Below are 224,681 nucleotides of genomic sequence, written 5' to 3' on the forward strand. Positions count from 1 at the left end.
TCACCCCACAATTGGGAACCCTGCGCAATCTGGGTTCTAGATGGCACCTAGATGACACAGCCCCAGGCTCCCTGTGAAAGCACCCGGGGGCCCCCCTGGGTGGAAAGGGTGGGGCTGGATGATCAGAGCATGCCTAAGGGTTTGGAGCAAGCGAGGAGAATGCCCCCCTTCCCCTCATGTAATCATAGATCGTAGAGCTGGAAGAGATCTCCAAGGGTCATCTAGTCCAGCCCTCTTTTCAATCACAGCTTAAGAATCACTGACAGATGGCCATCCAACCTCTCTTTTTTAAAAAAAAAACAAAAAACAATGAAGGAGAATCTACCAACTTCTGAGGGAACCCTGACTGCAGGAGAGGATAGAGTGCCTGAAAAGGTCGATTGTTGTAGTCATATGAACCACTCCTTGCCTATGCAAATATACAAATTAGTGTGACTGGCATTTACATTTCCCCTTGGCTGACCTGAGCAGGAGCCAAGCCGGAACAAGCTCCGTTGCCCTGAAACCAGAAGGTTTTCCTCATTGTGTTATCAGATAAGGACTCAATAGTTACAATTAAACACACTGAAGCGCTAAAGAGCTTTTCGGGGCAGTGTTAAACAAAGTCAGGTTGCTTCCAGACCAAGTATATGCTGAGCATTTCCCTTTATTTGTCTGCAGGGAGCTTGGATGACATGTCAAAACGAGGCTTTCCCCAGACTTCCCAAGGCATTTGCAAAATTTGCAAAAGTTCTAGTCTTTTGGGGAAGCAGGGTGGTAGACAGGGCAAGGAAAGCAAACCAACTATAACAGTGTGACATGAATTTGCCAGTACCATAATCAGTGTGGTGTAGTGGTTAGAGTGTCAGACCAGGACCTGGGAGACCACAGTTCAAATCCCTACTCAGCCATGAAGGTCACTGGGTGACCTTGGGCCAGTCACTGCCTCCCAGCCTAAACTACCGTTTTTTTGCTATATAAGACGCACCAGACCATAAGACGCACCTAATTTTTGGAGGAGGAAAACAAGGGAAAAAATATTCTGAATCCCAGAAGCCAGAACAGCAAGAGGGATTGCTGCACAGCGATCCCTCTTGCTGTTCTGGCTTCTGGGATAGCTGTGCAGCCTACATTCGCTCCATAAGATGCACACACATTTCCCCTTACTTTTTAGGAGGGAAAAGGTGCGTGTTATAGAGCGAAAAATACAGTACCTCACAGGGTAGTTGTGGAGATTAAATGAGGAAGAGGAGAATCATGTACTCCACCTTGAGCTCATTGGAGAAAAGGTGGGATATAAATGCAAAGAATGCAATGCAATAATTCTGTTATACAAGTCCATGGTGCAACTGCAGTTTGAATGCTGTGTACAAGCTCTGGTCGCCTCAGCTCTGAAAGGATATTGGAAAAGGTTGAGAAAGGGCTGGGAAAATGATCAAGGGGATGGAGTGGCTCACATATGAAGAGAGGTTGCAGCATTTATGACTTTTTAGCCTAGGGAAAAGGTGAGTACATGATGGAAGTTTCCAAGATGACGCATGCAGGCATGGCATGGAGGACATGGACAGAGAAAAGTTTTCTTCTTCCCCCTCTCTCCTAACACTGGAACTTGTGGACACCCAGTGAAGCTGAAGGTTGGAAACTTCTTCACACAGCACAGAGTTAAACTATGGAACTCACTGAGACAGGAGGCACCAACATGGGTGGCTTTAAAAGAGGATTAGACAAATTCATGGAGGAAAGAGCTATCAATGGCTACTGGCAACACGGGCTAGTACCGGGTGCATGCCTCTGAATACCAGTTGGTGGTAATCTCCAGTGAGTAGGGTGCTGTTGTCCTCCTGTCCTGCTTGCAGGCTTCCCATAGGCACTGTGAGATCAGAATCCTGCACTAGATGGACCATTGGCCGGAGCCAGCAGGCTTGTCTTAGGTTCAGTAAGGGATTGAACCCCATCCGAAAATCACGACAACTCAAAGGCATCCTCTGGTCCTGCTTGCAGAGTTCCCTGAGGCATTTAGTTGGCCACTGTGAGAACCTAATGCTGGATTAGATCAGCCTTTGGCCTGATCCAGGAGCCAGGCTTTTCTCCTGTTCTTATTGTCCCTGTAATTCAGTGAAACAAATCCCCCAAAGAACTGGATTTGCTCTAGTGGCTATTAGTCAGTTACTAGATGGAACTTCCCTGCAGGAAGCAGTCTACCTCTGAGTAGCAGGTGCTGGTAACAAAGAACAGAGGAAGCCTGTCAGTTTTTTCCTTAGTAGCAGCTCCTCATTACTGACCAGCAGAGTTGGTAACAAGATCATAGAATTAGAGCTGGAAGGGACTACAAGGCTCATCTAGTCCAGTGCGGGAATCACTGCTGAACTAGATGTTCTTCAGTGCAAATAGCCCAAAATAAATCACACAGCAGTGGTGTTGTGGATGCCCATTCTCTGTGCGTATACGTTTCTGTTCACAGCAGTTCTCATTCCACAGAGAAGGCCTAGGAATTGGCTTCTATTTTTTTTTTTTAATAATATTTTTTATTGCTTTTTTTCCAAGGTCAGAATACATCGTCAATGACACAACAAAAGCGGTTTTACAAAAAGAAAAGAAGAAATTAAATAAAAGAAAATTCACTTTTCCGAATCTTTTTTCATAATCAATTGGACTTCCCCACATCTTCCATCCCCTGCTTTTTTTACAATAAAGAATAAACAGCAAATTGATACCTTGTTTCATGTGTTTTTGTACTTTCATCTAATTATATACTCTAAAATTTAAACTTTTCACAGTCATAACTTAATTTCCATCATTTTCAAATCTCAATACTGAAGCATGTTTTTCCCAAAACTTAGCAAATTCTCAACATTCATATAACTTATAATGTTTTTGTAGATAGTCCTTAAATTTTTTCCAATCCTCTTCCACTGCCTCTTCTCCCAGGTCTCGGATTCTGCCAGTCATTTCGGCTAGTTCCATGTAGTCCATCAGTTGCGTATGCCACTCTTCCAGCGTGGGTAACTCCTGTGCCTTCCAATATTTGGCTATAAGGATTCTTGCTGCTGTAGTTGCATATAAAAAGAAAGTTCTATCCTTCTTTAACACTCTCTGGCCTACAATGCCCAGGAGGAAGGCCTCTGGTTTCTTATGGAAGGTATACTTAAATACCTTTTTCAACTCGTTATAAATCATTTCCCAAAAGGCCTTCACCCTCGGGCATGTCCACCAGAGGTGGAAGAATGTTCCTTCAGCCTCCTTGCATTTCCAACATTTATTATCAGACAAATGATATATCTTTGCGAGTTTGACTGGGGTCATGTACCACCTGTACATCATTTTCATAATGTTTTCTTTTAAGGCACTACATGCCGTAAATTTCATACCGGTGGTCCATAACCTTTCCCAGTCTTCAAACATAATATTGTACCCAATGTCTTGTGCCCATTTTATCATGGCTGATTTAACTGTCTCATCTTGAGTGTTCCATTTAAGCAGCAAGTTATACATTCTTGAAAGCACTTTCGTCTTAGGTTCAAGAAGTTCTGACTCTAATTTTGATTTTTCCACCTGGAAACCAATTTTTTTATCCTTTTTAAAGATCTCTAGAATTTGGGCATAGTGAAACCAGTCTCGCACCTTTCCTTTCAATTTTTCAAAACTCTGCAACCTCCAAGTATCACCCACTCTTTCTATTATCTCACAGTATTTTGCCCAGCCACTCTCCATGTTAAGTAGTTTTCTGGCCTTAGCCTCCGTCGGTGATAGCCACCTCGGGGTCTTATTTTCAAGTAAGTCCTTATATTTAGTCCAGACAATAAATAAAGCTTTCCTGACAATATGGTTTTTGAACAATTTGTGAATCTTTACCTTGTCGTACCACAAATATGCATGCCACCCAAAAGCATTGTTAAACCCTTCAAGATCTAGGACATCAGTGTTTTCTAACAAAAACCAATCTTTCATCCAGCAGAAGGATGCAGCTTCATAGTACAACCTTAAGTCCGGCAGGGCAAATCCCCCTCTTTCCTTTGCATCTGTTAGTATTTTAAATTTTATTCGGGGCTTTTTGCCCTGCCAGACAAACTTCATAATATCCCTCTGCCACTTTCCAAAACACTCCACTCTGTCCACGATCTGAAGGGTTTGAAACAGAAACAACATTCTTGGCAATACATTCATCTTAACTGCTGCAATTCTTCCCAACAAGGAAAGTTTCAATCTTGACCAAATTTCTAAGTCCTTTTTAATTTCAGACCAACATTTTTCATAATTATCTTTGAACAAATTCAAATTTTTCCCAGTCAAATTAACCCCCAGGTATTTCACTTTTGTAACCACATTTAATTCTGTTTCCTTCTGGAACCCATCTATTTCTGAAGGTGTCAAGTTTTTTGCCAAGACCTTAGTTTTTTGTTTGTTCAACTTGAATCCCGCCACCCGACCAAACTCCGAAATTAGTTCTAAAGCTCTTTTAGTACTAGGTTCTGGCTCCTGTAGTGTCAAAACCAAATCATCTGCGAAGGCCTTCAGTTTATATTGTTTTCCTCCGACCTGTATTCCTTCCACCTGCTGGTCCTTCCTAATCAAGTTCAGCAACACCTCCAGGACAGAGATAAATAACAAGGGTGATAAGGGGCACCCCTGTCGTGTCCCTTTTTCAATTTTGAACTCCTCTGTCACCACATTGTTTACAATCAATTTAGCTTTTTGTTCTGAATAGATTGCTTCAATACCATTTTGGAACGCCCTTCCCACTCCCATCCCTTCCAAATTTTTCTTCATAAATTTCCAAGATATATTGTCAAAGGCCTTCTCAGCGTCTATAAAAATCAAAACTGCTTTCGTACTCAAATTTGTCTGTAGTAACTCCAAAACATCAATAATGTTCCTGGTGTTGTCAGACAAATGCCTACCAGGGAGAAAGCCTGCTTGGTCCTTATGAATTACTTCATTTAAAACTTTTTTCAATCTATTTGCCAAAATATCAGCAAAAATTTTGTAATCCACGTTTAGGAGTGAGATGGGACGGTAGTTCTTAAGTTGAGTCTTTTCAGATTCCAATTTTGGTATCAAAGTGATGAATGCCTCTTTCCACGATTCTGGTGCCCCCTTCCCTTCCATAATTTGATTACATACCTCCATTAGTGGCTGGGTCAAATATTCCTTCAATGTCTTATAATAGGAATTGGCTTCTAGATCTGCAACTGCTTCCAGAGTTTAAGAGAGGAGGAAGGAGAACACTTTTGCTTTGCCTCTTCTGCCAGCAGAAGGTGGAAACCCAATTAAAAACATCTGTCTAATTCCAAAGTTTATATGCTACTCACTAACAAAAGGCAGTCTTGAGTAAGTTGCTGACTGCCCCTTCCAACTGCTCATCCTTTGATAAGCATATCAAAAGGCTTCACAAACCTTATCTCTGTCATTTTACAACATCTAGGCAATAAGGAAGGCCAATACTATTATCTCTGTCTTACTAAAGGGAGTAGATAGTTCTGAGTCCACAGCTCACTGCTGCAGCACCTGCCTTGCAGGCTGAAGTTTTCAGGCTCAATCTCTGGTGTCTCGGGTTAAAAGGGTCTCACCTAGCAGACCTGGGAAGGAACCTATCTCTGCCTGGGACTGGACTAATGATCTGACTAAGCGTAAGGCAGTAATAGAGATGCTCGTTATCTGGGGCTGCCCTTGAAGACTTTCTGGAAGCTACAGCCGGCTGCCAGGCTGTTGAAGGGGGCAGCAAGGTGATGCCATGTGTCCCTGCTCCCAAAAGCACTGCAGGGCCTGGGACCTTTAAGGTGCTGGCACTAGTGCATAAAACCCTAAAGAATTTGGAGCCCAAGTACTTAAAAGATGGTCTCTCCCATTACTGACCAGCCCTTAAGAAGCATAGAGTCATGGTGTTTTCAAGTTGGAAGGTACCCCAAGAGTCATCTAGTCCAATCCCCTTCAGTGCAGGAATCACAGCTAAAGAATCCCTGAGATGAGGCCATCCAAATTCTTTTAAAAAACCTCCAGCGAAGGAGTGTTCACCACCTTTCTCCTTGCTGTGGTTGTGCCAAGGGGGTGTATCTGGGGGTGGGGCTGTAGTAGAGACCTGCAGCAGGGCTTCTCCTCAGCAGCACTCCAATTTTGGGACCCCCCCCCCCCATGAAGTGCATCACTATGTCACTAGCACTTAGATGTAGCATGAAAGCTTCCCTGTTGACCCCTGTGTCCAGTCCTCGCAGGGTGGGGTATTTTTAGCAGTTTGGAAACTGATGTGTGTGTATATATATGAGTTTTTGTTTGTTTTGCATTTTTAATTACGTTGTATGTCTGCTCTGGGCTCTTTCAGGATCAGAATCAACCTTGAATAAGGCACATTTTAATAGCTGAGCCAGCTGACTGGGCTCTGAAATAGACATAACTAGAATTTTGGCAACAATGAAGGCTCTGAATGTGTTGTTGTTGCTTTTTAACTGTGCCCCTATATTCACTTATGTAATTCTATAGATGGTTCTTCTTTTGCAGATGTGTCAGACCAGCCTTGCCCAGCCTGGGACTCTCCAGACGTTTTGAACTACAACTCCCATCTCACCACTACAGTGTCCTGGCTAAGGACCTTTGTTGGCTGCATGCTCTTCCCATCCGTACCTAACATGCATGCACACACATGCACAGCTGTGTCGCATACGCACCCTTGGCCAAGCCTGCTATTCCGATTCTCTTGCCATCTCATGGGCATGTGGCATGTGGCAGGGGGGAGTGGGAAGGGTGTGTGTGCCTGACCCACGTGTGTGGGCATGTGGCTGGTTCCCTAACTGGGTGCCCTCTAAAGCAGATCATCAGCTCTGGATCTCACATGACAGCTTATGCAGAGTCTCTCTCGCTCTCTCTTTCTCCTGGCTTAACCATCAGCAGAAGCGGGGGGGGGGGGAGGAATGCCAACAGAAGAAAGAGAGAGCAAGCAGCAGCAGTGATGCTGCCTGGGTTTCTTGGCAACACCCCAGCTGAGTCCATTTGCCTTTCATTCACTCTGCTAAGTACGTGATCCCAGGCACACACACGCACAAGCCTGGCGGCTTCCTCCTTGTGTTGCAGCGGAATGGGCAGCGAAAAGAAAAGAGGTTTAAAGCAGCGGTGATGATGCACTGTTAATTCAGCCAGACGGAGGCTCTATAGACTGCCACCACTGCAAGCAGCAGGAACAGCAACACAGTCGTTTTGTCCCAAAACGACCTCCCATAGAGGGCACAAGCGTCAGACCAGCTGGGTAGCCTCTGGGTCTCAGCAGCTGAAGTGAGCCGCTGAACCTCTGTGGCTAAAGGGGCCTGCAAGGACCAGAGAGGCCCCTGGAGAAGGATATGGCGGTTATATGAAACAGTGTTCAGGACTTTTTAGTTTAGACAAAAAAGGCTAAGAGGCAACATAATAGAGGCGTATAAAATTCTGCATGGCCAGGAGAAAGTGGATAGGGAAAAGTGTTGCTCCCTGTATCATAACACTAGAACTGGTGGTAATCCAATGATGCAGAATCCTGCAAGACTCAGGATGGATAAAAGGAAGGACTTCTTCCTGCAGCGCAGAATTAACCTATGGAACTCACTTCTACAGGAGGCAGTGACAGCCACTTTTAAAGATGGCTTTGAAAGAGGGTTGGGCAAATTCACAGAGGAGAGAGGGCTCTTGGTGGCTCCTACCCCCAGTGGCTCTGTTCCGCCTCCACAATACTTCTAAGCATCAGTTGCTGGAAACGGCAGGAGAGGAGAGTGCTCTTGTGCACAAATCCTGCTTGTGTGTTTCCTACATGCACGTAGCTGGCCGTGGTGAGAACAAGATGCTGGACTAGATGGGCCATTGGCTAATCCAGCAGGATCTTCTAGGTTCTTATGGACTAGAGTAGGGCAGGGAAGTCAAGTCAAGTCAAGTAACCTCTATTGGCATCACATAAGAACATTCAGAATACATTCAGAATAGATAGGCCAGTGCGATCTCATTGCCACCCCAACGGCACAGTCACCCGCCAAAGGGCAGAAGAGGCAAGCAGGGAAGTTAAACTATGCACTCAGTGGCATAGCGAGGGCCCTAGGGAGGGGGGGCTTATAGGCCTGGGTGCAGAACCTTGGGGAGCCACAAACCAGGCACCCCCCGCATGCGCCTGACATGCAACCGTCCAAAGAGCGCAGAGGGTGCTCTTCACCCTTCATGCTCCCCCCACTCCTGCCTGCCTGAAGAGCACCCTCCACGCCCTGCCCCCACCCAGTGGCAGCAGCATGGCCTGGGGTAACATGCTCCGCCTCCGCCTGGGGGAGCGCATGCATGCGCCTGCCCCAGGCACCTGCAGACAGCGCTACTTCCCTGTATGAAGAAGTACAGTCGTTCCTTGGAAGTCAAATGCAATCTGTTCCAGAAGTCTCTTCGACTTCCAAAATGTCTGAAAACCAAAGCATGGCTTCTTATTGTGTTCCATGACACAATCGGAAGCCGTGGAAGCCCCATCGGACGTTTGGCTTCCAAAAATAGTTCACAAACCGGAACAGTCACTTTCAGGGTTGCGACATTCGGGAGCCAAAATGTTTGGGAACTCAGCTGTTTGACTTCCAAGGTATGACTGTACTTTATTTTATGTGTCCTGAATCTTCCAACATCTGGCTTCATTAGATGTCCATGAGTTCTAGTGTTAAGAGAGAGGGAGAAAAGTTTTTATCTACTTTTTATCTACTTTTTCCATGCCATGGAAATGTCCTTCCCAGATGGCATCCTTGGCCAGTTTTAAGCTTGGGTGCCTGAGAAGCGCATGTCCCAAAATGACCACCTGCAGGCTGCTGGACCACAACTCTAAAACAACATGATAGTTTATGGGCATTTTAAACAGAACATTTGGACCTGGCAACCTCTTTACTAAACTTTTTATTGCAATTTAATCACTTTGTGGTAGTATATCAGCCAGTTTATCATAATCACTTTACGGGTGAGTGGAAGTCCTAATCTAATCAGCAAATGGGAAAAATTATGGCAACCTGTAATAAATGCAATAAATATTACTAATAAAATAATAACCTGAGGCTAGGATAAGCTTTGATTTTCCCTTTCAGAAGAAAAATGTTTAGAAGTCAAGGAAAGGAAGCTTGTGCAAGTCCAAGAGAAGCAGAGAAGCAACAGGGGCTCCCTTAAGCATGGGTGGGCCAGGTGGTGTCTCCCTGGAGGGGCAGCTTAGAGCAGTTCCAGGACACAAGGGCCTCTGTGCATCATCTGCCCAAACTGGACATGCCTAAAATGCTCCCCATTTTCCAGGCTGCACATGGAGGAATTGAGGCAACATTGGCTCCTCATGGCAAGCTCAGGCATTCTTAGCTGAGGTGAGATGAGATGGGGGGGGGGACTAGGGTGGTTTTGGGTACCCTTGGAAAGAAGCAGAATCGCATGAACTGCCCCAACTTGGGGATTAGTGGCATGCAGACTGGGAACCAAAGCTTCTGCTCTTTCTCCTCTGTTGTACTTAAACTAAGGTTACCAGACGTCCCCGTTTCCCAGGGACAGTCCCCGGATTTGCAGACCAGTCCCCATACAAAATCCATTGAAGTTGAAAAGTGTCCCCAGATTCACTGAAAAAAATCTGGTAACCTTAACTTAAACCAGCTCTCCAAGAAAAAGAAAAGATGGCCACCAAGATCAAGCAGCCTTGAACAACACTTGCAATTCCAGGGAAGGGTGGCCTCTGGCAAGGCAAGTTTCGTCAAGCAGATGAGAGAGGGAAAGAGCAGCGGGAAGCCAGCTAAGCCCCGTGCCTGCCTGGCCACTGCCTGCTCCACAGTCTGCCTCCCGGCATGGCTTCATTTAGATCATGTCAGGGAAATGTGAGTTACACAAGGCACATGATGCTGTCTCAGAGCAACTGGAAAAGACGTCACAATGGAGGACCACCTACTTGAAGAACATAAGCAGCTCCTGCTGGATCAAGCTCTTCTATATCCCCTTTAGAAGACATCTGAAGGAAGCCCTGTCTAGGGAAGCTTTTTAATGTTTAATGTTTTATTATGGTTTTTATATATGTTAGAGTCCCAGAGTCCCGTGGACTGCAAGAAGATCAAACCTATCCATTCTTAAGGAAATCAGCCCTGAGTGCTCACTGGAAGGACAGATCCTGAAGCTGAGGCTCCAATACTCACCTCATGAGAAGAGAAGACTCCCTGGAAAAGACCCTGATGTTGGGAAAGATGGAGAGCACAAGGAGAAGGGGAAGACAGAGGACGAGATGGTGGGACAGTGTTCTCAAAGCTACTAATATGAGGGAGGCAGTGGAAGACAGGAGTGCCTGGCGTGCTGTGGTCCATGGGGTCACAAAGAGTCAGACACGACTAAACGACTAAGCAACAACAACATATATGTTGGAAGCCACCCAGAGTGGCTGGGGCAACCCAGTCAAGTGGGTGGGGTACAATATTATTACTATTATTATTTGGCCTGTCCAATGGCCCATTCAGTCCAGCCTCCTGATCTCACAGTGGCCATCCCTATGCCTGTGGGAAGCCTCCCCTCCTTCAGCAGTTTCCAGCAACTGGTACTCAGAAGAATTCAGAAGCACTGCTCCTTCCAGCTGTGGAGGCAGAGCAGAGCCATCCTGTCCAGGAGCCATTGACAGCCCTCTCCCCCATGAATTTGTCTAATCTTCTTTTGGGAAATGATATACCATGAATTGAAAAGGATGTTTAAAATAACCGTTGTAAAACATACCAGAAGCTTTTCTTTGGGGGATTATAGGGACAGAACTACCTAAATTGTACAGAAATTTTTTTTAGGTATGTGATTACAGCAGCAAGAATGCTACTCGTCCCAAAATGGAAAGAAGCAGAAGTCCTAGCAAAGGAAGAATGGATACAAAAACTTACGGAATGTGCAGAAACTTACTGGAAGAATAAGAAATCAAGATGACAAACTCTTTATAAAAGAATGGAAATGGTTTATTGAATATTTACAGATAAATTACAGATAAAAACATTCACAGGATTATGGTAATAACCTGCAGTTTCATAAGAGTGTATATTTAAAGTAGATAATTAAATGAGCAAATTTAATGAATTTGGATATGAAGAAGATATTAATAAGGAACCGCAGAAAGAAGGAGAAGGAAGTCAAACTTTGTAATGTTAAAATGATTGTAAAACTAATGAAATGTATGAATTTGAAAAGTATAAGTAAAACCTTTTTTAAAAATCTTCTTTTATAGCCATCCAGGTAGGTGCCCCCCCGCCTCCTGTGGGAGGGAGTTCCATAGTTTAGCAATGAGCTGCATGAAGAAATTATTTCTTTTATCTGTCCCAAATCTTCCACCATTCAGCTTTTTTGGATATCCAAAGAGTTCTAACGTTATGATGGAGAAAACCTTTCCTCTATCCACTATCTCTCTGCCATCCATTATTTTACCAACTTCTATCATGTCACCTCTTGCTTGCCTTGCTCCACCCTCCAGATTATTTTGGCTGCCCTTTCCTGAACCTTTTCCGACTCTGCAATATCCTTTTTGGGGTGAGGTGACTGTAATTGTGCACAGCATTCCAGATGCAGTTGAGCCCTAGAGTTGTATAAAGGCATCATGAGATCAGCAGGTTTATTTTTGATTCATTTATGGTCCTGATCCAGATGGAAGTGGGTGGGTGGGTGGGGAGCAGCCAAAGAAGAAGGCCTGCTTCTGCAATGTTTGGGAAGAACAGGAAAAAGAGGTGCAGGTGCCAAGCACACACACACCTTCCTCTGGGAAATTTTTGGTTTTTGTCACCTGTGTCACAAGAGTCCCTTGCTTTTTTTTAAAATAAAATTTATTATTGGTTTTTCACAATTTATATGAACACAAACAATACACAAAACAAACAAACAAACAAACAAACACATAAACAAACATGTATAATTTCAAATCCTTTTTTTTCTTAAACCTTACTTCACCGACTTCCCCATACCACCCCTTTCTGCATCCCATTTTCCAAATTTGTTTCAGCAAATCCTCCCCCTTAAGTTTATCTAATTTTCCCTTGTTCTTTTCTTTTACTTAATCTTTTGCAGCTGTAATGCCCATTTTTCTATAACCTCAACATTTTAGCGCTCATTAATTTTACAATATTTCTCAAGATAAATTTTAAATTTCGTCCAGTCTTCTTCCGCCGTCTCTTTCCCCTGGTCTCAGATTCTGCCAGTCATTTCAGCCAGTCCCATGTAGTCTATCACCTTCGTCTGCCATTCTTCCAGAGTGGGTAGATCCTGTGTCTTCCAATACTTTGCGATGAGTATTCTTGCTGCTGTAGTCGCATACATAAAGAAAATCCTATCCTTCTTTGGCACCAAGAGGAAGGCCTCTGGTTTCTTAGGAAAAGTACATTTAAGTGCCTTTTTCATTTCATTACATATCATTTCCCAGAAAGCCTTAATCTTCGGGCACGTCCACCAAAGGTGAAAAAAAGTACCTTCAGTTTCTTTACATTTCCAACATTTATTATCGGGCAAATGGTAGATCTTTGCAAGCTTCACTGGGGTCATGTACCACCTGTAAATCATTTTCATAATATTCTCTCTTAAGGCATTACATGCCGTAAATTTTATCCCGGTGGTCCACAACCACAAGAGTCCCTTGCTTGCTTCTGTTTGCTGTTTATGCCCCACAAACAGGATGCACCTGGCAGTGCTGGCCCTACCGTTAGGCAGACTGTGGCAGCCGCCTCAGGCGGCAGATGCTGCAGAGTGGCCGGCAATGGGGAGGCATTTGAGCATATGTCACACAGACAGCCCTGATCTAGCCAGCATCTCTTGGGTGTAGCAGAGGATGCTGCCCCCTGTATGGTGTTGATGTGAGGTGCAACCTGGTTGGCTTTTGCACACTGAATGGGGAGATTGGGAATCTCTTGTCCTTTGCCACAGGCAGCAAAATGTATTGGGCTGGTCCTGGCACTCGGGGCCCACAGGCAACCTTCAGCTCAGTCCTAGGTTGTATCAGAGCTCCCTTTGCCCCCTGCCAGGCTGGGAGGGTTAGGTGGCCCATCGCTGCAGAGTGCCTCTCCCCTGAGTGAAGGCCAAGCTCAACGAAGGCAATCAAAGTTGCCTGGAAGGGACCTCTGCCATTGGGAAGGTTACCGCAAAGATCTCTGACATTCCTGCTGGTTCTTCTCCCAGTCCCAGGAGGAAGCGCACTCCCTGCTCTGCTAAGTTATTCACAAGAGGTCAGAGACAGGCAGCGTTTGTGTCACCAGGCCAGCTGCCATCAGGCTGAAGAGGTTGCCTATGGTGCAAATTTGCATATGTTGATCTACCTCTGGGCAAATTATGGTTGTGGGTGGATGAGGCTTCAACAGCACTGTGCTTTGCACCTGGTGAGTAAGAGTTCTTTTTAGGAAGAAAAGGAAAAGGGCACAGCACAAAAGACTTGGGGGCCACCCCCTAACAGCCCCTGTATAAATGTGATCAGACAAAAAGGAGGAGTTAGCTCCAGTGCCCCTAATACCTCTGCTGAAGTGAGAATTTTTGCAAGGGATTGGTCTAGATGACACTTGAAGTCCCTTCTAACGTGACAATTCTGTGATTCTGTGATTCTCTCTGTGTGTGTAATAGGGACAGTTGAAGTCTAAACTATTGGTCCAGGCAATGTGGGCTTGGGTTTCCCCTGCGTTATGTCGTAATCACTCGCCATCTCATTTCCTGCGTCTTTGCAATTGCTGCCTCAAGCAGCAACACCATTTACTCTAAACAACAACAACTCCAAGCACGCCTGGAGGAAACGGACCATTTGGATCCCTTCCAATCGGGATTCAGGCCTCACCATGGGACTGAAACTGCCTTGGTCGCGCTGGTTGATGATCTCCGGCGGGCTAGGGACAAAGGTGAGAGCTGTTTCCTAGTTCTGCTGGATCTCTCAGCGGCCTTTGATACCATCGACCATAACATCCTTCTGGACTGTCTAGAGGGGCTGGGAGCTGGGGGCACTGTTATACAGTGGTTCCGCTCCTTCCTCCTGGGCCGTGTCCAGAAAGTGGTGTGGGGGATGAGTGTTCAGACCCCTGGGCTCTCACTTGTGGGGTGCCTCAGGGTTCTGTCCTCTCCCCCATGCTTTTTAATATCTATATGAAGCCGCTGGGAGAGATCATCAGGGGGTTTGGACTGGGTGTTCATCAGTATGCAGATGACACCCAGCTCTACCTCTCCTTTAAATCAGAACCAGTGAAGGCAGTGAAGGTCCTGTGTGAGTGCCTGGAGGCGGTTGGAGGATGGATGGCGGCTAACAGATTGAGGTTGAATCCTGACAAGACAGAAGTACTGTTTTTGGGGGACAGGGAGCGGGTTGGTGTGGGGGATTCCCTGGTCTTGAATGGGATAACTGTGCCCCTGAAGGACCAGGTGCGCAGCCTGGGAGTCATTTTGGACTCACAGCTGTCCATGGAGGCGCAGGTTAACTCTGTCTCCAGGGCAGCTGTCTACCAGCTCCACCTGGTACGCAGGCTAAGACCCTACCTGCCCGCGAACTGTCTCGCCAGAGTGGTGCATGCTCTAGTTATCTCACGCTTGGACTACTGCAATGCGCTCTACGTGGGGCTACCTTTGAAGGTGACCCGGAAACTGCAATTAATCCAGAATGCGGCAGCTAGACTGGTGACTGGGAGTGGCCGCCGGGACCACATAACACCGGTTCTGAGAGATCTGCATTGGCTCCCAGTACGTTTCCGAGCATGATTCAAAGTGTTGGTGCTGACCTTTAAAGCCCTAAACGGCCTCGGTCCAGTATACCTGAAGGAGCGTCTCCACCCCCATCGTTCAGCCCGGACACTGAGATCCAGCGCCGAGGGCCTTCTGGCAGTTCCCTCATTGCGAGAAGTGAGGCTACAGGGAACCAGACAGAGGGCCTTCTCGGTAGTGGCGCCTGCCCTGTGGAACACCCTCCCATCAGATGTCAAAGAGATAAATAATTACCTGACATTCAGAAGACATCTTAAGGCAGCCCTATTCAGGGAAGTTTTTAATATGTAACACTGTACTGTTTTTCACACTGATTGGGAGCCGCCCAGAGTTGCTGAGGAAACTCAGCCAGATGGGTGGGGTATAAATAATAAATTATTATTATTATTATTATTATTATTATTACTACTACTAAATAAATACCTATTTAATTTGCATTTATCTTAACATTTATTGGCTGTCGCGGATTACGCCAAATAAGTAAGATGGTATTGGCATTATTGCCTAAACTGCAAGAAGGAACCCCTGTGGCACACAGAAAAATCCAAATTAAAGATCCTCCAAATTGTGCTTCATGGGTAGACAAAGTGTAATCTGAGAGGTCATGGGGGTTGGGCTAAATGACCCTTTAAAAAGGTGTGACCAACTCTGGGGTTGCAGCGCTCATCTCGCTCTATGGGCCGAGGGAGCCGGCGTTTGCCTGCAGACAGCTTCCGGGTCATGTGGCCAGCATGACTAAGCCACTTCTGGTGAACCAGCGCAGCGCATGAAAACGCCGTTTACCTTCCCGCCGGAGTGGTACCTATTTATCTACTTGCACTTTGAGGTGCTTTTGAACTGCTAGGTTGGCAGGAGCAGGGACCGAGCAACAGGAGCTCACCCCGTTGCGGGGATTCGAACCGCCGACCTTCTGGTCGGCAAGTCCTAGGCTTTGTGGATTAACCCATAGCACCACCCTCGTCCCAAATGACCCTTTGGGTCCCCTCTAACACTATAGTTCTATGATTCTATATATACTTGCAAAATAAGGACACAGGCGAACCTGCTAATGCCCTCTAAGGTTCGATATCCCTTCCTAGGGATCCTGAAGTGCAACATGTTCCAAAAGGCTGATGCTATTTTATCTGTTTGTTGAAGAGATTTGTAACAAATGCCAGTGCCAAAGTCAGCTTGGCGATTCCAACTCCAAACCCCAAGATGCAAAGCCCTAGCCTTGGATTCCAGGAGAAAGCAGGTCATTTCAGGGCAAGGTTGACCCCAGGGAAGAAGGGGAAGGGAGGAAGCAGAGGAGCCAGTGATTCTCAGCCCAGTCCAGCACCAAGAGCAAGAATGTCCGCTAAGGAAGCCTGAAGGCTTGCAAACATCACAGGCACTTTCTGTCACAAAGCAGCCTGTCTCGAAAATGTTAAGACCGCCTCTTCCAAGAAACTTTCTAAAACAGAAGTTTTCTATTCTGGTTTTTATCTACACTGACTTAGAAAAATAAGTGCTTATTTTTATTTTGTTTTATACTTGATATTGTTATTGTTAAATTACTTTGCCAGGTTTTATGGGAAATGATTCATAAACAAATTAAACGAATAATAAAATAACTAATGGGGAGGCTCCATCACCATCATCCAGAAAGTGACAAATGACCCTCTCACCTGGCTGTTTGGCTGGATTTTGCTTCCCAGCTAAAAACCTCCCCACAAAATGAGCCTCAAATTGCAGCAAACACCCAAGTACTTCCATTGCCTCTTTCCCAGGTGGCAACCCAGGGTTGGGTGGCATGCAAAAGAAGCCTTGTGCTCCACTAACTTGTGGCCAGATGTGATGCTTTAAAAAAAATCTTTTTAAACTCCCCCCTAAGTGCATTTTCCAAATGCAATCAGACCAAAATTTGCATAATTGACAGCGTGCATAGTATGCAAATTAGGCTCTCGGGATTTGGGCAACCACCATTAGGAAACCCTCTATATAAAAGATGTCAAGGCAATTATTTCCATTCTCTTTTTTTCAACCTGCTCGATGCAAATCGTAAACGCTCTAGAAAGGTGGCACATACTTCTTGGAAATGATTTCATAACAGGAAGGGGTGTGCTAATCATGTAATGCAAGAGCAAACTTGCCCTCAGCTTGCTAGCAATGCTGCAGCAGCACCTGTTTTCTGAACTGTTGCCCAGCCTTGCCAAAGGGTGTCAATCCCTGGATGATGACGGAAGGCCAAGAGGAGCTTCTTGCTGAATCTAATCACATCCTATTCCTGCTTCTCACCTCAAGCTTCAACTGGGCAATTTGGGAATTCTGGGGTGCGGTAACAATGGACTTCCCTGTGCTCTTTCTCCACCTCCAGTCAAGACACTTGAGCAACTGAATGTCTTGTACAAATCAGTCAAACTCACAAGGAAATCTGCGCATTGTGACACTGACCTGCTTTCTGAAATAGGACAATGTTATCTGTGATGTATCACAAAGTTCTGTCAAATAGCTTTGTGGCGCCTTTAAGAAACAACTTCGTGCGGTAGGGCTGTCCTTGAAGACAGTCGAGAGATATGAATGGTGCAAAATGTGTCAATGAGAGCCAGTGTGGTGTAGCGGTTAGAGTGTCGGAAGAGGGCCTGGGAGACTTCAAATCCCCACTCAGGATAAAGCTCACTCGGCCACCTAGGGCCAGTTGCTGCTTCTCGGCCCAGCCTACCTCACAGGGTTGTTGTGAGAATTAAATGTGCCTCCTTGAGCTCCTTGGAGAAAAATGGTGGGATATAATTGCAATGAATATAGGGACGCGGGTGGCGCTGTGGGTAAAACCTCAGTGCCTAGGACTTGCCGATCGTATGGTCAGCGGTTCGAATCCCCGCGGCGGGGTGAGCTCCTGCCTTTCGGTCCCTGCTCCTGCCCACCTAGCAGTTCGAAAGCACCCCTAAGTGCAAGTAGATAAATAGGTACCGCTTTATAGCGGGAAGGTAAACGGCGTTTCCGTGTGCTGCGCTGGTGCTGGCTCGCCAGAGCAGCTTCGTCATTAAGTGAGATGGGCGCACAACCCTAGAGTCGGACGCGACTGGCCCGTACGGGCAGGGGTACCTTTACCTTTACCTTAATTGCAATGAATAAAATAAATAAATAAATAAAACTATTGACAGGCCAAACAGCGCTAGAACAGCAGTCCTTAAACACTTGCAATGGTTGCCAGTTTGTCACTGGGCTCAATTCAAAGCTTTCACCTTGAACCCATGTATCCTGCCTTGTCCTGCCTGCACTCTGAGGTCAACCAGGAAGGTCCCATTAGTGGAACTACCTTGGAGTGAGCTTTAGAGCTCTGGGACTTGCAAGAGACCTTTCTTTGCAGTAGGCTTGGAACATCCCCACACCTCGCCTGGAGCTTTGGCTGGCACCTTCTTCTCCTTCTCTCAGGCCTATGGCTAATAACAGCATTTAAGGCTGCTTGGCATGCTTTCCCCCCTCACAGAGTTACAGTTTCCAGCTGTGGTATGCAGTGAATTTTTTTGTAGGGGAATATTAGGGCCAGAGGTGCCAGCTTAGGAGATTGTGGATAAGGAAGTGAAAATATTGCATTGCGTGTGGTCTCTTTAAATTAAAAAAAAAATCAGTTTTGATACACTTTTGACAGCTGACTTTTTCAAAGTGTAGAAGTTCCTTTGCGTCAGGGTATAATTCCTCCAGGCCCACAGAAAAGACTCTACGTGCTTTCCAGAAGTAAGTTCTCATGAGCAGAAGCCACTGAAATGAATGGGAGCTGTGCAAGATTCAGATCTCATGACTCCGGCTCCAAATCTTCCTGGCTTCCAAGATTTCACAACACTGCAAATTTTCTTTCATAGTAATAATAGGAAGGAACTTCTGTGGTTTAGAAAACCCAACCAGGACATTAGGGGTGCTGGATTCCATGCTCGATACTGTCACACAATAGGTGACATGTTGCAATCTCCAGAATGGTTGGATATTCCCAGAGAGCCTTTTTCCCAGGGTTGGTCCTTACCAGAGAGAACTGGAGGCTTATGACACCTTTATATCATTATATTATGTGTCCATTCATAATAACAGGGATGGGCAACCTTTTTCTGTCAAGGGTTACATTCCTTTGTGTTCATTCCCTGTTTGGGATCATGTTCCAGTTGTGGGTTAGGCCAGAGTCAAAACATAGGTGAGACACCCTTTTTCTTGCTCCCTTTCCGCTATTCTCTCCCTCCCTCTCCTTTGGTCTCACTCTGCCACTCTTCCTCTGACCCAGTCCTCCCCCCTGCCCATGCCTCTCTGTCACTTAGGCTGAGAAACAATTGCAGCCCTTTTTCCTTCCCCATATCCCCCACTAAGGTTGCAACTCAGCTTTAACTACAACCTCTCCCTGCTCCTTCAGACAACTTGTAGGTAGCTCTTCCTGAAAATTCAAAGGGTGTGACCTTCTAGCTGCTGGAAAGAGCTGTTACAAATGGATTCTCTCTTATCAGATCCCAGTTGATGCAAAAGCCATAGACCAACATGTGGAGCCTTTGTGGCTAATGAGCCAGATCCTTATCACTCCCTGCTCTACCTTGGACAGGTGGGCGGGGCCACCCAACTGTCATTAATATGATGTCATACGTCTGCAGGTGATTGATTGGCAGATGCCTGTCCAACCCCTACTTAAAAACCTCCAAGGAAGGAGAGTCCGCTACCTCCCGAGGGAGACTGTTCCACTGTCAAACAGCTCTTACTGTCAGAAAAGTTCCTCCCGATGTTTAGTCGGAATCATAGAACTAGAGAGTTGGAAGGGCCCAAAATGTCATCTAGTCCAAACCCCTGCAATGCAGGAGTTTTCAATTTCACAGCACTTTCTCCAGTGGAGACAGGTCACACAAGGTCTAAATGGGAAGAAGTCACCAATTTGCAAACCATTTGCAGCCGGCCCCTGACTCACATCTAACTCTATCACATCCCTATTGGGCAATCTGTTCTGACTAGCTGGTCAAAGTAACATTCCCCCTCCCCTTTCTCACTGAGCAAGATAAAAATGAATTGAATAATCTAGCAAATTACACTCTACAATCTTACATAATGATGATCCAGGAAGTCAATCCGATTGCAAGCACTCTGGGGGTGGGGAGGGAGAGAGAGCGAGTGCCTGGCTTGATCTGCTCAACTCATGAAGCAGCAATTTCACTGCGAGTGATGTGAGTTTTGTGTATTAACTACTTCGCTGTCCTAGATACCCAAAGATGGAATCAAATTCTAGCTCATTCGTGGACCGACTGACTCAGTCAAGATAATGCTGTGCAGTTTCCACTCCCCACCTTTAGAATAGCAGCAAAAGACACCTGACACAGACCTGGTTCACATTTTAAGGAGAATGCCCATTTTGACAATCAGATCTTACAGAAACTCTGTAGTTAATAAAAACCAAAGGCAGCCTTGTGTGAATGAGCCTAATGCAAGCAGTCAAGTTTCTTGCAAGCCTGGCTCTGCCAGCTGGGTGCATCAGCTCACTGCCTGACAGGGGACGCCAGGACACGTGCCCCAGCTGATGACCTCAGGGTGCTCCAGGCAGCACGAGGAGCTGCATGCTGAAAGCAAAGGCCAGAGAGGCTCCCTTTCCCGCTGGCACATCATGGCTGCAGTTTGACTTTGCCCCAATTAGAACCTTCCGCTTAGACACGCGTCTCAAGGGCAAGAAAAACATGCATCCAGCAAAGAAAGGGAAAGGAAATTAATTGGTCACTCGGCAAGAAGAGGGAAAGGAAGGAGATGATCCAGGAGCCAGGGCTGGTGGTGTGAAGATTTCACCATCATCATCTGATGCAGAAGATCCCCAAGTGCTGTTTGTGCTGCGATACATTGTCAGAAGCTGGAGTCAGGAGTAGGTCAGCGGTGTCAGTGAAATTGACTCTTTCAAAACAGTGCAGGCTTAGTGATCACAGCCACTCTTCCCAGTAGATATTGCCCCAATAAGGAAGCAGTGAGGACTGAAGTTCTCCACCTTCCCACAGTTCTCTTAAGTTTCATCCTCCCACCCCCCCACCCCCGAGTCCTTCCCAAGCAATCTGAGGCTCCATCGGCTTGTCTGTTTTTGCTCCTCCCTCTTCATACCTCGTCTGGTTCTGGGAGAACAGGGAAGAGAAGAGCTGCTCACAACAGGAGGGGGAGACAGCCTGCATTATCTTTGCCTCCTGCCTCTGATTCTGGACTGCTCTCTGCCACAGCCTCTTCCTGCTCACTACACCCAGTTGCCTCTTCAAATTTTGACAGCGCTTCTCCCTCTGACCACTCATCGTCATCCCACCACCAGTCTCCTGGCTCTGAGCCTTCTTCCCCAGGGGGTTGCCTTGGGGGTTCCTTGGCTGGTGCCTCCCACCAGTCCTCTGCATCCAGCTAGTCCATGACATGCATCAGCTAAAAGCCAGAGAAGGGGAGATGATGGGCTGGTGGAGAGGACCATCCAGCCTGGAGTTGCCAGCTGGAATCCCTGCCCAGGTCGTCTCCTTGCCCTAGTTGCACTGATAATGCACAGGCAGCCTAAGAACATCAGAAGAGCTCTTCTGGATCAGGCCAATGGCCCATCTAGTCCAGCATCCTGTTCTCATTCTTCGTGGCCGCTGCACACTAGGTTGACATCTTCATTGAGCTTTCCACATGACCTCAAGGTCTCATTCCAGATCTGTCATGGCCAATTCAGACTTCATGAGCATATCTCATAGAATTGTAGAGTTGGGAGGGACCCTGAGGATTATATTTGTTGTCAGCCTGTTGTTCACACCATGGGGAAGGGCTGCAGTTTAGTGGCAGAGCATCTGCTTTGCCTGCAGAAGCTCCCAGGTTCATTCCCTGACATGGGCTGGGAGAGAACCCTGCTTGAAACCCTGGAGAAGCTGCAGCCAATCACTGCAGACAATGCTGAGCTAGATGGATCAATGGCTGGACTTAGTGCAAGTCCTATGTTCCGTGTGCAAGAGCCAGTTGTTGTTTTTAATACTCTGCTTTTCCAAGGACGCCTTGTGGGGCACAAGAGGAGGGCAGCATCAAGGGAGACTTGCGTGTGTGAAGGAGCCACGGTAGCTCACAGAAGGTACCTTCATGTCACCTCACAACCCACTGAACACAATCCTTTCCAAGGACACCTACTCACATGTTCCAGTTATACCAGCCCAGATCGCACATGTATGAGCTCCTCACTTGAACATCAGCAGCTGAGTACGTGGACCACAGAAAACATTGGAGATGAAATTTTAGTGTCACACAGGAAGACACGGCTGAAATTTGAGAAACCAAAGCATCTCTGACCAGCCCCATGGATGTCTTATGACCGGCTGCACCTTTTTGCATGTACTGCTAAGCCCATCCTGGGCTTTGGGTTTACCGTATTTTGTTTTATCACCTGATTGTCCTGATTGTCTCATGTTGAATCACATTTTGTTAGTTTTGGTGCAGTTTCTGTTCTACCCTCCTAGTTTTGTAACATCTGCAGATTCGATGAGAATTCTACCCCTTGGTCAGTGGATCATTTCACAATCCTGCAGCTCCACACAGAAGCCAGGTTCGAGACTGCAGTACCATAAGAACCTCACCACACAAAACATTTTACTCTTTAGGAAGTTTGAGGAAGCTGCCTTATACTGAGTCAGATCATTGGGTCCATCTACAAGAAAGAAGATTCCACCTAAACATTAGGAAGAACTTCCTGACAGTAAGAGCTGTTTGACAGTGGAATTTGCTGCCAAGGAGTGTGGTGGAGTCTCCTACTTTGGAGGTCTTTAAGCAGAGGCTTGACAACCATATGTCAGGAGTGCTCTGATGGTGTTTCCTGCTTGGCAGGGGGTTGGACTCGATGGCCCTTGTGGTCTCTTCCAACTCTTCTATGATTCTATGATCTAGCTCAGTACTGTCTACACTGACTGGCAGCAGCTGTCCAGGATTTCGGGCAGAAGTCTCTCTCAATCCTGCCTGGATTGCAGTGGGGATTGCAGTAGGACCTTCTGCTTGCAAGGTTTAGGAGGCAGGATGGGATGGCTAAGTGAGACAATTATTTGTGTTTGCTTGAAGCATTTCTAGCCTGTCCTGGTTCTGCCATTCCAAGGCAGCTTCAGAAATCATGTATACATTGTTTTAAACAGGCCATTTCCCTTCTCTTTCTCTGCCTCAAGTGCAGCTGCTAATTTTTAGTTCTCAATTTTGCAAAACAACAACAACAACCTGGAAAAATCCCTTGACATTCTAGAGTGTTTACTATCTCTTGACATTCCAGAGTGATTAATTCAGTCCCCTCTGGTCTTCCAGTTCTCCCTGCCTTCTTCAAGAGCTCCCAGCAACATTCCTCTAGGTGCCTCCAATAGGATATTGTTTCCTTTGCCTATTTACATTTCTTCAGCAGTGAGCCAAGAGAGCTGCTTGCTCTGCTCCTGCTTTGTTCAAGCAAACAGCCCTTCCACTTTCCTCCAGGGATCAAAGGAAAATATAGCCACCACCCTCCCCCCTGCAAAATGTGTTGCAAACCATGGGGGGTGGGGGAGAGTAGCAACTGGGGATTTTTTAGCTGTGGTTCCTGCATTGCAGGGGGCTGGACTACATGACCCTTTGGGTACCTTCCAGCTCTACGATTCTGAGATTCAAGATGCAGCTGCAAAATGCTTTTATAGGCAACCATCCAGTCAACCTGCTGGGGAAATGATGCGGGGTGCTGGTGGTGGTGACTTATGGACAGCGGGGGTGAGTGGGGGTCAGCGGGGCTTGAAAAGGAGTGGACAAATGCCTACGGAAGATTACTAGCTCCAGAGTATCTGCCATGACAGCAAAGTGCAGCCTTTCCCAACCAGCTGCCCTCTGGATGTTTTGAACTGCAACTCCCATCAGCCGCAGCATCTCACAGCCCCGCTGACTGGGGCTGGTGGGAGATGTCAAATACCCAGAGGGCAACAGGCTGAGGAAGTCTGGCTAAGTGAAACCACCACAGCCAGGAGCAGTCTACCTCTGAGTACCAGTTGCTGGAGGGCAAACAGCAGGAGGGGCAGCAGTTGTTCCCATGCCCTTTGCCTGGGCTTTCCAGCAGTGCCTGGCTGATCCTTGGAAGCAAAAGGCTGGATCTGGTAGACACACCTTGATGTGATTTTCTTGCAATTGCAACCAGAAACCATTCTGTCCTGCAGTTTCAACATGACAGCAAGTGTTATGTATTTGCCATATTGGCAAATCTGTAGGAGACGGGCTTATCCATGGCTGTGGGCAAGAATAGCAAAATGGAGGCGCCATCTCTCTCCCAAAGGAAACATTCAGCGTAATACATAATACTTTCCCACCGTATGTTGAACTTATTTTCTCCCTCCCTTAATTAACGGTAACCAAGAACTACTTCCAGAAAGAGGCCCCTGGAGTAGAATAGAAGAACTAGTAATTAAGCCTGGAAAACATGAGATGGATATGATGAGAAGTTGGTGATTATTTAGTTATTTATGTGTAGCCATTTCCATATGACTTAAAGCAATTTACAGACATAACATACAAACAGCTGAAATAGCTTTAAAGAGAACAAGAAACAACTGAGGGGTTTGAAAACAATACAAAATGTGCACCAAAGGCTGAGAAGAGACATTTTTATTTAACTGGATAAAAACATCTTCCTTGGTTTCTGTAAAGTCCTGATAGTGTGTGCCTGGCATATCTCAACGGGGGATGCTGTTCCACAAAAGAGGGGCCATCACACTGAAAGCCCTGCTCTGCATTCCTGTGGAGAAGGCATAGATAGTTTGGGGACTTTAAGCAGAAATTCTTCTGCAGAAAACAGTGGCCTCTTAGGTATAATTTTTATTATTTATTATTTATTGAATTTATATACCACCCTATACCTGGAGGTCTCGGGTTTAGAAAGAATAACACAGTGAACATACTGATACATACATTTATATGTAGCCCATAAATGAAGAGATATAAAAAAAGAGAGTTCAAAAGGATATCGGTAGAATCTACTTTTTCAGCCTGTATTAAGAAAGTGTCAAGAAGTTTGTTTGGCAAACTCAGCCTTGAGCCAAACTGAGCGAAAGCAGGCACTGAATTCTTCCAATTTAGGTATGCTTTTCCTCTGAGAATGTGACTTAATTTCTGAGCATGGGTAAAGCTAAAGCAAGGGAATGCTTCTATATAATCCTGTGCAATTGATAGTCCTGTGGATGCCTCAACAGCTGCTGTTATTCTGACCAAATAAAAAGCTGTCTTAAACATTGCAAATGGAGTGGGTAATTGAAGAAAATCCACAACAGCATTTTCTCAAGAGATGCCAGCAGAAGGACCTTAGCTCATTAGCTTTGCATGAAGCAGTAGTGTAGGGGGGCAGTGGCCCCAGGTGCAAAATTACGAGAGGGGCGCAACCAGGCTCCCTGCTGAGCTCCTGCTGTCTTCCGAAGCTGTGGGGAGGCAAGCCACACCTGGGCTGGGCCTTTGCACTTCGGGGCTGGGGTGGTGCCTCCTTCTCCTCAGATACCCACATGTACAAGGGCTCCCCCGGTCTGTGAGGTGGCAAGGGTGGAAGTGGAGGGGTCTGGGGAGTGCTGGGCGCAGTGGCTGAGGCTCAGGCCAGGGGGGAGATTGCGCCTGTGGAGGGGGAGGGCAGCAGCACCACCCCCTTGGAGGAGGAAGAGGAAGGCGGGAAAGCGCCCAAGGGAGGAAGCCCCCTCCCAGTGCACGTCTCCCCCCAGCTGCCCTGTCCACCAGGGGGCACAACACTTGTCCCACCCCGGGTGCTGCAACCCACGCTATGCCACTGGCATGCAGAAAGCCCCAGGTTCAATCGTAGGACTCAGAATGCCCTCTGCTCAAGACTCTGAGAAACGGCTGCCAGTCAGTGTATGCAATACTGAACTAGTTGGTCCAATTGTCTGACAGACTATATAAATCAGCTTCCAGTAAGGAAGAGTCCAGCTAGGAGTGTCCAGTGTCACAAGAGCAGGACACTCCTCTGCTAACCTGCTTCCTTCCTCTCCAGACTCCAGTCCCACCCACCCACCCCCCGGACAAGTGGCCTCCTCCGTGCCCCAACTCCATCTCCATCGTGCCCCAACTCCATCTCCATCTCCCCCACCCCTGCTAGGACCCTCCCCAGGGTCACCCAGGTCCAACTCCCTGAGCTCCTCAGGATCTGACCACCCTCTTCATGACATCTCCTTGGGACCTGCGGCACCTGCCCATTTCTTTCTTTTCTTTAAAAAGATATGAAGGGCGGACTATGGTGACCTTTTGGGCAAAAAAAAAGGAAAGCTGATATTCAAAGAATGCCTGACCACCACCGCTGTGTCAAAGCTCTTGGATAATGTTTTCACTTAAATGGCCCAGAGGAGGCTGAGTAGACCCTAATCTTTGCCCTTTACTTAATTCTTATCTAGAAGATAAGGCTCACCATTTTATGGCTGTAACCAGCACTTGACACAAACATAATTTCTTTGAAGGAGGAAACCCAAGGACAATGTGACCACCCACGTTCTATCTGTCTGGAAGAGCACCTGCCATTCAAAACTGGCCACTATCCCACTGGAGTGGGCCAAGAGAGGGGAGGTCCTTTCCTGTTAAATATTAGGCAAGGAAGCACCAATGGAAGACCTCCTTCTGTCTTCAAAGCCTTTTAAACACAGTGGTACCTCAGGTTACGAACTTAAACTGTTCCGGAGGTCTGTTCTTAACCCGAAACCGTTCTTAACCTGAGGTACCACTTTAGCTAATGGGGCCTCCCGCTGCTGCTGCGCAATTTCAGTTCTCATCCTGGGGCAAAGTTCTCAACCCAAGGTACTATTTCTGGGTTAGTGGAGTTTGTAACCCGAAGTGTTTGTAACCCGAGGTACCACTGCCTATCCCAGGTTGCATCTGTATCAGACTTGAGATTGTTTTTATAGGTTCTATTAATCATAGAATTGCAGAGTTGGAGAGTTCCCCAAAGGGTCATCGAGTCTAGCCCTCTGCAGTGCAAGAAACCAGGGAGGAAGCCAGGAATTGGGGCGGGGGAGGGGCAGGAAACCCTCCTTTCACCATCCTCTGCCTGGCTCTCTCTAGCAGATTCGAAATGAAATGTCTCAACAACAGTTGTTTTAAATTACTTTCTTTTGACCCCAACTGCTCAGAAAAATCTGTCAAAATCTTTCATAATTGGAAGACCAGGAAGTTAAATAAAAAAATAACACCAGGCAGTACCTTTCATGCAGTTAATGAGTATATTTTGCAAAATTATGAAGAATATGCCATTTCCCATCTTATTTTTTAAAAAATCTAAACTAAAGGGTTTTGCTGAAAACCTTTCCAGCATTTCCTTCTCAAATTCCTCTTTTCCAGTGCAGTTTTTCTGCACACACTCAGTAAGCAGAGCTCATTGAGATGCTCCACTGTCATCATCAGCCTTAGCCAGGTCTTTACTCTCCACAAGGCACTGACTGACTGATCTTAGGTACAAGTGTCGATGGCTGAGCCAGAGAGATGAGCAGAGCCTTTTTCGTGGCAGGGGAAAAGATTTTCACCTCTTTTACTAGGTCTGCTATGTTCCTTATGATCATTCCTAAGTGACATCTGTCCCTATTGGAATTCATGTTGCCATTCATCACTTTGGGATGTTTCGTGGAAAGCAATTCATAACTTTTTAAAATGTATTTATTCCATTTATATCGCACGTCTCCCCTGGGAGCTCAAGGTCATTTCATTTTGTCCTCCTCACAACGACTCTGTGAGGTAGGTTCAGCTGAGAGACGGTGCCTGGCCCCATCCCGTGAGCTTCAAGGCTCTGCGGAGATAAGAGAAGTAAATAAAAAAGTGCTCCCTCCAACGTGGGGATAAAGCTGGGCTGTCCAGGCTGCCCCAGCGGGGTTTGGGCGAAGCAGCAGGCGCCCCACTTTCCCACTCCACATGATTGTAACTGTGTGAACTGCACACCTGAGCTGAGCTAATATTTCTCTCTCTGCTGGGAAAATGTTCGCCTGCTGTTTTCTGGAGCTGGACCCTCTCTTAAAGGCGCAGGACAGGCTTCCTCCGAGTCAGCTGGCAGGCCTGGCCAGGCACTATTGCCCTGTCCACAGTCCAACTGTCTCAGAGCAGGTTTCTCGTCCTTATAGGCTTAGAAGCGACGAGGCTTGTGTGCGGGGCACAAATCCCCCTGCAGGACCATGCGCAGCGCAGAAAGGACCCCGTCAGCATCCGCTGCGCCCCCCACCCCCCCGGGGGTGAAGAGGCGCGTGCAGGTCGGCATGGCTGAGAGATGCGATGAGATGAGAGAATCGGAGAGGCGCGTTTGCCCAGAGATGTCCTACTCCGCCTGAAACAAAGGCAGTTATATAAGCCCTTGCAACAGTTAAGCACACTCCTAGCATTGGGCAATGCGCTGCTGCCCCCTAAGGTGTGATCTGCTCAAAATGCAGCTGCAGCAGCAGCAGCAGGCAGAAACCTGGCTAGGGCCACGATGTGGGGAGGCGCCTCTTCTGCCGCTCTTTCTCAGGGAGGATCTCTAGGGGGCTTGCTTTCCCGGCCACTGAAACAGCATGCTGGGGCGCTCTCCCACTGTCCCTGGCAAAGGGCTTAGTGGGGGTGCAGCAGGCTGCCATTCAGCCAGCCAACCCTCCCAGCTGCCATCGCCTCCTCAGAGGGACAGGTCAGACTTTGCCCACCTAGTGCCCCCCAGATGTTGGGCTACAACATCTGGGGCTGACAGAAGTTGCAGCTGATGTTGAGGCAGTTCAGTGCATTCTAGCTCAGCTCACATCTGTGGGTCGCAGCAAAGGCTATATTGCGCCCCAGCAACAGAAGCAACAAGAGGGGGCAAAGCTGGTGGGGGCAAAGCTAGAAGTCTCCTGGTCCTTTAACAGAGAAAGCCTCAGGTGTGGTTATTCCCAACACAGGTTTTCAGTGATTTGGAAGCCTTCATTAGGGCAAGCAGGCAATCACCTGAGATATACTGGACTGGGCTGAGGAAAAGAGGGAGCCAAGGGGCCTGCTGGTCTCTTCAAGTCTGTAAGTACAGGGTCCACTTCAGGGTTTCCTAATGCCTAGCAGTGGTGGTAAAGTACTTGTCGACTTCTCTTGAAGTATGTAATAATAATAATAATAATATTTTATTATTTGTACCCTGCCCATCTGGCTGGGTTTCCCCAGCCACTCTGCAGGCTGAGACTCAGGGGCAGCCCCTTTTTCAGCAGCAGAGAAAGGAGGTGTTATATTGTTTAGCCCTGGTAGTTAGGATTTAGAGAGAGACTGGCCCCATCTATGTGTTTATGTATTCTGCACCCTTTGTTAAGCTCTTGCAAGAATGTGCAATTGTAATGAAAATTATTTAAAATGGAGCAACACCACAGGCCAGCCAAAGATTAAGATTGATAGAGAAGACCTTCCTGCAACTCTTGGAGGGGTGTGTATGTGTGGTTTTTAAGAGTGCCTTCCCAGTAGGACTCCCTTTCCAGAGGGGTGGGGGGTACTTTTTCTTTACAGCTTCCATTGGCTGCTCAAACTGCACCTTTTGAAAACTGAAGAATTGTAGTTTGGTGTTCTCCCTGTAATGTGTAGTATGGAATTACTGTTTTGGGGGCTAGAGTGTGGAATTTTGTTTAACTGTTTTAACTGTATTGTATACCTGGGACTTTTCTGGGGTAGGGAAGGTATCTGTACAAGAAGAAACCAGCAGAGAGAAGCAGGCTGGATGTAAAAATCTGGGAAACCGAGAAAGTCTTCGGCACTGACGGGACACCCAAGTAGTAGTTTTCCTTCCTTCCTTCCTTCCTAATGGTGGAACTCATGGACATCTAGTGATGCTGATGGTTGGAAGATGCAGGACAGATAAAAGGAAGTCTTCCTTCACTCAGTGCACGGTCAAACTATGGAACAGGCACCCACAAGAGACAGTGATGGCCACCAATCTAGATGGCTTTAAAAGAAGATTAGTCAAATTCATGGAGGGCTATTGATGGCTGACAGCCATGATGTCTATGCTGTGCCTCCACAGTTCCTGCTGCTGACAGAAATGCTTCTGAACACCAGTGGAAACCACAGGAGGGGAGGGTGGTCTTGCATTCAGATCCTGCCTGCTGGTTTCCCACAAGCATCTGGTGGGAAAGTCTTTATCAGGTGAAGCTGGGGGGCCACCACTGAGAAGCCTCATTCTGTGGTAGAAGTCATGCAGGTAACACCAGTGTGCCAATTCTGTGTGGCCCAAGCAGCACTATTGACACTTGTCATGGCTAGGGCATGTTGAATTTTTCGACTTTCAAATCCTCAGAATGAGGGGTGCTAAAAAGTTGGAACATAACTTGAGAGCTCAAAAGATATTTTGATTAAATTAATATAATTTAGTTTTGCTTAGTAAATGAGTAAAATTACATAGAAATGATTAAAAATGATTGCAAATTACCTGCAGCTATATTCTATATTAATTTTATTATTTATTATTATTATTTAGTATTACCTGACATTTTCAGAATGTAAAATTATAATTATAATTCTTTGGTTTTCTGAAAGCAGTTGATGTGCTTCTTCATCAAACATAGACTTACCAAGCTAAATGTTGCCCAATCACAAAAATTATAGCAGATTTGGATTCCTCACACCCCAAAACATAGTTTTAAGACCACACCTCATGAAGTTTGGACACCCTGCACAATGAGGTCTGTTGAAGATCTTCTTATGTGGGAAAGTGGTCCAGAGCTTTAAAGGTCAAAATGTACACTTTGCATAGAGCCCAGAAATGAACTGGGATCTGATGCAGTTGGCATAGTGTTAGTGCCGTAGACTCATAATGCCCGGCCCCAACTTGACACCCTTGCAGGTGTCCTTTGGCCTAAAGTTCAGTTTCTGAACCATCTTAAAGAGCAGCCCCATGTACCCCACATTACAGCAGTCTAGCCAGAGTATGAGTGACTGGTGCCAGGCTACCTCTGTCCAGGAGTCACAGCTGGCAGTAAAAGGAATTGGTTGCACATGGGCAATCTGTGCTGCCAATAACATAGGTCAGTGGTTCCCAAAGTGGATGGTGCCGCCCCCTGGGGAGGATTACCGGGGGGGGGTGATGCTAATAGGCAAGGGGGCGGCATGGGGGTGCTGGAGGTGTAAATGACTACCAGATTTTGGAAAGCTGGTATCGTTGGGTCAAGTTCATCACTTTTCTTGAATTAATTAAACTAAACAGTTTTAATTGGATTTTGAATAAATGTGCAATTAATTGTTACTCCTTTGAATGTTACTATGCTAATATCTTCCTTAGTGGGTCAGGAAAACCACTGTTCTTAATAATGCTTTTTATAGAGTATGGTGCACTGGGGGTGCAGGGGCCCCCAGAGGTTTGAGAACTCCTGACATAAATGGTCCCAGGATGGACACACACACCAGATTCCAAACATGGGAGTGCAGCCCTGCCGACGAAACCTCAACGGCCAGTTTCCTCCCTATATGTTTGGAAGGGATTAGATAGTGCCCTGTGTGAGCTCAATATATCAGTAAGTTTTCAACCAGTGTGCTGTGGCACTGTGGCGTGCCTTGAATGATGGCCAGGGGTGCTGCAGGCAACACTGGCCTCTGTCCCTCTTTCCTTCCCTCCCTCCTCTGACGCTCTCCCGCATCTCTGCCTCCCAAAGGCTTGCAAAACTGTTTGTTGCAGCAGCCCTGGCTACAAGCTCCCCAGGCGAATGGTGCCTCTGGGGCTGGCCAGGGGGTGCTTCCCAGGCCCCTGTGGGGCAGTGTGAGGAGACACCTCTCTTTTGGGTGGGGGTAGGGGTGGGGCGTGGGGAGTTGCTAAGAGGCCAAGGGGCGGCAGCAGTGACTGCCGAGAGGACTCTTGAGGAGAGGAGGCTGAGGGAACACTCCATAAGGGAAGGTGTTCGAAAAAGGGTGAGATGCTGCCAGCTCGGCAGGCATGGGATGACATAACTGGGCTCCTGAGCCCCACAGGGGAGCTGCAGAAAGAAGGTAGTTGGTTAAGGGAGCCGTGGACCCAAAAACTTGATAAGAAAATTCCTTCCAGTAGCACCTTAAAGACCAACTAAGTTAGTTCTTGGTATGAGCTTTCGTGTGCATGCACACTTCTTGCATGCACAGGAAAGCTCATACCAAGAACTAACTTAGTTGGTCTTTAAGGTGCTACTGGAAGGAATTTTCTTATTTTGACTATGGCAGACCAACACGGCTACCTATCTGTAACCAAAAACTTGAAAACCTCTGCACTGTATAAATACTGGAGGGTTGAGCAGCAGTCTGCTAGTGACACCTTCTGGAGCTTGCCATTCACTGCAGAAACAGGACCACTGAAAGGACCCTGTAGCCAAATCAGAGCTCGTCCAGACTTCCTTTGGTGCCACCTTTCTAGGCGCAGGTCCAGCCTTTAAAACTCCACGTTTGAGCATTCGGGGGGGGGGGTTGTCCCTGCACTTTGCCCACTTAAACCTGTGTTTTGTTGCTGAATCAGAGCAAACAGCAATCAGGTTTTCCGTGGGTTGCCATTAACTCAAAGTAGGCGGTGAAATTCAGATTTTCCTGTGGAAAGCGCTGCCGCAACAACAGCAAAACTGCTTGGACATGAGGCTTTAAAGCCTGAACAGCACAGCGCAAAAGGAAGTCTGGATGAGCCCCCAGACTCTTATCCTGGAAGACACCAGGAGATCCATCTGGTCAGACCAGCCTCTGGGGCTGGTCAGACTCAGGGGTCAGCAATGAGATGCATTTTAAATAAAAGGACACATTCTACTCATGTAAAAACACGCTGATTCCCGGACCGTCCGCAGGCAGGATTTAGAAGGCGATTGGGCCAGATCCGGCCCCCGGGCCTTAGTTTGCCTACCCATGGACTAGCTGAATACCTCTCCTAACACTCATCATCCCTGAAGCCTAATTGCAATGGGCCAAGATCTGCTTTCCTGTGCCTGCTGCAACCCTCACCAACCACAGCCAGCACAATGGGGGGGGGGGAGAAGAACCCCCCCACCGCCGCCCAGCCTTTCCCCCTCCATTCTGAATGTTCATAGGCTTTCTTCTTCCTCTTCTGTCTGTCTTCTTCAGAGCAGAAAAAGAATACACAGCAGAGGTGTGGGTGTGGGACACCTACACATGTAAACATGGATGATTTATCTTTATTACTCTGCACTTGTTGGTTTGAACTGGTTTGGATTTAAACACTTGTTGAACTCATTAGCAAAAACAGAACTAAGGTGGTTTTTTTTTAATAGCTTTAGTTGAGCTAAGTTCATTTTAATTAACTGAGAGAAGAGATAAGGCCAATCATTTCGTGCAGCTAACAAATACATTGGTTAGATGCCTCAATGATGAAATTTAAAATGTTGGAGTGAATAAAGCAGCCTTATCTGACAAGTTGACAATAAGGGAAAGCTGCATTTAAGAATTTATAACGTGTGCTCTATTGCTTAGAGTGTAGGACTAGGGCTTGGGAGACCAAGATTCAAATCCTCGGTAAGCCATGATGCAGCTCACTGGGTGACTTTGGGCCAGTCAGTGGCGTAGCGTGGGGGGTGCAGGGGGGGCCGGCCGCACCAGGCGCAACATCTGGGGGTTAGGGTTAGGGGGCGCAAATCCACCGGTTAGGGGGCGCAAATTACTTGCCTTGCCCCGGGTGCTGACAACCCACGCTACGCCACTGGGGCCAGTCACTGCCTCTAGGCCCAACCTACCTCACAGGGTTGTTGTGATGATTAAAGGAGGAGGGGGTGAAACATGTATATGCCACCTTGAGCTCCTTGGAGAAAAACATGGAATATAAATGCAATAAATGAATATATATAAACAATATAGTTGGTCGCTAGGGATGGAAGGGTCAAGTTTGGTTCTGTCAGAGTCTCTCTTTTCCAATCTTAAATTTGGTTCTCCACATTTCTGCAATTTCAGAGTTATCCCCCCCACCTAAAAATAGCCCCCTGAAACTTCATCAGCATTTCAGTGCAAATTTGTCCTAATCAGCACATGTTTGTATGCAGCTTTGCATACAAACTAATGCACATATTTTTAAAAAACAATTCCTCCTAATATATTCACATTTGGTTTGTTCTGACAAATATATTTGTATGCAGACTTTCCCCTAATTTGTGTGTTTCATAAATGTTTTTTGGCTGGAGAACTGCATTGCAAAATGTGTGAAAGTGCAAATTCCAAAAGTTAGCTGTGTTTTGGTCCTCTTTTTTAAAGTGTGGATTTAAACATTAAGTGCTGCAACTTTCTCCTCCATCTCTAGCTGGTCCCCCCTCCCTGAAATGTGGCAAGGTGGGTTTTACCTGCAGCTGGTGACTCTCTTGCCATGACCAGGCTGCTCCTGATGCTCATCAGCTCTGCTTTGTCATATCCAGGGAGTGAGGATGGCGATGCAAGAAACCCAGCAGCTGCCTCAGCTTGCCCCGGCACCTTCCGCTGTGATCCTGGGTGAGATGATGAATGAACACTTTGGCCCCATGCCTGTCAAGGCCCCCATCACCCGAATGAAGAAGAAGTCCTCTGGTGTCTACCTTCCCACGGTGAACCAGGATCAGGTCCTGGGAAGGAGGCAAGCAGCGAACGCTAAAGAGAGAGAGAGGGTAAGCAGACGCAGAGACTGAGGTTTGAGAGTGAGCCCTGTTGAACACACAGTAGAACTTAATTCCAAGGAGATGTCCACTGTATGAAGCCACAAGAGTTTCTGACCTCCTAGTTACAGAATAATAGGATAGTAGAGTTGTGCCATCTAGTCCAGGCTCCTGCAATGCAAGAATCCTGCCCAAAGCTGTCCCCAGGTGGGCTCAAACCACCAACCTTCTGGTTAACCCATTGCACCACCTGCAGGAATCTCAACTAAAGCATCCATGACAGGTGGCCATCCAACCTCTGCTTAAAAACCACCAATGAAGGAGAGTCCACCGACCTTCCAAGGAGGTCCATTCCACTGTCAAAGAGCCTCTTCCCCTCAGAAAGTTTTTCCCAACGTTTTTCCGGAATCTCCTTCCTTGCCATTTGAATCCATTGGTTCAGTCCTACTCTCTGGAGGAGGAAACAAGCTTGCCCCTCAGATATTTGAAGATGGCTCTCATAAATGAAAACATCTGCCAGTTTTACAGGGGCTAGATGAACTGGTGGAAGGAGAAGCCTGGGGAAGTGGGGTTGACTCTGAAGGGAAACACCTGCCAGCTGACAGCCTTCCCCATTCTGGCCTTCCAGACGTCTTGGACTACAGCTTCTATCAGCACCAGCCAGCCTGGTCATACGAAGCTGCGGCTGATGGAAACATGTCAGTTCTGGCTGGGGCTCATGGGAGTTGTATTCCCAGACACCAGGAAAGCAGCCAGTTGGGAAAAGGCTGTTCCAGAACATTATGCTAAGTAAATCCGGGTCATGACGAGCATAAGGAAATCTGCTAATGATTGCAAAATACTTCCTGCTCTCTGGTCTTTTCTTTAGTTTGGTTCAAGCAATTGGTGGGGTAACAATGAGAAACACACTTTATCCTCCAAGGTGGTCAAAGGCTGAGTCAGAGTTGGATGTGAATGTGCTGGTACAAGCAAATGCCAATTTCAGGAATTACTGGATCCTGGGGGCAGATTTTCAATATTTACTCCGAGTACATGGTAAAAGCCATTCTTCAGTGTTAAATTGTAGAAATGAGGATGACATTGGGCTCAAAATGCCAGAAAATTGGGGAAGTGCCCAAATTTTCTGACTTTTCCCACTAGCCTCCCCAAAGATTAAGAACTACCGGTAAATGCCAACATTTGCCATACCCCAGATAGATGGTCATGGAAGCCTTGCAAGCTGTATGGAGTGGTCATTGCATTTTACAAGTTGATTCCTTGGGGCTTGGTAGAAAAAGAGATGTTCTTTTTTTGTACCCAGATGGCCATTCCTCAGTTGCCACCAGCCAACGCTTCCCGGAATATTTTGACTTCTGGGGGAAGGACTGTTTCCTTCTGCCAATTCCTCCAGGAAAGCTGTCAGGACACAGCAATAAACAAGCTTTTATGCTGTTAGAGAGCATTCTTATCAGGAAATCAGCCATTGCTAACTGTTTACTCTAGATAGCTTGGGTAAACTTTGAGGAGGTTAGTTCGGCAACCTGGTTGCATCAGACTTTGGCAGAAGGCAAATGGCAATAGTTAGCTGAAGGGAGGCTGGAAGAGGCTCATAATGTCATACTCACTCCACTTCTGTCTCTGGCAGGTATTTGTGTTGTGTCAAAAATTAAAGACAAAAACAAAGGCAAAATCTATTTAATTAAAGACAAAAACGGGGGGTGCGCGCGTGCAAAGAGTTGTTTTAAACTGTGTTTTAATTGTTGTAAGTGTTCTGGGGCCTTAGAGTGAATAGCAGGTAATTAGAATAATAGAATTGTAGAGTTGGAGGGGATTCCAAGGGTCATCTATTCCAACCCCCTGCAATGCAGGAATCACAGCTAAATAATCCTAGACAGGTGGCCATCCGATCTCTATTTAAAAACATCAAATGGAGGCACCACCTTCCACTCTCAAACAGCTCTTACCATCAGAAAGTTATTCCTAATAATAACCATAATAATGTGAAGTGAAACCTCTCCCAAACCACTTTCCTCTCCCTTAAAAACTCTGCTGTCTTAAGTGTTGTTTGACATCCCCAAAGCTGCAGCAATTACAGCAACAGCAACAGGATTATTAGGCATATGGCAAAACTGGAGTTTGAATCTCTGTCCCTCTGCCCTCAGGCCAAATCTTGAAAGTAAACAGGGGTGTCTATTCTGGGTCTCCAGATGCTTTTGAGGCTCCATCTCTCATCACCCCTGACGGTTGGCCAAGTTGGGCTGGTGCTGATGGAAGTCAGCCCAGCATCTGGAGAGCCACAGGCTAGCCACCCCAATATCATCTCCAATTAGCAGGCAGCCAAAGTGAAGAAAATGAGTCATAATTTGGTTTCATGAACAGGTTAGTGAAAATGCACATCTGGAAGGACAGGTGATGGGAGGGAGGAGCTCTTCCCAACTGCTCATCACAGGATGAGTGCAAAGGAAGGAAAAGTTTCTCCGGCTTGAAGGGCTCAGGAGACACTAATCTCTCGGCTTTAATTGCTTGCTTTTAAAAAACAACAACCCACACACAGATAAAGAACTTGAACAGTTGCTTTTCCAAGCTCAAAGCTATCGTGCCACTGATTCCGAAGGACCGGAAGCCCAGCAAAGTTGACATGCTTAAAGCCACTGCTGAATACATTCGCCTGTTGCGCTCAGTTTTGGAAGAAACTGGAGGGTGTGAGGTAGGAGCAAAACTAACTTTGCAACCCCCCCACCCCTGCTGAACTTCCTGTGATCCTCATTTGAGGCCCTTCTTTGAGGGTCTGGAGGGCGGCAACACGAGAACAAGCCTTTTCTGCGGTGACTCCCCATTTGTGGAACGCTCTCCCCAGGGAGACTCACCTGGCACCATCATTTTATATCTTTAGGTGCCAAGCGAAAACTTTTCTCTGTAACCCAGGCCTTTGGCCTTTAACTATCTGTGGCCTTTTAGAAATGGGTGAGGTGTTTTAAAAACATTTCTTTCCCCCCTTGGTTTTAATGTATCTGTGTGGGGTGGGTAGGTTTCCTTGGGCCAGGTAAAGCAACAAAGAACCCTGCCACACGGTGCGGTCTGCTGAAGAACCTCCTGAGCTTGTTGCAAAACCCTGTGCTGTGCGGGTTCCAGGGCATCCCCTGGAATGCACCTGTGGAGCTGGGACACCTGTGGCACTTGAACTGCAGCTGCTTCCAAGCAGGTTACTGCAACACTGTCCTTCCCTGGAAAGCTACAAGCAGAATTGCAACTGACTTTCCCCAATGTGGGGCGATTGATTTGGGCTGGTGGAGGGTATACATCACACTACCTTTTGCCTAAATAAGTGGGTAGGGAAGGTATCTCCCCCCCCCATCATTAATTTTTCCTTGAAATAAATAATTGAATTTGCACTAAAGCACTTATGAGGCAATAGCTAACTTTAGCCATACCTGGAATTGTACAGCAAATACATTATATTCACTGTGTTTATTATTCATCTATTTCATACTTTAATATCCCACCTGAGTTCAAAGTGACAGAGATGGTTCTCCCCCTCCTCATTTAATCCCTACAAAAAAGCCAGTTAATGCTCTGCCCATGAAATCATGCCGGCTCTTTCCCAAGCACCCCTTTCTTTGCAATTTTTCGTATGTATGTGGTCATCCAAGCTGTCTCACTACTGATCTGTTTTCCTTTCTGCTTCCACAAGCTGAAAGATCCAGCAGCTCATGGTCCTTCTGGGCCCTCTTCAGTGCCAGCACCACTAGAAAAGTGCTCGCCAGCCAGTCCCAGGCCCCAGAGACCCAACAACTGCATCAAGATGGAAAATGGGATGGAAGTGGTGTGGGCAAACCCAGTGGTGCAGAGCCCCATGTGGGCCTGGGAGGAAACACTTATTCCTACCTATGTGGGGATTTTGGAACTTCACACAACCGGATAGCAGGTTAGGTTTTCTCCAGGGCTTGGTTTTACCTTTTACCTTTTCAGTGGTTCCCAAAGTTCGGATGCCACCCTCTGTGGGGCTGCGGGATTCGGGGGGGGGGGCACTAAGAGGCAAGGGGGCAGCAGGGGGCGCTGGAGATGTAAATAACTTTGAAAGGCTAGTATTGCTGGATCAAATGCACAAATTTTGTGGAACTGGCTAAGCTAAACGGTTTTAATTGGATTTTGAATAAATGTGCAATTAATTGTTACTGTTTCGACTTTCATTGTGTTCAGCACCTGCTAAAAACATTCTTGTTTAGGCAAAATGCTACCCAGATGCTTATAAATGCCAATGTGAATTTTAATCTGTTTTCGTTTCTTAAGTTTTTGTATGCTTTAAAGTATTGTAAATTTTTCTTGGTTTTATCATTTTTTCCTTTTTGTAAACTGCTTTTAGGTTTGTTTGTTTGTTTGTTTGTTTGTTTGTTTGTTTGTTTTTACAAGCAAGTGGTGTATAAGTTTCATGAAATAAAACAAACAACTAAATAAGATAAATAGTAGCTCATGCACTTACCCGGGTAATACTATGCCCCCCCCCGAGGCAGTAGTGCCCAATTTGGAAACAACTGGTTTAAGATTATACATTTTATGTTGCTATTTTATTGCTATCCTTTACCTCCTGTTTTTATTTCATTCCAGTTTAATCCTTATCCTATTCTGCATGCTGCCTTCAGGATGCAGGATGGAAAATCAAGAGCGCAGGACTGGAATCAGTCAGCAAAGACGCAGATGCACTTCCACACCTGCGGACAATTTGTCTTTCAGAGCCTCCTTTGGTGCAGAGGGAGGAACAGCTCTTCAAGACGCAGCACTTACAGAAAGGAACCCAAACCAGGGGTTCTTGTTTGATGAGTTTTCATTTGTTCTGTTTAAAATTAAATTAAATCTGCCACAATTATGACTCATGCTTTGCATCTTTGCAGTCTAGTCTTTGGACCAAAAATCGTTGTGGGGAGCAAAGAGCTTCACAGGGTAACTGAAAGCTTCCCCTAAATATGGGAGGGGGTTCTCGGGAAGGTTCAGCGCAAGAGAGAAGCCAAAGCAGGGAGTTTTGTTGGTTTTTTGCTCCATGGACCTGATCCTTATTAGGACAAGCCTGGTGAGCTATTTGACAGCGGAACACACTACCTCAGAAGGCAGTGGAGGTTTCTGAATCTCATTGGAAGTTTTTAAACAGATGTTGGAAGACTGTTGTCTTCAGCTGAGATTCCTGCGTTGCAGGAGGTTCAACTACATGACCCTTTGGGTCCCTTCCAATTGGGTCTACAATTCTATGCTTCTAAGGTATGTACGTATGGCAATTTAAAGTGGATCCAATGAACCCCAGCCGGGGGTGTGTGTGCTTGCATCATCCTCATCTAAATGGCAGCCCATACTTTCTTCCCCATTTAGTTTACCTTTTCCCGTTCTGCAGATAATGTGATAAGGGAAAATCATGTTCCATGGGCAAGTGGGTTGGGTGGCCAGGTTTTTTTGGGGAGGGGGCTTTATATGTGTTGGGAAGTTTTCCTGTGCACCATCTAGCTCCATGCCCTCTTCCATTTTCGCATCACCTGAGCACAACCAAACCATTTTGTTTCCATCAGCCCCCAAAGAAAGGATGCACCATGCTTATTCCTGGCATTTGCAGAGAAAGGCACATTTGCTGTAATTTATTTTTACTCTTAAAGCAGCTGCTTTGTACAGAACTGCTCTTCTGCAAAACTGCAGTGGTCAAAAAGAAAAATGGCCTTTGCAGGAAAAGTGGGGAAAGAAAAACAGTCTCCATGTTTTGTGTCCCTGGGCTGCGTACGCTTAGAATCATGGAATTGTAGAGTTGGAAGAGACCCAAAGGGCCATTCGTCCAACCCCTTATGAGTGTGTGTGAAACGTACTGCTTATGCCCATCTCCGCAGCAGCTGTTTGCACCAACATGGCAGCGGTGCTGCTTCTGCAGGAGCTCTCAATGTCAGCGGCTGCCGAGGCACTTGGCGCATGGGGCAGGGAGAGAAGCAGCAGCCGTTGCTTCCACCAGCGGCTTCAGACCCAGTCACTGAACACTTCCACATGGCAGCTGGCACAGGACCAAGCTCAAGACACGCAACTCATCACAGTCGATGAAAAATTTGACTTTTCACCTTTAACAGGTGTTATGTACTGAGTTGAATAGGATCCAAACTGCAGCAGTCTTATTGGTCCTAGAACAATAGGATCCAAAAGGCAGCAGTCTGATTGGTCCTAGAACAATAGGATTCAGAATGCAGCAGTCTGATTGGTCCTAAAACAATGCAGCACTATGATTGGTTGGCAGGAACCATCCAATCATGCTCCAGATAGAAGTGAATCCACAACCTGATTGGTTTACAGTAGAATTCCGGAATTAGCCAATCATGTGCAGCCCATTGTGTAAATAATGTATATAAAGCAGATACAGTGGTGCCTCGCAAGACGAAAAGAATCCGTTCTGTGATTCTCTTCGTCTAGCGGTTTTATTCGTCTTGCAAAGCAAGCCCATTGAAGGATTAGCGGATTAGCGGCTTTTAGCTGCTTTTAGCGGCTTATCTGCTGATCGGATCAGCTGATAAGCTGCTTAGCGGCTTAGAAAAAGGGGGGAAAGGGGGGGGAAAACAGCAGGAACTCGCAAGACATTGTCGTCTTGCGAAGCAAGCCCATAGGAGATTCGTTTTGCGAAGCACCTCTAAAACGGAAAACTCTTTCGTCTAGCGAGTTTTCTGTCTTGCGAGGCATTCGTCTTGCGGGGCACCACTGTACTTTGAGGGGACATTCATTCATTCCTCCTCACCACTATGAGCTGAATAAAGAGCATGAAATCACTTTGCGACTCTGAGTATATTTCACTGGCGACGAAGGTGGGATCCCGCTGAGCTGACTACCACACACAGCACCGCAGCACCGCCACCTGCCGCACCGCTGCCTCGCACCGTGTATCCAGGCTTCAGCTCCGGGACACAAGGAACTCAGAATGGCAACCAACAGCAGCTTCTTGCCATTCAACCCAGCATCCGGAGACTGGGAAGCGTACGCCTCCCGTTTCACCTTCCTCCTAGAAGCCAAAGGGGTCACCGACGAAGAAGACGCCAAGAAGAGGGCGAATTGCTGTTATCAAGATGAATGTTTTGCCTAGAAGGTTGTTTTTATTTCAAACATTGCAAATTGTGGATAAGATGGATTGTTTCAAGAGGTGGCAGAAAGATATTTCGAAGTTTGTCTGGCAGGGCAAAAAACCCAGAATTAAATTTAAGATTTTAACTGATGCAAAGGAAAGAGGGGGATTTGCCCTGCCGGACTTAAAACTGTACTATGAATCAGCAGCCTTCTGCTGGATGAAAGACTGGCTACTTCTTGAGAATACAGACATTTTAGATTTGGAAGGTTTTAACAATATTTTCGGATGGCATGCATATATATGGTATGACAAGGTGAAAGCTCATAAAGCTTTTAAAAATCATATTGTCAGGAAAGCATTATATAATGTTTGGATTAGATATAAAGATTTGTTGGAAAACAAAACCCCAAGGTGGCTGTCGCCAATGGAGGCAAAAGCCGTGAAAAAGCTCAACATGGAGGCCAAATGGCCAAAATATTGGGAAATTTTGGAACAAGAGGGAGATAAACTGAAATTACAGAGTTATGAGAAATTGAAGGTTAAAGTACGAGATTGGCTCCATTATTATCAAATAATGGAGGTTTACAAACAGGACGGGAAAATTGGCTTCCAGGTGGAGAAATCAAAATTAGAAACAGAACTACTAGAACCCAATACTAAGAATCTGTCAAGAATCATAGAATCATAGAATAGAATCATAGAGTTGGAAGAGACCACAAGGGCCATCGAGTCCAACCCCCTGCCAAGCAGGAAACACCATCAGAGCACTCCTGACATATGGTTGTCATAGAATCAAGAATGTATAACTTGTTGTTGAAATGGAATACACAAGATGAAACAGTGAAATCAGCTATGATAAAATGGGCACAAGATATTGGTCATAACATTATGTTTGCTGACTGGGAACAGTTGTGGACCACCGGGATAAAATTTACGGCATGTAATGCCTTAAGAGAGAATATAATGAAAATGATATATAGGTGGTACATGACCCCAGTCAAGCTAGCAAAGATCTACCATTTGTCTGATAATAAGTGTTGGAAATGTAAAGAAACTGAGGGTACATTCTTTCATCTTTGGTGGACGTGCCCAAAGATTAAGGTCTTCTGGGAAATGATATATAATGAAATGAAAAAGGTACTTAAATGTACTTTCCCTAAGAAACCAGAAGCCTTTCTCTTGGGCATTGTCGGCCAATTGGTGTCAAAGAAAGATAGAACATTTTTTATGTATGCTACAACAGCAGCAAGAATACTTATCGCAAAGTATTGGAAGACACAAGACCTACCCACTCTGGAAGAATGGCAGATGAAGGTGATAGACTACATGGGACTGGCTGAAATGACTGGCAGAATCCGAGACCAGGGGAAAGAGACGGCGGAAGAAGATTGGAAGAAATTTAAAATTTATCTTAAGAAATATTGTAAAATTAATGAGTGCTAAAATGTTGTGGTTATAAAAAATAGGGGATTATGGCTGTAAAAGATTAAGTAAAAGAAAACAATAAGGAAAAATTAGATAAAATTAAGGGAGAGGATTTGCTGAAACAAATTTGGGAATTGGGATGCAGAAAGGGGAGGTACGGGGAAGTCGGTGAAATAAGGTTTAAGGGGAAAAAAAGGATTTGAAATTATACATGTTTGTTTTGTGTGTTTATGTTTGTAATGTTTTGTAATGTGTATTGTGTGTGTTTTATAATTTGTGAAAATTTAATAAACATTTATTTAAAAAAAAGAAGAAGAGGGCGATATTCTTCAGCGTCTGCGGAGAGGAGACGTTTGAAATCGCCCGGGCTCTCCTTGCGCCTGAAGACGTCGCTACTGTTCCATACAAAACAATAATGGAACAGCTAAAGGGGCACTTTTCGCCGCAGCCCTCAGTGGTGGCTCGTCGAAATGCCTTCTACGCAAAGCGACAAGCCCCTGGGGAAACCATAACTGGGTTTGTGACCTCTCTCCGCCAAGCCGCCCGGTTCTGCAACTTCTCAGAGCTGGAGAACATGCTTCGTGACCGCCTCGTCGGTGGCCTGAAGGATGAGAAGCTGCAACGATGCCTCTACGCTAAGAAGGACCTAACGTTCCATGTCGCTCTGGAGGAGGCCCTGGCAACAGAAGCTGCCGAGAGGTCGACGCAAGAGGCACGGCCGAGCCTGCCATCCCAACCGAGGGTCCACCACGAAGACCTCACTGACGACTCAGGATCTGACAGGGAGGAGGTGCACCAAGTACAGCAGCGCACTCAAGCAGCCCACATACCACACCTGCCTCGACGAGAAGGAGGGAACTGCGCAAGCTGCGGGGAAAGTCACGAGAGGAGGACCTGCCGTTTCCGCAACGCAGAGTGCAGGCAGTGCAGAAAATCGGGACACATCGCCCGGGTGTGTCGGGCTCGGCCCACCCGACGCCAGGCATCAGATGACCAATCCAAGAGCCCCAGGTCCCGGGGCCCAACGCACCAAGGCAACTCGACGGAGCTCATGGGCTTCCAGGTATACCAATTGCCCCACCCCAACGTAGAGAAAATTTATATAGAGGTACAGATAGAGAGGGCCCCATGCCGCATGGAGCTTGACACGGGTTCAACTCTATCCAAAATCTCGGCAATGACCTTAAAGAAACTGTGTCCTACTGGGGGTCCCAAACTCAGGCCGGCCCAATTCACCCTCCGGGACTTCCAGAAATGTAAGGTCCCCACAATGGGGGTGGGGACCTTCAGGGTGCAATACCGAGGGCGGACGTGGCAACTGGACTTGCTTGTGGTCAAGGGCCCCTACATTAGCTTACTGGGATTGGCATGGTTTGGACCACTGGGGCTAGCTGTCACCGGGGTGAACCACACTAGCTTACAAGTGGACGTGGATGCCATATGCAAGGAATTTCCAGGGGTTTTCGACGGGAAATTGGGACAGTATACGGGCCCCCCCATTGCGCTACAGCTTGACCCCGCAGTACGACCGGTCAGGCTCAAGGCCCGCCGGGTCCCGTTCGCCCTGAAACCCCGTATAGACGAGGAATTGGACCGGCTCGTGGAGCAAGGAGTGCTGGAGCCGGTGCCTAATGCCCCCTGGGAAACCCCAATCGTCACACCCGTCAAGCCTAATGGTTCGGTCCGCATCTGCGCAGACTACAAATGTACCATAAACAAGGCCCTCACGGCCCATGCATACCCAGTGCCAGTGGTCAGCCATGTCCTTGCCACCCTGGCTGGGTCGAAAATTTTTGGCAAGCTGGACTTGGCCCAAGCATATCAACAGCTGCCAGTAGATGAGGCCACAGCAGAGGCACAGACGATTGTGACGCACAGAGGAGCGTTCAGGGTAAAGCAGCTGCAATTCGGTGTCAGTGTGGCACCAGGCATATTCCAGAATCTAATGGACTCACTCCTTAAAGGGATTCCTGGCGTCACCCCCTTCTTTGATGATGTGTTGATTGCTGGGCCCACACCAGAGGAGTTTGAGGACCGCCTCCGCACCGTTCTGCACCGTTTCCAGACGGCAGGTCTCAAGGTGAAGCGGGAAAAATGTCTACTAGGAGTGCCTCAGGTGGACTTTCTGGGATTTATGGTGGACGCAGAAGGGGTCCACCCGACTGGGGACAAGGTACGGGCCATTTGTGATTACCCAGCACCCAAGAGCAAGACTGAACTCCGGGCCTTCTTGGGACTATTGAACTTTTACCATTCCTTCCTTCCCCACAAGGCGGCGGTAGCGGAGCCCCTACACAGACTCCTGGACAAGCAGGCCCCTTGGGTGTGGGGCCAGCGCCAGGAGGCCGCATTCCAGGCAGTCAAGGACTTGCTTGTCTCAAACTCTGTCTTGGCACACTTCGACGAGAGGCTGACGGTGGTGCTAGCATGCAACGCCTCACCCTATGGCATCGGCGCTGTCCTGGGACACCAACTCCCGGATGGAAGAGAGGTACCGGTGGCATACTTTTCCCAGACACTCAACGCAACCGAGCGGAACTACTCGCAAATCAACAAGGAGGGTCTGGCAATCGTGAAGGGAGTAAAAAAATTCCATGATTTCTTGTACGGGTGGCCCTTCACCGTGGTGACTGACCACAAGCCGTTGCTTGGCTTGTTTGCCCCCGAAAAGCAGACCCCCCAAGTGCTGTCTCCTCGCGTCCTCAGGTGGTCAATTTTCCTTGCCAGCTACCAGTATGCACTGATTCACCGACCTGGGAAGGTGATGGGCCATGCGGACGCCCTCAGCAGGCTACCACTACCGGAAACAGGCCCTGACCCAGCACCTGCACAAGAGGTTATGAGCCTGGAGCTGCTTCCCGACCGCCCCATTCAGGTACAAGAAGTTGCACACCATTCCAAGAAAGATAGGGTCATCTCCCGGGTCCTGGACTGGGTGTGGAGGGGATGGCCCAGCAGCAGCCCCGGGCCAGAATTTACCGGCTACACAACCCGCAAACATGAACTGTCGGCCCACAAGGGGTGCCTGTTATGGGGAAGCAGGGTCATTGTTCCCCAGCCCCTCCACAAAAGTGTCCTCACAGCCCTACACGAGACACACCCAGGGGTAGTAAGATGAAGGCCCTTGCCAGGAGTTATGTGTGGTGGCCAGGGATCGACGGAGAGATAGAGGCCTGGGTCAAACACTGCCAGGCCTGCCAAGAATCCCGCCCAGATCCCCCAAGGGCCCCAGTCCAGTCCTGGGAGTCCGCCCGAGCACCATGGTCACGCCTGCATGTGGACTTCGCTGGCCCCTTTCAGGGGAAAACATTCTTCATAGTGGTGGACTCCTACACCAAATGGCTGGAAGTCACACTGGTACCGTCCACTTCTACGTCCGCAGCCATCTGGGTACTACGCAGGCTGTTTGCAACCCACGGGCTCCCTGACACTCTTGTCTCAGACAACGGGACTGCATTTACGTCAGGAGAATTCCAAACCTTCACAGCGCAGAACGCCATCCGCCACATCCGTTTGGCGCCATTCCACCCTGCCACCAATGGCCAAGCAGAACGCATGGTGCGGACCACCAAGGACACCCTTCGCCACATGACGCAAGGGGACTGGGAGTACCACCTTGCCACATTCCTTCTAGCATAGCACAGCACCCCCAGCTCAACGACTGGCCGGAGCCCCGCTGAACTACTAATGGGTCGGCGCCTTGCAATCAGATTGGACCGTCTTCACCCCGATAGAGCTCAGGATGAGGTAGTGGTGGGGGAAGGCAGGAACCCCCGGACCTTCGAGGCCCAGGACCCAGTGTACGCAAAGAATTTTGGGGCAGGCCCTGCATGGGTACCCGCCACAGTCACCAGGGTCACTGGCCCCGTGTCGTACGAGGTGCTAACAGATGGGGGGCAATGCTGGTGCCGCCACTGCGACCAGATACGGCGACGATTCCCGGGAGAAAACCAGGAGGAGGAGGACAGGTCAGAGGAGTCCCAAGGGAACAGTGGGGCAGTGAGGCCCATAGAGCAGCAGGGGCCAGCAGGAGAGGCAGAATCAGTAAATACAGAGAGGACCCATGAGGCCGAAAGGACACCGGAACCAGAACCACGACTGAGCGAGCCGGTTGCGCCAGACCAAACAGCCCCATCACAGCCAGCATCCTTGGAACACGAGTCAGAACCTGGAGCCCGGACCAGGGAACACCACAGGCCGCAACGCACACGTAGGCCGCCGGCGTACCTTGAGGACTATGAATGCAACCTCCCGGGCAGGACTGGAACTTAGAGGGGAGGGGTGTTATGTACTGAGTTGAATAGGATCGAAACTGCAGCAGTCTTATTGGTCCTAGAACAATAGGATCCAAAAGGCAGCAGTCTGATTGGTCCTAGAACAATGCAGCACTATGATTGGTTGGCAGGAACCACCCAATCCTGCTCCAGATAGAAGTGAATCCACAACCTGATTGGCTTACGGTAGAATTCCGGAATTAGCCAATCATGTGCAGCCCATTGTGTAAATAATGTATATAAAGCAGATACTTTGAGGGGACATTCATTCATTCCTCCTCACCACTATGAGCTGAATAAAGAGCATGAAATCACTTTGCGACTCTGAGTATATTTCAACAGGTATACCAGAGGAGCATATCATAACCAGAAAAGTTCACATTTTTGTTCCAGCCCGTGATGCCATGCAAGCTGATGTTAACAATACAAAAAAAGGAAGATAGAATTTGGCACAAGGGAGTGCTGGGAAAACCCACTGATGGGCTGGGCATCTTCCGCGGATCCTCTGTCCAATGTGTTGATGACCTTTTTACGAAAGAAGCTGCTATAGCCTTTGCTGGGGGGGGGGGAATGGCTGGAGCTATGATGTTCAAGAGCAGAGGATTCCAAAACCTAAATCCAAGTCTTTTGGTGCAAACTTTTCTTGGAACAAAATAACAAGGGTGTCCACAAAATAGGTTGACATTGGCTTTCTCTGCGTCTGACTGTGAATAAAGTCAGCTGTGCTGTATTTATAGTCCATGTATAATACATCTCTTAATCTCCTAATAAATTTGACCTTTAAAAATAAAATAAAAAAGTACTGTTTGTTATTCTCTGGGCCACACTGTGGCTTTCTGTGTTGGGGGGCAGGGGGAAAGGTCTGGAGATCAGAGACTCCCCTGCCTTGCCCTGTCCGGTCATTCTTTGCCCTGGAGAAGGCTCTCTAGGGTGAGCTGTTGGTTCTGAACTTGGCAGGGCTGGTGCGTCATATGAACATCATTTTAAATGCTGCTCTGTGCAATATCAGTAAATTGAAAAACATGATTTAAAAAATGAATTTTAAAATTGTCTGTTTTCCCTACCATGAAACATGCGTGTAGTTTTGGCTTTGGTAAAAGTTTGTTATTGAAATACTCTGTGAACAAAACCATTTATGAGAAAGGGGAAAAAACCAGGTGTGCATGCACAGGTAAACTAATCCTTGCATACCTGTCCATAATGGACGTCTAGTTCCTGTAACTTCCAGAGGGCAAAGAAGTACTAACTGAGGGTGGGGGCGGGGGGGGGACAGACAACAACACATAGCATGAAGGCATCCCATCAAGCGCCACACACTAGTGTGGGAACATCAAGGCGGATTTCAATGGAAAGTCCTCAGAAGCAGAGAAATCAGAACTATGTGACACAGTTGTGCATTAGCCCCCTGGAGTGTGCACAGCCTCAAACCCATACAGCAACAAGGAACACAACACAGAGTGGGACAACAGACTGTCACAATTTGCATGTGGGATTCCATCACATACCAGCAAATTCAGGTTGCCCAATTAGCGCAGAGTTTTTTTGCCATTTTTTCCTGCTTCTTCCCCCTGCCCCAAAGCCGTTTACAGGTCAAAAGCGATGGGAGAAACGCCTTTCTGCATATTACCTGTCCAGTAAGTGCAATAACCGGCAGTTGGTACTTCTAGGAGGCTGGAGAAGAGACTCACCATCATTGCCTTCTCCGACATTTGCCTTTTGCTGCTGTGTCAGCCTCCTCTGGAGAAAGGATATGGGAGCCAGCTGAACCGCATTTAAGCCAGGCTCCTTGGAGAGCGGCAAGACCAGAAACTTCATCGTTGGTTAACTCTTGTTTTGCTCTGTGGTTATGTACTTAAGCCTGGGTGATTTGGGGGTTTTGTGGGTGTGTTTGTAACGTTGAATTTATTCCGTGATTGCCAAATTGTTGATTTTTGTGATTTCTGAAATCACTGACTTGCTCTGCATTTTGTTTATTTGCATTTCTAGTGCTCTGCATTGTGATGTTTTGCATGTTTGCTGTAAGCCGCTCTGGGCGCAGCTCATTGTGGAAAAGCGGCATCCATCCCCACAGCAGAAAAACCCCGAATGAATGCTCAATAGTCAGTGTCGTATAACCTCCCCGCGAACTCTAAGCGTACAATCCAGTTACTTACTTCCATCAAGGATCTCATCGGGCTGGGCGAGATCGTTTCACAAAAACGTGACCCCTGATCGGCAGAGGTGGTCCTTGCCTCTTCCCTCTCCCGCAGCCCCGCGTCCGAGGCTCCCGTCTCGCGGGCCACGGAGTGGCGCCCTGCTCCTCCCGCGCCAGCGCCAGATGCGCGCTACATTTCAAAGGCAGCATCTTCCCACATGCGCAACGAGGTCTGTTGATCGCCGCCGCAGCGCACCGACTCAGACCCTTGGGTCCCTGGACCCCGTGCTGCCTACACAGACTGGCAGCGGCGGCTCTCCGGGATCTTGGGCGGGCGTTTCTCTCCCCGTCCTATGTGGGGTGCCAAGCAGGTGCCCTTCCCCTGTCGACTCCTGAGCAGCAGCCTACTCCTACTCCTAAGTAACGCCATTAAAAACAACCGCCGCGCAGCCATATAAAGCCCCTCCTAAGGGAGGCCAGCTCCATCGCCGGCTGCTTCTTCTCCTTCCAGCCTCTTAAAGGAGAGGGGCGCATCCTTCCGGCCCACCCGGCTGGGGGGCCTCCTGGTGCCAGCGGCCCATTGCGTCACCGCTCCTCCCTGCAGCAGAAGACGAGGCAGCGCGGCGGCTCGGGGGCCGAGGGACGCGGCGCCTCTGGCTGTGCGCGCAGCCGTCCGGAGGGGGGCGCTCGGGGCGCGGAGGGGAGCCGCCCTTTTGTCATCAACCGAAGCGGACGGGGCGAGGCGGGCAGGTTGCCTCCGCCGCCCGGTTCCTGGGTCTCGGGTCCCTTTTGGATGCTGCTGCTGCCGCCGCCTCCCCCTCCCCCTGCCCGGCATCTTCCCCACCTCCCTGAGCGGATCTCTTTCTCCGCGGCGCGCAGAGCAGCGAAGGCGCCCAAGGAGACCAGGAGGAGGAGGCGCGAGGGACAGATCCGGAGATCGCAGGATGGGCTCCTCCGGTGGGCTCCTTTGACTGGGAGGAGGAGGAGAAGGGACCGCACTGCCGGGGAGGAAAGCGAATAACCGCCCCTGCAAGGAAGATGCGCTAAACGGGTAAGGAGGAGGCAAACCTTTCGGATTTCATCCGCACCTTCGACAAGTCGGCTTTCCACTTTATTGTCTCTGCTTCTGTTGTTGTTGTTTTTTTAAAGATATAGGTAAAACCAATTTGGTATGAATGTTTTGCACTGGTGAATCTGTGGGTCGAAAGGTGCCCCCCACCCCATCTTGCAGCAAAAAGGAAAACCCCAATGGGCTGGGGTTGCTGCTGCTGCTGTTTTTCGTGGGCTGCTTGCTCCCTTCGCCAGCACGCGAGTGAATTCCGAAGAGCCCAGGCGGTGTTTCTTGAGCTGGAAGCGGAATATAGGTGGGGATGGGGGTGGAGGTTACTCTCTTGCACGGTTTGCATAAACCAGATTGGCCTGTTTTTGCAACAATTTTAAACCGACCGTGGCCAAAAGCCCTGTACTGTATGCTACAACGCAGCAGCAGCCCATTGGACAGAATTGGCTGCTGGTCATCTTAAAGTGCGTGTGTGTGTGTACACAAGTGTATTCTGGATACATTGATCCCTAAAAATGAAAACCCCAATGGGCTGGCTTTTCATGCCATGGAGATTCTCTGGTGTTTGATCTCTGGGGATTCCTCTGGTTTCCTAGGCAGCGGATTCACACATAGATACTTGGCAACAGAGGTGGGTCTTAGCTCTGCACTTTGAAGTGACTGGAAAATGCTGGGATGTGTCCCTGTGGCGGTTGATTCTCTGGGCCGGATCCAGGGTTCTCTTTGTGTCTGTGAGGTTCTCTTCCTCCACCTTGTGTGCGGTTAGGAAGGAGGACGGGAGGACTCCTGAGCCACACTTAACCTGGGCTTGGCCTCATCCCTGCTGAATATTCATCTCTTTTGTTTTCTCACTGTCAAAGCAAGCTCCTCATCGTGAGGGCTGCTGCAGCCATGGCTCACCCAGTCTCCTCTTCCAGGAGGTCTCATGAGTCACAGCCCCTGCGAAATAATCGGAACATGCTCAGTAGGTCTAAGGAGGAGAGAGTGTGTTGCAGCCCTGAGCTTCACTTTGAAAACAATCCTACTTCCCTTTCCAACTACCAGGTCTGTGGTTGCTCTAGGTGCTGCTGTCTATCAACCAGGGTCATCTGTATTTTTATTTATTTATGCATTTATTGCATTTATATCCCAACTTTTTCATCCAAAGTGCTCAAGGTGGCATATGTCGTTCTGCCCCTCCTCATTTAATCCTCACAACAACCCTGTGAGGCAGTGACTGGCCCCCAAGGTCACCTGGTGAGTAGGGATTCGAACCCTGGCTTCCCAAGTCTTAGTCTGATACTCAAACCACCATTCTTCACTGGCTCTTGTCAGTGCTCAAACTACGGAATTCTGTGATGAGACCCCGAAGTTCCTCTTTCAGAATGCTTTGAGGTGGGGGCATCCTTTCACCCCCTCCCTGTTTTCACGAGAATCTTTCCAACCTCTTTCAACCTCTGTGGCTTTGGGCCTGGATGAGGAGGAGTGACTGATTTGTTGCCTCAGGCGATGATCTGCTGGTGGGCCATGTTTGAATTACAGGGGAGCAGAGCGGGGTCCGGCTGTCCTCCTTAGCCACGGTTTCCAGAAGGTTGTGGGAGCAGCATGGTTTCACTCCAGTAGGAATGAGTCACAGATTGGGGCCCACGGATTGCAAGAACGATACCCTATTCTTTGGCATCTTCCCTGTAATTTGAGCATTGAACCTTCTCTTGGTATTTCACAGAGTAACAGAAGCAAAATGGTAGGAAAGGGGAGGCCTCTGCCCCAAAGAGCTTACAAGCTAAGTACTGGGGCTAATGGGAGTCGCAGTCAAAAACACCTGGTGGGCATGATGAGACATCAATAATGTAAAGCACTCATCCTGGCTTCCTGCCCAAAGAATCCTGGGAGCTAAGAGTGGTTAGGCGACACTTAGCAAACTATGCTTCCCAGGTTACATTATGGGGGAAGCCATTTCTCTTAGGGCAGATTCACAACATGCATTTATAGCACAGGACTTCTAGGACTGGGTGATATGTCTCTATATCATCCGATTTTCGGTGTCTGTGTCTGTGCAGACGCAATTTCCGGTGCCGCAGAAACGAGTCCGCGCACTGCGCTGTGCCGGTTTAGTGCAGCATTCGGGGACTCGCCAAGCGAGCGACTCAGTTTGAGGGCGGCTCGAGGGCCAGTTAAACGACCCCCATGGGCCGCTTGTGGCCCATGCGCCTTAGGTTACCAACCCCTGGTTTATGCTATGCAAATATAACGATGCAGGGAAAACCGTGAAGCCACCAGTGCCTCTGCATAGCTCCATCCTTATTTCAGACATCACTGAAAACCAGATATGACTTCCCACAAAGTATCCTGGGAACTGCAGTTTGTTAAGAATGCTGGGAATTGTATGTTTATGAGGGGGAACTACAGTTCCCAGTGTTATTTGGGGAAGTCATGTGCATTAAATCTATGTTGGGTATGCTTTAAATCTAGGCTGTGGCTTTGACCAAAGTCTGCTAAATACCTCTTCAAGCATGTCAATGTTTTATCAGGCTAAATTACTGTGGGTGGGCCTGATTTCCTTCACAGGATGAAGGGAGTTAACCCTTTTCCTGCCTACTACCATCCCCCTTCTCCAACTCTGCGGCAGGAGGGAAGCCTCTGCTGCTGTCAATGGGCTCACTCTCCCTCGACTAAGAGCAGCATTCAGGAGGAAGTGCTCATTGCGGGTGTGGGATCAGAGGAAAGTGTTTACTGCCTCTCCCTGCACGCTGCAGACCCAACCCAAACATACAGTGGTACCTCTGGTTGTGAACTTAATTTGTTCCGGAGGTCTGTTCTTAACCTGAAACCGTTCTTAACCTGAGGTACCACTTTAGCTAATGGGGCCTCCCACTGCTGCCGCACCACCACTGCGCGATTTCTGTTCTCATCCTGAGGTAAAGTTCTTAACCTGAGGTACTACTTCCGGGTTAACGGAGTCTGTATCCCGAAGTGTTTGTAACCCAAGGTGTTTATAACCCAAGGTACCACTGTAGTGGGTTTGGGGTGGGAGTGAGGCACCTACAGCTGCTGCTTATAGTTGTAAAAAGAGACCCTGCCCTTGAACCATTAAGCATCATGTCACGTTTAGCTGCAAATTCTGATAGCGCAGGCAACTGTGAGTCAAAGGTAACCCGCAATGGAATGGGAGCCAATGCCATTGCATGCACTATCCATGCGCCTGTCTGTCTCTCTTAGGCATGAGGAAGGAATAAAGGGTGCGGGCAGCATCCCAGCGAGAGACGTTGGGTAGCCGGGTCTCCGGGTTTGACCTCAAGTGCCAGGTGTGGGGAAGAGGGGGTAGAACATTGCATCATGCAAGGAAATACCCTCGAACTGATGGAACATAGGAAGCTGCTTTAGATGAGTCAGACCATTGGTTCATATTGTCTACACTGACCGGCAGCGGCTGTCCAGGGTTTCGAGCAAGGAATCTCTTCCAGCCCTATGTGGAGATGCCAGCAGGGACTGAAGCTGGGATGTTCTGCATGTGCTGAAGATGCTACAGCCCTTTCCCTCAGCACTGTGTTGAATACAACACCTTGTTGTGCTCCTTGCTGCCCAGGGCTCCTTTGGGAGGAAAGATGCATTGAAGGAAGGAAGGAAGGAAGGAAGGAAGGAAGGAAGGAAGGAAGGAAGGAAGGAAGGAAGGAAGGACGAAACAGTGGTTAGGGAGGCAGGAACCGCTCAGTTAGATCGCTGAGGTGACAGAAGGGAAGCTTGCCCTTGTTTTCATCCATGAAAGGTCTGTTATCACCAACTTTTCAGTTTATTTATTGTTTATTTCCTTATCTATTTCATAGCATTTATACGCTGCTTGATTGTTAAAAGAAAACCCTCAAAGCGGTATACAAAGAGAATAAAACAATAAAATTATCAATACAAATCACCCTTTGAAACATTCAAAAGATAAGATCAGAAATAAACTAAAAACATACAGCAACATTTACATGTCTGGATAGACTTGTCTTTAAAAGCTGTTTTTAGCAAGCACTGAAAGGAGTACCGGGAGGACGCCTCTCTGATGTCAGTAGGCAGGGAATTCCAGAGTGCAAGTGCTACCACAGTAAACGGGCCATGGACTTGTGCAAGCAATCTTCCTGGGAAAACTGTTGACATTGCAACTTCTCGGCCCCGGACACACTGGCCAGATGCTTGGAAGCTGTGGCTGGATGGCTGCGTTGGAGCCGGTTGAAGTTAAATCCTTCGAAGACAGAGGTCCTTTGGCTAGGTCAGGATGACATGGGGTTGGGGGGCCAACTCCCTTCTCTTGCGGGGGCTCAATTAGTGCCAGCGCCTTCTGTCAAGAGCTTGGGTGTAACCTTCGACACCTCCCTCTCCATGGAGGCACAAGTTGCAGCCACAGCAAAGGTGGCATTTTTCCATCTCCACCGTATCATAGAATCATAGAATCATAGAATCATAGAGTTGGAAGTTGGTCCCTTACCTTTCAAGCAGTTGGTCCCTTACCTTTCTCGCCCTGATCTGGCCACAGTGATCCATGTGACGGTCACCTACAGGCTTGATTACTATAACTCGCTCTACATGGGGCTGCCCTTGAAGCTGACCCAGAAACTCCAGCAGGTGCAGAATGCCGCTGCGAGGCTCCTTACGGGGTTCTTGTCGCAGGATCACATTCATCCAGTGCTTTACCAGCTGCACTGACTCCCGGTGGAGTACAGGGTCAGGTTTAAGGTGCTGGTTTTGACCTTTAAAGCCCTATGCGGCCTAGGACCCACGTACCTACAGGACCGCCTCTCCTGGTATGCCCCGCGGAGGACCTTAAGGTCCACAAATAACACCACTTTGGAGGTCCCAAGCCGCAAGGTGGTTAGATTGGTTTCAACTAGGGCCAGGGCCTTTTCAGCAGTGGCCCCGACTTGGTGGAACGCTCTGTCACAAGAGACTAGGGCCCTGCGGGACTTGACATCTTTCTCCAAGGCCTGCAAGACAGAGCTGTTCTGCCTGGCCTTTGGTTTGGACTCAGTCCGACCCTTATGTTTCCCTCCCCTTATGGTTTTGATTTATGGGCTACTATTAAAATGAGGCTGCATTTTAAATTGTATTTTAACCTGTATTTTAGTAAATTGATTTTTGTTTGTTTGTTTCCTCCATTATGTTTTATTGTAATTTTATTAGTGTTAGCCACCCTGAGCCCAGCTCTGGCTGGGGAGGGTGGGGTAAAAATAAAAAATTATTATTATTATTATTACTATTATTCATCCCTATGCTCTTAGTCAGAGGTGGATTTAGGGAAGTGCGACCAGTTCGGTCACACTGAGTGCGGATCCTCAGGGGCGCTGCAACTATGATGTGGAATGGAAGACAAGAGGTGGGATGGTGCCAAATTTTGGTGTTGTACCACTGACTTGGTCTTCTTCTACCTGGTTTAATACTTCTCTTGAAATGGGCAAGAGCAGCCTACCTCAACCTGGTGCCCTTCAGATATTTCTGGACCACAATTCCCATCATCCTGTGCAGTGCTGGGGCTGATGGAAGCATGACAGTGCCGGCTGGAGCTGATGGGAGTTGCGGTCCAAGACATCGGGGTCGGGGCAGGTTAGTTCCATTTTGCATCTGGTATGCCCAGGTGGTTGCTTAGACCATTTCCTCCTTTTATCTCCTTCCCCTTGTCACTTCTCCCTGAATAAATTGTGTGCCCGTCTTTGGAAGCTCTTCCTAATTGCAGGCACATCTCCTTGCTCTTGCAGGCTTTATGTTCCAACGCTCTACGTGGCTTAGAAAAAGCTACATCTCTGTTTCCATGGTTATGTTTGGTGTTAAATTCTGCCTCATCCAAGGATGCAGCAGACCGTTTCCAGAATTCTTGGATATTCCCTCTTGCTGCTGCTTTTGAGGCGAGGTTTCTATTTCTGTCAGATGCAGTTGCACAAGCGTTATGGTCAAATAACAGTAAGAGAACAAACTAGAGGTGGATGAACCCTCCGAGGCTCTACTCAGAATGGATTGGGATTGAAGGGGCAGGCATTCCAGGGGGAATCCGGGGGTGGTGGTGACCCCAAATCAATGCAATGATTTGGAAAGGTGCCATCGAGCCACCTCTTCCTCTTCCTCCTCCTCGGAGGTTCAGGGTTAGCGATGGCAGCCATGAAAAGCTATTTTTAATTCCTTGTTCCTTCCTTCCCTTCTTCAGTCTAGAGCCACCTGAATACTAGCTCCATGTAAAATTAAACTTGAAATTAGCATTCTTTTCTGGGTGACTATTCCCAGGGAGCACATCTATTTATGTATTCAGCTTTCAAGGCATGCTAAAATTAGGATGTGAACAGTTTTCAACACCTTTGCATTACTCCTTAGGCTATAGGCCTAGTCACTACATACTAGGGAGCCAGCCTCATTTAGCTCAATTGGACATTATTATAAATCAGCCTGCATAGGAGTGCATTGCTGGTGGCCCTGTTTGCTCTTATCATGCAACCATTGTTTACTGTGACAAGGACAGGCCATAGTAAGTCTCAGGTTTGCACAGTCCCACTTCCCTTTCCTCTTACTTGGGCTTCTGTTTTAGGTTAAGCATCAATAGGAACCCTAAACAGTGGTTTATCGTAACTGTGGTTTGTCAAAACAAGCCAGCTTCTTAGATTATAGTTGAAAAACAGCTTGTTTTAACAAGGCATATCTCAGGTTAACCTGAAATCTGTCAGGTTCAGACAAAACGGCAAACTGTGGTTAATCTAAAACAGAAGGCTGACCAGAGCAAGAGGCGGCGGCAGGGAGGCCTCAAGTCTGAGTCTCACTGCAGCTTGTCCACAGAAAACTAAACTATGGTTTAGTAACTACCTTTAGTGGGGGGAGCCTTTTATAGATTAATAATATTTATATCCCACCTGGGCCTCCTGGAAGCTGTCAGCATGCAATAGTGGCCACATCCTGGGAACAGCTTCTATTGGCTAGCTAAACCAGGTAGCTGATGGGTCTCAAATCCCCGTTGAGTTAAGGGCTTCCCCTGCATGCAAAGTCAGGCTCTGGCAGATTGAGTGGACGAGACCAAGAGTGGGTCCAATGGTGAGGAGGGCAGTTTCTGCATGTTCTGTAGAGGGAAGTGAGGGGCAGATGGGGCTTGTCCACCTGAGAAGGCAGCCAGTCTAGGAGAAGGAAGACTCTGATCCTGAATGTGCACCTCCTTGCAGGACATCTTTGGAAGAAGAAAAGGCTAAGGAGTAAACCCTACACAAGGGGTTTTCTCAAGACAAACGGATGCCCAAATATTTAAAATTTGTGCATTGAATATGTTTTTTAAAATAAATATAAGGCAACATTCTGAATCTAATCTATATAACATATGCTTGTTCTGCATTATTGTGCTTTTATGTGATCCTTAGATGAAGTTAGATGCTTTTATGTGATCCTTAGATGAAGCCACTGCGCCGCTTGGACTTGCCGATTAGTAGGTCGGCAGTTCGAATCCCCGCGACGGGGTGAGCTCCCGTTGCTCGGTTCCTGCTCCTGCCAACCTAGCAGTTCGAAAGCACATCAAAGTGCAAGTAGATAAATAGATACCGCTCCGGCGGGAAGGTAAACAGAGTTTCCGTGCGCTGCTCTGGTTTTGCCAGAAGCAGCTTAGTCATGCTGGCCACATGACCTGGAAAAACTGTCTGTGGAAGCAGACAAACACCGGCTCTCTTGGCCAGTAAAGCGAGATGAGCGCCGCAACCCCAGAGTCGTTCACGACTGGACTAATAAATAATAATAACAACAACAACAACAACAACAATAATAATAATAATAATAATAATAATTTATTTGTACCCCGCCCATCTGGCTGGGTTTCCCCAGCCACTATGGGTGGCTTCCAACAAAGATGAAAAATACACTAAAATGTCACATATTAAAAACTTCCCTCAACAGGGCTGCCTTCAGATGTCTTCTGAATGTCAGGTAGTTGTTTCTCGCTTTGACATCTGATGGGAGGGCGTTTCACAGGGTGGGCGCCACTACCGAGAAGGCCCTCTGCCTGGTTCCCTGTAACTTGGCCTCTCGCAGTGAGGGAACCGCCAGAAGGCCCTCAGAGCTGTACCTCAGCGTCCGGGCAGAACGATGGGGGTGGAGACGCTGGGGGAGGAGACTTAACTGTCAGGGGCTCTTTTACCTTTGATGAAGGGCAGTATAGAAATGTGATTAATTAATTAATTAATTAATTAATTTCCTCCATTGATTTAGGGTGGCAGAAAATTTCCCAGTTCAATATTTGCCAAAAAACTCACCATCCCTGGATGGCAGCTTTTTGCCGCTAAGGCCACTGAGTTCCTCTGGTGCTCTCAGACTCCAGCCTCCTTTCCCAAGAGGGTGCTCTCTCCGATCTGCCCCAGCACTGTATGGTCATGCTGGCTGAGGCAGCTGGGAGCCCAAAACACCCAGAGGGCACCAGCTTGGTTGGGGGAAGCTGGTTAACAGTGTCCCTTCTCACCATTTCCAAGGTGAGAATGTTCAGGGTGGCTGTTTCCTCTGCCTGCAAGCCGGCACCGCCAGATACTCCATGCAACAGGACCCACGGCAAGCTTCTTCACCCCCCCCCCCTGATTCACCATCTGCATTATGGAGCCATGTATTGTTTTGTGCCTTGCTAGATGTTACTGGAGAGGCAAGGGGTTGCCGCGATCGGTGGAAGTCTGCCCATGGCTGCTGTAGTATCGATTTACATTCTGAGATCAGCTTGATTTATTAAACTGCAGGCAAATGCATCAAAAGTTGAGGTTTCTTTTTACTTGAGTCAAAAATGGTGCTGTCATTAGGGTCAAAATGCACGAAAGGGTGAGGGGTGGGTGGGTGGGTGGGTGGGTGGTAACCTGGAGAGTGGGTAGGAAAGAGACTGGCTTTATTTTATCTCTGTGGTGCACCCCAAAAAGAGATACTGGAGCAGTAGGGCCTCTTAAATTGTTCAGCTGTCAACTTCCAAAAATGAGGGGTGCTAAGAAATTGTAACATGACTTGGGAATTCAAAAGATATTTTGGTTAAATAATTATATAATTTGGTTTTGCTTGGTAAGTAGAATGTGTGTAAAATTGCACAGAAATCATTAAAAGTGTGTGCAGTTATATCATATATCATATATAATTTATTATTTATTTACCGGGTATTTAGCATTACGTGACACTTTCAGAAGGTACAATTATAAGTCTTCAGTTTTCCAAAATCGGTTTTTTGTATTTTATCAAACATAGACTTAACAAGCTAAATGTTTTCCAGTCTCCAAAATAATAGCAGATTTGAATACCTCACACCTAAAAACATATTTTTAAGACCCCTCACTAAAGAAATTTGCAAAAATTGTTTCACCCTCTAGCATGGCATGCCCTACTGGAACAGCCATTCCACCAGACTTTCTCAGCGGGAGAGATGGGAAACAGAAGACTCATTCGCTCAGCTTCACCGAAAGACCAGCTCCACCAGGCACCTCCTACCCCTGAATTGTGCCAGCCGGTCATTTTAAGAACTGTTTCAAGATTGGCGCCTGAGTTTGATTTCCTCCTCTTCCTTCCCTGTCCCTATTCCTTTGTATGCCTGTTTCTTTTAGATTGCAAGCCTGTGGACAGGGACCGTCTTGTTTTGATTGCTGCCATTTAAGCCACTCTGGAATTGACTGAAGAGCAGGGTACAAATGCTCTAAATAAATAATACTATAGGCAGCAGTAAGAATAAATCAGTTCAGTTTGCATTTTAATTCCTAAGTCACCCTTTCTGAACCAATAAGCAATCTGGAACACTGTTAATCCTTAAAAATCTGCATTTTTCTTTCTTTGTGTGATGTGATTCTTCAGTGCAAAATGCTATTATTATTAGTGAGCGTATCTTACAAAGCTACACTGCATTACGATAAAGGGCTTGCAGGAAAATGTGATTGCATGCAAAAATGCTCCTAGAAACGCAAGCGGGTTTTCATCCTGACTTTTTGCAAAGAAAAATGTGCAAATAGACGCTGAAAGAGGGCAAATGGAACTTAGGGCTGGGGGAAATGAGAAACGGAGAAAGAACTGAAATGGACAGATTCACCCATCCGTGGCTGCCAGGCATCCGATATGCTCTAAGACAAGACAGGGAGCTCCACTAATAGCGGAGTGTGTAGGGAGGAAACGTGGGCCGCCTTCCGTACATGATGGAGAGGACATCAGTCTTTGTTTCAGTTAATCTGGTAGCTGTCGTGGATGCGAAAACTCTATTCAGGTATTTGCTCCGAGCCAAATCCACCGAGAAGCCTTTCTCTCTCTATTCCCGCATGATGTTTCATTGTGAAGGCACTCCTAGCACCATATCCCAGAATGCCTCCCAGCCCCAGGCAGAAGTGTCAATTATTCCTCTCGCGTTGGCTTCTGCTGCACAAAATCAGCAGCAGAGTTGCAAGAGAGCTTTGGCTCAGAGTTGCAAGGTGCACAGAGTATTGTGTTGGTCCGGCTTTGCTCAACCTCTTGGAGCTGAGCTCTGCCAGGCTGACCCTGCCATCCATGCTGACCTTGACCCACTGGCTATGACAGAGTCCTGTCGTCTCACTGCTTTCCCTTGGGGAAACCTGCTCAGAGCTCAGAGCAAACAGCAATTTGGGCTTCCTCCGGATAAGCTTTTGCTCCGATTTATTACTAAAGAGTGGTTTTCCCTTGGAAAGGAGCAGGACAAAGGGGAAAGGGCTCAGACCAGTGCTTTCCAGGCACGGCAGAAGCGGAAGTGTGGATGAGCCCTCAGAGATCGAAGGAACCAGAAAGCATTGCCTGATGGATCCTGCTCAGGTTGTCTTGCCTGACGCTGGAGGCAAGTGGATCTGTGGGATGAGGCTGGTGGCCTCTTTGCTTGATCCTTGCCTATCCTGGCCAGTTAAAAAAGCAAGATTGGGACTGAGTGAGTGGACCTCTGAGGCGGTTAATCCCTCTTTGAGGGAAGGAGTTGTTCCTGACAGCCTGAAGAGGCCACTAGGAAAGTCGCACCTTTAACAAGTCAAACTTGGTCTATCAGTACCCTTGTGCTAATTTTCCAATTTTGGACAAGGCATTGTTGTGGGCTGTGGCCTTCCAATGCCAGACGGTCTTGGGTGATGCTCATGGTTTAGATCTGTCTTAGTCTGATTTCAGGTAAGGCTTTGGGATGGAAAAGGCATCCTGGTGGGTGACTTATGATGGGAAATGGGCCATGGAGATGCTGCTCTCTCAGTGCTCCTGAAGCTCCTGGTGGCTTTTCGTATGACTGACTGTGGATTGTCTATCAGAGTTTGGCTTAAGGGATAGTGTTTTGAGATGAGTTGGCTAAGTTTGTTGTCTCAAATCACTGTCATTTGGAATTTATTATTGCTGTTGTGGTCCTTAATGGTGTCAGCCGCTTCACCAAAGAGCTGGATATCCAAAATTGTCTGATAGGGAACCTGTTCTCTTATGCCAGCATAATGGGAATGTCTACTCAGAGAAGTGGAAGGGAACATACCCGAAACCAGCCCAACAAAGACTGGGCATGCTCAGCTACCATGCAATGCTAGCTGGCTGTGTGTGTGTGTGTGTGTGTGTGTGTGTGTGTGTGTGTGTGTGTGTGTAAAAAGAAGGGGGCAACCTGGAAGAAGGCACATCTGGCTATGCGACTGGAATGTTTCGGACTACATCTCCCATTAGCCCCAGCTTCAAACAGCCTTGCAGGCGGAGGCTGGTGGGAGTTGCTGTCTAAACTGCCTGAGGGCATCAGGCTGGGGGAGGCGGACTTATATTCCATAATAAATTAGCTGCTTTTTAAGGTGCTGCTGCAAGACTCTTTGTTGTTCTTAACTGAATCACATGCATTTGGAACTTCTGACATTTTGTGTAGATAAAAGCAAAGATCACATGATTTTTTAAAAATGGGTTCAAGTAAGTGTCTGTGAATTGGGCATTAACTCTGTCCCCACCCCCACCCCAACACAAACACACACACATGAGCAGAGAGCACGTGACTTGGCAAGTGACTTGGCTGCCTGCACTCAGGGGCAGTTTGAAATGACGGGTCAACTATCAATACTGTATATCTCGCAAGCCATGTTCTCCCAAAACAGCCTCGTCTCTGGGCCCTTAAAATGTCATGTCTGTCTTCACCCGAAAACAGCAAATCCTTTCCTGGAAAAAAGGACCATCTCTTTCCTTTCTGGCACCAAATAGATTTCCCCCCTCAAAGAGAGTCTCCATATTCCTCATTTAATTTTTATTTTTTTATCAATCAGGAGAGTACAAGAGGCCTCCTGTTTTGCAAGATGAGAAGCCTTGTTCCCTCCCAATGAATCAACATTAGCAGTTAAGTGGATTAATATGGCTCTTTTGGCTGGTTTATGCCACGTTAGACCCGGGGATGGAGATAATTCATTCTGTTTCAGGCCAGCTCCTGGCAATTCTTTGATGGGGCAATATTTTTGTGTGGAAAATCACAGCAGGGAGGGTTTTACAGTGACCAGGCCATGACTCCTCCACTTCCCTATCGATCCCCGCTGGCTTCCTCTCTCTCCCATCTGTTTGATTAGGTCACAAAATACATATCGATTTTTCTTCCTCTTTTATGTAACTGACATTTGAGAGATGATTCACAGCTCCATCAGAAAACTGTTGCATCCAAGGGCCAGAGGCCAGGTGAGGCCAAGATGCTTGGATGCCAGAAATGGAACCCTCCCCTCCAGCTGACTGGCTGTTGCAGGAAGGGTACTACTGGGCAGTGCTTTGATTGGTTGGTTGGTTGCATTTATATCCCACCTTTTTCTCCAAGGAGCTTAAGGCGGTATATATGGTACATGGTTCTCCCTCCTCTCATTTAATCCTCACAACAACCCTGTGAGATGTAGGTTAGGCCAAAAGGTCCTGCGCTGCATCATGGCTCCCTGAGAATTTGAATCTTGGTCTCCCAAGTCCAACACTCCCAAGACCAGTACAGCGCATTGGCTCTTTATTATGAATTCTTAAATGCACCTTTCCCTTATTGCCAACTTGTCAGGTCAGGCTGCTTATCTGACTGCCCTCGAGATAACAAGGCAGTCTTCTTCACCTTGTACACTCCAGATGCATTTTTGTATATTATTTCCACCAATGTATGCATTTATGGGCACTTTCCCCCTAGTACAGGGGTGCCCAAACTTTTTTCAAAGAGGGCCAGATTTGATGAAGTGAACATGCGTGAGGGCCGACCTTTTTTACGATTTTACTCCAAAGTTGTTGAGCTTTTTCTAGGAGTTGAGATTTTAGGATTTGACACCAATACATAAACTGCCACGGGGGCCAGATAAAACCATAAAACCAGTCGGGTGGCCAGATTAGGCCCCCAAAATGGACTTTGGACATGTCTGCCCTAGCATGTGGACTTTTATACACATTATTTGGTTGGAGAACTGCAACACAAGATTCAGAGGAAGGCTGTGTTTTGGTTTGCGTACTGCTCTGGGAAGTGTGGAAAGTGTAGTTTTGCCTTTTAAGTGTGAAGTTAATTAAATCTGAAGTTATGAACTGTGAAGTTTATTTAATTAGCCATGATTCCTGCATCACAGGGGTTGAACTAGATGACCCTTAAGGTCCCTTCCAGATCTACGATTCTATGATTCTATGACTACAACTCCCAGCCAGAGCCAACACAGTAGTATGAATCCTGGGACTGATGGGAATTTTAATCCAAAGCATCTGGAAGGCTTATTATAGGGAACTCCCTTCGCCTTCAGCATCTGGAAAGTCTCTCCCCCCCCCCCATGATATTCAAAGGTTTGGGAGGAAGTATAGTGTCCTGCTGCCTCTTCTTTAACGGCATTTCGCCTCTCTGATTACATTAAAAGCTGCATCTTTCAGATCAATGGGATAATTCAATTTGGCCCCATCCATCACAGTGTGCTTAATAGAACCCAGCCCTGTTCATTTGCTCAGAATTATAGGCATATTCATGCTTAACCTTTCGCCCCGCTCTTTGCAGCACAGCTCTGCGCTTTAAAGCTTCATGTCTGAGCACCCTTTTTTTTTATCCAGAGCTGTCTCCCCAAAAACTTGCTCTTTAAAGCTCAATCGGAGCAAACAGCTATTTTGGTGTTCCGCATATTGCCTTTTGCTCTGATTCAGCTTTCAAAAGCGGGTATTTAGTGTAGCAGCTTGACCCGAGACATGTTTACTTGGAAGTGAATCTTACAGTGGGACTTACTCTGAAGTAAGAAAGCATAGGGTGCATCTTTCAGTGCTTGAACGAGTGGCTAAGACTTCACCAGCTCAGCAATGAAGAACCTGGAAAAATCTGCATTTGTCTTTGTGGTATAATAACTTATAAACTTTGTACACATAAATAGTGTGTTGGGTGTGTGTGAAGGATCCAGAACACGGTAACGTCATCCAGGGGGACTATAGCTTCAGACTCCTGATAAAGGGATGGGAGCAAACCAGACAGGTGTGCTTGTTTGTTTCCTTCAGGTCTAAAGTCACAGCATACAGCAATTGCTAAGCATCCTGTGCTGGTCCAAAGAGCAAAAACTGTTCTCCAAGACACCCCTGGTTCAAATGTCTCCTCGCCAATCAACTCTCTCTGGCTTGACTATATGCAAGGAGATATCTAATGGCTTCAGAGTGCCATCTGCTCTGAGGGAAGGATGAGCTATTTGACCTTCCTTACAGGAATGGCACTAGGATTGTTGAAATTATTCACGTGAAGTGGTCTGAGGAGACTAAATGCCAAGAGTAGTGTAGTGCTTAGCCTGTTGGGCAAAGAGTGGGGAATCCGAGGTTCAAATTCTGTTCATTGGGGTGGATGCACCAATCACTATCACTCATCCTAACATACCTTACAGGGTTGTTGTGAGGATAGAATGGGAAGTGGTAGGACCATGCATGTGTGTGCCCACCCACCCCATCCTTGGAGGAAGAGTAGAATATGAATGTATAATATTATTAAGCAGCTTCCACCTGTTTCCCCCTCCATGCTGTGCTGGCACCCAGTCTGAGTCAGCAGTGGCTAGCTGGGGATCAAGCACGCAGCTGGCATGACTCAGCTAAGATGCCGTAGATGCAAATGCCACATTGACGAAGCAGCACAGCCAACCGTTTAACCTTCTCCTGAGATGTTCTTGTGCTTTTAAATGTAGCTGTGGCATTTCAATGCCTTGGCATTTCCCCAATGGACGGTTCCATCAGTCATGGCTGGCATATTGCTCAGCTCAGGACAAAAGCCTCCCACCCAGCGGAAAAGGAGACTGGCAAGCTGGAAGGTGTGCAGAGCAAGGCGACCAAGAGGATCAAAGGTCTGAGAACCAAGCCTTAGGAACAGTTGAGGGATGTTTAGCCTAGAGAAGAGAAGACTGAGAGGTGGAAAAGAACTTTCTGGCAGCAAGAGCCATTTGACAATGGAACAGACTGTCTCAGAAGGTAGTGGACTGTCCTTCATTGAAGGTTTTTAAACAAGAGTTTGCAGTCCCTTCTCCTGCCAACCTAGCAGTTCAAAAGCACAAAGTTCAAGTAGATAAATAGGTACCGCTCCGGCAGGAAGATAAACAGCGTTTCTGTGCACTACTCTGGTTCGCCAAAAGCAGCTTAGTCATGCTGGCCACATGACCCGGAAGCTGTGCGCCAGCTCCCTCGGCCAATAAAGTGAGATGAGTGCCACAACCCCAGAGTTGTCCACGACTGGACCTAAGTGTCAGGGGTCCCTTTACCGTTACCTTTTTTTGCAGTGGTGGGCCTTGAGGTCTCAAATTTCAGTGGTGCCATGTGCCATGGCAAAATTTGGCACCCCCCTCCCTGCCTCTCCCCTTCCTTTCTACATTATAGTTGCAGTGCCCCTGAGGTTCTGCACCCACTGCGACCAAACTGATCACACTCCCCTAAATCTGCCTCGGAGTTTGGATGGCTTCTACCATGAATTCCTTAACTCTACAATTTTATTATTCTATTTGCAGAGCCTGGCTACTTCTTCTTCTGATGCGCTCCTAAGGCTTTTCCCCAGCATCTTTGCATGACCACCCCCTCCCCCCCCCGATCAACCTCCCTCAGACACAGGAGCTATCACTTATTCATAGCAGGGAGCGCCTTCTCTGAGCCACAGCACCCTTAAGCACCACTTTAAAAGGGAGCCTTGTGCTCAGCTAGGGTTGCCATATGTCTGGTAAGGGCTCACAGCATTAACATTCCAGCAGATCTTGCTTGCCCATTATAGGTTCCTAGGAGGACCCCAAACCATTTCTTTGGATGCAGCACAGAGCAAGAAAAGCCTCTGTGTCTCATAGAATCATAGAGTTGGAAGAGACCACAAGGGCCATCGAGTCCAACCCCCTGCCAAGCAGGAAACACCATCAGAGCACTCCTGACATATGGTTGTCCAGCCTCTGCTTAAAGACCTCCAAAGTAGGAGACTCCACCACACTCCTTGGCAGCAAATTCCACTGTCAAACAGCTCTTACTGTCAGGAAGTTCTTCCTCATGTTTAGGTGGAATCTTCTTTCTTGTAGTTTGGATCCATTGCTCCGTGTCCGCTTCTCTGGAGCAGCAGAAAACAACCTTTCTCCCTCCTCTATGTGACATCCTTTTATATAAAAAAATTCCTTCCAGTAGCACCTTAAAGACCAACTAAGTTAGTTCTTGGTATGAGCTTTCGTGTGCATGCACACTTCTTCAGATACCTTCAGATATCCTTTTATATATTTGAACATGGCTATCATATCACCCCTTAACCTCCTCTTCTCCAGGCTAAACATGCCCAGCTCCCTTAGCCGTTCCTCATAAGCTTAACCGTTCCTCATAAGCTTAACCGTTCCTCATAAACTGTCTCTTCCCAGCTTACAATCCCAGACTCTGGCGAAAGGCTGTTGTTCTTCTTCTACATTGCTATTCTTCTTTCCAACTCTAGGGCAATTCAGCCAGGGGCCCGCCCACTTGTCTCTATGGCAACACACCTGTCCTTTGCCAGCTCTCTGTGGGTGCAAATGTGGGTGCTTACAGGCCCAGCTAGCCATAGTTTGTAGTCGAGGGAAACCAATCACAACAGATACTAAAGCACAGGCCTGTTTGGGGCCCATGGGCATCATCCAAACCAACCCCCAATCCTATCACAATATTTTCATTAGCTTCCAGACAGACAGTGGTGTGGGCTGTCTTCTTCAGGGGAAGAAGACATAAGGCAGACCCCTCTGCCCAGGGAGATGCGTTGGTTAAACGGGGACAATTAAATCCCCATAAATGGAGGCAGCACCAATGAAACTTTGGGCACCACTGAGGGTAGTAGTGACAGAAAAAGGGTTGGTCACATCTCTGACCCACATCCCACTTTCTCGCCTTCAAATCACCTCGCTTAGTTTATCCATTCTGCCAGGTCTTTTTATTTTAAAAAAATGTTTTATTCAGTTTTATACATATGGATATGTATAGATACGTGTCAAGAAATATATACCAAGATGAATATATACCAGGCTTTCGTGTTGGGCAACTTACACCTGCCGGAGTGAAGCTTAAATGCCTTCCACATTAAATGCCCGATTCTTCTACATCTGTGTCTTCTTCGGTTGCTCATCTGCTATGTTGAATTTGGTTTCTTGCAAAATACCGCTGATCCAGTAGGAGAGATCTCTTTAGAGTCAGGCTGATGGTAGCACTTCCTGCACTTGGCTGGACCTGCTGAGCTGAAGCTGTCGGCCTCCTGCTGGTACCAGGACCAGAGTTGGCATTTGCCATTGGGCAACTCTCTGGCTAGCATGCAATCTGTAAGTCAAGCCAAATGGTCAATGGCTATGGGAGGCCTGACCAGCCTGACAACAGCCAGCCCTTAGTTTAAGGCCAAGTTCCCATATTTATCCAGTTCTGAATGTTCAGTTTTATCATGTTGCAGGTGCCCTGGGGGCTGAGGGAATACTGGGTTATCAAAATGTAATTTTCCTATCCAGTTTCTCTCTCTTTCTCTCTCTCTCTCTGGTACTGGGTCAAACCACTGGGTTAAACTCCTAGCCCAGTGCTGACTTTGCTGCAAATCTGCAGGGACCTCAGGCGTGGCTCATTTCTACTGCTGCTAACTGTGCTCATTTAACAGCAGATGACCAAGACTAAAGATGGGACCTGCTTCCCATAGACCAGGTCTTCAGCTACCACATTCTTCCTCCCCCATCTCCATTGATGAATCTGGTCTCTTATCAGCTATTTTCACTTTGCTTTGCCATTTTTATTGAGGCAACGATGTGAGTGTGGGGCTTTTGCTACTCGTCCTCAGAGGAACCAGGTCAGCATCCAGTAAAGTGGTACCCCCTGGAACTGAGAAATTGGTTGCCATAGTAACCCCTAAGAGTCTAGCAGGCCTGAGAGTGCTACGGTGCGGAAGGCAAGTCCACAGAGATGGGCAGCTGGCGAAGAGAGAGTGAGAGTCCGTTAGGAGAGTTGAAGAGTAGGTTAAGTCATGGCAAGCCTGAGAAATAAGCTCTTGCCTGCATCCCCCTGATTGTAGGCATCTCTCAAGGGCCAGTGGGTTAATTGTGCAGCCACAGGGCCAGGACTGGTTGTGTGGGTCCTCCCCAGAGAATTAGGCCTCCTCCTACAACCTGCAAAGGGCACTGAAATCCTAAGTGTAAGCCTGAGGATCTGCATAGGCCATCAGACAAACTCCCTTCCCTTCTGTGGGGTCTGCCTCCCTCCCACCCCTCCCTTTAGTGCTACTGTTCCACTTTAAACAATTAAGGTTGTGGCAAGGATGCCAGTAAGATAATGTACCTACGCTGATGCACTGTAAATGCAATGCCAAAGCAGAGGAGCAGATGGGGCCCCATTGGGGTGAGTGTCGGGCGCATCGTAGAGCCACGAAGCAATAATGCGGGGAGTACTATTTGAACTGGCATGCTCACAGTTTCCTCCAGCCAACACTGGATCTCTTCCGTTTTTCATTCCAGCTGAGGTCTGTCCACCAGCAGCAGTTTTCCGTGGGTGCATGCAGTTGTGCACTAATCACACAAGAATTCAATTGAAATGTCTTTTTGCTGTTCTTGATCGTAACTATGTAAAGCCATGTTTAATATTCTGGCAGTCCCATCAGGAAGAAAGCTACAAAGAAAATGCCTAGGCGCTGCATTGCGACCAAGTCGAGGCAAATTGGAGCCCCGAGGTCTGGGGCAAAATTTGGAGGAGGGGGATATTCAGAATCATCCCTCTGGGTCAGCTCACAGGGGCCGAACTGCTGCAGAACTGCTACAAAGGGCATAATCCCTGATCTGCATTAACGAGACCCCAGTTTCACTTGCTGTCCTGAACAGTCAATCTCAATCTTTTAAAAAGTACATAAATCAAAGGCTTTGACTTTTCATCAGCTCTTAAGCCAAATTTCCCATTGAGACCAATTAAAAGTGCAGGGCTCTATTCTCAGTGGGTGCAAGATATTACCATATAATTAAAGTCAGCTGAGGTACTGATGCTTGCACTAGACAAAGGTCAGTTTCTGGAAGGATGGGCAGAGATCGTCATTTCTAAGGAAAGCAAGCAGCCAGTATGTAATAATATATATAATAATATTGCTCTAGCCTACTTTCTGTTCTTCTTCAGCTTTTTCTCCGCTATCCATTTAGGCTAGCTCCCCCAACCTGGTGCTGGGTGAGGCTGATGGGAACTGTACTTCAAAACTAGCATGGAAAAGGCTGCATATACTCAGCCTGCTTTGTCTGATGACCATTAGCCACCCTGCCTCTTGACCATCCTCCCTGACCCTCTCCAATCCCTGCCCCATAGCGAAGCTTTGCCCAGAAATGTAAACAAACGCCTTGTGCCCATGGGCACAAGGGAGCTCAGGTTCCTGGCTTGGAAAACACATTTTTTGTTGTTGGTGGTGTTTTTGAAAAGTGAGTGGGCCCAGGGAGCATGGCTAACACGGACACGAAATCTGGTCAGACCTCACCTGGCTCTGGTCAGACCTCACCTGGTCACGTGGCTCTGGTCAGACCTCACCTGGAGTACTGTGTCCAGTTCTGGGCACCACACTTCACAAAGGACACTGACAAACTGGAACGTGTCCAGAGGAGGGCAACCAAAATGGTCCAAGGCCTGGAAACGATGCCTTATGAGGAACAGCTAAGGGAGCTGGGCATGTTTAGCCTGGAGAAGAGGAGGTTAAGGGGTGATATGATAGCCATGTTCAAATATATAAAAGGATGTCACATAGAGGAGGGAGAAAGGTTGTTTTCTGCTGCTCCAGAGAAGCGGACACGGAGCAATGGATCCAAACTACAAGAAAGAAGATTCCACCTAAACATTAGGAAGAACTTCCTGACAGTAAGAGCTGTTCGACAGTGGAATTTGCTGCCAAGGAGTGTGGTGGAGTCTCCTACTTTGGAGGTCTTTAAGCAGAGGCTTGACAACCATATGTCAGGAGTGCTCTGATGGTGTTTCCTGCTTGGCAGGGGGTTGGACTCGATGGCCCTTGTGGTCTCTTCCAACTCTATGATTCTATGATTCTATGATTCTATTCTATGATTCTATGATCTTTTGCTCCATGAACTCTTGGACAGAATCAACCTTCCTCATGTGATTCAGCTATAGAATTGGTGTTTATGTTTCCATGCACCTTATTTAAGGAATGTTACACGGCTCTTTGAAAAGCAAAGGAAGTGTGTTGATGTCATATTTTATCCCAACTGAGCAATAAGGCCTCGTATCATCTGACAGACCCTGATCTGGCAATATGGCCCCCAGCCCACAGAAAACCTCATTCAATGGGGTGCAAGATGGCAAGAACAGCCTCAAAGGGGGACTAGTCAACCGATTTCAAACATTTAAAAAGGAACTGACTGCACAGTGGGAAGAAACCTTGAAACCTTTGGTGGGAATAAAATGCAGAGTTTGACTCCTGCCTTGATGCTTTGGCAACTTCCACTTTCAAAGCTCTGGATGTCAGCCTGGCCAAACGCAGAAGAAATTCAGCTCTTGAGAAGGGAAAAATAAAATAATTAAATCAAAACTGGAGGAGCTCAAAAATTGCAGCCAAAACCTGTGGTTTTTTTGGTTTTGCAGAAGGAGCAGATGAATATGCTACATCAATTAAAGAATTTGTTGTGGATTGGCTGTGTGCCACGTTTCCTGGCCTTGAAATTGTGGCTGAAAATAATTAAATAGACATTAATAATACCATGATTGTATTATTATATGTAAATCAACATTATTATTAATTTGAAAATAGAAGGTCTAAATTATTATCCAATGTAATAAAAGGAATACAGAAAAAGAGGGTGATTTTGCTCAGTGAACTACAAAGGATAAGAACAGAATTTGGAAATTATGTTAGGGATTTATATACATTGCATCCCATGAATCCTGACACTTTTCAAATATTTATCTAACTTGGTTTTTTACATGGATGTATTGTGTAAGTCAGAGATTGTTCAGATTTGAGAAGGTGTGTGTGTGTTTTTTGCCTCTTTTCTTGTTAACAAACATTTCAATTTCAATTTATTTTTTTTTTAAAGTGAGGTGGCACTACTACGCAAACATCCATTTTCATGCCCACAATGAAATGTCTGGCGAGTGGGAAAGTATTCACAGCACAAATTTCCCCCTGTTTGTATGGATGGGAAATACTGAGGTAGATTTGGGAGCCATAAAATTGAAAGCACTCACGTGTGGACAAAGGTCCACGAATGCCTACATGGAAACAGCAAGCCATGTGCACATTTTTGCCCATGTGTGGACGCAGCTTGAGTGACGCATTAAACCCTCTCAGGCAGGTGTCTAATGTGGAATTGGTGCCCCCAACAGGGGTTGTTGTTTTTTGCACCGTGCACATGATATCATCAGCATCAAAATGCCAGCTCATATCTGCCTCCCCCTTACTCCCCCTAGGTTTAATCTAGTTTTGACCATTCCTGAGAAAATCCTGTAAGTTTTTAAAGAAGGTGTTGCCAGCCACCTGCTTGTGATACACCAATGACCCATTTCCAGTATTACATCCCCATTTGGAAGCATCCCTGGTATGTAAGCAGCCTTACTTTCAGGAAAATGTGCATAGCATTGCAGCCTTAGATTTCCGTAGGACACAAATCACTGGGAAACTGGAATATGGCAGTCCTACTTCGGAGAGCCCTCTGAGCAGCCCTTTCTTGCTCTGGTTCCTTATCTCCTCTGCTTTTCTTCTCAAAGCCTTCCATCGCTTTGCATCTGGGCTCCCTGACCCTTAGCCTTCTTGTGTCCCAGCACCTCTTCCCAGTACTCAACTTGCCCGCTGTGTGAGGTTTGGAATCTCACCCAAAGTGATAAGTCCCCTTTCCGTTGGAAGAACTGGATTCCAAATCATTACATTCCTTGTGCAGCCAGGCATCCTAGCCGGGAGGCTCCAAGCAGAAGTTAATGTAGATTGAAAAATATTTCAAATCTGGATTCAACAAACACCCCTCATTCTTAGCTCTCCAGATTGGGTTTACTGCAGTGTCGTCGTTGGGCGGGGCGTGCTAGCCAGGTTGTTTTTTTTGGGGGCCCAGGTGAAGTCTCCAGAGCAGAGCCACTGAGGCTCCCAGCCAGTGTGTGTGTACAGAGATTGGGGTGGGGGTGGGGGACTGGGCCTGGGGTTTTGACCTGGGTGAAATAAAGCCTAGTATCACCCCTGGTTTACTGGTTCCAGTTGTCAGGCTCAGCAAAAAAGAAAGATCCATTCTCTCGAGGCATTTATCCAACTCTGCGTCCCTCCTCATCTCTCTCTTTCAGAAAGCTTTTAGTCTGCTGTGTATTAAATTTTGCATAATGGGGGTGGGGGGTGGAACTGATTGGATTTGTGAATAGCCCCCAGGACAAAAGGAGGAATAAACATATAGAGACTTGAATCTGGAGTGCTTTGGAAGACAGATCTTCAGCAGCCCAAGTGCTCAGCTACATACAGCCCCAAAAAGTTGCTCCTTGTACTGTATTGAGTTACACCTTCAGGCTTTCATTAAACGTATGTACAAATTCTGTCACCCTGCATTTTGTGGTGCGATGAGATACGAGAAAAGGACCTGTAAGAAATGGCCTTGTGTAGGGTGCTCTTAGTCTGCCTGATTAAAACATGCCCCATCTGACAGCTTCTCTGGCGCTCAGCCAGGGGGCTTTGGGGGGGGGGTCTCTCCTGATTTGCATGAAAGGGAGGAGAGCTGCAGCTGTTGCCCTGATCTCTTTCTGTATCTCTTTGCCTCCTTCATTAAAGTCTTGCTGACCAAGATAAATGGATCTTGGTCAGCTGAAATCATCATCAGCGGAGGCTGCCCTGCTGGTTTTTAACCTTAACAAACGAGAGTGAAGCTAGACAATAATAAAACAGACAAGATATTATACTTGTTGAGCAGTTCCTCCTAGTGTCTTACTTGTCATGAACAATCTCTTGTCATTGTTATAAAATTATTGCTTGAGAGGAAATACATGGAAAATAACCCAAGTATCCCATCCGCAGGACTGGTGTTGTCATGCACGCAGCAGAGGTGTTTAGGGAAGGGGAAAGACCCATATTGTGTGCTTTGGAGGATCCTACTTCCACCACACAGACCCTGGCCTTCCCATTCACATATTATGATATTTCAGGACACAGCAGCCAAGGATGTCACCACAAACCATCATGATGGATGGCTGGCTCCATCTAGTTTCCTCCCTCAAAGCGGCTGGCCTTCATGAGCCAAAAATCACAACCCAAAATCCTCTGTAACATTGTGAAATGCCTTGAGGTTCCTCTCTGACTGTACCCTACTTCCTCAAGGGCCCCTACAACCCTACAAACTGCCTGTGGGTTTGCACCCCCTGGCCCTGATTGGAGTAACTGTGCCCCTAAAGGACCAGTTGCACAGCCTGGGGGTCATTTTGGGCTTCATGGAGGCTCAGGTCAACTCTGTCCAGGGCAGCTGTTCACCAGCTCCATCTGGTGCAATGTCTGAGACCCTACCTGCCTGCACACTGTCTCACCAGAGTTGTATATGTTCCAGTTACCTCTTGATTAAACTACTGCAGTGCACTCTACATGGGCTACTTTTGAAGGTGACTCGGAAACTACAATTAATCCAGCATACAACTGCTAGACTGGTGACTGGGAGCAACTGCCAGGACCATGTAACACCGGTCCTAAGCTACATTGGCTCCCACTACATTTCTGAGCACAATTCAAAGTGTTGGTGCTGGCCTTTAAAGCCCTAGACACCAAGATCCAACTCTGAGGGCCTTCTGGCAGTTCCCTCATTGCAAGAAGTGAAATTACAGGGAACCAGGCAGAGGGCCTTTTCGGTAGTTGCATCCACCCTGTGGAATGCCCTCCTGTCAAATGTCAAAGAGTTAAACGACTAAATGACTTTTTGTAGACATCTGGAGGCAGCCTTGTTTCAGGAAGCTTTTAATGTTTGATCCACCCTCCCACCCCCGGTAGTTTGTTGGAAGCTGCCCAGTCTATCTGGAGTAACCCACTCAGGTGGGCAGGGTATAAGAAATAAATATTATCACCACCATCCTTTGGTGCTTGCCTAATTTGTCAAACTTACAGAACTGCCTATGTGTTCAGAGACAGTTCCGCCCCGTGGCATAGAGCAGCCTTCACCAGCCGGGTGTGGCCCAGATGTTTTGAACTACAACGCACCAGCGCTGGTCTTTTGTAAAAGTAATAAGGTATAAACTGGGCATAAATCTATGGGTGTTAGTGTGAAACTTGGATGCGGCTTAACATGTGTGGGATTCTGTCCCCGGGAAGAAAATGTACCTTTTGTATCTAAATAAATAAAAGCTATAAAAAATGAAGTGCCATTCTTGCTCTGCAGTATCTGTGGAGATTGGCTGTTGCAGCCATGGGCAGCCAGCCCTCTTCCTGCCGTCTCCTGCAGGTCCAAGTGGCTGTTTAAATGCCAAGATCAACGTGAGGAGGAAAAGCCGGGCTGATGTGTCAAACAGTAATGTTGCCTCTGAAGGCATGAAGCCCACAGACCTTGCTTTGTGTTTCAAGACCTCCCGGTATGACGAGCGGCTCTCCCAACTGAATTGTTCCTCCCACGCATTACCCTTTTGTTAACAGGGTTGGTGCAATGATGGCCTTCGCTTCAGAATATGAGAGAGGAGGAGGAGGAGGAGGAGGAGGAGGAGGCAAGTTCCTGGGGGCTGTTTTTTAACAACATGTACAGGCAGAAAGCTGAAAGTAGCCTCTCTGCAGAGATGGGCTGCTCAAGAGGTTGGATGTGCCTCCTGGTGAAATTTTAGAGCTGGAATAAGAATCACTCCCCCCAATTCTCCTGAATTTTCCCTGACTATTTCACATCTGAGGACAGAAAGTAGTGGAAATCGGAGTGGAGGGTTTAGGAACTGTCCAAAGTACCTGCCTAATCAGGGGCCAAGCAGGATGTTCGTGTTACTTTCAAATTCATTCATCTTTCATTGTCAGTATTCAAAAGTGCACACAAAAATACAAAAGCATCCTCACACCAGCTATGTAAACGGAGAATAGGAAAATGGAGCCAGTCTTCCTAATTTTTTATCTGGATACGGTTCTTCCCCCTCCCAGAGAGTGGAAGGTGATGGGAAAGAAGCATAGTTTCCTATGGTGCGTGCAGCCTTTGTTTTCATCTTGCTGCTGTCTCTGGCCAGTCTGCTTTTGCAGGAGTTTGAAACAGTAGAAAACATGTTTTACTAGAAGGGGGAAAGAAGGGGCACTCCGTAATACCATCTTAAGCACAAAAGCACCAAGCCCTGTCCCAAAAGCCTGCAAGAATAGTTCAGCTCTAGGTTTGCACCTCTTCCAAGCCAGTCCTGACTCAACGGCACAAATGCGGCTTCTGGGAATCCCCTGTGCCAAATGGCAAAGTTTTCCAGTGCAACTGTTGGCATTGGCTACTCATTAAATCAGCCTTCCCCAGTCTTGTGCCCGCTGGATTCTTTGGAGCACAACTTCCATCAGCCCCAGCCAGCATGGTCAATGGTGAAGGATGGTGGAAATTACAGCCCAAAACATCTGGAGGACAGAAAGCTGGGGAATCCATCAGATGCCTGTTGACATTCATTTGCAGTAAACACCTGATGTAGGCCCCCTCATGGATCACTGCCTTGCCGTGGCGAAGGGGCTTGAATAACTCAGAGAAGCTATGAGCTATGCCGTGCAGGGCCACCCAAGATGGACAGGTCATAGTGGAGAGTTTTGACCAAACGTGATCCACCTGGAGTAGGAACCGGCAAGCCACTCCAGTATCCCTGCCAAGAAAACGCCATGCACAAAGACAACAGGCATATAAAAGTTATGACGCTGGAAGATGAGCCCCTCAGGTCGGAAGGCATCCAACATGCTACTGAGGAAGAGCGGAGGACAAGTACAAGTAGATTCAGAGCTGATGAAGCGGCTGGGCCAAAGCCAAAAGGACGCGCAGTTGCGGATATGCCTGGAAGCGAAAGGAAAGTCCAATGCTGTAGAGGAAAATATTGCATAGGAACCTGGAATGTAAGAACCATGAACCTGGGTAAGTTGGATGTGGTAAAAAATGAGATGGCAAGAATAAATACTGACATCCTGGGCATCAGTGAACTAAAATGGATGGGAATGGGTGAATTCAGTTCGGATGACCATCATATCTACTACTGTGGGCAATACTCCCGTAAAAGAAATGGAGTGGCCCTCATAGTCAACAAAAATGATAGAATGATCTTGATACGAATCCAAGGCAGACCTTTTAACATCACAGTAATCCAAGTTTATGCACCAACCGCTGGTGCTGAAGAAACTGAAATTGACCAATTCTATGAAGACTTACAACACCTTATAGAAATGACACCAAAGAAGGATGTTCTTCTCATTATAGGGGATTGGAATGCTAAAGTAGGGAGTCAAGAGATAAAAGGAACAACTCGCAGGTTTGGCCTTGGAGTTCAAAACGAAGCAGGGCAAAGGCTAATAGAGTTCTGTCAAGAGAACAAGCTGGTCATCACAAACACTCTTTTCCAACAACACAAGAGACAACTCTACACATGGACATCACCAGATGGGCAGCATTGAAATCAGATTGATTATATTCTCTGCAGCCAAAGATGGAGAAGCTCTATACAGTCAGCAAAAACAAGACCTGGAGCTGACTGTGGCTCAGAGTATCAGCTTCTTATAGCAAAATTCAAGCTTAAACTTGAAGAAAGTAGGAAAAACCACTGGGCCGGTAAGATACAATCTAAGTCAAATCCCTTATAAATACACAGTGGAAGTGAGGAACAGGTTTAAGGATTTAGATTTGGTGGACAGAGTGCCTGAAGAACTATGGATGGAGGCTCGTAACATTATACAGGAGGCAGCAAATAAAACCATCCCAACAAAAATGAAATGCAAGAAAGCAAAGTGGCTGTCCAACGAGGCCTTACAAATAGCGGGGGAGAGAAGGCAAGCAAAATGTGAGGGAGATAGTGAAAGATACAGCAAATTGAATGCAGATTTCCAAAGAATAGCAAGGAGAGACAAGAAGGCCTTCTTAAACGAGCAATGCAAAGAAATAGAGGAAAACAATAGAATGGGGAAAAACAGAGATCTGTTCAAGAAAATTGGAGATATGAAAGGAACATTTCGTACAAAGATTACCATAATAAAAGACAAAAGTGGAAAGGACCTAACAGAAGCAGAAGACATCAAGAAGAGGTGGCAAGAATACACAGAGGAACTATACCAGAAAGAAATGGATGGCTTGTACACCCCAGGTAGTGTGGTTGCTGACCTTGAGCCAGACATCCTGGAGAGTGAAGTCAAATGGGCCTTAGAAAGCACTGCTAATAACAAGGCCAGTGGAAGTGATGGTATTCCAGCTGAACTTATTAAAATTTTAAATGATGATGCTGTTAAGGTGCTACACTCAATATGCCAGCAAGTTTGGAAAACTCAGCAGTGGCCAGAGGATTGGAGAAGATCAGTCTACATCCCAATCCCAAAGAAGGGCAGTGCCAAAGAATGCTCCAGCTACCGCACAATTGCACTGATTTCACATGCTAGCAAGGTTATGCTTAAAATTCTACAAGGCAGGCTTAAGCAGTATGTGGACCGAGAACTCCCAGAAGTGCAAGCTGGATTTCGAAGGGGCAGAGGAACCAGAGACCAAATTGCAAACATACGCTGGATTATGGAGAAAGCTAGAGAGTTCCAGAAAGACATCTACTTCTGCTTCATTGACTATGCAAAAGCCTTTGACTGTGTCGACCACAGCAAACTATGGCAAGTTCTTAAAGAAATGAGAGTGCCTGATCACCTCATCTGTCTCCTGAGAAATCTCTATGTGGGACAAGAAGCTACAGTTAGAACTGGATATGGAACAACTGATTGGTTTAAAATTGGGAAAGGAGTATGGCAAGGCTGTATATTGTCTCCCTGCTTATTTAACTTATATGCAGAGTTCATCATGCGAAAGGCTGGGCTGGATAAATCCCAAACTGGAATTAAGATTGCCGGAAGAAATATCAACCTCAGATATGCAGATGACACAACCTTGATGGCAGAAAGTGAGGAGGAATTAAAGAACCTTTTAATGAGGGTAAAGAGGAGAGCGCAAAATATGGCTTGAAGCTCAACATCAAAAAAACGAAGATCATGGCCACTGGGCCCATCACCTCCTGGCAAACAGAAGGGGAAGAAATGGAGGCAGTGAGAGGTTTTACTTTCTTGGGCTCCATGATCACTGCAGATGGTGACAGCAGTCACGGAATTAAAAGACGCCTGCTCCTTGGGAGAAAGGCGATGGCAAACCTAGACAGTATCTTAAAAAGCAGAGAAATCACGAAAGGTCCGTGTAGTTAAAGCTCTGGTTTTCCCAGTAGTGATGTATGGAAGTGAGCGCTAGACCATAAAGAAGGCTGATCGCCGAAGAATGGATGCTTTTGAATTCTGGTGCTGGAGGAGACTCTTGAGAGTCCTGTGGACTTCAAGAAGATCGAACGTATCCATTCTGAAGGAAATCAGCCCTGAGTGCTCACTGGAAGGACAGATCGTGAAGCTGAGGCTCCAAGACTTTGGCCCCCTCATGAGAAGAGAAGACTCCCTGGAAAAGACCCTGATGTTGGGAAAGATGGAGGGCACAAGGAGAAGGGGACGACAGAGGACGAGATGGTGGGACAGTGTTCTCAAAGCTACCAGCATGAGTTTGACCAAACTGCGGGAGGCAGTGGAAGACAGGAGTGCCTGGCGTGCTCTGGTCCAGGGGGTCACGAAGAGTCGGACACGACTAAACGACTAAACAACAACAACAACCTGATGTAGGCAAGTCCTGAACCTCTGGCACTGTTGATGGCTGATGGCATTAACATAAGAGCCTTCTGGATCAGGCCAATGGCCCATCTAGTCCACCCAGATGCCTCAGGGGGAAACCCGCAAGCAGCACTGGAGCACAAGCGCATTCTCCCCTCTTGTGGTTTCCAGCAACTGGTATTCAGAAGCATTGCTGCTTCCAACTGGGTGCAGAGTAGAGTCATCCTGGCTAGTAGCCATCAATAGTCTTCTTCTCCTCCATGAACTTGTCTAATCCTCTTTTAAAGTCATCCAGGTTGGTGGACATCACTGCCTCCTGTGGGGGCTCCATAGTTTAACTGTGCACTGCATGATGAAGATTGACACATGAAGAGGCAGAAATAATCCTTTTGCAACTTATCTTTTTATGCCACCGTTTCCTTCCCCTCCATTTCTTTCTGTTCACTAAGGAAAGACAGATTGGTTGAGACTTCTGGATGAATTTTTAATAACTGTCTGGTGCGCTGCACACAGTAAACACGCCGTTCCTGCCTTCCAAATATAGAATTCACTCTGCACCAGTGGGAACTAATAGCATCAGATTTTCTTCTTCTCTCTGAAATAGCTCTTGCTATTGATCAGTATGCAGGTGTTGCGCCCTGTCTTTATTGCAATCTGCCGCCTAGTCACCACCTGCGTCTCGGCCCCCATAAAAACCATGCCGTCGCCTGACCTTCTCTTTGCTTCCCAGCTCTCGTTCCGGGAAGAGGGCTGCTCTGGTGCTGTGCCAGAGAAGCTTGCCGGAAGAGGTGCTGTCTCCCTTGTGGTCGCAACTGTGCTTGTTTTGCTTAAGACTGGAGATGCCTTAGCTGATGAGGAGCTTAGGGTTGCAGCACAGATGCTGTGTTTCCATCTCATGACTCCCATTGGCAGGCAGGAAGGGCGATGATGGAAAGGCTCCCAGGAAGACAGAACTGGCAAGGAAGATTGAGGATGCAGATGAGACTAACAGCCCCAGTCAAAGGCAGAGATGTTGTTTCTCACCTGTGCAGACAAAAGCCCGGTGAGCAGCACAGCGAACAGCACTGAGTGCCACAATCCTTGGGCCGCAGTTGCTGTACCATGAGGCAGGGTGAGGCAGGTAGGTGATTTGGGGTATCAGTAACAAGCAGAATGGGAGCCAAATCTAGTTGCTTGGGGCACAATTCACCAGGAAGTCTCTCTGTGTGTATTTGTATTTATAACGGTCACAGTGGCTAACATTATAAAACAGTAACATGCAAAATAATAGCAAGCAATGGCAGAGACAACATGTCAAAAAGCAAAAAAAAAAATAATGCCAGGGAGATAATGTCACAGCACTGCAAGGCAGTTGTATCCTGTTTTGCCGGGACTGGAGAGGTGATAAGGATTGCCAGGGCAAGGCAGATCAGGACCTCAGGCACTTCTCAGTGGGCCCTGCTGGCTGATTTTATTTTTTATTTATTGCATTTATATCTCACCGTTTTTCTCCAAGCTGCTCAAGGTGGCATACCTGGTTCTCTCCTTCCTCCATTATAATCCTCACAACAGCCCTGCAAGGTGGGCTCAGCTGAGAGGCAGCGACTGCCCCGAGGTGACCCAGTGAGCCTCAGGGCCAAGCGGAGATTTGAACCCTGGTCTTCCAAGTCCTAGTCCAACACTCTAAGCCACAAAACCACCCTAATGGGTGGGAGGCACTGGCTGCTTCAGCACCATACAGGTAAAGCACCCTTGCTCACCCCCAATAACTCTGGGAACTGTAGTTTGTTAAGGGTGCTGGGAATTGCAGTTCAGTGAGGGGTAAGCTACAGTTCCCAGGATTCTTGGGCAGGGGGCAGGGCTAGCTTTACATGTGTAACCAGAGTCAATTGAAGGCTTTTAAGAAAGTTGGCAGGCTCTTCTCTTCCAGTGGTTCCATCCCCTTGGAAGAGATATAAGCATTCCTTGAAGGGAACAGTAGTCAGTTCTGTAGCCACACAAGCTCCTTCATGGCTGTGAAACAGGAGAAGCTGCAAGGGAGTCATCGTGTGTGAGAACCACATCTTCAAGCCAGAGCTGTAGAGAAGGGGTTGCTGAGGGCTCCCCCTTTGCTTGGGGGTGACTGGCACATTGCCTGGATCTGACACCTCAGGCCAGCCCCCACTACCCACACTGGCACATCACATGCACACCAGGGAACACCCAGGCACACAGCATATAATGTTGATGTCTGCCTGCCACTCCCTGAGGAAACTGAGGCACAGGCTCTTTAGGAAAAGGCAGAGCTGGGGAAACAAATCTACTGCTCCCCCCTCAATGGATGTGTCAGTTTGCCCTGAGAAAATTGTCACTATAGATCAGCGTTTCCCGAAATTTCTCAGGCTGCTGCCTCCTTGGTTCTACAGACTCATCCCCAGAGCCCGCTAGCCTATCCAAAGCATTATTCCAAATAGCACAGCCCACTAAGGAAGGCAGCAACACAATAAAATAGCAACCATTCATTGCACATTTATTCAAAATTCAATTAAAACTATTTAGTTTAATTAACTCAACAAAATTGATGAACGTGGTCCAGTGAGAACAGCTTTTCAAAGTCTGATAGTCATTTACATCTCCAGTGGCCCCCGCCCCCACCTTTTCTCTTAGCACCCTCCTAGTACCTAGTACCACGCATTTTGGGTACCAGTATTGTGTGGGACCCCTTCATGGATCACTGCCTTGCCGTGGCGAAGGGGCTTGAAGAACTCAGAGAAGCTATTCCCAGCAGTGATGTATGGAAGTGAGAGCTGGACCATAAAGAAGGCTGATCGCCGAAGAATTGATGCTTTTGAATTATGGTGCTGGAGGAGACTCTTGAGCGTCCCATGGACTGCAAGAAGATCAAACCTATCCATTCTGAAGGAAGATAGCCCTGTGTGCTCACTGGAAGGACAGATCCTGAAGCTGAGGCTCCAAGACTTTGGCCACCTCATGAGAAGAGAAGACTCCCTGGAAAAGACCCTGATGCTGGGAAAGATGGAGGGCACAAGGAGAAGGGGACGACAGAGGACGAGATGGATGGATAGTGTCTTCGAAGCTACAAACATGAGTCTGACCAAACTGCGGGAGGCAGTGGAAGACAGAAGTGCCTGGCGTGCTCTGGTCCATGGCGTCACAAAGAGTTGGACACGACTAAACGACTAAACAACAACAATTGTGTGGGAAGGATGCTGGGGGCATGGAATGGGCAATGAACTTGGGGAGGCGTTCCCTTGCTTCCATCTCTCCTGTTTGTCTTCAAGGCACACCGATGCATTCGGAGGAAGCCCTGCCACGTTGTGTGTCAGACAGCATCTCAGCCTGCCCTTTGCCCAGCTGGGCTGTCAGTTTACCCTGGGACAGATGGGAGGTGCTGATCATATCCCACAGCTGATCTGCCAGTGACCCTGTTTCCTTGTTTCATGGCCTCCGCAAGAAATGGAGCTTTCATCCCTCCAGATTTGTTGTCGTAGCATATCTGGATATTTTAGATGCGTTCTGTCGTCATGTTGTAAATTAGCTATTTTCATTCCCTTCCACTTTGTCACCTTGCTAGACTGGGAGGGTTTGAAGGAGACCATCGCAATCCAGCCAGAAGAGACTGGGATTGTCATCTTTGCATTTCTTTTGTGATCCTGAACCTCTTCATTTTCTCTGCCCTGATTGCTCTCATCATGTGACCTGCACAATGGCTTTGTTTTGCTTTTTGAAGTGCCACTTAAGAACGCTAAGCTTATCCATAACAGACCAAGGAGGGACAATAACTATTAGATTAAATTGAATCAAATTGAAATAATCAGAAGAGTGGGGGGTGGGAATCCCTGGTTGTTCTGTAAATGCAAAGGCAAAATTTCACAAAGAGCGAAAGGAAAAGGGCAGGCGTGAACTGGCAAGGGAGCCCAGCAGAGTTGCAGCTTCATGCTTTGAATTCAGAAGATCCCAGATTTTGTCCACGGGATCTCCAGTTAGATGGAGCTGATATGGAATCAGTTGCACTGGTTGTCGGGGCTTTTCCAGGCCCATTTCAAAGTGCTCTTTATTGCTAGGTTTATTACTCCTTTTCACTTTCACAAAAAATCTGTTTTACGGTATGGTTACCAGTGTTTTTGTTTTGTTTTGTTTTGTTTTGTTTGAAGCTGAGTAGCAACTGGGAGTCAGTAATGGGGCTGGTATGGCCAAAGACCCTGGGCCCAAGCACACATGCATGTTGTATAAATGTGCAAAGCCCTTCTTTCGCACCCTGTGAAACATAAATGCGCAGAGTTTTTAAAAAACTGGGCAACTGCCACCAACCCACAATCAGTCAAAACAAAGGGGGAAGGGGGCAGGAGATGCTGTGGCACCCACCATTTTTCCTCACCAGAAGTCCTGATATGATGTGTTGCACACAAGACACATCATATGGGGACTAATGGCAAGGAAAATTGCAGGTTCCATGGCAGTGAGCAACTCCTGAAGCCAGCCAGAGCCAACTGTGCTACCAGGCTGGCTCCGGGCTGCTGAGGCTGCCGCTGCCACATTTCCCGGGGGCAGATTTGCAAATCTGGAGACATTCCGGGGATGGAATTTGTCCGGGGACAGATTTGCAAATCCGGGGACTGTCCCCGGGAACCAGGGACGTCTGGTAACCCTATTTTATGGCCTTGTCAGTTTCCCGTTTCTGGAAGCTATGAGACTGAGCAGTAAGGATCCATTTAAGCCAGATCTCTGCCCCCCTAACCATTTCTGACTGCTAAGGAGTCAGACCTGCAAGAAGAAAGAAAAACCTGGCCCTGATTATTGCCCAGAGTGACTCTTGTCAATGAATAATCTCAACACACCCTAAAACAGTTCAACGTGGGAACGTCAGGAGCACCTTGGAAAGCCATAGCAGAAAGAAATACAAAATGCCTTGGTCTTTTTTTTTGCCCACTTTGAATTGTTAATGGCCCAAATGCCTTCAGAGACCTTTTAATATTCTGCCACCTGAAAAATAATCCCTCTGCACATTATGGCACTGCAAGGGAGGAGTCTGAGGATGTGATTTGAGGGTGTCAAATCTCTGGCAAGAGTCAGGCAACAGCTGATGTGGCAGAGAGAACAAGAAGGAGATAGGAAAATAAGGCTTAAAAGAGGCTAACAACAGCAAAACACTTACATAAAAGTGGAAAAATAAAGATTCCCCCCCCATCTCTCTCTCTCTCTCTTTTATTAACGCTATCACGATTCATTGCCAAAACTATTAGACACCCTTGTTTCTACAAAATAGAAAGGGGGGGAGTGACATTTGATGGGGGAAGGGACTATATATATATGTGTTGTGAATAAATAAAAATGAAAAAATATTTAGATTTTATCATGAAGATAGTTTGCCAGTTATTCCTTGCCAATCAGTTATGGTGGGGGAGTGGGGAATCTTTATTTTTCTACTTTTATGTAATACAGTGTTTTGCTGTTGTTAGCAGTGTAGTAAGCAGCTGAAAATCAGTACTGATGACCTCGGAGTGAAGTAACCAAAGGAGAGGGGTTTTTTTAAGGGATTCTTGGGATATCATCACCTGTACTTATTTTTGTATAATGATCAGTGTTTCTGTCCAGAAAGATATTTTTTCCCCAACTCCAAAAGGTGTACAGTGGTACCTTGGTTTAAGAACAGTCCTGTTTACAAACGATTTGGTTTAAGAACTCCGCAAAACCGGAAATAGTGTCTTGGTTTGAGAATTTTACCTCGGTCTAAGAACAGAATCTAAACGGTGGGAGGGCACCAGCGGCAGGAGGTCTCAGTAGGGAAAGCACACCTCGGTTTAAGAACCATTTTGGTTTAAGAACGGACTTCCGGAACAGATTAAGTTCATAAACCAAGGTACCACTGTATACTAAATCCTCCTCAATTCTGTTACGCCTGTTACGCCTAAAAGAAGTTAATTTTTAAGGAACTCGGGGCCAGGCCTGTTTTGCACTAACAGCATCTCTTTCTCTGTGTGCCGAGCGCAGTGTTTGCACTTTCAAGAAACCTTTTGGCAGGCGTGTCTTTTAAGGTGTGAAGGAAATAGAGCTGGGTGTGTGGAGCAAGCAGGTGGGTCCGCCATGTCGAGAGATGGATTTTGGAGACCAACAAAGGGCAGACAGTGTGGGAGACAGATCCGACCCACAGGGCACAATCCATGGGGAGCTGGAATGAGAAGACCTGTTTGCCTACCATTGGTGTGGGGATGAGGGTGCCACGCAAGAAATATTCCCGGCTGATTCCTGATTGCTTACCAAAATTAAGTTTTCTGCAGGGGTTTTTTGCATCTGAAGCTCAAATGTCCACCCCTGAGGATGGGGCAGGCTTGCTTCATGTTGTTTTCCTTAGAGTGTAGCAGGACCAGCTTTGCAACAGCACCTGCAGGCTGCTATGTGTGGCTTTTTGATTGCTCTTGTCTATTGATCTGGGTAGCATCTATCTAGTCTCTTTGCCTCCTCGCCTTGTGTCTTTCAGAGGGGGTGTCTGGCAGATCATTTTACAACCCTTTGTTCTTCAACAACTTCCCTCCTTCTGTGCAGTTCTGCAACATTCCAAGCTAAGAGTCTCATCTGTTGCTGCTCCCACTGTTTGCCTCTCCCCCCACCCAGCACTGGCATTTGCCCTCACCCACAAAGGACACTGGAAAGGGTTGCTGTCCTGGCCGCTTCACAAGGACAGCTTTTCTCACCCTGCCAAACTAAGGTGCAGTTGATGCTCTGTGTTTTCCTTTGGCCAACCCAGGACCTGTATCCCTCCAGCTGCTGTTGAACTCCAACTCCCATCAGCCCCAGGTAGCATGACCAATGGAAAGCGGTGATGGGAGCTGGAGTACAAGAACTCCTGGAGGACCAGCCTAGCAGTTCCTTTGTCAAGATGATGGCTTTGGCTGGCCAGAAGTACTGCCGGGGGTTGGTGGTGGGAGAGGGGTGGTATCTCTGTGGAGGACACATCATGCTCCATCTTTAGTCCCCAGCATGCACTAAGTTCTCACAAGTGCCTCCTGGAAGCTGTCAGCAAGCAACAGCGGCCATATCCCAGGAACAGATTTGACAGGCCAGCTAAACCAGGTGAGGGGAGTTGATGGGTCTCAAACCCACAGTGAGTTAGGGACTTCCCCTGCATGTGGAGACAGACTCCAGCTGATTGAGTTGACGAGACCAAGAGTGGGTCCAACAGTCAAGAAGGCACTTTCCACAGTAGAGGGAAGTGAGGGGTAAATGGGGCTCATCCACCTGGGAAGGTAATCCATCTAGGAGAAGGAAAACTCTGATACCAAACTTCCACTGCCTTGCAGGACATCTTCAGGAGATGAAAAGGCTAAGGAGTAAACCCTGCCCAAAGCTGGAGTGGAGTCCCTAAGGCAGTTGGAAGGCACCTTGTACGCCTCCATCTGGCAACTCCTGCAGCCAAGCTGGTGCCAAACGTCTTGCTCTGCTTTCCTTTGGACCCCATCAGTGAGGCCAAGAGGGGAGTCTTGTCATCTGAGCAGCCCAGGACCTCCATACACACTGGCCAGGCTTGTGCCGTGGGGAGATCACTTCAGTGCTGCTGACACAGTGGTTTGATTTTGTGGGAATGTTCTGGGGTGCAGGAGAGGATATATTGACTAATTATATCCTTATCCAACTTGTGCTAACAAGTTCCCAAAATATCAGCAGAGTTTATAGACATTCCCCTTTAAGTTCGCAACGGTAACGTGTGCACAGGTTCGCAAGAACCTCTATAATAATTACTCTGGTAATTTCCCCTTTGTTCCCTCTTAAAATACAAGACACAACACAGTCTTTATAAAAGTATAAAAGAGTTTACTCACGTTCTGTTCACAACATGATCCCAGAAGGTAGGCAGGCTTAAAAAGTTACATACACTTAGAATCTATCTTGTTGCAAGATAGACCTTATCTCCTCTCTTGGCTGAGAGCCAAGAGGGCATCCTGAGATATTTCCTCATCGAAGGAAAATGGCAGAGAGAGAGAGATGGCTGCCTGCCCTGTGCTTTTGTCATTACCTGCACAGGTGAGGCCACACCCACCTCTGGTCACATGCGGAGGAAGTCCGTCCCCAGGAAGTTTACCTGCTTGCTGGACAGACATCCCTCCCCATGTTCTAACATGTACACTCTAGGAATGTTGTCATTGACTGCTCCTGTGTTTACATCCCACAGATTTCACCCTCAGAGGCACACTCCATTGTCTCTTGAGACAGACGGGTGCCAATTCTGCCATTTGTATGGGCAAAGAGAAAAATGGGTGGGCCTTTTCTCATCTCACCTGGCTGGATGCCACCTCATTCTCGGATGGAGAGCAATAGGTGATGCTGGGCTGTGTGAGAGTATTGGTTGATGCTGGAATCTGGATACACAGAGGCTTCTCTTGCTCTGTGCTGGACCTGTGCTGACTCTGGGGCTTCCCTGGGAACAGAATGAGGAAACAAGATCTATGAGTGCGCTAATGCTGTGAGCCCCTCCATCCTATGCTCAGGTCGTATGTCTGTGTAAATAAAACCATATATCCTAAAGACACCACAGTCTCCACTGACCTTCATTACCAAACCCTGGGTAAGTGCAGGAACTCCTAGAACCTCTCGCTGCTCAGAGATTGGTGTGCATGCAACAAAATTTTGAACCAAGTTGTAGCTTATCTCAGAGGAGGAAGGAGGTTGCTTTCCCTGACCCTGTAATAGCATGAGGTTTTCAGGGGCAAGCAGATTGCATTGACACACCAAAGAAGTGCACCCTGTGTAGAGGCCCGCTCTGGCTGAGCATGCAGCAATGGTTGTGCATGGAAAGAGATGCATGATTGATGCTGAATTTAATTGCCTTTATTGGTTCGTCTCTCCTGTTTGGCAATTCCATTAATCCACTTTGAGGCCCGGCTCAACTGGTCACATCAACTTCAAAAAGGCTACCAATGTTTGGTGCCAAGAATCCTGTCCCTCCAGAGAGGTCAAGCAGCAGGGGGGGGGCAGAGGGCCAAAAGAGATTGCTAAATTCACAAGGGAAGGAGAGAGAAGAGGGGTGCCATAAAAATTGCCTTAAAAATAGATACTGAAAAGAGGAAATGGTTTGTTTTATTAAACCAAAAAAGATGCTTGGAACACTGTATGTTTAGGAAGTTTAGAGCTTCCTCATGCTGCCATGATCTCCTTTTCCTGAGTCTCAAGAGTTGCATTTCTTACGCATTGTCATTAATGAGAAATGGATGTAGGTGCAATTTTGCAAATAGCAAGTTGTTCTCAGCATGAGTAGCAAAAAGGAGGATTTTTTTTAATCCCCCAAGAAACTCTGAGCTCCCTGAATTTTATTTTGCAACTCCCTCCCCCATTTTTGATTTCCTTCCTTTTGACAAGCTTTCACATTTTCTTACATTACAACTGCAGCTATAACAAAACAGGCAGCTGGAGAGGATTCTAGAATTAAACTCCTTATGAAGTGTGTGTATGTTTCTTTGCATGTGTAGATGCCATCCTGTTATGGAACAGCATCTGTGGAGTTGTTGGTGGGGCAGTCCAATAGGGCAGAAAATGAAAGCATGCAGATAACTGAGCCCTATCATTTGCTAAGAGAATCCCAGGATGAGAATCCCAGATTGCAGAGCCCCCGGCTAACCCAGAGGGCCGCCCACTCCCACCTTCCCTTGGGTCTCTGCTTTGCAGACAGAATTTCCGACTCAAGCCAAGGGAAGGAGAAGCTCAGAGAGTCTTCCGGGCTCTCGTTGTTTCCTCGCTGTTTGCCTTCCACCCCCCACTCCCAGGGGACTCTTCTCCTGTAAAAACTCCAGCTCTTCCCCCAGTGGGCAACTCTGCTGCACTGTGTAAGACAATCTGGCTGCCGCCCGCTGCCTGGCACAATGAGATTGCCAAAGCACCATATGCCAGAGCTGGCTCATACGCCAACGTGCCCTGTGGCCCCAGGCTGCTCCCAGCCCTCCTTGCCTGAATGCGCTGCTGTCACACACCCTTCTGGGCTGTGGAAGCCTTTTCGTGATCTGCCTGATTGTCTTCCGTCCACATCTGCCATCTGCGGATTCCTCCTGGGTTTTCAAGTGACGCGCAGAGAGAGACTCCTCCTCATCTGGGATCCTTGACAATGGGCCCTTTGTGTTTGGAAGTGGAGGCACATGGTTGCCATGGACAGAACTGGGCAGCCTAGCCATGTTCAAGCTGCCTGGGGTGACAGATATTTAAAAGCTGGGGAGAGTAGCAGCCTGGGTAGCAATGAATTTCTCCTTCCCAGACAGAGCCCCCAAGAGACAGCGGAGGGGGGATGAAGGGGTGTTGGGCCAAAGCAGGGGGGTGTTAGGGCCAGGCTGGGTGCTTAGCTCCAGGCCTGGTGGGGTGCTGTTCCTTCCAGAGTCCTGGAGGCCAGATGCTGAATCCAGAGCTGGCATCACAGGTTGGTAAGGTGGGGCACCTGCTGAGCTGCCACTGCCAAGAACTGCCCATTTCTCCTCTTCCCCATGGCCACCTGCTTCTTACCTCTCTCAAACTCAACATGTCAGCACCTCCCACCATGCCTCAACCCTACCTTTGGGGCTGCAATTCCACCTCTCTCCCCCAAAATGGGGAAGGTGGAAGCAATGCTGGGGAAACATGGAGGATTCCAGGATTAAGGCTGCATTGTGTGGAAACTTGCCGCAGTCGGTGCTTGGTGCAGCGTTGAGAGGGAGGTGGCCTCATGTCAAGTCCAAGAAAGTTCCACCCCCACCCTGGCATCAGTCCTGGATCTGGCTGCTCTCCTCTTTGTCCTTGCTTCCTCTCCGCATGTGACAGTCCCTCAGCTCCCCTTGCCTCTGCTGCCCCTTCACCCAGCCTGGGTCGCTTGGTCCCCCTTTGTGCTGTGACATCCTGCACCACCCCCTTGGTCTTCTCCCCACGTCTACCCTGGAGAGTTGTGGCAACCCTTGGGGCTTCTCTCTTTCCCCCTTAAATAGGGCACTACTATTAAGGCGGTTTCCATCTGAGTCAGCCATAGGTGTAGGGATCACCTGCCCTGAGCTTCCAACCCCATCTTAGCCTGGCCAGCCCCAGCTGTGAGCATTTCCTTAGGCATTCTCCACCTGTGCTTCCAGGCTGCTGACCAGGTGCACAGTGGCTCATTCCTTCTCCTAACAATGTTGTTAATTCCCTCCTTGCCCACCTACAGACTCAGGAGACAGTGGAGGTAGGGAGAGGGGCGTTTGGGCTCCCTCCTTGCTTTGAACAGGCTCCTCTGGTGAAGTAAGTCTTGCACCAGTGCCCTGCTTATGCCCTCATCTGGGTCCCTCATGTCTGCCTCATCCTGGCAACGTGGCGCAAGGCAATCCTCACCCTTGCTGTCATTTTCCATTTTGGATAGTGCCAGTCTCCTGCTGCTGCCTTTGATGGCACCCTCATCCTTGCCCTCTGCATATGGCCAGTCATGGAGCACAGGCTGATCACCATGATGAAGCACAACACACGGTTAAACATGACTTAACAGGATACAGTATAGCAACTGCACACTCATCCAGAAGCAGCTGGAGGCTGAGCGAGTTACAGTCAGGGCTACATGTTCCTGAAGCTTGCCATCAGCATAAATCAAGCCAATTTACATATTTTTTCCTTGCATTGTGGCCCTGCTAGTCATTGGGCAGAGAATGGAGCCCAGTGATGATGAGATTTAGCCTCCGCTTAGCTTTGCAGCTTTGGAAGCTAGTATCCTACTCATGGTCTAAGCACCAGGGTGTAGCTGTAACCTTGTAGCCATTTGCAAGCCTTTCAGATTATTATATACTGTTAAGCCCTTTAAGGCTGCAAAGGTGTCAGGAGAGGGCAAGTCCCACAGGGGACACAGGCCTTCCTTCTCCTCAGGCATTGGAACAGTACAGTCAGAGGTGGCCTTTGACACTGCCAGTCTCCAAACCTTGCTGGAGGGAGATGGGGTCCAGTCTGAGTTCATAAGGCAGTCATGTGAGGACAAGCTTTGAACTAGTGACCATCCTGCGGTGCGGACTAAGAGCTGTTTGCAGGACAGAGAGGCTGGCAGGCAGCCAGCTAAAAGCAATCTGGGTCGACAAGAATGTGCAAACGCAGCTCTGTGTCAAGGGCGACACAAAAGAGGGGTTTTGCAGACACAATTCCTCCTGCCGGCCCCTATTGTGGGAAAATTTCTAGCAGTTCTGCTTGCTCTAATGCTGGGGGATTTTATTTATTTGTTTGTTTATTTTGCAAGCATGCAATAACCTTGCATGAAAGTTAGATGATGGCTAAACCATGTGAGCAGACCTGCCCAAGGCATTTTTTTTTACTTCTCTGATATCATATATCATGTATATAACCCCTTTTCCATAGTGCCCCTTCCCATCACAACTGGGACCTGGCTGAAAGGCAGGAAGACCTTTCCAGCTTCCCTCCTCTCTTAATCCTACTCAGATCTTTATTTTTAAGTACTGGTGCATCTGGGTTACCAGGCAACAGTAACATGGCACTGCCTTGGAAGAGTAAGAGGCGAAAAGGAAGTGGTTGTTCTGCAAAGTTTGAGAGAAGTCTCCATCCAAACACAAGCTGACACTGGAGAGAAATAGAAAGCAAAAGTGTTGTCTGAATTCAGGATCCCCCCCCCCCCGTCTAATGTGCCAGTCTGGGGAGTGACATGAGCACCCAGGCTGGGGGGTTCAAAGCAGGGCGGAAAAGCACACGGCAGAGTCATAACTTTTCATTATACGTGCCTCTTACTTTTAAATTCTCAATAGCCTCTTCCATGTGTGTTTTTCAAATCTCGACATTTGTGACTGCAGGAGGTTGGGCTATATGACCCTTGGGATCCCTCCCAACTCGACAATTCTGTGATTACCCACAAATGCATTACACTCCCCAACACTGCGGCTGTGTACACAGTGACTTGTTTGTCACATAAAATGTAATTTTTTTACTCAGTCCAGCATTGTTCATGCTCATCCTCAGCGTGCTGTTCTCCATCCAGGTTGAGTCTAGATCCTGCCATCCACAATGCTGGGTTTGGTGAGTTGCTAGGCAATAAAAAATCCTCCCTTTGATGAGGCTATCCTTGCTTTTTCCATTTGCCCCAGGTGAATAGAGAAGGAAGTGGGGGTTGTGATCTTGGTTTATGCTCACCCACAACATCATTGGGTGGAGGTAGAGACACCCCCCACCCATTGCCCAAACCACCTACACCTGTCTTCCTCTGTTTTCAAATGGATGTGCTGCAGGGTAATGCAGAATCGAGCTGAGTTCTTATATTAAAAATGAAACCAGTTTCTCAGGAAGCAGTCTTCAGGGGCAAGAATAATGTGCAATATATCTGGATTGTGAACAAACTACGTGGGAAAAACAAGCACTCTGCCTCCCTTGATTCTAGAAAGGAATGTTGTGTGAACACAGTGTGTGTTGGGTTTTTGGTCATAGAATCATGGAATCATAGAATCATAGAGTTGGAAGAGACCACAAGGGCCATCAAGTCCAACCCCCTGCCAAGCAGGAAACACCATCAGAGCACTCCTGACATATGGTTGTCAAGCCTCGGCTTAAAGACCTCCAAAGAAGGAGACTCCACCACACTCCTTGGCAGCAAATTCCACTGGCGAACAGCTCTTACTTTCAGGAAGTTCTTCCTAATGTTTAGGTGGAATCTTCTTTCTTGTAGTTTGGATCCATTGCTCCGTGTCCGCTTCTCTGGAGCAGCAGAAAACAACCTTTCTCCCTCCTCTATGTGACATCCTTTTATATATTTGAACGTGGCTATCATATCACCCCTTAACCTCCTCTTCTCCAGGCTAAACATGCCCAGCTCCCTTAGCTGTTCCTCATAAGGCATCGTTTCCAGGCCTTTAACCATTTTGGTTGCCCTCCTCTGGACACGTTCCAGTTTGTCAGTGTCCTTCTTGAATTGTGGTGCCCAGAACTGGACACAGTACTCTAGGTGAGGTCTGACCAGAGCAGAATACAGTGGCACTATTACTTCCATACATCAATGCTAACAGGCAGCATGTGTTCAAATATTTAGACGAGTGAGCGTGAGAGATGTGCCCCAGACACACACACATGCAAACTCAGAGGCCCAAGGAATGAAATTCTGCTCCATACTCCTGTCTGGCAGGGGATGTGCTACATAAGGCCTTGTCAGCACAGGGTCTTGCACTGGCTGCCAGTTTGCTTCTGGGCAAAGTTCGTAGTGTTACTATTAGTGTGTGGAGAGAGAGAGAGAGAGAGAGAGAGAGAGAGAGAGAGAGAGAGAGAGAGAGTATATTAGTATAATAGCTTGGGACCAGTTTACCTGTGAGATTGCCTCGCCCATATACGCCCACCTGACAGCTTCGATTGGTGGGACTGGCTCTGTTACAGGTGTCACATAAGACCCCTTCTGCATTTGTATGGAACCAATCTTTTAGTGCAGCAGCAGTAGCAGCTACACTCTGGAACTCCCTGCCTCTTGACAGCAGTCAGGCTCCTTCACTGAACTCTTCTCAGCACTTGCTAAAACCTTCTTGGCCAGACATTTGGAAAGTTCATACAGGTTTCGATCTGTTTTTAGTCTGCTTTTATGTCAACTTTTTGAATGTCTTGCATTTTTGTTGTTAATTCTTCATATTTTGTTCATTGATTTTCAGTGCATAAACACAGTTAAGTCTTCTTAATAACAATGTTTTTGTTTTTTTTACAGTCAAGCAGTGTATAAATTTTCTGAAATAAATAAGTAAAACACACCTTTCCTGTTTGCAGCCCTGTTTGTCAGGGGCTGGCCATACCATGAGACCAAGGGAAGCAGACCCTCTCAGCTGGCAGATTACAGATGCCATGAGGGATGGCAGAAGGGAAGGGAGCAAGTCTGACCTAGTACACACAAGGGAACAGCATATCCTCCTAGCAGCCTTCACGGACATGGGGGGGGGATTATTGTGCTGGATGCTCTGCTGGGAGGGAGAATCATATGTGGCACCAAACACTTAGGCTGGTCCAGCTGCTTGTAAGTAGTGCAATAAGAGCATTAAAGGTAAAAGGACCCCTGACCATTAGGTCCAGTTGTGGCCGACTCTGGGGTTGCAGCGCTCATCTCGCTTTATTGGCCGAGGGAGCCGGCGTTTGTCTGCAGACAGCTTCCAGGTCATGTAGCCAGCATGACTAAGGCGCTTCTGGCGAACCAGAGCAGCGCACGGAAACGCCGTTTACCTTCCCACCGGAGCGGTACCTGTTTATCTACTTGCACCTTGACGTGCTTTCGAACTGCTAGGTTGGCAGGAGCAGGGACCGAACAATGGGAGCTCACCCTGTTGCGGGGATTCGAACTGCCGACCTTCTGATCAGCAAGTCCTAGGCTCTGTGGTTTAACCCACAGTGCCACCCGCAATAAGAGCATTACAACCGTGCAAATAATGTTCTCTTCCTCCCTGATCACATATACTTTAAGTAAGTAATTTGTGGCTTTTTGTTAGGCTTGGTCCCCTGGAGAAGATTCTTCCTCGCCACAGGCGACCAGATGAGTAACACTTTCAGGTCTCTCTAGGTTTCCTGCCTTCTCTTCTTGCTGGAAGTAAGAGACTCACGTGCTTTTGCCTTCAAGCCACATGCCATCTGGGCTCCTTGGTTGTAATTAAATGTTTTTAGCAATAATGAACAGAGAAGATTTGCTGCAATGTGTAATTTACACCGGGGCTTTCTGTCAGCCTGATATCCCGATAAAGCTGCAGTTGTTTGTGACTCAGCCTGCAGCCCCCCCACACACACACACCCTGCCCACTTCCCCCTGTGATCCTAGAAGTATATAAACCCCCTCAAGCATTGTCAAGAGGTGCGTTCTGACATTAAAGTGCTGGATTCTGGGAAAGGAGGCTTGGGCAATTTCTTAACATTGCTGTGTTGATATTAGAGCTGGAAGGTGTGCGGAGGAGGGTGACCAAGATGATGAAGGGTCTGGAAACCAAGCCTTGGGAGGGAGCTGGGTATGGTTAGCCTGGGCTCATCAATCAGGTTTCCTGTGGGTTGACTTCTCTTCCGATTCAGCGGTAAACAGTGGGTTTTCTCGGGGAAAGAGGCGGGACAAAGGGGAAACCTCTTGGACTTGTGCCTTGGAGTCACGGAGCAATGGAAGAAATTGTGGGACAAAGGGAAGTGTGGATGGCATAATAGCCACCTTCAAATATCCGAAGGGCTGTGCCACATGGTAGATAGAACAAGCCTGTTTTTTGCTGCTCCAGAGGGTAGGATTCAAATGACACGGAAGGAGATTCCAACTAAACACAAGGAAGAACTTTCTGAGGGCAAGAGCTGTTTGGCAGTTGGAGGGTGATGGGCTCTCCTTTGCTGGAGGTTTTTAAACAGAGGTTGGATGGCCATCTGTCAGGGATTGTTCAACTGTGATTCCTGCATTGCAGACATTTGGACTAGATGACCCTTGGGAGTCCCTTCCAGCTCTGCACTTCTATGGTTCTAGGATTCTAGAGAGAGAGGGGATGCAAATGGCCTTTCCATCTTTGTTTGTGCAGGCCCCCAAAGTAGACTAGAACATCCAAAATGAGCAGCGAGACCATCCCCGAGGAGGTCTCCTCCCTCCCCACCCAAAGCCAGCATTACTTCGACCGGTTCGCAGAAGATGACCCTGAGTACCTGCGCATCAGGAACATGGCTGCCGACCTGCGCCAAGACTTCAACCTGATGGAGCAGAAGAAAAGGGTCACCATGATTCTGCAAAGCCCTGTGAGTATCACCCACCTCAATGGTGCAAGCCAGATTTGACAGGGTGGGGGGACATTGTGCAGCAAGGCAAGAGCCATTCCCCTCAGGAACAGCAGAGCTCAGCTTGAGCCGGTGAGCATGTCTGACCTTGAGGCAGGGCCACATGACCTGCTCTGGGCTACAGGCAGGGCCAGATTTAGGTTTGATGAGGCCCTCAGCTACTGAAGGTATTGTGGCCCTCTATATGTCCAGCTGTCCTTTGTCAAAAACAAATTGTCACTGTTTTTTGTGTTGAATATATGCCATATGACATTCAGAAGACATCTTAAGGCGGCCCTATTCAGGGAAGCTTTTAATGTATGATATTTTAGTGTTTTTTGGTTTCTGTGGAAGCCGCCCAGAGTGGCTGGGGAAATCCAGCCAGATGGGCGGGGTACAAATAATAAATTATTATTATTATTATTATTATTATTATTATTATTATTATTATTATTATTATTATTGTAATTTATGGACCTAATAGGATCTAAAGCCATTTGCACATAACAAAATATGCATTTTATCAAAGTAATTCTTTACATTCTTTTGTTCAAACTTTCCTCCTATGCTTGATTCAGGACCTGTGCATATTTGGGTCTACTAGCTGATTTCCTGGGTGATTTGCAGTTGATCAATAAGGGTTTCTGACTCCTGGCAATAGGAACCCCCCCCCCCCTTTACCACACACACGGCTATGGAAACCAATAAATGTTACAATTCCACTTCTCATTTCCCCAAATTATGTGGGTACCTTAAAGATTAACAATGATCCCAGCACTGTGAAGTTAATTAACAGCTGCAGTGGGATAGAAAGCCATTACTGTGATTGAATCCAGAGTCCTTCAGTGGTTCAGGGATGATTCATCCCATTGCACCATTTGAGGTGAAACAGGAAATGCTACGCTGCCCTGCCGCCAAAGCATCCCTTACCTAGCTGAGCAGAGGTTGGTTCTGGCGAGATCTTGCGGGACGTGGGTGAGATCTCACAAGATCTTGCCCAAAAAACAGTGGCACCACTTCTCATGGATGGGTCTGCCCTGCAGTGGTTTTACAATGAAGTCTCCCTTTATTGTAAGACAGACCACTCTCGGACCAGCCAGAGGGTCTTCCTGGGCAGATGAAAGGGTCTCTCTCTCTGGTTCCTGAATATCCAAATGAATGAAGTGGTCATTCTTGAGCAAACAAATGTCAGAGTTTGAAGGGGACAGAGGAGGAGGAGGAGGAGGAGGAGGACTCAGAGCTGCTGCAGCCTGGATCATTCAGGGTCTCTGTGGGTTTCCCCCACCCCAGTCTTTCAGGGAGGAGCTGGAGAGCCTCATCCAGGAGCAAATGAAGAAAGGAAACAACTCCAATATCTGGGCCCTCCGGCAGATTGCAGACTTCATGGCCAGCACTGCCCCTTCCGTCTTCCCACCTTCACCCTTGAGTAAGTTGGCATCCCTTGTATGAATGGGTCTGGTGCCAAAGCACCTTCTCCGTCTCCTGAGCCCCTTTCCTCCCCCCTCCCTCCTCTTGCCTACAAATCTGCCTGTGCCTCACATCAGCACAAGCCTCCTGGCCACCACACAGGTGTCATTCACACCATTACATCTGAAGGAATGTCATACCACTTTTTAAACACGTACGGCTTCCCCCAAAGAATATATATGGGGCTGAGCGTTGTGAAGAGACCCCTATTCCCCTCCCAGAACTACAAGGCCTAGAGCGGTCTAATAATCAGCCCCTCTCCATGGAGAACGGTAGCTCTGGGAGGGGAATAGAGAAGGGGTCTCCTAACAATGCTCAGCACCCTTAACAAACTACAGCTCCCAGAAGTTTTTTGGGGGAAGCTGTGACTGTTTAAAGTGGTGTCACAGTGGTTTAAATGTATGGTGTGAATGTGGCCCCAGTGACTCCAGCAAGGCCTCACTGTGCTCAGCCTTTTGCCCCACACTGCACCCTGGCCTGGCCGCCTCATGGAACGCCTCCCCCCCCCCCACACACACACACTTTTCAACCTTGTTTTGAATTTGGCAGACCCGCGCATTGCTCTCAGCATTCACTTCTGCAGAACCCCCACCCACCTGACACATGAGCCGCCAGCCCCAAAAGGGATCCAGCTCTTCGTTCTGCAGCTACCCCCACCCCAGCCACAATTCCTGACCGCCTTCCTCTCTCTCCATCCTCTCCCTTGAGATACTTGACGGCCAGTGAGGGAGGGTCTTTCTCCTGAAATGGTAGGAGGAAGTGATGGTTTGGCCTAGCCAAATGGTTGTAAGGTCAGCTGATGGGCCAGAAGGTCAGGATTAAATCCTGCATTGGCTGCTCATGCCTGTTTCCAGCCAGGAACAGGTGCCTGTAACCAAAGCAGCAGGAGTTACAGGTGAAACTTGGAAAATTAGAATATCGTGGGAAAGTTCATTTATTTCAGTAATTCAACTTAAAAGGCGAAACTAATATATGAGATAGACTCATGACATGCAAAGCGAGATATGTCAAGCCTTTATTTGCTACAATTGTGATGATCATGGCGCACAGCTTATGAAAACCCCAAATTAACAATCTCAGAAAATTAGAATATTAAATGAAATCAGCAAAACAAGCACTGCAAATAGAGCAATATTGGACCTCTGAGAAGTAGAAGCATGCATATGTACTCAGTACTTGGTTTGGGCCCCTTTTGCATCAATTACTGCCTCAATGCGGCGTGGCATGGATGCTATCAGCCTGTGGCACTGCTGAGGTGTTATGGAAGACCAGGATGCTTCAATAGCAGCCTTCAGCTCTTCTGCATTGTTCGGTCTCATCTTTCTCTTGGCAATGCCCCATAGATTCTCTATGGGGTTCAGGTCAGGCGAGTTTGCTGGCCAATCAAGCACAGTAATCCCATGGGCATTGAACCAGGTTTTGGTACTTTTGGCAGTGTGGGCAAGTGCCAAAGTCCTGCTGGAAAATGAAGTCAGCATTCCCATAAAGCCCGTCTGTGGAAGGAAGCATGAAGTGCTCCAAAATCTCCTGGTAGATGGCTGCGTTGACCCTGGACTTAATGAAGCACAGTGGACCAATACCAGCTGATGACATGGCTCCCCAAATCAACACAGACTGTGGAAACTTCACACTGGACTTCAAGCATCTGGCATTGTGTGCCTCCCCATTCTTCCTCCAGACTCTGGGTCCTTGGTTTCCAAATGAGATGCAAAATCCATGCCACGCCGCACTGAGGCAGTAATTTTCTAAGATTGTTAATTTGGGGTTTTCATCAGCTGTACGCCATGATAATCACAATTATAACAAATAAAGGCTTGACATATCTCGCTTTGCATGTCATGTGTCTATCTCATATATTAGTTTCACCTTTTAAGTTGAATTACTGAAATAATGAACTTTTCCATGATATTCTAATTTTCTGAGTTTCACCTGTAACTCCCTGCCCGCCAGCTGACCAGTGGGGTGGGGTTGAACCCTGCTCAGTTTGACCAGATTCCATGCAAACGCTTTCCTGATTCAGAAAGTCACTTGCGTCAAGTCCCCGGCTAAATTGAAGTGTTCCCTCTCCATTTTAGCAGGCCATCTGATGCCAGCCCCTTCAAGACAGATAAAGGAAAGTCCTCCTTCACACCGCACAGAGTTAAACTATGGAACTCACTCCCACAGGAGGCAGTGATGGCCACCAACTTGCATGGCTTTAAAAGAGGCCAGGGCAAAGCCATATCGCTATGAGCCACAATGGCTCTGCTCTGCTTTCATGGTCAGAGGCAGCAATGGGAGAACAGGATTCTGGACTAGATGAGTCATTGGCTTGACCCAGCAGGCTCTTCATATGTTCTTCCAGATTCATAATCGTTTGCTAAAGCCAGGAGGGGGTCTTCATTACAGCAGTACCTTAAATAGTGCTTTGAAGTCCTGATTTCAGAACTTCAAGGCACCTTGAATCTGGTGTCATTGTGACATCAAGCAATTTCCCACCCACCTGTCAAATTTGGTCTGCCAGGCCTATCTGGATAAGAATGTGTCCTGTGGTGTCAAATAGGTTCCCCGCCTCTGTTTCAAATAGAAAATTAAATCATCCACAAGGAATGGAGGGAAGTGAGAGGCAATGTGCTTTTCCAGAGCCATGGGTGGAACATGCAAATGGACCGTCTCACCCAGCTCCAGCGATGCCTTGACTGTGTTTGTTTAACCAGCTGACCCCTCCTGTGCACTTTCTCTCCCGCAGACCTCTCCACGGTGACCCCCATCAATGACCTCCAGGGCATTGACTCGACGTCCTTCGCCAAAGGGGAGAGGCTCATGCGCTGCAAAGTCAGCAGCGTCTACCGGCTGCTGGATCTCTATGGCTGGGCGCAGCTCAGCAGCACCTGTGTCACGGTGAGGGATCCCTTCCCTGCCACCCACCACCCACTTTGCTCAGGGCCAGGAAACAAGACGCCTTGAAATCTCCTTTTTCTTGGTCAATACCCACTTTATCCCCTTTGGCTCAAGGCAACGGTGCGCCAGTTTGTTTCCAAGCCCAAGAAGGTCCTTGCAATGATATTGTTGTGTGTTTGGTGGGGTCAGTTTGGATGATGCCCTGAGTCCCTTCTAATTCTTGGGCTCCTGTACCCAGCGAGGGTTAAAATCTAACAGGTGGTTGCTGAACTGGTCAGACAAGTTTCTTTTTAAGACAGTGACCTTAACTGTCCCAAAAGAAAGAGCTAGGGTGTAAAAGCTACAGCTCAGTGAGGTGGCCCTCCTGGCTAAGCTGCCTCTTTCCTCCACGCCCCTCATCCAGCTTCTAGGTAAGAAAACAATAGCCAGAGTGTGTGTGAAAGGGCTGAGCTGGAAGCAGGCTGGAAGCTGGAGACACAGGGACCAGCTTGCTCTGTGCTGGATCCAAAGCCGTGACGAATAGAGAAGCAAGATCTGTTGGGGTGTAAGTGCTGCGAGCCCCTCCATCTTATGCTCAGGTTGTAGATGTTTGTAAATGAAATCATACATCCTAAAGACACCACAGTCTCTGCTGACCTTCATTCCAAGGAATGTAAGTGCCTGGAACCCCTGGAGTCAGTCTTTCAACACCCAGAGACTGTGGTGACGTGTAACAGTTAAAGCCCTGAGTGGCTTAGGCCCCAAATATCTGAAAGATGGTCTCCATCTCTGCTGACCCTCTTGGATGTTCCGCCCGGGAAATGGCAGCTCAGGAGAGGACTTCCCCTGCGGTAGCCACTAAACTGTGGACCTCCCTCCCCAAAGAGGTGTTCTACCATCTTCATTGTCTAGGTTTCACCAGATACTGACACCCTTTGCAGTTAGGGTATGTTTTGTTTTGTTTTGTTTTATGTTTTGTGGGACCCACCTCTTTGGCATAATTTACACTGTTCTGAGCTGACTGGAACAGTTTTACTTGTTTTTATACCTGCAATTGTTTTATCTGTTTTTATAACGGTAAATTATATTGTCATAAGCCATCCTGGGATCTTATAGTCAGAAATGGCAGAAATAAACGGTGTCTTAAAGGTGGATGAAGACTCAGGGGGAAATAACGGAATGAATGGAAGAGCCTTCTGACCTTAATTTCCCTAGGGAAGAAGGAGGCCACAGGAGCCCAAGGAAATGAAGACGAGCTCACCATTCTCTTCTGGTCTTCCTTTCACAGCTGAGAGTCAGCAAAGAACAGGACCACTTCCTGATTTGCCCTGTGGGCCTTTCCTGTCCTGAAGTTACAGCTTCTAGCCTGGTGAGCACACAAGACCCCTCTTCCTCTCTCCATTGCCAAAACTAGCTAACTTGAGGGTTTGAGCATCTTCACACTTAAGGCATTATTAATAAATAAGCACAACATCTCCCTTGAGGGTCAGACAACACATCATGGGAGGCATGGGGCGGAGTCTTCGCCCCCAGTTCCCTTGGCATCATGGAGGGCAAATGACTTGGTCAGCTGATAGGAATTGGAGACTAAAATACCTGGAGGTTGGAGGAGGCAATGTAAGCCTTATAAACCCAAGGAATCACCAACTGCAGAGAGGCTTGGATGGGTGAGGTCTCTGTTTCATATTTTGCTGTCTGATGTGCAAAGGATTGCTGGGGCCAGGTGTGAATTGAGAGGGGGTAAAATGAGAAAGTGCAGAATTCTGATAAAAGGGCACACTCTGGGTCTGAATTAAAATGGGAAGTACCTGTAACTCTTGTGACTGAAAATATTTCTTCTTAGAATGGGTAAGGTTAAGAATTGTCTGTCCTTGGGGGAGGGTTAGGGTTTGAATATTGTCAAAAATGTATTTATCATGGCACATGTCAACCTAGCTTGCCACCTGGATTGGGAAAGACTGTGTCCCCTACCCCCTCTGTCCCCAAAAGGAAGCTGCCATCCAGGCAGCACCTTTAGGGTACAATTCAGCACCCTAACGTCTCACCCAACTGTGCTTCCACCTTTTCTTTTGCACTGCAGGTTAAAGTGAACATCCTGGGAGAGGTGGTGGAGGCAGGCAGCACCAGCTTCCCCGTGGATACCCGTAGGTTCAGCCTGCACTCTGCCATCTATGCAGCCAGACCAGACGTGAGATGCATCATCCATCTGCACACGCCAGCCACTGCTGCAGTAAGGAACGCTGTCCATTCGTCTTGCTGACAGAGCAACGAGAAACAGCAGACAGAGCCTCCTGCCCAGACATTTGGGCTGGCTCCGAGACTGATTTATAGAAGAGCATTAAGCTTGGAACAGCTTGGCCTCTCCATCCCTCCTTGTGCACTGCAGGGAGTCTGGGAGACTCTGAATGGGAGAAGGTCTTAGGAATAGTCAGGGAGACCCCAGTTTCACAGTATCCAGGATGCCCAACATGGAACCCAACAGTGCTATCTGGAAGGCATCGTGTAAACCAGGGCATCTTTTGAGTTTATTCAAATAAGAACATCAGACGCGCCTGCTGGATCAGACCAAAGGCCTATCTAGTCCAGCATCTTGTCCTCGCAGGGGCATCCAGAGACCACTGGGAAACCAGCAAGCAGGATTCAAACTCAAGAGCGCTCTCCCCTCCTGTGGTTTCCAGCGACTGCCTCCAACTGTGGAGGCAGAGCCCAGCCACCATGGCTCGTAGCCACCAATAGTCCTCTACTCCTCCATGAACTTGTCCCACCCTCTTTTAAAGCCCTCCAAGTCATCACTTCCTCCTGTGGGAGGGAGTTCCATAGTTTAACTATGCACTGGCTCTGAGTTTTAGGGAGAATACTCGCCAGCAGTACAGAGGTGACAGGAGAAGAGAAATGAGATGTTTAGAGGAAACCGCAAAGCAGCAAATGAGACAGGGAAGAGGAACAGAATCCCTGCACCTGGTTCTATGGCCAGGAATCAGGCAGGGTCCAGTCAAAGTCTAGTCTCAGTCAAGACAGCTTCTGAATCAGCTATGGAGGCTGTAGTCTCTGCAAAGAGCTATAGCCAGCTGAAGAAGCCTTAAGTAGATTGGCTGGTAGATTCCACCTCCCTGAAGGAGCTGGATGGATATAGGACTCTTGCACTGTTTTGCAGTCATTGGGAAAACTGCAGGGGACTGTGTCCTCTGGCCAGGAGGTCCCCAAATAAAGCCCGGGTGTTTCTCCCTCTGAGAAAGTAGCCTGACTCCGTTGCAAGACTCTCAGGTTGTGGCTCATAACGCCCAGAGGGGATGTTGGTGAAAGGCGTTGGAAGGTGTTAAGGCAGGCATGTCCAAATTCGGCCTAATCCAAATCCGGGCCCTAATTCGGCCCACAGGTCAGTTTATTTCCTGGGGTAAAATCCCCCCCCCAAAAAAAAAGCTCAACAGTTTTGAGGTAAAATCGTAAAAAAGCTAAACAACCTGGTCGGCCCTCATGCATGTTCACTTCATCAAATCTGGCCCTCTTTGAAAAAAGTTTGGGCACCCCTGTGTTAAGGGAAGGGACAGAAAATGGCTTGATTCCTGGCTTGTGGATGGGTGGGAGGAGAGCAGAAACTCGTGACTCCTATGCAACCACCAACAAGGCTCGCAACAACTTCCTAAGCATCTGGGTGGGCTTGTCGAAACAAAAAAATGTTTTAGCAGGCGCCCGAAAGAGTACAGTGAAGGCTGGTGTCAATAGGGAGGGAGTTCCAAAGTGTTGGTGCTGCCACACTAAAAGATGGCGTCCTTAGAGATGTGGAAGGGGTATTATGTGGCCCCTGTAACAGTGCCAGTTCCACTCAAAGCAGTCGAGCGGGCACAGGCGGGGTAAGGCCATCTCACATGCAGAACAGGTCCCAAGTTATTAAGGGCTTTATATGCTAATAGTCACACCTTGAATCTGGCCTGGTATCAAATTGCCAACCAGTGCAGATCTATGAACGCATGTGTTGTATGCTGACAAGGCCTCGATCCTGTCAGCAATCATGCTGCAGCATTGCACATTAACTGAAACTTCCATATTAAGTACAAGGGAAGCCCCACATAGAGTGCATTGCAGTAATCCAGCCTTGAAGTAACCAATGAACTACTGTGCCCAGGCTTTCCCAGTCCAGGAATGGCCACAACTGTTGAGGCAACTGCAGTTGGTAAAAGGCCCTTCTTGCCACCGAGTGCTTTTGCCTGGCTGGAAGGTGCCCTTGTACTAGGATGCCTCTCGCTTGCCTGGAAGGGGGGATGGAGAAATCTCTGACTCTGGCACACCTGGGATGTGACCTACGGTGCAAAGGTCAGGCCCACCTCTGTTGCCCATCCAAGGCACAGTGGAGATGCGTCGATGGAAAGACAAGGGATGGCTCTACCTGCTCATCTTTGCCTCTCTGTCTCTGCTCTCTCCTCCTTCCCAGGTGTCTGCCATGAAGCACGGCCTCTTGCCCATTTCCCACGATGCACTGCTGGCAGGGAACATGGTGTACTTTGACTTCAACGGGGAGATGGAGGAAGAAGCGGACAGAATCGAGCTGCAGAAGTGTCTAGGACCCACCTGCAAGGTGAGGGTTGAGAGGTAGCATTCAGGCTTCAGCGTCCTCTGGCACCGTGGCGCGTCAAACAGCCCTTAGGGATTGTCCACACTGCTTGTTTTGTGCCCAGAAAGCCCAGGTTCAAGAGGGTTTCTGCTTGCCCCGTGCATTCCAGGCAGGGGTCCAAGTGGTTTTCTGTCTGTTTGCCTCACGACTTTCCCCAGGAAAACCTGCTCTCTAACACGGAACCAGAGGAAGCGTCAATTCACAGAAAACCTGACTGATGTTTGCTCTGATTCAATGGTAAAGTGCCAGTTTCCCTGGTGGGGGGACGGCGGGACATGTGGAACTGTGGAGGAGCTGGCATTTGGGATCTAGACCTCTGAAGTAGGGCTTAGCCAGACTTTTTGAAATCCTCGGGCAAGAGGCAGTGTGAAAAATTATACAGAATTGAGGAACACCTATGGCTTTCCCCATTTTCACTGACCCTTTCTCCTTCCTTCTCTTGGCAGATTCTTGTGTTGCGGAATCATGGTGTGGTGGCCTTGGGAGACACGGTGGAAGAAGCCTTCTACAAGATCTTCCATTTGCAGGCTGCCTGTGAAGTGCAGGTGAGCAGCAGAGCACACCCACCCACCCACACCCTTCTTTTTGTCACCAGGCACGTTTTATCTAATCATATAAATATAGAGTTGGAAGGGACTCAAAGGGTCATCTACTCCAACTGCTTGGCAGCATTAAAGGTAAAGGTAAAGGGACCCCTGACAGCATTAGAGACACCGTTATTATTTCAATTTGTGTGCCATAGATTCTGGTGTATTAGGCGAGTGGGCGTATTAGATGACCCCCCCCCAAAAAAAATGGCAGCTTCAATTTGGGGGTTCGTCTTATAAGCCCAGTCGCCTAATACACTGGGCAGCTCCGCACCAGGAAAAAGCCACACGGAGCAGATCTTGCCACCCCTGCTGCTGCTTCCGAAGCAGCAGTGGGCGGGCTCCGCTCCGCGCCGCCCATACCCGGCGTATAACTTTTTAACCTCTTTTCCGGGGTTAAGAAGTTGTCTTATAGGCCGGAATCTACGGTATGTCCTTTCCCCATGTAAGCATGTCCAAAGCAGCCACAGTAACAACACAGGAGCAAAAATGCACATCAGGGCATCCTCACTCTAGTCAGTCTAATGCCAGTTCATTTAAGTTCACAAGGAGGCAACCAACCCAGATAATTCATTCCGAGAATACTCATGTGACAGTATTTTAAAACCATTCTAAAGTAAGCAATATCCATTGATATTGATAGTTTGTATCAGTTACTATTGATAGTGTATATGTTAACGCATGTTGGTTGACTCCCACCTGTCTTGGAAACAATGGAAGAGGACGCCTTGGGGGGTGAGGTCCAACTGTTGGAAGGTTGCAGCACCTGCTCTGACTCGAGAGACTGTTATGGGAAATACCTGTTTTGCTGCAGTTGGAGCAGATGAAGGCATCTGGTTGTGCCTTCACACACGTCACACATATGACACACACACGCATACCCCTGTTAAATTAGCAATGGTTTATTTCCAATGTTAGCCACATTCCAAGTAGACCCCATGGAATTAGTGGACATAACTGATGTAGTTTCCTTCATTCCGGTGCACCTACTCTGAGTAGATCTTAGCTGGCTCCAACCAAGTAGCATCTTAGTAGCTTCAGCTGCAATAATTAAATTTTTAGGCACAGGGAAATGATGTTTTTCTCCTACAGAAGTTGTGGTATGGAAGGAACATTGTGTTCCTCCTAACATGCTGCAGAGTGAAATTTGGCAGAGTATGGTGGTTCCTGGCAGCTGTGAAGTCCCCAGTGAAAATCACGCTTCTGTTCTGAACTCTCTGGGACGCTTTAGGAAAGCCTGCTTTTCTCAAGCTCAGCTTCGCATTTGCAGCTTGGGGATGGTAAGAGCCTTTGAAGAGGGAAAGTGCTGGTTGAACGTTGTCCTTCCCCAGCCTGGGGCCCTCGAGGCATTTTGGAGTACAAATCCCACCAGCCCCAACATTACAGGGCCCTGTCACCTAACCTACCTCACAGGGTTGTTGTGATGATAAAATGAGGAGGGGGAGAACTATGTATGCCACTCTGAGCTCCTTCGGGGAAAGGTGGGGTATAATGTAACGAATAAATAAATTAGCAATTAAGCCAAGAGGGGCACTATTTCCACTGCAGGGGGGGTGAAGTTTAACCCTCCATGCTCCAGTCATGATCCTAAAGAAAATCCCTACCCCATTCTATGCTGATGAATCTCAGAAGAAAGGGAAAATTCCCCCTCCCTTCCTCCAAGCTGGTTCCTGCTAAGATCTGCAAAAAAATTAAAAAGTTGCACGCATTTTCTTGCTTTGCATAATTAATAATAATAATAAAATTTTGTTTATATCATGCCCTACCCAGCCGAAGCCAGGCTCAGAGCAGCTAACAACAGTAAAATAATACAGCATTCTAAAATCAATTCATTATAAAATCAGTTCAAATCAAATTGATGGCAACCATTGGGCTAGAGTTCTGTGAAGAATTACCAAAGGAGGGGGTCAGGCTGTGCTTTGGCCAAAGGCCTGGTGGAACAGCTCTATCTTGCAGACCCTGCGGAAAGATGTCAAGTCCCGCAGGGCCCTAGTCTCTTGTGACAGAGCGTTCCACCAGATCAGGGCCACAGCCAAAAAAGCCCTGGCTCTGGTTGAGGCCAGCCTAACCTCCCTGTGGCCCGGGACCTCCAAGGTGTTTTTGTTTGAAGACCGTAAGGTCCTCCGTGGGACATACCAGGAGAGGCGGTCCCGTAGGTATGAGGGTCCTAGGCCGTATAGGGCTTTAAAGGTTAAAACCAGCACCTTAAACCTGACCCTGTACTCCACCGGGATACAGTGCAGCTGGTATAGCACTGGGTGAATGTGATCTTGCAGCAAGGACCCCGTAAGGAGTCTCGCCGCAGCATTCTGCACCCGCTGGAGTTTCTGTGTCAGTCTCAAGGGCAGCCCCATGTAGAGCGAGTTACAATAATCCAGTCTGGAGGTGACTGTCGCATGGATCACAGTGGTTAGGTCAGGGCGAGAGAGGTAAGGAGCCAACTGCTTAGCTTGGCAGAGATGAAAAAACGCCGCCTTTGTTTTAGCTGCAATCTGCGCCACCATGGAAAGGGTGGTGTCAAAGATTACACCCAAACTCTTAACGGACGGTGCTGGCACTAATTGCACCCCCGCAAGAGATGGGAGTTGCCCCCTCAATCCCATATCGTCCCGTCCCAGCCAGAGGACCTCTGTCTTCGAAGGATTTAACTTCAACCAGCTCCCACGTAACCATCCAGCCACACCTTCCAAACATCTGATCAGTGTGTCTGGGGCCGAGTCAGGATGGCCATCCATCAACAGATAGAGTTGGGTGTCATCAGCATACTGATGGCAACCCAGCCCAAAACTCTGGACAAGCTGGGCGAGGGGGCGCATAAAGATGTTGAAAAGCATCAGGGAGAGTATCGCACCTGATTTATTTGGTAATGTTTACTTTTTTGCATAGGCAGAAAGTTAAAGAATAGAACGTCAAGCTTCATAATCCATAAATGAATCAATTGTATTATTATTTACATATGTGGGTTTCATCAGCTGTTTCCTCTTCTGGGGCTTTAAAAATGTTATCCCCAAAAGGCAACAGTCTTCCCCGGCCCCCTTCTCTGTCTTTCTGGCTCTGCCCAGCCTTGTCAGGAACTAATAAGCTCTGCAACCTCAGGCAGGGTGGGGGTGGGGGTGGGGGGAGGCAGGTTGGACTTCCTGCAATTCCTGCCTTAGATGCTCAGTGCCATTGTCTGCCCCTCTGAGCATCAGCCTACTTCTTCAGCTGGAAAAAACTAGGTCAGCCATGTGCCAAGGCCCAGCGCATGAGCGCCGTCTGCAGGTGGAAGGGTGGCAATGCATGGGCTCCTTCCACACTTCCTTGATGACCAAAGGATGCTACTGTCTTGCCCCCCTCCCCGCACCCTCGGGCTCCTGCTGGGGCTGCAACAAATTGGCTCCCAACTGGTTCTCCCCGGCACTTTATGATCTCTGAATTATTCTCCAGATATTCTCTCGGCGCTCAGCTATTTTGCTTGGACACCACATGTGGATAAATGGCCTCTCTTGTGGTTTGCATCTTTCCAGGTCTCAGCCTTGTCCAGTGCCGGCGGAGCAGAGAATCTGATACTCCTGGAGCGAGAGAAGCACCGGCCCCATGACGTTGGCTCTGTCCGATGGGCCGGCAGCACCTTTGGACCCATGCAGAAGAGCCGGCTGGGAGAGCACGAGTTTGAGGCTCTGATGAGGATGCTCGACAACCTGGTGCGTTTGCAAGCGCAGATGCCACAGCGCCCATTTTCCTGGACATGTGTCCCATCCTCACTTTCTCTGTCTAGTGCAGGGGAGCCTCTTCCCACCTGAGGGATGCGTTTCCTTCTGGGGAACCCTCTGGGACCCACATGCCAGCGGTGGGTGGGGCCAGAGGCAAAAACGGGCGGAGCAATTGATGCAGATGTTACCTTGGAACAGTCTTCTTCTTTGGCGATCACTCGGAGCCGAGTAAGATGGTCTTCCATAAACACGGTTTTAGCAATGAGTCCGTAAGCAGGCTGGCTTTGACACCCCCACACTCCAGGGCAAAAGCACTCCAGGAGAGGGCAAAGCAAAGAAGGCGCAGCAGGGGGTGTGGTGGGGAGAAACCCAAGGGCCACATAGAGTGACTTGAGGGCCACTGAGGTTCCCCACCCTGGCTTTAGCAAACCTTTCCCCAACTTAATTCAATGAGTTCCTGGATGCCGAAATTGTCTAACAATGGATGGTTACCGTTTTATAACTTCAAGCTGAGCATTTGCAAGCTTCCAGATCCCATTAATTAACCCATAAATCAGAACTGCTATCAATTGACTCTTGGTAGATGTTACTGATAGGAAATGTGGTAATCTCTAAGATAGTAAAAATACAAATGTTTTTCATGCATGCCAACAGCCACCAGCACCAGAAACTGGGGTGGGTTTGGGGGACTGAAAATCCTGCTCTACATCAGCAGGTAGTTTTTGTGCAGAAGGCAAGTGGCCTCACAGCTTCAGCTTTTGCCTCTGTGTCAGCATCCAGGGGAGCCTTCAGGGAACCCTCTTTGTCCTTCCTAGGGCTACCGGACCGGCTACGCCTACCGCTATCCGTTTGTCCAGGAGAAAACCAAGCACAAGAGTGAGGTGGAGATCCCAGCCACGGTCACAGCCTTTGTGTTTGAGGAGGACGTAGCCCCCATCTCAACTCTCCGGCAGCATGCCCAGAAGCAGCAGAAGGAGAAGACCCGCTGGCTGAACACACCTAACACTTATCTGCGGGTGAATGTGGCCGAGGAAAGCCAAGGCAGCGCCAGCAGAACCAAAACCACCGTAAGGAGAACACCATTCACTGCCTCTTGTCCCCGCGAAATGCTCCACATAAGGGAAGTGGCCACCATTTCCCATGCTGAAAGAAAGGCAGGGCCCTCTTCCCCCATCCAATTGGCTACAGCAGAAATTTAGGGGACAGTTGGTTGGTTGGTTGGCATCTGTCTCAGGAGACAGTGGAGCAGTGCACCTTTGGAGAGTTACAGCGCCTACAGTTCCATAGTTTAACTGTGCTGGGTGAAAAAGGACTTTCTTTTCTCTGTTCTGAATTCAGCTTCAGTAATGTTATGACAGAAGGATAAAAACTTGCTTTCTATCCATGGACTATTCTATAAACTTCTGTCATACTCACCTTTTCCCTACACTAAAATACTGCAACTTTTCTTCACAGGGGAGTCAATCAACCCCCTTGATAATTTTGGTTGCCCTTTTCTGAATCCCATTATTTGTGTGACAAACCTCTGTCCTCTTGCGCTGAGGCTACTCCTCCAGGTCCGTCCGTTCCCCCACCCCCAGAAGCAGCCACTGGCTGGTATAGGAGGATGAAACATATTCACCGTGGGGGAGAGTTTAAAGATTCGAAAAGCTGTTTTCATTCAGTCAGGCCATTTAACTCATTTCAAGAAAATTTCTGCCTTGGACTATTCAGAAAATCAGAGGACATACGTTTCTGTTTTCAGTGACAATCAGGAAATAGGTAATAAGAGTTGTGATCTTCAGTAGTGGCAGATTATACAGTTCATGAGGACTAGTTACATGACAGCAGGGCCCACACAGTGAGATGAGCGAGAGAAGATGGGGGTCACAATGATCTGAAAAGCTCTTCTTGCTGAATTAGGAACCTGAATGTCTGTAGCCTTACATATCTGGGCGTTCTCAGTGTGGATGCAAAAGCTGACTCATCAGTTTGAATTCAGAAGCCCCAAATCCCATCCTGCCTCTCAGCTTTGCAGATCATTTGCGGAGTTGGAAGGGACCCCAAAGATCATCCAACCCCTTGCAGTGCCAGAATCCCAGCTAAGGAATCCCTCTGTGCCCTTTCTCCACCCTTAAGAGACCTCCCTTTGCCCTTACAATTTGCCCTTGACTTTTCATGCTGCCCAGTGGATGAAAGCAGACGAGGTGGAGAAAACCAGCAGTGGAACACCGATCCGAATTGAAAACCCAAACCAATTTGTGCCTCTCTACACAGACCCACAAGAAGTTCTGGAAATGAGGAATAAGGTACAGCCGCCTCCTTCCCATTTGCTCTTTGGACACTTTCCATCTCTGTTGGTACCGCCTCCGTTGCTATGGCACCCCCAAAATAATCCTGGGAATTGTGTATTGGGGAAGAATCCCCGCAGCCTCTCTCCCTAGCAGAAATACAGTGGGGAGAGCTGGTGTAATGCAGTGTAGAGTCCCAGAATTGTAGGGTTGGAAGTCACCTCGTCCTACCCCCTGCAAGGCGCTGGACTAGGTCAGAACTCCAGCCAGGTATCCCATCAGTGCTGGTAACAGGGAGCCTGGTCCTGATCCACAGCCCCTGATGGCACCAAGAAACTTTGCATGTTGCTTTCTCTTCTTTAGCCTGGAGAAGAGGAGGTTAAGGGGTGATATGATAGCCATGATCAAATATATAAAAGGATGTCACATAGAGGAGGGAGAAAGGTTGTTTTCTGCTGCTCCAGAGAAGCGGACACGGAGCAATGGATCCAAACTACAAGAAAGAAGATTCCACCTAAACATTAGGAAGAACTTGACAGTAAGAGCTGACAGTAAGAGCTGTTCGACAGTGGAATTTGCTGCCAAGGAGTGTGGTGGCGTCTCCTACTTTGGAGGTCTTTAAGCAGAGGCTTGACAACCATATGTCAGGAGTGCTCTGATGGTGTTTCCTGCTTGGCAGGGGGTTGGACTCGATGGCCCTTGTGGTCTTTTCCAACTCTATGATTCTATGATTCTAGGGGCATTGCTTCAATCCCACAGACCACAAACTTTCTCCTCTTTTCCTTCATTTCCACTTGCAGATTAGAGAACAAAACCGCCAGGACGTGAAATCAGCCGGACCCCAGTCCCAGTTGCTCGCCAGCGTGATAGCAGAGAAAAGCAGGAGCCCGGTACTTGTCATTCAGGGAGCCTCCCGGTGCAAAAACCCGCAGGGAATGTCCTGGAATAGAATCATAGCATCACTGAATTGTAAAGTTGGGAGGATCATCTAGCCGCCACCCCCCAATGGCTGTCGACTGGAGTGGGCTGGCTCCAGTGCCATAAGCGTCACTGGGATGGAGACCCCAAATCAGGCACCATTTCTCTACCACATTGATCTCACCAGGCTGTTATGAGGACAAGCATATTTTACTTATTTATTCTATAGACATCTGGGGGGCGGGGATTCAAAGTAGCGCTAAGCAGATCGCTCTTTTTGTGCAAGCATTCCTACTTGCCTGATGCAACTATCTGTCCTCTTCACCACCACCACCTCCCTGAAGTCCTGGGGTGTCTCCGGACCCCCAAAGAGCCAATTGTCTGTGCATGGAGGAGGATAGCAGGAGGAAGTCCAGTTGCACTAGCGGAAGTCCTTCATGGGCTCCTTGGCTGAATCCCAGCGCTTAGACCGCTTAAGCTCATTTCAAATAATAGAGGGTTGGGGCTTTCTTGATCTCACTGGGAATAAAATTTCACCCTCAAGAATTTAGCACTGAAAAGTGTAGGAATGGATTTAGGCAGTAGGAGAGGATCCTTGCCCACATTTATGAGATCAGCAGAGTACCATCCTTTGCAGCATTTAACTTGGAAGCTAAGACAAGGTTGATTTAACTTTCTACAGACAAGAATCCAGGATGCTTTAAGGCAGATGGGATTTTCCCTGGTATTACTACTTTTCTCTCCCTTAAAAATGACCATCACACACATTGTTTTGAGAAGAAGTGAAAGTAGTGTTTGCTTACCTAACCTGGGTCTTGAAGCAGCAGTTTACAGTAGCAAAATGAAGGCAGGTTCACAACTACTAAGTTACAAAATCTAAGTTCAAAATGTTGTCTGAGTAGTCAGCTTGGAGGCATGAGGGAAAGAGAGAGATGCTCAGGCAGGAAGGAAGGATGTAGTGTTACAGCTTCCTGCCAAGGCAAACAAAGGAAGAGATGTCACAGAGTTCTCTCTAGCAAATTTAACAGGAAAGCTCTGTGAACCTCAGCCTCTTCATGTGCTTATCTGACAAAATATGAGTTTGACTGTAATATTGTCCCACAAAAGGCCCCTCACTATTACTATTACTTTTACTATTACTATTATTTGCAAACGATATTGACATTTTTTTAAAAAACCAATTACAAACCATAAAGTGTTGTCTCCCAGGACAAATACATGTACAAATGTTAAGTCTTCTATTATCCATATGGCATCAAAACAGATTTGGAAAATCTTTTACATTCCAGGTTAAGCTCACATCCACAGGATGTACTTCAGTCTAGAGCATTAAGATAATTTATCCATAGCGGCTGCTATGACTGAGGGGGAAGGGAGATTACTGTACTGTTGTTAATAAACAATATAAATTGAGACCATACAGAGTCAAATGCAACTTTCCTGGCTGATCCTTTTATCACCCTCCAAGAGTGAGTTAAACGTTCCATAAATGCTATAATGATGGATGACATTGAAAGATATCAGGTCCAGAAATCTTTAAGCAACGGATGCTCCCACCACACATGGAAGGATGTGCCTTTAAGCATAAGGGCGAGGGAGTACAGTGAAATCTGGAAAGGCATAGAGGCATCCAGTGCCATCTTATAATGACCTTTAAAGAGGCGTCCTGCCATTTAGCCGAAATGTTTTGCAGGGGAGGGTTAGACCATCATCAATGTCCCACCTTTTTCATGGGCCAGGACTCAAGATGGCTTGCACAAATTAAAGCACAGGTAAAATAAAATAAAAATGCTGAAAACATTGTTAAAAAGTAATTGAACTCCAATAGAATTTAAACAATGTAAAAAGACAAATCTATTAAAATACAAATAATAAAAACAGGACGGTGCTATTAAAAGCCCTTCCCTTCCCTCTCGGTATAAACTGGTATTCACCTGCCGGCAGAAGGACCACGAGGAGGGAGCCAGTCTAGCTTCACTAGGAAGGGAGTTCCAAAGGTTGGGAGCAGCCACTGAGAAAGGGTGGGATCGAAGCATGATAGGATTGATCCGTGGGCCCAGAGCACCTTTCTGCTTTCCAGCCTCCATGGTTCTGCCCGCAGGCTCCCCACCCCCCCCCCCATATTTACCTCATTCTTGCCTTCCAATGCAGTCTACAGAGAGTCACTTGGCAGACGGAGAAATGAAGGATGTATCCCACAACGAGGTTCCTCCGGAGCCAGAGCCACCAAACCCTTTCAGTCAGCTGACAGACCAGGAGCTGGAGGAGTACAAGAAGGAAGTGGAAAGAAAGAAACTGGGTCTCGATGGTAAATATCATGGTTCAGGAGAACAGGGGCTGGTTGCGGCTGAGAACTAGAAACTTGAGTGGGCTGAAAGACCATAGCACTTTTTTTGGTATTAACAACTAACGACACTTGATAAAATAGGGGCCACCTAAACACTCTGGGGAGATGAATGCTGTGTCATTAGCTGAGAGAGACAAGAAAGAAGCATTAGTTGGGAAGGAGGGGATATGGATGGTTCCAAGGAATTTGTAGGTGGTGTGCTAGAGCCACAGGGGTGGGGGAGAATTTTATGTTTTCCACATTTATTTTTTTACCACGTGAATCGTTTATTTTCCTACAGAATCCCATCTCACAGACATAGCAGCACAGACTTGGAGATGACATCCAAACCAACCCCTCCCCATCCTATAACAGGACTCTCCTGCTCACAGTCCAAAGTCCACTGCCTTGCTCTGACCCTGGAGAGAGAGAATTATGTATTATAATACCTATCCTATGATATAGTCATCACAGAGTGAAAAATAGTTCATTCCTAGGGCAGTGGCTTCCAACTCTTTTCAGGGCCACCGCTCCCTTGGTTCCATAAACTCATCCCCTAGTGGCAGGAAGTTCCACAGGACTGGACTGATGGCACTAAAGGCTCGGTTACTTGCTGTTGTCAAAGGAGCCTTGCCAATGCCAGGAACTACCATCAATGCTCCTGCAGTGACTGAGCTGGGATCCAGGGCCTCGGGTGATCCCTGTGATACCCTGGACCTAAGATGTACAGGGACCTCAACTCAGCTCGGTAGTAGGTGAGCCGCCCGAAATGTTGCCTTGGCTGCACAGAATTTTGGGCCCCTGTGCTGATGACCACAGCCCCCAGCAAGTTGTGACGCCTCCCTTTGAACTCCCTGTCCTGGGGATTAAAAGACCTCCTTCTCCTTGCAAAGGAGCAAGGAGGACAACTGGCAGTCTCCTTCAGCTCTGTGTCCAAAACAGTTTAGAAACAAATTAAAAAAATTCCTTCTAGTAGCACCTTAAAGACCAACTAAGTTAGTTCTTGGTATGAGCTTTCGTGTGCATGCACACTTCTTCAGGTGCACACGAAAGCTCATACCAAGAACTAACTTAGTTGGTCTTTAAGGTGCTACTGGAAGGAATTTTTTTATTTTGACTATGGCAGATCAACACGGCTACCTATCTGTAACTAGTTTAGAAACAGTGAGATGGGGGGATTTGCTCCATCCTTGTGGACATCCAGGCATCCTGAGACATGCTTTCTTCCATTGTATTCCCATCTCCTCCCAGGTGAGAAAGACACAAGCCTGGAGGAAGAGGTGACGGCCCCTTTGGAGTCGACTGCAGATCCCACAGTCCAGAGCCCAGCCAAGCCTCCGTTAAAAAGCTCGCCCAAGACTTCAGAAGGTAAGGGAAACCTCTGCAGTGCTCTGAGAATCAAGCACCTGCTTCTTCACACCATGAAAAGTTAGGCTTTGGAACTCACAGCAACAAGATGAGCTGGTGGCCACTGGATTAGATGCTTTTAATAGGATTGGAGAAATGGGGGTGGCTAAAAACGTTGAAAGGCAGGAGCAGCCAGGCTAGCTCATCCCACAAAAACCACTTAGAACAGTACCTATACCTTTTGCTTCATACCTGAGTCTAGGAGATATGAGACTTGCTTCTTTTTTGTTTCTTTATAATGGAATTTCAGCCGGGGGTCCCTGCTAACTAGGCCTGGTACATCTGTTTCCTCTGCACTAATTTCTGGCAAATGCTTGGGTGAACAAGAGAGTCTTAAAAGATTCCCAGATGATGTCTTATCGAGGGGTGGGGTGCAACTCCTGAAGGCTGGGCGGCACAGTGGAAAAGGTCCACCCCCTGGTGCCTGTAAGATAACAAGATGTGCAGCAGCTAGCTAATTCTAGCAGCTACTGGCAGGGGGAGAATTAAGGCCTGCCTTCCCTCCTGGCCCTGCTCTGGTGGACCCTCCTTCCTTGGGTGGCAACCTGCCAGGGACTCTTTCGCTGTAATTCCTGCACTGCAGGGGGTTGGACTAGATGACCCCTGGGGAACCTTCCACTCTACAATTCTGTGATGCTGTGAAATCTTACCCTCCCCAGGATGTGATGCCCCGCCCTATTCAAGGGTGTAGTGGAAGCGTGGCCCTGATCCGAGAGGGGCATGGTTTCTTGTGGCTATGGGGGGGTGTGTGTAGTGTTGTTGCTTCCCCCCTCCCCTGCATTGTCTCATTTGTGCCTCGTTGTGTTTGGTGTGCTTGTCTCCACACTGTCTCCTTTCTCTTTCCATGTGTTGCTCTCATCAAAGGAGTTCCCTCTGATTCTGAATACTTGTCACTTTAGTAAGTATAGAGAGGCTGTTTTCTTAATTTTCAGCTGCTCCGGGGGGGGGGGGGCGGGGTCCTCAATCCAGCCTCCATTTCAGCATCTCAGGGCTCAGCAACCCTTTCATTTTTGGAGCTGCAAACGTGTGTAAAACATGGACTCAGTTGCATGATGCCAAGAGGGCCCACAGGGCAGTGGCAGGCCATCCGCTTTGCAAGCAGAGTTTCAGGATCCGTCCCCAAAAGCTCCAGTTAAACAGGGTCTTGGCTAAGCATGGTTAGGAAAAGCCTCCGCCAGAATCTCTGTGTAGAGAGGGGCAGCCAAACTGCTGGCTGGGGTTCCCTTTGGATTTCTTTTAACCCATTTCAAAACAGCTGCTCTGGTTGCCAGTTCGTTCCGGGGCCCCATTTAAGCTGCTTACATTTAGTATTTAAAGCCCTAAATGTCTCAGACCCCAAATAACTGAAAGATGACTACCTTCCCTACAGTTACAGATAGGTAGCCGTGTTGGTCTGCCATAGCCAAAATAAAAAAATTCCTTCCAGTAGCACCTTAAAGACCAACTAAGTTAGTTCTTGGTATATACCAAGAACTAACTTAGTTGGTCTTTAAGGTGCTACTGGAAGGATTTTTTTTATTTTACCTTCCCTACAGTCCCCCTTGGATGCTATGATAGGCAGAGGGGGGCCTCCTGATAGCTTGTCTGCCCTCGGAGGCTTGGTGGCACAGGAGGAGAGGGCTTTCTTTGTGGTGGCCCCCAGAGGTGTGTCTGGCACCATCATTTAACAGTTGCCCGAGAATATTGAAGATGCACCTCTTTATTCTGGCTTCTGACACTTGAGGTGTAAGTTTTTAGGACCCACCATTGCTTTGTGATTGTAAGTTGTTTGGAACAGGTTTCAATGTTGTAACCCACCCTGGCACCTTAGAGTGAGCAATGGGTAAATAATAATAACAAGAATATAGCAGGGATGGGGGACCTGTGGCAACTATCGTTGTAGTTTGGCCTCTTTTATTGCATCCTGATGAATGTGACGGGAGGATTTGAATTGCCTCTTGAGCAGCCTCTCTGAATTTGCCCCCGTCTCCGTTTCTAATTCCACTCAGGGGAAGGGAAGGAGGCTTTAATAGAGGACTGCAGCCTACTTTTGTAATAAATTTGTACTGAACAGAACTGAATGTTGGACTTTGTTGCAGCTCTCATCATTGTTAAGACTTTTCCTAATGGGTTGATGGAGTAGGCCCACCCTGGAGCAGTATAGAAACCTCTCTATGGTTGGGGTGGCTCCCCTACATCATATGCAGTCTGCTGATTAGCAAAAATACATTGTGTTTTTGTGGCATATTGCAAAAATATTTAGTGTAACATGTAGTACAGAATATGTACAAGAACTGGTGTAGCATAAGAGATCCAGGAACAGACCAGGAAGCCCCTTCTTCTCCACCCCCATCGTTCAGCCTGGACACTGAGGTTCAGCTCCGAGGGCCTTCTGGCGGTTCCCTCACTGTGAGAAGCGAAGTTACAGGGAACCAGGTAGTGGTGCCCGCCCTGTAGAACGCCATCCCATCAGATGTCAAAGAAATAAACAACTATATGGCAGCCCTGTTTAGGGAAGTTTGTAATGACTGATGTATTGTTAATCTTTTGCTGGAAGCTGCCCAGAGTGGCTGGGGAAACCCAGCCAGATGGGCGGGGTAGAAATATTAGTATTAGTATTAGTAGTATTATATTTAAATTTCACATGCGCTGGGAACTTTCTAGGTTCCTTTAGTGCTTGCCACCATCCCTAAGGCTGAACCCCATGCCATCTGCAATATACCTAACCCCTACCTGTGGGGTTGTTGTAAGGGTTATAGATAATGTGCGCCTATAGATTGGACTTGGAACACTTTAAAGCTCTGTTTAACACCAATATGCTATTAAACATCTGTAGGAAAGAACTAGAGGGCTTAATCTGAAGAGGCTGTATGGGCTGCACGAAGGCCAATAAGCTGAGGAAGGATCTTGGTAAGGTGGGAGCTGGGGGGGTAAGGGTTCCTGGATCTGAGAAATCCCTAGATGGCCTGTTCCGAACCAGGCAGCCTTCCCCTGAAAGGAACAGATGTGCAGCTTGGACCGCAGCTCAGCGGGCAAGCAGAATATCCCAGGTCCAGTCCTCAATGGCAGCTCCTGATAGGGCTGGGAGAGACTCCTGCTTGAAATCCTGGACAGCTGCTGCCAGTCAGTGCAGGCAACAGTGAGCTTGATGGGCCAGCAGTTTGACTCAGTGTAAGGCACGTTCCTGTCTTCCTCTGTTCCTAGATTCCAAACTGTCGACAGAGACTCTCGTGGCCTCCGCGGCTAGGAGTCCCTATGCCCAGCCCTAGCAGGCCCTCCTACCGCCCTGTGGAGACTAGCCTACCCACAGTAGTTCATGCTTTGCTAACCGGCTGCTTGGATTACTGCTGTGCGCTCCCTCGAAAAGTGGGGCAGAATCCTGCTGCGCGTCCAGTAGGGTCTGATGACACTGATCATGAAAGCATTGCAGTGTCTGCAGCAGGACCAGTTCAAGATGGCGGCACTTGGACCCAGCTGCTTGAAGAAGCGCCTCTTCTCTCTGCAGCCCCGGCCAGCCCCAGGCTTTTGCAGTCTGCAGGAGAGGCTCCAAGTGTGGAACTCTCTTCCTCTTGAGACCAGCTTGTCCCTCCCCATCCCAACGTTCATTCAGGCATCCGCTCAAGGGCGCTGCTCAGGCAGGCCTTTGGAGCAGGCACCATTTGGATAAGGACATGATGGTTCTTGCTGTACAAAGTATTTCAGTAGTTATTTATGTGCTCATTACATTTACAGCCCACCTTTTCTTCCAAGCAGCTCAAGGTGGTGTGGGTGGTTCTCCCTCTCCCCGTTTCATACTCACAACAACCCTGTGGGGCAGGTTAGGCTGAGGGGGTAGTGATTGGCCCAGCTTCATGGCCAAGCTGGGATTCGAACCCGGTTCTCCCAGGTCAGATTCCAACACTAACCACTGCAACCACTGCTGGCTCTCCAAAGGAATGACAATCATTATGCATTATAGTTCTAACCTTTGCTAATGTTACATTTTTATTGTTAGCCATTCTTAACAATAAAAAAGTTATTTATTTTAATACAGTACAGTAGTAATATAATAATAATAATAATAATAATAATAATAATAATAATAATAATAATAATAATTGCATTTTGGTGAGGAAGCAATATTAGTTACTGGTGTTTGTTTTCTTGAACGCACCTTATTTATTCTCTCCATCCCCTCACTCCCAATCGTATTGTCACCCATCTGTTCTAGCCCTTTATTATTGTTTCACACACACCCCGGTGCCCCTTTCTGCAGAACAACCCCGTGAGGTAGATCAGGATGAGAGACAGGGACTGGCCCCAAGGTCACCCAGTGAGCCTCCTGGCTGAGCAGGTCTCTCCCGTCTATGTCTTGCACTTGAACTACTTGTTTTGCATCACTCCTGGTGCAATCCAAAGACAACATCGGTTGAATCTTCAGCTCTCATTTCTTGTTTCTCTTGGAAAGGTGGGAAGAAGGCAGACGGTGGCCAGGCGCCTGCCGAAGCTGACCAGAAGGCGGACGACCCAGGCACGGTGGTGGTGAACGGCAAGGACGATGATCAGAACATAGAGGACCTGCTCAGCAAAGGAATGAGCCAGATGACCACCAACACAGACACCGACGCCCCTAAGGACAAAACAGAGACGGTCACCAGTGGACCTGTGTCACCCGAGGGCTCCCCATCCAAGTCTCCTTCAAAGAAGAAAAAGAAATTCCGGGCCCCGTCCTTTCTGAAAAAGAGCAAAAAGAAAGAGAAGACAGAGTCTTGAGGTCCTCTCCTGGATGCTTCTCCCTGCTCTTCTTCCTCCTCCTCTTCTTCTTCCTCCTCCTTTCTCCTCCTTTTCTTCTTCCTCTTGCCTTCCGCTACTCCCTCTGCTCTTGCCACCACAGGGAAAACTCCTCCTTACAGTGGCATCTCGTTCGACGGCGAAAAAGAGAGGCTGAGGACCCTGGAATATTTTTCCCCCCATGGGATTTGCTTGGGAAGGTGAGGAAATGCTTTCTGAGGATTTGTGAGACAACCCTCCTCACGGCCACAAATCCAGGGATATAACCAAGATAGTCTGTCCTTTTAAATGCTCCCTTTGGGACGGAGAGGGTGCTTGCCACTGAATGCCAGTCACTTCACAGCGCAAACATCCCAAGCCACGTCAGGCCCACGCGTGGAAGTTTCCCATGGACTGCTTTCTAGTGCGCAGCAGGTCACTTTCAGAAATACTGGTGTGCACTGGGGAGAGTGCTGATCCCTTGCTGAAGCAGGAAACCTGCAGAACGGGAGGTTGGACTGGCTTTTTGGATGCTTGATCCAATTGCCGCTATTAATCTCTGACGGAAATTGCTCTAGACTTTAAAGCAGACAAGCTGTTTTGGCTGCCGAGAAGCCATTGGAGAAGGCTGTGGGATTTCTTGGGCAAGGATCTGACCCAGGAGCCAGCTGAGCACCTTTCCGTATGAACGAGTGACACTAAATGCCTTTGGGGAAGGTGGGTGTTTTAATATAAGGACTGGCTCCCCCTGCGCCAGCGGATTGCCCTGCAGGTGGAACAAGGTTGGGCAGGTGCCATTAGGCTGGCAAAGGGGAAGAGAACAGAGCTGACCCCTGGGGCACGATCCAATAAGAAGCTCTTCCTCATTGGAAGTCGCTGTGAGGTGTACAAGAGGATGGTGAGTCTCTTGCACATCTCATATTCTTTTTGATGGGGCTTGTGCAGGAGAACTTCTCAATGTACTGGGGGTACCCTGTGGATTTTCTGCTCCAGGCTTCAAAATGAGCAGGGGGCTGTTCCCCAGTTCACAATCCAGGCTAACAAATGGTGGAATGATTTCCCTTGTTTTGAGGACTGTCTACTGGTTCTGGATTGAAACCCGCTTAGATTTATGGGCTGCAATATCCCCACGCACGCACACGTCTCCTCGGGGGTAGAGCATGTGCTTTGCATGCACATGATCCAGGGATCAATTTGAGGTGTCTCGGGTGAGAAAAGGACACCAGGTCACAGGACCAAAGGAGGTCTCTCACCTGATGACGCCTCTGAGATCTGTTGCCAGTTGGAGTGGCTGAAGCTTGGTGAGGTGGATCAGGGACCTGGCGTGATCTAAGGGAGCTTCTTGTCCTTAGATGGTTAGCTGTGGCCACCCAGCAGCTCCATCAGATCTAGAGAGGCCCTCTCTGTTCCAGCTGCTGGTAAAGTGCCGATGCCCTAGTGGGAAATAAATCAGATTCTCCCAAGTTCCACCTGCACTACATTAAGGAAAATATGTATTACGATAACTCCATTTCAGCCACGTAAGTGCTAGTTTGGTTGTCTGGACTATCAAGACAGCCACAAACACTGCCGATAATGTCACTTGTGTAATCACAACGGATAATATGATGGAAAGCTTACAAAAATACTATTTTCTCACTTACTGCACTATTAAGGGATTTTGTCACGCTTGAGGTGTTTTCACAAGTGATTGTAAAATTTGCTGCAGCTGTAAATTGCTTTTGAGAGCCACTTGGATTGGGGTGCAGGTTCTGCACAGAAATGGCCTGCCTCTGCTCTCTCTACTGCATTCACATTTAGAAGTGATCTGAGCATCACTCGCGATGCTTAGCTGGGACACAGATACAGATTTTCAACGGAAGTTAATTAGAGCTGTTAGTGTTTTCCTTTGTTTGGCTGGATCCGGGGGGGGGGGCAGTGGCTGGGGACCCACCAAAGAGGTCTGCTGCCATCTTTGTTCCTCCCAGGCAGGGTTGGGGACAGCCAGGTGTAGTCTGGCTACAGTTTCCATCATTCCTGCCCATTGGCCATGCTGGTTGGGGCTGATGGGAGTTGTGGTCCAAGACGTCTGGATGCTCCTGCCCTTAAATTCTTCAAGCCATGCTAAGCATTACAGGCACATCATGGCAGTTTCACCTCATCTGAAAATAAAGCTGCTGCTTCTGGTGGAGTGATCAGGACTGAGAAAATGGGGGGGGGGGGCTGAGCAGTGCTTAACATTTTCCCTGCCAGTCAGTTAGTTCCCTGTTCCAATCCGAGCCTCCACTCTGGTAGTTGAACATTGTTCTTTGCTCTGCATTTGAGACTCAGCAAGAAGAAAGAAACATTTGGGGGGTGATTTAAGAAAGGTGAAAACGTTAGGTGGATATGTGAAGCCACTTCTCTTATTGCCCCACCAGAAGTAGGTTTTTCTAAAATTAAGAAAAGAACAGTTAGGATTAGGTTACACACAAGTGTGATCCTTCACTAGCACTGGGGCCAAACTAAGCACGACACCATTGCACAATTAGCAAAAGTGTAAATGGTGGGTTTTTTTCTGTGGGTGTTGCTGGGGTGCTGTGGGTGGGGGGAACAATCCAGATCAGGATTCTTGGGGGTGTTGCAGGAGACTTTTAACACTTCAACCCCTGCTATTTCCCGCTCCAGAACAAATTTGTGTGTTCTAGCACTAGAGATGGGGGAAGAAATATGATTCAGTTTGCATTGAAAGGCAACATTACCAATTCACACTTCCCAAAACAATATACAAATTGAAGAACAACTATCCTCCAAATTTTGTGTTGCAGTTTTCTGAGAAAGTGGTGTGTACAGTAATGCATCTACAGAGGTAAAGTTGTGCATACTGTACCTATGCATAGACTAGTAAAAATAACATACAAATATGTGTTGTATTTGAAGAAAATATGCTTTGCTAAAATTTGTTATTAGGCAAAATGGCACACAGAAATGCGCGTGTTAGAGGAAATTCACACTAAAATGCTAATGAATTTCCAGCAGGACTTAAAAAATACATTGCAAACTGATGTGGAAATGTGAAGAACTGGATATAAGATTGGAATAACAGAGAGAAACTGAAATTGACAAGAGTCCCCTATGCATTACCTCTGCCACTGGCCAGTTAGGGAGACTTAAGGAATGGCCTTTTGCTCTCATGTGAACATGCCTATGCCAAGAATCACAAGGGTAATGCAAATCTATTTGGGCACAATCTACGTGCATGTTCTCCTGCACAAGACACACTGAAATGGGTGAGAGCTGCTCACATGGAGTAGATCAAGTCTCTGTGTCACAATACCCAGAAAGCAACACCTTCATAAAGGAACCATCTCCTATCTGAGCCAGAGAAGTTGCTTCTTTTATCCCATTGGTTAGAAAGTGGGGAGTGTGTGTCCACACAGGGGCTCCGCTGGTGCATACAAGTACATTTTGAGAGTAAAATAACCAACCCCATTTCCATAGCTGTCAACCTTCCCTTTTTTGCGGGAAATTCCCTTATTCCAGCGCCGCTTCCCGCTGCTATCCCGGATTATTTAGATATCCCGTAGACTGTTCCTGGGACAGGTGAGGCTGCTGATCCCTTGTTTTCAAATCTGAAAGTTGACAGCTATGCATTTCTTCTTTTAAACTCACTGATGGAGAGATTTCACTCTTCTTGTACCTCAAAAATTATACTGGTGCTTTGCATAGAGAAACTCATTTCTCTTGTAATAAGGACCAAATCCTCCCCTTTTCCTCAACAGATGAAAGGGAATGAATATTTTAGAACTCAGTCATTTTTATAAAGAATAAGTGACTGGAGATGTCCTGCTGTTATGAAACTACTACAACAAAAGGCTTCTCTGGTTCTGGTGCTTCCACAGACCAGCTAATAACATCAAACAATGTTCATTATACACAAACGTTGCTTAAATGGTAGGTTGAATGGGCAGTTTATGCAGGAGATCCCTTTGGGAAGGGTTGGGGCCATGTCTCCTTCCTGGGAAGCCCTCCAATTTCTGGGCAACTCACTGGTCCTGCCTGCTGCAGCCTCGATTTCATTTGCCAGGTGTGCATGTCAAAATCATGACAACTGAAGGTGGCGGAATTACCTGATTAGCCTGAGCTGATAAGTTTGCTATAGCCATTCAATGCAAACAAATGCAAAGTGTGGGGAGGAGCCACAGCTTAGTGGCCAAACATCTGCCTTGCAAGCAGAAGATCCCAGGTTCAATCCCTGGCATCTTCAGGACTGGGAGAAAGTTCTGCCTGAAACCCTAGAGAGCTGCTGCCAATCAGTGTAGACAATATTGAGCTATATGGAATCTGTATAGGGCAGCTTCCTATGTAAGCCACAACCAATGCTCTCATATATATCACTCAATGTAATCTTGAATTTATTCATTGCTATATTTGTATCCCAGACCTTTAAACCTCACTGAGAATCTTCCTTCTCCCAGCACTGAAATGGCACCTCCAAAGACCAAGTTGCCAGCTCAGGCAGTGAGTCTGAAGAACGGCTGCTCGATTTCACCCAGGGGGTTGGAACAGGTGACCTATTGGGTCCCTTCCAATTCTACAATTCTATGATTCCAGGCAGTGCAATTTTTCTAGAAAAGGAGGTGCTGGAAGCAATGGTGCCCGTCTGAGAGGTGCCAGAACTGAGTTCTGGTGAGGTCCAGCTGGGGGGGAAGCCCTGATTCTAGGTGTGTAGTCAGAATCTGGCGGACTGAGGCCACGCAATGCAAACCAAGGTCCAAATTCTCTCCAGGAAAGGCAGTTGCTGTGAAACAGAGCAGATCTGGTCAGGAAAATAATATTTAGGAGCAGAAGTGGACCACCATATAAGCTCTACACTTTACAAGTTTCCACATGATGTGTGAGGAAGGGGTGGTGGCGACACTGTGTTTGCAGAATGTTGTCAGTGGAGATGTGGGCAGCGTATCGTTGCTGAGAGGGGCTCAGGGGCTCATGAATGCTATGGAAAGATGCTTGGGGGCTCATATTTTCTCAGAGAGATTCAGTTGGGAGTCATGCCAGCTACCCTGGAAGGAAACTGCTCTTTTGATTCCAAAGGCCAAAACAACTCTGTAAAGAATCCTGTTGCTCTCTAAGGACGGCTGCTTTTGCTGCGCCAACAGCTTTCACTGCGTGACACACTCCCTTCAGTTTACAGAGGCATGGGCAGAGGAAAGGAAAGCAAGGCTTGCCAAGCACATGGGGAACCACTGCTAAGTGGGGAGGTCATGGCATTCTGCGGTTGCTGCCAGAGGAACTTTCTCTTTTGTTCCCCTCTTCCCCAAGTCTTTAAAGGGGCTCTAGGGAGAAAAGGGTGTTGAGTACATGGAGGTAGGCTGGTTAAACAGAGGGGCTGAGCAGAGGCAGGGCTTCAAGGAGACCACAGGAAGGCTAGAAAATAAAGGCTGAAGCCTTGCAGAGGACACAGAGTGAGGCCAGAAAGGGTGGCTCATTACTCTGGCCAGGTCTCACGAGTTATTCAGCTTTCCCCGGCTGGGAATGCTCCAAATGTTTTGGACTACAGTTCCCAGTCAGAACAAGTGTGCTGGCTGGAGCTGATGGGAGTTGTGGTCTAAAATCTCGGGAGGGCACCCAGTTGGAGAAGGTGGCGTGAGAGCCCCTCGCAGCCAACTGGGATAGTTCAGCTGGTAGAGCATGAGACTCTTAAGCTCAGGGCTGTGGCTTCAAGCCCCACACTGGGCAAAAGATCCCTGCACTGCAGGGGGTTGGACTTGAGGACCTTCGTGATCCCTTCCAACTCTACAAATTTGTGATTTTGTGAACTGGAGGCTATTGTATCTGGAGAGCAAGAACCACCTGAAAGCCCACTTTGCCAGCACATTGGGAAGCAGGCCCAGCCCATCCATCCTACAGCATTACCTTTATTCTTGTGAAGGGAATGCCCTGGATGCATTCGGGGTTTGTCTTGGGTAGATTCCTGATGAAATGTGCCCCCATTTATTTGAGCATAGCAAGCTCTGAGTAATCAAAGATTATCAAGTCCCAATTCTTATTTTTTTAAAATAGTATTTAGAAGAGAAGTTAGCGGAGAACAGACTCCCACTCTCACTCTGCAATTACACAATATTCACGTAGTAATTATTCATTTATAACTGTGCATCTGATCACAAGAGCACTTATTCCATGTAAGCAGCAAGGCATAAGCAAATGCTGAATTATTATGAAGCAAGCCTGTCATCATCACCATCCTTATGCAGCTGATCTGTGGGCATTCACTCCCTGAGGAGGAAAAGTGGTTTTCCTAGGGTGTAAATGTAGCTGTTTTGTGATGGGTCATATCTTTTCCCGCCCCCGCCCCGGGTTTACAATGGAAGATTGGGAGACAATGGATATATTATGAGAGGTGCAGCTAGGCAGCTTTTGAAAGAACGGCATTTTGGCTCCTTCTTCCACCCCACCAAAGTTACTAGGAGAGCCTATTAATTGTCTTCTTTCAGCCTAGCCATGGTTACTGATTGCAGGGGCTGGACTAAAGGACCCTTACGGGCCCCTCCAACCTTTATGATTCTACGTGGGGGTCAACTTGTAGCCTCTTCCCAGAGAGGGGCTGCACCTCCCAGGCCTTCATTCCCCTCTAGATTTCAACCAGCAATCAACAACTCCTGAACTTGGTGCAGAGGTGGAAGAGTCAAGAAGGTGAGGCCAACTCTGCTGAGCTACAAGACTTGCGTGGGGAGGAGGGAGTCTTTGAGGTGAGCTGCTCACAGGTTACTAAGATCAGAAGCTGGCCCTGATTTGTCCCCCGTCAGCAGCCAGTGCATCCAGTTTAGGGGTGGTGTATGTAAGCTACTCTCATCTGCCCACCACACCCAGGATTCCTAGGATGCTTTGGTTCTGGGTCCAATAACACATTTCACAGCTGGAAAGTGTGACCACAAAATATACATAGCAGAATGTGGTCCCGCGGCCATCTCAGGAGAGTTACACGTAGCGAGACTGAGTGTGTGGATATAGCACCGGTTTCGTGGAAGAGCAAGGGAAAGGAGCAAAGGCAGCAATAGGCGCCTCCCAATCGGTAAAGCCACAATTCCCGCCCTGGGACTCCACAGTAACTCCTTGGGATTTTGCCCACTGCCACACACTGACATTAACAGCAGCCCTGATCACGGCTGGCCCATGCCCTTGTCGATTGGCAGGGCAGGGGTCCAGCAAGCCCAGCCCCAGTGCAATCCCCGACTCCCCTCCACACACTGCAGATCTCCGAGCTGCCTCTCTCCCCACCAAAAAGGGATTGGGGCCAGGCCTGGCCCAGATTAGCCAGAAGCAGAGGTCACAATAACGCCGGGCTGCAAAAAACTTCAGTGTCTGTGTCTGACAATCGTGGCTTCAAAGTGCTATTTAATGTTGCCCTCTGTAAATAAAGCCCCCGTGTTTGGCCTTTGACTGATATTGTGAAGTCTGCCTTTGAGGTTCTGATGTAAATAATCTTTCTCTGGCAACTTAAGACTCTTCTCTTTCTGCGTTATGACACAAAAGCCTCTACTTTTCTTTCTTTCTTTTCTGTACTTGCCACAACCATGGGGCAGCTCAGACTGGCAATTGGGTTTGTTTTTCCTTTGCAATTTTATATCTTCCTTTTTGTATTGTACTTTGGTTTTTAAACCTTTGAATACTTGCTGTCTTCAAGAGAGTTTGACGAGTCAGCAGCTGACCCCTTCCCAACGGTGCCGCCTTCTGCTACTGCTGCATGTTCCTCCGTACAGATGATGGTAGATGCGCTTCTTCTTGACCTAATGGATAGTGCGGTATGAAAGAGACTGAGCTGAGTCAGGCGAGAGGCCTGGGCTGTCACTGGGTTGCCAAGCAAGATACGACTGCGAAATATCTGCATCTGAAACTCCTTAAACAGCTTTTGTCTCCTTTGATTGCTCTTAAAAAATACACAAAAAAGCAAAAAACAGCAAATGCAAATAAACTTTCACCTGAACACTGAAAGCATTTTTGGAAATCTGTTTTTACTATGAACCAGCACATGTTATGGTTGTAAACAAAAATTGCACTTTTTCCCTTATGGGGTATCCAAGAGCCCATATAGAGTCCTTACATAGGTTCCCTATTGGTAGGAGAAAATAACAGAGGCCAACCAGAGAATATTGAGAAGCAAAGCAGCTAGTAAGCTTGATCTTTATTGATCTGTTGCAACAGGGTGCTCCCCTCACTCACAGGAAAGAAGGCGGAACCCAGAACAATGGCGCACAAGGCCTTATAAAGACTTTTGAAATTGCCACCCTGTAGATCAAGACACGGGTGGCGCTGTAGGTTAAACCACAGAGCCTAGGACTTGCTGATCAGAAGGTCGGTGGTTCGAATCCCCGCGATGGGGTGAGCTCCCATTGCTCGGTCCCTGCTCCTGCCCACCTAGCAGTTCGAAAGCACATCAAAGTGCAAGTAGATAAATAGGGACCGCTCCAATGGGAAGGTAAACGGCGCTGCTCTGGTTCGCCAGAAGTGGCTTAGTCATGCTGGCCACATGACCCGGAAGCTGTATGCCAGCTCCCTCAGCCAATAAGGCAAGATGAGCGCCACAACCCCAGAGTCGGTCACAACTGGACCTAATGGTCAGGGGTCCCTTTACCTTTACCTAGATCAAGACCACCCCCAGAAACATCATACATACATCACAGAAGGGGTGTAACCTAAGACCACCCCTCAGATACATCGTACCTACATCACAGAAAAGGTGGTCTAAAACAGAATTTTTTTATTTCTGTCATTGTTTATCTCCTGTCTGGCAGGTTACTTGACTGGATTGCCTGGGGAACCTGGCCACTCTTTTGTAATGATAAATACTTAGTTCCTGGGCCAGGTCACAGGCTCACACCCTATTCAAACACAGATATACCCTTAAGACAGGATTTGTGAGGAAAGAAACAATGGGGAGGTTTCCCACTTTGACCTTGCAGAGAAATCATTTGCTCAAAATGAATCAAAATGGTTCCAGGTTGGTCTTCCTGTGCTGATCTATGTACATGCTTGATTGGTACACTTATGAACATTACCATATATCTAAGACCTCAAAATTCCTATCACATTATGCACATAGATCAGAGCCACAATGCCTTACTGTTTGGGGAGCATCTCCAGACTTTGTTTTCAATTCTTCTTAAGTTGTTGCAGAATTTGAGAACTACACAGAAGGTCCCTTCAGGGCTGCCTGGCATGACAACTGTTATGGACCCCCACAGACACATTCAAATCTGGCCTGGGACTGCATTAAGACCCCTAAGCGCTGAAAATACCATAGTGCCCCCATATGTCATGCAAAACAGAAGCATGAAATTTTACAAACCCCCATAGATTTATTGCCACATATGACAGGAATTTTTTTTTTTTTTTTTTTTTTGCCTTATTTGAATCTACACTGCTAGGTCATCCCTGGGTTTAGGTGGGGATAAGTACTATAAAGAGAAGAGAAAAATGAGGCAAGAGTGTGAAATCTTAAGGAAGTCGAACAAAGCTCTGAGTTTCCCTGTAATAGACTGCTTCAGTGTTTGTTAAGAATTAGACATTTGATACTTAATAAACAAACAAAAGCTCATTTCTGGGCGACCCTGCTTTCCTGGTGCCCTAAGCACGTTCTTCATCTGCCAGCTGGGAAATCCAGTGCTGCTTACACCCAGTGAGCAAAGGAAGCTAACCAGGGGGGCAGACCACCAAGATCCTCACACGCAAGATAGAAGCAATACAGCTTGCTTGCAAGCAAACAGAGAGCTCAGTCCGTAGCATGAGCCTCCCAGGGTTGTTGGGCAAAAAGATTCTCGCGCTGCAGGGGGCTGGAAGGCCACATGTTGATTTATTTATTTACTTACAAATTTTATAATCTGCCCTTTGTAGAAATATAGCAAGTGGGAAAATAAAGACGGGAGAATCAAGAAAAGATCCACAAAACATCAAGGAATATCTATCAATACTAATTGGTTAAAATCATGTTGTCTGTTTAAACAAAGTTTTCAAAAGATTTCTGAAGGAAAGGAGGTCTGGTCCTTGACAAACCTCTAGTAGCAGGGAGTTCCACAGGGCCTGGCCTGTCACACTATAGGGTACATCCCTAGTGAAGACTAGTTAAAACTCAGGGGTGCTGGGAACCACCAGAGGTTCTCAGTGATTGAGGTGACTCATAAGGAATCCGGCTGTCCCTGAGATAACTGGGGTCCTAGTCGTTTGGGGCTTTTCTTTGATTCTATGATTCTAAGACCCTTCTTCCCTGGGGGTTCCCCAGCTTCTCTGCATCCAGCCAGTCTATGACACCACTGCATTACATTTTTCCACCTTCGCCGCATCAAGCAGTTGGTCCCTTACCTTTCCCGCCCCGACCTGGCCACAGTGATCCATGCGACGGTCACCTCCAGGCTTGACTACTGTAATTCGCTCTACTTGACTACTGTAATTCGGGGCTGCCCTTGAAGCTGTCCCAGAAACTCCAGCGGGTGCAGAATGCTGCAGCGAGGCTCCTCACGGGGTCTCTGCCATGGGAGCATATTCACCCAGTGCTTTTCCAGCTGCACTGGCTCCCGGTGGAGTACAGGGTCAGATTTAAGGTGCTGCTTTTGACCCTTAAAGCCCTTCACGGCCTAGGACCCTCGTACCTACGGGACCGCCTCTCCCGGTATGCCCCACGGAGAGCCTCAAGGTCCATAAATAGCAACACCCTCGAGGTCCCGGGCCCTAAGGAAGTTAGATTAGCTTCAACCAGAGCCAGGGCCTTTTCAACACTGGCTCCGGCCTGGTGGAACGCTCTGCCTCATGAGACCAGGGCCCTGCAGGATCTGATTTCTTTCCGCAGAGCCTGTAAGACAGAGTTGTTCCGCCTGGCCTTTGGCTTGGAGACAATTTGATTCCCTCCCTCTCTTTTGTCTTTTCCTTCTCCTCCTTCGATGAGGCTACATTTTAATATTTTAATGTTTCAGTATTTTAATGTTGCATTTCAATTTTGTTTTTAAGTTGTAATCATTCAACTTGTTTTTATTATTGAGCCCGGTCTTGGCTGGGGAGGGCGGGGTATAAATAAAAAATTATTATTATTACAGTTTCCATCAGCTGCAAAACTCCTACAGGTCACCAGCTGCAGGAAGATGGAATTAGAGGAAGAAAGGTGCCGCACAGCACACAATGTTTGGAAGCTGTCAAGCAGGCAGATCTTAGGTTTTTGCATGGAAAAGAGGACAGATAGGGGGTCCCGCCTTTAGGGAGCCCTTTGAAGTGTCAAGGGTAAAAGATGGGGGAATCCTGTTAGGTCATTTAGTTCATCCCCCTCGGCTCCGGCAGAACAGTCTGCGGTGCTGTCTCCTGGGCTTCACGCCTAAAATAATTTAGTTCCAGCCTTAATACAAAACTACGGATCTCCTTTATGCAAAGGACCAATCTTCCAGCGGGGCCTTCCTCCTCCACACCGCTGCCATGGGAGGCATTTAACAAGCTGGCAAATTATAAACAGAATAAATTCAGTTCTCCTGAGATCATAGGGGAAACAGGCAGGATGGGGAATGGAGGGAGATTGCATATTGCATCAGTTGCACAAAGGTTTCAAGGGATGAGTGAGCGGCAGGTTCTGTTGGGGCTTGAACCAAATCCTAGATCATGGGTAGGTGAACTAAGGCCCAGGGGCAGGATCCGGCCCAATCGCCTTCTAAATCCGACCCACGGACGGTCCAGCATGTTTTTACATGAGTAGAATGTATCCTTTTATTTAAAATGCATCTCTGGGTTATTTGTGGGGCATAGGAATTTGTTCATCCCCTCTCCCCCTAAAAAATATAGTCTGGCCCCTCACAAGGTCTGAGGGACAGTGGACCGGCCCCCTGCTGAAAAGGTTTGCTGACCCCTTGACCCTAGATCAAATAGGAAATTCTGCCTTAAAAGCCTGGATGTTAGATTAGAAATATCCCAGGGGCAAAAGAGATCACATGTACACTTTGGAGAAGGCGTGCCTTTAAAAAAGAAGAAGAAAAGGGGAAAGTAGCAGATATTTTCCCTCCAAACAAAGGTAATTAATTTTTTTTTTGGGGGGGGGGGCAAGTGTGCCGAAGGTCAGGTCCAAATCCTCCAGGCAAGATTTTCTGCCATAGCAAAGTCGAAGGAGAGGCAGTGTGGTGCAGTGGCTAGAGTGTTGGACTGTGACCTGGGAGACCAGGGTTCAAATCCCCCCTCGGCCATTAAGGGTGACGTCGAGTGTGTGTGTCAATCAGTGCCTGCCAGAGTAACCTACCTCGGTGTTGTGGGGGTTAAACGAGGAGGGAGAGAACCATCTGTGCCACCTTGGGCTCCTCGGAGAAAAATGCAATCAAATAAGCAGCCTTGGAGCGTTTTCCGTGCCTCTCCTTCTGGCCTCCCTCTCAGGGCTGATGTGCGAATAAAAAAGGAAGAGCTCGGGGGTGGGGTGGGCTGGCAGTCGCTGCCTCTCCGCCTGGCCTCCCTCCCAGGGCTGTTGGGAGGAAGCGCCCTGGAATGAACAAGGGAGGGAAGAAAGGCTCTGGGCAGTTTCCATGCCAACCAGGGATGCCAGGGGAGCTTCTCCAGGGAGGGCTTGGTGTGGCTGGAGCTGCTGAGGCTGCGCAGGGCCTTCTCCTCCCTCTCCTTCCTCCTCCCTCCCGCATCAGCCTCTGACCACCTGCACACCTGGCAGGGAAAACAGCACTTTTGCCTCTTCTCGCGACCCGTAGCTCAGAAGCCGCGCCGCGTTGGCTGTCGGGAAACGCAGTCCTCCCTGTCATTCATTTCCGTTCTCTGGGGGGAAGAATAGAGGGCAGGCACTACGACTCCCAGAAGGCAGTGGGCGAGCCGGCTCCAACCCCTCTTTCCTCTCTCCCCCACGCGCCCGCTCCGAGGCCTCCCCATTGGCCGGCTCTTCCGACTCGGTATCTGGGCGAAGCCCGGGTCCTCTCAGCCAATGGGAGGCGAGAGTCGGGCGCGGGGGGCGTGGCAGGGCGGGGGGCCGTTGCTTCCCCGAGCCCGGGACCCGCGAGCCAGAGCCAGAGCCTCTTCGCCGCTCCCTCCTCGCGCCCTTGGGATGAAGACAGGGCTGGTGGGGGGCGGGGAGACCCTTGAGGGGTCCCATGTATGGTCTGGTGTGTCTCCCTAGCCTCTCCCTTTCACCCAGGGACCCCCGAGCCCAGAAGGAGGCGTCCCACTCGCACCAGGAAAGACTGCCGCTCCCTGCCCCCGAATGGAGCTGGAAAGGGAGGCTCCGGCCTCCAGGCTCCCAGAGGCAAAGTTAGGAGGTTCTGGGAGGCCTCGCGTCGCACTTCTACAAAAAAGCCCCCCCCCCCTGCACTAGTGAGCTCGGTTGGATAGAGCGTGGTGCTGATAATGCTAAGGCTGCAGGTTCGATCTTCGTAACGGCCACCTGCGTTTCCCGGCATTTCGGGGGGTTGGACTAGATGACCCTTAGGATTCCTTCTAATTCTGCAGGTCTATGATTCTAACATCTCTAAGGGGGGGGGGGGGACACAACTTGCATCTCCCGCTAAAAAGAGCTAGATGAGCAGTTTACAATTAACTCCATGTGGTCATATTCCGGGTGCACGTAACTGTTGCTGCGCCTCCTCCCCCCAACGGGTCTTTAGCAGTGAGTGACTGCTGACCTGCATTTACTACTGACCCTGTGCCTTGGATTTCAACCTCTTTATTTGGCTACGTGCTGGTGCAGTGGTTGATCAGCTTGCACTCTCTTTGTATTGTGCTAATTGTTGCCACCCACCCACTCCTTGGGTCCTGGCTGGGCCCTTCAAATCCAGAGAGAAGCTGGGGTTATGCCAAAGCAGCCAGCCCACATTGATAGGTAGTGAATTACATACGATAGGATGTTCCAGCCCTGAATGACAGAAGTGTGGAAACTTGCTCTGAGTTTAGGAACAAGGCAGCAAAAACTATGCTTGTCCTCCTCTCTGGTCTTTGGTTCTGTGTTGTGATTGATCCTGTTCTAGCCACTGAAACATGGCTTGGAATAAGACTTGTTGACTTCATGATTGTCTAAGAAATTGTAGGGAGGAGCATAGGCTAATTGCTCATGGAATTATAAAGCTTTATCAAGTACCTCCAAAGCCATTAAGAATCTGTTTGGTATACAAAATAATTGAGCTTCTTCTTATAAAAGTGTTGAGAATAGTCAGGCAGCTGATGTAATAATGGGGGTCTATAAAAAGACTATTGATCTTTGGTCTATGGTGTAACCCTGCAGGACTCTTCAACCAAACGTTCGGCCCCTTCTCCGGATGGGAAGAGTAAGTCCAAGGTGCAGGGTTCTTGGTGTTGGGCAGGGTTATCCTTGGGCCTTCTCAAGTCTGGAAGCCAGCCCGACTGAGAGCCATAGCGGTCAAGAGTGCTGGACTAGCAGCTGGGAGACAGGGGTTCGAATCCCCACTCGCCATAAATATGAATCTTTCTCCTGCTGAACAGCTCCCATTTCATTGCCCCACTTCCCAAATTAAAGACAGAACACAATTTAAGCAGAGGAAATGGGTGTGTGGATGCAATTGTTGATCAGATAAGAACGTATTTATTTTGTGTGAGTTTCATATACTGTTGTCAGAAAAACCCTCAGAGTGGTTATGGATAAAATGATTAACAAAAAGTTAAAAACAGCTACAGTGGTACCTCGGGTTACAGACACTTCAGGTTACAGACTCCGCTAACCCAGAAATAGTACCTCGGGTTAAGAACTTTGCTTCAGGATGGGAACAGAAATTGTGCAGCGGTGGCATGGCAGCAGCGGGAGGCCCCATTACTTAAGTGGTACCTCAAGTTATGAACAGTTTCAGGTTAAGAACGGACTTCCAGAACAAATTAAGTTCTTAACCCGAGGAAAAGTTGTTGGTTTTTTTGTATACTGCCCATCGTCTGAAGATCCCTGCACAAAAACACAAGGGGCAAACGCAAAACGCTCGGTAGAAACAGGAACAAAAACAAAACAAACCAATAACACCCTTTCCATTAATTAAAATCAATGATAAGCTAAAAACCGGATTCAACCCTGAAGGAAAATATTATGAAAATGATATATAGGTGGTACATGACCCCAGTCAAGCTTGCAAAAATATATCACCTGTCTGATAATAAATGCTGGAAGTGTAAGGAGGCTGAAGGGACATTTTTTCACCTCTGGTGGACTTGTCCAAAAGTGAAGGCATTCTGGGAAATGATCTACAATGAGTTAAAAAAGGTATTTAAATATACCTTCGTTAAGAAACCAGAAGCCTTCCTCTTGGGCATTGTCGGCCAGAAGGTGTTAAAAAAGGACAGAATCTTTTTTATGTATGCGACTACAGCAGCAAGAATACTTATTGCAAAACATTGGAAGACACAAGATTTGCCCACACTGGAAGAGTGGCAGACGCAATTGATGGACTATATGGAACTGGCTGAAATGACTGGCAGAATCCGAGATTTGGGAGAAGAAACAATGGAAGAGGACTGGAAAAAATTTAAAGACTATTTACAAAAACAATATAAGTTGTATGAATGTTAAGAAATTGCACGATTCAGAAAAATATGGCTCCAGTAATTTGACTTCGAGATGCAGAAAACTAAGTTATAAGTAAGAAAAGGTTGGAATTTAAAGTAATATTATGTTTAATTAAAGGTACAAATAAGCTGACAAAAACTACTTTAAATTTAGAAATATAACATTTGAAAAGTACAAAATAAGGTATGAAACAAGGTAATAATTTGCTGGTATTTTTTATTACAAAGAATGCAGGGTTAGGGAGATGTGAGGAAGTCCAGTTAGTTATATAAAAAAATGTTTTGAACAGTTGGTTTTTTTTACTTTTTCTTTTCTATATTGTTTGTTGGTGTATTTGTATTTGTTTCTTATGTTTGTTATTTTCTTGGTGAAGGGACTTTTGTGTGTTTACCTTTTACTTTGTGTTTGAAAACTTAATAAAATATTTTAAAAAAATAAAAATAAAAACCGGATTCAAACACATGCCATACTTCTTAGCATCTGGGTAGGCTTGCCTGAACAATAATGCTTTTAACAGGCACCAAAAAAGAGTAGGGGCGGATGAGCCCCTACCAATGTATGACAATTAAGTAGAACTTCTAAAACCAACACTAGCTCGGCCCCCCACAAAGCATGGTAAACAGTTTTTCCACAAAAAAAATGGTTCGATGAGGAATGCAAAAACTTCAAGAATCATCTGTATAATGAATGGTTGGCATACAGAGCATCAAATGACCCCCATGTTTTAAAATGCTTATGGCGAGGCCTGGCTGGGGGGGAATTCACAAACAGTTTTTAGGGCTTTTTGGGGGGAACCCCAACTGCACCCCTTCATGCACACCCCCTAGCTCGTGGTCGCCCTGGGTGCTGAGAATTCACGCTCCGCAGCTGGGAGGAAAGGGTGAAATCAGCACACACAAACCCATTTGCAACAATTGGAAAAGGTGATCATAATGACAATGAAACTGCCTCTGCAATGTCCCCAACAACAACTTTGGAACACCCAGGAAAAGAGTAATCATTATGATTGCCATCCTCATTTTGATCCCTCTGCACTGGACTCCCCCAACCCAAACAACTAGGCAGAGCTGTCTTTCCCATAGGGCTTAGTGGTGCACTGCGCCAGGGTGCTGGCTTCTCAGGGGTGCCCTAGCGAGTGGGGGAGCTGCACGGCTTTGCTGGCAACCTCCCCTTTCCCTGCACGCCCATCAGCTGCGCCCCGTGAACTATATGGCTGGTGGGTGTGCAGCTTCCTTCCCTTTTTTTTAAAATATCATATTTATTAAAATTTTCAGAAAATCCAAAAAAGAAAAAAAGGAAAAAAAAATACATTTGAACCTTACTTTCAATAACATCTTTCCAAGACTTCCCCACACCTCCCCTTCTTGTATTCCATTTCCGTTTATTTAGTTCAACAAGTTCTTATCCCGCTTTTGATCTTATTATATTTAGCCCATTATTCAGTTTAGTTCATTTCATATAACCACTTTCCCTTTACACTCCACAGTCTTTAAACATTAAAATCTTTTTCTAAGGTCAACCCCAATTCCCTTCCACGAATTCCCCTTTTTTATACTCATAACAAAACGAAATAGAGAAAAAAGAAAAGTTCAAAATATAATTGTACAGCCTTTGGATTCCCAAACTCCAGCCCCCCTTTCCCGGTTTCGATCCCCAATATCCATCAGTCTATCTGCTGTCAGCCTGGAGACCTCACATCCGAGGCCCTTAATTCTCTCTCAGTTCCTTTTTGCCGGTTTTTTTGGTAGTCCTTTATATCCAGCACCAAATCTCGGAGAAGCTCTATCTCGAAGATGTTCATTTTTCTTCCATCCAGACCTCTATATTTAGAAATGGAACTCAAATCTTGTTTCTTGGTCCTTTTAGGTCTGAATGCCCCAATTGCTCCAACTTCCTTCTTGCTCAAATTTGTAGTCCTTAGGTCTTCAGACCCCCACATCAGGCAATCTCTCCAATCTTCATTGTCCAGTTCAAACCAAATTTTGATGATCCAATTCTTGTTTTCCTTTATGTTCTTCCTAACAGACCTTTGGCCTTCCTTGATCTTCTGCGTCAATATGACTCCTCCTCCATTCCCTTCCTCAGGTTTCTTTTTCAGCTCAGCTGCAAAAGCTTCTGATTCCACTACAGGGGCTTTTTGTTCAGAAACAAAACCTTGAGTCAAGTCCCTTCCATTTTCAATAAGTGTGTTTACTGTCTCCTTCAATATAGAAACCCCTGTAGTCAAAATATTGCTTTGTTCTTCCTACCCACATGTCCACAGTGCTTTTCTTCAAACCCTTTTCTACTGCATTATATGGCAAACTCTTATCTATTACAAGAAAAAGCCCTTTAATACAATTATTTTATCATTGTTCTTCCACTGCTCCTATGTTGAATCCTGCCCATGATTTCATTTGGCTATAATGTTTTCCAAATAGTCCAAAAAAGGCCTCTAGTCTACTGTAAAAAGTTCATCATTTTGGTCTCTTAATTTTGTTGTCTGCTTTGCCATTTCCACATAGTCCATTACGTCTTTCCATTTCTGTGCATATAGTGTTCCAGCTGCTGTTGTCACGCAGTGGCGTAGCGTGGGGGGTGCAAGGGGGGGCCAGCCGCACCGGGTGCAACATCTGGGGGTTAGGGTTAGGGGGCGCAAATCCATGGGTTAGGGGGCGCAAATTACTTGCCTTGCCCCGGGTGCTGACAACCCACGCTACGCCACTGTTGTCACGTACATAAATAATTTGGTCATCGTCTTCAGAATATGTGTCTCTATTAACCCTATAAGAAAGGCTTCAAGTCTTTTGGGAATAACCCACTTAAACATCTTCATTTCATTATATATCATTTCCCAAAAGCCTTTAGCCTTTTGCATGTCCACCACATATGAAAGAATGACCCTCTGTTTATACTTCCAACATTTACTTGACACATTTTCACACGTTTTGGCCATTTGTTTGACATTAGGTACCACCCACACATCATTTCCAAATAGTTTTTTTTTTTTTTAAGAATAACAGGCAGTAAATTTCATGTCCTTTTCCGATAACTTCTCCCATGAAACCATATCAATATTATGATCTAAATCTTTAGCCCATTGTATCATTGTTGACCTCTCTAATTCATCTTTGTTTTCCAGTCTAATAACATTTTATGTACTTTAGAAACCAGTGTTTCTTTACTCTCAAGCAGCCCCATTTCAAAGTCAGAGTTTCGTTCCACAAAACCATTTATCAAATCCTTCTTAAATAGCTCGTTTACTTGATGATAGTGGCTGGCTCATTTCAAAGAAATTGCTTAGAAGGGCATTTTCTAACAGTGATTCTTGGAGGACTAGAGACTTATTTATTAAAAAACAGCAACACCTCAGAGGCACCAATGAAGGCCTTCACAGGTAGCATGGCATCACGGTCACAAGGTTGGGGACCCCACTTCAAGGGCATTGGGAGCAGAGTGTGTCTCTTCTGAACAGTATTGATGCACTGGGCGCTTCCAGACTGCGGCTATTTGTGGGGCATGATTCCATCGAGTTTCCAGTTCGTAAGTTTACTGTTCTAACTGGGATTCAGTTACATACAGGCAAATACAGGTTGTGCGCTTAAAGGTGGTCCGGAGCTCTTGCACAACAACCAACCAGCTAAAGAAAAGGAGTCTGCATTTGACATCTTGTGCTTTGGCAAACTTTATTCATTTAATTAATTTATGAATTGCTTCCTATGCAGAAGGGATTTCACAATATAATAAAGACATGTCTAAAGCATTTGCATATACAGTATACAAATCATTAAAAACCATTACCTATATAAAAACAGTGTATGTGAATATATACTATATATTCAGTGTTGTTGAATGAGGAAAGTCTCCAACAGATGCTGAGAAGACACTAGAGATGGTGTCTCTTCGATATGTAACAGAAGGGGGTTCCAAAAAGTAGCCGCTGCCATACCAAAGGCAGTATTCCAACACTGAGCAGAACAAACCTCCTGATAAAACAGTGTCTGCAGGATACCATCTCCTGCAAAGAGCAGCAATTGGTTAGGTGTATAAGGGAAGAGACTATCTTTTGGGTATTTTGGTCCCATGCTGGTCCCCTGGTCCCAGGGCTTTTTACATCAGTAGCTGCCTGAGCTTAACCTTTGCATATCCATCATACTAAAAACTGAATTAGAAGATGGCACTTGCTGCAACAGAACGGTGTCTTCTGGATATCTCTTAGAATAATACTACCTGATAAAGCACTGGTGTAACCTACCAGAAAAGGTGGGATATAATATCCACAGGGAGCTGCAGACCCTTCTGCCACAGATGAGAGCAGCACTAAGCCGGGAAATGGGGTGGGGGTCATTTTTTCAGCCTGGGGGCTGCATAGTCTCCTGGGTAACCTTTGGGAAGTCACATGCAAGTGTTGAGTGGGACTAGAGAAAAAATGGGAAAAGGTAGTAAAATTGACCTTAACCATTATCATAATTTTCTATAATTTAATATAGGAAAATGCCTTATACTCAAAGTGGGCCAAATGTTTCTCCCCACTGTGACAGGTTGGCGGGGGGGGGGATATTGATTACTTGAAAAGACTTGGGTGGGGATGAGTTTACCTTTAAAGATGAGATGACTGAGATTTTTTCTCTTTAAACTGGAGAGTTTTGCTACTACTTCAGGCAGCTTTTTATCTGCCCTCAACAGCTAGGCTGAATTCCCTTTCAAATTTGGGGCAGTACGACTCACTTATTTAACACTCCGACATGACATAGTGTCTCCTGGGGCATTTGACAAGGCTATGTCATGATGTAGAAGCAGAAAAGTTTTCTTTCAAAAAAAAATTCTGTTTTTCAACATACATAACTTTCTTTATAATACACTAAAATTAAGAGCCTCACTCATGTTACATTATTAAGTGATCCATTCTTTTCTGTGCTGTATTTCACTATTAACAGTTTTCCTTTCTTTTCCATTATATTCACTAGAGTCTTTCCATAGAAGTCCATGGGTAGATGAACATTGCCACTTATGTTCCTTTCATGCTACGTATGTAATGAAACTGAACCATGTTGCCTGGAATTTGTCCTTCGTTTCTCCAGAAAAGCTATGGTTAAGCTGGTGGGTGACCAATCTTTAAATAAAAGACAATCCTCACCTGAAAGTGCAATTTCTCCTGCTCCTGTTCCTATTCTGGGGGGTGGGAGTGAGGGTGTTTCACTCCAGCTTCCCCCTGAGAAGTACTGAAAAGTCATATACCAGGTGATAATAGGTCCATATTGTCTACTCTGGTCTTCGCCAACTTATTGCCCTCCCAGTGTTTTGGCTTACAACGAGGGATGTTGGAAAATTCTGGCAAAAACAAAAAACCAAACAGAAATTGCTGCCGTTCACATGCTCATCTCTGGTCAGGGGAAAGATTTATACGATCTGAGGTGAATCCAGAGTATCTCTGGTCAGAGCATCTCTGGTCAGGGACACAAACAAGTAAGCAAATCCTCTTTGTATTTGTTCCCATCATTGTTCTTGTTTTTCAAGTTTGCAAATGAGGCATAATTAATGGATTTTAAAAAACATTCTTTTGCTGTTTCCTTCATACTGAAATGACATACTATTTAGCAGAAACCAAACTGCAGCACTACAGGAACCACACCAAGCACAGGTCAGAATGGAAGTTGCTGCCTCATTGCATCCCTCACTCACATCAGCCCAGCCAGCAAGGGTGGTCTCCTCTTGACTGTCAATAGCTCTCTGGGGTCTTAGGCAGAGGAGACAGGTCTTTCCCACTGAAGGTGAGAAGCATAACTCTATGACTGAGCTAGAATGTAGCCTGGTCTGGAATAAGGCAGCTTCACATCTAGCTCAGTATTGTCTATTATTCTAACTTAGGGTTGCCATATTTCATAAAGTAAAAACCAGGACACCCCAAAATTATTGAGCTTCTTTTAAGGAAACCACCAAAATTGTTGAGCCCAATGTTGTTTCAATTGACTTGCCTAAGATCCAGGAGAAAGCACTGCCTTTCGGAAATCCCCCCCCCCCAGAAGTCAATTCCGCCCTTGAAATCCCAGTAACGTCCGGGAAGATCCAGACCTATGGCAGCCCTGTTCTAACTGGCAGCAGCAGTCCAGGGCCTTCTGCTGAGGGCCTTTGTGCCACCTCTTACCTGATCCTTTTTTAAGCAGGAGATGCCAGAGACTGAGCCTGGAACCCTTGCCTGGGCTCTGCTGCTGAGCTCTCAACCCTTCAGCTGGGGTCCCTCTGCTGCAGCTTGGTACATGCCTTTGGGCCTATCCACCAGAGGCAGAGATGGCCATAGCTGTCAACTTTTCCTTTTTTTCTTGCAAGGAATCCTATTCGGAATAAGGGAATTTCCCTTAAAAAAAAAAAGGAAAACATTGACAGCTATGGAGATGGCACAGAGATGGCCATACCAGCTGGGGCAGATAGGAGTTGTAGTCCAAAACAGGTGAAGGCCACCAGGCTGGCCTCAACTCTCCCTGGTGCTTTGTCTTCTTGCCAGAGGTGAGCAGGAGCAGTCCTGGTGGCCAAGGGACCCATACAGGGCAGTGCAAGGGAAGCCGGACCTGCCTCCCTCTCCTTTGAAGGGCAGCTGTGACTGCTGGGGCAGCTGTGACTTCACAGTCAGCCAAGTAATAATGGGGGTGAGCTACCAGTGCAGCAGGCAGCAGCCAAGAGGGCTGCACAAAGGCAGCGGGAGAGCTGGGGAAGGCCCAGGCTTTAAAGAAGAAGAGTGACTTGAGTATGTTGTGCTGTGCCTGCAGAGAGGAGGAGAGGCAGGGAGCAGCTCTGCCCCTTTAAGAGCTCTGCACCTCCAGAGGTAGGAATGGAAGTGATGGAGAGGGGTGGGATTGGCCTATGTGACAGGCAGCTGGAGGCAAGCTACAAGGGTGGGCGGATGTGTAGAAACCTCTGGTGTTTGTGAAGCTGCAAGGCAGTCTGCTGTGCAAAAGGGATAGGAGCCACAACCATTGCTCCTTCCACTTTCGGTCTCTCCTGCCCAACCTACCAACTGGCATGCAGCCCCTGGACTGTTGACTACAGGCAGCTTGCTTCAACAAGAATCAAGATACATTATATAAAAAAGACAAATCCCACATTCAACACAGCTGTTAATGATAAAATCCTACATTTGTAGTAACACAATTAAGCAGCAAATCTCTAAAAACTAAAAAACAAAAGTGAATTATTTGCAAAATTAAAATATATCGGAATGCAGCAGATATAGATATAGATATAGATATATATGGGGACCACATGATTATTACAAAAAATCAGGAATTAAGTGCCACCCTCACTCCTCCGACAATTACACTCCCCTTGCTTCCATCACATAGTACCATCCACTCAATTCTCACTTTGGCAAAACACTCAAAACATTCCACAACGCATCATCATGTCCAAATCCAGCAGTTGCAAAGACAAAAAACCAACATCTCTCACTTGGGATAACACAAACACCTTTTCCCCATCTGTTATCAAGGGAGATTAAACCCTTCCCCACCAAGAGACCCTCACCCTGGGGGGGGGTGGGCTTCAGGCCCAGCCACCAACGCCCTTGAGTCTTGACCCTCACAGAACAATAATGGCGGAAGAAGAATAAACTGAAAAGGACAAATCTGAGCAGGGATAGGAATGGCTAGCACCTTCTGAGATAGCAGCTACAGTGGATGCACCACTGAGTTGGATGGCTTTAAAAGAGGACTGGACAAATTCATGGAGGAGAAGGTCCCAGGGGCCACTAGCCAGGATGCCTCTGCTCTGCCTCCATGGCTGGAAGCAGAAATGCTGGAAACAGGAAGGGACTGTGCTCTTCCGCTCAGGTCGTGTGGTGAAGGTTTCTCACAGACTGGCCACTATGAGAAGGGGAGGCTGGACTGAACCAGGCTCTTCTTGTGTCCTTCACTTGCTCTTTGACTTCTTTTGCTGACTTTCACCATGGCTATCACCAGTGCTTTCTTTCTGGGGGGATGCCAGGGCACGCATATCCCTAAACATTTTGTGAATCTAAGTTTGGCCTCACTGAGCGGCAGTTTTTCAATATGAGTGGGAAAATGAGAGTACCCCTAAACATTTTTTTTAGAAAAAAAGCACTGGGCAAAAAGGACAATGGGAAAGCTACCTATTGCCACATTCTGAGCTGACTGACATGTGTTCTGGTATTGTTTGGGGGGGGGACTGCTTGGCTCAGTGGTGGTCTGCTGGCTGAGCCCCTTTGGCTAACACCTCTGTGCAAGCAGGTATCAGGTAATAAGTACCTGAAGGGTGGGAAGAGCAGAAACATCCCAGATGTTTCCTATCCAGCTCTACCCCACCAACCCCAGTTCCTTCCCACTCCCCACAGTTACCAATACCAGGAGGGGGACATGTACAAAATGGTAATCACTTAGCAAATAAGCTATGTTTACAATTTAATTGATATGATTTATACTGATTGCAGGATTCAGTCTTTTCTCCAGGGCAGAATTCATGCAGCCTTGCTGAGAAATCTTCCTTGTCAACAGTTTGGATGCTTTTCTCTCTCATGTTTTTCTCCAGGGACATCTGCTTTAGAGATGGCCTTGGGCTGCCTAATCTTCCTGGCTTTGCTAGCTCTAGTTCATCAGCCCCTGATGGTCAGTGACCACACAGACTCGGCCACACTGGACCGGCTCCAGGAGCATGAGAAGCTGGTGAAAACAGAAATGGGACGCCTGCAGACAGAATTTGACTGGAACTGGGACCCAAGGCAGAGCCGGGAGGATTGGGTGACAACCGATCCGGCAGCAGAGGATGGAACCTGGGATGGGTGGCACTACGTATTGCTGGTCTTTCTCATCCTGTTTGTGTGCTGCAGACATGCCATAGAGAAGGAACCCAGTTATGACTCCAGCACAGACAGCTCCAGCACCACCACCAGTGAAGAAGACTATGACGACACTGACACGGAATCCGAAGACGACGAATCCAAGCAAAAAATGCTGGAGACCTTCTATGACCAGCTCGCTGACGTGGAAATCTGTGGTCTGACCAACATGTGTGATTTTGTGGAGAGCTTTGTGAATGACTTGCTGGAGGCGTGTCGCGGAGCCCTTCCCTACCAGAACACCCTCCTTGTGCTGGAGAATTGCATCGGGGTGGACAGTGCCTTTGAAGGATGGCACACACAGAAGCCTTCCAAAACTTTCCGCGTTCTCGTGCCCATACAACCACCCAGGGGGTACTCTTTCCACATTGTAACTAGTGAATCTGAGGGTGCCCCAAGCACACATGGACACATCTTGGTGGAGACAGAATGTGTGTGCAAGAGAGAGAGGCTCCTGGGGGACGTGGTGTGTTTCCTTCACCATCCAGAGCAAAAACTGAGCAGTGACAAGCAAGGAATCCTCCTTATCCCCATTTTGTGCACCAGCTTCCACTTGGATGTGGAGAAAACCATCCACTGGTTCCAAGGCCTGGTGGGCAAGGCCTGGCCCAGTATCCAGCCCAGGTACAACCTTGACCTTGTGCCTCAGCCTTCTAATTCAGCATGTCGACTGAAATTGCCATTGCGGCCAGGCAGGTCGATCTCTGTTGACATCATACTCGGGGTGCAGCAAGGAGACTCCTTGGTCTTCCTGGCCACCCAACCTGCCATGATGGATCGTTTGACTGGCACCGTCTGGCAGAAGTCCTTTGCTGTCCAGGAGCTGCTCTTTTTTGAGTGGGTGAGGCAGCGAGTCCCAGAGGAGAGCTGCCACCTGAAATGTCTCCAGATCATAATCTATTTCAAAGAGTCCAGCCCATCAGAGGGGAAGAACATGGTGCTCACCAACTATCACTACAAGACTTGCCTGATGCATCTCTTGCTCTTTCAGCCCCCGTTGGACTGGGGCCCTGAGAGCTCTGCACGAAGACTTCAGGACATCCTCTTGTATATGCACACCGCCCTGCAGGAGATATATCTTCAGCATTTCATTATTGGTAACATCTCCTTGCCTGTCCAGATCCCTATGCCCAGGGACCTCCGGAGGGCAAGCCCCGTCAATCTTTTCAGGCACTTGGCAGAGGACCCAAACCTTCATGCCAAGGCAATGAAGGAGTTTGCAGAGGTTGTACAACCAGTGAGGGCTCTGTTGACAGGGTACCGACAGGAGCAAAAGTCAGCTCTGCTAGAAAGACCAGCCTTTTGTGGCTCTTCATAGACCCACATACCCTAACAGGGTTGGAAAGGCAGAGGGCGGTGGCCAGCAATGAAACAAGGCTGGCTTAGATGTGTAGGAGCATCTCTGATCCTGCTGGGATGGTGCCATGTGGGTATCTTTATATGCTCCAGTTCCAAAAGAATTTGCTATATTAAACTTGAAATGAAGGTTCCAGCAAACTGTGTTCTTAAATGCCTGCCAGGCCTCCAATGAAGCCACTGTGTTTCACTGCTTCTCTAGGTCTACCTTTAGAAAACCCATAAACTAACCACAGGCATCTGATGGCCACAAGGCTGCATTTGCAACTTCCCTAGCTGTTTTTTCCAATGGAACATGAGATGGAAGGAGGGGTCACTAATCTGTCTTGGTCTGAAAACAAAAGAAGTGTGTCGATCCCTAACTATGGCAGCACTGTCACACTGTGTGCAGGGACCGTACCCAACACTCGTGGTGCCTGTGGCAGAAAATCCAAAGAAATTAATTACCGTAACATTGGGCACAGCAAGCTGTTTGAACAGGGGTGGGTCGCTTCTGACCATCCATATACTGTTGGGCTCCCATCAGCCCCAACCAGCATGGCCAAGGGCTGATGGGAGTTGTAGTCCAGCAACACCTGGGGGACCACAGTCTTCCTACCACTGAGTTGGAAAGCTGTCCTGCACATGCCTCATTCAAATGAATGGGAACCACCAGAGCATTTTTTATTCTCTTCAAAATAAGAACTGCACAATGTGTCCCTGCAAAGGTTTCTGAGGACAGCAGTCTACCATGGATTCAAGGCTGGTTATGCATGCAATTTTTGAACAGCAGCCACACAATGCCCTCTTCAGAATGCCATCCTATATTATTTTCCCTTTTAGTTTCTGTGGAAAATCTAGCAAGTTAAAAAACAAAGAGCTGTGGAAATGGTAGATGTGGATTAAATTGGGGTGTGGTGGATATGAGGTGTGGCATTTGGATGAGGATGTGTAGAGGCAGTGAAAAGCTTGCATGCATGGAGAGCAGGGATTCCTAAATAAACTGTGCAGGAGCAGCCAGGCACTTGTCCAGGCTTCATGTTTCCTTCAGAATGAGGCACAGGGGACGCAGGGATATGCATACCCCCAAACATTTTGTGAAGCTAAGAATGGCCTCATTGCGGGGCAGTATTGCAATATGAGTAGGTAAATGAGAGTACAAAAATATATATATAGAAAAAAACCACTGGGCCCAGCAAAGGCTGAGGTGTCTTTAGGATTTATGGTTTATTTACAAATATATACCACCTAAGCCTACAACGGAGGAGTTCACAGCATTAGCACTCCAAGAGACCTTGCTTCTCCCATAGTTGCAATCTTCAAACAGAAATCAAGCATCGCTCTGTCTCTCTGGCTTCCCAGCCTGCCCCTTCCACTTCCAGCTTCTACCTCACATCACTCCACTCCACTCTCTGCTCTTGTCTTTTCCTTTCTAAGTACCAGCGAGTTTGAGGGAGGCCAAACCCATTTTCTGTCTGATCCACTTCCTTTGTTCCTTTGTACTTGTAGAGTGTGGAGTACGGTAAATTTGTAGTTTTTTAAGAAAACACAATTTAAACAGTTAAAATCATTGGCAGCATTATAATGACATTTGTAATGTGAAATAGATTGTGATAAATTAGGAGTACATAATAGTTGGGAAAAGTGTAAGATGCAAAAAATTAATTTTTAAAATTTAAGAACCCATGGGAGGGAGGGAAGTCGGAAGGTTCAGAGAACCTTGTTATTGGATATATGTGTGAGAGATAAGATGTATAAAATTGGAAACGAATAAAAAAATCATTTAAAAAAATATATGTGTTGGTGCTGACCTTGAAAGCCCTAAACGGCCTCCGCCCAGTATGCGTGAAGGAGCATCTCCACCCCCATCATTGAGCCCGGACACTGAGCTCCAGCTCCGAGGGCCTCCTGGTGGTTCCCTCACTGCAAGAAACGAAGTTATAGGGAACAAGGCTGAGGGCCTTCTTGGTAGTGGCACCCGCCCTGTGGAAACAAGCAACTATCTGACTTTTAGAAGGTACTGAAAGCAGCCCTGTTTAGGGAAGTTTTAAACGTCTGATGTTTTATTATAATTTTAATTACACTCATTAATACTCAGTGGATTTTCCACGGTCAACATTTGGTGTTTGGAATCCATTATTATTGGAAATTGGACTTGGTTGCCAGTAGTTCCTCATTCATATTAAAGTGGGGGTTTTTTTGCGGGGGATGTTGTATGTTCACTAGGCATTCAGACACCTCTTTATTGTCAACAAATTTTCCATGGTGGTTTCTGACTAGGCAGAAACCAGATCCCTTTTGGGTTCCCCTTGGCAAGGCCTGCATCATACGAGGCCAGTGTAACATGGAGCAGGGACTTCTGGGTGGCTGCCCCTGTTCTGTTCTGCGTTGCTAGGGGTTGGTCTTGTATGATGCAGGATTTGCCAAGGGGAACCCGAAAGGGATCTAAAGGTGTCCAAACGCTTAGTGAACATCTTGACTTTAAGAAAGCCGACTTCATAAAACTTAGGGAAGTGCTGGGTGAGATCCCATGGACAGTAATACTAAAAGGAAAGGGAGTTCATGATGGCTGGGAGTTTGTTAAGAGGGAGATAGTAAAAGCACAACATCAGGCAATACCAATGAGACGGAAACATGGAAGATGCCTAAAGAAGCCAGGGTGGCTATCTAAAGAACTTTTAACTGAGTTAAGATTAAAAAAGGATGTGTACAAAAAATGGAAAAGGGGGAGAAACCACCAAAGAGGAATTCAAACAAATAGCCAGCACGTGTAGACACAAAGTCAGAAAAGCTAAAGCACAGAATGAACTCAGGCTGGCTAGAGAGGTTAAAAGCAACAAAAAAGGCTTTTATGGGTATGTCCGTTGCAAAAAGAAGAACAAAGAAACAGTGGGCTCACTCAGAGGAGAAGATGGTGAAATGCAAACAGGGGACACAGAAAGGGCTGAACTCCTCAATGCCTTCTTTGCCTCAGTCTTCTCCGATAAGGAAAACAATGCCCGACCTGAAGAATTTGGAGCAAATGATTCAGCAAAGGAAACACAGCCCAGAATAACTAAGGAGATAGTACAAGAATAGATGATACAAATATTACAGACGTAAGCTCCGAGATTCAAAGAGCAAAGAGACAGTCAACAAATATCTGAACTTGTTTCTGAGGTGTTTGCTTCTCATCTACCCTGCTGGTCACTGCCTGAACCCTTGTGGAGTGGCACTGCACCAATTCAGGCAAGACGAGCGGCTGGGGCTGCGTCTTGGCCTCCAAGTCCAGTTTCCAATAATAATAGATTGCAAACACCAAATGCTGACTATGGAAAATCCACTGAGTATTCATGAGAGTGAAATTCTCTGCTGTGTGTTTGTGTGCCTCCGCCTCAATTTTATAAAATCCCTTCTCCTTTTAGAACTAGCTACTAGGCTAGATGAACAAGTAGCCTGCACTGGCAGAAATAAGCTTTCTGTGTTTCTATAGGCAGCTAAATCTCAAAGCAGATTTATGCAGGATGCTGTAAACTTATATTTGAGATATAAAAGGAGACAAAAAAATTGCATCAGGAAACATAGGCAGACAGAAATATATTTTCCTTCCAGAGGAAGGGTCATGGGAGGATCAAAGCCCTTAGAACAAATTCCAGGATTCTGTTCATAGCTACAGCAAAGGACTAATGCGAAACAGCAAGTTGCATGCGTTTATTAACAATCATGTGGCGTGTTTTTCAGATTTGTTGATGAAAAGAGCACTGCACAACAGCATCCCTAGCCCCAAGAAAATCCCGCCAAATGTTGGAGGAAACCCAGTCAATTGCCCATATCCTAACAACATAAATAAAGCTAAAAATCAACCTATGCAGCCCTATTTTGAGGGGAAAGAGTCTACAGGCAGAAAAAATATGCTGTAGAAAGGACATGTCGAAGTCTGAACAAGGCTTGTTGACTCCAACAGCCCCCTTGCTCTTGGAAGACTGACCTGCCAGTCCCACCCGAGAGATGCTGGGTCAAATCACAATCACCCTAAGGCATTCCAGTTGTAAAGTTGCTTATGTCTCCTGCCCAGACAAACTGCAGGGAACTAGTAAGTGCTCACCCAAATGCTACGACATGGGTCCAAGCACTTTTCACCCACAGAAAGATTGCTGAGCAACAATATGAAATGTCCCCTTGGTCTGTATTCACCTAATACCTAGAGATACAACAGCCAGCAGTTTGGCTAATCCCAAGAGAGGGGAGATAGAAGGTTTGACAGAAGGTTTGGTCATGAGCCAATTGCCCAGGGCTATAAAGGAGACGTCTGACCAAGTTTCAACTGGTCTGCTTCTTGCTGTGTAGGTCTCCAAGGGAACGCAAGCTGTTCGCAAAAGAGATTCTCCTACTGCTCCTCCAAATCACTCATCCAGGGCGCAGTGTCTCAGCTGTGTCTCAGGAGGAGGAAGCTACAATGGCCAGTCCCACCTTGTGCCAGGGTTCAGCTAGTTCCCTGCCCCTCTTAAAGGCTTCAAACCAACAGCTATGGGACATGTCCCACTGGCCCCTTCCCAGAAAGGGTTTCCCAGGTAAGCATTAGCAAACAGCACAAGCATCCAGACCAGTCCTTCAGCGCTTCGCCCGCCGCTTCTCCAGCTCCTCCTGCACCCGCTGCCTCAGGGCCTCGCGCATAGCTGGTTCCAGCTGGCTCTGAGCACTGACCTTCTCGGCTACCTCATCAGGGTCATTGTCCTATGGGAAAGAAGGAAAGGCCCCATTAAAATGGCAGGTTCAAAACATCTACAAGAAGAAGAAGAAGAAGAAGAGTTTGGATTTGATATCCCGCCATTCACTCCCCTTCAGGAGTCTCAAAGCGGCTAACATTCTCCTTTCCCTTCCTCCCCCACAACAAACACTCTGTGAGGTGAGTGGGGCTGAGAGACTTCAGAGAAGTGTGACTGGCCCAAGGTCACCCAGCAGCTGCATGTGGAGGAGCGGAGACGCGAACCCGGTTCACCAGATTACGAGTCTACCGCTCTTAACCACTACACCACAAGGGGCCAGTGGGACATGCGCAGGGAATGGGAAACCACTAGGGAGATTTCCGAAAGCAAAACCCTTTGCACTCCACCCCGTGGCTGAAAAGCCTGTAAGCTACGGCTGCCGTATGTCCGGATTTTGCTGGACATTACCAGGATTTCAAAGGCGGAATTGATGTCTGGGGGGCGTTTCTGAAAGGTGGCACTTTGTCCTGGATCTTAAGCAAGTCAATCGAAAAATTACGTTTTTTGGCATTTTAGGGTTTTCCTTAAAAAAAGGTCAGTAATTTTGGTGGTTTCACAAAAAGAAGCCCAACAATTTTGGGGTGTCCTGGTTTTATGTAAGCCAGCCAGCTTCCTAAGTACTGTTGATTTTGTAAGCTTTCCTAGGCAGCTAAATAGGTTTCTGCCATATACATCCACTTTCTATGGTTCTGAAACTTCTCTTCCGTTGTTGTTTTTAACTGCTTTGGAACTATTTTTACCTGTTTTTATTATATTTCATAAATCACCTTTGGATATATGTGGAAGGTTATTAATACATAAGAACTACAGGCATGCCTCCATTTACACAACTTGTGTGCAACCGCACAGACACACAGTGCTGGGAAAGAAATAGAATCATACCAGAAAATGACAGAAGAGAGCTGGAGAGTCCTCATGACTCATGAGGAAACCCTCCTCAGACCTGAAGAAGACACTGTGGTGGAAGAAGCCCCAAACAGGCCTGGGGTGCAGAGGGGCTTTATTTAGGCTGCGCGGCTTCCCTGCCTAACAGCTGATGTGTGGGGTAGTGCAGCTGCTGCTGCAGTTTTCCCACACATCCTTCAGCAAGCTCCAGAGCTTCAACTCTAGATATTTTTGTCTGGATTAGAGAGAACAGGGGAGAGGGAGGTGGAGAGCAGGGGAAAACAGGCATTTAAAGTCTTTATGGAGGGTTCTAACTATGTTGTGCGATTTCACCTACATGCACGGGACCCGGAATGTAGCCCCATGTAAAAGGAGGGATGCCTGTACTCTTGAGTGGAATGGATGCATTTCCTGGGTGATTTGCAAACTTCTGTTTGAAGTGCACTATTTTGGCCTAACCTAGTGCTAAGCTTCTGCATGACAATCTATTTTTAGTAACTTGTAACTGTAGTTTATTTTCGTAAATGGAATTAACATATTTACTGAACTTGTGTTACTTAAGTTATATTTTTTATTTTCATTTAAGAAAAGAAGAATAAAATGATGGTTCTACACAGCAGTTAATATATAACTATATTCCGCACAAAAATTCCACAATCTCCAAACCAAGATCTTAAGATGTATATATTTAGGCTCAGAAGCAAGTCCCTTTTGGTCCTTGAAAGTGTGCTTAAGACTGTAGCTTTCAATTAGCAAAAGTATTTCCATGCAGTACCTTTTAAAATGGGTCCTACTTCTCTCAGTGTTACTGCAATCAACCTTTAAATTAGTAACTTCCCATTTCCTCCATTACTGAGACCCATCCTTTAAACAGTAATTTCATATATTTTTTTCAGATAGGGCAATCCTTCAGTTTACTTTTTCTTTCATTTTATTTTGTGTTTTAGCAGTAAACATGCAATGAAATTATTAAGATAAAGAACAAAGGACTATGGATCTGGAGGAAGAGGCCAGGCAGCAGACATGGTAGCAATGCAAAAGGAAACCTAGGTTTGCCCCAGCATGTCACCCAGTCACATACCTGGTGTACAACAATGGAAGTGATCTTTCCACTGTCAGCCTCATATTCCAGGCAGAAGAGAGCTGGTCCAGAAGAGAGCTGGTCTGGTTCTGTACTGGAGCTGCTTTCACTGGATCCCTCATACTCCAGGCCAGATATGGTTTCAGCTCTACCTGAAATGCAAAGAGGAAATAGCAAGGGAGGCAGCTGTTTGTCTTTGCTGTTTGGTATCCACATATAAAATGTGGTCCCAGGAAAAGGTATTCACATCTTGGCCCCATCCTATTTGTGCCAATAAAAGCTTCAGCAGAACCTTCAAAGGGCCCTGTTCTTTGAAGCACGGAATATGGAGTCCTGACATCTCCCTTTGCCAGAGTAATTGTTACAACAACAGAAACATGAGAAGATGGACAGTTGATTTAACTCACTTCTCCGGCAGGGGTGATAGACCTGCTGATCTGGTTTCTTGGGCCTGGCTGGGGCTGGTGTATGCCTCTTCTTTACCTTTTCCTTAGCTTCCTTCATCTCCTTATCATAGTCATCCCTGGAGAGGAAGTGGGAAAACAACACAGTCTTTTCATAGGACACTTTAGAGGGTTGAAAAAATGCACAATTGCTGGGAAGAAATCTCATGTGGTACTCCAGACCTGTCAAACAGTCCCGTCTCCTCGCCAATAAATCCTTTAAAACAATTTCATTTAATATTTTTATTGCTAAAAATGTCAGCTTCATTTATACCCAACCCAAGTTTGGCCAAAACTTTGTTCCCTTTGAGCACAATCCTGCAGACAGTTATAAAAGGAATTAACTTGTCAGTTGATACATTTTATTATTACAATAATCGATTAAGGTTTTGCAAGATGAGCACCATCTTTCCCTCCACTGGCTATGAACACCCAAAAAACCCTATAGGACACATGTTCAGAGACCAATCCAAGTGATTTCAATAAACTCACTCAGAGTCTCAGATAAATGTTTTCAGAAATGAAACCTACATTTTTGTTTTTACTAGTTAATAGCTGTGTAATTCTCTGCATGTGTAGTTAGTAGTAAAGCCCACTGCATTCCACAGGACTTGCAACACAATCCTAACCATGTCTACTCAGAAGCAAGTACTACGCAATTCAATGGGGTTTACTCCCAGGTAAGTGGGAGCCGGCTTGCTGCCTTATTCCCTCGGATTTCTAAGTAAGATTTCTAAGCAGGATTGCGGTGATAGTACTGGACTGGATTTCAGTCGTGCTTTTTGTATGCAGACAGTTCCATTGTTTTAGCAACAGCAAAAACTGCAAAAGAAGACCAATGACTTAGAGGACTTCCGGTCGGCGCCAGTGTTTAATGGCGGTCCTTGCCTCGAGCTCCGAGGAAGGACTGCTCCGCAAGTTCGGGTCTGACCCGCTACGGCGAGCGGGGGACCCCTAAAATTGCAGGCGCTGAAGCCTGCAAGCAAGGAGACTCGGCGGGCACCTTTTGCGCCCCCCGGTACTGTGAAAGAGCCTTTTTAAAGGCTACGGAGCGGCACCGGGTGTGAGCGCGGTGCTGAGAGTCGTCACCCAGCCTGCGGAGTGAAGCCGCGTCGCCATCGAACAGAGAGCGCCGATTCCTTCCTGAAAATTTGAAATTGGACTACAAACCCGTGAGTAAGACTGATACAAGGAACGGGACATTTAAAAGTGGAAATTACAATTTGGCGGAAAACGGGAAAGGCATAAAGTAAGGAAGTCTGCCTCCCCGGACTGCATGTAAATAAAGCAACGAAACGATAAAGCTGCATCTAAATGAAGCCTAACCTTTAAGTTGTTTAAAACCGGACATTGGATTAAATCTCCCCCCCCCCCTAGTAAGCAGGAGAAGGAGGGGGGGAAATTTGGGAACTTTTAAACCTGCTTGAAAGAACGGAGGAGAGAAAACTTCCACTGTCAAAACCCTGAGTCGGGCTGCTGGAGTAAACACCAGGCAGCTGAACTGTCAATTTGAATTGGATACAAAGTTAAGATCTTGACTGGGACAAAGTTACAAGACTTTAATGGAGTTATTTTGTGAACATTTAAGTTGAAACTGTAAAAAGTGCTTTAACTGTGGACTTTGGACATTGCTGTTTGGATTCTTTGTTTGCTATTTTATGAGCTTTGGACTTTTTAAAGTGGATACAATTAAATGCTCCCCCTAGAGGACTTTAAAAAAACTTGTTACTGAGAGAGGGAAAGAGTGGAACTTTCCACTTCCAAGCCTTTCCTGTGAGAATTGACCTTGAGGACATGAGTAGCCAACCAGATGAGATAACAACTAGATCCAAAACAAAACAAACTCAGCAAACTCAAAAGAAAAGGGGCTCGATACAAGGCACAACACCAGCTGGACAGGAAAAAGTACCAACTGCATCTATGGAGTCAATGACACAGGCATTGCTCAAAATAAATCAGTCCTTGGAAGCATTGACAAAGCAGTCGGCGGAGAATACAAAAAAACTGAATGATCTGACAACAAGATTAGACTTGAATACGGCAAGTGTAGCCTCCAACACAGATTCTATAAACAAACTTATTCAAGAAAACTCTGAAACAAGAAAGATTGCTCAAAGTGCGAAAGATACAGCAGAAGAAACTAAGAGGGAGCTTGCACCAATCACAAAAAAGGTGAATGAACATGACGCAACTTTATCTTTGTGGGAACTCCAGCGAAAGGAGAAGAACCTCAAATTAAGATCAGTTCCAGAGGAGGAGAAAGACAATCTTGTAGAATTTCTCACAGAAAACATTTTTGAATTTTGGCAGGATGAACTCCAGGAGGAGGAATTCGAAATAACAACGGCCTTCCGGCTGGGCAGAAGGCAAGGCAAGAAGCCTAGGGACTGCTTGATTACATTGAGATCTAAAGAAGAGAGAGATAAAATACTAAATTTACACTATCAAAGGTCTCTTGTAATCCAGAATTCCCAAGTCCAGATCTTCAAAGACATCCCTAAATATATATTGGAGGTGAGGGCCTTTTATAAAGATCTCGTCTACCTTCTGAAGAAGAACAGTATACCTTTCAGGTGGGAGTTCCCACAAGGGCTGTCCTTTAACTATACAGGAAGGAAAATTAAAATAAAAACTGTTCAAGATAAAGAATTGTTTTTGGAAAGAAACTTGGAGGACCTACAGAAAGGAACAGTAGATACAACAGAAGAGAAAGAACCGACTGACATAGCAAATCTCTCATTTGGACTTTTGCCACCATCGGAGGAGGAACAAAAACTTGGAGCAGTTGGAGGAGTAGGTACTTAGTATCAAAATGTCTCTGCAACTTCTTAGCTGGAATTGTAATGGACTGAACCTCCCCAGGAAGAGACGCCAAGTCTTCCATATTTTGAAAAGAGAGCACCTGGACTTAATTTGTCTGCAAGAAACGCATGTGATTAGGACACATAGGAAACTACTTATAAATAAGAGGCTTGGACAAGAATTTATTTCATCAGACAAAGTCAAAAAAAGAGGCGTGGTGATATACGCAAAGGAAAGATTGGCCCCTAAAATGATCTTTAAAGATGAACAAGGAAGATACCTGGCAATAGAAATACAAGTCCAAGGAGAAAAAATTATGATACTGGGAATATATGCACCAAATGAGGGGAAGGCGGAATTTTTCAGGAAGTTGCATGAGACTTTAATGGACTATCTGGACTGTAAAATTATAATGATGGGAGACATGAATGGTGTTGTCTCCACCAACATGGATAAGGCACAGAGACAGACAATCTCCAACGATGGAAGACTTCCAAAGACTTTTTTTGAAATGACTGAAACACTGGACTTGATCGACATCTGGAGAACAAAGAACCCCCTGGAGAGGGAGGGAACCTTTTTCTCTGAAGCTAAAATGACCTGGACAAGGATTGATCAAATTTGGGTAACTAGTTGTATGGCACCAAAGATAAAAAAAGCAGAAATTTGCCCAAAGACTTGCTCTGACCACAATGCAGTGAAGATAGAGATGAAACTAACAACAACTGGAACCTTCAGATGGAGGATGAATGACGCCCTATTTAGAGATGAAGAGATTTATAAGAAGGCCCAAAAAGCAGTGAAAGATTACTTCGAGATAAACTTGAGAACTGATGTGGAAAAAAGAATAATATGGGACGCTAGCAAGGCCGTGATGCGAGGTTTCCTAATACAACAAAACTCCATAAAGAGGAAAAAACAAAATGAGAGAAAAGAAAAACTATTGGAAAAGATAAAAGAAGCTGAAAAGAAATTGAGGTCTAAACCAAAGTCTCATGAGATTTTGAGAGAAATAAAATATTATCAGACACAGTATATGGAACTGATGAATCAAGAGATAGAATGGAAGATAAAGCAAATGAGACAAAGAACATTTGAATCAGCAGACAAATGCGGGAAACTTCTGTCATGGCAACTGAAAAAGAGACAGAAACTGAATACTGTGACAAGTTTGGAAATGGAAGGAAAAATTATCCACAAACCAAATGAGATAAACAACTGTTTTCAAAGCTTTTTCAGGAAACTATATGCACAAGGGCCGGTTAACGAGCAAGAAATAGAAGAATTTATTAAAAAGTATGGATTACCAAAGATTTCAGACCAAAGTAAAAGGATGCTGAATGAGAAAATAACAGGACAAGAAATAGAGGACGCCATTCAGAACATGAAATTGGGAAAATCTCCAGGCCCGGATGGTCTGACTGCTAGATACTATAAGTCACTGAAGGAATGGATAGTACAACCATTAAAGGAAGTTTGTAATGAAATTTTGGAAGGGAAAAAGGCACCCGAATCGTGGAAAGAAGCTTTTATTTCACTTATACCGAAAACAGAGACTGAAAAGAATCAGGTTAAAAACTACCGCCCTATATCATTACTCAATGTGGATTACAAAATCTTTGCAGATATCTTAGCAAAAAGACTGAAGAGAGTTTTGGTGCAGGAGATTCACAAGGACCAAACAGGCTTTCTCCCAGGGAGACACATGTCAGACAATGTAAGGAACATTATAGACATTTTAGAGTTGCTGGAAGTAAAGATTAATAGAAAAGCAGTTATAATTTTTGTGGATGCGGAGAAAGCCTTTGACAATATCTGTTGGACCTTTATGAAGAAGAATCTCCAAGGGATGGGGGTAGGCCAAGGATTTGAAAACGGTATAGGTGCCATATATTCTAAGCAAAAAGCAAAGTTGATTGTTAACAATGTGGTAACAGAAGAGATTCCTATAGAAAAAGGTACACGACAGGGATGCCCAATATCACCCTTACTTTTTATAACAGTCCTGGAGGTCTTGCTGAACATGATTAGAGGGGATCAATTGGTTAAAGGTGTTGAGCTTGGAACAAAAGACTATAAATTAAGGGCATTTGCAGATGACCTGGTATTGACTTTGCAACAGCCAGAGACTAGTACTAAAAGAGTGTTAGAATTAATTGAGAAATTTGGTCAAGTAGCAGGATTTAAATTGAACATGCAAAAAACCAAAGTGTTGGAGAAAAATTTAACAACGGCAGAGAAAGAGAAGTTTCAGAGTGAAACAGGTTTAACAATAACAAAAAAGGTGAAATACCTGGGTGTGAACTTGACTTCTAAAAATATAAATTTATTCAAAGACAATTATGAAAAATGTTGGACAGAGGTGAAAAAAGATCTAGAAATATGGTCAAGGTTGAGACTTTCCTTGTTAGGCCGAATTGCTGTCATCAAGATGAATGTATTGCCTAGAATGCTGTTTTTATTCCAAACACTCCAGATCTTGGATAAGATGGATTGCTTCAAGAGGTGGCAAAAAGATATATCAAAATTTGTCTGGCAGGGCAAAAAGCCCAGAATAAAGTTTAAGATTTTAACTGATGCAAAAGACAGAGGGGGTTTTGCCCTGCCGGACTTGAGACTCTATTATGAATCGGCAGCTTTTTGCTGGCTGAAACAATGGTTACTTCTTGAGAATACAGATGTCTTGGATCTGGAAGGGTATGATAATAGATATGGTTGGCATGCATATTTATGGTATGACAAGGTAAAATCGCATAAAGGCTTTAAAAACCATATTGTGAGGAAAGCACTGTATAATATTTGGATAAGATACAAGGATTTGCTGGAAAGTAAAACCCCTAGGTGGTTATCACCAATGGAGGCTAAGGAGACAAAAAAACTAAATATGGAATCCAAATGGCCAAAGTATTCTGAGATTTTAGAACAAGATGGTGAAAGAGTTAAATTGCAGAGTTTTGATAAATTAAAGTCTAAGGTACGAGACTGGCTGCATTACCATCAGATAAACGAGGTATTTAAACAAGACAGGAAAATAGGTTTCCAGATGGAGAGGTCGAAATTGGAAACAGAATTGTTAGAACCCAATACTAAGAATTTGTCGAGAATGTACAACTTGCTGCTGAGGTGGAATACACAAGATGAAATAGTAAAATCAGCCATGATTAAATGGGCGCAAGATATAGGACATGACATAATGTTTGATGACTGGGAACAGTTGTGGAATACAGGTATTAAGTTTACAGCATGTAATGCATTAAGAGAGAATATAATGAAAATGATTTATAGGTGGTACATGACCCCAGTCAAACTTGCAAAAATTTATCATCTGCCCAGTAACAAATGTTGGAAATGTAATGAGACTGAAGGTACCTTCTATCACCTTTGGTGGACCTGCCCGAGGGTAAAAGCCTACTGGGAAATGATCTATAATGAAATTAAAAAAGTCCTTAAGTGGACATTTTTGAAAAAGCCAGAGGCATTTCTCCTGGGCATGGTGGGCCAATTGGTGCCAAGGAAGGATAAAACATTTTTTATGTATGCTACCACAGCGGCTAGAATTCTTCTGGCAAAGTATTGGAAGACGCAGCAGCTACCCACTCTGGAAGAATGGCAAGCGAAGGTGATCGAGTACATGGGAATGGCAGAGATGACCAGCAGAATCCGCGACCAGGGGAGAGAGACGGTGGAAGAAGACTGGAAGAAATTCAAAAAATATCTTAAAGACTGTTGTAAAATTGATGATGGTTGAAATGTCATGGTTATAAGAAAAAGAGTTGCAGCAGTAAACCATAACTTTAAAGAATGCATAATGAAAATGATCGAATTAATTGAACGAAGGGTTGCTGAGAAAGGGTTAACATAAGGATGCAGAAAAAGGGAGGTATGGGGAAGTCCGGGAAAGAAGGTTTAGGAAAATAAGTTTAAGTAATTATACATATTTATTTGTTTGTATGTTTTGTATGCTTTTGTTTTGTTTGTGTTTTATTATATGTTTGGAAAATTAATAAAAATCATTATAAAAAAAAAAGAAGACCAATGACTTATATTCCATACATACCTAGAGAAATCAACATAATATCTCACTTCGATTTTGAGAAAATACTGACCTACCTAACAGGGCTGGCATAAGGTACTGAAATACCACCTGGAAAACGCAATGATCACCAAAAATGGAATTATTCAAGCTGGTGTTATTTCTCGCACATTGCAATAGTTAACAATAAAAAGAAGGGAGATGCAGCACAACCGAAGAAAGGTGTGGTCCTCATCGTACCCCACATACCTGCGAGTAAGACCCGGAGACTGAGCCGGAAGTCTCCTTCTTTGCCAGGAACTCACCCAAACAACTCCTCCCGGCCACAATGGCCTACTTTGCGGGGTTGGGGTGAGCATTCAAACAAGACCGGCCTCTTAGCCATCGCTTTCCTGCTGCTGCTGCTGCCGTTCCTTCGCCCCCAAAGAAGGGAGGGCGGCCGGCGGCGGGAGCAGCAGCAAAGCCCTCCTGGCAGTGGGGCGGGCCTCGGCTCGGACACGCGGGTCCGGGGCTCCGCGGTGCCCCACTCGGCCCAGGAGCTCCCGCGCCGGTACCTGGCGATCTGGTTGCGGCGGATGTGCCGCACGAAGCCGTGGCTCATGTCCAGGCGCCCTCCCGGCCGGCAGCCGCCCCAGGCCGGGCTCTCCCGCGTCCCCGCCGAGTCCATCGAAGTCGGCCCGACTCCCTCTCGGCCTCCGGAAGCCTCCGCCAGGCCCGGCGCCGCCTTCTCCGCTGGTTGGCGCGGGCGGCGGGAGCGGGGTGGGAGGAGCCCCCGAGCCGGCCGGGCCGAGCCAGGAGCCCCCGAGCCAGCCCTTAAGCGCGGCAGGCCCCGCTTGCCAGGCCCTCGGGGCAGGGACCCGCCTCCAGGGTCGCCAACTTTCCCCCTCTGGGCCGCACTTTCAGAACAGAAAGTTGCTTCTTGCGGCACAGCGAATTTTCTTAGGGGGAAGAAATACAGCATCTTAAAAAGTCAACAAAGGTCCGTACAGTAAAAGCTCTGGTTTTCCCAGTAGTGATGTATGGAAGTGATAGCGGAACCATCAAGAAGGCTGATGGCTGAAGAATTGATGCTTTTGAATTCTGGTGCTGGAGGAGACTCTTGAGAGTCCCATGGACTGCAAGAAGAACAAACCGATCCATTCTTAAGGAAATCAGCCCCGAGTGCTCACTGGAAGGACAGATCGTGAAGCTAAGGCTCCAAGACTTTGGCCACCTCAGGAGAAGAGAAGACTCCCTGGAAAAGACCCTGATGTTGGGAAAGATGGAGGGCACAAGGAGAAGGGGACGACAGAGGACAAGATGGTGGGACAGTGTTCTCGAAGCTACGGAAAAAGGTAAAAGGCGGATCTACACGGATCCTCGTGAATTCATATGATTTTTTCATTCAAATTAAATAAAACCACCATGATATTGTAGACCATGTCTTACTCTGTAGAAAGCATCAAAAAAATCACGCATCCACTGTTTCGGGGGGGCGCAGGGGCGCAAAAACATAGTTAAAAAACACGGATCCTCATGGATCCTCATGATTTTTCCACTAGATCAGCCCAAAGTCACCATCAGATCAAAGATCATGGCCATGGGCACAGCATCCACCACAAAAATCACGGATCCACGGCTTCCTGGCCACTCCATGGCCCAAAAATGTGGTTTTCAAGAACGGATCTTCATGGATCCACACGCTTTCTGCATCGGGCCAAACCAAACTCACCGTCAAATCACATGTCAGAGCTGCTTCCCGATCCTAGCTCACAGAGGATCACGCTAGCCAGCGTTCACTTTATAAAAGTCTTTATTGAGTTACAGTTTCCATTCTCAAGCTGCCGCGTGCAGCTCTACGTCTTATGAGTTAGACCGGCGAAGCTCCGTCTGAGTCTCCGCCCCCTGTACACCAGCTTAATACCCTAGCCTTACTCCACCTTTTCCGCCTGACCGTTCTTCTCTGGGTCCCTCTGCCCCCCGTGGTCTCTTCCTTCCTGGACTCTTCTGACGCTGACCCCCCGGACCCTTCTGTCTCCTTGCGTCGGGCTTTAGGACCTGGCTCCCTTTCCGGGCTGCTTACTGCGCCACCTTCCTGTGCATTTGAACTTGGCGTGCGCGCCCAACCTTCCACTTTCCGCTTGACCGTTTCTTCGCTCCCCGATGGAGGTGTGGCCACTCCTGACTCATGCCCTCCCCCCTGCTGCGAGCTGCCAGAGCTCGATACCTGGCGCCCTTCCTCTCCACTGCGCTCTGTTGGTGACGCTGGCCCCGATTTCCAACTGCTGCCCTCTGAGCCCCCTCTGGACCCTTCTTCCTGGGGTGTCCCCCTAGGCTCCCCCCTTGCCCTGGCCACTGGCGCTCCTTTCTGTGAATCTTCTGATTCACTGGAAAGACTCTGAGATCTCGGGTCGTCGTCATCACTCATCTTTTCTTCGGCCTCCTCCCCCTCGCTCTCTGTTTCCTCCCTTGCCCTCGCCTCTGCTCCTGAACCCCTGACATCACACATCATGTCCAGGGGCAGAGCCTGCACCACAAAAAACTCGGATCCACACCTGCCTGGCCACGCCCTGGCCCAAAAACGTGGTTCCGAAGCACGGATCCTCATGAATCCTCATGATTTTTGCACTAGATCAACCCAAAGTCACCATCAGATCAAACATCATGGCCATGGGCACAGCATCCACCACAAAAATCACAGATCCACGACTTCCTGGCGAAACCGTGGCCCAAAAACTTGGTTCCGAACCACAGATCCTCATGGATCCTCACGCTTTTTGCATCGGGCCAACCCAAACTCACCATCAAATCACACATCATGTCCAGGGGCACAGCCTGCACCACAAAAATTGCAGATCCACGGCTTCCTGACCATACCGTGGCCCAAAAACATGGTTTTGAAGTACGGATCCTCATGGATCTTCACGCTTTTTGCATTGGGCCACCCCAAACTCACAGTCAAATCGCACATCATGCCCAGAGGCACAGCCTGCACCACAAAAATAACGGATCCACGGCTTCCTGACCATACCGTTGCCCAAAAACGTGGTTTTGAAGCACGGATCCTCATGGATCCTCACGCTTTTTGCACTAGATCAGCCCAAACTCACTGTCAAATCACACATCATGTCCAGGGGCATAGCTTACACCACAAAAAACTCAGATCCACGGCTTCCTGGCCACTCCATGGCCCAAAAACGTGGTTTTGAAGCATGGATTCCCATGGATCTTCATGATTTTTGCACAAGATCAGCCCAAAGTCATCATCAGATCAAACTTCATGGCCAGGGGCACAGCATCCACCACAAAAATCACGGATCCACGGCTTCCTGGCCATACTGTGGCCCAAAAACGTGGTTCCGAACCACGGATCCGTGATTTTTGTGGTGGATGCTGTGCCCATGGCCATGAAGTTTGATCTTATGGTGACTTAGGGTTGATCTAGTGCAAAAATCATGAGGATTCATGAGGATCCGTGCTTCGGAACCACGTTTTTGGGCCAGGGCGTGGCCAGGCAGATGTGGATCTGATTTTTTTGTGGTGTAGGCTGTGCCCCTTACTATGATATGTGATTTGACGGTGAGTTTGGTTTGGTCCAATGCAAAAAGTGTGAGGATCCATGAGGATCTGTTCCCTGAAAACCACGTTTGGGCCACGGTATGGCCAGGAAGCCATGGATCCGTGATTTCTGTGGTGGATGTTGTGCCCCTGGACATGATGTGTAATTTGAAAGTGAGTTTGGGCTGATCTAGTGCAAAAATCATGAGGATTCATGAGGATCCGTGTTTTTTAACCATGTTTTTGCGCCATTGCGGCACCACAAAACAGTGGATGCGTGATTTATTTGGTTCCTCCTACAGACTAAGATGTGGTCTACAGTAGCATGGTGTTTTTATTTTGTTTCAATATAAAAATCATATGAATTCATGAGGATCCGTGCCTCGGATCCATGTTTTTATGGTGCTGCAGCGCGGCAAAGTGTTGGATCTACGTTTTTTATAGTCCAGTTTGTAGGCGTGCCTTCTAGGTGTGATTTGACACTGCATTTGTTGGAATCATTTTTTTTAAAGTGGAGGATCCATGAGGATCCATGTAGATCCGCCTTTTATGCAGACCCGCTTTCCAGGAATACAAGGTAGGAGATCCCTGGATCTTAGAATCATAGAATCATAGAGTTGGAAGAGTCCACAAGGGCCATCGAGTCCAACCCCCTACCAAGCAGGAAGTTATTTTCTCTGCAGTAGCCAGACCCCAAGTGTGCTTGGACCACCAGGGGAGATTTAAGTACTGCAGCTTCTTCCATTTCTGGGCCAAAGAAGTTCTTGAGGGGGAGAAATAGCTGTGGATTCTTCTTGGGAGGTTTGCTTTTGAATTCTCAGGTCCAAAGTAGGCATGGCATGAATTGGTCGTTGTTTATTGCCTTGGAAGCAGCCCAGGGGAAGCCCGAGGGCTCCTGGGGTGGCTGGAGGGGGGAGCTGAAGTCTTTCTCTCTGCCAGGGGGACAAGGGGATCTTGAAATACTCACAGCAGTTTCAAAGATTTGAACTGGGACCTTGGCAGGGAGAGAAAGGGTTAACCACATCCACATCCTCCAGAAAGGTTGCTTTGTACTATTAAGAACAGTACAAATGTAAACTGCACATAGACAACTAAGTACATGTCTCCTTTGGCTAGCAGGATGCTTCCTTAATGCTCTGCAAAACAAACCATATTGTCAGAATAGCACTGTTTAATGTCTGGATAAGGTATAAAGACTTTTTGGAGAATAAAACTCCAAGGTGGCTATCACCTATGGAGGCTAAAGCCTTGAAAAAACTTAACATGGAAGACAAATGGCCAAAATACTGGGAAATTCTAGAACAGGAGGGTGACAAACTGAAATTGCAGAGTTATGACAAGCTTAAGGAGAAGGTGCGGGACTGGCTACATTACTTTCAAATAAGAGAAGTTTATAACTTGGATAAAAAAAATGGTTTCCAGGTGGAAAAATCAAAGTTGGAAACAGAACTGTTAGAACCCAATGTAAAGGTACTTTCGAGAATGTATAATCTGCTGTTGAAATGGAATACTGAGGAAGAAACAGTAAAATCTGCAATGATAAAATGGGCACAAGATATAGGATATAATATTATGTTTGCTGACTGGGAGAAGTTGTGGACCACCGGGATTAAATTCACGGCATGTAATGCTCTAAGAGAGAATATTATGAAAATGATGTATAGGTGGTACATGACCCCAGTCAAGCTTGCAAAAATATATCATTTGCCCGATAACAAATGTTGGAAATGTAAAGAGATTGAAGGTACATTCTTTCAGCTTTGGTGGACGTGCCCAAGGATCAAGGTCTTCTGGGAAATGATATATAATGAACTGAAAAAGGTATTCAAATATACTTTCCCGAAGAAACCAGAAGCCTTCCTCCTGGGCATAGTGGACCAATTGGTGTTAAAGAAGGATAGAACTTTTTTTATGTATGCTACAGCAGCAGCAAGAATTCTCATCGCAAAGCATTGGAAAACACAAGATCTACCCACCTTGGAAGATTGGCAGGTGCAACTAATGGCCTACATGGAGATGGCGGAAATGGCTGGCAGAATCCGAGACCAGGGAGAGGAGACAGTGGAGGAAGACTGGAAGAAATTTAAAACTTATTTGCAGAAATATTGTAAAATTTATGAATGTTAAGGACATTGAAATGAATTGCAGGGGCTCTAGCAACAAAGTAAAATGTAAGATTGGACTAACAACAGATAAATTAATACGCTATGAATTTGCTGAATTAATTTTTTTAAAAAGGGATATAAGAACGGGAGATGTGAGGAAGTCCGGAAAATAAGCTAATTGAAGATGAGAAATTAAGAAAGAGGGAATTTTTGTTTTTTGTTGTTATATGTGTTGTTATCTCTTTTTTCTTTTTCTTTTGATGTGTTTAATGTTTGTATTTTTGTATTGTATTTTTTGTGATTTTGTATTTTCTTTGTCTTTTATTGTGGAAACTTAATAAAATACTTAATGCTCTGCAAAACAGAGCGCAGCAAGGGATCAGCTGGGGGGGGGAATGGCCAGGAATTGACCAGACGGTGCAGAATCCCCCCCAAAAAAACAAATCTTGGAAGCAGAGAGTGGAGTGGAAGCACCTACTGGTGGGGAGCATGCTTATTGGGGGGGGGCTGTGCAATGAGGTTTCGGGGGGGGGGAGCTGAGGATCTCCTCCCATCCCAAATGGCAAAGGACTCAGTGATTCAGAGTAGCAACTGCAAGGGCAAGGAATATATATATATATATAATGCCTTTTAATTTTAATCCCTTTTAAAAATATCACTTGTTCCACTACAGTGGTGCAAAAATGCTCCTGTGCCATGCAGTGCTACTAATGCCACGAAATAGTAATAATAGTGGGGAAAAGCTGGTCCCTTTGAATTGTCAGGATGACCAGACAGCAATCTTCTGACCGAAGGAGCTACCTGGGTGGATTCTGGCCGCAGCCAGAACTTCTTTGGCCTAGAAATGGAAGAAGCTGCAGCACTTAAATCTCCTCTGGTTGCACAAGCACACTTGGGGTCTGGCTACTGCAGAGAAAATAACTGACAAATAGCAGAAAACCTGAATTGCCATCTGACCCGAAAGAGGGGTTTGGAATGGGTGAAGTTTTGAGAAGCTCTGCTCTATCCCTGCATCTCTCGCCTCTTGGGCTGACCTCACTATCTCTTTGACGCTAGACTGGTACATCCCAGGTTGGATCCTGCCTTAGCCCTTCCTTCTCCTCCTCCTCCTCCTCTTCCCACTTCTCCCTGAGACCTCAAGGTGAGAAGTCAGGCTGGGACTCCCAAGGAAAGGAGAGGAGGCTGAGAGATCACTCCACAAGGGAGGGTGTTTGAGAAAAGGTGAGGGGCTGCCAGCTCTGCAGGCAAGAGGGGACCTAACTGGGATCCTGAGCCCCACAGGGGTGCTGCAGATGAAGGTAGTTGATCCATGGAGCCGTGGACCCAAGAAGGCTGAAAACCTCTGTACTTTTATTTCCTCCAGGAAACAACTTTGCTATTCTAGCAAGGCCACTGGGCACAAGAAGCCATTGTGATTTTCATCTCTCTGTGTGTCTCAATCGAAGCTGAGTTTTCCCTTTTCTCTTTAGGGAGAGATCTGTCGCCGCCTGGAGATTCTGAGGAAAGAGAGAGAGGAAATTCTGGCCCATCAAGCAGATCTGGACAAGGAAAGCAAAGACCTCCTGGTAAGTGTCTCTGTTGTTACTAGACAGGGAACAAGAACTTGAAACCTCCAGGTATAGGGCAGTGTATAAATTCAATAAGGAAGAAGAAGAAGAAGAAGAATCATAGAGTTGGAAGAGACCACAAGGGCCATCGTGTCCAACCCCCTGCAAAGCAGGAATCACCATCAGAGCACTCCTGACATATGGTTGTCAAGCCTCTGCAAGAAGAAGAGCAAGAAGAAGAAGAAGAAGAAGAAGAAGAAGAAGAAGAAGAAGAAGAAGAAGAAGAAGAAGAAGGAGAAGAAGAAGAAGAAGAATCATCCAGTCAGGACTGAGAAGCGATGGGGAAATCTGCCTGTTTCAGCTTTTCCACTTTTCTCCTTTTTCCACATCAGCCTGTTATGAATCAGATGTTAGGCTGGCTACCTCCTTGTATAAATATTTTGATCTTTACTTTACCCTCATAAATACATTTTTTGTGAATATTTCCTGGCTGGGTCAAGCTTGAAAATATCAGAATTTTAAAGCTCTGTTTTGGTCTCCATATTTTTTTCAGCAAGAGCGAATTAGGTAAGTTCACCATTGAATGCAGCTAAATGGAGTTTATTTCCCCTTGTCATTTATTATGTGAATAGCAGTCAAGGAGAAGCCTGAGGACTTGTGAGCTGAAAGGTGGAAGCATTTCAAACCAAATCCTGATTTACCATAAATTCTACTAAAGAATTGTCTTTCTAAATGTGGGCTCTTGTTCATTTTAAGTAAACTCAGGTCATTTTGAACCTTTAAAGAAAACAGGGGAGCTATGGGGATGAACTCTGCACTTTGTTCTCCTCTGTTTCTGTTCCTTCCTACACCCCAGTCTAAACTGAGGGGTGTTTTATGTCCCTGGATGTTCTCTGAACAACTGTGAACTCTGGTTATGCCATGCCCCAAAACATGCAGGGAAAATCCATGGCTAAGAAAAAAGAGCTCCTTCCTTTAGGCTGTATCCGTCTGCAAAATAGAAGTCAACAGAAACAGCAGTGGAGAGGGCCTCCCCTCAAAGTAAAGGTTTACTTCTTTAGCCACTGGAGGTTTCATGTCTATAGAAATATCAGAAGCGTCCTCCCTGTGGAATTCTCATAATTTTCTTTCTGCTGTTTTGAGGCTAAGGACCAAACACACTCAGACCTCCTCTTTTCTTGCAGAAATTAACACAGACGGAGAGGCTGAAGGCCGTGGAGAAGTTCAGAGAACTGCGCCAGTTCCTGGAAGAACAAGAAAAAGGTCTGCTGGATCATGTGGAAGAGGTGGAGAAGGAGATTGCAGGAAGAAGGGATGAGCAGCTGGCCAGACTCTCCAGGAAACTCTCCTCTCTTGAGAGGATCATCCAGGAGATGGAGGAGAAGAGTCAGCATCCAGCGAGTGAACTCCTGCAGGTAAGACGGTGGCAGGAACAGCCCAAGGCTCCAGGAAAAGGCTGCCTCCAATCCTTCATGTGTCTCTTTCATGTATACAAGAAGTACAGGGGTTCAGATGATGGAGCCTCTAGTCAGGTTTGTAATGGACAGGAAGACCCAAGAGCCCTGGGTCTCTTCTGTGTTCTTGATGGAACAGGAGGTGGTTTTCTGCTCTTTGCTGATGTTTTGTCACCGAATGCCTTCCTTCTTGGCAATGCTGCCTTCCTGCCCTGGGCTGGGCTTCAGCGAGGACAGAGGGACTCATCCAGACTGCTGCTTGTCCCACCCCTTTCTTCCAGGAAAACCCGCTGTTTACTGTTGAATTAGAGCAAACCTCAGCCAGGTTTTTTCTGCATTCACGTTTCCTTCAATGTTGAACTAAGGAGCAGGGTTTTCCTGAGGGAAAGCGGCAGGGCAAAGGCAAAACCACTTGGACCCGTGTTTTCTGGGAACAGGAAAAGCAGAAGTGTGGAGGAGCCCAAAGAAACCCGGAGCTGTTTTATTACCCCTTTGGAGGCATTTTATGCTGCAGGTGCTTTTTTATTTCCAGTTGGAAAGTAGAATTTGAAATTTGGGGACTTCTGTGGAAGACAACTTGGGACAGTTCCCTGGTAGGATTATCCTGTAGGCTTACTTAAGTCTGAATGGCACAATGCAAATGGGATTAAAGTTAATTAATTATAATCGAAGAGAAGAGATGGGATGGAATCTTCTCCTGAACCCACAAATATTAAATTTCCCAAAAATGCTGGTGGATTTTCATAAGGATTTAAAAAATAATAATTGTAAACAGATGTGGAAATGTGGAGAACTTGATACTGGAAAAATTAATAATTTCAGATTGGAGAAATAAAAGCTGTGAGAAACCAAAACTTATTGATTCCACCATCCCTGCCCACAACCTTGCCATGTGCCAGGCAGACTGACATTCAAGCGCCAGAGTCTGTGGGGGTCTTCCTAGTGTGGCCTGAGGTGTGCAGTGAATTCCCTTCTCTTTTCCCCTCTAGGATGTGAGAAAGACCTTGCAGAGGTAAGTGGATCTGGCTCATTCCCATTAGCATCACTCCATGATTCCAGGATGCAAGAACCTCAGACATGGCCCTCCAGGGGCTGCAGGGGGGAGACTGGAGGACTCACTCCCTGAGGCTTCTCACAGGTAAAAGCAGGGCCCCCTCTTCTGAACTTGTAGCCCCCCAATTCTCCCTCCAAGGTTCAAGGTCAGCTGCCTCCCCCCTCCCTCCCCACATCACTTCACACAGGGATGGGGGTCTTTTCTTTCTCTTCCACCTTCTGTTCATTGACTTTGGTAATTTCAAACATGTAGAAGAGAAAGTGCCAAAGATCCCTGGGAACAGCTTAGGACGTACCAGTATCTTTCCACGTCCAGCTGGAAGCCCCCCAACTCTGGTAACTCAGCCCCTTTGAGGCACTGAGGGAGGGAAGGTCTGTTGGTCTAGAATGGGTTGCTTCTTTTTCTTGGGGGTGTTTCCAATGTGAGAGGCTGAAGGTGGTCTTGAGTGGGGGGTGAAAGTCAGGTTGTTTGATGCCTCTGGAGGGAGAGTCCCATGGGGCATGGGGTTGTGCCCTTCCTGTGTGAGAGAGGGGGTGCAGGGAGGGTGGAGGTTGCTCTCCTTGACCGCTTGGCAGCTTATGACATCACTAACTAGCCAGTGTGGTGTAGTGGTTAAGAGCAGTGGACTCGTAATCTGGGGAACTGGGTTTGCGTCTCTGCTCCTACACATGCAGCTGCTGGGTGACCTTGGGCCAGTCACACTTCTCTGAAGTCTCTCAGCCCCACTCACCTCACAGAGTGAGTGTTGTGGGGGAGGAAGGGAAAGGCGAATGTTAGCCGCTTTGAGACTCCTTCGGGTCGTGATAAAGCGGGATATCAAATCCAAACTCCTCTTCTTCTTCTTCTTCTTCTTCTTCTTCTTCTTCTTCTTCTTCTTCTTAACATCCTCTGGAGAGGCTCAGGGAGGGAGGGAGGGATTGCAGGCACTCCATTGCAGGGGTTTGGCCCTTACGTCCTGGGACCTTCCCAGAAAGTTGTTATGGGGCAGCAGAGTTTGAAGCCATGGGAGCCCTCCGGTGGTGTCGCTTGGGGTTACATCTTGTCCCTTGTGAAGTTTAGCATCCTTATGAAGCCACTGACCAGGGCTTGGAGGTGGGTGTCAAGAGATGAAGCTGAATCCTGAAAATTACCTGTTGCGAAATGAACTTCAACTTTGTTCATGTTATTGAGATCTCCTGCAATAATCAGGGAGATGGGGCACAATGGGGCAATTTATTGTTTTTCTTTTCACCAGGTATGAGGAAAGAGAGAGTCCAGAGAACCCACTGCCTTTCCCTCCAGAGCTGAGGAACAGGGTCTTGGAATCCTGTGATCTAAATCACCTTGTGGAGGATACAATGAAACAATGGAAAGGTAATTAAAATTGGCTGCCAGGATTTCACACTCGGAATTCTATTATTTCTTCAGAACTGAACATGCCAGGCTCTTACTGCATGGAATTGAGTAACCCCTGGAAACCTTCCTTCTTGGTGCTCCAGCCTTCCTTTCCTGTCCCCCAGTATGCCCCATGTATATTGTGACGTTTGATCCTGTAAAGAAAGCCTGAAACAGAGTGTATCTGCTTTCAGTTATACGGAACCTCCTTTTCCTTTTGGTTACCAGTCTACACAATCTGGGGTTGTCCTTTGGGAGGTTCTCCTGCTCTGAATGGAGTCAATTCAAGGATGCCACATTATGAAGTGTTACTTTTGTATGGAGATTTATCTCAGGCGGAAGAGCGTTGCCCTAACACTTTATATCTTTTTGCTTCCTCAGATGCTGTGTTATACAGAAAACAGCTTCAGAAAGGTATATTTCCAGGGGAGGAACAATTTGACAGGAGGGATGGGGACTGATATTTCATGGTGTTAAACCATCTGTTCTGCAGACTTTGGGACCCCCATCAATGGCGTCACTCTGGGAAACAGTCCTCTAGTGGTGTTTGGGTTCTTTGTCTGTCCCATGAATGAACTGGGAGGGAGGTTGAAGGCTTGGATTGGGGGCAGAGATTGTCCCTGCAAAGAACCTGAACACTAGTCTGAGTTCCATTCCTGCCTATAGACTAGTATCCTGGTTTCACCCTCGATTTCTTTCCTAAAATCTGTATGCTGCTTGTTTGTAGGGAAAATCCTCAGAGCCTTACAATATCTTACAAAAGCCCTTAAGGAGGATCCTGCAGGGTCAGTCCAATGTCCATCTTGTCGCGTTCTCATGTATAGGGAACCTCCCTTGCATTTTGTTTTCCCTCCACACAATCTGGAGAGGTTCTTTTGCGGCTTCTCTAGATTTGCTTGGATTTCCGCCTCGTGAAGTGTGTTAAAAAGGGCACCCGCAAGCACCCAGTCCCTCCTCCACCTCCTGCCCAGTCTGGTCTCCCAGCAGCAGAGCAAGGAGCAATATGTATTATTATTATTCTTTTGTTGTTGAAAGTTAAGAACATTGCTACTAGCAATATATCACAGCTTCTATAGCCTACATATAGCAGTGGTATTTCAGAGGAGAGTCGTCATAGTGATCCATGGTTAAAAGTCGAAGTTGGCCAATGTGTCCTCTTTCTTGCTCTTCAAAATAGGGCAGCCCTACACTTGCCTATCATGACTGTCTCAGCCCCAAACTTGTAACCTTTTGAGTTATTCCCCCCTTCTCTCAGGGAACTAGTCTTAAGGTATATATTAAATCCCAAAGAGAAGCATGGAATAAGCAGTCCTTTGTAAAATTGCCCTGCCACCTGCCTCCTCTTCCCTGGCGGCAAGGCCTTAACTTACAAGATCGCTGGGAGGAAGGAGAGGCCAAGTGGGTGAGAGAGATGGAGAGCAGGAATAAACAGGCTCCCCACTTAACACGATTTTCACTTTTGGGCACGAGGGCCCAGAACATAACTCCCGCAAAAGTGAGGGGAAGCCTCTATGTGGTTTTGTGTTGTATTTTTATGCTGTGGACCACCCTCAGACCTATATATGATGGGCAGTATGCAAATGTTGATGATATTATTATTATTATTATTATTATTATTATTATTATTATTATTATTATTATTATTATTAGAACAGGGGGTCCTCCTCCCCCAGCCCAACCCAGAGGTCCCCAAAGGCCAGTTCCCACAGAGATTGTCAGAGGAAAGCAGCTTCTCTCCTCTCCTGCCTCCTCCAATTCTCCTCTCTTTCCCCTTAGATAACACAGAAGAGCTGAGTAAAAGGTTTCCTGGGTGGTTTTTCCCCTTAGAAAATGCCTGGATTTATTCTGATGAGAGTCTGCAAGGAGGCATCTCAGTATCCCATGTGATTAAAAAGAAATCCCATTGACCTGAAAGGGAATCTGGGTTTTTGGGGTGTTTCTTGGATTAGGATGTTCATCTCTCTCTCTCTGCTGACTCTGCCTAATCTTCTCTCTCCCTCATCTTCTCCCCAACAGCAAATGTCACTCTGGATCCAGACACAGCCCATCCCCGACACATCCTGTCCAAGGATGGGAAAAGCGTGAGATGGGAAGACAAACCTCAAGCCCTGCCTGGTAATCCTGAGAGATTCAATGTGCCTTGTGTGTTGGGACGCGAGGGATTCACAGCAGGCAGACATTTCTGGGAAGTCACTGTGGGAAGTGGGGGAAGATGGACTCTGGGGGTTGCCAGGAAGTCTCTGGGGAGAAGGCGCTGCTTCCCCTTTAGCCCTGAGAGAGGGATCTGGGCTGTGAGGAAGAGCGCAAGGAATTACTGGGCCTGCCACTTCCCTCATGACTCTCCTCTGTCCCTGAGTGAGGAGCCCAGGAGGATCCGGGTGACTCTGGACTATGAAGGGGGACGTGTGTCTTTCTCTGACGCCGACTCAGGAGCCGAACTCTACACGTTCTCAGGAGCCTCGTTCTCTGGAGAGACCCTCCTCCCTTTCTTTTATCTGTGGGGAAGTGAAGCCCACCTCATTATCTCCTGAGGAGACTAAATCTGCCTCTCAGGCCCAGCAGGAGTTTCTCTCCAGACCAGAGTGACTGATATAAAAAACATTTACCCACCAGGAGAACCTTGGGCAGTTTTTCAAGGGGAATTTGAGAAGATTCATTTTCCTTCCTTTTCCCATAATTCCCTCTGCAGCTTACTTCTTCTTAAAGAGACAGTCACACTTTTAACAGTCCCAATAAATCATCTTTTCCTCACCTTCAGTCTTGTTTTCCTTTTGAGATGTCTGATTTGGCAGAGCATGAGACTCTTAATCCCAGGGTTGTGGGTTGGAGCCCCACGTTTGGCAAAGGTTTCCTGCGCTGCAGGGGGTGGGACTAGATGACCCTCAGGGCCCCTTTCAACTCTGCGATTCTACGAAACCTCTCCCCACAAGACCTTATGCAGCTGTGAAAATGCATGCACCATTGGATTAATAGAGGACTAAAAAATGAACCCCTTCCCCCACATCAGGCAGGAAAGCTCCTTACTCTGGAGACCTCAGATGGGAAGAAAATCAAAAAGAAATTGAACAGGGCGTCAGCTTCAAATGCCCTCTGCAAATACAGCCTCCCCATCTCCACACGTTGCCAGAAATAAAGCTCATTGCATTCAGTGGGGCTTCTTCCCAGTTATACTTGTTTAGGGTTGATGCATTAATGTTCCGTATTTACAGGCTGGACTCTGTATATCAGGGGCCTCAGATGGGGTGTCCTCTGGATAATGCTGGACTCCAACTCCCCTCTGACCCATCCAGCATGGCCAGGGGTCAGAGAGGATGGGAGCTGCAGTCCGGCAGCTTCTGGAGGGGGCCCCATGGGCTGGACTGCCCTATACATTTTGCAGGACACCTTCCCTGTGTTCCTCAGCCTCACCCCAAATGCACAATGCTCATCCAAGGAGGGTCTTTTCAGCACCAGCTGCATCTGATACTAAGAGCTAGAACAACAAATGCCTGTGGAATTGACCTCTCAAAGATCAGGCCGGACTCTCCCTGGCTCCACTATCAGGGCCGCCGACTTCTGACCTGTGCAGATGACACCAAACTGGGAGGGGTGGCTAACACCCCAGAGGACAGGATCACACTTCAAAACGACCTTGACAGATTAGAAAACTGGGCCAAAACAAACAAGATGAATTTTAACAGGGAGAAATGTAAAGTATTGCACTTGGGCAAAAAAAATGAGAGGCACAAATACAAGATGGGTGACACCTGGCTTGAGAGCAGTACATGTGAAAAGGATCTAGGAGTCTTGGTTGACCACAAACTTGACATGAGCCAACAGTGTGACACGGCAGCTAAAAAAGCCAATGCAGTTCTGGGCCTCATCAATAGGAGTATAGCATCTAGATCAAGGGAAGTAATAGTGCCACTGTATTCTGCTCTGGTCAGACCTCACCTGGAGTACTGTGTCCAGTTCTGGGCACCACAATTCAAGAAGGACACTGACAAACTGGAACGTGTCCAGAGGAGGGCAACCAAAATGGTCAAAGGCCTGGAAACGATGCCTTATGAGGAACGGCTAAGGGAGCTGGGCATGTTTAGCCTGGAGAAGAGGAGGTTAAGGGGTGATATGATAGCCATGTTCAAATATATAAAAGGATGTCACATAGAGGAGGGAGAAAGGTTGTTTTCTGCTGCTCCAGAGAAGCGGACACGGAGCAATGGAGCCAAACTACAAGAAAGAAGATTCCACCTAAACATTAGGAAGAACTTCCTGACAGTAAGAGCTGTTCGACAGTGGAATTTGCTGCCAAGGAGTGTGGTGGAGTCTCCTACTTTGGAGGTCTTTAAGCAGAGGCTTGACAACCATATGTCAGGAGTGCTCTGATGGTGTTTCCTGCTTGGCAGGGGGTTGGACTCAATGGCCCTTGTGGTCTCTTCCAACTCTATGATTCTATGATTCTATGATTCTATCTCCTTTTCCTGCATTTCCCACGGGGTGGTGGCAGATGTCAAAATAAAGACACCTTTGCCGCCCCCCACCTGCCTGAGGGCCACCTCCCCTTGCTCCATCCCCTCTATGATGTTGGCGATGTTTGTGTGTCATCATACGTTTCCCTGTGAGTTTCCACTCACCCCATGGAAGGACACAAAAAGTGTCCCATTTGGTCCAGCGCCCAAGAGGGGCCACCCAGACGCCCGTGGGACACCTGCAAGTGGGACCACTGTGTAAAATCAGCCTCCTTCCCCTCCTTGCAGTTTCCAGCACCTGAGATTTAGAAGCTGCCTCTGGACTGTGGAGGCAGAGCAGAGCCATTGTGCTTCACAGCCTAGTGCTCCATGAATTTGTCCCCAGCTCAATGGGTGGAGCATGATAGTCTTAATCTAAGGGTCACTGGCTTGAGCACCACATTGGGCAAAAGATTCCTGCACTGCAGAGATCTGGACTAGGTGACCCTGGTTGTACCGTTCAACTGTGCAATTCCATGATTTTAAGTTGGTTGCCATCTCTGCCTCCAGTGGCAGTGAGTTCCATAGTTCATTTACACGCTCCACAACGAAATGCTTTTTTCTGTCCTGGATCTCCCAACAATCAGCTTTGTTTGGGGGCCACGACTTCTAGTGCTATGAGAATCTGCAACGTGGAGATAATGTGTCTCTGTCTCCCTGCCTCCATCCATCGTGGGGACCAGAGCAGGGGGTGGGCAGTTTTCTTTGTCCCCTCCTAGGGCAGGAAGTCTCAACAGAGAACTTCCTTGAATTAACAGCAACAACTGGCCATCTGCCTATGTCTTGTGACTAAATGGCTACTGTGGCAGGAATGTGAAGCCCCTAGTCATGAACCGACACATGGGCGGTCAGTCGTTCTGACTCAAGGAATGAGGCCGTTGAGCAGCTCAGCAGCTGTATCCATGACTGAGCAGCCCTTTTTAGGATCCACTATGCTCACCCCGAAAAGGGGAAGGGGCTGGAAACGGTGCCCTAAACATAGTATGCCTCCCTTTTTCCCTGACTGGATTACCACGCCCAGGTGGAATCTCTTTTCCCATAGTTTGAATCCATTATTCTGCATCCTAGTCTCTAGAACAGCAGAAAACAAGCTTGCTCCCTCTTCAACATGACATCCCTTCAAATATTTAAACATGGCTATCATGTCACTCCTTAATCTTCTCTTCTCTAGATTAAACAAATCCAGCTCCCTAAGTCTCTCCTCATAGGGCTTGGATTCCAGACCTTTTACATTTTGGTCACCCTCCTCTGGACATGCTCCAACTTGACAATATCCTTCTTCAACTGGACACAGTATTTCAGGTGTGGTCTGACCAACCAACCAGAATAGTGTGGTAGCATTCCTTTACTTGATCTAGACACTATACTCCTATTGATGCAGCCCAGAATTGCATTGGCATTCTTAGCTGCCACATCACACTGTTGACTCATATTCAGCTTGTGGTCGACTAAGACTCCCAGATCCCTTTCACAGGTACTGTTGTCAAGCCAAGTGTCCCCCACCTGTGCATTTCATTTTTTCTATCCAGGTGCAGTACCTTACATTTCTCCCTATTGAACTCCATATTGTTGGTTTTGGCCCAGCTCTCTAGGCTATTCAGGTCATTTTGAATTCTGACCCTGTCCTCTGGTGTATTAGCAACCCCTCCCAGTTTGCAGTCATTTGCAAATTTGATTAGCACACCCTCTATTCCATCATCCAAATCATTTATAAAAATACTGAATAGCACCAGGCCCAGGACAGAACCTTGTGGAACCCCAGTAGTCATTTTTTTCCAGGATGAAGGTGAGCCACTGATGAGCACTCTTTGGGTTCAGCCCATCAACCAATTACAAATCCACCTAACAGTAGCTTTGTCTAGCCCACATTTTACTAGTTGTTTTGCAATAATATCATGGGGGACCTTTTCAAAGGCCTTACTGAAGTCAAGGTAAGCTGGTACAAGGGAAAGCAGGATTGTAATTACCGTAAAAATTACTGATTACTTTGGATCAGCAGTCTCAACCTAACCCGATATGTGGGGAGAGCCACGTGTTCCTTTGGAAGGCAAGTGGAATACAGTGTGATATACTGACAGCTGTTTTAAAAGATGTAACTGTAACTTAAAATCCAGTATCAGGGAAAAAAACAAAAATAGATGGCCCCTGTGTGGATAGTCATGTTTGCATGATGGGGCCACCTCCAGTGACCATGTGGCCTGATATAAGAGGGTTCTAAAATCAGTCCTGAAAGTAGACTGATTGAGAATGACACACGTATAGCTTTTGCTGTGCCATTAACAAGGTGAGCTGAAGCAAATTCTTGCCTCCCTTTGGGCTTAGCAATATTTCCTACAGCATTCTTGTTGAAGGGCATTGGAGAGTTAGGTGAGGGTCACTTTTCTGTTTTTCCATCAAGCCCCCAGACAAGAATGCTACAGCATCAGCCCCAAACACTCAGTCTCATAACAAAAAATACTCAACGGAGTTAGGGCTGAGGGTAGGGGAAGTACAATTATGATCTTTCCAGTCCTCTAGAAGCTGACCCTTTTGGTCATTTTGGTCATGGAGCCAAATATCTGTTTCCAAGTTTAAAGAGTCTAAACAAGTAAAGAACAAGCTTGCCCTTTACATGCAAAAGCCCTGAAATTCAGCCCATTGGGCAATGATAGGCTGGGAGGAGGGAGGAAAGGACTAGCACCTTCTCTGCCCTCCACCTCCAACAGCTACACCTGAAAGTTTCATGATGGGGTTCGATTTGAGAAGCTGAATGTTTATAAAGGCACTTAGCCAATTTCTGCCACGGAAATTCTGAACAGAAACACTCTGCAGGTTCAGCCCCCAAAAGAAACTGCTCTATGGTCTCTGTGTTGGGAAATGGGAACAGATCTTGCTCATCACCAACCTTCCCTCCACAAATCAGTATCACTATGAGGCTGAACTGAACAGCTTGCTCCAGAGTTTTAAGAGATACGTTTCTGTGGTGTAGTAGTTAAGAGCGGTGGACTCTAATCTGGTGAGCTGGGTTCGCTTCCCCGCTCCTCCACATGCAGCTGCTGGGTGACCTTGGGCCAGTCACACTTCTCTCTGAACTCTCTCAGCCCCACCTACCTCACAAGGTGTCTGTTGTGGGGGTGGAAGGGAAAGGAGATTTTTAGCCACTTTGAGACTCCTTCAAGTAGAGAAAAGCAGGATATAAAAACTAACTCCATAAATAAGAATTCTATGGAAAAGGACCATCCCTGCCATGGTGATGAAAACTATATGTTTGGATTTTGCTGTATTATACCAACCTGTGGAATATGACAGTTCGCAGTTTCAAAATCTATTTGGCCACAGTGGATTGACAGTCTGGACACACAAAAACCTCTGGAAGATCTTTTGAATCAATGCCTATGCGAAAGCAGTGGTACCAGTCCTTGCAGTTTCCTTCACAGTAAGCCATAGTTAGGTCACCACTGGGCCTCCTGCACCCTTCCTTCAAGAAACATAGTGACCAGCAGCCTTCAAACAAGGATATCTGAGCAATAGGTTAGTGTATCCTTCCATCCCTCTGGGCATGATCGAGACACAGTAATGTAACTCTCGTTCAAGATTTGTCTCTTCTTGGGAGGAACAGCATTTCCACTTGAAAATATTTGTCTTGTCCTTCAAAATAGGTTTTCCCACAGTACTGTATTATTTCTTTTGCAATCCAGGGCCTAATGGCAGCCATATCCTTTTGTATGAACTGTAATTGGGCAGCAGTAGCAATCAGATGGGCAATGGTACATGTGAAAGGACCGTAGTCACTGGAATTACGGTACCTTGCCTGGGCATATCAGTTGGTGCAAAAAATGATCAGCCGCAAAACTATAGGGATATTTTGAATCCATCTCATACAGACATGCTAAGAAGGATGTTATTGCATCAATCACAGAGTGGTTCAATCCATGTTTGGAATCTAGATAGAGCATGGTCTTCCTTTTAAAAATAATTACTATCAGTTTCCAGTGGACTTCTCTGTCATTTACTGGATTAATCAAAACATCTTTCTTTAGCACTCCAAATCTCAAACAGTTCTTCAGAGCTTGCACTGGCAATCTTTGACATATCTGCATGAAGTGGCAAGTACGGTAAGTGGGAAAATTGTTCCATTGTGACCTAGCTCTTTGGCCATGATCACCCTGGAGGCAAGAAAGGCATCTATTATGCGATCATTTATCCAGTTTGATCCTTTCAGTGTGTTTATGTCATAGTCATACACACAGATGTTGCCAACTGAACCAGAGTCCCATGGTTTGTAGACTGAGTGTGGGGAAGGTACAGTTGTGCCATGGGGGAACTGATGTACAAATCAGTGATTTGTCCAAACACTTCTCACTTTGTGTTGAGAATATGGGGCTGCTATCAAAATAATCAATATTGGTCACTGTCAAATCCTCTTTCCCACCTTTTGGAGTGGAGGTCATCTGAGGCTGAGTGCTTTCCAGGTGTCTCATAGTCAGTTGGTGATCTTAAGGAGTCAAACCCCTCAGCAGCCTGCACTTAATCAGATGCTGGAGGTACTGTTATCTTTTCCTGCAGTCTGGGGAACTTTCTTCCCGATCTACTCTTCTGTCTTTTATTTCACTTCAACTGTGTGAGCTGCAACTGGCAAGGCTTCCCTGGTTCTGGTGGCATGCCGATAGATTTTGTGGCAGCTATAATATGGTAACAAGTCCTGGATGATGTCCTGTACGGACTGTGCATGCATGGCTGCCCGTATGGTCGCCAGGAGAGCGGCTGCCCATACAGCCTGTACGGCCGCCGTGAGAGGAGCTGCCTGTACGGACGCTACGTGAGCAGCAGCCTGTATAGTCGCTGCAAGAGCAGCTGCCCGTATGGCCCATACGGTCGCTGCGAGAGGGGCTGCCTGTACAGTTGCCACAAGAGCAGCAGCCAGTACAGCGACCTTACTGTCACTCTCCCCCCAGCGTGGCACCCCTGGGCACCACCACGCTGCCCCTTCATATGCCCCTGTAGTCAATCAAATGTACTATGAACAATCTGAAGTCATGCTGGGCACAATTCACCACGAATCCTGTTTTTTTTTATAAAAACACGTGGTGGACTCCAGGAAAGCTGTCAGCAGGCAACATGATTCCCATGGGCACCACGTTGGAAACCCCCTATTTCAAAGTTTGCACTGACAAAATCTGTTCTCAAAAAAACTTGCAGTTAAACCTCCATTTATAATTACTACCCCTGCAAAGCAACCAACTTTTGTCCCAAAACCATTTGTAGCTGAATTGACGCAAGACAGGTGATTGTTTTTCATGGTTACTTTGGTGGTCTCCATCTAGTTGGTTTGATAATTTACATTCACAGGTAAGATCATCACAATCTCTGCCTTGGACATTCTTGAGGTTTAGCAGTGTCAAAAATTTCCAGGTGCAGTTCTTCACAGTGGAAGCTATGAATATGAATGTCATTTTATTTCAATGTTCTTGCTAATGCAGAACCATTTCAGATAGCGTTTGTATTTCGGTCATTCCATGGACATTGGTGTGATCTTACAATATAATTTGGTGGAGTCCATTTAACAATCATGCCGATCCATGAGGATTAAAGTATTTAATATAGTGTTTGTTCCTTGGCTGTGCTCTGTGGTTTTTGTGGTTCGTTCTGTGGTCATATACATCATGTGTGATTTGATAGTGATTTCAGGGTGACCAAACATAAAAAACCCTAAGGATCCATGGGGATCTGTGCTTCATGAGAATCTTTTTACAGCATGGCAGTGCCCCAAAGTGATCTGGCCATGAGCAGCATAGGTGGTTGGGTAATGAATATGGGGCGACCCAGAAAACTGTGGAGCCGTAAATTCTAAAAATATATATATATTCAATTTTATAAGGATAAGGAAGTACAGAAAGGGAAACGGGGGAGGGGATAGATAGATGATAGATAGATAGATAGATAGATAGATAGATAGATAGGAAATTTAAAAGACCTATAAAGATTATCAAATCCTACAAAGTACTACTACTACTACTACTACTACTACTACTACTACTACTACTACAAATATATTTGTACCCTGCCCATCTGGCTGGGTTTCCCCAGCCACTCTGGGTGGCTTCCCAAAAAATGAAATAAAAATACATTAAAAAGTCACACATTAAAAACGTCCCTAAACAGGGCTGTCGTCAGATGTCTTCTAAATGTCAGGTAGTTGTTTATCTCTTTGACATCTAATGGGAGGACATTCCACAGGGCGGGCGCCACAACCAAGAAGGCCCTCTGCCTGGTTCCTTGTCACTTTGCTTCTCACAGTGAGGGAACCACCAGAAGGCCCTTGGTGCTGGACATCAGTGTCTGGGCAGAATGATGGGCGTGGAGATGCTCCTTCAGGTATACTGCATCGAGGCCGTTTAGGGCTTTAAAGGTCAGCACCAACACTTTGAATTGTGCTCAGAAATGTACTGGGAGCCAATGTAAGTCTTTCAGGACATGTGTTATATGGTCTTGGTGGCCACTCCCAGTCACCAGACTAGTTGCTGCGTTCTGGATTAGTTGTAGTTTCTGGGTCACCTTCAAAGGTAGCCCCACGTAGAGGACATTGCAGTAGTCCAAGCAGAAGATAACAAGAGCATGCACCACTCTAGTGAGGCAGTCTCCGGGCAGGTAGGGTCTCAGCCTGCGTACCAGATGGAGCTGGTAGACAGCTGCCCTGGATACAGAATTGACCTGTGCGTCCATGGACAGCTGTGAGTCCAAAATGACTCCCAGGCTGTGCACCTGGCCCTTCAGGGGCACAGTTACCCCATTCTGGACCAGGGAGTCCTTCACACCAGCCCACCCCCTGTCCCCCAAGAACAGAACTTCATTATTGTCAGGATTCAACCTCAATCCACTAGCTGCCATCCATCCTCCAACCGCCTCCAAGCACTCACACAGGACCTTCACCACCTTCACTGGTTCTGAGTTGAAAGAGAGGTAGAGCTGGGTATCATCCGCATATTGATGGACACCAAGCCAAAACCCCCTGATGATCTCTCCCAGCAGCTTCCTGTAGATGTTAAAAAGCATGGAGGGGAGGACGGAACCCCGAGGCACCCCAAAAGTAAGTCTGAACACTCATCCCCCACCACAACTTTCTGGACACAGCCCAGGAGGAAGGAGCAGAACCACTGTATAACAGTGCCCTCAGCTCCCAGCTCCTCTAGACGGTCCAGAAGGATGTTATGATCGATTGTCGCAACCAAGGCAGTTTCAGTTCCATGAGGAGACCTGAATCCCAATTGGAAGGGATCCAAATGGTCTGCATCCTCCAGGCGTGCCTGGAGTTGTTCAGCAACCACCCGCTCAATCACCTTGGCCAAGAATGGAAGATTTGAGGCTGGGCGATAGTTGGCCATACTGGCCAGGTCTGAAGATGTTTTTTTAAGAAGTGGTTTAATGACCGCCTCTTTCAGCTGGTCTGGGAATGCCCCCTCACAGAGGGAAGCATTCACCACCCCGCAGAGCCCATCGCCCAGCCCTTCCCGGCTTGCTTTTATTAGCCAGGATGGGCAAGGATCAAGGAGACAGGTGGTTGGTTTCACGCATCCAAGCAGCCTGTCCACATTCTCGGGGGTAACGGATTGAAATTGATTCCATGCAACTTGACCAGACAGGGCTCTAGCACTCTCTCGCCCCGACCCTGCTCCCATGGTGGTGTCTACCTCCTTCCGAATATGAGCAACTTTATCTGCATAAAAATTTGAAAAATCGTTGCAGGAGGTATTGGGGTCTTTACAAGGCCCCGGTGGTAAAGGTGGTTCCGTTAAATTGCAAACCACCTGAAAGAGTCTCCTGCTACTATTTTCTGTAGATGCAATAGAGGCGGTGAAGAAAGTCTTATTCGCCGTTGCTAACGCCACTTGGTAGGCTCGACATTGAGCTCTAACCTGTGTCCGGTCCAATTCAGAATGAGTTTTCTGCCACTGGCACTCTAGCCGTCTCAGCGATTGTTTCCTCACCCGCAGCTCCAAAGAAAACCATGGGGCTGTCAGGGCTCCATGCAGTCGGAGAGGGCGCTTCAGAGCCAGACAGTCGATAGCCCTGGTCAACTCCACATTCCAGCGGGCCACCAGGGAATCAGCTGAAAGGCCAACAACATGGGATAAAGCTTGCCCTACCACTCTCTGGAAACCATTTGGATTCATTAAGTGGCGGGGGCGGACCATCCGCATTGGTCCCACCTCCCTGCAGAGGAGAAGGGTCACGGAGAAGTCCAGTTGCACCAGGAAGTGATCTGACCATGGCACTTCTTTTGTTTCACTTTTACCTAGTGTCATATCACCCATGTCACTATTGGTGAACACTAGGTCTAAGGCATGTCTGTGACTATGAGTTGGGCCAAACTTATTCAGGGACAGCCCCATGGAGGCCATGCTTTCCACGAAGTCCCAAGCAGCCCCTTGTAAGGTCATGTTGGCATGGATGTTAAAATCCCCTAGGACAACCAAACTAGGTATCTCCAGGAGAACATCCGCGATGACCTGAAGCAGCTCGGGCAGGGAATGCTTGGTGCAGCGGGGAGGTCAGTACACCAAAAGGAATCCTGTACTGCCCCTATTGCCCAGCTTCCAGAACATGCACTCAGAGAACTGGGTCTTTCATATGCGCAGAAGCGCCAAATTGCACCAGTGCCTGTGCAGACGTGGCGCTTCAGGATGCGAATGCTGTGGGTTGCGGACGTGCCTCAGTCACGGGTTATGTCTGCAACCCGAGGTTCCACTGTACCAATTTTGTTTTAGGGCTTAATTTGCAGTAAATTTTATTCCTTTATTCATAATTGTTCTTACTGTTCTACTGTGAACTGCTCTTAAAATTTTTGCATCCATTTTGTCATATAAGGTTTTGCTTGTTCGGGCTTGGTGTCATATTTGAGTAATAGTTTATAAATTTTACCCAGAAGGTAGAACTCTGTTATGATGGACTCAGATTCTATCTTTTCACTGATTTAAATGTTTGCCATACAGTCTTTCTTGAATCCGGATATTAGTTGACAGTATGTAAGCAGTTTCATATTTTTTCTCCTCTTTAATACTTTGGCATGTATTTGATCTGTTCTTGAAGATGAACCATATCTTGGTACAATATATACCGTATTTTTCACTCTATAGGACGCACCGGACCATAGGATGCACCGAACCATAGGAGGGGGAGAACAAGGAGAAAAAAATTCTCCCCCTCTCCGCTCAGCGCCTCTTCAGCGAAGCGAGATGAGAAACGGAGCCCCTTCCATTTCTCCTCCAGCTTCACTGAAGGGGCGCTGCGCAGAGAGGTAACATTGTGCAGTGCCTCTCCAGCGAAGCAAAGCGTGGAGAGCAAGAGGGATCGGTGTGCACCGACCCCTCTCGTTCTCCAGGCTTCAGGCGGCTTACCACAAGCCTTCAGAGATCAGCAGGAACTTACGCTGTGCTCCAAAGGCTTCAGGCGGCTATCCCTGAAGCCTGGACAGCGAGAGGAGTCGGTGCGCACCGACCCCTCTCGCTCTCCAGGCTTCAGCGAAAGCAACACGTAGCCTCTGGAGCGTGGAGGGAGTGCTCCCTCTGCGCTTCGGAGGCTTCGTGTTGCTATCGCTGAAGCCAAGGAGCCTGCATTCGCTCCATAGGACGCACACACATTTCACCTTAATTTTTGGAGGGTAAAAAGTGTGTCTTATAGAGCGAAAAATACAGTAGTCATATATTCTCCTATCGGCTCTAATAATAATATTGCAGTGGTGACATTAACAGTGCAGGTAAGGGGATTTTTGTGATTTTTGTAGTGCAACTCATGATTTGTGAGTTGTGCCCGTGGCTATGATGTGTGATTTGATGATGAGTTTGGGGAGCCCCAATGCGAAAAGAGTGAGGATCCTTGAAGATCCGTGCTTCAAAACTACCTTTTTGGGCCATGGCGTTGCCAGGAAGCTGTGGATCCATAATTTTTATGGTGCAGGCTCTGCTCCTGGCTATGACGTGTGATTTGACAGTGAGTTTGGGTTGGCCCAATTCAAAAAGCGTGATGATCCATGAGGATCCGTGCTTCAAAACAACGTTTTGGGGCCTTGGAGTGGCCAGGAAGCCGTGGATCCGAGATTTTTGTGGTGTAAACTGCGCCCCTGGGAAAGATGTGTGATTTGATGGTGAGTTTGGGGTGGCCCAATGCAAAAAGCATGAGGATCCATGAGGATCCGTGCTTCAAAACCACGTTTTTGGGCCTTGGATTGGCCAGGAGCCGTGGATCCGAGTTTTTTGTGGTGCAGGCTGTGCCCCTGGGAATGATGTGTGATTTGACGGTGAGTTTGGGGTCGCCCAATGCAAAAAGCTTGAGGATCCAAGAGGATCCGTGCTTCGGAACCATGTTTTTGGGCCATGGAGTGGCCAGAAAGCCGTGGATCCGAGTTTTTTGTGGTGCAGGCAGTGCCCCTGGACATGATGTGTGATTTGACGGTGAGTTTGGGTTGGCCCAATGCAAAAAGCGTGAGGATTCATGAGGATCCGTGCTTCGGAACCACGTTTTTGGACCATGGAGTGGCCAGGAAGCCGTGGATCCGAGTTTTTTGTGGTGCAGGCAGTGCCCCTGGACATGATGTGTGATTTGACGGTGAGTTTGGGTTGGCCCAATGCAAAAAGCGTGAGGATCCATGAGGATCCGTGCTTCGGAACCACGTTTTTGGGCCATGGAGTGGCCAGGAAGCTGTGGATCCGAGTTTTTTGTGGTGTAAGCTATGCCCCTGGACATGATGTGTGATTTGACGGTGAGTTTGGGCTGATCTAGTGCAAAAAGCGTGAGGATCCATGAGGATCCGTGCTTCAAAACCACGTTTTTGGGCAACGGTATGGTCAGGAAGCCGTGGATCCGTTATTTTTGTGGTGCAGGCTGTGCCTCTGGGCATGATGTGCGATTTGACTGTGAGTTTGGGGTGGCCCAATGCAAAAAGCGTGAAGATCCATGAGGATCCGTACTTCAAAACCATGTTTTTGGGCCACGGTATGGTCAGGAAGCCGTGGATCTGCGATTTTTGTGGTGCAGGCTGTGCCCCTGGGAATGATGTGTGATTTGATGGTGAGTTTGGGGTGGCCCGATGCAAAAAGCGTGAGGATCCATGAGGATCTGTGGTTCGGAACCAAGTTTTTGGGCCACGGTTTCGCCAGGAAGTCGTGGATCTGTGATTTTTGTGGTGGATGCTGTGCCCATGGCCATGATGTTTGATCTGATGGTGACTTTGGGTTGATCTAGTGCAAAAATCATGAGGATTCATGAGGATCCGTGCTTCGGAACCACGTTTTTGGGCCAGGGCGTGGCCAGGCAGGTGTGGATCCGAGTTTTTTGTGGTGTAGGCTGTGCCCCTTACTATCATATGTGATTTGACTGTGAGTTTGGGTTGGCCCGATGCAGAAAGCGTGTGGATCCATGAAGATCCGTTTTTGAAAACCACGTTTTTGGGCCACGGTTTCGCCAGGAAGCCGTGGATCCGTGATTTTTGTGGTGGATGCTGTGCCCATGGCCATGATGTTTGATCTTATGGTGACTTTGGGTTGATCTAGTGCAAAAATCATGAGGATTCATGAGGATCCGTGCTTCGGAACCACGTTTTTGGGCTAGGGCGTGGCCAGGCAGGCGTGGATCTGAGTTTTTTGTGGTGTAGGCTCTGCCCCTGGCTATGATGTGTGATTTGACGGTGAGTTTGGTTTGGTCCAATGCAAAAAGTGTGAGGATCCATGAGGATCTGTTCCCTGAAAACCACGTTTTTGGGCCATGGTATGGCCAGGAAGCCATGGATCCGTGATTTCTGTGGTGGATGTTGTGCCCCTGGACATGATGTGTAATTTGAAAGTGAGTTTGGGCTGATCTAGTGCAAAAATCATGAGGATTCATGAGGACCCGTGTTTTTTAACCATGTTTTTGCGCCATCGCGGCACCACGAAACAGTGGATGCGTGATTTTTTTGGTTCCTCCTACAGACTAAGGGACGCAGGTGGCGCTGTGGGTAAAAGCCTCAGCGCCTAGGGCTTGCCGATCGAAAGGTCGGCGGTTCAAATCCCTGCGGCGGGGTGCGCTCCCGTCGTTCGGTCCCAGCGCCTGCCAACCTAGCAGTTCGAAAGCACCCCCGGGTGCAAGTAGATAAATAGGGACCGCTTACAAGCGGGAAGGTAAACGGCGTTTCCGTGTGCGGCTCTGGTTCGCCAGAGCAGCGATGTCACGCTGGCCACGTGACCCGGAAGTGTCTTCGGACAGCGCTGGCCCCCGGCCTCTTGAGTGAGATGGGCGCACAACCCTAGAGTCTGGCAAGACTGGCCCGTACGGGCAGGGGTACCTTTACCTTTACCTTACAGACTAAGATGTGGTCTACAGTAGCATGGTGTTTTTATTTTGTTTCAATATAAAAATCATATGAATTCATGAGGATCCGTGCCTCGGATCCATGTTTTTATGGTGCTGCAGCGCGGCAAAGTGTTGGATCCACGTTTTTTATAGTCCAGTTTGTAGGCGTGCCTTCTAGGTGTGATTTGACACTGCATTTGTTGGAATTATTTTTTTAAAAAGTGGAGGATCCATGAGGATCCGTGTAGATCCGCCTTTTATGCAGACCCCGAAGCTACCAGCATGAGTTTGACCAAACTGCGGGAGGCAGTGGAAGACAGGAGGGCCTGGCGTGCTCTGGTCCAGGGGGTCATGAAGAGTCGGACATGACTAAACGACTAAACAACAACAAGAAATACATTGGCTACAACAGCTAGCGCCGCTTGACAGAAGTATCCACTTGATGCTCTTGCTCCCATTTTCAAAAGATATCTATACATATTGTGCAAATAATAATAATAATAGATACTATACTATACACTACACCAAAATATTTAAATGTTTATTGGAAACTTCCCGCCACACTTCGCATCCTCTGCCGCCTCCTCTAAAGCTGTGGTGTCAAAGCGAGTGGTGGGTTTACCTGGAGAGGGACATAGGCATAGCGAATTTAGGTGCCCCCCTAAATCCATAAAAATACATAGCTGGGGTTCTGCCCCCCCAAAATCCTGGATATGCCCCTGGGGGGGTAGCGCTAAGGGGCGAAGGGACGCTGGAGGTATAAACGACTGTCAGGCTGTGAAAAGCTGGTAGCCCTGGATCGAGTTCCTCAGTTTTGTCGAATTAAACGAAATAATTTTATTGGCTATTGAAGAAATGTGTGCAATTAATTGCGACTGTTTTGGAGTTTTGTCACGCTGATATCTTCCTTAGGGGGTCGTGCAAGGAAACCGCTATTCTAAAAGATGCTTTTTACAGAGGAAGGCCCTGGGAGGTGAGTTTAGAAAGTCAAGGGTTGAGGACGGCGGCTCGAAAAAAGTTTGGGAGCCACTGCTAGAAAGTGCCAGGCACTGCAATTGGAACAAGTGGCTGACATATATCCAGTACTAGTGCAAGCGCAGCAAAATGTTGCAGCACGGAGAGCTCCTGTTCCGTCGCTGTAGCCATTAGCTTTGCCTTGCAAAGGGCCTTTCATGCAACGCCTGCAAGTCTTAATTTATTATAACAGCGTTAGCCCTCCGCTTTTGCTAGACCCCATCAGATGCAGCTTTGAAAGACGAGCAGGCAAATTCTCGGAGGCTGAGCTCCAAGCCACTTGTCTGAGGCAGGCAGCCTCTGCAGGGCACCAGCTTGGGAAAGGCTACCGCTTTGATATCTTTTTTTTAATATTCATAAATATTTTTATGAATAAAATAAATAAGAAAGAAAGCACCGGGTAATGCAGCCCACTGTGCCCTGCAAATTGCTGCTGGCCTTCTGCAACAGAGCAGATGTGGGCGCCCATCTCACTCCGGAGCAAGGCTGACTCAAGCCACGCCCACCTGAGCAAACGCGCTTCCGATCCGCCTGCGCAGCAGCTCCACAGAAGCTACAGCAAAGGGCAAATGAATGCGCATGCGCAAATGAATGGCGACGCGCGTTGCGGACGCTCTCTGAAGTGACGCGCGTAAGACGTAGCCGCGACCGTTGCCCTCCACGTGACGGCAACAACGGCGCGCCGGAGGCTCCTCTGCGCGTGCGCCTGCGAAGGTCGCGCTTCCGCGGCGATGTCCGGGCGGGTGAAGCGGGAGCGGGATTCCCGCCCGCCGTCGGTGCGGAGCTCGCTGTCCAGCCGCGGCCCGCCAGAGCCGGGCGGGGAGGGCGGCGCGCCTCGGGTCCTGCGGGTGAAACGGGAGCCCGCCGACGAGGAGCCCCGGGTCAAGCAGGAGCCCCTCGACGAGGAGGACGACGACGACGAGCCCACCGGTGGGTGCGGGGGGGGAGAGGAGCCGCCCGTCCATCAATCAACGAGCGCCAACCTGTGGAACTCACTGCCACATGATGTGCGCCGGTGGCCGTAGAGCTGCTGCTTTGCCTGCAGAACGCCCCATGCTCGACCCCCAGTTTAAAGGGTTTGGCGGAGGAAAGGGGGAGCTGCTTCTAGATAGCTACTGCCAGTCTGAGCAGAGAAGAGGTGGATGGACAAGTATCCTAGGTGTGAGACAGCTTCCGATGCCACTTGCTGGTATCTGGAGCCTCCCTGCACAGATGCACGATACTTCAGAGTAGTGGACGTTTAAGGGCAGAAAGCATTTTCGCTCTGCTTGTGAGCTGCCTTTTTGGTTGTCCAGCTGCAGCTGGAAATAGTTCGCTGGCCTAGAAGGAATCTAGCAGCTCTCCAGGGTTCCACGCAGGGGTCTTTTCCAGATTAGGTGGAGATCGAATTGTCTCTGTTTGAGTTATGATCTCTCCCTGCAACCTAGCCACTCTATTGGTAAAATAGAAGCAGTAGTACAGTAGTTGCACATAGTTCTGGCTGACTGTGTGGCTCAATACAATAGAGTTTATAAACGGCTCATAAATTAAAAATGTCAGTCCATGCTGATGCCATGTCTGTAAATATCAAGTCTTTGGCTATTTCATAAGTTGCCACTTAGTCAATATGAGTTGTTTTGCTGCCATTACTCCTTTATGTGACTCCTGTGTGGAGTTAGTTTGTATTTTGTTTTTAAATTATTTAGCTTGTCAAGAGTCCCAGTTGATGAAACACTATGCATGCTTTTGAATTCTACACAACTCTTTATTAGTAGTGTGGACAGATAGAATCTTTAAGTGAAAGTCGAAAAATTAGAATATCGTGGAAAAGTTCATTTATTTCAGTAATTCAACTTAAAAGGTGAAACTAATATATGAGATAGACTCATGACATGCAAAGCAAGATATGTCAAGCCTTTATTTGTTATAATTGTGATGATTATGGTGTACAGCTGATGAAAACCCCAAATTAACAATCCCATAAAATTAGAATATTGTGAAAAGGTGCAGTAGCTATTCAATCCATAACACCTGCAATGGGTTCAGTAGGAAGCACAATCATGGGGAAGGCTGCTGACCTGACAGTTGTGCAGAAAGCCATCATTGAGACCCTCCATAAGGAGGGAAAGCCTCAAAGGATAATTGCAGAAGAGGTTGGATGTTCCCAAGGTGCTGTATCAAAGCACATTAATGGAAAGTTACTTGGAAGGGAAAAGTGTGGAAGAAAAAGGTGCACAAGCAGCAGGGATGACCGCAGCCTGGAGAGGATTGACAGGAAAAGAGTATTCAAACATGTTGGGGACTTTCACAAGGAGTGGACTGAGGCTGGAGTTAGTGCACCAAGAGCCACCACACACAGATGGATCCTGGAGATGGGCTTCAAATGTCATATTCCTCTTGTCAAGCCGCTCCTGAACAAGAAACAACGTCAGAAGCGTTTTACCTGGGCTAAAGATAAAAAGAACTGGTCTGTTGCTCAGTGGTCCCAAGTCCTCTTTTCTGATGAGAGCAACTTTTGCATCTCATTTGGAAACCAAGGACCCAGAGTCTGGAGGAAGAATGGGGAGGCACACAATGTTAGATGCTTGAAGTCCAGTGTGAAGTTCCCACAGTCTGTGTTGATTTGGGGAGCCATGTCATCAGCTGGTGTTGGTCCACTGTGCTTCATTAAGTCCAGGGTCAACGCAGCCATATACCAGGAGATTTTGGAGCACTTCATGCTTCCTTCTGCAGATGAGCTTTATGGGGATGCTGACTTCATTTTCCAGCAGGACTTGGCACCTGCCCACACTGCCCAAAGTACCAAAACCTGGTTCAATGCCCATGGGATTGCTGTGCTTGAATGGCCAGCAAACTCACCTGACCTGAACCCCATAGAGAATCTATGGGGCGTTGCCAAGTGCAAGATGAGAGACATGAAACCGAGCAATGCAGAAGAGCTGAAGGCTGCTATTGAAGCTTCCTGGTCTTCCATAACACCTCAGCAGTGCCACAGGCTGAGAGCATCCATGCCACGCCACATTGAGGCAGTAATTGATGCAAAAGGGGCCCAAACCAAGTACTGAGTACATATGCATGCTTCTACTTCTCAGAGGTCCAATATTGCTCTATTTGCAATCCTTGTTTTGCTGATTTCATTTAATATTCTAATTTTGTGAGATTGTTAATTTGGGGTTTTCATCAGCTGTACACCATAATCATCACAATTATAACAAATAAAGGCTTGACATCTCTCGCTTTGCATGTCATGAGTCTATCTCATATATTAGTTTCCCCTTTAAGTTGAATTACTGAAATAAATGAACTTTTCCACAATATTCTAATTCTTCAAGTTTCACCTGTATGTCAGGCTCTTCATCTGGTTAAAGCCAAGCTAATGATCAATACTTGGCACAAGGGTTAATGACAACAATTGAAGTGGTTGATGCTTTCATTCTTAGATAGTTGCTGTCTTAAACACACACTACTGTGATCATGTATTCAGTATTAGGATGCTTATTGACAATTATTGAAAGTGCATCTTTATCCCACTGTAAGGGGTTAAATTGCATGAATAAAGGTCTAAAGTCCCTTTTTTGCTATCTTAGATAAATTTGCACAGGGGATTCTAATACACTGGTTTTCTGTTGCTGTGGTGTGTTTTTAATCTGCTATTAGCTTCTTCTGTGTCACTTTGCTGCTGAAAAGAGTAACCAAGGAAGCTAATCAATACAAATAATTATTTGGCCAAGGACAAGTTCAATTTACAGTAGTTCAAATTACTGCATATTTTAAAACTACTTCTGTATGCTTTTTATTCTTTCATGCTAAAGACTCCAGCATATCTCATATATATATTCATTTAAATTTAAGTGTGTGTGTATCTATATCTATACATATATCTATAAGAATGTCAGTATAGCATGTTTCTTGTTTGGTCCTCTCTTTCAGTGAAATATGGTCGATTCGACCCAGAGGACCGACGGAGCAGGCACTGCCCATACTTGGACACCATAAACAAGTCAGTACCGAGATGAAGCAAAGCAGGGAGCAGTATATATTGTAGCAATGCACATGCAGAGATTTAAAACCATGGTGGTGGTGGTGAAAATTTCAAATAGGCAGTTTGCAACTTTAGCAAAGATGTAGAATTTCTTTAAATGTTCAAACTGTGGGGAACAATTAGTAAACTAAACAAGACTTACTGAAATATATGTAATATTTACTTATTGGATCTAAATTGAGGTTGTTATGGGTTATATACACCATGGTACAGAAACACTTTAGTGCATTGTATGTTTATACAAAGCAAAGGTGGCTTTTTGTCCACAAGAAAAACCTCCAAACTCTACAGCTGAGCAGTACCTTTATAGTCCAGGTTTTTTTGTGTAGTGTCATGTGGACCATGCTGGCTTCCTCCTGGATTAAGTTGAATAGTGTTTGATTGGGGTATCTGTCTGGTGGGATTAATTTACCAATGTTCTGCCACTGTAGGAGCGTTCTCGACTTTGACTTTGAGAAGCTGTGTTCAATCTCGCTCTCCCATATCAACGTTTATGCTTGTTTGGTGTGTGGGAAATATTTTCAGGGTAAGTATGCTTTGGCATTATATGCTTCCTTTACAGACAGAATACCAGTTCAGTGCGACTACACTACCTCTGTGGCAAATGAACCTGGGACCAAACTAGCAGGAATAGTTGTAATGTGAAATAAAGACTTTGTGATCCATGCCTTGCATGACGTTACTGCTAATGTGGCTCTTATGATCAAAGAGATCTCACAAATGAAGCTGGGGTGATGGTGATCTATTATAATCTTTTTACTATACTGCTAGAAGCCTGCAGTCATGGAATAAATTGATCTGCTGAAATCAGCATTTGAAATGCAGGCTTTAATCTACCCTTGGTTGGTTCTTCAAGTTGGCTGATCACAATGCTGCAGTGGCAACGGAAGTCAGAGGTGGCAACAGTCCCATCAGGGTCTAGATGTCAATCCTAGCAACTCTGTGCCTCTCTGGTGCATAATCCCCAGCCTTCCAAACCTCCTTTGGCTGCCCCTCTACAAATAGGTCTACTTTTCTTGTTTCCTCTTCACTTCTTCATCTCTGTCTCAACTATCCATTGCAGTCCAGGCCATTGACTGCCCTGGGCCATTTCCTTCAGCCACGCTTCCATTGCCCAGGCTCGCTGGTGCTCACTTTCCCCCTCACTTGCACAAAGTCCTCCAGCCTATTAAACATGATGCATCTTCTCTCAGTTCTTTGTTGCCTCAGCCCTTTTTCTCAAGCTTCATTTCCCAACCAGCTTGGTTCCGCTTTCTGAATCCTTGCTGCTCTCTTCCTTCATCTTCCTTGCCTTTGAACCTCCTCACTATTATTTTCCTTAAATCTGGACTTCTTTCAAGTCCACAGCCTACCTTTGGGAGGTTTTAAACCTAACCAAGCTGAAAACTTTCCCTTCCATGTGGATTTGAAGTTATTTAGTTCCCAAAACAGCTGGTCATTCTTTGCCACCAGCTAATGGTATCACTGTGGCTTTACTACCACAAGCACTGTATAATACAGATAACAAATATCCATGGGTAGTTCTTAGGATTGCTCAGGGAAGTTCCGTTACTAGAAGCCAATACTGCAATCCTGTCTTATTCACAGTTTGTTTCTTGCTTGCCTCCTGTCTTCTTTGCAGGTCGGGGCTTGAAATCCCATGCTTACATTCACAGTGTACAGTTCAGCCATCACGTCTTCCTCAACCTTCACACCTTGAAGTTCTATTGTCTGCCAGACAACTATGAAATCATTGACTCTTCACTTGAGGATATCACCGTATGTTGTCTTCCCTATGAAGGATGTGGGGGGTGGAAACAGTAGGCTCTTGCCAGACATTGTGACTCTGCCACATTGAGCTTCCGTGTGCTTTTTCTGCTGACCCCAACCCTCGTTTCAGAGGCAGTTTTTGTTGTGCCCCAGAAAGTTGTCTTTACCTGAGCATGTCTCACATATGTCTGGAATGGAACTTTAGAGATACGTATTTTTGTAGACTTTGTTTTAATCTAGTAAGAACTAAGTCTTAACTAATTCTTTTTTCATAAAAAAACCTTCATCTTAACATAAAGGTCAAGCCGGAATTTTCAGCAGCATATTCAGTCCTGTTTATCTTCTCCCCCCCCCCAGTATGTCCTGAAGCCCACCTTCACCAAGCAACACATTTCCAACTTGGATAAGCAAGCCAAACTCTCTCGAGCCTATGATGGCACCACATACCTGCCAGGCATTGTGGGATTGAACAACATCAAAGCAAATGATTATGCTAATGCGATTCTCCAGGTACTGTGACATCTTTGAAATGGAGAAGAGGGTGATACAGTGGTGACTCGCAAGACGAAAATAATCCGTTCTGCGAGTCTCTTCGTCTAGCGGTCTTTTCGTCTTGCGAAGCAACCCTATTAGCGGATTAGTGCTATTAGCGGTTTAGCGGCTATTAAAGGCTTGGCGGCTTAGCGGCTAAAAGGCTATTAGCGGCTTAGCGGCTAAAAGGCTATTAGCGGCTTAGCGGCTTAGAAAAAGAGGGGGAAAGCGGAAAAAATCGCAAGACTTGCAAGACGTTTTCGTCTTGCGAAGCAAGCCCATAGGGAAATTCGTCTTGCGAAGCGCATCGAAAAATGGAAAACCCTTTTGTCTAGCGGGTTTTTCATCTTGCGAGGCATTCGTCTTGCGGGGCACCACTGTACTTCACTGAAGGTTTAGGAGGTTTGATGGCCACACATTAGGGAAGGTTATAATAGTTGGGTTTTCTGCCTTGTCAGCGGGGAAGGGGGTCCCTTCCAAGCCTATAATTCTAAGTATTGAAAGTACACACAGTAGTCTTAGCCAGCTGTCAGAAATCTGTTCTGTTTTCCAAAAACTGCTTTAGTTCAACAAGTTTTCTTTTGAGAATGGAATCGTTTTTCACAACTCTCCTTTTTTCTTGGAAGCATTGAGTGGCTAGGAAATTCATCACTATAACGTCAGTGTAAACTTCTCCATGTAAAGGAATTTTGCTCCATTGTGTTGCTGGGATTTGCTTGTTGACCTGACCCCAGGTCAGAGACAAAATGCTGAGGCCAAAGAATATACAGTATGGTTTGTGTGGTTGTTTACGTGTCTAACAGCCTGGTGAACCCAGACTTCTTCCAGATACTTGAACATCTTATTTGCTTGTATCTGACCTGTTGGTGCTACCAGCTCAAATACAGACACTGAATTCAAGATAATGGGCAGGGTGGGTTTGGGCATAGAATTATAGAGTTGGAAGGGACCATGAGGAATCTTTTGCACTACATAGGGCTCAAACCCATGGCCCTGAGGTGAGGAGTCTCATTCACTACCAGCTGAGCATGTTCAGTTTGTGCCTGGCAATCATCATTCATGCCCTCATAACAGTTACTTAGTGCTACTATTTTCTGATTGGTGCCTGGCAGGATTACAAAATTTAATGTTGGAGTTCCTATAATTCACAGATTAAAATAATACAATGGGTGAAAGGGAATAATCCAGCCTTCCCAAACCTAAGCCTTTGAGATGTTTTGGAATGACACTCTTTCGGCCCACCATCATACAGCAGTGCTGGCTGGGTCTGTTGGGAGTTGTTGCCCAAGACATCTTGAGGGCATCATGCATGGGAAGACTGGAACACACAATGATTAAAATTAAATGGAGCAAGGTGATATGCTGGACTGGCACTCTGATATTTGTATTGTATCTTAAATTAACTGAGTGGGTTACAGAATGTTAGATTTTTAACCTGATAAGTTTTTGTGGTGGGAGAGGCTGTACTTTGACATAAGTGGAGTATTTTGTCCCTGATCTTTAACCTCTCCGTGCCTAGGCCCTGTCTAATGTCCCACCACTGCGGAATTATTTTTTGGAGGAGGAGAACTACAAGAACATCAAGCGCCCTCCAGGAGACATCATGTTTCTGCTGGTTCAGAGGTTTGGAGAGCTCATGAGGAAACTATGGAATCCTCGAAATTTCAAAGCTCACGTCTCCCCCCATGAAATGCTGCAGGCTGTAGTTCTCTGCAGCAAGAAGAACTTCCAGATCACCAAGCAAGGTGGGACTGGGGGGGGGGGCTTCTTGTGTTCTGCTGGTACTAAGAGATTAGAGGAACGCTGCGGTGGCCACCTTTATCAGATGTAGCTACTCTTAAATACAGTGGTACCTCGGGTTACAGACGCTTTGGGTTACAGACACTTCAGGTTACAGACTCTGCTAACCCAGAAATAGTACCTCAGGTTAAGAACTTTGCTTCAGGGTGAGAACAGAAATCGCGCGGCAGCAGGGGGAGGCCCCATTAGCTAAAGTGGTGTTAAGAACAGACCTCCAGAATTAATTAAGTTCTTAACCAGAACTACTACTGTAGTGGCAGGCAACTGTCTAGAGGGTTTTATTTATTTTAATGGATTTCATCTTCCTCTTCCTCCAAGGAAGTTGCACAGTACCTGATAAGCATTTCTCATTACTTGCCCTCCCCACATTCTGAACCCTCTTTCTATGACCTCTATTCATAGCTCTAGTGGTTTTCTCCAAACCGTTGTCTGCCTTTTCCACCTTCAGTTCAACTCAACTGTTGCTCCACTTTGTCAACCTACTTTTCACCCCTCTGTTCCCCAGGCCCTTTCTCTATCCCACTCAGTATTTCCTTCCTCTTCTTGCATGGTTGGATGCCTCTGGAGAAGAAAAGGAGTGTAAATAAATAACAAGAGGGGGAGGACTTGTAAATGCTGAGTGCCTTGGCCCCTTCTTTTGCTAGGACTGAAGCTCATGAATGCCCACCTCATAGGAAGGAGGTTGGCTTTTAACTGTAGAGCAGACTTCCCTGCCTCAGTGCCTTCCATTTGCTGGCTGGGGCTGATGGGAGTTGTAGTCCAAAAGATCTGGTTACAGAAGGCTGCCGAAGAGGTGAGAGTCCTTGTGCCCAGCAGGGTGCTAGACTTACAGCCCTGCTCTACCTCGAACTGCCTTCAGAAGTTGTCACTTTTTCATGCTCTTCATCTCTACCTTTTCCCTCGTTGCAGGTGATGGGGTTGACTTTCTGTCCTGGTTCCTGAATGCCTTGCATTCTGCTCTTGGGGGGACAAAGAAGAAGAAAAAGAGTAAGTAAAAGAAGTTGAGACCCCTGCAATAACCCGTGTGCTGTGTTTCAGATATACATACAGCTGCTCAAAATGTAGGAAAAGATACAACATCATTAAAGATGTATGCAGTACTACAGGTAGCCATTTGAAATCGGGCAGTCAAAACTAAACGACCTGGGTGATTTTTTATGTTTTTTTAAGTATTCACCTGAGCAAAGGGACTGTCAAGTAAGCTTCCCTTGGGAGTGAGTTCCAGAGGTGGGTACAACAACCGAAAAGGACAGTCTATTTACACCTTACCACAGGTGGGACCAGTGGAAGGGTCCCTGAATGTCTTACTACAAAGAATGGGCTGGCATTAACCTTTACTGTCTTTTTCATTGCATTTATTGCTTTTATTCCCCTTTTCCTTCCTGAGAGAACTGCAAAGTGACTAATGGCAAGCAGAAGAAAATGGAACATAAACTATTAGAATAATGAGTATAACAAAGAAGCATATACAGTGGTACCTCAGGTTACAGACGCTTCAGGTTACAGACTCCACTAACCCAGAAATAGTACCTTGGGTTAAGAACTTTGCTTCAGGATGAGAACGTAAATCGCGCAGTAGCAGCAGGAGGCCCCATTAGCTAAAGTGGTGCTTCAGGTTAAGAACAGTTTCAGGTTAAGAACGGACCTCCAGAACGAATTAAGTTCTTAACCCGAGGTACCACTGTATATCAAACTTTGAGGAGGTTGGGCTATGAAAGGATGAAAAGCAACTTCCTTTGCTTTGTTCTTTATGTCTGTAGCCATTGTGACAGACGTCTTCCAGGGCTCCATGCGGATATTCACCAAGAAACTGCCACACCCTGATCTGGTAAGTTCTTTATTGTATGGTTAGATTCTTGCTTACAAAAGGGAAAAGCACATGGGGTCGGGAAAACCTTGATGGTGAGAGGTGGCTAATACTTGCTGAGCCTATTGTTGCAGTAAAGTGCGTTGTAGAGTTTAATTAGTGACACCAGACACCCACAAGCAGTCCTAAGTGTGTTTGACCATGTACATCAGTGGGCAATACCAAAGTGGGCAATACCATCCTCTGGGGGGAGTGGGGTTACCAGGGGGACACCAAGAGCCTGAAATATCTCAGGACTGCAGGACCGCAGGACCATTTGAACCTACCTGGACCCTGAGGTCTGGGCCTTTTCTGCAGTGGCTCCCTGCTTGTGGAATGCTCTTCCCAGGCCTCCCTGGGGAGGCACCTTCATTATACACATCTATGCACCAGGCATATAGGTTCCTCTTTACCCAGGCCTTTGACTGATTGAGATCCCTTTTAAATGTGTTGTGGAAGGGGGGATTATCAGTTTGTTTTTGTTTTTATTGTGTATTTTGTGTTCATATTGTAATGTTATGTGAACTGCCCTGAGTTTTACGGGTATACAAATCTAATGAAGAATAAATAATGAGGAGGCTACATGGAGGCGCTGGAGGTATAGATGGCTATCAAACTTTGAATAGCTGGTGTCACTGGATCAAGGTCATCAGTTTTGTTGAGTTGATTAAATTAAATAGGTTTAATGCAATTTTTAATAAATGTGCAATTAGTTGCCACTGTTTTGAATTGTCTTACAATCTTTCTTAGTGGGTTGTGCAAACTACTATTCTAAATAATGCTTTTAATAGTATAGGGGGCACTGGGGGGGATGAGTTTATGGAACTAAGGTTTGGGAAACACCAGTGTAGGCAGTCAGTAAACACTTCTGTATATATCAAAGTCTGGTGGCCTGAAGGTTCCTCACACTTTTCTTACTGGAGCCTTGCATCCAAGCTGTGTCTGCCACAAGTCTTTTTCTTCTGCACCACCTGCTTTGCTTTTCTCATTCTCTGTGTCTCCCTCTCTCAGCCAGCAGAGGAGAAGGAGCAGCTGCTCCAGAATGACGAATACCAGGAGAAAATGGTGGAATCCACTTTCATGTATCTAACCCTGGACCTCCCCACAGCTCCCCTGTACAAAGACGAGAAGGAGCAACTCATCATTCCCCAAGTACCGCTTTTCAACATCCTGGCCAAGTTCAACGGAATTACAGAGAAGGTAACTATACATTCCCCCCTCTCTGCTTCCACACCCACATCCCCCACCCAGGAGGATTGGAGCTGGAAGCCACAATCCAGATTGAGAGGTCCGTGGTGCTGACTTCAGGCATCACACCTTCCAAATGTGGTATCGTGACACTCTCATTAATCAGTGGAGAAAAACGTGGCTTGAAAGGGGGAACACGAGACTGTGGAGGATGTAAATGCAATCAGTAAAATAACAAGGGAAACAAAGGGCACTGGGGTGCAGAAGGGAGGAACAAGCTGGCTTTTATTAGAACACTCCCAAGTAAGATCCCACAAAAAGGGAATGTTGAAGTTTTTGGTGAGAGAACTCTTGAGATTTGGATTCCCATTTGGGGGAAGGGCTCACTTGGGGCAGACTTTGCCAGCCATGTACCCTCCAGATATTTTGTACAGCTATAAGAATGGAGCGCGGCTGTGGTGCCTGGGGTTGATGGAGTCGTAGTCCAAAGCATTGGGAGGGGATGTCCAGGGTGGGGAAGGTGGGCTTCAGTGCCCTGGGCCAAGCGGGGATTATCAAGGGAAGCCCAGTGTTCTAGTTCTGTGCCTAAACATGGTTTACTTTTCTCTGACTTAAAAGTGGTGCTTTGGGTAGATGCAGGGCAATAATGCTAGTTGAAAAGAGATCCCAAAGTTGCAGAGTTCAGCACAGTGCAAGATTCCCTGAGAAAAGTATGTTTCCAAGCATTGTTTTTCTCTCCTTCAGGAATATAAAACCTATAAGGAGAACTTCCTAAAGCGTTTCCAGCTCACCAAGTTGCCTCCTTACCTCATCTTCTGCATCAAGAGGTTCACCAAAAACAATTTCTTTGTGGAGAAGAACCCGACCATTGTCAACTTCCCCATCACGTAGGTGCTGCCTTTCTCTATGGGATGTGTCCTGGTTTGTCTTCATGAACTTGAGGTGCTGTCTGATGCAAAGGCTCCCAGAGCTGCCTGCAGATATCAGTGTTGAGTCAGTCCCTGCTCTCAGACTTAAAATCCGAAAGACAAAACACAGAAAGGAAAATGGTTTAGAAGGGAAAAAGAAAACCCAGGCACTTTTTCTTAGAGTTCTTAAAATGACCAGTTGCCATTGTGCTGCTTTATACCAGGGATCAGCAACCCTTTTCAGTCGTGGGCCAGTCCACCGTCCCTCAGACCTTGTGGTGGGCCGGACTATATTTTGAAGAAAAAAATGAATGAATTCCTTGTGCCCCACAAAAATCCAGAGATGCATTTTAAATAAAAGCACACATTCTACTAATCTAAAAACATGCTGATTCCCGGACCGTCCGTGAGCCTGATTGAGAAGGCGGTTGGGCCGCATCCAGCCCCCGGGCCTTAGGTTGCCTACCCCTGCTTTATACCAACCTAACCCAGCCTGGTGCTCTTAGTGTTTTGGACTACAACTCTCATCAGCTCCAGTATTATATGGCCTTTCTTGCTGAGGCTGATGAGATTTGTAGTTGAAAACACCTGACAGCATCAAATTGCGGAAGGCCTCTATATTGAGGCAGACCATTAGTCAATCTACTTTGGTATTGTCCACACTGACTGGCTAGGACTCTCCAGAGTTTCTCCCAGCAGTCTTTCCTCCCCCTGCGTGCAAAGCAGAGCTCACTCCATTGGCTCTGGTGTGAGAGGCTGCCTCCTCCAAGCACCTTCTGCCCCTGAACTGTGCCAGCAGCTGGCCATGTATGTCATGTTTTTTAGATTGTAAGCCTGTGGACAGGGACTGTCTTATTTTGATTGTATGCAAACTGTTCTGGGAGCCTTTGGGGATGAAGAGCGAGGTACTAATGCTCTGAATAAATAATAATACCTGGGGATGTCAAGAATTTTAATTTCCATTTTTATTTCAAGTATTTGCACACCACTTTTCATCAAGCTGCTTTTCATCAAGCGGGGGCACTGTGGGGGGCATTACTGTCAGGAACCACCATTACTACCACCAAGTTAATAGCTTGTTTCTCTCCTTTCTGCAGCTGCCTATCAATTCAGAGGCCAGAGAGCCATTTTCTGGAAGTAGTGACAGTGGAAACCATTCACTGGCAGCCCACTTGGGGTGGGAGAGAGCAGCCTGTATACCACCCTCTTAGCCCCTTCTTTAAAACTAGTTTGTGGCAATGGCTCTTCAGGTGATTGTAGCTGCTGGCACAGACTCTGCCTCTTACTGTACACTTCTGAGTATCACCTACAGCATTCTGAGCAGGGTCTCAGCAGGAGTGAGCCTTTCCCGCATTTCACTTTTGTTAGTCTCCTGGTTCTCACAATTTTGACCCATCCCATGCTGGCATTCAAATAATTGGACACTGGCTCTTGAAACTGTCAAGTAAAGGAGGTCGTACCTTCTCTCTGTTTCCTGTTTCTTTCAGCATACAAACCTATTTATTTGTTACTAACCCTTGGACGTTGCAAACTTTGAACCAGGCTATCAGACCTGAAGCAGAAGGTGCTCTATTTGGCAGGGGTCCACACATTTTGGCTTGCTTACTAGTCAAAGTGTGTAGCTGTCAACAGCCCTCTTCCAGTGGGCTTCTCCCATGCAAGTGTGACTTTTGCAGGATGCACTGCAGCAGCTCAAGTGGTGGCTGCCCCACCACCACCACCACTCGAGCCCAGCAAGCAGGATTTCTGGGCTGAGCATGTTGGGATGACCATTCAAGGCTGGCAGGCAACTTTCTGAACTGTATGGGCCTCTGTCTTTCAAAAGGGAGGCTGCAGGCACTCCTGTATCTTACAGTTTCTCACTTGCCTCCCTTCCTTCTGTAGGAATGTAGATCTCCGGGAGTACCTGTCTGAGGAAGTGCAGGCTGTACATAAGAACACAACCTATGATCTCATCGCAAACATCGTGCATGATGGGAAACCAACAGAAGGGGCCTACCGTATACATGTATTGCACCATGTGAGTCTTGGGTCCATTGCACCATGTATTGCACCATGTGAGACTTGCTCTTGTTGACTCCTGAGATTTTAAAAGTGGCATTCAAAATGCAGCTTTAACTCGGTCCGAGTTCCAGCAGCAAACTCTTTTGCCATGTTGTTCTCCTTGCTAGCCTCTCTCCTGATGTGGCTTTCCTTCCTGGTGTTGCAGGGCACAGGCAAGTGGTATGAGCTGCAAGATTTGCAGGTGACAGACATTCTTCCCCAGATGATCACCCTCTCTGAGGCTTACATTCAGGTTAGTACTGGGTTTTGGTGATGGTGATTGTGATGGTGATGGTGGGGTTTTGAAGGGAGCTCTAGTTTTGCTAGGTAGTGAAATCCCATGGAAACTGCCTGCTGTGCCTTTTGCGACTGTAAGGTCCCAGGGAGCCCTCAAGAGCACAAAAAGGCCCTGCAGGGTCCCAAGACAAGCAGCAATGAGGTGCCTGCTGGTGACATCTCCCTCTGTGTGCAAGCTTTGTGGATTTTGCTGTTGGGGGTAAAGCATAAAACCTAAACAAGTGGGCTGGAATCAGTCTGGCTCTAACAGGAGTAATTCCTTTCTGTGGCATAAAAAGAAGCCTGAGTGCAGTTGCACAGACAGCTGAAGTAGGCAACAAAGTTTGATTGCATGCAATCTCTGCTTACAATACGTTTTGATTCCGTAGATCTGGAAAAGACGAGATAGCAAAGAGGAGACCAACCAGCAAGGGGCTTGAAAAGGGAAACGGGGAGCGCCAGAAGGATGCAGATGCAATCACAGCATCACCTCTACTGTGAAATGGAGACTGGTGTTTGGTGTTCGGTCAGTCAAGCTGGTGTTGTCTTTTAGAAGCCTCTCTCTTCCTGTTCCTGGCTCTGTTCATTAAGCAGCCCAGCAGGGAATGGACTCCTTGGTGCCACTTGGCAGCTCAGTCCTGGCTACGTTCTCATTGGAGAAGAACTAGCAAGAAGACAGGGCAAGAGTGTATTTTCTCGACTTCTTTGGGCACAGCTAACTCTGCATCCCATTTCACTGTCCAGTAAGTCTACCTAGTGCTGAAATCAATTTCAGGGGGCGACAGGAGAAGGCCTTTCCCTTGTGTTTTGTTCAAGGCTACTACATCTGAGTCCTGTGTGCATTAAATATGTATACTTGGTTTTCTAATATGGTATGTCTTTTCTCCAGAGCAAACTCTTTTACTGAAAACTGGACTAGCATTCAGCAGAAATGGTAACGTGATGAGCAAATGCAGTGATGGCTAAAGTGAGTGTGGCTGAAGGGTGAAAGCGGCCACGCATCAATGACATCCCTAGGTCATGTCCACTCTCTGTAGTTATAATTAATTTCCACCCCTTCCCTCCTTTGCCACAATAAAGATAAAGGTAAAGGTACCCCTGCCGGTCAGGGCCAGTCGTGTCCGACTCTAGGGTTGCGCGCTCATCTCGCTCAAGAGGCCGGGAGCCGGCGCCGTCCGAAGACACTTCCGGGTCACATGGCCAGCGTGACGAAGCTGCAGCTGGCGAGCCAGCACCAGCGCCGCACACGGAAACGCCGTTTACCTTCCCGCTAGAAAGCGGTCCCTATTTATCTACTTGCACTTAGGGGTGCTTTCGAACTGCTGGGTTGGCAGGAGCTGGGACCGAACGACGGGAGCTCACCCCACCACGGGGATTCGAACTGCCAACCTTTCGATCAGCAAGTCCTAGGCTCTGTGGTTTAACCCACAGCGCCACCCGCGTACCTTGCCACAATAGCTTCCCCTTAATGTAGTGAAGCAGGATTATGATGGCAGGTGGAGAATGAACACTCTTCCATTCCTCCCCCTTCACCACCTTCCCAGTCAGGTGCCACTTCCACTTGGATGATCACCAGAAATCCCTTTGGTGGCTGCTTATGGCCTGCAGGCCACAGTTTAGCCACCTGAGTTGGAAAGTAGCACTTAACCTGGACACTGTTTTTGTTAATAGTTACAACTTTCATACAAGAGTTCTAGCCATCAAGTAGCATCTCAGAACTTGTGTCTCATTGAGGTATTGCTAACAACAAATGTTTGAATTGATGATGCTAGAAAACTGGAGCATGGTCTTCTGGTTCCCTTTGCTGCAGCAGCTTCATGCTCAGACACGTATGAAATTAGACCAAGAGTTTGACCATAGTATCCTCCTGGACCAACTGCTCAGGATGGATATTGAAGGCACCTTTACAGTGGCTTTGTGCCTACCTGTGTGGCTTGAATCCTGAGAGTAATATGGGGAGGGGGGTTCAGCTCCCTGGCACTTGTGCTGTAGAGTTCCACATTGGTCCCCAATGTTATTTAATATCTACATAGATCTATTGAGAGCAGGACTTTTGGAGCTTTTTTGGGAGGTAGGGTGGGATATATCTTTCATAATATCTGAATCGGGAGAGGCTGTGGAAGTCCTGGACCCATGACTGAATGCAGTGGTGGACTGAATGAGAGCCAATAAACTGTTTGGATCCAGGGAAGATGGAGGCTCTGTGGGTAGGAGGTTCATGTGTCTGTTCTGGTGAGGGTTGCAGGTCCATGGGTTGGGGTGGTACTCCTGGATTACATCCATGTCATTAGAGGCCCAAGTGACCCCTGTGCCTAGGAGCAACTTTTGCCAACTTGGGCTATTTCTGAACTGGGGTAGCCTGGCCTCTGCATTCCATGCATTAGTGACCTCAGGACTGGATTATTGCAATGCACTGCATGAGGGGCTGCCCTTAGGCTCGATCCAAAATCTCCAGCTGGTGTAGAATGCAATGGCTAGACTACCAATGGAGGCAAATGGCTGCCAGCATATAACTCCTCTGTTAAAACATCTACACTGGCTGCTCATCTGCTGGGTCAAGTACAGTGGTGCCTCGCAAGACGAAAAGAATCCGTTCCGCGAGTCTCTTCGTCTTGCGGTTTTTTCGTCTTGCGAAGCAAGCCCATTAGCGGATTAGCGCTATTAGCGGGCTTAGCGGATCAGCTGATAAGCGGCTTAGCGGATCAGCTGATAAGCGGCTTAGCTGATAAGCGGCTTAGCGGCTTAGGATCAGCTGATAAGCGGCTTAGCGGCTTGGGAAAAAGGGGAGGGGAAAAAACCCCGCAGGAACTCGCAAGACATTTTCGTCTTGCAAAGCAAGCCCATAGGAAATTCGGTTTGCGAAGCACCGCCAAAACGGAAAACCCTTTCGTCTAGCGGGTTTTCCGTCTTGCGAGGCATTCGTCTTGCGGGGCACCACTGTATCAAGGTTCCTGCATTAATATACAAATCCTTGAATACCTTGAGTCCAGGATACCTTAAGGATTGACTGAACCCTTATATCCCAGCTCAATCACTGAGGTCATCCAGAGGAGCACTGTTAGTTGTCCCCTGTGTTACAGAGGCCCAGCAGGTCTCAACTAGAAGTTGGGCATTTAGTGTCATCAGACCCATGCTGCAGAAGACTCATCCAACAGAAATTAGGTGGGTATCCGTGCCTCCTGGAGTCTCTTGAAGACTTTTTAACATGTCAACAGGCCTGTTCATCAGTTTAAGCTTTTCAGATCCACCTGCCTTTTTCATGATCATTTGGAATGGTTTTAATAGTGTTTTCTTTCTCTTGTAAATTTTGCTCTATGCTGCCCTGCTATGAGCCTATAAATATTTTTTATAAATAAAATCAAACACAAATTGGGGGAAGAAGCATAGCTGTAATAGTTGAGAGTATGAGAGCCTCATGGTTTCCCTCATTCCCTGCCACAATGATCAGTCATCAGGAAGAATCCAAGCAAGTGGTTTGTGGGGCAGGGCTGTGTAACCCTCCCCTATTCACTGTATGCTGCTGGCTCCCCGTTCTTTGGCTACAGCCACACATGATCCTGGCAGTGCTGCACAGCCTAGAAGGGAGAGAAGAGAGAAATTAGACCCGAACCCAAAAGAGGCAATGCAGACATTCTGTAGTAGATGAAGGTACAGAAGCTACCTGGGAACTTCAGGGTCTCTGCAGTTTCTGTGCTGGGGGCATGTGAAAGCTCTGGTTTAACAGCTCAAAGTGGAATTAGCTTGTGGGAAATGGTTGCATTTATAGACTGCAAGTGCCGCAAAAGCCCAATCTTATTACACCCTTTCACCAGGACCTCCTGTGCCAGTTTCACGCAATATAATGAGAGGGGCTTCCATGGGATTCCAAGCTGTTGTCCTACAGTGATTATCTTGGTAGCCATTGACAGACGGAAACTTTTGAAACATTGCAGCTAGCTTTGTTTTTCTGTGTGGGGAGGGGTGTTTCACATGTCTACTAATACAGTGGTGCAAGACGAATGCCTCGCAAGACGAAAAACTTGCTAGACGAAAGGGTTTTGTGTTGCTTCGCTAGACGAATTTCCCTATGGGCTTGCTTCGCAAGACGAAAACGTATTGCGAGTTTGTTCGCTTTTTTCTTACAGTCGCTTGAAGAGGTGCAGTTGCGACGGACCGTGCTTCGCAAGATGAAAAACATCGCAAGACGAAAAGACTCGCGGAACGAATTATTTTCATCTTGCGAGGCACCACTGTAAACAGAAAAACACTAAAACATGGAAGCACACAGTAATAGTTTTATATCCATCTATCTATCTCACAGATGCGAAGAAGAATGACTTATTTTATTTTTACAATATGCCCAAAGACTTCACCCACAAATGCCTTTGTCAGTGGGTTTTTTCCTTGTTTCTTAGGGCTTGTCCATACTTGCACTTGTCCCCTTGCCTAGAAAGCATGGGTCCAAGTGGCTTTCCACTTGCCCCACTACTTTCTCCAGGAAAGCCTGCTCTTTAGCGCTGAATTGGAACAAGTGTCAATCTGTGGAAAAACTGGTTGATGTTTGCTCTGATTCAGTGGTAAAGACTGGGTTTTCCTGGGGGGAAGCAGCAGGGCAAGCAGATGAGCCCTTAGTGAACCAATCTCAAAGCTTCCTGTTGTCAAAGACCATTAGGGCAAAATCCTGGCACCTGGAGATAGATTTCTTCTTTTGGCACATTACAAACCCAAAGAACCAACACTCCATTCTCACCTTGCATTCCTCAGCAGTGCTCAGGCTGGAGCACCAATAAGTAGGGCCCTGGGCACAGGCAGTAGTTCCTGGAAAAGGCTTCTCAGCCACGCAGGCTCCTAGTTCCTGTTAGCAAGGAAAAAAACTTGCAGGGGGTTAGAACAGATGATGGTGTCCCTTCCAAATCTACAATTCTATGAAGAGAAGAGGTCCATGCTGCTTGGCACCTTTACTTGACATGATGTGTTCACCTTTGTTGCTAGAAACTTCCCGTTTCAGTATAGGGATAGTATCAATTGGGGGCCTCTCTGGGAGATTCTGAGATGGTTAGAATGGCTTGAAAAGGGGTTTTCCTACTCCCACCTCTTCTTTCTCTATAGCTTCAAGGAGCTATAGAGGACCGTCGCCCTGATGTTCTAGCAGCACCCATTTGGCTTTTCATCTTCCTCTTTTGCATTGATTGCTTTACAGGTCATCTTAAGCTTTAGTATCTGACAACTTCCCATATCTGAATTTGGTTCTGCTGGCCATCGCTTAAGAGTACCTGCCAGAAGGGCAATGACCAAATGTCAATACAGTACACAGGAGTAAGCAAGGTATGCTGTACTTGGGGAACTGAAGAACCAACTTCCAGAAAGTTTAGTTATGTTCAGGAGAGCGTCTGCTGTTTAGTTGGGGACTGATCCACGGGTCTTGCTTGTGCCCAGAAGCTGAGTGTCAGCTTGCTACACTTTGAAAATGCTTTCCAAAACCTCTATGCTGTGCTCCTCAACTATAACATCTGAAAATGCTACACCAACAGTGAGCAATGTGAAATTGAATGTTGTTGTTCTCTCAAGGATGATAGCCTCGTACCTGGCATGTCCTCTGGGCGCTCCAAGGCTTGGCAAGCAGTAGGAACAACTTTGGCTCATGCTGATCAATGAAGCTTTTGCACTACAAAACAGGAGGAAGAAAAGGAAATATTGAGCCACTGCTCATCTGGCCTCTTTGGCTTGGCCACCTGTGCACAGAGGGTGTTAGTGGAGTATTGGGACTGGCTATTTCACTATCTATTGTCCATGGGCTGGTACAAGTGAAGTTGGGTACAAATAGAAAATAGGAATCATCCCTCTCTCCACTGTTTAATAATAACAACCACAACAACATTGAGACAGAGTCTTATGATTGCTCCCATTCCTTGCTCCTATCGTGTCTTTCTCATGGGCAGGGCTAGTTAATATGGTATCCAGATGTTGGGCTGCAACTCCCATTATCCCTGATAATTGGCCATTCTGGCTGCTATTGATGAGTCTTAAAAAATCCAGAGGGCACCAGGTTGGGTAAGGCTGTTTTATAAGTGGCAGTAATTATTCAGTCTCCTAGATGTTTACAGTGATAGGAGTTGTAGTCCAAACCATCTGCAGGGCATCAGGTTGAGGAAGGCTGATGTAATTGTGAAGAGTCCCCAAGTAGAATTTTGGGAAGCTGTGATTTTGTCCTTACTCTCTCGCTGCCTGTTATGCATTGGGCTGCTTCCCAGCATATCTATGGAAGACCACCGTCCTTCAAATCCCTCAAAACTCACCTCTCTCACAACTTCTTAGCCTCCCCATGTCCTGCTGAAACCGAAGACTAACTGAACTGACACATTTAGTTCTGTCTCCCATCTGACAAACCCAGTGAGGTGCTCTCCAGATATCGTTAGACTACAATTCCTAGTGTGGTATAATGGTTAGAGTGTTGGTCTAGAATCTGGGAGACCAGGGTTCAAATCCCCACTCAGCCATGAAGCTCACTGGGTAACCTTGAGCCACTCATAACCTAACCAACCTTACCTGGTTGTTGTGAGGCAACTGTGGGGAGGAGAACTATGTATTCTACCTTGAACTCCTTGGAGGAAAGCTGGGATATAAATATAATAAATAAATAAAAAGACTCATCATCATCATCATCCCCAACCAGCATAGCCAATGGTTAGGGATGATGGGAGTTGTAGTCTAATAACTGTTGGAAGACACCAGACTAAGAGCTTAAGAAAGGCAGCTACTGCCTGGGTCCCCGTTTGTGATTGTGACACGGGGCAAGCCACACACTCATTCCCTGCTGCATCAGTCGGGAAGAAGCAGCGGCATAAAGGGGTGTGGTGAGGGTCCTGGGCGTCTTCCTCCAGCTAGGAGGACAAGGAAGGCCTTGCAGTGTTCATCTCATGCCATGTTTGTATGGGAACTGGCCTTTGCATATTTTTAACAATCCTTTGAAGAAGGCTGTGGCTTTCTGCTCGTTAGGGTAACCCACCTCTTCCCAGCTCCGAAAAGTGTTGCTGCAGGCTGTCAACAGAGCTGCTTCCATTTCAGCCCTGCTGCTATTGGGCTTGAGGGTTGCCTTCACCTGGGTCTTGAGAGCCAGGCAGGCTTGGCAACGGTCAGCTGGGCCAGGGAGTGACAGTGGAGGGGTCTCTGCAAGGGGGAAAAGCACAAAGAGGCAGGGCTGTGGAGCAGTGTGGTGTTTTGCGCGTGCGCGCACGCACCACGAAGGCTTTATACTTTCCCAGCTACCCACTGCCTTCAGTTGGATCTCAGTCTAAAGCAGCCAACTTTCTATAGCAAGTTGTGACCTAGGGTGTGATCACATTACCACCTCGGAGGGCAATGAAGTTCCACACTCAACCCAAAGCTATTGGCTTCATTAGTGTCTGATTCACTTCTGTTTGTGTACACACCAAGGGGAGCTGACAGGGGTGGGAATGTCTTTACCTTAGCTGGAGGCAAATTAGGAACAGCTTAAGGACTTAAATCAGTGCAATCAGTGCAATTGCACTGGGGGAGGAGATGATGCTCTACCTTGCACCCCTAGCAATGAGATGTATTGGTGCCCCTGCCCACATCCCTTGTCCCCTTGGCAAAGAGATGTTGGCCGCTCAGAGCAGCAGAGAAGCAGCCCAGGGAGCGTGCAGATGGGTGGGTGGGCTCCTAGCCACTCTCAGCTGCCTCCCTGGGCCTGCACCATTGGCAAGGGCCAACCTAGCCAACCCCTAGGTTAGCCTCTGCATCTGTCAAACAGTGGGAGAATACAGGCAAAGTGTCAAAGGATGCTGTTTGCACAGCTGGACTGACAGACAAGCATGCCACCCAATCAAATGCTTGTTCAAACTGGCGGACCGCCACCCTCCACAACCTCCTCTTCCAGCACCTTCTGGGGAGAATTAGTGCCCTGCAGCCAAGTGCACCCCAACTTTGGTGCATGCCTGCCTGCAGGGAGCTTGCTCATTTTTACTATCTGCAGTAGGAGGCAGCAGTTAGTGAAAATGAATGGGAGGGAGGCAAAGGGTGTCCACATTACCGCCTTAAAGGGTAGCGAAGTCCCCCCCCCCATGTTTCACAGCTCTCCCCCTCCTCCAGCTGTCCACATCAGCAGGGCCTCATTCTGTTTCTGTACACAGAAGATGTACACAGGGAGAGGGTGTCTTTACTGTTTGCATAGGGGGGGTCGCACCTTGGCTAGAGAGGAATTAGGAATGTTTTAAGGACTCTGAAGTGTGCAGCTGATTTGAGAAGTAATGCATCAAACTGGCAAAGTACAGGTTACTCCTGCATTTTGGATAAGATACTGCGAACACGGATTAAAAACCCAGTACTGGGAATGCAGAGAATGCACAGGAAACAGGAGTGTGGACAGAGCCAGCCTCTGCTTTCTAAAAACTCTTTGTTGTTCCCAGAATCGTATGCAAAGCCGGTTTGCCCATTGTAGAGAATAGCTGGGCTTGCATACCAATTGTCATTCCATTGCTAGGGCGTCTCCAGGCTGTCACTATTGGGGGGAGGGATTCAAGGGCATATGGGGAAAATCTAGTTTGTCAGTATTAAAGTGAATAAAAACTATCATCCTAGTACAAGTCTACTTGGGAGAGAAAAAAATACAGACTTTTTGCAATTGGGTAAGTGACATGGTAATGCCTTGAAAAGTGTGGAATAATGCAATGGTTAATGGGAAGATGTGCAAACATCACACAAACTGATCAGGATGGAGGTTCAGTGAAGACCAGGCAGAATCTTAAATTCTGGCTTCTGCTGGTTTAGCTTAATCCAGGCCTTGGTGTGAAGCAGGGCCAGTGAGAGGTGTGGCCTAGAGAGAGTTTTGAGGGCCACACATTTGGCCCCTGGTCCTGATTTTCTGACCCCTTGACTTAGCCTGATGTGGCCTGTGGAGGAGCAGAGGTGAGTATGTGGCCAGGCTGCTTCTTGTTCTGGATGGCAAGGTGCTACACACAGAACCAGCCAAAATGATGGAAACTGTCCAGAAATTTCTCAGAGTGACAAACCTCATAGATTACCACGAGATCCCAAAGCACCAAAGCATCACCTAGCCCACCAAGGTTTTAGGTTGTCTATACCTGGGCCACAGTTTTCTTCTGTGGCACACATGAGCATCATCCCGCAGATCAGGTTTGGCCCCAACTTGCCCAGAACCGCGTCTACAATGGTCACAGTATATTTCTCCATCAAGCACTGGCACATCCCAGCAGCGGCTCCTGGTGCAAAGCGGCAGAGCTGGGCCATGGATTTGCCAATAGCTTCCTAAGGAAGAAGACAAAGGACTTTGGGTGAAGTTACTGGCCTGCCCTGCCTCTGAATCCAGACTCGGAGACATCATTCTCAACTTGAAAGCTGCCGCCTGCCTTGCAGTTTAGGACACATGAAGGTGGAAATGAGGAAGATGCCAAGAATCATCACAGGGTTTTATTCATAGGGCCAGTTAGGGTTGTGGGGGGCCAGTGGCCTCAAGCTCAAAGGGGGCCCCCAATTTTCGGCATTCAGTAAGTTTCACAGCTGTTCATCATATCAAATTGTGACATGCTCTCTCAGCTAAGAACTGCAAATTTAAGCAAATCAGAGATTTTGCCATATACTTAATATCAGCTGTGAGCAGTGCTTTGTTTCCTGGGATAAGAGGCTGAAAGTTGAAAAGACAAAGACCTGCCCAGTCCACTCATCCCAGGAGCTTCTACTCCACCTTTTCTATCAGTTAAACTTTTAGCTTCCTGAGCTTTGGTTGCAGACACTTTCACAAGCTTAATGCTGAGGTCCAGAAACATTAGATAGATAGATGATAGATAGATAGATAGATGATAGATAGATAGATAGATAGATAGATAGATAGATAGATAGATAGATAGATGAATGAATGAACAATTTAGAGTCTTGTGAGGTTGCATTCTGGACCAGAGTTTGGATGTGTAAAGCAGCCTTCTTCAGATGTTTCAGACCAAAATATCCATCAGACCCAGTATGATAGGACTCTTCTGTCTGGGGCTAATGGGCATCGTGTTGGAGAAGGCTGAATTAAGGCACAAAGAAAGGAGAATACGATACCTTGGGGAGGCTGGATTCAATCCGGCCTACAAGGTTCTTGCACAGCCAACACTGAGGCAAAACATAACGCCAGGGCCAAGGGAAGAGCAGCTCCTCCTTGGGATTATCCTGGGAAAAGAAATAGGAATAAGTCGTGTAGCAGGTAGGCACAGAAATTAATCAAAGGTGCAACAGAGCAGATCTCATTTTGGGAAGATTAACGCCCTGTTCTTACTGGAGCATAAATGTTCCAGCTTCGGCTACTTCATTGCACCCACCTGAGGGGTGCACTCCCCGCCCCCCAGCTTTGCCATTTATGTACCATAAAAGCCTAGGGCTTGCCGATCAGAAGGTCAGCGGTTCGAATCTCCGCAACAGGGTGAGCTCCGTTGCTCGATCCCAGCTCCTGCAAACCTAGCAGTTTGAAAGCACGTCAAAGTGCAAGTAGATAAATAGGTACCGCTCCGGCAGGAAGGTAAACGACGTTTCCATGCGCTGCTCTGGTTCGCCAGAAGCGGCTTGGTCATGCTGGCCACATGACCCGGAAGCTGCACGCGGGCTCCCTCAGCCAGTAAAGCGAGATGAGCACCGCAACCCCAGAGTCGGCCATGACTGGACCTAACAGTCAAGGGTCCCTTTACCTAGGTCTCTTGATTCTCCTACTGACCCACCCACTGGACTCTTTCTCTGCCCATTCTCCCCTACCCTTACCTCATTCCTCTTCCTTTCTATCTCTGCCCTCCTGCGTTGCCCACTGCAGTGCAGCTGTAACTGGGTGATTAGCATATTTTTAGTGGTATTTGTTGCCTTATAATGGTTTCAAAGTGGCTCTATATATGCTCTTGTGCACCACCATGTCATGGCTGAATAGGGATTTTTGCCCTGGTTTTCCAGGTCCTAGTCTGACACTCTCTGGCCACTAGAACATACTGGCTCTCTTTTGAAACCATTATAATGGGAAAGTAGAATGAAGTAGGATGCAATATGCTTTCCTAGACAACTGCTTAGATCACCCTTCTCTGACCCAATGCCCTCCAGATGTTTGTGGGTTGTACTGTCAAACATATGGAGGTTACCATGTTGTGGAAGGCTGGCTTAGGGGTTTATACAATTTTCTTTCACTGGACTGGAGTTCATGTCACCAGAAGAGGCTCTCCTTACCTGGGTCTTGTTGTTGGGCATAATAAAAGCTTTGCCTTGCAGGAGCTGGATCTGTTCTGCCATCTTTTGAACCAGCAGACCAAAGATGTCCTTGCTCTCCAGTGGGTCAGACTGGCAGAGGCCAAACTTTGCACATACAGCATCGGGTTGCTGAAGGGCAGAAGGGATAAGGCATGAGAAAGGAATACTCCACCTCCAGTTGCCCTACTCTGACAGACAGGCAAGGCAGAGGCATGCCCACCAAGTGGCCTGATTTTCCAGGGACAGTCCCAGAATTACGAAAGCCACCCCAGCTTCTGATTTGAACCTGGAATGGCCCATATTTCTCCCACTGGCTGCCGTGAAGGAGCATCCTGTTGCCTCTCCATGGCTACCGCTGCCAGATTCCCCCCTTGGGCAGCTTGTAGCAGCTGCTGGACTGCAGGTGAGGAAGAGAGGCTGCCACCTGTGAGGGGAACCCCCCCATGACACACCAGCTCTGAGGTTCAGGCAGAGCACAGGGCTGCCCTGGGCAGGAAGAAAGGGGGAGATGAGCAGTGTGAAAAGAAGCCTTGAGGTTTTTTAAAAAATGATTCCAGCATCCACATCTAATCTTGCCTCTTTCTAAAATATATTTATTATTCATTATTAAATACATTTATTGGTGTGTGTGCTTCTTTTCATAAAACAAATTTTCTGATAGAAATTTGATTTGCGGGGTGGGGACACAAAAATGGGGAGGTCATTTGTGGGGGGGGGAGTGAGAAATGTTCCTATTTTAATCTGAGGAATGCTGGAGGGTATGAAGAAGTGGTCCTTGCAGCACAGGCCCTGGGGAAGTTTTCCTGCACAAGCCCCATTGTAATGTGCAAGAACTTCCCAGTGGAATGGACCAGATGAGCCTGTCAGCTGCTTGGCTGCCCTTTCAGGGCATCCAAAACCAACTACCTCATGACAGAGCAGCCTCTGCTTTCCCTCCCTTGCCCTCCCTCCACACAATAGCCACTGTGTTGTTTGTTGTGGAGAAATGATTTGCCATTGATGTGTGTGGGGAAAGGGCCACTTACAATCTGTCCTTCTAAGGCGGTGATGAATAGAGAATAGTAGGTATCCACAAGCTCCTGGCATCTTGGGATTAAGGTCTGAAGTGAAAAAGCCGCACATTCGTGTTTCAAGTAGTTCTGGATGGCCTTCTGTGTGGGAACAGCAATGTTTAGAGAGTAGAGGGGAGAACATAGGACAATTTCTGGGTGCCAAGATCCAAGTTTAGGGGAAGTACTTTTTGGGGAGAGAACCCCAGCAGATACTTTAAACATGCAGCAAAGTAAAGTGTGGAAATATAGGCTGTAACACCTTTAAAATGTGCCCCTCCACATGAGTTCCAAAATGTCCCCTCAAAATGTTTCTTTTCCTTGTTTCCCCAGCATAGGAAAAAGACCATGTTTCGTAAGTTTAAAAAATGGTTTACTTACAAATTCTCCAAAGGTGAGAGTCATGTGCTTCAGAAATAGTTATACAGGGAGTAAAACTTTGCCAAGTGGTGAAACTTCCTATAGGAATTCAAGAGTGGCTCATGCGGGTGAGCGGAAGCAATCAAGTAGAGTGAAGAACAAAGTTCCTCCCAAGGTGGTGGGAAGTGGACATAGCTAAGCCTGGCAGTATAGCTTACACTATGGTATTAACCTCTTCCTATATTAAATAGACATGCATGTTTGTGATATGAGGCTGGTTACCCCACACATAGGAAAAGCCTGCAGGATCAGGCCAATGGTCTACCTAGTCCAGCCTTCTGTTCATAGCTGTCAACTTTTCCCTTTTTTTGTGAGGAATCCTATTTGGAATAAGGGAATTTCCCTTTAAAAAAGGGGAACGTTGACAGCTATGATTCTGTTCTCTTCTTTTAAAGCCATTCAAGTTGGTGGCCATCACTGCCTCCTGTGGGAGCAAGTTCCGTAATTTAACTGTGTGTTGTGTGAAGAACTTTATTTCATCCAACACTCAGCTTCATTGGATGTTTCTAAGTTCTGGTGTCTGGGAGCTGTTTGGGCAAGACTGAGATCTCTGTCCAGTGGTTTCTCACAATGCCTGCCTCTCCTGGGACTATTCATACAATCAGCTTAGCTAAGAACATCAGAAGACCCCCAAGGGAGCCCTTTCTAGTCTAACAGCCCCTTTGCATAGCAGCCAACCAGATGTCACAAGCAAGACCTAAGTGTAATGGCCCTCTTATTGCTGGTCTGTCCTCTTTAACAGCACCACCCTACACATGTTCACTCATAAGTAAGAACCACTGAATTTAGTGACACTTACTCCCAGGTAAATAAATGAGTATGTAGGGTTTCAGCCTGAAACCCACATGTTTTAGACTGCAGATGCATAATGGGTTATTTTTATTTACAGGATTCTCCGTGGTATGAAGGGAAATCTGGGTTAAATGTCAACAAAAGGTACAGACTAAATGCTGCTGCAAAAAAAGAGAGAGAACAACCTTGTGGGCAGCAGCAGCACTAATTCCACACATTCCAGCTACCTGGGTTACCTTAAAGGTTGACTCCTTGGCCATGCGAACAAGGATGGTAACAATCTCTTTGCAGTCTGCACAAGTGTCTTCCTGGAGGAAAAATTACGGAAATGAGGGCAACCTGAAAATGCAGCTGTCACAAAACCCTGGGTCACCGGCAGAAAGTGGGCAGGCAACCACTGGGCTTCTTGACACAGCAACCCAATATGCCAAAGACAGAGACAGTGCAGCTGTCCCCAACTAACCCCACCCCAAGTTTTAACTTCCTGCACCGAAGTCAAGTCAGAGGAGGGAGAAAGAGAGAGAGAACAGCAGCTACTCACTTGGGTGGCACTGTTCCATCCAGCCTGCATGCAGTGTTCCCAGGCACCACACTGGATGGCCGTCACGAGGTTCTTGCACCAATATGTAGGACCTTTGGCACATCCATCCTCAATGGAAATCTTGCCAGCCAGCACTGGAAAAGGGCAGAGAAGGACAGGCCCTTGTGAGCAGCAGCATCATGTGGGCAGAATAATATTGTTATATAGGTTTGGTGGGAAGTGGTGTGGAGGGCAGTCTGGAATCTGGATGACACACGTGATCCTTTCCAAACCTGTGAGGTTAGAATACACCTGTCATCTGCATCTTAAAGGGTGAGCGCTATTGCCTTAGAAACAAACGAGGAGCCCTTTCCCCACCTCACCTGACTGGATGATACATCATCCTAGGATGGAGAATAATAGGCCATGAGAGGGCTGTGTATGTGAGAGCTGGGCTAATTTGGGAAACTGGAAAGATGGAGACATGTCATGCTCTGTGCTGGACTTCGGGCTTCCCTGGAAACCTGATGAGGAAGCAAATCTGCTGAGTTATTAATTCTGTAAATCCTTCCATCCAATGCTCAGGTAAAGGTAAAAGACCCCTGGACAGTTAAATCCAATTAAAGGCGACTATGGGGTGTAGTGCTCATCTAGCTTCAGGCTGAAGGAGCCAGCATTTGTCCACAGACTGTATACATGAAAATAAAACCATATATCCTAAAGAAACCACAGTCTCTGTTGACCATTCCAAGGAATCTGAACCCTGGATAAGCACTGGACCTCCCGAAGTCTCTTTCTGCTCAAGCAACAGGGTACACAAGACAATGTGCTCATCTTAAAGTCAAGTCTCTGAGTCGTAGACCACAGGAAGCAGTGCAATGAAATCTCAGTTGACGCACTTGAAAAGCCAGGGAGGGAAACAATCTCAGTCTTTCCAGTGTTTGCAGCTCAGGCTCTCCTGGACTAATTTTCCTCAGTCGCACGATGAGGAGGGGCATCAGGGCATGGTTGAGAAATTTTACCACTTAGGTTGTTTACTCAGGTTTGTTCAATATTTGGAGTGGAAGCAAAAGAGGCTGCCTGGTTTGCAAGCCAGCTGTGGTCAGAGATTCTTTGGGACTCCTAGCGCAGGAGCAGGCAACAGACCTGGCCCTCACCAGGCTTCAGAGGGTGTGGACTCAACCCTACCAGTTGCTCTTTCCTTGCCTTCTGCTGTACTCTTTTTTTCTTCCATTTTAATCCCTCCTTTCCTCCCAGGAGCTCAGGGTAGCAGTGCCTGCATCTCCCCCACTCAACAATTTTGTGTGATAGATTAGCCTGAGCAAGTGTGACTGGCTCTGTGAGGATTTGTGTCTTTCTCCAGTCCTAGCCCAACACTCTTAACTATTACAACATGCTGTCTTTCTAGAGAGGGAGGTAATTCAGTGAGGAGTAAGCTGGATTCTTTATGGCTGGAGCTATTGGGTTCAGCCCACCCAGTGAAGGCTAAACCTGTCCTGTGGGTGACTTGCCTCTGTTGTCTGGTATCAGGAATATAGGAAGCTACCTTATCCTGATTCAGAACATCAGCTTATCTAGCTCAGTTATCTATAAAGGTAAAGGGACCCCTGACCATTAGGTCCAGTCGTGACCAACTCTGGGGTTGCGGCGCTCATCTCGCTTCATTGGCCGAGGGAGCTGGCGTACAGCTTTCGGGTCATGTGGCCAGCAGGACTAAGCCGCTTCTGGCGAACCAGAGCAGCACACAGAAACACCGTTTACCTTCCCACCGGAGCGGTACCTATTTATCTACTTGCACTTTGATGCGTTTTCAAACTGCTAGGTTGGCAATGGGAGCTCACCCCATCGCGGGGATTCAAACTGCCAACCTTCTGATCGGCAAGTCCTAGGCTCTGTGGTTTAACCCATAGCGCCACCTGCGTCCCCAGTTATCTATACTGACCAGTAATACCAGAGTATTTGTTTGCCCTCCTAAATTAAAGATTGTTATCATCTACTCTTGCTGTCTGCTTATTTTGGGTCCTTTTATTTTTAACTGGGGTTTTTTTTTACCTATATTTTGATAAATTTATTATATATACTGTTTTATTGCTAATTTTTGCATATTTTATACTATTGGAAGTAATTCACTTAGATTTTTTTAAAATTGTTGTTGTTTAGTCGTTTAGTCGTGTCCGACTCTTTGTGACCCCATGGATCTTTTAAATTTAAGTGACATTAATAAATTGACATGAATAAATGATAAAAAATTAAAGAACACTATGCAAACCAATGGAGGTAGTGCACACCAAGCATGACTAGTAGCCATTGATATCCCCCATGAATTTGCCTAGTCCTCCTTTAAAGCCACTAAGTTAGTGGTGATCACTGCCTCCCGTGTGACTACCAGTGTGGTGCGTGAATAAGTTACTTACCGGTATTTTATCTGTCCTGAATCTTCCAACATTCTATTTGAAGTTCCTAATGGCCATGGGGGAAAGGATGCCCCACCCTCCACCTGCCCCTTCCCCAGTGCTTACCAGCAGGACCTCCACAGAGCAGAATGACGAGAAGCAGGTGCCACATGTTTGTGCTGTGTAAAGACCCCTGAATACGGTTCTCTTTTATAGTTCTGCTGTAGAAGGAGGGGCTTGTGTGGCACCAGTGGAGAAGATCTGCGGAGATCCTGCCCAGCTGAAAGCATCATGTTACTGACACATCTACAGTTTCACACACGCTCAAGCTTGGCTTCCTGTTGGGCATGTAGCCCCTCAGTTCTGAGATGCAGTGAGGAACTAGAGTTACAGGTACTTTGTGTTTGAGAATTCCCATGTAACTCTGCTACAGTGGAGGCCCTGATCAGTGGCATAACATGAAGATACAGCCCTGAATTAGGTGGCACATATTATTCAGTTCCGAATTACAGTCCATTCCTGCAACCATTCCAGTCCTAGGAACCCTTCAACTCTTCTGTTCTGGTGCTTCCACACCAGCTGGTTAGTCTGGAAAGGGCATAGTGTCTTCTTTATTTTTACAGAACATTTCTCTGTCTCTCCTTCCTCTCAGGACTTTAAAAAAATTGCTGGGAAATATTATTATGATTGTTGTTGTTGTTATTGAATTTATTTACCACCCTTTATCCGCAGGTATAGTCAGAAAACTTGACTTTTCCATGCAATTTTATGTGGTAAATCTGTCCTTCAGTCTACATTGGAGATTATTCTTGATCCCAATCCCTGTTGTCTCCCTCATATTCTTACTGTTCCCCTCTGCAGGACTGATCTGTAGTCTTGTGGATATGCCAGACTTGGGCTCCCCCATCTCATGTGGGGAGCAACTGTCACCAGTAAACTCCATAATTAATAACAGCTTAGCTTTCATAGAACATTTTTGGAATTTTAAACATTAAACACTGAGTGGTTTAACAGTCAACCCTGGGAACTCTGCAAATTGTAGCTCTGTAGGGGAAATAAGCATCTACCGGAACCCTTAAAAAGCTACAGTTCCAGGATTTTTGAGGGGAAGTCACAGTTGCTTAAAATTGTATAGTGGTACTTGTAAATGATATAGTAGTAATAGTGCAAATGAGCAGTGGCGTAGCGTGGGTTGTCAGCACCCGGGGCAAGGCAAGTAATTTGCGCCCCCTAACCCGTGGATTTGCGCCCCCTAACCCGTGGATTTGCGCCCCCTAACCCGTGGATTTGTGCCCCCTAACCCTAACCCCCAGATGTTGCGCCAGGTGTGGCCAGCCCCCCTGCACCCCCCCACGCTACGCCACTGCAAATGAGGCCTGTGTGAAGCCTAAGAAGACCACCTGCTGACTTCTGGTTCATCTGTTCATCATTTTTTTACACTGATTCTTAGGGCTCATTCAGGTCTTTACAGTGCCATAGGATTTGCTACACAATTTGGCTGCTTGTTGCTTTACCTCTTTGATGACTGGAACTACAGCACTCAAAAAGGAGGCTGGGCTAGGTGTGGAATGTAGCCGCACATTCTAGAATCAAGGATGGGCGAAGACTCTCTTGTTATTTGGACGTATTGATTCCCACCAGGAGTATAACTGCTCTTGGCTTTTCCTCTCTTAGCTGAGTGGGACTCTTGAAAGGGGGCTTATGCAACTAAGCAAATAGCATCTGAATAGAGCCATTCATCCGTTCCTGGACTGGATGACGAGGACCATCATCAACCTCTCCATTAATGAGCATTCTGGGACTGGATGCTGTTTGCAGAAGAGGGCAGGGACCCTCTTCCCAGATTGCCATGTTCCAAACCTCCTCTTAACTTAAAAAAAATGTGTATGTATGTGCAAATTGTGCAATGCTGATGTCACACACCTATCCTCGTGATTGATTTCTTGAACTAATGGCAACTAAGGTAAATAAACCAAAATAAAAACATAGTCCCTGCCCACACAAGGAAAACAAGAGTACAGGAGAAGGGGTGTGTGTCAGGGATTGGATAGAGGAGGAAGGGTGGAGACCGCCTCCCCAGCTTGAACCTTCCAGAGAAGAGGAAGACATTATAGATTTACAAAAGTAGTTTGTGGGAGGTCACAGCTCAGAGGTAGATCATAGAATCATAGAATAGAATCATAGAATCATAGAGTTGGAATAGACCACAAGGGCCATCGAGTCCAACTCCCTGCCAAGCAGGAAACACTATCAGAGCACTCCTGACATATGGTTGTCAAGCCTCTGCTTAAAGACCTCCAAAGTAGGAGACTCCACCACACTCCTTGGCAGCAAATTCCACTGTCAAACAGCTCTTACTGTCAGGAAGTTCTTCCTAATGTTTAGGTGGAATCTTCTTTCTTGTAGTTTGGATCCATTGCTCCGTGTCTGCTTCTCTGGAGCAGCAGAAAACAACCTTTCTCCCTCCTCTATGTGACATCCTTTTATATATTTGAACATGGCTATCATATCACCCCTTAACCTCCTCTTCTCCAGGCTAAACATGCCCAGCTCCCTTAGCCGTTCCTCATAAGGCATCGTTTCCAGGCCTTTGACCATTTTGGTTGCCCTCCTCTGGACACGTTCCAGTTTGTCAGTGTCCTTCTTGAACTGTGGTGCCCAGAACTGGACACAGTACTCCAGGTGAGGTCTGACCAGAGCAGAATACAGTGGCACTATTACTTCCCTTGATCTAGATGCTATACTCCTATTGATGCAGCCCAGAATTGCATTGGCCTTTTTAGCTGCCGCGTCACACTGTTGGCTCATGTCAAGTTTGTGGTCAACCAAGACTCCTAGATCCTTTTCACATGTACTGCTCTCAAGCCAGGTGTCACCCATCTTGTATTTGTGCCTCTCATTTTTTTTGCCCAAGTGCAATACTTTACATTTCTCCCTGTTAAAATTCATCTTGTTTGTTTTGGCCCAGTTCTCTAATCTGTCAAGGTCGTTTTGAAGTGTGATCCTGTCCTCTGGGGTGTTAGCCACCCCTCCCAGTTTGGTGTGATCTGCAAATTTGATCAGGATGCCCTTGAGTCCATCATCCAAGTCGTTGATAAAGATGTTGAATAAGACCGGGCCCAAGACAGAACCCTGTGGCACCCCACTAGTCACTCTTCTCCAGGATGAAGAGGAACCATTGATGAGCACCCTTTGGGTTCAGTCAGTCAGCCAGTTACAAATCCACTGAGTGGTAGCATAGTCAAGACCGCATTTTACCAGCTTCTTTACAAGAATAACATGGGGCACCTTGTCAAATGCCTTGCTGAAATCAAGGTAGGCTACATCCACTGCATTCCCTTCATCTACCAGGCTTGTAATTCTGTCAAAAAACGAGATCAGGCTTGTAATTCTGTCAAAAAACGAGATCAGGTTAGATGAGGGATGAAGTTGGGATATAATGGGAGAGGAGGAGGCAGAGCCAGAGCAGCTGGCTGACACGTTATCACTAGAAAGCATTCCAGACCCCCCTTCTCCCAGAACCTGGTGAGCATTGAAAGTAAGAGAGCAAAGGCTTGGAGACAAATGGCCCCAAACTGCCACCATAAGGTGGGTGGTGCTGTTGATGATTGAGGAGATAAGTGGGGTGGAAATTACTTGGACCAATGCAATTACTCAAGAGGCAACATTTCTAAGACTCTCTCTGTGAATATTGAATAAAAGACCTTGGTAAGAACTTTCTTTGTCTATCTATTCCTGGCAGTCTACCGTGGGGGGGGGGGGGGCAGGTTCCATGACGCCTGACAGGGGCAGATCAGTGTGAGCATACAATAAAGTTTGCAGCTTTGAGATTCAGGGTAGATTAAAAAAGAAAATATTGGTTGACGTTTTCCTTGGTTAGGGATAGGTTTTGGGTTAGGTTTAAGATTAGGGTTGGGTAAGCATTAGGGTTAGGATTAGGGTTAGCATTTTAGGATTAGGATTAGGCTTATGTTTAGTTTTAGGTTTAGGTTTAGGGTAAAGGTTAGGGTTTTCCCAGTAGTGATGTATGGAAGTGAGAGCTGGACCATAAAGAAGGCTGATTGCCAAAGAATTGATTCTTTTGAATTATGGTGCTGGAGGAGACTCTTGAGAGTCCCATGGACTGCAAGAAAATCAAACGTATCCATTCTTAAGGAAATCAGCCCTGAGTGCTCACTGGAAGGACAGATCGTGAAGCTGAGGCTCCAATACTTTGGCCACTTCATGAGAACAGAAGACTCCCTGGAAAAGACCCTGATGTTGGGAAAGATTGAGGGCACAAGGAGAAGGGGACGACAGAGGACGAGATGGTTGGACAGTGTTCTCAAAGCTACCAGCACGAGTTTGACCAAACTGCGGGAGGCAGTGGAAGACAGGAGTGCCTGGCGTGCTCTGGTCCATGGGGTCACGAAGAGTCGGACACGACTAAATGACTAAACAACAACACCAAGCATTAGGGTTAGGGTTAGCATTTTAGGATTAGAATTAGGCTTATGTTTAGTCTTAGGTTTAGGTTTAGGGTAAAGGTTAGGGTTAGGGTTGTGTCCGGGTTAGGGTTATTCTCAGGGTTATGGTTAGGGTTGCCTTATGGTTAGAGTTAGAGTAAGGTTTAGGGTTAGGGTTAGGCTTCTGGTTAGGGTTAATATTGCGGATATGGTTAGGGTTGGGTTAGGGTTAGAATTGGTTAGGGTTAGGCATTGGGTTACTTTTAGGGG

General features: G+C 47.0%; 5 protein-coding genes, 1 long non-coding RNA gene and 2 pseudogenes across 11 annotated transcripts; 6 read left to right on the plus strand and 2 right to left on the minus strand.

Annotated features, from left to right (window-relative positions):
- Nucleotides 1–33,998: 33,998 nt before the first annotated feature.
- On the plus strand, nucleotides 33,999–38,780 carry LOC308590814. Its single transcript, XR_014009915.1, has 3 exons — nucleotides 33,999–34,136; nucleotides 37,795–38,028; nucleotides 38,709–38,780. It is a non-coding gene; the product is annotated as an uncharacterized lncRNA (long non-coding RNA).
- A 1,201-nt stretch (nucleotides 38,781–39,981) lies between these two features.
- Nucleotides 39,982–47,647, plus strand: LOC308590792 (NADH dehydrogenase [ubiquinone] iron-sulfur protein 4, mitochondrial-like; annotated as a pseudogene). The gene is made up of 2 exons (XR_014013336.1): nucleotides 39,982–40,195; nucleotides 47,217–47,647. The product of XR_014013336.1 is annotated as an NADH dehydrogenase [ubiquinone] iron-sulfur protein 4, mitochondrial-like (transcript).
- Nucleotides 47,648–49,725: 2,078 nt separating this feature from the next.
- On the plus strand, nucleotides 49,726–128,662 carry ADD2 (adducin 2). 3 transcript variants are annotated; one of them, XM_081200953.1, is made up of 16 exons: nucleotides 49,726–50,059; nucleotides 95,621–95,831; nucleotides 97,140–97,275; nucleotides 100,045–100,196; nucleotides 101,464–101,544; nucleotides 102,256–102,405; nucleotides 104,605–104,748; nucleotides 105,231–105,329; nucleotides 108,878–109,054; nucleotides 109,879–110,130; nucleotides 111,232–111,351; nucleotides 112,134–112,223; nucleotides 114,403–114,559; nucleotides 115,829–115,945; nucleotides 116,849–116,882; nucleotides 120,411–120,426. In XM_081200953.1, coding segments are annotated over exons 2-16 (1,893 nt in total). In that variant the 5' UTR covers nucleotides 49,726–50,059; nucleotides 95,621–95,648; the 3' UTR covers nucleotides 120,412–120,426. The 3 variants fall into 3 exon arrangements, with proteins under 3 accessions (XP_081057079.1, XP_081057078.1, XP_081057080.1); XM_081200952.1 differs by lacking the exon at nucleotides 116,849–116,882 and having other exon boundaries at nucleotides 49,729–50,059; nucleotides 120,411–128,662; XM_081200954.1 differs by lacking the exons at nucleotides 49,726–50,059; nucleotides 97,140–97,275; nucleotides 116,849–116,882 and having other exon boundaries at nucleotides 95,723–95,831; nucleotides 120,411–128,662.
- On the plus strand, nucleotides 70,021–174,157 carry LOC308590768 (E3 ubiquitin-protein ligase TRIM7-like). The gene is made up of 7 exons (XM_081200989.1): nucleotides 70,021–70,270; nucleotides 167,447–167,542; nucleotides 168,709–168,939; nucleotides 169,968–169,990; nucleotides 171,267–171,385; nucleotides 171,788–171,820; nucleotides 173,423–174,157. Exons 1-7 carry the CDS (start codon nucleotides 70,031–70,033, stop codon nucleotides 173,935–173,937), a joined length of 1,257 nt encoding a protein of 418 aa, XP_081057115.1. The 5' UTR covers nucleotides 70,021–70,030; the 3' UTR covers nucleotides 173,938–174,157.
- LOC308591377 (inositol 1,4,5-trisphosphate receptor-interacting protein-like 1 pseudogene) lies at nucleotides 142,953–146,442 on the plus strand (annotated as a pseudogene). The gene is made up of 2 exons (XR_014013337.1): nucleotides 142,953–142,986; nucleotides 144,705–146,442. The product of XR_014013337.1 is annotated as an inositol 1,4,5-trisphosphate receptor-interacting protein-like 1 pseudogene (transcript).
- Nucleotides 150,022–161,041, minus strand: LOC308590789 (UPF0561 protein C2orf68 homolog). 2 transcript variants are annotated; one of them, XM_081201042.1, is made up of 4 exons: nucleotides 160,890–161,041; nucleotides 153,465–153,580; nucleotides 153,058–153,209; nucleotides 150,022–151,059 (listed from the first exon to the last, which is right to left on the minus strand). In XM_081201042.1, the coding sequence occupies exons 1-4, from the start codon at nucleotides 161,000–161,002 to the stop codon at nucleotides 150,937–150,939; spliced, it is 504 nt and encodes a 167-aa protein (XP_081057168.1). In that variant the 5' UTR covers nucleotides 161,003–161,041; the 3' UTR covers nucleotides 150,022–150,936. The 2 variants fall into 2 exon arrangements, with proteins under 2 accessions (XP_081057168.1, XP_081057167.1); XM_081201041.1 differs by lacking the exon at nucleotides 160,890–161,041 and having other exon boundaries at nucleotides 153,465–153,790.
- A 15,753-nt stretch (nucleotides 174,158–189,910) lies between the features above and the next one.
- USP39 (ubiquitin specific peptidase 39) lies at nucleotides 189,911–204,440 on the plus strand. The gene is made up of 13 exons (XM_081200958.1): nucleotides 189,911–190,140; nucleotides 193,120–193,189; nucleotides 193,663–193,757; nucleotides 194,853–194,989; nucleotides 195,338–195,490; nucleotides 197,031–197,256; nucleotides 198,221–198,298; nucleotides 199,072–199,139; nucleotides 200,169–200,357; nucleotides 201,090–201,232; nucleotides 203,138–203,273; nucleotides 203,463–203,549; nucleotides 203,962–204,440. Exons 1-13 carry the CDS (start codon nucleotides 189,942–189,944, stop codon nucleotides 204,010–204,012), a joined length of 1,632 nt encoding a protein of 543 aa, XP_081057084.1. The 5' UTR covers nucleotides 189,911–189,941; the 3' UTR covers nucleotides 204,013–204,440.
- A 2,501-nt stretch (nucleotides 204,441–206,941) lies between these two features.
- SFTPB (surfactant protein B) lies at nucleotides 206,942–220,233 on the minus strand. Its single transcript, XM_081200990.1, has 11 exons — nucleotides 220,093–220,233; nucleotides 217,595–217,728; nucleotides 217,290–217,361; nucleotides 215,818–215,943; nucleotides 214,772–214,921; nucleotides 213,632–213,739; nucleotides 212,653–212,836; nucleotides 210,558–210,718; nucleotides 209,136–209,216; nucleotides 208,302–208,406; nucleotides 206,942–207,147 (listed from the first exon to the last, which is right to left on the minus strand). The coding sequence occupies exons 1-11, from the start codon at nucleotides 220,136–220,138 to the stop codon at nucleotides 207,112–207,114; spliced, it is 1,203 nt and encodes a 400-aa protein (XP_081057116.1). The 5' UTR covers nucleotides 220,139–220,233; the 3' UTR covers nucleotides 206,942–207,111.
- Between the last annotated feature and the right edge of the window lie 4,448 nt (nucleotides 220,234–224,681).

The sequence above is a fragment of the Podarcis bocagei genome (genome assembly GCF_964188305.1).
Source record: "Podarcis bocagei genome assembly, chromosome: 7".
Lineage (NCBI taxonomy): Eukaryota > Metazoa > Chordata > Lepidosauria > Squamata > Lacertidae > Podarcis > Podarcis bocagei.

Excerpts from the sequence above, each read along its gene's own strand:
- LOC308590768 (XM_081200989.1), top strand. The coding sequence starts at position 70,031 with ATGGTCCAAGGCCTGGAAACGATGCCTTATGAGGAACAGCTAAGGGAG. Across the intron at positions 168,940-169,967 it reads CAGCGAGTGAACTCCTGCAG|GATGTGAGAAAGACCTTGCA; the intron begins GTAAGACGGTGG and ends TTTCCCCTCTAG. Across the intron at positions 171,386-171,787 it reads TACAATGAAACAATGGAAAG|ATGCTGTGTTATACAGAAAA; the intron begins GTAATTAAAATT and ends TTGCTTCCTCAG.
- ADD2 (XM_081200952.1), top strand. The coding sequence starts at position 95,649 with ATGAGCAGCGAGACCATCCCCGAGGAGGTCTCCTCCCTCCCCACCCAA. Across the intron at positions 95,832-97,139 it reads CCATGATTCTGCAAAGCCCT|TCTTTCAGGGAGGAGCTGGA; the intron begins GTGAGTATCACC and ends CCCCCACCCCAG. Across the intron at positions 112,224-114,402 it reads CAGAGAAAAGCAGGAGCCCG|TCTACAGAGAGTCACTTGGC; the intron begins GTACTTGTCATT and ends CTTCCAATGCAG.
- USP39 (XM_081200958.1), top strand. The coding sequence starts at position 189,942 with ATGTCCGGGCGGGTGAAGCGGGAGCGGGATTCCCGCCCGCCGTCGGTG. Across the intron at positions 193,190-193,662 it reads TACTTGGACACCATAAACAA|GAGCGTTCTCGACTTTGACT; the intron begins GTCAGTACCGAG and ends CTGCCACTGTAG. Across the intron at positions 197,257-198,220 it reads CTTCCAGATCACCAAGCAAG|GTGATGGGGTTGACTTTCTG; the intron begins GTGGGACTGGGG and ends CCCTCGTTGCAG.
- LOC308590789 (XM_081201041.1), bottom strand. The coding sequence starts at position 153,768 with ATGAAGCTGACATTTTTAGCAATAAAAATATTAAATGAAATTGTTTTA. Across the intron at positions 153,210-153,464 it reads CTATCACCCCTGCCGGAGAA|GTAGAGCTGAAACCATATCT; the intron begins GTGAGTTAAATC and ends TTTGCATTTCAG. Across the intron at positions 151,060-153,057 it reads CTTCCATTGTTGTACACCAG|GACAATGACCCTGATGAGGT; the intron begins GTATGTGACTGG and ends TCTTTCCCATAG.
- SFTPB (XM_081200990.1), bottom strand. The coding sequence starts at position 220,138 with ATGTGGCACCTGCTTCTCGTCATTCTGCTCTGTGGAGGTCCTGCTG. Across the intron at positions 214,922-215,817 it reads CCGCCTTAGAAGGACAGATT|CAACCCGATGCTGTATGTGC; the intron begins GTAAGTGGCCCT and ends TCTGCCCTTCAG. Across the intron at positions 212,837-213,631 it reads TTGAATCCAGCCTCCCCAAG|GAAGCTATTGGCAAATCCAT; the intron begins GTATCGTATTCT and ends CTTCTTCCTTAG.